This window comes from Thamnophis sirtalis, unplaced genomic scaffold (genome assembly GCF_051295495.1).
Source record: "Thamnophis sirtalis isolate CommonGarterSnake01/CBP01778 unplaced genomic scaffold, rThaSir2_p1.2 scaffold_4, whole genome shotgun sequence".
Classification (NCBI taxonomy): Eukaryota; Metazoa; Chordata; class Lepidosauria; order Squamata; family Natricidae; genus Thamnophis; species Thamnophis sirtalis.
The window spans coordinates 51,470,764-51,731,882 of record NW_028261384.1 but is presented as its reverse complement, the minus strand read 5'-3'; the positions used below and the strand labels follow the sequence as shown (position 1 = coordinate 51,731,882).

The window sequence follows — 261,119 nt, the reverse complement described above, 5'->3', positions numbered from 1 at the left end:
GCCAGGAACAGTACTGGGAGAGAATGGGAGGCTGTTCACATCTACTGCCATTCCAGCTCGGCTGGGCACCCCCTCCTCCTGCTCCCTTCGGCTTGGCCCCTCCTTTCGGTGAATTCTCCCCCCCACCTGGTTGCTGCTGCTGCAGGGCCTTCTACAGGGCCTTCTGCTGTTCGACATCTGACTCTTTTTTGAGCGCGGCTTCTGGACTGCATTTCCATCTGGCACGGCCACTGCTACCTGATACCACCCTGGACTTCTGGCCTCAGAGAGCGCCACCATTAGATGAGCGGGGGTACTGCAGTATGCAAGAAAGCCCCCTGCTTCCTTCAACTACTCTGGACTTTCTGGATTTTCCCAGAATCTGTCTGTTGCAGAGCCATCTGCTGAGAACTATTTGGCTCTCCCTGAACTCGCATTTTAACAATTTTGCGCTACTTTTATTCTTCTTATTTCCTTCTTTTCTTTTCTCCCTTTTCCTTCTATTTTTAGTATGTTGAGTATATGGGATTGTATGTAAGTGTGTGAGTGACCCACTTTTATTGTTATTACTGTTGCATTTGTGTATTTTAATAATTACGTGGGGACTGGTTGTGTGAGTGTCTGAGTATGCTTGGCTCGGAGGACCTGCTAGGGAAGGCGGGGGGTACCGGGGTGGTTGGGGGGACTACGGCCACGGGAGTGGGTCGGAGCATTGCGGTCGTGACAGGGAGAGGCAGATACGGCGGGGACCTTAGGGCTAGCCATTACCGGGGAAGGAGGGTTCACTACATTACAGAGATCCCTCCTTCCGGCCCTTTGAGTCCCACTCCAAGACCAGATGGCGCGAGTAGCCAGGACCCTGGTCTCAGGCTGCTGTTGCTAAATGCCAGGTCTGTTATCCACAAGGCTCCCCTCGTCCGGGACTTAATTGTTGACGAGAGGGCAGACCTGGCATGTATTACTGAAACCTGGCTGGGCGCAGAAGGAGGAGTCCCCCTTGTAGAGATGTGCCCAGAGGGATTTCAGGTGCTTCATCAGCTGAGAGCCCAGGGAAGGGGTGGCGGTGTGGCTATTGTAATCCGGGAGTCTCTGTTACCTCGTAGGGTCCCTGCTCCGGAGCTTGTCGGGTGTGAGTCCCTGCTGATAAAGTTGGACCTCAAGGGTCAAGTGGGTTTGCTGCTAACGTACCTGCCTCCCAACTGCGTTGCAGCATCCCTCCCCTCGCTCCTCGAGTCAGTAGCCGAGCTGGCAGTTGAGTTCCCCAGGCTTATAGTTCTGGGGGACTTCAATTTGCCATCGCTCGGTGAACGCTCTGATGGGGCGCAGGAGTTCATGGCTTCCATGACAGCCATGGGCTTGACCCAGGTAATTCGGGGCCCAACCCATGCAGCGGGTCACATGCTCGACCTCGTATTCCTCTCGGAGCAGTGGATGTGTGATCTTGGTCTGAGGGGTAATGAGATCATACCCCTGTCGTGGTCAGACCACTGCCTACTGAGGCTTGACTTCCGGAGGCCAAACCCCCACCGTAGGGAGGAGGAACCGACCAGGTGGTTCCGCCCCAGGCGACTTATGGACCCATTGAGGTTCCAGACGGAGCTTGGGGTCATTCCTGATACTCTCGCCCACAGTTCGGCGGAGACTCTGGTTGCCGCCTGGCATTCGGCGGCGTCGGAGTCTCTTGATCGGATTGCGCCACTACGGCCCCTCCGGGTCAGTGGATCCCGGAGGCCCCCTTGGTTTACCGAGGAGCTCCGGGAGAAGAAACGCCGGAGGAGATGCCTAGAGCACCAGTGGAGGTCCGATAAGTCCGAGGCGAACCGAGCACTTCTAACCACCTGCACCAAGGACTACGTCCGAGCATTAAGAACTGCCAAAAGATCTTACATTTCTGCCTTGGTTGCGTCCGCCGAGTCACGCCCAGCCACCCTGTTTAGGATAACCCGCTCCCTCCTTAACAGGAGGGATGCGGGAGACCCCTTGCAGGGTAGGGCTGAGGACTATGCTCAATTCTTGGCGGACAAAATAGCTCGGTTTCGGTCGGACTTGGACTCCACCGCAGTAGATCCAGCCGAGACACAGGAGGACCGCTTGGCAAATCATCTCTGGGTTGAGTTCCAGGATGTTGCCTCTGGGGATGTGGACAAGGCCATTCGAGCTGTAAGTGCCTCCACCTGTATTCTGGACCCGTGTCCCTCCTGGCTGGTTGCCAACAGCAGGGAGGTGACACATGGCTGGATCCAGGCGGTCGTGACCGCCTCCCTTCGGGAGGGGCACTTCCCCGCCGTACTTAAAACGGCGGTGGTGAGACCCCTCCTGAAGAAACCATCCTTGGATCCAGCCATTTTAAACAACTTTCGTCCTGTCTCCAACCTCCCCTTTATCGGGAAGGTTGTTGAGAAGGTGGTGGCCTTCCAGCTTCAACGGGCCTTGGAGGAAGCTAGTTATCTTGACCCCTTCCAGTCCGGCTTCAGACCTGGTTACAGCACAGAAACCGCTTTGGTCGCATTGACCGATGATCTCTGGAGGGCCAGAGATGAAGGCTATGCATCCATCCTGGTTCTCCTTGACCTCTCGGCGGCTTTCGATACCATCGACCATGGTATCCTTCTGCGACGACTGCGGGAGGTGGGAGTGGGAGGCACTGTTTTACGGTGGTTCTCCTCCTACCTCTCGGACAGGTCGCAGTCGGTGTTGGTCGGGGGGCAGAGATCGTCCCTGAGGCCCCTAACATGTGGGGTGCCACAGGGTTCGGTCTTATCCCCCCTACTATTTAACATTTACATGAAACCGCTGGGCGAGATCATTCGGAGGCACGGGATAAAATACCACCAATATGCGGACGATACGCAACTGTATCTGTCCGCCCCGTGCCAACTCAATGAAGCGGTGGACGTGATGAACCAGGGTCTAGAGGCCGTTAGGAACTGGATGAGCGCTAACAAACTGGTACTCAACCCGGACAAGACCGAGTGGCTGTTGTGCTTCCCTCCCAATAATTTGGCTAATGTACCAACACTTAGGCTGGGGGGTCAAATTTTACACCCCTCAGATAGGGTCCGCAACTTAGGAGTCCTCCTGGACCCACAGCTGACTTTTGACCACCAGCTGTCAGCTGTGACCAGGGGGGCATTTGCCCAGGTTCGCCTGGTCCGCCAGTTGCGGCCCTACCTAGACCGGGAGGCTCTCACAACAGTCACTCGAGCCCTTGTGATCTCTAGGCTGGAATACTGCAATGGGCTCTACATGGGGTTGCCCTTGAAGTGCATCCGGCGACTACAGTTAGTCCAGAATGCAGCCGCGCGAGTGATAGTGGGCGTACCGCGGTTCGCCCACGTTACACCTGTCCTCCGCGAGCTGCACTGGCTACCTGTTGGTCTCCGGGTGCGCTTCAGGGTACTGATGACCACCTTTAAAGCACTCCATGGTAGTGGATCTGGGTACTTGAGAGACCGCCTCCTGCCGATTACCTCCCTTCGACCAATTCGATCGCACAGACTGGGCCTCCTCCGAATCCCATCTGCCAGTCAATGCCGACTGGCGACCACACGGAGGAGAGCCTTTTCTGTTGCAGCTCCGACCCTGTGGAACGATCTCCCCGCTGAGATCCGTACCCTCACCACCGTCCAGACCTTCCGCGCAGCCCTCAAGATCTGGCTCTCCCAGCAGGCCTGGGGATAGGTTCCTAATTCACCCGCCCGAGTGTTTGATTGTTGAACGAAAGTTGTGTTTTACTATTTTTTTCTTTGTTCACATTTTGTTTTGTTTTTGATGTTGCACTTCCCTCCCTTGTGATTGTAAGCCGCCCTGAGTCCCCTCAGGGAAAAGGGCGGCCTATAAATTTTAATAAATTCAAATTCAAATTCAATTCTTTTGGCAGCAGTAAAGGAGTAGTTTTCATATGCTTTATTTCCCTGTTGAATCTGCTTCTCAGGCTAGCAATATTCTGGTGTTGCCAGATTTTGTGCCATTTCTAGATCAAGCCTAATATTCTAAAAAAAAAAGTGGGATCCATTCTATCACTGCCTTGGTTCACCTGGCATCAGTTCTTGCTATGTGACCAGCCCATTTCCATTTCAATTCTTTTACTCTCTTGATGATATTGTATACTGTTTGTTTGTTTGTTTATTTATTTATTTATTTAGTAAATTTATAGGCCGCCCAATCCCGAAGGACTCCAGGCGGCTTACAAAGCAAAAAGAAGAGAAATTAATAAAAAATAAAGGAAAACAATTTAAAACATCACACATGCACCCAATCTGATTGGGGCTGGACCCCAGCAATGAGGTCAACAGCCCCAGGCCTGCCGGAACAGCCAGGTTTTAACAGATTTTTGGAAGGCCATGAAAGTGGGCAAGGTCCGGATCTCTGGGGGTAGCTCATTCCAAAGGGTCGGAGCAACCACAGAGAAGGTCCTCCTCTGGGGAGCCACCAGCCGACATTGTCTGGCTGATGGCATCTGAAGGAGGCCCACTCTGTGGGATCTCACCGGCCGTTGGGAGGTATATGGCAGCAGGCGGTCTCGCAGGTACTCTGGTCCTAAGCCATGTAGGGCTTTAAAGGTGATAACCAGCACCTTGAATTGCATCCGGAGACCAATAGGAAGCCAGTGCACTCGCGGAGGATAGGTGTAACGTGGGTGTACCTTGGTACACCCAATATCGCTTGTGCGGCTGCGTTCTGGACTAGTTGCAGTCTCCGAATGTTTTTCAGGGGCAGCGCCGTGTAGAGCGCATTACAGTAGTCAAGCCTTGAGGTGACAAGGGCGTGAGTGACCATTTGAAGTGCCTCCCAATCCAAATAGGGCCGCAACTGATGCACCAGGCGAACCTGGGCAAAGGCTCCCCTGGTCACAGCCGACAGATGGTGTTCCAATGTCAGCTGTGGATCCAGGAGGACCCCCAAGTTGCGGGCCCTCTCTGAGGGGTGTAAATTCTCACCCCTCAGGATCAAGGATGGACTATCTGGACTGTCCTTCAGGGCAGCATCCACAGCCACTCAGTCTTGTCAGGATTGAGTGCACATTTGTTCACTCCCATTCAGATCCCGACAGCTTCCAGGCATCGGCACATCACGTCCGCCACTATACTGAGCTGGCACAGGGCAGAGAGATACAATTGCGTATCATCCGCATATTGATGGTATTTAACCCCGTGCTGTCGAATGATCTCACCCAGCGGCTTCATGTAGACGTTAAATAGAAGGGGGGACAAGACTGAACCCTGCGGAACACCACATTTAAGGGGCCTAGGGGTTGACATTTGCCTCCCGACCAACACCGACTGCGACCTGTCAGAGAGGTAAGAGGAGAATCACCGTAAAACGGTGCCTCCCACTCACACTTCTTCCAGCCGTTGCAGAAGGATACCATGGTCGATGGTATCGAAGGCTGCTGAGAGGTCAAGGAGCACTAGGATAGAGGAATGTCCCCTATCCCTGGCCCGCCAGAGATCATCGGTCAGGGCGACCAAAGTGGTCAGAATTGGAGTGCCACCACCTTCTCAACAATCTTCCCCAAAAAAGGAAGGTTGGAGACAGGACGGTAGTTCTTAAGAATAGCTGGGTCCAGAAAAGGCTTCTTGAGGAGGGGTCTTACCACTGCTTCCTTCAAAGGTTGCAGGAAAGATCCCTCCTGTAAAAACATGTTCGTAATCGTCTGGAGCCAGCCTCGTGTTACCTCTCTGCTGGTCGAAACCAGCCAGGAAGGGCACGGGTCCAGTAAATAGGTGGAGGCACTCATCGCTCCCATGGCCTTGTCCACTTCCTCAGGAGTGACAAGCTCGAACTCATTCCAGGAAGTCTGATCTCTGCTGGTACTGCCCAAGTGGAGTCCAGTTCTGTCCGAATCTGAGTGATTTTGTCCGACAGAAACTGCACGAACTCCTCAGCTCTTCCCTGTAGGGGTTCCCCCGCATCCTCACCTTTCAAGTGGGAGCGACTTACCCTAAACAGGATGGCTGGGCGAGATTCCGCGGATGCAATAAGAGCGGGAAAATGTACACATTTTGCCATCCGTATCGCCACTAAATAAGTCCTGATGAAGGCTCTTAATAATGTTTGGTCAGATTCAGAGTTACTAGCCCTCCAGCTAGTTTATTTGTTTATTCTCTAATCCATGTGCAAGTCTTTCTTTTTTTCTATAGTATTTTTTATTTATATATATAAACAAATCATCATCATATAGTTTCTTGTAGAACTCCTGAATTATATTCTTTTTATTTTCCATTTGGAAATATAATGTACCCTCCTCATCTTGTAGTTTACTTATCAATTTCTTCTCTTTCTTCTTCAGTTTATAGGCTAACCATCTTCCTGGTTTATTATTTTTTTCTAATTTTTTTCTGCCAGTTCTTTTTCTATTATATTTAGCTTATGTTTAATTATTTCCATTTCGTTGTTTTTTTTATTCACCTTTTGTGATTCTTTTTGTAGTTCTAGTTCAAGTCTTGTGTGCTCTTCTAGTGTCTTTTGGTATTGTTTCTTTCTCTTGTTTTTCCTCTCTATATAGGTTATAGCTAATCCCCTAATATATGCTTTTGCTGTATCCCAAATGTTTTGTAATGAAGTCTCCCCTTTCCGATTTTCTTTAAAAAAAAATCCCATTTCCTTTTTCATCATTTGTCTAAATCCTTTGCCTTTTAATATAGATTGATTCAAAGCCCATCTTACTCTTCTCTTTTGTTCCTTCCATCTGATTTTTATTGGATTTTTGATCAGCTTATATATTTGTTTCTATTTCTATCTTTTGCACACTTGTGCTTAATTCCGCTGGCATCCAAATCATATCTATTCTAGACAAAGATTGATGTCTGTTACAGTAAAATATATATTGATTTTCCCCTGGGCTTATTTCTCTCCAAATATCCTGTATACATAGTTCTTCTGCCATTTTAAAAAGGGTTCTAGGTAAGTCTTTCTTGTTTTTTTCCTTATTTTACTACCTTTATAATCAAATTTTGTATCAGCTATTGCATTAAAGTCTCCTATGAGACAAATATTTTTATACTGTTTCAAATATCTTCTCACAAAGTTTTTTTTTAAATTCTTCCTGTACATTATTCGGCACATATATTGCAACTAAAAGTATCTGTTTTTGATTTAATAGCAATAGCACTTATATACCGCTTCACAGTGCTTTACAGCCCCTTCTAAGTTCTATGTTTACAGAGTCAGCATATTGCCCCCAACAATCTGGGTACTCATTTTACCAACCTTGGAAGGATGGATGACTGAGTCAACCTTGAGCCTGGTAAGATTTGATCTGCTGAACTGCAGGCAGCAGTGATCAGCAGAAGTAGCTGCAATACTGCACTCTAATCACTGCATCACCGCAGCTCTTAATGTCATTTTCACTACCAACATTCTCCCTTCTTCATCTTTAAAGATTTATTTAGCATGTATTGTTTCTTTAATATATAATAACACCCCTCTTCTTTTGTTGTGATAACAAAGAGTACAGTTTCCCCAATTTAGGATACTCCAATAATTTATTATGGTGCATTTTAATATGTACTTCTTGTAATGATGTTATATCTAATCTTAGTCTTTGTATTTTTGTGAATATATTTTTTCTTTTCATGGGGGAATTCAATCCATTTATGTTAATTGACAGCATCTTTATTTCTTCTTGCATTGCTTCACTTGTATATAGGTCTTATTCTCCCAGTTGCTCTCTGTTCCTTTGCTCTCGCTCCTTCTGGCTCTGTTCATTCTTTTTTCTCAATTTTGCTTTCCTCATATATACTTTTCTTCTGTAGTTGACACTACTTGATCTTTATGTACTATTTCTCCTTTTATTTCCTGCCCCTCATCCATATTAAAGGGTGATCATAAAATTCCATTACCTTATCCAGTGAGTTCAATCTGTATCTTTTTTTCATGCCAAGTAACTAGTATTCTCTCAGATATCAGCCATCTGAAGTTTGCATTATATGTAATCAACATTATAGTCAATAATTGGTATTGTTTCTCTAGGTCTCTTACTCTTCTAGAGATCTGTTTCAAGACCACCAATTGTTTCTCCTTATATTGTAATGGTTTGTCTCTTGTCTTATTAAGTATTTCATCTGTTGACTTTTTCACAAATCTCCTGTGTATTCCTCTAGGAGGTTTGTATCTCCTCACATAGCTTGTATGTATTCTAAAAGTTTCATCTATGTCTGCCTCTATCTCCCACTTATCAATCCCTAATGCATTTGCCAACAGTTATTTCATTATGTCTGGTAGGTCTTCCCCTTTTTCCTCTTCTATTCTGGAATCTTAAATAGTGGACTGCTATTTTTGTTTCCAACATTATCACTGTATTTTCTAGCTCTTTATTTGCTTGTGTCATCTTTGATTTATTTCATCAACTTTTTTCTTTGCTTCATCTGATTTCTCCTCTATTTTCTGAATTATTTGTTTTTTATCATTTGCTGAAAGTTCTCAAATTTTTCATCCATATTTTATATTTTTCTTTCATCTCTCCCATATTTCTCACTTTCCTTATGTTTTTATCTCATTATGATATTTTTGTCATGGCCTCCTGTAATAACTGAAACATCACTTGCATTTCCTTTTGAAATATATTTGATTTATCTTGCTGAAACATGCTTTATAATTATCTCTGATTGGGCTTGAGGGGGACGATGATGGTGTAGAACAGCGGTCACCAACTGATGATCCATGAGAAAATTTTGGTGGTCTGCGGAAAAATTATTTGCATTTTTTATTTTGCACTAAATCAGGGATCCTCAAACTATGGCCCCTTAGCTGGATATGTGCAATGAATGTTTGTGTTGCTGCAGAGAGACTCCTGTTTGGGGAATTTTTTGGGAAGGTCAGAAAGAGGCAGAAATTCCAATTTGGGTCTGTTTCAGCCTCCTGGTGTGGGGCTTTGGGCAAAGGCTGGAAGGAAGTGCCACTGGTGGTGAACAATAGGAGAGCCTTGTTTTAGTGGGACTGCATCATGGTCTGGAACTGGCTGACCATCTCAGCCTGCCTAGTGTCCAGATGCTGGCACCTGGCCTTGCACTCCTGCAGATCTTCCCTCTGCTTGGAAAGCTTATGCTCATGGTCCTCAGTATGGTGCTTCTGCTGACCCAACTTCTCAGTCAGATCCAATTTGAACTGAGCCAGCTATTTTGCCAACACTTTCTCATGGTGGCTGCTTAGCTCCAACAACTGCTTCCTGCTGGGGCCCTAAGGAGGCCAGATGGGCAGGCGAGGAGTGGTGAATAGAAGCTTGCAAGGCACCCCTTGATGTGAATGACATCGAGTTGGCCATGCCCACCCAATCACATGACCACCTTGCCACAGCCACCCAGATGGCCATCAGGCAGATCATTAGAAGTCTGTGGGATTTAAAATTATGAATTTAATGGTTCCTGAGGTCCGAAAGGCTGGTGTTGAAGACACTTTCTTCCCTATTTTAGTTAAATTTGGAATCAGCAGTCAATATTAATACCTTACTTCCCTTCTTCCCCAAACTAGACAGAAGCTACACCCACCAGCCCCACTAACAGCCAGAAGCTATCTACCGGCAGCTCCCCAACACTTTAATACCCCACATGTCAATTTTTTTTTAAATGACCAAATCACAAGTCCAGTCCCTTAAAATTCAACCAATCTTCATGTTTTAGTCAGTTAAATTTATAATCTCAAAAGTAAATCTACTCAGACAGTCTTTGCGAAGGGAATCAAAAAGACATTTTTTAAAAAAAAGAAAAGTGGTTGTCCTTAGGAACATCTGTTATTCTATCTGGTCTCCTGTCAATTAGTATTTGTAACCACAAGGCCCACTGAGTCTCCCAGCCTTTAGTACTCCAATAATCCAAGATATCAAACTAGCCCCCAAATCTTTTCCCAGGTTCTCAAAACAGGTTTATGTCTTCCACTTATCAGAAGATTTTTCACTGAAAATGTTTTTTAGGTCCCAATATTCTTTTGGGATTTTCTCTTTCCCCCTCAATTTTTTTCTGCACCACAGCCACCAGGTTAGGTTCAGCATTGGCTATGTGGGAGACCCTCCCCTTTCCCTCTGGAGGTTTAGCAGATCGGATGCACAATCACCCTTTCCTCCAGTTGATGTGTGGGTTCCATCTCCGTAATCAGGGTAAGCCCAGTATGAGGGGCCGATCCACCCCAGGTGCAACAATGAAACTTAAAGTTTCTTGGTGATCCCCCATCCACGTATCTATTGGTTCAGTCACAAAATGGGCAGGAGCCCCCCACCCACCCAAGCTACTGATCCATCCAACTGGCAAAAGCAATGGGGACTTTCAAAGGTCTCAGTCTTAAGCCCATTTTTTCCACTACTTCTGGGCTAATTATGCAATGTGTGCAATAGGAGTCTAAAAGGGCCAGCATTTTTGCTTGGGCGCCAGTAGAGAGCACTTTAAGTTCTACTGGGATGGTCATGGGGCCCAATCGGGAACTTACCAGATGGTCATCATCGGAATTGGTTTCACTTTCCCCTGATGGAGAGGAGGGTTCTTCTTTCCTCAGAATGGGAGGGAATTCTGCAACTGGTTCCATCCCTTTCATAGCGGTGTCCTTTTGTTTCCCAGGTTGTTTGTCTGGCTTCCTCTCCCCAGTGGCAGAGGGTTTTGGACCAATTTTGGAGCGGCAATTTGCTGCCCATTCCCCCCCCCTTCCACAGCAGAAACAAGCGGTAGATCAGGGCTTGCTTGCAGACCAACTTTTCCCTGCCTTCGAAGGTTCTTTGGAAGGTGGGAAGGGGATTTGACTCTTTCTCACTGTTTTCGTGTTACTTATCCCTGGCTAGGTCGATCTCCACATCTACTAATTTGTACCAGCGTTGCAGGTTGCTGGGCGGGGGGGGGGGGTGTTAATACAGTTCTGGTATATCTCTTTGCCCCAAAGAGCCTCCAGGCAGGCAGAAATTGGCTGGGCTTTGCAGAGCTCTGCTCGCCACAACCATTCCATTGCGACATCAGCACAGAAGTCCCTGTGTTCAGGTATTTCTATTGTAATATTCAAAAATGCACTTGAGTCACCAGAATACCAAATAGAGGCTCAAGAAGATGCTTGGAAAAAAAGAACTTTTATTTATACAAAGAAAGAACTGGGTGGATTATTTCCCACAACATATAGCCAGCCAGCATGTAAGCATAAAAGCTACACCTAGGGAGAGTGTGATGAACATCTTATACCTGCAGGTAACCAATCAGAGACAATGTTTGGGTACCCAATTCTGGCCCATGGCCCATGCCTTGTAGCCCTGCATGTCTGTTCTCTCCTTCGCCAGTGCAGCAAGGAACGGGGGGGGGGGCTGGGTAGTTAGCAACACAGGTATTTGCCCAATGTCTGAACCCTTCCAGACAGACACACCTCACTTCTTGTTTGAGATATGCACCAGGCACAGGGTCATACAGAAAAACAAGATAGCAGGAGTTAATTACTGATCAGAAGCAAATGGCAGAGGCAATTCTAATTCTTACAGAAGCGAAGCAATTCTTACAGAAGTGAAAGAGCAGTTAAACTAATGCTACTGATTATATTATTATTATGTCCCTTCACTATCTTGCCTTGTAATGCCAAGCATGTATCTTTCCATGTGTAGCTCTTGCATGCATCTTTTGAGCCTTGTGAGAAGATAACATCATCTGCAACTCTTAAGTGATTTAAATAGATGCCAGTGATTTTTATTCCATCTTTGCCCAGTCAGGTTTGTAAAATATTTCTTCAAGGCAGAATGAGAAAAGGATAAGTGATACATAAGTGTATCATCTTGTTGTACACCTCATTCTATGTTGATTTCCACTTTAAAATCATTCAGGAAGTTATTGCCATTGTTTTTTCATATATTGATTGTATTAAGTGTATGTAAGTAGTGTCAATGCCTTGGTTGATACCTTAATTATTCCTTATTGGAATATTGAGTTAAAAGCTTTTTTGTAATGAAAGTCATGCACAGAATCATGTGTACACATTGTGCCTTTCAATGACTTGCTGAACAACCTGGATTTGATCCATTGTGCTGTAACCATTTCTTACCTGCTCTTTTGGCTGTGCATTATTTAATGTTCTCAATATTCTTTTTGCTATTATCTTGGTGAAAGCCTTGTAGAATGAAAGAAGACTTATTGGCAATATATTTAAAAATCATTTTAGGTCCCTTTCTTGTGTACAAGAATCACTTCATCATTTTCCCATGTATTGGGTATTTTTTCTTCTCTGAGGCATCTTGAGAATAGTTTTGTTACTATAAGAGCACCAGCTTTCAGCATTTCAATCATAATATTGACATTTCCTGAAGCTTTAACATTTTTCATTGATTTTATGGCACTTGATATGGCATTAGGATAACTGGCACTTCCTCTTTTGTGGCTGTTGTTATTTTTGAGTGATTTTGAGTGATCTTGGTCTTTGGACAGCTCTGAATATTTTTTCAATTATTTATAACATTTTCTGTATTGTTCTACATACTGAGCCATCTTCACATTTTAGTTCAAAAATCTTTCTTCTAATTATAAGCTTGTGTTTTGCTTACTAATCCCTTTGTTTTCTTTAATTGCCCTTTTCACATGTTAAACGTATGTGTTTCTTCTTGGATACATTTTCTTATAGTCTTGCAAAATTTGACATATTTCAGTTTATTAGTGAAACTTCTGGTATTCTTCATTGTCCATTGTTTTTTCATTAAATGAATAGTTTCATCAAATGTTTGACTGTACAAAGTGTTTTTCTAGTGGTGCTATAGATTTAAAAATTCAAGGATGTTTTTGACTATTTGTTCATTTTGGTGTAAGGTTCCAACCGATGTTGAATCATGAGCCTCAAGCCAAGCTTCAAAAGAAATCCAGTTATTTATTAAAAATTTCATGTCAGCATGATCCAAGTGAAGCCAACTCTGACCTCGCTTAATTCACACCCTGGTTTCCCCCTCCCCACAAGGTGTGTCATCAGTCACATTCCCCAATGAAGCAATTTTGTGGGTTGTAGAAGTCACTCCTTCTGGCACTGTGGGTCATGGAGATGATGTTGCCGCTGGAGATGATGTTGCCGCTGGAATGTACTTTATTTTGACTGAAATGCAAATTCCTCAATGCAGCTGTGAGTTTTCAGTTTTCCCATCCCTTTGCCTATGGAAACTTGAGAGCAGGTCAGGAATGCTTCATGAGTTGACATTCGGCTTCCCTCAGTTCCTGAAGGCGACCTGTGCAAAGCAAAAACTGTTTGAGTACAGGCATAGATTTTAGCGGTGCAACCCGCCCCAGGGCTTGTTGGGTTTCCTTAATAGAATTTAGCCATGAGGTGGTCAGTTTGGATGTTTCTGCTCTTTACCCAAGATGCCTCTCTTAAGGAGTAGCCCTTCCACTTGATTAGGTATTGGAACTGTTTCCTTGGCACTTCGAGTCGAGGATCCGTTGCACCTCATAATGGGTTTAGACTCCTATGACCTCTGGGTCCAGGAGCTCATGAGATAGTAGTTTCAGGGTTGACCCAAACATGGGTTTTAAGAGGCTGCTATGGAATAATGGGTATATCTTCCCATCGGGGCAATTTTAATTGCATTGCAAATTTAATCTTCACTATAGGAAATGGCCCCATGAACTTGGGTCCCAGATTCTTGCTGGGGAGTTTTAATATCGAGTATTTTGTGGTGAGGTAGGCCTTTTTCCCCAGCTGGAATGGCAGTTGTGAGGCTCGGTGTTTATCTGCCTGTTTCTTATAGGTCTGTACCAATTTAGCTAGTGTTTTCATGACATTTTACCATGCTGCTTTTAGCATTCACAGTCACTCTGTCTAACTGACTGAGCAGAGGAGATCCCATGGGTATTCTGGCATTGGGACGAAGTCCATGTGCTCACTACTTTGAATGGAATTAGTCCCGTGCTACTGTGAACAACATTATTGTATGCAACCTCAGTGAAAGGCAGGAGGTCCACCCAATTGGACTGCTGATAATTCCCATAATACCTCAGGTACTGCTCTACCATGGCGTTCAGACATTCTGCCCCCCCCCCAATAGTAGGCAGATGAAAAGCTGAGCTAAGGCCCTGAGGGGACCCAATGGACTGCATGAACTCCCTTCAGAACTTTGCCATGAACTGGACCCCTCTGTCAGACGATTCTTCATGGCACTCCATGCAGGCGGTAGTTGTACTTCAGGAACTTTTTGGCTAGCTGGTGGGCTGAGGGTAGTCCACTTCAGGGTATGAAGTGTGCCTGCTTGGAGAAAGTCAATCACAATTCAGATCACAGTGTCCCCCTGCTCTTTGGCAACTCCACTATAAAATCCATTGCAATTTCCTCCCATGGCCTCGTTGGCTCTGCCACTGGTTGCAGTAGTCCAGGAGGTTTTCCTGATTGCTTTTTCATAGTGGCACAGATGGTGCAACTTTTCACATAACTGTCCACATTTTTCTTCATGCTAGGGCACCAGAATTGCATCTGTGCTAAGTGTAAAGTCTTTAGGAACCCAAAGTGGCCTGCCAATTTGACATCGTTGCTCCTCTGGAGGATTAACGTGCAAAGGGACTCTGGGATGTAGGGTAACCATAACTCTTTACATGCTAGGTCCTCCCTTTTTGTCAAGATATGTTGGTTGTCATGGAACCAGAGGTCTATTAGCACTTTGGCTTTGAGTTTCCTGGTTAGATTGCTTGGGGTCAGTCTTGCCGGTTGCAGCATTGTTGTCTGGTGGTTACTTGGGCTGCTTTTTGGGTAGGGGGGATGATTGTATCTACTACCTCCTCTCATTCACATTTGTACTGGAGCATGTGGGAGAGGGCATCAGCTAGAAAATTCCTCCCTCCTGGCATGTACTTTAGTACAAAATTGAATCAGTTGAAGTGTTGAGCCCAGCAGACTAGTTTGGGCAATAGCTTATGTGTGGTCCTAAGGGCCTCCAGATTTTTGTGGTTAGTCCAGACTTCAAACTGTTTCTCTCCCCTTCCAGCAGGTGGCACCAGGTTAGCAGTGCCCATCTTACTGCAAAAGCCTCTTTCTCCCATGCCGCCCATCGCCTCTCTGTGTCTGTGATTTGTGGGAGGTGTAGGTGCAGGGCTGTAATTTTCCTTGGCTATTTCTTTGGAGTAGCATTGCTCCCATTGCCACGTTGCTGGCAACTGCTTGGATGACAAAGGGTTATTTGGTGTCAGGATGCTTCAGCACCGGTTCCTTTGCAAAATGTTCTTTTAGCGTTTTGCATGCCTTTTGGCACGTAAGGTCTCACTGTAGGGTTGTCCCAGGTGGAGCTTCGTCCTTGGACCCCCTGTCTTTAGGAGATCTGTCATGGGTTTGGCAATCTTTGTGAGGGAGGGGATGAATTGCCTGTAAAGGTTTGTGAATCCTAGGAAGCTTTGTAGCTATCTGTGGGTGCAAGGGGGCTGTCAGCCTAGGAAGGCTTGTACTTTGACTGGGTCCATCTCTATGCCCTCATTTGACACTCAGTAGCCCAGGCAGCCTAGCCATACATGGTGAAATTTGCATTTTGACAGCTTGATGTACAGATTTGCTGCTAGAAGTTCTTCCAATGCCTGGTGGACTAGAGGTATGTGGTCCTCCATGGTGTCAGTATAGATGAGGATATTGTTCAGGTAGACAAGGATCCCCTTATAGAGATGCTTATGCAACACCTTGTTTATTAACTGCATTAACTGCTGGGGGGCGTGCAGTCCGAAAGGTACTACTTCGAATTGGAAGCTCCTGAGGGGGCAGTTGAATGCTGTTTTCCATTCATCTCCTTCCTTGATGGGGACTCAGTAGTATGCTTCTCTGAGATCTAATTTAGTAAAGATTTTTCCATATAGGTTGTGCACACACAGAGTTTATATCTCTAAAGTCCACATATAATCTCATAGTTCCATCTTTTTTTTTCTTTAAATAGGACTGGGGATGCAACCTGCTTGATAGGTTTTTGTCTATATATTTGTGCATTTCTTGCATTTCCTGTGATATTGTGGCCTATAGTTTAGGTTTGGGTAGTTTTGCCCTGGGGATGATTCCGATGGTACAATCCATCTGTGGGGAGGTAGGACATCACACTCCACCTTGCTGAACACTTCCCCAAGGTCCTGATATTCTTTGGGGATCTTTTTGACATCTGAGGTTTTGACAGAGGTGGCCACCAATTGTTCTGATGGGGCCTTTGTGGGGTTTCCTGCATGGGTGATGCTTCCATTTTCTGGTGTGGAAGGGGTTGGGGATACTCGGAACAACTCAGAGAACAATCCGCATATGCCTGTGCTTGGTGTGTTTGGCAGTCTCCCTCAGCTCTAGTTTGTAGAGGGGAGGAGCTGCCCACCTTGGGCAGCCTGCCTGTTGGGCAGAGGAGCCACCACCAGCAGCCTCATTCTCCTTCTGTTGGGTGGAGAGTGGATGTGCATTCCAGAGGTGGTCTCTTACCAGTTTGCAATGGTTCAGGTGAAGCAGTAGTGGAAATTGGGTCTAGGTTGCCAAACCAGTAGGGGCGGAGCCTGGCCATGCCCCTGAACTTGCTGGGACACTCGCCCTTCCTTGCCTTCACCATGTTCATCCACAGAACTGCCTCCTCCTGCCTACACACAGGTAAACATTCGTGCTAGCCTACCACCTCCCTCTACCAACCAGTGTCTCCCAAAGTTGCTGCCATTGCAGCCATTGCAGGGATGGGAATGTGGCTATGAAGCTTGCTGGGCTGGAAAGCCCCCTCCCCACCAGGATGAAGCCACCACCATTGCAGTTCCTAGAGAGCCATGCTCATGTTGGCAATCCAGAGGGCAGGGGGAACTGGCTGCTGCCTCCTAGCTTTGGAGCCAGCCAGGGGTGAGCTGGGCAGGGGCAATGGCAACAATGGAGTCCAGCACTTGGGGAGGACAATGTTAGCATGCTCCCAGTCACACCCTGCAGTGCCTCCGTCCACCAGCTCAGAGCAGTGGACTCAGCTGTGAACATTTTTGAAACCTACCACTGCTGCATTCCCATCTATGTGGCTTCACTTCAAAGGGCTCAGTTTCAACCCCCCTATCTTTTGGGCAGCACAACTCCTCTCATCACGAATAGTGGTTTGGTCAAATTTCGCCCTCAGCTGTTCTAAGGATCCTCCCAAGGGTTTTGGGGAGTCTGGCCTATTCCCAGTCCCTCATCCATTGCACTCTTCCTAGCTCATTCAGGTTTCCCCCCCCCCCAATGCTCCCTAGAGTGGGAGAGCACAACCTCAGCCACTTTAGGGACTTTTCCTCACCAATACTCATCCCTTTTCATTTGGGTCACTGGGGTGGGTGTCTGAGCTGTCTCGGCTTTGATGTCCAGAGACCCCTGCAGTTTGGTTCTGATTGGGCTGCTGGCTCCTGGCATTTTCTGAGTGGGGGCAATTTCTGCCCTATTCTGGATCACCTGGAGCAAGCTCTCTTCAGATAGTCTGTCTTCTGCCATGGTAGCCTGAGTTCTCTCCATGTAACCCAGGGGTCAGGAAGCTAACAGAAAGCCCGGGACTCAGGAATCCTGGTCATTTTGATTAGTTTTAGGAGAGTTGGCTTGCTGTAAGGGCTCCAACTGATGCCCTAATTAAATCATGAGTATCAAGTCAAGCTTCAAAAGAAATCCAGTTTTAATTTTATTCTTGTTTTCTTTCCCTGCCAAATATACCTCAACACTATTTTATTTAGATCTTCAAAATAATATTTCCCTAATCTAATTGTAATTGTCTGGAACAAATATAAAATCTTTTCCCTGCTGCTATTCTTCCCAGCAAAGATAATTGTAATTTCTCCCAATTTTTCATCTCTGTATGCTATGCCATAGTGGTTCATAATTATACTTATATAACTTCCCATTTGAGGTTGAAATATAAACTCCTAAATATTTGACCTTTTTAACTATTTCACATCCTGTCATTCCTTCTTATTCTTCCCTTTGTTTAGTGTTCATATTTGTAACTAGCATCTTTGTTTTCCCTAAATTTATTTTAAATCCTGACACTTGGCCATATTGATTAATCATATTCATAAAACCTTACTAGATTCCTGTGGTTGGGTTAATGTTATAGCCAAGACTCTAAGTCTTCTGATGGTTCTGCTCTTGGCGGCTCACACAGGAGCGTTTTACAAGCAAGGTTCCTGCTGCTAGATTGCGCAGTCGCTCAAGTGCAAGGCATGATTCGCTGCTCCCAGATCAGGAGGCGGGAGAATCAGTGCCTCCTTTGCATATGAATTTTTTTGCTTTTTAACCCTTGCTTAACTTTTAAAAGGCGAAAAATTCCTTATGCAAAGGAGGCCCCTAGTTCTCTCGCCTCCTCCTATAGTTAACACTAAGCAGACTCCAAGCCACTGTGACTTGGAATCTGGTAGTAACTACCTTGGCTTTAATTATTTTTTTAAAATTTTTAAAATTTTTTAAAAATTCTTTCCTTTTCCTGAGGAGACTGCTGAGGCCCTGCCTCCCCTGCCTCTAGTGACTGCACGTCCCTGAGATGCACCAAGATTTTGAAGAGGTAAATTTTTAAAGAAAGTTTTTGCCCTCCCCAGCACCTAGGAGCACACTGCGGATTTCCCAAACCCTCTGCTCATTTTTGTGATAAATGGGGCATGCAGAGGGTTTGGGAGGCCTGTAGAGAGCTCCTGGGAATTGGAGAGGGCAAAAACAAGCAAAAACCGGCCCGTTTTTTTGTGAAAACATGCCCATTTTTCACAAAAAAACGGGACATGCACAGAGTTTGAAAGGTCTGCAGAGTGTTCCTGGGGACTTGGGAGGGCAAAACCACCCAATTTTTGTGAAAAATGGACCCCTTTTCACTCATTTTTGCCCTCCCGGGGTCCCGGGAGCTCTCTACAGGCCTCCCAAACCCTCTGTGCATCCATTTTGGAAGGAAAAGGTGCATCTTATAGTCCAAAAAGCATGGTAATTCACGCCCCACCTCTGACTATGTTTCCCCTTCTCCCCAAGGTGTGTCATCAGTCACATTCCCCAACAAAGCAAAGTGGGTTGTAGAAGTCACTCCCTCCAGCCATTATGGGTCTACCTAGAGATGATTTTGATGCTGCTGCTGAAATGTGCTTTGTTTTGCTTGAAATGCAAATTCCTCAATGCAACTGTGAGGCTTGGTTTTCCCATCCCCCTGTCTATGGCAACTCGAGAACAGGTCAGGAATGCTTCGCAAATTGACATTTGGTTCATCTCTTCCAAATCTTGCAGCAGACAATGTTCATCTCTTCCAAATCTTGCAGCAGAGTAAAGTGATTTGATGCATTAATCTCAAAGTTGCTGTTCTCCTTTAAAGACTTATCACTCTTTATTTTTTGTTTTTTGTTTTTTGTGACGTCTTTATCATGTAGGGAGTAATATAGGGAATTAAATATTCCTCAGGCAAGAATATTCAAGAAGAGATAGTCCTTCAGATATTCAGGCCTTGAAATAACTTTTGGATTAACACCAGCTGATTATACCACACTCATAACCCTAATTTGAATCGGTACCCAAGCCATAGCATTTTGTATTAAGCTTTGGTGCAAACTTGTCTTCTTCAAATTTGAGGTTTGAAGGCATGGGCAACTATTGGATATATGTTAGTTATATAATTATTCTTTTAACACACAATTCTTAAGAGATGTAAAGCAAATCTAAATATTAAACATTTCAATTAAGAACTTTTAGTAGTACAGGCTTTTTCTTTTGGATCTATGTTTTATATAGTTTATAATGTGATTTATTCTAATGAACTCCATCACTGAGATGATTGGCAACCTAAAAATTCATTCTCAATTCCTCTTATTTTCCTATGTAATTCCAAAGATCTTCCATCATTTGCATCTAGATTATACTTTTTGAAAACTCATAAAGCATTTCTAAGATGTCCAATTTCTGGGAAAAAATCAATATAATTAATTCTTAACTAATTGAACAATAAATTTACTATTATATGTTTGGATGTCACCATAACACCTGGCTGACCAATTGTTCAGACTTGTTACTCGTTTGATAGAACACCATCAAGAAATCTCAAGATTATAGATTAAACTGGGAAGTAAAAGTTGCAGGAGAGAGGGCAAAAAAACCCACCTTGTGTTTGTGTATCACCATAGATATTTAGGAAAGCTGTGTTATAGTGGCTAAAAATCAGAGGTTTCAGATTACCATGTTTCATCAAAAGGCATCAACCGCATCCCGAACTGCCTTTTCTCCATCACATTTGATAAAATGAACTTCAGCTCAGGAAACCTGATGTCTTTAAATAAAATGCACTTTATAAATGTTACTAGAATTCTGATCCCTATAGCTGCTACTGGCCAGTCAATTGGAGATTTAATAAGATAACTGCACTGAGTGACTTAACGTTTGTGCAGTACCTCCAATAGTTGTTTAGGAATTTCATTCTTTCTGCAGCAGATGGTCGCCCGCTTATGGTATATTTACTCTGAAGTCTAGAATGAATGAACTTATAAGCGCTTTCAGGGAATGTGCCTGCCACCGGTTGAGTGCTGGCCCTTGTACATGCGCTCCACGAAGCCCTCAAATAAAGACAAGGTTGGGGAGCTGAATTCCAGTTCCAATTAAAGGAATCGAAGACTTTCAGCTGATATTATAAAGGGACCTAAATTAAATTCGTCTGCTAAGCGGCGCGGCCTCTTGAAACAGCAACGGCGCAGAATTGCGAGCGGTGCCGCTCCGCCTTTCAAAACGCGATGGAGGGGGAGGGCTTTAGGGGCGGCAGTGGTGACGTCGAGGGGGTGGCAGAAATACGTTGGCGGGCGGAGCGCCTTCCTACACCTCAAAAGGTCTTCTTGGGCGGAGGAGGTGGCGTGTGAAGGGATTGTATCAGGCTGTCTGCACCTTGGGGCTTTTCCGTGTTGAAGCCATGGTATCCCTGTTCCTTGAAGAAACAGCTGAGGCGGGGAGCGGCAGCAGGCGGAGCGGTTACTGTGACGGGAAACTGTTGGTGTAACACCCCAAGCGCCTAATGACTGGGTTGTAAGAACAAGGGTTTGCTTTCAGTGCTTTAGTAATTTCATGCTTCAAAACCTTTTGGGCATTTTTCTGGATAGTTGTACGACTCTCTCCGCTGATGTCCTTCGCGTAGGCCTTGAACGTCTTGAATTCAAGTTGTCCTTCGGTGTGTGTGTGTATGTGTTAAATACCGATCCAGGCAGGCAGTCCCAAAGAAGTTAAAACAAATGGATTTTGGAATGGCATGCAGCTTAATGGGTCTATTTGTATACCATTTTCTGTTATATAATAAGTGTATTTTGCCTGCATTTTTAAGTACATGAAATTAATTGCCTTATATAAGCTTCTGAAAAACTTTTACAATGTTAATAATTAAGAATCTTTATGAATATTGTAACTATATCGGTAGATATATTTAAATAAAATAACACCTAGATAGCATTTGCTGTTATTGAAAAATTAAACATGTTTAGATCTGATCAGTCCTTCTATAGGAGGCTTTCAGAAAATCCCAGTGCTATAATTTAGATTGGAAAATCAAACATATTGAAAGAAGACATTAGCTAACAATTTCTGTATTGTTGAAAGAAAATGACAAGTTCAATTTTTAGTAGCTTTACATTTTTCATCAGCAATAATTTTGATTCAGTACCTTTTATCCTTCTGGTCCATTTCATCTTAACTTTGAAGTGCATGCCAAGGGAAGTAGGTTTAATATTTTTGTATCAGAATGATTGGGATTTATTGTTTTGAGGACACATGTTCTTTTCATCAATTTGTAAGCTATCAAGTTTTTGTTCCACAATGTTAAGCAGACAGTAATTTCCATTACTTAAAATAATTTAATGTAATATCAAATATTTTTCAGTTAAATTTTGTAACTTGAAATATAAGTAACACTAGAAAATATATATTAATGATTTTTTCTTTGTTTATAGATATTTAGAATCAGTTTGGAATCCAGATTAAACAAAGATGTTTTGCCATTGGTTGACAGTAAGGAGGTAAAGTGATTCTTTCTATAGTTTTTAACATACCATTTTAAAGGGTTATATTCCTTTGAATAAAGAGTGAATTGAGTTAGAATTCTTAACTTGGTTCAATAATTTAATCTTATAAATTATATTTTTTTAATATTAGGCAAGTACTTTTTGACAGAAAATATAGGTACTCCTTGACTTATGACCACAATTGAGGCCAAAATTTCCACTGCTAAGCAAGATAATTGAATCACTGCACTTATTAATTTAGTAACAAGCATGTTAAATGAAACTGGCTTCTAAATTGACTTTGTTTTTTAAAATGTTGCAAAAGATGATCACACGATCACAGCAACTGCAACTGTCATAAATAAGAACTGGCTGCCTAGCATCCGAATTTTGATTATGTAACTGTGAGGATATTGAAACTTTCATAAGTATGAAAAATAGTTATAAATCACTTTTTTCTATGCTGTTGTAACCTAGAAAAATCAAATCTAATTTTATTGACTTATCCATCCTTCATGTAACATGTCATTACCCTGAGCAAAGCTTTTGGTGTTCTGTTTGGTTGGCTAACAATGCTTGATTGTTTGTTTAAGGTTATATTTCAAGAAACTACAATTGCAGGCAAGAGCATTATCTGGGGCTGATGCTATAAATGCTCTGCGACCATTCTATTTTGCAGTACATCCAGATTTTTTTGGTCAGCATCCCAGAGAAAGGGTAAAATACTTCTATTTTTTGAGATAGAATTCTATGTATTTAAACAAATCTGAATTTTGAACATACCTAAGACTGCACTATTTACTACTTCTAGGTTAACTGAAGTCTGTGCTCAACTAATAGATTGTTAATCTGAAATCGATATTGTAATGTAGTATTTTCCACACACAAAACATGTGCAAATTGTTTACTATTAAACTATGGCCTATCTATTTAAAAGAGACGTCCTTTTGTAAGAGATAAAGATTATTCTTTTAATCATGTTTTCGGAACATATATATGTATTTATAGATAAAACAGATTGGATAAATCAGACTAGTGTAAAAATGAATGTATCAGGCTAAAAATTGTGAGAAACTGGAATACCGTGAGTTCTGATCCTGATTTATGCATGAAGTGAGATGCGTTAGATTGAGTCAGTCACTTCCTCTCAGCCTTAGGAAAAAGACAGTGGCCCTGAAAATACAAAGAGCACACACTCAGAAAGAACTTGAATATCCGAAAAACATTGCTTACTTATAATAAAGAAATTAAAATTTATGCAGTTAACTGGAGCCTTCTATAAAACAATGTTCACCTGGAATTTGGCTAATCCAAACCTTCTTAGATTTAGAAAAGTCATCAAAACTTGATGTATTTTTTGGGCAGACTGGAAAATGGAAATTACATCATTTGTTGTTTGTTTTTTTTGGCAATTTGGATAACTTCTTTATTTGATTTGTGCTGCCCAGACACATGATAGCTGCATGGTTTTTGTTAGATATATGTTGTTCGAATTCTGTATATTTATTTAGGTATACATTCTTCTCATAGATTGGAGTTAGCATATAATTCAAGTTAGTTAGTTGACTTTATTGATTAACCATATCAAAGTGCAGAGTTCCAGACACAAATTGTTACTAAAATCTGATAAAAACAATTTAAAATGGAATTGGATAAAAATAAAATTTAAAATGAAATTGAAATAGAATACAATTTAAAATGAAATTGGAATAAAATACAGCTTAAAATGAAATTGGAATGAAATAAAATAATGTAATATATAGATAAATAAAATATTATAAAATTACATTTCGGTATCACCCCTACAATCTACTCCAATTAGTCCCACATATGCTGATCTCAACGGAACCATTTTGCTTATGTACTCTGCTGTGTTAAATGTTATTTTCAGATTCTGGCCACACATAAGGTAAGTTGTTTTGATATTGGGATATAATTCTACTAAAATAAAAATGTAAAAAATCTGTAAGCAATGTTTCATTAATTGAGTGATTGCTGGGATTCTTTGGCAAAGAAAATGACACAGGTGATTTTCTTCATTTATCATTGAAGCAATCATAATATGTTACCTTTTAATAGAAATATTCTAAACAACACGCCATATAATCTTTCAGTGTAACTGAAAAAATCCAGTTAAAGAAAAATATTTGATCATCTGGAATATATTTTATTAAGCAAGATGGTTGTAATCTATTTCTAATGTATCTGCTTTAAGGTAATCTGTGTCTGCATTTGAGTATTTTGTTATTTTCAGGAAATCAATGAAAATTCTCTGAAAAGATTAAATGGGTATTTGGAGAATCTCCAGAAACCAGGCTTCAGGTCATTTAAACCAACTCGACTCACTTTTTATGTACGAGAGAGAGAACAAAGCCCTTCCAGTGTCCAAGAATCATTTGGTGCTGCAGGTATTTTTAACATTTGGAATTTTACTAAATCACTGACAGATTATGGATAACTGACATTCCTCTTGTGTTTGATTTTTTTTTTTAAATTATGTGCCAGGAAATCTTCAATATATCTTCTTAAAGATTTCCTTCTGCATCCATAGTGACTTTACTATTCCTTTTGTCAATATATAAATGCAACATGTACTGATAGTTCTTGAGTTATATTTATCCAATGATTGTTAGAAGTTACAATGGTGCTGAATGTACAATGGTTACAGTTGGTTCTTAGAAATATACCTGTCTAAGCACTTGGACCACCATGATCATATGATTTCAGTCTGGGCATTTGGATACCCATTTGTATATATGACCAGTTGCCAAGCATCTGCAATCACATGATTGCAATTTGTCATCTTCTCTGCTGTTTTCCCCAGAAAGATAATGGGGAAGCCAACAGGGAAAGTTGCAAGTTGCTAGGGTGGCACCATACACCCTTCTTAAACACATGCAGGGCTCTCATGAACCCCTGCATACTATACCTGACCTGCTTAGTGTCTATTTTATGCACCCCCTAACTTTTGAATTACCTCTTTACGCATCCCTAGACACCCTCACTGATCTGCATGGCACTTCTCATGCAGCTACATGCACCCTTCCTGACCACCTCCACATCCCTTTCTTGCCTTTCTTAACCACTTTGGGATTCAGTTGATGATGTCAAACAGGCTCGCGTGTATTGCCATTGCTAAACTATGCAGTTTGCTTAATGATAGAAATTCTGGTTCAATTATGAATGTAAATTGAGGACTATCTAAAACTGCATAATATCTTGCCTGATTTAGTGGTAGGATATTCATTTTAAACTAAAATTTACATGCAATTTTGCATTTTCAAATGGTAGATTGGGGCTTAGCTTTTTTCTGTTATTAATATTTTCCTTATGAGGGGCAGTTTGATATAGTGGTCAAGGCATCACACTAGAAACTGGGAGACCATGAGTTCCACCTTTGTCACAAAGCAAGATGGATAACTTTGGACTAGTTACTTTTTCTAAATTCTAGGAAGGGACAATAAAAACTTGGCCAGGAAAGTTGCAGGGCAAGGATTTATGCAGATTGTATCTAAGAATCAGACATGATTAAAGAGGGAAAAAAATCTCCAATAATGTTATTGTGGAAATAATTGCATAATTTAAAATCATCTCCAGGGTGGAAAAATTAGGATATTCTTCTCCAATCTGGTGTCCTTCATGCTGGATGTTTCAGCTTAATATAACTGGAATACACCAGGTTGGTGAGATTGCTGTAAATGAATAATGTCTAGTTTGTTCATTTGTTTTATTCCATTTGTATACCATTTAACAGACTAGAAATTACAAAAGATTGTAAAATATAGTAATGGATAAATTATTTTGAAATGGAAAATTATTTTGAAATGTCAGTGTAATTGTATACAGACAGTAGCTTTTTTATTTAGAATGTTTGTTGGCACACTCTGATTGTACTGTATGGTTTATATAAAATAGTATCCAATTTTATATTTTTATCAAGCTCTTGCAGATCAAATGTCTGACCAAATACAGTGATAATCAATAAGATTAGTAAAGCTCTTTATAGGAAAATCTATTGCTATCAATCTTGGTACAAATTCTGCTGAATTCATGCAGCAGAACTTGTATCAAGTATTCTCAATAGAAATCAGATCTTTATAACAATCTCAGACTTAGCATTATGATTAACTAACAATAAAAGTTTAATCTTCAACTCTGATTTGCATTGTCTTTTAAAGCAAGTATAGAAACAATATAAATGCATTTACTTAAATACAGCCTTGTTCTGTGCATTTCATAGGATTTCGAGCAGTGAGTTTTACTTTGCATACCAGAGACTTGTTAAGCACAGTATTAGATATCTTGAACTCCTGCAGTTTATCTACGGATCATGTCCAAAGCTTGAACGGCAGTGTAAATACTCAGGAAACCAAAAGAATGTTTCACAGGCCTATTAAATGGGACAAGACATACTATTCTTTTACTGGATTCAAGGATCCTGAGGAAGAACTGGAGCAAGCCCAGAGGATGGAAACCACCCTGAGGTAGTTATGTAAAAATATGCTCAGTTGACTTCTTTACAAACTATTCTGTTTGAGGCAGAGATCTTTCCCAGCCAATGAGCCCATTGTCTTTCTTTGACCATGCACTTCTCAATAATTGTGGAGATAGCATCCAGACATGGGTTGACATTGTCCACTCTTGGATTGGACTGAGTCTGATTATTAATATTTAAGATATGCCCCTGTCGACTCAATCCACTCCAAAAGCACAGGACGTGTCATCAAGCTTTTCCTTTGTATAATTGGTGTACTACTACTATTACTGTAAAACTTAGACTTTTCATCAAAATATATATCTGTGAGTACTTTATATATTCCTCCTGAGTGTCCATCTGCCGCTAAAAGCCAGTACAAGGGGCCACATCAGCTGGGGCCTAAGGGGCCTTGTGCCCACTGGCTCTCCCCTGATTAAAGACTATCAAATGGCTGGCAAAGGGTGGAAGAGAACTTAGCGCTCATTGTTGGTAGCCTGGGAGCAGGGAGTGCAATTTGGCTCAGCTACAAACCACCATCATTGTAGCAAGGCAAGGAAGCTGCAAGAGGTTGTATTTTACCTTGTCTTCAGTCCAGAGATTTGCCTATCCCCGTTTCACAGCCAGGGTGCTGGCAGAGTAAATCACCGCCTGACAGAAGCATCACTGAGGTGATAGCGATGCGGCTCCTTTCATCCTCGCGGAAGCTCGCAGCAGCAGGGAGAACGCGGGAGCAGTTTGCTGCATGATCAGGCTTAATCTCCCGATCAAAGGCAGAGCTCTCCTGTTGATTGCGCCACACTTGTAGCTCCAGGAGCGCAACATCGGTAGCTCGCTAAAAAGAAAAAAAGTGTGAACTGCCATTTTTTGCGCCAGTAAGCCCTGTGAGGAAGGCGCAAACGCTATTTTGTGTGCGCCACGTCCCAAGGTGGTGCAGTCCTAAGTCTCACAGAGAAGGCCAGGTGTCAGGCACAAGTTTACTGGCTGTAGCACCATCTCCTGTATCACCACCCTTGTCATTTACCTCTCAAAGAGGAGAGGGGACGAAGGGCCATAAGAAATTAGACAAATCTGCCAGGTAAAAAAGTCTGCAAAATCAACCGCTAAGTTGTCCAGACATAAGGACAAGTCAGGGATACAGGGGTCACATTCCTCATCCTCCAAAGTGACCGAGCCCAGTCCTTGGACAGCCAGTCTCTACGCCTGTCCCCATTGAGACTGGGTAATGAACCAGGCCCCTTCAGTCCTATGTTGCCTATCAACACTTCAGGCCTTTACCTGACCTTCACAGTTTAAGCTTCACAGTGGGTCAAGGCAGAGGTCTGGAAGCTTCTTTCACACCTGCTGCTGCAGGGCTCCAGCCTGACTTACAGTTGGCCTCTGTTGTCATGCCTAATTTGCAAAATATAATTGCTGAGGCCATCAAGCAGGGCATAGCTGCTGGTATGCAAAGACGAGCCACAAAGAAACCAGCGAGGGCCCCTATAGCTCCCCTAGTACAGCAACCTGACCTTCCTGAGATAAAGGGCCAATCCCTTGACCAGCCTCCATGCAGTCAATCACCTGTGTCCAAAGAAGGGGAAATCAGGGAAGCTAATCTATCAGGTGATAACACTTTGGTCCCGGAAACACCTATCTCTGCTGGCCTCTTTCTTCCAACCCTCTTTCCAGCTATGCAAGGTGAAGACGGCAGCTGACCTTGGAGGGCAGGTGGCAGCACCACAGGCCTTGACATCCACTGCATTTTTACTGAACGGAAAGAGGAGGCAGAGGTCATCCCGGCTCCTCAGCTGTTTGTGGATGTAGTGCAGCATCAGTAGTCTACCCCAACAGCTGGTCCAGCTCCTTCCTCCACTGACAAACGTTTCTACAACATGGCGGAGGACCTTGATAAACTGCTGCAGTCGCCCACCATAGATGCCCTGAAATCGGCACTATATATGAACACCACCATGCCAGGCTTGCAGGAGGAGGTCCCCAAACCTGAGGACAAGAGGGCTGACCTAACCCTACAATGGGGACACCAGATGGCTGCATGGGCAGTTCGAGTGTCTACTGTGGCTTCGTTTTTTTCCAGGTCAAGCCTCTTCTGGCTGCAGCAATTGCAAGAGAGAATTTTGGTGACTGATGCCAGAGCCCATCAAAATCTTAACAAGATCGTCGCATCAGTCCAGTTTTCTTCGGATGCTACTCTTCATGCCACCAGATTCGTGTCCTGAGCAATGGCATCTTTGATAGCCTCTTACCGTTTGCTTTGGCTGCGACAATGGCAAGCAGATATGCGACACAAGTGGCGTCTGGCATCTGAGCCCTACAAAGGGGGTTCCCTATTTGGGGAGGCCCTTAACCCCTTACTTATTGAGAACAAAGACAAATGTAAGATCTTACCATCAGCCTCCAGAAAGGGGTTTTCCCGCCCGGCTCCTTATATGAAAAGGCAGCCATTTCAGGCCCATGATTATGGCAATTCCCTTCGTACTTTGGAGTACACCAACCTGGGGCTCAGGTCCCAGGGAAGCTATGACCAGGGTGGTTATGGTCAGAGGCAAAGACAGCAGTATCACAGACCCCAGAAGGGCAATCAGTTAAAATGTCCCTTTCAGTGTGGAGGGAGGCGCTATTACCGCAGACTCTAATCAACCCAGGGATCAGTTTTCTATTGGGAGGCATTTGGCACACTTCTCCGATCAGTCGGAGTGACCACTTCCGATACTTGGATTATAAACACTGTCAAGGCAGGCCTGGCCTTAGAATTTATCTCCACCCTTCGACGGTTCTTCATCCGTTGTCCAGTGTCTCGTAACCCTGACAGACAGTTTCTGATGCGGTCTGCAATCCAACACCTTTTGCACATCAAAGCTATCCAGAAGGTGCCAGGTGATTAACTTCATCAGGGCTTCTATTCTATTTTATTTGTTATCCCTAAAGCCTCAGAGTAGGGGTGGGGGTGGGGGTGGAGAGTGATTCTGGACCTAAAATGGCTCAACTGTCACCTGAAATATAGAAGGTTCAAACTGCACTCCTTGCAATCTATCTTGGCCGGAGTGCAGGAAAATGACTTCTTCACGTCCATTGGCTTGACGGAGGCATACTTGCATATTCCTATCCTACGTGACCATCGGCAGTTTTTGAAATTCTGCTATGGGAACTATCACTACCAAAATCGGGTGTTATCCATTGATCTCTTTTCTGCCCCCCGGGCATTTACCAAGGTATTGGCAGCATTGGCAGCACATCTGCAGACAATTCTCGTATGGGTACGTTACCTCGATGACATCTTGGTACAATTGGCTTCCTGGACCAGGGCTAGGGAGGACCTAGCCATCACAATACAGGTTCTTCAATCCTACAGGTTCTCCATTAATAGGCATAAGAGCCATTTAAAACCCACCACAAAGATTCTCCTATTTGGGGGCATCTATAGATATCCTGGCAGGACAAGTTTACCCTGAAGATTTATATCAATCGCACCTCTACCTTTAGGAGGTCGGAGACACTTTTTTTCTCCTTCCAGCCTACCCCTATGGGTAGGAAGGTCTCAGCTTCAACCATTGGCAGATGGTTATGAAGCTACATAACCAGAGCATACGACTCTATACAAGAACCAGACCCGAGGAGCATCAATGCCCACTCTACTAGAAGTGCGGCCACTATGGCTGCTTGGGCAACGCAGGCCTCCCTAGAGGAGATCTGCTGGATGGCCACCTGGGCATCTTCCTCTCCTTTCATAGCCAATTATAAGTTGGACATTCTGCATCTGCTGAAGTGGCATTTGGTCACAGGGTTTTGCAGGCAGTTCATGCCGAAAAGGGTACTTTGGATCAGTCTTTGTTCCACTTGTAAGGACAGTACAGCTTGGGTATGTCCCATGTCTGGATGCTATCTCCACAGCTATTGAGAAAGAGCATTGGTACTTAACCTGATACACCTCTTCTAATACTGTGGAGATAGCATCCAGCCCCTCCCTGGGGTGTTATTGATCCTTAACATGATGGTCCGAAGGTTATAGCTGCATATACCTATGTATTCCTGTTACTTGATATTTAGTGTAATATAGTTCATCGAGGCAGTGTTCATTGTTGGTATATAAAAGTGTGTTGGTTTATATTGATGACACATGAGTCTGTGTGTTTCTTCACTGAAAGCTAGGTGTGGCTAGCTACAGGGGCTTGTCTTAAATATTAATAATCAGACTCAGTCCAATCTGAGAGCGGACAATGTCAACCCATGTCTGGATACTATCTCCACACTATTAGAAGAGGTATATCAGGTAAGTACCAACATCCTTTTTATGTTTTAAACTTGATATCAGCAAACTACAAGATTTCTAGAAAATGTGTTCATCTGCATAAAATATTTTATATCCACTAATTTTCACCGCAAATATTGAAATGAAAGTATTTGCTTTTTAGATTTAAATTTCTGAAAAACATATTCATTGAACAGGAATGTGTTTCCATTTAACATCGCATGAACAGAGAAGAGTCTGTATGAGAAAATTCTGTAAAGAAATATAATCCCTCTATATGCAATAAGTGTAGTGAGCATTAGAATCTTAAAGGCATATTTACACCTACAGTGGGTCTAGAGAATCTTGGAGGGTCAGGGCAGGGGGTCGCTGACTTGTATGCTCAAAAAACCTACTTCCAATTCAATATTATATAAAATTAGACTATAGGTAATTTTAAATTACACATAAAATGGATTTTGTATTGGGTCTTAACTTTATATTAGTTATATATTGTTAGTGCTAATAGCCATTAGATATTCTCCTGTTCTCTCATGATTTTTAACTTTCTAACAGAAAATAGCAGACTCCAACAATAATGTTTTGCTTATCTATTGTGCTGCTAATTTTTAAATGCAGTGGTAATCTGTATCTGTTTCTTACCATCTCTTACCCATGTAGCTCCTGGTTAGATAATAATGAAAAAAGTGCCACAAAGAAGCTGGAGGACAGCTTACCACTCAGAAAAGAATTAGATCGTTTGAAAAACGAACTGTGTCAGCAGTTGCAGCTCTCTGATATTAGGTAATACATTAACTTTTTGGAGAAAAACAAACTTTTTGTAGAAGTTTCAAGATAAATAGAAAAATACACCTAAAATAAACGGGCCCTAGCAAATACATTTTAAATTATGCTAAAACACGTACTCTGTTGAAGATAATTATATATAAAGTATGGGAAAAATAGTTTTTACTTTCAAAAAATGCCCCATTTGTATTACAAGTGCTTTTCCAAGAAATAATTGCTTGCTCAGTTTTTCTGTAAAGTAGTGGTTACATTTTATGTAAGGCTTATAATGGTCCTCCAAGTATTTTAAGTATAATTTTGTTTCTCTTTAATTTAATTTAATTTTAATTTTATGTATTACATAAAAATGAATTATACATCTAATATTTTAGTAAAAATATTAAAACATAAGAATATTCTTCTCTATAAACTACCAATTCAATTATTTCTAAAGGACATTATTTCAAAAATGCAATTTTTTTTGTAATTTGTAATTAGCCTGTGACCCAGTTTTTCTGTGAGTTCACAGGATTTGCTGAAAGACATAATGTAACTGTTTTGTATTTTGAGGGATTTATTAAGAAAATTCATTAAGGTTAAAAAAAAACTCAATTGCAGAACATCTTACCATCAATCATCATTAATTTATGAGAAATCCATCGCATTGAGTAAAAAAAAACAAACCATGGTGTATCTTCTTCTGTACAGCATTTTCTGAATCTTACCACACAACTTTCTTCTATCTTTTGTGAAATTACACAAACCAACCAGCATTTAGTACGACTCAGACCAATTTAGTTTGGGCACTCTTCCATAAAGCTATAGGTTTTTAACAGCCATTATTGTGGTCTTAGAACTTAGAATAACTTTATTGTAATTTTGAATGTACAGTAATTGGCATACATTAAAATGAAATTTCATTGCATATAGTAATGGGTCATCACCTCCAATATACACTACATAAACATGACAAAATACATGCATACATATCAGGGGTGAAATGATCTGAAGTCTGCTACTGATTCACTTTGCGTGCACATGTGCACCAGAGCACTAAGAAGCCTTTTCTGAGTCTACAAAGGTAAGTAGAATAGCGGGGGTGGGAGGGCAGCTGTACTGTGCGATAGATTCGCTAGAAAGCAGGATTTCCTGTTTTCTAGCGAATATAAATTGCACAGCACAGCTGATTGTCACTCAGCTGACTACCAGTTCGCCTAAAACAGTAGCTTTTTTTACTATTGGTTCGGGCAAATCGGCCCGAACCAGTAGCATTTCACCCCACATACATACATACCTACCTACCTACCTACCTACCTACCTACCTACCAGTGGTGGGTTCCTACCGGTTTGGACCGGTTCTCCCGAACAGTAGTGCTTCATTCAAACAGAAAGCGAACCTTTGTTCTATGTTCCCTTGAAAGTGGACCCACCCACCTGCACCTGGGGTATACATACCTTTATTTCAGCTTCTGAAGCCCAGCTAATCTGGGGCAGCAGCTTCAATTGCCGCTCCTCAGCTCTTTTCCTTTTTTTCTCAGTATTTTTCGGTCAATTGCGTACGCAAGGCGCACACTCACCGAACCAGTAGTAACACCGGTAGCAACCCACCACTGATACATGCTTATATACATACATAGTTATCTGTACCCCCAGATACTTAATACTGTTGACCACTTCTACAGCTGCATCCTTGATACTGAGTGGAGTATGACTATGCTGGCTCTTTCTAAAATCTATGATGATCTCCTTTGTTTTATTAACATTTAGAACCAGGTTACTTTTATTGCACCAAGGCCTTTACCTCTTCTCTATAAGCATCTTCATTGTCATCCCAGATAAGACCCACCACTGCCGTGTCATCTGCATACTTCACCATGTGATGCATAGCATATTTGGCACAGCGGTCGTGGATTATAAGGTGAATAGTAGTGGACCCAAAACACAGCCCTGTGGGGACCCTATACTCAAGGAGATGGAATTGGAATGTGCTGGCTGCCACATGGGCTCCTCCTGCACATGGCTGCTGGTGCTGGTACTGCTGCTGTGAGGCAGTTGTAGTGTGGATGGCCTGGCTGCAGGGTCCCTGAGGTAAGCTGGTGTATGTATGTGGCAGTTCTACCCCCCCACCTCGCCACAGTTCACCTCCTGTAGGTACTGTGAGCAACTAGACGGAATGGGCAGCCGTGCAGGTGCTTAAGTAGGGCTTATTTTAGGGGTAGGGGTTATATTGGGTGCACATGCAGAAAACATGCTAGGGCTTATTTTTGGGATAGGGCTTATTTTTTATGGAAATGGAGTAGTATAAGTAGTAACTATACTGATGCAGACTACTGATATAGTCTAATTCATTGTTACTATTTAAATAGAAGAAAACTTCCTAAACAATCATTTTGACTTATTTTTTCTCATTGTTTAAACTTTCCCTTTAATATTTAAATCTGATAAAGAAAGTGCATGGTATGAAATTGGAATTATTTATATTGCAGAAACATTTAAAATACTGTTTTTTCAATCAACTATCAATATTATGTATAGCTGTAAAATTTTCAACTAAATAAAAATTTGAATTGTTTTTTTAGGTGGCAGAGGAGTTGGGGTATTGCTCATCGATGTAGCCAGTTACATAGCCTAAGTCGCTTAGTGCACCAGAATCCAGAAGCACCTAAGCATGCTAAAGGTACGTTTTCCTATTGCAGTTTTCTTTAGTTGTAATTTCATTAACTAAAAGAATTCAGAACATTAAGCCTAATACAAAGCATATTAACACAGACTTAGTAAAACTTTTTTTTAAAGTAGAAATTAGAGCAATATATTTGTCCTAAAGAAACTCCATCTCTCTCTACACCTGTAAGCAGAGTTTTCCTCAGCAGTTTATCTTGAATTCCAATAACTAAGTATATTTACCTTTCCTTACTATAATCTTAACCTGTTTGTCTAACTTAAAACACTTCCACATGGCACTATTTGTACTTTCTATTTCCACTTCTAATTCCTAATCAGTTAATTGTTGTTCTCTTCTGTTAACTTTCAGACTTAGGAAATAGACAGAGAACACCATGAGTCAATTAGTTTTCTTCTAGTTAATCAACAGAGTAAAAAAAAAATCATTCAATTCAATACCCTAACTCTTGGAGCAATGGAATCTCCTAGAATAAAAAATATATTTTTGCTCCTGCTCCACAGAGAAAGAGGATTGAAATACTATTCTGTCTTCCCACCAGCCCATATTATATTTATATATGCTGTACACATTCGACCCACTTTGAAGAAAAAATCTCCATGTATTCAAGAAAGTTTCATTTTCTAGCATACTTGTTCCTTTTTTTGTGAAATGACCATTCCCATATCCACCCTGAACTATGATTTCTCTTTCCAACAGGACAAACAGTGATATTTACAGACCGCTCAGGAATGAATGCAACAGGCTATGTTATGCTAGGAACAATGGACGTTCATCACCATTGGACCAAAGTAGGATTTCTTTTAGTACTCAGCATATGGGTCCCCCTCCCTTCCCCCCTTTCCCCCCTCTGTATCTGTCATCTAACTTATTTATTACCTGAAGTTTATCCACCACAGTAACACATAAAAAACAGTCACATAGTCAAATAATCATTCAAACATAATCTCACCTCTAAACAACCATTTCACACGATAACTGTTCCATTCCAATGACATTCTCTGCAGAGAATGCTCTCTGAAATATTGGTTTATTTATAGAAAGTAAGAAAAATCTGACCAAGTAGATGCAAAAAAATGTTATGTAGAAATCTTAATATAGTTTGATAAATCAGTGTCTATATTTACCATTTAATATGTTTTTTTTTTGTTTAAAGTTAGTTTCAATATGTCTCTTAACCCTGGTAAAGAGGGCAATGTTGGGATGCATCTTTTGTCCAATTGGCTTTTGAACTCTTCCCTTGCTTCAAAGGAAAGCTGACATATGCATCAGCACTTTAGTTAATTGCAAGTATGACTTCTCATGTTTCTGCACATTAATATTATATAGGGCACAAATAATAGAAGTACAAAAATAGCAAATAGAGTATTGTATTTAGTAATACCAGTGTCCCCTGTGTATATTATTTCTTTTGAAAAATTACACCAGCTTTTTTCAACAAGTTGGTAGAAGTGAAAATTGTACAACAAATTCTGGGCAAATTGTGTTGAATATATAACAATGTTCATTATAGTAACATTTAAAAACTGGTGTGTACCTTTTTAAAAATTACATTTAATGCTAACCTATTTTCTAAAAACTGCTTAGTTTGGAAAATTGGAGGAGTGTTTAATCCTGTCATGAACTTTTAAGAAAATCTTTCATTTTGTGCAGATTTTTGAGAGGTTACCAAGTTACTCTACACTGCAAAAAAAAGTGCTATTTCTAGAGGAGCGCATTAGCCAACTTTTGGGAGGCATACAAATAACTTATGTTGAAGAGCTTCAGCCAATGTTGACAATTGAAGAGTATTACTCTATTCTTGACAACTTTTATGATCAAGTGCATAATAAGAGACTTCCATTTCACCCTAATAGTCTGCGTGGATTGCAAATGATTCTAGAAAGGTGTGTATCTAAAGAAGTAGATATTGTTTCCTAGGTTTATCTTTAATGATAGTTATGTTTGTAGTCAGTTGGTTTTTCTACAATACTTATTTTGACTAAGATCAGAGCACATCTGGGGGTGAGGAAATGAGGAGAAGGTACTTGAACATAAGGATATTTCAGTTTCTGCTGTTGGATATAGTTGCAGAAAAGGAGACCCATGCAGGAAGCCACTTAATTTACTGCAAGGGCTGAATCTCATGCTTTAAGAATGGTCCACTCCCCAGGCTGCTCTAGGGATAGTGTGTTCTAATTTATTTCCGGCCCTGAATTATAATGTAGGGGAAAAACACAATAACAATGTTCTGTTTTCATTCAGGAGATTACCCCAATTTATTGTGTTAAAAATTGTGCTTAGTCATCCCCCCCCCCCCCCAGACACCAATTGATATAGTTGCTCCCTGACTCTTGGTGACAAGTCCCTGCAGTTCCCTTGATAATTTTTTTGAACATGACTTCTATAATTTCTGGGGACTCTTAGTAACCAGGGATAAAAACGCATAGCCAAAGTCACCTAGCTAATTTACATGCTTAACATGGGATTAGAATGTACTATAATCTCTCAGATTCTAATCCAGCATTTTAAACACTATACCAAACCGTCTTTTCATTGACTGCATGCATTATAGTTCTGTTGCTCCAGTTCTGTAAAGTGGCAATGAACAGATCATTTGCACAAGGGGAACCATTTCAATCCAAATCACTTTCTTGAATTTCTTGCCATTTCTTTTGACAGTAGCACGTTCACTAGCTCCCTAACTGAACAAAACCCTTTTCTTGAATCTGACATCATATCATAGATCTATCATGCTACACAATTCAGGCAGCAACCATCAGTATGTAATTCCACTCCCTGTGCAAAATATATTTTTATTGAAATTATCACGATATCTTGATATTTTATGTAACAACAGTTTTTCAAGCTTGGACTATCTTTACTATCTTTACTTTTTTTAAAGTGTTGACAAATGAATATTTCTGACTTTTGTAGGTGTTTTTGTATCCAAACCTTACTACTTGCTTCCAAAGTGTTTCCAGAATTTCCAGACCTGTCCTTTTCCTATTATTACTCAGTGTCTTCAGCTGCAGAGCAGTCTTTCTTTGCCTCCCATGAGCTTGTCATCCATCCTTCATGCTGTGATTGTGGTTACTGATGTGGTCTGATTACAAAGATCTCTCTGATTGAAGACAGAACTTTCGATCACTGAACCAATTGTTCTTTCTTATCTGCCCAACATATCATTTTACATAAGCAGCAGAAGTTTTTGTTCCGTTTGATGCAGCTATTTGTAGTAAAATGAAGCTTCAGAACTTAACATTAGTACAAACTTTGAATCAAGACAAGGTTGGTTACTATCATATCTTTCACCCTCTTTAAATGGCAGCCTAATCATGACATAGCTCCACTGGAAAATATTCCTGCGCCATCTATTAGAATATTTCATGTGAAATGCTATAGCTATAATTGGAAGGAAATTTCTTTCCTAATTTTCTTTCTCTCTCTTTCTCTCTCACTCACTTTCTGTCACACAAACAATATATACCTGCATGCATGTACATACTATTATTATTACTTCAGTTCTGTGCTAATCTAACTTAGATATTTTGCATTCATTTCAAATAACAGCAGACCTTTGCTGTTATTCCCATTTTACCTAAAACTTATGTAAAGCTTTTTAATTCATGAATAAGGTCAGTCATAATCTGGAATATCATATTTCTCACCTAATTGACTACATCTGTTTCCATTGCTTTATTTTCTATATTCTATTTCTTTATTTTCCATATCCATTATATTATTTCATTTTAATTCTTTATGTTGGTTCTCTCTTCAGAAGACTATGAGCATATCAAAATATTTTTAAAGTGTTATATTTTGGAAAATACTTAAATAGCAAGAAGTTCTAAAACTTACCATATAATCCACATAAATTAATTTAGCCAACTTTTTCATTTTCAAAAAGAAATCCCGATTTTGCAGAACAGAAATGTATGTTAGCAAGCAGTTTTGTAGTTGAGGACAAATAGAGAGACTAATATTATTAACAAGTTTGGAGACATATAATGTTAAAGGCATGGCTATACCACAAGATACATCTTGAAAGATATGAATGTGTTGAAAATTGGCAGAGTTCTAGTTATGTTAAGTTTTAGGAAATTATTATTAACCTTTTGGGTATCACAAAACTATTATTATGGATGGAATATCTGTGACTATGGTTCAATTGGTTTTGGACATATCATCAGAATATTAGAAACTTGAAGCTTTTTAAATAATAAATGCGTGTGTTTCTGTTCTTTTCTATGTTTAGATCATTTATCCGACTACAGTAAAGTGCATTTATCACTGGGTAATAAGTCTGCAATTGTAACTGAATTTAGAAAAAGTCTCCAATAAATAAAGCTACAGATTTCTTTATAAGGATTTCTATTGCAAAGCTTCTGAAAAAGTATCATTTCAAAACATAGTATTTTATGTATTGAACAATTGTTTTAATTAAAGTCTTTCCTGCTTCAGATCTTTCCTTAAAAATAGAGCAATCAAAAAGTAGTCACTTAAAATGAAGGAAAAACATGCTACAAATAAAAATTATTATAAATCATTTTAAAATAATGTATTTCCTACTTCTCTCTTGTACAACACTCTTCAAACCACATTCCATAGACTGGAATAGCTAGCAATACAAAAACCTTTCCTTGAGTTCTCTATATTCCACATGTTCTCCACAGAGGCATTGAGGGATCACAGAACTTTAAATCAGCCATAAAAATTTCCTAGTATAATTATTTTCTCTTATTCCAGAAATAAACTAGTAGAAGGTCATTCTTTCTGTTAGGGTTACAGAATTACTAAAACATACAATTTTCTGCATGTCCTAAAATACACATCCTCCACTTTATAGTCTTCTAGCCTGCAAAGGTGACTTGGAAGACAGAAAGATTAAAGGATAATTACAAAAGACCGCTAATTATGAAATCAAAGCTGCTAAAGTACTAGAGGTGTAACTTGCTTAATATATTTAATTGGGTGGAGATTATATTGTGGTATTATGTTAAATAATTGCACATTTCCCAAAAATTCTAAAGCGTATTTTATTTTTAATTAAGCCTTTTTGATATGAATGTTACATAATTTTGGCTACAAATAGCAACATCAACTTGTTTGTTCTTTCCTTTATGCAGTGACAGATATGCACCAAGTCTTCATGAACTTGGTCACTTCATCATCCCAGTAGTGTGTGATCTAGTAACTCTCCAGTGGTTTATCATGGACAAAAATCAACAAGCAAGAGAAAAACTGAAAATAAAAGAAGAGTAAGTATTATTCAAAACACACATCCTAGTCTGTATTTAATAACTTGAGAGGTTCCAAGGCAACACTTCACATATGTAAATAAAAATGAATATTAGTCCACAAGATTCTCTTGAACCCAGTTCCTTACGCTCTTTAGTCTTAATTTATAGAGGTGTGTGTGTGTGTGTGTGTGTGTGTGTGTGTATGTTTTCTGAGGTTTTCGCGGGTATTAGTATGTAGGTCTCTAGTTTTTCAGGTTTTCTCCCGCGTAGAATTGGAGATGTCTTGGCGACGTTTCGACGAAGTCTCATTCATCATCTTCAGGCTACTTCAGGCTTGGTGTTTCCAGGAGTAATGTGAGATCTCGGCTGTTTCTTCCTTTTAACTGCCAGTGGGGGTTTGAACTGATTGGGTGGGGGCTTGGCTGTGTCCTGATTGGGTGGAGGTGTGTTCTGTTCTGATTGTTTGGGGGGTTGTGTTTCATGTAAGTGTAGGAGGGGTTTTAAAGAGGCTAATTGTGCATTTGCAGTCTGGCTTCTGGTTCTGGGTCGTGCCTCCTCATCAGTTTGTGTTTTTGTCTGTTTTCTTTGTGGATGTTTGGTGGTGATATTCTGTGTGGCTCTTCTGAGTGTGGGCCTGGTGTCATTCATCATGTTCGGGACTCGTTTATCAATAAGGGCAGGCTTCCAAAAGGCTGGCAGGCGGGAGGTATCGTCCCGCCTGTTCATGCTGTGTGGGCGTTTTTCTATTTCAATTGCTTCTCTGGTTATTCTGGTTATGGTTGAAATGTTCAGCCTTGGCGATAGTTCTAATCTTATTAAAATCAATTTTATGTCCTGTGGCTTTAAGGTGTTGGACCAGGGAAGAAGTTGGTTCCTCTTTTCTGATTGCGTTTTTGTGTTCTTCATTGCGTGCACTTATTCTTCTGTTGGTTTGTCCGATGTATGTGGTGGGGCAGGTGGTGCATGGGATTTCATATACTCCTTGATTTTCTAACTCAATTTTGTCTTTGGGGTTTCTTAGGATGGTGGATATTTTTCGGTCTGTGCAGAATGCTGTCTTGATGTTGTGTTTGCGGAGGATTTTGCTGATTCTGTCTGTGGTGCCTTTTATGTATGGGAGGAGGGCTTTTCCGTTTTCTTGTTCTCTGTCCTGGACTTTAGTGGGGGTTTCTTTTTGGATTAGGTTGGTGATCTTATTTCTTTGGATCCATTGGATGTCAGTACGTTAGTGAGAGTGTGTAGTTCGGTTTTTAGGTGTTGTTCATCAGCTAGGCGTTTTGTTCTGGAGATGAGTGTCTGAAATAGAAAAATGCCCAAACAGCATGAACAGGCGGGACGATACCTCCCGCCTGCCAGCCTTTTGGAAGCCTGCCCTTATTGATAAACGAGTCCCGAACATGATGAATGACACCAGGCCCACACTCACAAGAGCCACACAGAATATCACCACCAAACATCCACAAAGAAAACAGACAAAAACACAAACTGATGAGGAGGCACGACCCAGAACCAGAAGCCAGACTGCAAATGCACAATTAGCCTCTTTAAAACCCCTCCTACACTTACATGAAACACAACCCCCCAAACAATCAGAACAGAACACACCTCCACCCAATCAGGACACACCTCCACCCAATCAGGACACAGCCAAACCCCCACCCAATCAGTTCAAACCCCCACTGGCAGTTAAAAGGAAGAAACAGCCGAGATCTCACATTACTCCTGGAAACACCAAGCCTGAAGTAGCCTGAAGATGATGAATGAGACTTCGTCGAAACGTCGCCAAGACATCTCCAATTCTACGCGGGAGAAAACCCGAATAACTAGAGACCTACATATATATACATACATACATACATACATACATACATACATACATACATACATACATACAATAAATTAATTAATAAGTACTTATTATGTCAATACATATATATAAATCAGATTTAAGGGAATAATAAACTTGAAATATAGTAATTGAAATCAGTGTCAGCCAGTTTTTAAGCAAACCTTGAAACTGAAATTGAAAAAATGTGGAATAGAAAAGACTTTAGAAAGTACTTGAGAAGATAATTGAGAAATACTTCAACTACTATATATTTTGATATTTCTTTAAACTCACTTTTGAAAGAATGTTGCAGGTTATTTACAGTTTGAGAAAGGGAAACTAAATATGATTTTTTTTTAGTAATTCCAAAAATGCAAAGTCATTTCAAAAGCTAAGAATTGATTTGCTATTTTCCTTTGTGTTTTATTTTTTTTTCCATAGAAAGTTTTTATTTTCCATTTTCATAACATATAATCACATGTATACTATTACATAGTCAATATCATGTTGTATTATTAAGTACTTACATCAATTCATCTTACCATCAACTACCAAAGGAAAAAAAAAGAAAAACCCAGTTATTGGCTCTTCTGCTCTCCATACACCATATTTATACCTTATCCGACACTTTCTTCCCCCTCTCTCCTCCCCCTTTCTACATCCTGTCCCTCCATCATTTTCTACTCTACTTCCCCTTCCTTTCTCCTCCTCTCTCCCGTTACCACTCCTCCTTATACACCTCATCTTCCCCCTTCACCCTCTCTTCTATCCCTCTCTTCCTATCTTTCTTCTCTCCTCTGCTTCCCACTCTTCCTCTAATTCACTTGGTGTATTTCAGCTTCTGAGCAAACTCCCTTTTGTGTTGATGGTATTTATAATTCCATTTCAATATACATAAAAAAGAAAAAATAGCAGTATACATGTACAATCATCCAACACCCCTCCTCCAACTTAGTAAACTCCACGCTCCCCCCCTCCTCCCCAGCCCTTCCAACCTTCCCCCACCCTGATTTCCCAGAACCAATACAAGGTATAAATCTTTAACAAAAACAGTTTAAAATATACTTAAAGAGAAAGTAGAAAGTTAATAACATCTTTGAATTCAGCTTAACTCCTCCTTGCTATGCTAACTATAAACAATTTGTATCATTTTTTATCTTAATCATAAGCTATCTGAAATTTCCTAGGGCAATATTTATTTTGAATATAGTCAATCCATTTTTCCCAGTCTCGTTTATATCTCTCATTTGAATTATCCTTGAGATATGCAAATATTTTAGCCATCTCTGCTAAGTTTGTGATTTTCAATGTCTATTCTTGGATAGTAGACAAATCTTCCTTCTTCCAGTATTGCACCACCAACAATCTAGCTGCAGTTATCAAATGCAAAGTCAAGTTAATTTCTACTGCTGTAGAGTCAGTAATTATACATAGCAAAAAATAGGTGGGGGGTAAACTTTATCCTTTTTTTTAAGAACATTTTGCATAATCCATCATATTTTTGTCCAGAATACCTTAACCTTTTTATAAGTCTACCATGTCATTTAATTTATATTGATGTTTTTTCCCAACCCGTAGCAAGGCATTCCCCAGAACATGACCTTTAAAATTCTCATCCACCTCTTTATACAGCAAACAAGCAACCATATACCAAATCATACCCTTCAATACTGAGCACTCCATCCTCTGCTAAATTGATCCAATTGCTTAACATTCCATATTAGAGACTTAGTTACCATCATTAGCCCCCTGAAACTTTTTAATAGCCATCTGAACATCTTGGAATTTAACCTTTGGCCTAGCTCCTCCCACTGCTTCTGATGTAACACCTGTATGCTCCTGAAAAGTGGCTTGTGTACGTTGCTTTCTTAATTCCTATTCCATTCGTCTAGTAACTACGTGGTCTTGTCTTTGTTCTTTAGCTTCTTGTACCTCTGAGAGAACAAGTTGATTCCCCCCTTGTTAATACTTGAGTGGTTTGCTTTCCATCATATCCTTCTTGTTCTCTTTGTCTAGATCTAAAGGAAGGGGGTTGTCCACCCTTCAGTACATTGGTGTAGAAATCTTGTGCCTTCCATACTGTATTGAGGCGATGTCTTTTTCCAAGGTAGCTAAATGTAATGCCGGCTGGTGCGTCCCATCTAAACTATATCTGGCGATTTTTAAGCTCTTCAAAGGCATAGTCTTTCCTAGATCTCAGCATTTTAGGTGGTATCTCCTTCAAGACAGTCACCTCCCGACCCCTGATTTGAAGCTTACTTTTGTAGGATTCCTGTAATAACGTGTTTCTCACATCTCTAGTGGTGAAGTAGACTACTGTATCTCTTGGTAATTGTCTTTGTTTTGCCAGCCAGGAATTAACGCGGTAAACCTTTTCGATTTGCCAATCAAGATTCCCTCCTGACTTTCCCACCATCAATATGCGGACGATACCCAGTTGTATCTGTCCGCCCCGTGCCAACTCAATGAAGCGGTGGACGTGATGAACCGGGGTCTTGAGGCCGTTATGGACTGGATGAGGGCTAACAAGCTTGTACTCAACCCGGAGAAGACCGAGTGGCTGTTGTGTTTTCCTCCCAATAATTCGATCAGTGTTCCATCGCTCAGGCTGGGGGGTCAAATTCTATACCCCTCAGAGAGGGTTCGCAACTTGGGAGTCCTCCTGGACCCACAGCTGACTTTCGACCATCATTTGACGGCTGTGACCAGGGGGGCATTTGCCCAGGTTCGCCTGGGGCGCCAGTTGCGACCCTACCTGAACCGGGAGGCTCTCACAACAGTCACTCGGGCCCTTGTGACCTCTAGGCTGGAATACTGCAATGTGCTCTACATGGGGCTGCCCTTGAAGAGCAACCGGCGACTTCAGCTAGTCCAGAACGCAGCCGCGCGAGTGATTGTGGGTGCACCTCGGTTCACCCACATAACACCTATCCTTCGCGAGCTGCACTGGCTACCTGTTGATCTCCGGGTGCGCTTCAAGGTGCTACTTGTCACTCATAAAGCCCTTCATGGTAGTGGGTCTGCGTACTTGAGAGACCGCCTCCTGCCAATTACCTCCCTGCGACCAATTAGATCACATAGACTAGGCCTCCTCCGAGTTCCATCTGCCAGTCAGTGCCGACTGGCAACTACAAGGAGGAGAGCCTTCTCAGTAGTAGCTCCGACTCTTTGGAACGATCTCCCCGTGGAGATTCGTACCCTCACCACCGTCCAGGCCTTCCACACAGCCCTTAAGACCTGGCTAGCCCTTCAGGCCTGGGGACAAAGATAATTGCCCCCACCCGAATGATGAATGAATGTTGCTTATTATTTTACTTCATGTACTGTATGTGTATTGTTTGTATATCCCTTCCCCTCATTTTATGTAAGCCGCCCTGAGTCCCCTCAGGGAAAAGGGCGGCCTATAAGTATTAATAAATACCTAAATACCATCAGGTCAAAGGCTTCAGAGAGAGTCTGTTTCAGGTTCTCTTGTGTATTTTCAGGGAGGCCCCTTATCCTTAAAGCAAATTCCATTTGCCTATACTGTAGCATTATGATTTCATTTTCTGCTGGACCGCCTCCACCTTCATTACCAAGTTCATATTAGAGTCACTAAGATCTTCTAACTTTTCTTCAAGTTCATATTCATAACTAGTTAGCGAATTCAGAGTCATCAGAAAGTCCCTTCTAATCATTTGGTTACAAGTCATAAGTTCTTCAGACATCTGTTTGTTAGAAGCAGCTATCTCTTCCTTAAGTTTTGCTTCCATTGTAACAGCATGATTTTTTAACGCATCGATTAATTCCTTCTGCAGAATTTCCCTTGTCAGGGGGTCCCCTGCAGAAGTAGAGGGGAGTAATGATTGTAATTTAGCAGAAGGAGCTGGTGAATTTCCGGCACTTTTCGATGCGGGGGGAGGAGGGGGGGAAATTTTTGCTTAGAAGCCATCTCAAGTTTAATCTTCTTTAGTCAGTTAAAAAGTCCAAGCAGTCCAATTATGCAGTAATTGCTATTTGGTTTGATAATAAATCACTTCTTGGTAATACATCACTTTTAGGCTTCGCAAAAATTCTATCCGAGTCACGCCCCTCCTACACAGCTCGGCGCCATTTTTCATAGAACTTTCAGCAAGTAATTAGCAGAAGGAATTCTTTGCAGATGGAACTAAGGATTTATACATATAATTAGATGTTCACCAATATTGATTCAGCTCGGCTTGAAGACTATAGTAAATAATTTGTGCTGAGGATGAGCGAAAACCTTCATTCTGCAACAAAAGGCAGAATGAATCCTGGCTCAGAGCTGCCATGCTGCAGCCGGTGCCCTCCCCCTTCCTCCCAGCGTTTAGGCTGAAAGGGCTAGTTGGAGAGCTTCCGATGCATAGTTTCTCACCTCTCTCTTCTAAGCCCGAAGAGAGGGTAAATAAACTGCTAAACAGCTTGATAGATTGCTGTTTAGACAGTTTAACGATGCCAAGATTCCAGAGCTGTTAAAAATAACAACCCCCTGTCAGGCTCTGCCCACCGGAAGTCTCGTGTTTTATATTATTAAGGTGTACATGGGGTGTTTACAATTTCAGGTCCATACTACTAGAAAAGAAGCTGATCAAGGCTGCCACAGAAAAATTTTGTCTTCGACAGCTATATAAAGAACCCAGTGTTTCCAGTGCACAGATGATTCATTCATGCAGCAATCTATTAGAAGAATCATTGCCATATTTGCAAGGTATGCATCTCTGCATTTCCCATTTCTTTTCTGTTCTGCAAGATGGAGATATCTGTATCCCTTGGAACTGGAAAAACTGAAATGCTGCTATACTCAATGTAAAAGAGAACAAATGTTATTTATGCATTGGTATAAATTTCTAAATTGGATATTTTGTGAAGTAAATTATGAACAAAAATTCCATGCCAGTATTAGGAAGCAATGCATAACATTTCCTTGGATTTTTCTGCTGTTCAGAAAAGTATTATGTCTGCGGGGGGGTTGTTTTTTTTGTGCGTGTGTGTGAGACTATATATTTAAAGAGGGTTGAATCTCTCCATTGTTGCATATGACTGGGTTTCAAGACTGTAATAAAACTGTATAATGGGGAATGAGGTATAGAAACTTTGAATGTAATCCAGGTAGCACACAAATGTGAATCTTACGTGTGTGTGTATGTGTGTACATACATACATACATACATACATACATACATACATACATACATACATATATGCTGGTGTTGTTGTATTCGGGTCTTTTCCTGTGTAACCCGAATACAACAAGACCAGCATACCTACACCCATGAAATACATGTATATACATATACATGTATATGTATATGTGTATGTATGTATGTATGTATGTATGTATGTATGTATGTATGTATGTATGTATATATATATATCCCATGTAATACATGAACATATGGATTTCAGTATGCACAAATTGTGTTTGGAGAAGTCTGAAAGATGGTAATTGAAATTATTCTGTGATGCAAATGTTCTTGAAAATAAATATTTCTGCAACACCCTAGTGGTAAATATTACTGATATACTGTATTTATTTTGCACAATTATTGTACACCTTGTTTGAGAAAACTTTATAAAAGTTTGTTTAAATGCTTTGTCTTTTAGATCTTGCATTTTATATTTTTCATGTAAACAAAAGTAGCTCTATATATGGTCAATTCTTTCTGAACATGAATTTAAGCATTTCTGCTTTTGATTAAGATATTAATATGTGCTTCTTTGTAACTACTTCAGTAGATATTCCTTGGGACTTTTGGGTCAGTTTACCTCATGCCTTTACAGAGCGCAGCCACTGAGGACCTATTAGCCTTGCTGCAATTCAGTCATATATTTTTCATTTCTGATCCAGGTTGATTAGGCCTGACAAGCCTTCTGGGCAGCCCTGATATATTTACATGCTACTTCATCAGTAATGTACACTAGACTAGGTCCTTACAGAATAATCTGCATAAATGATTGGATGCAATGTAAAAGATACTTGAGAAAAACATTTTAGGATCCCCTATGTCAGAAGAGAAAGCCATTTGTGCTAATTGGGGTCTTTTCCTGCTAGGCATCAGAGGTGGGCATGTTCTGTGCACATGGGCAGTGAACCGGCAGCAATGCCGGCAGCAACGCACCCCTACTAGGTATACAACCTAGTGCGGAGAGTCACCTTACATGGAAGTTCCCAGTGTTTGGAACTAGGATGAATCTGTGGGAAGGTAAAAGCATGCTGAGCCCATGTTTTATGATCTTTAGATAGATTACTATTTCCCAATTGAGTTCTCTATTTTTCAGACACGCTGAGCCACAATTAACATCCTGACTGAAGTTGACAGAAATTGAAGGCCACTCAGTTTTGCACAGGTTAGGAAAGGCTGACATACATGAATAATTCACAAGTAACCCAATTATGGCCCTGCAGACTTTTGCATTCCAGCTTGCATCAACCTCAATGTACAAATACATTGGCTAGGGTAACAGAGACATAAACATCTGCATTGCCCAGAGTCCACAAATTGCTCATTCCTAGATAGTGATATGTATCAGATCAATAGCAATCTTACCAACTGATTTTGCTAGCATGAAAAGAGAACCAACAGCAATTGTTTGCTAAGAGATTGTGACATATTTCTTCTTATCTGAGTTTATGTATGACTTACCTAAAAAAGAGAGACTTTGATAAAAGTGTGCATACAAACAGTATTTGAATAGACCACACTATTTTAAATATTATTGAACTAAAATGTTAAAGTTGTTTTAATTTTAATCTTCTCAATAACTTTCATAAATATGCATTTACAAGTTGTTTAAAATGGATGACTATCTTGATGAAAACGCTGAATAAAGACGGAAAAAAGACAGATGTTAATTCCTACAAATGATGGAGAGCCTTCGTCCTAAGTAAGGCTGTTGATCTCGCAGATTCTCAAAAAACAATCCTAAACTTCAGGATACAGCTTTTACTGTTACTTGGTGTTATAATCTGAGTCTTTACAGACCTTTGCCAAAATGTTTATCTGACTCACAATGAGATCTGTGTATTCTAAACATAAAGCAGAACCTTACAATTATGAGTGAGTATGTTACATTTTTATGGCTGAATTCTTCTAGTAAAAATAGATTATAAAAGTCTTCATTGTGCAGTCTGCCACACTATGCTTGTTTCCTAGCAGAGGCTGAGTAACTATTTTGTTTGCAATATTTCAGTCTGGCAACAATAACAAAATTGCAGAAAGAAAGAAGATGATTTGTTAGACACTTTGAAATATAATGGTATATAATTTCTGGATTGCATTATGGGAAATTATAATTTCATAATGACCGGTCATTATGATCTCAGAAATCATGCTGTAGTGTATTAGAACAGGAAGATAATAATGTGGACTTCCATCTTCACAAGCTAAGAAAGCTTGTGAAGACCCAACTGGTTTAAGGAGTCTGTTATGTTATTCCTGACCTTATCAGAAGAAGGCGAACTTTCCAAAAGAATACTGGAAGAAATCCCAGGTAGGACTAACATTGCAAAGTAGAGACCTGGCTAGGAAAAAGTCATAGGTGGAGTCCAGTCCTCCTTTCTGTATTCTTGTGCCAAGTTTCTTGCTGCCTCATCTTCTGAAAATCAACCTTAAGGTATTGATATAATATCTAATTTTTTTAGAGAACGATATTGCTGATAGTGCCATTTTCAGGAGGAGATTTTACATTAACCATATTTTTAATTGTGTTCTTAGTGCTGCTAAAACTTCAAAAAAGATAAGTGTGTATTATTTAAATGCCTATCAATGTTTCCTAAAATGATTTTATCTTACAGCTTCAGATTATCAAAGCTAAAAAGTCAAAACCTAATTTTTCTATAGTCTGTAGATTGTATTATGTTGTAGCATTCTAGTCATTAAGTTCATATGGAAAACAATTGTCTCAAATAGTCTTTTAGCGATCTCAAAGGTAGAAGAATTCATACATAATGAAAAGCAAGGATGCGGTAAACAAATACCCTGCTGATTTGGTGATTCACAGCAAAGAAAATGGAAAGTATTACTGGGAGAGACTTCCTAGAGAGCTTTTATTACAAAGCTGAGCCTAGATGCTCTAGGGAAAACAAAATTAGATGTGAGGATATAGCCATTCTCAGTTTATTATTTATGTTGTTATCCAGAACTTTAGTATCTTAGAATTCTTTATTGGCCAAGTGTGATTAGACACACAAGGAATATGTCTCCGGTGCATAGGCTTTCAGTGTACATACAACAATAATAATAGATCATTATCATAGTCCTTGGGAAAAATACATCATAAAACACTAGATACAACACTTGATAGCCATGGATACTAAATAAGCAATCAACATAAATCATATTAGAATACTAATTAAAATTTAAATCATAAGATATAAGCAGAAGTTATAGCCATAAGAAGATAAGGTAATAGGGAAGATGAGAAAAATGATGGTAATACTGCCTTTCTAAATAGTGTTGTGGGTATTAGTTGTTCAGCAGAGTTATGACATGGGGAAACTCCTTGTGTCTGGTTGTTCTGACTTGCAATGCCCTATAGCAGTGATGGCTAACCTTTTTCCCATTGCGTGCCAAAAGCGGGGGGAACAAAAGGGGGTCGTGCATGGGCATGCCCACACCCATAATGCTATGCGCGTGACCTCCTGCTTTTGGCCCGTGATGGATCTGTTTTTCACTCCCCAGACTCCAGAGGCTTTCTAGGAGCCTGGGGAGGGCAAAACCACCCCCCCCCCCAAGGCCCTCAGGACGTTTCCCTGAAGCCTCCAGAGCACGAAAAACAGCCCTAGGGAGAAACCGGAAGTCCATTCCCAAATTTCTGGTTTGCCCATAGGGCCGTTTTTCGCGCTCTGGAAATGTTGCAGTTGATCATATTTTAACATAATGCTCTATATTTTGGGCTCACAACGCAACGAAGTGTTACATAGCAGTATATATTGTTGTACAGGGAAAAGTAAAAGAAAATTTAAAGAGCATAAGTGCATTTATATAGTGCTTAAAAATTTGTGAATTCTTTTGAATTTTAAATATTTCTTTATAAATACGATCTAAACATGATTTGGAAAAAGCACCATTGTATATCCACAGGAGCACTGCCCCAAATACAATGTTGCAATTATAGGACAGATTCAACAACTGGGGCCCCTTTGGGTTATTGTTTTAGAGATATTTCCTTACCTAAACAAATAAACAGAATGAACATTGCAAAAAAATGTATGTGAGCAGGAGCTTCCCCACAGATTTTTCTTGTGAGAAGGAGGCAGTGAGCATCAGAAATCTTTCATTCCTTCCTCCTTTCTCCAGTGCACTGCTCGGAGAGTCCAAGCGTGGGTTAACACAGCCTATCTGCCCTAGGACTGAGTGATGTTTTTTCTTGACCACGCCTCCTTTTGCCTCTTCATATTCAGTTTAAAAACTCAGTCCGCCCGTTGGGACTGTTTTGGGAGTGCTCCAGTCCAAGGACAGATAGACTAGGGTATTTGATCCCGTTTTGACCACCTTTCATCCTAATTGTCGAAGATCAGAAGTATTTGCAGTGAAGGTTTGAGTGAATCGCTGAGAGGCTTTCCGGGCTGGCCCTGCCTTCCGCTGGTCACAAGTGGCTCAGGGCGCAGAGATTGCTTGTCCCGCAGCCACTGGCGAGTGAGGGGGGTGGGGAGCGTGTCTGTGTTCCGTAATTGATTCCCCCGACCGTATTTCGACCAAGGCCTTGCGGGCGTTTGCCGCTGGCTTCGCAGCCCTCTCATCTGCCTGGCGCCTTTTTGTCAAGTGACTGTGGACTTGGGAGGAAGCTGCACGCGCATCCGCTGCCATTTTAAATCATTCAAAAGGGCCTGTCGTCACGTGTGGACGTTCAGGAGCTCTGAGAAGCAAAGAACGAAGAATCAGGCCGCGAACGGACTTTCCGACCTTCCTCTCAGCCACAGAGTACTGCCGAGGGCACGGGGCTACTCCGGGGCGCCAGCTAGCCTTTTCCCCTCCTTCAGTTAATTCTCGGGGAGCCAAGGGTGGTGGGGCAGAGGAATCCGTCCATCAGGCGGCCCTCTCTCTCCCGCAATCTCTGCGATCACACTTGAGCTGGCTGGCCAGCGTGGGTGCCCGTCCTTGCAACATCGCCATTACCTCTCACCCAGGCAGCATGGCTGAGGAGTGCAGGGAGGTATAAGAGGAGGTGGCAGGGCCCTCCAGCAAGCGAAGCAGGTTGGATACAATCCCCAAAAAGGGGAAAGGGAGTAAGGGCACCAGTAATAGGTCACCCCAGAAATCTTCAGGGCATCCTGACGTGACCAGTGAGACCTCTCGACCCCACAAGGTGGCATAGCCCTCAGTTCCTCACCACCACAGGAGTCTCCTTCTCCAAATTACGGGGACCAATCTCCAAGGGGCAGTAGGTCTCCCTCTATGGATGGGTCTGAGTCCAGAGATCCTTCACCAGAGGCCTCCTGGGCTACCCTGATTCACCCAGCTCTTCTATCAGGGAAGAGCGGGACTCCTTCCAGGACACCTTACCTGGGGAAGGGGATTCCAGCTCAGGCAGGACTAGGCGCCATAGGCACACCAGCAACAGTCGCCTGAAGGAGGGCAAAAGCCCAGCACTGTCTGCAGAAATGAGGGAGGTGATCTCTCTAGCTATCTCCCAGGGCATAGCAGAGGGCATCAAGCAGAGGGATTCTCATAAAACACAAACCAAAATCAAGCATCAGGCCAAGGCCTCCACATCTAAGGAGTCAGCCTCTCCCTCATCCTCTTCTGAGTCTGACTCCTCTAATTCCGAGGAGGAAGGGGGCGAAGTTTCGTACTCTCTGAGGACGAAGATCTTTCCCTAGACAAGCCAGCCTTCACTGGCCTTTTTAAGCCATCGCTATTTAAATCTATTCTGCACAAGGTCATGACGGCAACTGAGTTAGGTTCCATCCCCATATCAGATTCTGGCCAAGGGTCATCGTCTTCCAAGGACCATAAACATGGCCTTTTCAAGGAAGCAGTTCCCACTCAGGAACTTATTCCGGTGCCTGACCTATTTATGGACGTGGTCCAATGTCAATGGTTCCAGCCTGGCACCTTAACCAACCCCAGTGGGGGGAACAAGACCCTTTATGCTGTGGATGCAAAAATGGAGGAGGCCCTGAAATTTCCAGAGGTAGATGCTCCAGTGATGTCTCTCACCTCCACTTCCAACTTGCCTGCTGATATTTTAGAAGGTCTGAAGGCCAAGGATAAGAGGTCGGAAAAGGCTTGCCACAAGACACATATGGCGTCCGCCTGGGCCATTAAGGCGTCCCCCTCTGCCTCGTTATTTACCAGGGCATCCTTATTCTGGCTGAGACAACTCAGATCCAAGCCTCCCCCTAGGAAGTCTAGGTGGCATCATGAGCTTACCAAAATTATTACAGCTATTGAATACTCAGCAGATGCTTCTCTGAATGCAGCGAAGTTCGCATCGAGAACTCTAGCCTCCAATATCACTTCTCGCCGCCTCCTGTGGCTTTGCTACTGGCAGGTCGAGATGAAAGCCAAATGGAAGTTGGCATCTGCCCCCTTCAAAGGGGGACACCTTTTTGGGGAGGCCCTGGACAAGTTTGTCATCGAAACCAAAGACAAACGAAAGGTCCTCCCGGCCACCTTGAAAAGAAATGACTGTAAGGGCTCTGGCTCTTTCCGTAAGCAACCCTTTCGGAGCCAGGAGGCAGGCCACGCTACTCCTTCATCCTCCTACCAGAGATCTTTCCAGCAGAGGGGAGGATAGACACCAAGATAGGTCCTCCTTCGGGTCTCATGCCAGGCAAACTCAGTCTTCTTTTCGGAAGCCATTTCATGGGGCAACCACCACAATAACAACTCTCACCCCTTTTGCAGGGGGAAGTGACGGTCACAGGGTTCCTCCCATAGGGGGTCGGTTGCAACTGTATGCCAACAGGTGGGAGGAGATAACATCGGACAGGTGGGTCCTCAACACCATCAGGAAGGGGCTTATCCTAAACTTTCTGACCTTCCCTCAGAGGAAGTTCATCTGCTGCCCTACCTCCAAGAACCTAGAAAAGAGGGACCTCATGCGGGTGGAGATCCTCCATCTTCTGCAGATAGAGACCATAGAGCCAATTCCAAGGGACCAGGAGGGGAGGGGCTTCTATTCCATCCTCTTCCTGATCCCAAAGAGCTCAGGGGGGTGGAGGGCCATCTTAGACCTCAAAAGCCTGAATCAGCATCTGGCTTACAAGAGGTTCAAAATGCAGTCTCTCCACTCCATCCTAGATTGCGTGAGGAAGGGGGATCTATTGACCTCGATAGATTTAAAAGAGGCCTACCTGCATGTCCCCATCCATGCTGCCCACAGGAGTTCCTGAGGTTTTGTTCCGAAGGGAAGCACTATCAATACAAGGCGCTCCCCTTCGGGCTATCATCAGCATCCAGAACATTTACCAAGATCCTGGCGGTGATAGCGGCCTATCTCTGCAGCCAAACTATCCGTCTGGAATGTTATTTGGATGATATAATTATTCATTCTGTCACACCAGAGCAGGCTTGACGCGATGTTACACTGACTGTGAAGACGCTGCAACAACATGGCTTTTTTGTCAACATCCACCCGCATACAACATCTGGGTGCAATCATCGATTCCAACTCCTACCAGGTATTTTTGTCCCCAGACCGCCTGACCAACTTGAGGAGCAGAGTGAAGCACTGCTGTCAATCCAGGTCGGTGCCCATCGTCCAGCTGTCCCAGCTCTTGGGGATCATGATCTCCTGCTTGAAGGTGGTTCCTTGGGCCCGTCTGCATGCCAGGGAACTGCAATGGTTTCTCCTTCCAATGCAGAGAGCGAAAGTCAGCAATTCCCACAGGCGAGGACGCCTCCCCCGGAAGGTGACCGATCCTTGGCCTGGTGGAGCTCCAAGGCAGTCACAAAGGGCTGTCTATTCAAGGAGCCAGAAAGGGTCGTCGTGACCACAGACGCCAGCCTTCTGGGGTGGGGCGCCCACTGTCAAGGTCAACTTGCCCAGGGCCAGTGCTCTCAGAGGGAGGCTGCCAACAGCATCAACTGGCTAGAGCTGAGGGCAGCCCGACTCGCGCTTCGGAGGTTTGCAGGACTAATAAAAGGGACTCATGTACTGTTAATGACAGACAATGTGGCAACAAAAGCCCATATAAACAGGCAGGGGAGCACCCATTCAAAGGGTCTCATGCTCGAGGCAGAGGCTCTGGGCAAGTGGGCGGAACAACATCTGGCTTATCTCAGTGCAGATCACATCTCCGGAACCAGCAACCTGGAGGCAGACTGGCTGAACCGACAGCGCATCAACCACTCGGAGTGGCGCCTACGCCCGGACCTGTTCCAATAGATCGTGCGGAGATTTGGCAAACCACAAGTAGCCCTCTTTGCCACACATTCCAACACACAACTGCCATGATTCTTCAGCCGTTACCACTCACTGTTGGCAGAAGGGACGAACGCACTGAGGTCCAAGTGTTATACGCGTTCCCTCCTCTGCCCCTCATTCCTCAGGTAGTGGCCAAACTGCTGACTGAACGGGCCGAAATTCTTCTGGTGGCACCGTTCTGGCCCAGGAGGCCCTGGTACACAGATCTTGTGAGTCTTTCCATTCAGAGACTGTGGCGCATTCCTCAGGACCAAGTCTTCCTCAGCCAAGGGGCCATCAGTCATCTGGACCCCCAGTGGCTGCAACTAGCTGTCTGGCACTTGAGGGGGAACTCCTGAGGAAGCAGAACATCTCTGACAAGGTCATATGAACGATACAAGCGTCCAGGAGGCCCTCCACTACCAGGATCTACGATGCCACCTGGGCTGCCTTCTCAGCATGGTGCAAAGCTAGAGGCATTGTGGACTTTTCAGCCTCGATCCCTCAGACCCTGGACTTCCTGCAGGAGGGTCTAGATAAAGGTCTGGCAACCAGTACACTTAGACGTCAGGTGGCAGCACTGTCTACCATACTAGCCAGGGGATCCTCTCGTTCTCTGAGTCAACACCCTCAGATTAAGAGTTTTCTCAAGGGCGCAGCAAACATCAGTCCTCCGACAGTCCACCGGTACCCTTCATGGGACCTCCTGTTTGTTTTAAAGGCTCTGACAGGCCCTCCATTTGAGCCCCTACGCACGGCTACTCTACGCCACCTAACAATCAAGACTGACTTTCTGGTGGCTATCACTTCTGCATGCAGGGTGTCCGAACTGGCGGCTCTTTCTGTCAGGGAGGACTTGTGCGTGGTTCACCCCGACAGGGTTATACTGAGACTCAACCCTTCATTTACCCCAAAAATTAACTCTCTGTTCCATAGGTCAGAAGAGATTATATTGCCTAACTTATGCCCTAGGCCTTCTCACCCCAGGGAGCATGAATGGCATAAGTTGGACGTGAGGCATGCCATCCGTATTTATGTAAAGAGAACTAAGGAATTCCGTCGTTCAGAGGCGTTTTTCATCTCCTTCCTCCCTGGGTCCCTCGGCCGCAAGGTCATATTGCACACCGTTGGTCGTTGGCTGCGTGCTTACATCAAGCTAGCGTATGAGCATCAGGGCAAGACGGCTCCGTGCTGGATCACCGCACATTCTACTAGAAGTGCGGCAGCGGCCTGGGCAACCCAGGCATCTATTCTGGACATTTGCAGGGCGGCCACGTGGGCTTCCCCCACTGCCTTCATTAAAGACTATAGAATTGACACCTTTGCCTCAGCCGAAGCCTCCTTCGGAAGAAGGGTATTACAAAGAGTAGCTGAAATTCCAGAGGCTCCGGTTCTTCCCCACCCTGGGACTCAATAGCTTGGGCACGTCCAACGCTTGGACTCTCCAAGCAGTGCACTGGAGAAAGACCGGTGGCTTACCTGAACTGTCGTTCTCGGGGCACTGCGAGGAGAGTCCAAACCCACCCGGGGTGTTTTTCTGACATTCTGTGTCTGTATTATTGATTGTGGACATTTATCTGACTGTCGTCCTTTCGCTTTTAAACTGAATATACAGAGGCAAGGGGGGGCGTGGTCAAGAAAAAACATCACTCAGTCCAAGGGCAGTTAGGCTGTGTTAACCCACGCTTGGACTCTCCTCGCAGTGCCCTGAGAACGACCATTCAGGTAAGCCAATGGTCTTTCCTCCCTCCTTCCTTTCTTTTCTCCCTCTTCATTTATTCTTTTCTTTCTCCATTTTTCCTCTATCCTCTTTTTCGTACTCTTTATTTCCCCCCTTCCCTCTTTCCTTCCTTCTTCCCTCTCTCTTCCTTCATTTTTCTTCCTTTTCTCTTTCATTCCATCTTTCCTTCCTTTTGTTGTTCCTTCGTTCCTCTTTCCCTTCCTTTTTCTGCAATGCGCTCTACATGGGCCAGCCCTTGAAGAGTATTCGGAGACTTCAACTCGTCCAGAACGCAGCCACGCGAGCGATTGTGGGTGCACCCCGGTACACCCATGTTACACCTATCCTCCGCGAGCTGCACTGGTTACCGATCAGTCTCTGGATACGCTTCAAGGTGCTAGTCGTAACTTATAAAGCCCTTCATGGTATTGGATCTGGGTACTTGAGAGACCGCCTGCTGCCAATTACCTCCCACAGACCCATTAGATCTCACAGGGTTGGCCTCCTCCGGGTGCCATCTACCAGCCAATGCCATCTGGCTATTACCTGGGGGAGGGCCTTCTCTGTGGCAGCTCCGGCCCTCTGGAATGAACTCCCCGCAGGGATTCGGACCCTCACCTCTCTCCAGGCCTTCTGAAAAGCCGTCAAAACCTGGCTTTGCCGGCAGGCCTGGGGGTGATGAGTTCCCTCCCCTCTCGACATGTATGGTTGTGCGACTGTTGCTTACTTTTATTATTGTATTTCGTTTTTATGTTCCCCTTTTTCCCCTTTGAATTGTTCGCCGCCCTGAGTCATCCCGGAGAAGGGCGGCATACAAATAATAAAATTCTATTCTATTCTTCCTCTTCCTTCCCTTTCTATCCCTTCTCCTTCCTTCCCTCCTTCCATTCTCCCTCCCTTTCTTTTCTTTCTTCTTCTCTCCTTCATCTTCCTGCCTTCCCTCCTTCCTCTTCCTTCCAAGTTTTCTTCCTTGCTTGTGATCCTTCTCTCCCCCTCCCTCTTCCTTTCCTTTCTCCCATTTTCCTTCCCTTCCCCTTCCCAGAAGATAAGTGATTGATGCTGGATGGTGGAGGAGGCAAAAGGTTGCATGAGTGATTAGGAAGCTGTCAGGAAACATTGAAATTTAGAACTGTAGCAATGTGGCAGATGCATTGAAGCAGCCATAATTTCCCCAAATTTTGTTTGTTTGTTTGTCAAACATGTACAAGATAGCAAATATGAACATAAACATGAACAACGGAAATAAATACAGATAAATGGGGACAGTAAAACAGGGACAATAGGCACACTGTTGCTCTTATGCATACCCCCTTTACGGACCTCTTAAGAATTGGGTGAGGTCCATGGTAGGCAGTTTGAGATTGAAGCTGTGTGGGTTTGAGGCCATAACAACAGAGCCGGCTAGAGCATTCCAGTCATTGACCACTGCTGCTGAAGTTGTATTTTCTGCAATTGAGTTTGAAGTGGTTTACCTTGAGAATTTAGTTTCAACAGTAGTTTGTCGTGCACCACTGAATCAAAGGCTTTGCAGAAGTCTATGTAAATTGCATCTATTGCTTTATCTTGATCAAGATGTTTCTGCCAGTCCAAATGTTTCTGCAGTGTTGCAAATGTTGCAGATTATAAGACACATTTTTTCTAAAACCAAACTGATTGTTAGAAAACAGGTTGCTTGTTTCTAAGTGGAGGATGATGGATTGGTTTATAATTGTTTCCATGACTTTACAGGTGATGCAACATAGTGAGATTGGTCTATAATTTTCTACTAGACTAGGTCTTCATTTTTTAAAATAGGTATGACCATGGCTAATGATCATAGGTCAGGCAAAGAGCTGGTTCTGAAAGATACCTCATAGATTGTGCATAGAGGTTTGGCTAGGGCAGTGGCAAGCTTTTTCAAGAAGTAGCACATAATCCATCAGGGCCAATAGATAAAGATGGCTTTAGGTTACGTAGTGCCATTTCAACGTTATCTACTGTAAAATCAATATATAGTAAATCATTACAATTTGTTATGGAACGACTAGGAAATGGGAGGCAGCAGCCATTGCTGTCAACAAAGACTGAACTGAAGAACATATTGAACATTGGCCATAACAGTTTTATTGTTACAGTCTTTCCTGTTAGGCCGTTTTAGGGGTGGGATAGTTTTCGAGTCTTTAAGTTTGGCGTTTATGAAATTATAGAAGGCTTGAGTGGATTTCGAGTTTAGCAGCTCTTCCTCCTGTTTGCACTAGTGATTGGTACAGTCTGCCTTTATCTGGCGACATAAGGCTTTGTAGCGGTTTTTAAAATTAGCTATGCAGCCACTTTTGTTTTCTTGCCAAAGAGATTTTTTCTTGGATTGTAACTTTCTTATTGTTATGGGAAAATATTTTTTTTTGCTTTAGGGGTTATTATTGGTATGTGTAGATTAATAACTCTATTGATTTTAAGCAAAAAAAGTGTTATAAGGGTCATCTGCAGTATTACAACCTGTAAACAGAAGATGCCAATCAAGTGATGCGAGGTCGGCAGCTATGAGATCATAGTTCTTTAAAGTTCTAATTTGGAGTCCCATCTTTGATTACTGTTGGAAAAAGGTTCTTTCTTGTAGGTCATAAATTGAGTTTAAGATGTTGCAGAATATGAGATCTAACCAATTGTTGAGGCTAGTGCTGTTCATTACCAACTGCTCCAGCCCCAGTCATGACAGCATTGTACAAGGTTGCATGTATAAGTTTGATTGTACATTAATTTAGGGTTCAATTGATAAAAGGCAGTGAGGCCACCAAGAAAGATAAGGGGGTGCGGGCAGGAAGCTACCCACGTTAGTAGTGCAGTTAGTTTGTTCATATGACCAAGGTTGTAATCGGGCTCTATAACATAGTAAGAAACAAAATGTGGTATTTAGGCACAGTTCTCAGACAATGGTCTCAGACCTAGGAATTTTTTATAGAAGATAGCAACAACAACACCCCTACGGTTTTCACGGTCAGATTGGAGAACATGATAGTCACTGTAATAAGGGAGTCTGGAAAGGATAAATTCAACCATGTCTCGCAGAAAAAAAGAAGGTCGAATAGAGCTACATTTAGAAGCAGGAGGAATTCAGACATTTTGTATGTAAGGCTTTTGTCAGGAGTCATGAATTTCCACACATTTGAGGTACCTTGGTTGAAAAATGTGGCCCTCACTGTTTCACCCTGCTAAAAGTTACACAAATATTTTAGTAGTATACACAGTGGTATTTTGACACTCGATTGGTTTGAAAATCATTGAACTTGGTACTCAATGCATTTTGATGTGAAAATTTTGTCTCAATGTTCATTGTTTGCTTGGTACTCAATGCAAAAGTTAGAATTTGTTGGTGTTGGCTGCCTTGTGACTCACTATATTATTTTTTACGAGAAAAATTTGTTTGGTACTCATTGTTTTTGGTACTAATTGCACCTCCCGGAGTACTGAGTACAATGAGTACTGAGATATTACTATTATTAAGAGGTTATATGGGCTTTTAAAATGCCACTGTTTAAATATCTGGTTAATACAAGCATGCAGCTATAAAAATAAGAATATAAAACCATGCAGCTCTTTGAAAATGGACCGAAACTGAAATAACTAAAAAGCTGATGAACAAAATCTGGAATCCATGTAATAACTCCTATTGCAAGGACAAACTGGACAAGTTCAAAAGCACATAATGAACAAAAAGCCAATAATTCCATCAAAACTGTATTGAAAAATTGTTATTGTCTGAGTCCCTTTTTGTGAAATGGGGCCTTGGAGTTCAGGTGAGCCTTTTTGTTACGTACCTGTCTCCCTGCTACGTTTCATTGGCCCTGCCAGAGCTGCTGGATGTGTTAGCTGGATTGGCGGTTGATTTCCCCAGGCTTATGATCCTGGGGGATTTCAATCTGCCTTCCATTGGCGAGACAACTGAGTCAGCTCGGGAGTTCATGGCTTCCATGATGGCTATGGACCTAACTCAGTTAATTCAAGACCTCACTCATAAGGGGGGACACACGCTCGACCGGATTTTTGTCTCTGGGCAGTGGATGAATGATCTAGATTTAGGGGATATTTCTATCCAACCCTTGTCATGGTCGGATCATTTCCTCATCAGGTTTGACTTCCATACTGCTACCCCTCACCGTAGGGAGGCGGAACCGACTAGATGGTTCCGCCCCAGATGCCTGATGGACCCTCAAAGGTTCCTGATGGAGCTTGGGACTTTTCCTGAATCCCTTGCTCACAACTCAACTGAAGCCCTAGTGGAAGCCTGGGATAGGGCGGTCACTGGGGCTTTGGATCGTGTTGTGCCTTTGCAGCTTTTGACCCAGTGTCGATCCCGGGTAGCTCCCTGGTTTATCCAGGAGCTCCGGGAGATTAAACGCCAGAAAAGACGCCTAGAGAGTGGTTGGAGGGCCAGCTGGTCCGAATCTGATCGAACACTAGTAAGAATTCATATTAAATCCTACTTAGTGGCGATAAAAGCGGCAAAACGGCAACATTTTTCCGCTCTTATCGCATCCGCAGATAAATGTCCAGCTGCCCTGTTTAGGGTGGCCCGCTCCTTACTTAACCAAGGAGCTGGGAAAGACCCCTTGCAGGGTAGGGCTGAAGAATTTGTTCAGTATCTGCAGGATAAAATCGCTCAGATCCGGACAGGCTTGGACTCTGACTGGGTAGATTTGGGCGAGTCGATGGGGATGAATCTTGTGGAGACCATCTGGGATGAGTTTGATCCTGTAACCCTCAAAGGGATGGACAGGATTATGGGGAGACTCAGTGCTGCCACTTGTGTGCTGGACCCGTGTCCCTCTTGATTAGGCTCGGCTTCCCAGGAGGTGACTCGAGGCTGGTTCCAGGCGATTACCAATGCTTCGTTGAGAGGGGTTCTTTCCCACTGCCTTGAAGTAGGCGGTGGTGAGGCCCTTCCTTAAGAAGCCTTCCCTGGACCCAGCTTCTTTAGCCAACTATCATCCGGTCTCCAATCTTCGCTTTGTAGGTTGGACAATCTGTTTCAGTCAGATTTCAGGCCCGAATACAGCACAGAGACGGCATTGGTCGCATTGGTCGATGATCTCTGGCAGGCCCGGGATAGGGACTGTTCCTCTGTCCTGGTCCTATTAGACATCTCAGTGGCTTTCGATACCATCGACCATGGTATCCTACTGCGACGACTTGAGGGGTTGGGAGTGGGAGGCACCATTTTATGGTGGTTCTCCTCCTACCTGTCAGATCAATTGCAGTATGTGTTGACTGGAAGGCAGGGATCGACCCCGAGGCACGTCAGTTGTGGGGTGCCCCAGGGGTCGTTTCTCTCACCCCGCTTGTTCAACATATATATGAAACTACTTGGTGAGATCATCCGTGGTTTTGGGGTACGGTATCATCAATATGCTGATGATATCCAACTTTTCATCTCTACCCCAAACCACCCAAACAATGCCCTTGACGTGATGTCCCAATGCCTGGAGGCTGTGCGGATCTGGATGGGGAGGAACAGGCTCAAGCTCAATCCCTCCAAAAGGAGTGGCTGTGGTTTCCGTCATCCCGATTTGTGCATCTTGTTCCATCTTTGATGATAGGGGGAGAAAATTTCGCCCCCTCAGAGAGGGCCCGCAATCTGGGTGTCCTCCTGGATACGTGGCTTAGTTTAGAAGAACACCTGACGGCCGTGACCAGGAGGGCCTTTTACCAGGTTCGCTGGTACGTCAGTTGCGCCCCTTTCTGGATCGGGATGCTCTGTGCACAGTCACTCATGCCCTCGTCCTTTCTCGCCTGGACTACTGTAACGCTCTCTACATGGGGCTGCCCTTGAAGAGCACCCAGAAGCTTCAACTGGTCCAGAATGCAGCTGTGCGGGTTGTCAATTGTCTTCCGGGTGTGATTCAAGGTACTAATTATGACCTTTAAAGCCACCACCTACTGCCACCAGTAGCCTCCCATCGTCCAGTGCGATCCCACAGAGTTGACGTCCTCAGGGTGCCGTCAGCCAGGCAGTGTCGGCTAATGACCCCCAGGGGGAGAGCCTTCTCTGTGGGAGCACCTTCCCTCTGGAATAAGCTGCCCCCGGAGCTTCGTATAATCCCTGACCTCCGGTCCTTCTGACGGACCCTAAAAAGTTGGCTTTTCCAGCAAGCCAGCCTGGCCTGAACAAAACAAATCAAATTATTGATTACTGTTAATTTTAATTTTAATTCTTTTAAAAAAATGTGTCATTGTCAATTTTAATTGGGTTTGGGATATCCTGTTTAATTTCTTCTTAACTTTTGTATTATATGTTTCTTTTAATGTTGTACACCGCCCTGAGTCCTTGGGAGCAGGGCGGCATATAAATCGAATAAACCTAAACCTAATTTCCTGTTATAAAAATAATAATAAACCAAAACATTACAAAAATAATAATGATAGTTTTGTCCATATACATAAAATCTGCAAATAACTTTTATCCCAGTGACAACCGTGCGACGATCACATGGGTCTCTAAGTGAAGACCTCACATGATTGCAACTTCCAACACTGCTGGCTTCCCCATTGATTTAGCTTGTGAAAAGCTGACAGGGAACTCAAGAATAATAATCATATGGGGATGTTGGGACAGCTGTTAAGCTAAGGAACTGTCATAAGTACCATTCATTCAGAACCATTGTAACTTCAAATGGTCACTGAACAAACAGCTGTAACCCAAGAACTTCCTGTAGTGGAAATAATTCCAATTGGTAACAAAATATTAATTTTAATTTCAAATCTCCCCAAATGTGAGCAATTTGTTTTCCAACAAGAATCTCCTAGCAATAGGGATCCTGCATGCTGATTATGCTACATATGAACACCTTCCATCTCTTTGTTTCAACTGTTTATTGTTTTAAAGGGTTTACAAAATATTTTAATTATTGATTTTGTTGTACACCACCAAGAATAATTTTGGATGAGATGGGCTAGCATATAAATTTTACAAATATATAAATGGATAGATGAGAGAGAGGAAACAAAGGAAGGAAAGAAAGAAAAAAAGAAAGATGATAGATAATAAATAGATATAGATTATATTTATTTAGTATATTGTGACGTTGCATAAGCTAGAAGAGCACACTGTTAGTTTGCTCAGGCACTATCCAGAATATACAACAGGGGGAGAACTAGCTCCATATTTAAAAGGCTTGACAGCTTTCTGCAGCAGCATCATGTGTAAGCTATGATAGACCTGCATTTACACATAAAAAGGACATTGGGACAAGCAACAGGCATATGACAATGGCAAAAGCATGATAGGAAATTCTGAGTAGGGAAATTTCTGTTCCACATCGTACGTTCAGAGAATGTTCTAAGAGTGGAGTCTTATACTGTTGTGATCCTTAGAGGGCCCTCATCAAATCTGTTGATGATACCAAGGTGGTGGAGATTGCTAACACTTTGGAAGACTCTAGATTCAGAAGAATCTTGACAGACTTTAGTTTTGTGTTCTATCTAACAAGATGCAATTCAGTGGTGAGAAAAGCAAGGTCCTGTACCTAGGTAAGAAAAAAAACCAAATGCATAGATACAGAATAGACAGTTCCTAGCTCAATAATAGTAATTGTAAGAGGGATCTAAGTGTCTTGGTGGGCTATTGCTTAAATATAAACTAGCAATGAGATGCAGCTGCCAAAAAAATTAATGCATTCCCAGGTTGCATTAGCAGAAGAATAGGATCAAGATCACAAGAAGTGATAGTACCGCTTAAACTGCATTAATAAGATCACATTTGGAACCCATGATGCAAAAATGATGGTCAGGTCCTAGAAAGAGTGCAGAGAAGGGCAGCAAAGATGATAAGGAGGCTGAACCATAAGATAAATGTTTAAGGGAACTAGACATGTTTTAGACTAAGAAGGAAAAGGCTTAGGCATGACATGATAGTCACCTTCCAATACTCAAAAGACTATCATAGGGAAGAGAGGGTCAATTTATTCCTAAAGCACCTGGGGGCAGAAACAATGGGTAGAAGCTAGTCAGAGGTAAATTCAACCTGGAACTAAGAAGAAATTTCCTGACAGTGAGAATAATTAGTGAATTATTAGTGGAACAACTTGCCTCCCTGAGTTGTGGGTATTCCTTCACTGAAGATCTTCAAGAATAGATTGGGATGTTATAAGGATTTCTGCCTTGAACAAGAGGGTGGATAGAAGATCTTCAAAGTCCCTTCCAGTCCTATGAGTCTATACTTAAAGAGTAGTAGGAGCCATCTGAATGAATGACTAGTCTTACTTTTCATGAGAAGTAGGCTACTTATCTTCACTTTTCATGAAAAAAGAAAAACTCCTATGATTCTGTCATAATAAAAATAAAGAGATGTTTTGTTTGTCTAACTTCCACATCTATTACTGGGAAATGTATCCAATAATAGCATTCAGGCTTTCATGTATCAGGGACCTCTTGATCTCTATTTTGTGAAGATTTGTCCTAATGTGACCATTTTTTTCTTTTCTTACAGTTTTGTCTTCTGAAGGAAATTTAGGAGTATAATTCCTAAAGTTATTGGAAAGGGCAAGTTTAGGATCATAACACTACAAGTATCAAATGTTGAGACTTATTTACTCCTTTATTTTGAACTGCAAAAGATTACCATAAAGACAGGCTCCAAGGAGCTAACCTATGGCATTAAACTGAGGCTATATGTTCTGCAGCAGCTGGAGCTTGTTTGAAGGAGCCTGGATCACAGTACTCTGTGAACAATGGGGTTACAGTGGGCTAGAAAATTTGAGTGAGCCTAGCATACCAAGGTCAGCTGCCCTTGCTTCCTTGCTCCTCCCCCATCCATGGGCCTAAAAATAGAGATAATCAGGTTTCAAAGAGGGAAAGGAATGGAAAGGTCAAATGTCATGACCTCAACTCTATTCCAACACAGCTTTTCTCTCCAACCCCTTTTTTCCTTAACTGGGCCTCTTCCAGCAGCAGCAATTGCCCTTTGTAGATGCTGAATCCCTCTCCATGGCCTATGCTTGGAGCTAATTATTATGATCATTGTCAATTCCTGATTTGCTCCCCACCCATCTTTTCACTTGATGCTCTTGACTCCTTTTTTATTATTCCAGTTGAGGAATAGTTTTATTTAGCATTATTGAGCGTCTTTGATTAGACCACAAAATCAATCAAAAGAGCCACAATTGCTGCTTTCAGAGCTGGATGTGGAATTCAGTCTTCGTGCACAGTATTGTAAACCAGAAATGATGCTTGTATGTATGACTTTAAATCCTTGATAGTTACCATTTTCATATAAAAGTTGTTACAAGGATGATTAAATTGCACCTTAATCCCTCCACAAACATAAAATGCTATAGTTTTGCCACTGAACATACTAAATTTCAGCACTTGATTTTATCCTAACTTCTGCATATGGCTTGAGATAAGGATATTTTAAGGGCCAACTACCTCACATGCAAACTGGTATGTTTAATTTTTGCAATATTGCTTTGAGGAATATTCTACTTGTGGTGATGTAAATCTGTACTAGGATCAGGGTCCAAGAATCTAATCTGCGTGCACATTAGGCACCCTCTTTAAGACTGCAATGCTTTGGTCCTTTTGGCATCAAAGTTAAAATCAGGTTAAATGGTGGCTCCTTGAAAAGAAACATTTGTTTTGTTCCTATTCTTCTGTTTAAGAAATCCTTACCATTGTTATTTTTACCATAGTTTAATCATGTATGCAGGGACGTGGTGGCTCAGTGGCTAAGATGCTGAGCTTATTGATCAGGAAGGTCAGCAGTTTAGCAGTTCAAATCCCTAGTGCCACATAACGGAGTGAGTTCCCATTACTTGTCCCAGCTTCTGCCAACCTAGCAGTTTGAAAGCATGTAAAAATGCAAGTAGAAAAATAGGGACCACCTTTGATGGGAAGGTAACAGCGTTCTGTGTGCCTTCAGCATTTAGTCATGCCAGCCACATGACCACAGAGACATTTTTGGACAGCACTGGCTCTTCGGCTTTGAAATGGAGATGAGTCGGGAACGACTAGCACATACGTGCAAGGGGAACCTTTACCTTTACCTTTTTAATGTATGAAGTCCTTTTAATACTGTGTTTTATTTAATAATTTTATGTTTTGCATTAAATTCTGTAAATTGTATACTTCTATATGGGAAGAAAGAGCCTCTCGCTTATTTCCCCTGATTATCAGGTACTGCTGAATATGGATTTTTTTAATGTAAGGGCTATTGAGTTGCTGATTGCAGCTTCTCCATGAATTATAGTCAAGTTCTGGATTTATTTCTACTCATCCAATCTAATCACTTGATCTTCCTGAATAGGATAGAGTATAAGAGTACTTTCTGATCATTATGTCTCATTCAAGTCATGTAATGTAATCCAGGTTTGTGCCTGTATCCTGGTTATAGTTTGATGCTGAAAACAGATTTCTTCCATAGTTTTAGCTCTGTCAGATCTTTAACCCAACCTTGATACAGAAGTGAGTGTTTAGTGGCATGAACACATGCTGCCTGGTCTAAGTATATGAAACACTTGGATTAACACTAGGGAAAAATACATATACAACAATCCAATCACTATGTAATTTCTCCTGCTGAAGAATGTCTGCATTTTTTTCTTAAATGTTGTATTTAATTGGTTTGAATAGACCTACTTATTCATTCTTATTGATAATAATATAATCCAATTTTAGGAAACAAATAAAATAAAGTTTTAAGTTTTGTTATTAAATCCCCAATATTCAATCTGTTAGGAAAACAGACAGAGGAAATTAGATCATGCTTCACCTATTTTTGTCCTGAGTTACTATGTAAAATTAAAAACATAATGATCCATGCTGGCTGTTTTTTTTTTTTTACAATCTTTGTCTTTTTACAAAGATTCCTGAAAACAATTTGAAAATGCTATCCAAACAATTTCTTGTTTCCTGATCCTCATATTCTGAGCAAAATTTCTCATAAAGTTTTTTTGTGACACTTTAAATCTAAGTATCAGGCTTCTTATATATAATAAGCCTGCCAAGCCTGGGAAAAATCCTGAAGATCTCTTCAAAAAGGATATTCAGAAAACTCATGTTTCTACAGTGATCATCTGGATTTTGCAGCCCAGATGTTTTCCCCATACACATGATAAACAACAGCATTATTCTATATTAGAATAATGTACCCTAAAATGGCAAGTACAGACAGTTCAAAAGAATTTTCAGACACAGTATTCAGTTTGCTAAAACTTTTATGGAGCTTAACTTTCTCATACAGAAATATAGAACCTGTGAAAGAAGCAATGGAATAATTTAACTGAATGTAAAATCTTTCCATGAGATAAAGAAGCCAGGACACCTCCAAGCTCAATAGCATACCTAAAAGACTGTGGAATAGCACGAACACTGCTAATTTCGCAGCTGCCTCCCCAGTCTTCTTGACTATTCAGTATTACATTAAGTTTTCAGACCTGATATTTAAATTCACTTTGCCCAAAACCACATTTCACCAAAATCAATAGGCACCTACTTTCAAGAAATAATTCCAGACAAATTCACTCTTTTGATTTCCAGATGAAATTGTCAGATGCTTCTAGACATGTAGAAAAGCCTGAAGATTTTAACTAAAGAATAGTTCCTTGAGATTTTAGATGGCCTAAAAGAATAGCTATAAGCACTAGGTCCAGTTTCATGCATTCCATTTGGCATCTTGTTCTTTAAATGTGTATGGAACAGTCAAGAGATTTCTAACAATAGAGTTGGTTAGAATTATAGCAAGTCTGGACCTGCCTACATCCTAAGAAAAAAGCAAGCTGCTGCTTAGCTTGTGGCTGGGCACAACCTATATTCCCACTCCCCACCCTGCACATCCTCACATAAACCAAACACATTTCTCTCTGTAAAGAGTTTACCATGTGATCTTCACTCATAAAGAGAGTAGAATAGGGTAAGGGTTAGCACCAATTATTAACCATGTAAAACTATTGTTAAAATGAGAATCCCAGTTTTTTATGTCTTTGTATCTTCCTGAAAGGAAGATCCTGTCAATATCATCTCAACTTGCAGTAAAGCTTTCCCTGCTCCCCCCTCCCCACTTTTAGCAGTTGCTAGGTAACATTAAACTAGATGCTTGCATTACTTCGGTGGTTCCCTGAGTAACAGTCCTTTGTCACCCATGAATGTTGTAGAGTTACAGGGTTAAATTCCTTTCTCAGCAACAAAGGATCATTAGATATTGTATGGGTCAAAGCTAGCACCCTTCCTGCAAGGCCTATCCCTTGACTATAATATTTATCTACAGGCTTGGATCAAATTAAATGACATGATGACAAGTAATAATTGGAAGCAAGGATGAGGAAGCAAAATTGTACATTTTCCAGATATGTTCATTCAAGGGGTGTCAAATGTTCTTAGTGTCTCAAAGCAGAAGAGTTTCCTGAATTTCCCTCAGTAACTGGATGCTAGTGATTTCATCTTAACCGCTTTCAAACCAACACTCAAAAAAATCAACAAGCTGTTATGCTATATTTTGCAGATGGAATGCATAAAGGGCTTGAATATTGAATTAAGTAACTTTGACTAGCTAAATGCTACCATTGGCCACAATTTTCCATTGCTTTGTTGCTCATAACAATGTTGAACTGGGTGTACTTTTGGGGTGTACATTATGTACTTTTTAAAATTTGAATATAAAGCATATTTTCCCTCATCTTTAAGGATGCAGGAAGGAATCCTGTCTTCTACTGTACATTGCTTTCCATCTGTGCCTCTCAGTTCTGATAAACTACATTATCATATAGACTATATGTGATATCTCCTTTCTTCAATCAGCATGTGTTTTTGTGATTAGGCAAACATCAACTTGTGTCCCTGCATAAGCAAATCCGTAACCAACTTTTAAGAACTCTATGGAAGTTTGAGAATATTCAACTAATAAACTAATTATAACTACTAAAGATACATTGTTTGTGTAACTGGGAAATTCCAACAAGAATTCTCTTTTGTAAGTATAGGTGACACTGAAGCCATGTCATCATCCTCATCCTCATCGGCATCTTTGGCAAGTAGACATCATGATGCAGGTATCGAATTATAGCATTTGTCTGAGGAGGTCATGTATGAGTCATTATTTCACCTTAGAACAGTTTATTAGAGATGTTATCAGTGATGATTTTCTGGTGACAATATGTTTATATGACCAGACATTAATACAAGTAATAAGCAATCTTAAACTAAACAATAACAATAATAATAAATAAATTACAGGCATTATTGCAAACCAGAATTTATGGATATCTAGAAAACAAAGATTTGCTGCCTTTATAACAGAAAGGGTGCTGCAAAAATTCAAGACGAACCAATGACCAACTGATGATTAATAAACTGGTTTTGAAGAATTCAAAGAAAAGACAAACGAATTTGTACTTGGCCTGGATTATTTATAAGAAAGCATCTGATTCTGTTCCACACAGCTGGATTGAGAAATGCTTAGATATTTTTGGAATTAGCAGCAACATCCAGAAATTTTTGAAGACTTCTATGAAGCTGTGGCACACAACTGCCTGTGGAGAAGAACTTGATGAGGTTGAAATCAAACAAGGAATCTTCCAAGGAGACTCATTATCACCTCTGTTATTTTTACTTTCTTTTTTTTTTCAAATTTCAAAAGTTTTATTTCTTTTAAAACAAACATTTCATCATTCCTCAATCAGTGAGACATCGGAGTACAATTTTTTTGCGTGTCAAAATAGTTCTAGTTTACCACCAAATTCTTGTCTAGCCTAATGTATACCCCTCCCTCCCTCCACCCCCCCAACCCCCCTCCTCCTCCCCCCTGACTTCCCAGAACCCGTACACGGTATGGATTTTTAACAAACACAGTCTAAAATCTATTGAGAAAAAAGAAATAAAGAAATTAATGACATCTCTACATTGATCTTAGCTTCTTCTTGCTGAGCTAACTTTAATCAATTTAAATCATTTCTGATCTTAAGCATAGGCTAACTGGAATTTCTTGGTCCCGTATTTATTTTGTATATAGTCAATCCATTTTTTCCAGTCTCTTTTATATCTCTCATTTGAGTGATCTTTAAGATATGCCGATATTTTAGCCATGTCGGCTAAGTTTGTGACTTTCAATGTCCATTCTTGAATTGTAGGCAAGTCTTCCTTCTTCCAGTATTGCGCACCAACAGTCTTGCTGCCGTTATTAGGTGCAGAATCAAGTTAGTCTCTACCACTGTAAAGTCAATACTTATACCTAGTAAAAATAACTGAGGAGTAAACTTTATCCTTCTTTTAAAGATATTTTGCATAATCCACCATATTTTTATCCAAAATGCCTTAACCTTTTGGCAGGTCTACCATATATGAAAATATGTAGCATCAAGAGAGCCACATCTCCAACATTTAGGCTGTAAATTCGGATACATAGAAGCCAGCTTTTTAGGATCTAAATGCCATCTATAGAACATCTTATAAAAATTTTCTCTCAGGTTTTGAGCTTGTGTAAATTTCACATTTCTTACCCAGATTCTTTCCCATGTATCCAGCATTATTGGTTCTTCAATGTTTTGAGCCCACTTTATCATACAATCTTTAACTAATTCTGTTTCTGAATCCATCTGTATTAATACATTATATATCCTCTTTATATGCATTAAGCTTTGATCTCTTATTTGTTTAAACAGATTATCCTCAACTTGAATAAAACCAATTTTTTGATCTATTTTCCACCTAGCCTGCAATTGTCCATACTGGAACCATGTTTGAACTACCTTCTCCTCTTTTAATACCTCTAAGGATTTTAATTGTAGTACCCCCCTTTCCAAGATAAGAAGCTGTCTGTAGGTAATTCTATCCTGTTTTTGTGCTATATTCATATCCCTTTTAGACCATCCAAGCCCCGTATTTTATTCAACAATACTTCCAAAGTTATAATAAACAATAATGGGGACAAAGGACAGCCCTGTCTTGTACTTTTTCCAATTTGAAAAGAGTCTGTTAAACTTCCATTGACTATGATTTGTGCTGTTTGCTGTTGGTATATTGCTTTAATTGATTGTAAAAAATTATCTCCTATCTGCATTTTTTGCAATATCTTCAACAGAAATTGCCAATTAACTCGATCAAAGGCCTTCTCAGCATCCAAAAATATAAACGCAGCAGGGATTTGTTTGTTCTTTCCCAAATATTCTAATGCATTAATAATTAATCTGACATTACTTTTCATCTGTCTCCCCTGTATAAAACCTGTTTGGTCGGTGTGTATCAATTGTTGAATAACCAGCATTAACCTATTTGCTAGTATTTTAGTAAAAATTTTATAATCTACATTAAGTAATGAGATAGGTCTATAATTTTTTGGTTGGGTAGTATCTTGATCTTCTTTGGGTATCAAAGATATAAGCGCTGTCTTCCAAAATGGAGGCACTTTACCTTCCATTTGAATCTTATTAAATAATTCTCTAAGAGGTTCTACCATTTCTAACTGTAAATTTTTATAGTAAACCGCTGTCAAACCGTCTGTACCTGGTGCTTTCCCTAACTTTAATTGCTTAATTACCTGCAAAATTTCCCCCGAGGTTATTGGTTGATTCAATTTTTGCCTGTGCTCTTCTCTAACTGAGGGCATTTTCTCTTTATCTAAATATTTGTCTATATCTAAACCATTAATTTTATCCCCTTTATACAATTCTGTAAAAAATTCCCGAAATGCCTTTTGAATCTCTTCCTGTTGAAACACCTCCTTCCCTCTGTAAATCAGTTTAGATATATTTCGAGTTTTCCTTTTTTTCCTAGTCTGATAAGCTAACCATCTGCCAGGTTTGTTTGCGTTACAAAAAGTATTGTGTTTTGCATATAATAAATTAGTGGCTACCTGGTCAGAAATCAACATGTCAAATTGAGATTTTAATATGGTGATAGCTTCCTTAACCTTTGTATCACCTGGATTCATTGTTAACTCCAACTCTTTTCTCTTAATTTCCTCTTCCAATTCTGTTCGTTTTAGCCCTTGTTTATATCTATGTGTTTTATTTATATTCATCAGCACTCCTCTCATATACGCTTTGCTTGCATCCCATACAAATTCCATAGATGTACCCTTATTCATATTCAAAACAAAATATTCAGATAACAATTTTTTACAATCATTAATATACTTTTCATATCTAAATAAGTTTTCATTCAATCTCCAAGACCTTCTTGCCTGCACTACCCTTCCCAATTCCATCCAAACTGGGTTATGATCCGAAAGGACCCTAGCCGCAATCTTTGTCTTCTTGACCCTAGAAAGCAAATCATTAATATAAAATCAATCCTTGAAAGGTATTGATGTCTATCAGAGAAGAAAGTGAAATCATATTCCTCTACGTTTCTTTCTCGCCAAATATCTCTCAATTCAAAGTCGTCCATCATGTCAAAAAAAAGGTTTGGGTAGTTTTGCTCGCATCTTAGTATTTGGGCGAGAAGTCTTCTTATCTCTTTTTGTGTCTATCACACCATTCCAATCACCCAATAGTATACAGGACCTATAGTCCCACTGTACTAATTTGGCATGAAGATTTCTATAGAATCTGTCTTGCTGTTGATTAGGAGCATAAATTCCCAAAAGTAATGTCTTTTTCCCTTCTAGGATTAGATCTAACGCGATATATCTTCGGAAGGGATCTGCTTCAATTAATTCAGCTTTCATGTCTTTTCTTAAGTATACAACTATACCATTTTTCTTTTCCATAGCAGAAGCTACAAAATGTTGACCAACTTTTGAGTTAATCAGATATTTTTGATCAGTTGATTTGATATGAGTTTCTTGCAAACAAATTATGTCATTCTTAAACTGTTTAAGATAATGAAGTATTTTCTTTCTCTTCTGTGGAGAATTCAATCCATTGACATTCCATGTTAAGATCTTAGTTGTCATCTTTGGTTGGCTGAAGCTTTTTTAGAATTTCCTGCATGGCCTGTTTAACCTTAGGCCTAGCTCCTCCCACTGCTTCCAGACTTGTTACTGTAGCTCCTTGATCGATGGCCGGTGATTGTTGAGGTTGTTGCCTTTTAGCTTGTTTCTCCATTCGTCTAGTAATCATACGGCTAGGTCTTTGTTCCATAACACCTTGCGCTTCTAGGAGAGAGAGATGCTCCATCTTATCTGATAGTTGTGTAGTTTGCTGTCTGTCCTGTCCTTCTTGTGGTCTTTCTCCAGGTCCAGATGATGCAGGATGTCCAGCCTTCAAAATATTATGGTAAAAATCTCGGGCTTTCCATACGGAGTTGAGGCGATATCTTTGCCTATCAAATGTCAGTATAATACCAAATGGTGTGTCCCATCTATACTGTATCTGACAGTTTCTGAGTTCTTCGACTAAAAAAGCGTAGTCTCTCCTGGCTCTTAACATTTGAGGTGGTATCTCTTTCAAAACAATCAGGTCTTGACCGCCAATTTGGAGCTTAGTGTTATAAGACTCTTGTAGTATCATGTTTCTGAGCTCTCTTGTAGTGAAGTATATAATGATGTCTCGAGGAAGCTGTTTCTGCTCTGCCACCCAGGAGTTAACGCGATAAACTTTGTCGATCTGCCAGTTGAGCTTAGTCCCTGGTCTTCCCACCAGACGGTCAAAGGCTTCTGATAGAATCTGTTTCAGGTTCTCCTGTTTCTCCTCATGCAGCCCCCTTACTCTTAATGCCAGTTCCATTTGTCTATACTGTATCATAATAATTTCTTTTTCAGCATTTTCCTGAAGTTAGATCATCAATAATTTGGAACTTAAATGTACCCTCCGGGGGACAACTAACACCCATGTGGGTCCACTACTGTTGACACAGGTATTGTAGTCTCTCCCTAGTTACCTTGGGATATGGCACCCTATAGTCAGTATGATTAAAGTAATCAGCAAAACTTTTCAACATACATTCCAACAGCGTGCGGGGCACACTGCCATTACCACCCATCCTAACACATTACCAGAGACCTGAGGCCCCAGAAGCCGGAACTCAATGGCCACCTGCAGGAACTGCGCTGGTTTAACCACCCACACAACCTATACGGACTTCATTAGGAACGCCGTCCCGAGTCCAGGGAGGTGATCAGGCCCCCTCTTCTATCTTCAAATGAGTACAACACCAGTTACGTATACTCGCCTGAGACGTCTTCACAAAAGGCCCTTCCTGGCCAGGATACAGTCCAGACCTACTTCCCTTCCTTTAAGGGATCTTGGACTAGCTTTCAGCACCGTTGGCCCCAACGAGGTACCACAGCCGTCTCCCGGAGGCTCAATCCCCCGTGGCACCTGGAGAATGTTCAGAAGTGGTCCCCTGCAGGGTCCAAGGGGTCAGGCTGCCCTCAGCGAAACATCGCCTCGCTTAACGTCCCGGCAGAGTCGCCAAAAACTGTTGTAGAAAAAACAAGACACACAAGCCAGCTCTTCAGGGAAGGAATAGTTTATTGTGCAAGTTCAGAGACAAAGGCCTAAACCATGAGTGACAGGCAGGAAATCCCTTCTATTGTTTATCGCATTCAGATAGTCATCTGTTAGTTTTGGAAACACCCCTCAAGATTTGCCCTTCTACAGGAAGTTATAATACATTGTTAGCTAAAGGAGCAGAGTAGCTCATATTTTGAGGAAGTTAAATGTGTCTTCCACACAGATTTACAGTCAAGCCAGCAAATACATTAAAATAGAGACTTTGCTTCAGCAGTTTTCATGTGCCTCTAACCCTTGTCTAACCGCACCATGTCCTAAAAGCAAATCTTTGCAATTTCTATATAAGAACAGTTAAAGCTTAATATGGTTCAGGTTTGAGGCCTACCTTTGTTCAGCCTGCTACCTCAGCTGTTTTAATATTATATTAAATTATTATAATATTATAATTTTTGCACAAATTCCAATGGATCATTTGTACTACTGAATTGTGCCGCAATTTATAATCAGTCTGCGCAATTTTTTTTATAGCAGCTGAGTATGTGATCAACAGTTTCATCAGCTTCTTTGCAAAGTCTGCATTTGGTATCATCAGAGGATTTTTTGATTTTGGCTTTACTGGCATTTGTGCGGATAGCTTGTTCTTGCACAGCCAGGATTAGTGACTCTGTTTCTTTCTTTAATGTACCTGTTGTTAACCATAACCAAGTTTGTTCACTGTCCACTTTATCTTTTATTTTTTCCAGAAATTGGCCATGCAGTGCTTTGTTCTGCCAACTCTCCATTCTTGATTTTATCACATCTTTTCTGTATTCTTGTTTCATCTGTTGGGCCTTCAGTAGATTTTTGTTCTTTATTTCGATTAATAGATTTTCTTGACTTTCTTTTAAATAATCAGCCAGTGCATGTTTTTCTTCTTCAACTGTTTGCTTTACTTGTAATAATCCTCTGCCACCTGATTTTCGGGGCAGATATAGTCTATCAGTGTCACCACGTGGATGTAAACTGTAGTGCATTGTCATTAGTTTCCTGGTTTTTCAGTCCAAAAGGTCCAAATCAGCTTGTGTCCAGTTAACTATACCAGCTGTGTATCTTATAACTGGTATTGCCCAGGTATTTATGGCCTTGATTGTATTTCCACCATTCAATTTAGATTTCAAAATTTTCCTAACTCTGTTGGTGTACTCTCGCCTGACAATAGTTTTTACTTCTCCATGCTTGATGTTATCCAACTGCAGAATGCCTAAGTATTTGTAGGCTTCATTTTCTTTGCATTTAATTAATTGGCCATTGGGCATTTCAATTCCCTCACATGCAGTGATTTTGCCCCTTTTTATGGATACAGTGGCGCATTTTTCCATGCCAAACTGCATTGAAATATCGGTGCTGAATACTCGGACTGTGTTTGTCAATGATTGGATTTCTATTTCTGACTTTCCATAGAGTTTCAAATCATCCATATATAGTAAATGCGAAATTTTTTCAGCTTCTTTGGCTGTTTGGTAGCCTAATTTCATTTTTTTAAAGATTACTGATAGTGGGATCATTGCGATGATGAAGAGAAGAGGTGAAAGTGAATCACCCTGGAAAATTCCTCACTTGATATTAACCATTCCGTAGATCTCATTCCCTACTGCCAACTCAGTTCTCCATTGTTTCATCACCTTTTCAGTAAAGGATGTAATATTTTTGCTAATGCCAGTTGTTTCTAAGCATTTTATGATCCAACTATGTGGCAGTGAGTCAAATGCATTTTTGTAATCAATCCAGACCATATTCAAGTTCGTTTTTCTGTTCTTACAATTTTCTAATATCATTTTATCAATTAGAAGCTGATCTTTTGTGCCCCTACTCCTTCTTTTGTTGCCTTTTTGCTCTACTGGCAAGATGTTGTTTGTTTCCAAATAATCCATCATGTTATCTGCAATAATGCCTGTGAGTAATTTGAAGGTTGTTGGCAAGCATGTTATTGGTCTGTAGTTTTCAGGTGCTGTTCCTTTAGTTGCATCTTTCTGAATCAAGTATGTTTTTCCAGTTGTCAACCATTCATCAATTTGGCCCTTTTGTAAAATTTCATTCAGTTGCCTGGCCAATATTGCATGTAAACTGGTCAGATATTTGAGCCAGAAACCATGTAATTGGTCCTTTCCAGGTGATGTCCAATTCTTTACCTTTTTAACTCGATTTTTGACCATCAGTTGTTATTTCTAATACTTGCATTTGTTTGTTGCCAATGCTTTTCTCAAAGTCATGTATCCACTTTGCTTCCTTGTTGTAGTCCTTTGCATTTTCCCACAATTCTTTCCAGAATTCAACTGTGGCCTATTTTTCTGGTTTTTCACTTTTGGTGTCACCATTCACATTAAGACTTTGATAAAAACGCCGTTGGTCTGATCAAAATTGCTGATTTTGTTTATATTGGATGATTCATGCCTCATATCTTTCAATTTTTCTAGCTGTTGCTGTTATCTGCTGTTTTACAATCTCTACAGCTTCATTGATGTTTCTTGTATCCAATCTATATCTTCTGATTAGCCGATCTATGATTTTGTTGTTTTTAAGCCGTTGCTCATGCATGTTCTTTAAGTTACTAGCATCTGCCCTTAATTTTTTTATTTTTTGTTCTAAACAGATTTTCCACTTTGGCTTTGATGCTTTTTCTGTTGTGTGACTAGGTACTTTAATTTTAATGCCTAGTTCATTAGTGACTATTACAGCTGCGCTGTACATTAACTGGTTTGTTTCCAAGATGGATCCCGGTTCAATTGTTGAAAACACTGCATTAACCATTTTCATGAGGGGCCAAAATTTTCTTAGGCACAGTTTTTAGTAATGGTAAATGTTGCCTTTCCTCATTAAGCAGAAAATGCTCCATGATCTTATCCTTCAATTCTTTTTGTTTTTGAGTTAGTTCATCAGTTGGTTCAGTGATAACTGGTTCTAGTGGTGGTGATATTATTTCCTCCCCGAGAGCTTCTTCTGGGAGTTCTACTATAATGTCTTTAGTTGTGTCTTGAATATCAGTTATTTCCGGTTGTGATATTGTTTTTTGGGTTTTGCAATTTGCCTGAATTTCCTCATGTTCAACTTCACTAAACACTTTATTCCGTATAATAAATCACCTTTGATCTGCTAGTTGTTGTTCACTAACATTTGAATCTGGATATTGTTGTTTCCATAATTCATACATTCGCTTTAAATATCCTCTTTTTTCTGGCTCTGAGTTGTAGTAACAGGCCATTATGGCACGGTTTTCATCTGCACTATATTTTTGTCATTTTGTTGGCTGGTCCACTTGTAGCCCACTTGTCGATGGATGTCCAGGGACCCCAACATCCGCCGCGGCCCTTGTTAACCCGCGCGATGATCGATGCAGTATGGAATTCTTATTTGTTTTTTTCACCAAATTGTATGGGTTGGCGGGGTTTTTTTTACGGGACCAGATGCCAACCTGACCCCAACCCTCCTCCTTTCTCATCCGGGCTTGGGACTGGCAACGGCGGAGTTGTTGTTGTTATTATTATTATTATTATTATTATTGGATGTTTTAAATGTTTTCGAAGCATTTTTGAATGTTCATTTGACTGAGTTTCATGTTTAATGAATAACAACAACAACAACAACAACAACAACAACAACAAGGCTTTATTTTGGCAGCTCAAGAACAAGTCTTGGCCACAAATTGCATGAAGGCAAAAATTCAGAATGTTACCACCAACAGCAAATGCCGCCTCTGTAATGAGAAAGATGAGACAGTTGACCATTTGATCAGTGGGTGCAGCAAAATTTCACAAACTGACTACCTATAACGCCATGACCGAGTTGCTAAAATCATTCACTGAAAACTTTGCCAGAAAAGCCTGGTGATGTGCGAATTGAAGATAAGCAGCAAGAAAAAATCACAAAGTACCATGACTTGCAAATTGAAGTTGAGTGACTGTGGAAAAAGAAATCATGTGTTGTTCCAATTGTAATTGGAGCCCTTGGAGCAATACCTAAAGGGCTCGCTCGCTATTTGGAAATTCTAAATTTATTGGACTTGAACATTCTGATTCTGCAAAAAACCATTCTACCTGGAACAGCTTATATCCTCCGATGTTGATTTGACAGTTCCTAGGTCCTTGGTTAGGACTTGAGCTGTTGAGCTACCAACTAGCCCCAAAGGCTGTGAATCTCACCAAAGATTAGCCACATAACAACAACAGCAGCAGCAACAACAATAATAATAATGTTCAAGAATTTTATAAAAGACTTCAATAAATTGCAGCTTTCTGCAATAACACCAGTGGAATTGCAATAAACTCCACTACTCCAGAACATCATATATTTTAAGAAGATACTTGGTTGATACCTAGGATGCTGCAGCAACTCGTATCAACCATTACCACCAGTGAATGGTATCTGTGACGCATCTTTAAATGTTCAGTTGACTGAGTTTCATGTTTAATGGGAGGAGGAGGAGGAGGAGGAGGAGGAGGAAGAAGAAGAAGAAGAAGAAGAAGAAGAAGAAGAAGAAGAAGAAGAAGAAGAAGAAGAAGAAGAAGAAGAAGAAGAAGAAGAAGAAGAAGAAGAACAACAACAACAACAACAACAACAACAACAACAATAAATGCAGAGTCAGACTGGTGTATACAGAGAGATGAGCTTTATTTAGGTAGCAATATTAATGCTGGGATTAATTCAATCTGGTTCCATGGGATCAGTGAAAACAGAAAGACAAGTGTGTGGGGGTGATGCAGGAAGCTTTAGAAAGTATTAGCCTTCTGGAGAGGCACCATTTGGACTTCTCTTCAGGCAGCAAAATGTCTCAAGGTAATGCTAATTATCTTTGTATAGCACTTTAGAAAGTATGCAGGCATCATTAATCCCTGCCCCAAGCTATTTACAATTTGAATTTTAGCATACCGGTTGTAAGAGAAAATACAAAAACAATTGTTATTGTCTCTATCTTCTATTCCTGAGTATCTCAAAAGCATCTTGTTGGCTACTGTGAAAAACAAAATGCTGAACTAAAATGAGTGTTGGTTGGCCTAATCCAGCAGAGCTATTGTATATAACAGCAAGAGGGACTTTAAAAGAACAGTTAATAGCTTGCTCCTTATGATGATTCCTCAGAAATAATGCCCACTGAATTCAACAAAGTTTACTTGGAGTTAACATCTTTTCAGAATTTCAATTGAAACCTTCTTTAATAGGGGTGCTTTTAATAACAAAATTCTTTGCTAGCAGGTGATAAACTGTAGATGTTGCAAATAAATAAACAAGCAAGCAACTTCATGTCAGTTAGGGATAAGTCCAATTAAAAACAATTATAATCACTGGGCAGTAAAATACTAAAATATGATCTTTTTTTGTGAATACAAGATTAAAATAATTTGGGTGTTTTAATGAATCACTAAACTATAGTTGTGCACTCTGTCCTGTAAGAAGTTGTATAATAACAAATATCTTCATACATTAAAATTGGCATAACTTTAGAATATGGCTCCAATAGAATCTCCTCTGGATGTAGTTATTTTTAACCATAGTATTTATTCACATATCTTTAGACATTTTCCACAAAATATTAATTATATGTTCAGATTCTGATAGATAAATGTGGATTTGAATTTTAATCTTTCTCAAAATGTGCAAAAACCTCTAACAAGAACTTTTTGTTCCCATCCAATCAAAGAAAAAACATTAACCTGTTATAGAAGAAAAAGAACTGCATTTTCAACTGAGTTTCAAGATGTGGGATGCAGATGTTTCTATGGCAACTGGACTTGAGCATGACTTAGACTTACATTTCAATTAGTAACTTGTGGATAAAATGTGTATTATAGAAGGTAGTATTGTGAATCTGCTTACTTTTTTTGTGTACCAGAAACAATTTTTCCTGGGAACAAAGGAGAGTCCAATAACACCTCAGATATTTTGTCCATACTTTGTTGACTATCTAATAAATAGCAACCTTCCCTTATTTGCCGCCCATTTGTTCTGTTGGACTGCAACTGTTTAAATGTATTGAAGTTATTTCTATATCATAAGAATAAATTGGTAGACAACATCTTACAAGATCCAGAACATGAATTAGCAAAGAAAAAATGTGAAAAGTAACAAATGGCTTTGTGTTATCCATATTTTTTTTTCTTACCAATAATAGCAAAAATAAATAACATAATTTTAAAAGCCACAATGACTAGTCCAAGTTTAATATTATATATAGCATTTCCTGGCATCTTCCTGGTAGAATGTTTTGTTTACTCCAAATTATTTTTGTCTGAATTGGAGGGTGGGAGTAAAAATGGGAGAGAAAGGGAGTTCACTTTATCCATACTTGTATCCTACTACAAGAATAAGAACTGCAATGATTTCTTCTTTTGGACACATGATAACTTTGAGTGGGTGAGTGGCAATACTTATGTTCTCATTTGGTTTGAACAGCTGCTGCAAGCTTTAATGAAAATGTCCTATATTTGTCTCTGACAAGTCATCCTTGTCACAAACTGCATTTACAAACATAAGCTTGTAGAAAAAAATGTAGAAATGGCTATTCATTCTCCTAGATGGAATTGATGCTAATTTGAAGATGGACAATTTCTGGTGGGCCAGTGGTACTTCCACATTCAGTTTAAGTATTGCTCCAAACTCCCACAGTTGCGGAAGGGATGAAAGAAGAAGTATTAATTCTAAGATATATGTGGGCATGTGCACATATATTTTAATATGCAGAGCTCAGATTTTAAAAAGCTAGATGATTTTGCGGTTGTTCCTACATTAAAGTCCAATCCAAGTTCCTGGAACTGAGCTGAGATCAGGCACTTAATTCAAATTTCTATAATATGATCATAGGTATGGCTAGGAAGTGATTGAGGCAAAAAATTAATCTGGCTTGTTGGTCCACATTTAGCAGGAGTTTCTTCCACATTCTGCAATAATATCTGTTGAAGTTTGACAAAAATTGCAAATTCGTGTTCTCTTTCCAGGAATAGATCATTGGAATTAAAAAAAAAAACAAAAAGTAATCTGAGTTCCTAGTTGTTCCTGGAAATGTATCTGGTCCCCAAAAAATCAAACTCTTTTCATTGCTGCCCCATACAACAGGAGAACAACTTGAGCCACAGGATTGCCAGCAATCTGCCTCCTCCACTGCAGTTTTTGAACCAAGTTATAAAACCCTCTTAAATGCTTCCACTATAATACTTAATAACAAAGGGAGAAAATTATTAAATGCATATTGGCTCTGATGAATTCAATTATTATTCCTTGTATTTACTTGTGAATCCTATCAAATGTAAATTCAGCCTAATTTCACACTCATTGTTTGAAATATAGATACTGGTTGGCTGTGGAGCAATTGACAAAAAAGGCTGGGCAGCCTTCTAAAATGAGAATGCATACCTTCCATGTGCAAAAAAGCTGTGCCAAACATTATGGAGCCTCTTACAATGTAACATTACAACAGTGGATGGCTCAGTTCATAGTGAAAAATTATTATGACCATTACTTTCATTTAATCAAAAGCTGAAGTTCAGCTTCAGTACAGCCTTTCATTGAGTTTGTTTTTAATGTGTCTATAGTATATAATGAGACCTGTGCTTAAGCACCTTTCCTGTAGAAGAGCCGCTACTGATTGTCTTCCATTTATTTGAGCTTTAAAAGGAGAATTGCAAAATGTATAGCTGGAGGGTCATTCTTAAGTTAAGACATATGCACATATATTTGGCCTGCTGTGTAGCCCCTTCATTCCTGCCTAGGGGATGGGGGTGGGATTGAAGCAAGCAACCCAGGAAACCCCTAATTAGCCACAGTTTCCCATCTCAATTTACCAATTTACGCACTACATCTGAAACAAACCGGTAGCATCCTTCTCCGCTGCAGACAGAATGGGATGCTGGCTGAATCTGAAGCAGGTTTTACTCTTTACCCCATCATAAGAAGTTGCATACATGGGTAAAAAGCTTATTTATGGCTCATAATGCATATATAATCATGTGAATGAAACATCTTATGCTATAAAGGACAGTTCTTTATTTCCTAAAGTTGTCGTTTAGAATGATATAATTTAATTATTTATTTCCTTGATATCATTCTTAAATTTGCTTTTGCAAAGTCAAGTACCAGAAATAAATAATTTTCTTATCTTTATGAGCCTTTTTTCAGATTTGCCCCCATTTTAGGCTTGTCCTTTATTATTTCAAAGAAAATATAGTGACTGTATTTATGGTTGTTTCCTACAGTAAAATATTGAACTACATATACAGTATATAATTCCATACATACATGCAGTCATTAATGCAAGCATGAATACATACAAATCTGGTGCACACATGGAGTTATGTTTTTCTACTCATACTTTGTGCTACAAAGTAGTCTTGTGTCCTCATAATGCATTCAGTCATGAATTTACTTTGTAAACATCAGGGCTTACTCCACAACAGCAAACTAAGAGACAAAGCACATAGTTAATGTGGTGTTAGAATCCAGACTCAGTTTGACAGAGGCATTGTAACAGTATTGTTTATGGATTCCTTTTCAAAACAAAAAAGAAAGTCCAGTTGTCTCTTGAAAAAGCACCTTTGGGACAATCATGACCTAGATCAGGGGTCATCAACCTTTCAAACCTCAGGGACCACTAAATTCATAATTTTAAATCCTGCGTACCACTATTATGATTTTTTTAAAAAGATAAACAGTATTTAGTGCAATATAAAAAATGCAAATAATTTTTCTGCAGACCACCAAAATTTTCTCACAGACCACCAGTGGTCCACAACCACCACTTGGTGACCACTGGCCGGGATGACTGAGAATCTCTACAGACTTTTAGCTATACAATTTGGGATGAACAACCTTTGAATGATGTGGGAGTAGGAATGGATTTCCAGAGAACAAATTGCAGACTACAGGAAACAGCAGCACTACTCAGGTGACCCTGAGGACTCAGAAAAACGTCCAAGTGCTTCAGTGACCTGCAAAAAAGATGCAGATTACCAGCTGTCTGCAAGGAGTATAAATCCTTCCATTCCCCACTATCCTGTCAGAGCTGAAGAAGCTTCTTGGATGAGAAGCAAAACATCTTCAAAAGAAAAAAACAAAGTCCAGTTGCCTCCTGAAAAAGCACCTTTGGGACAACCATGACCTGGATGACTGAGAATCTCCATAGATTCCTTAAATAGTTTAAATGATTTCATGTAAACACATGAGGATCCTATTAAAATATTTCATTTTCAATTATTTCAGGACAATCCTGCGAGGCTATAAAATCACAACTGACTCAAAGAGACAAAGAGACTTAACAGCTGAGTAGGAATTTGAATCACACTTTCTGATCTAATATTGAGATAAACTTCTAATCTTTGTCTTCCAAACATGCTGAAATAGAACTTCACCATTCGATACCAGTGTGAATAGTGTTCTAATCACTCTAACACATGGCTGAGTTTCAAAATTCTACTGTTTTTGTTTTCTATGCTCATATATTGTTCATGGAATGGGGGAGAATCAATCAAGTCACAAGATTTGGTTCATTTTTTTATATCCGAGATAAAAAATAAAAATAAACAAGAAATTTAACTAATCAGTGTGGTATATTTAGTTAATACTGATTAACTACTCTAAGTCTTTATCAGGGAGCACTTGATACGCAGGAGTTTACTGAAAGAGCAAAAGACTGGAGCAAATGCTTTATTCTTTCTTTTTTGTGGTTTAATCAGAATGGTGCCAGATGATCGTTCCTCAACCTACTCACTTTTCTGCCTCTGGCTAACAGCAGCCTTGAACCAAAATGTCAGCAAAGTGAGATCACATCACTAACTTTTGTCATATCATTTCTTTCTTTCCCTCCCTCCCCCTCTTTCCCTCCCTCTATTTTTCTCTTTCCCGCTCTCTGCCCCCATTTTTCTCACTCTGTCTTTCCCTCCCCCCTCTGTCTTTCTCTTTCCCTCCCTCTCTTTCCCTTCCTCTCTCTCTTTCCCTCCCCTCCCCCTTTCCCCCTCTTCCCTCCGTCTCTCTGTTTCTCTCCCCTCTCTTTTTCTCTCCACCTCACTCTCTATTTTTCTCTCTGTCTCTCTCTGTCCGTCCCATCCATCCATCCATCCACCCACCCACCCACCCACCCACCCACCCACCCATCCATCCATCCATCCATCCATCCATCCATCCATCCATCTATCTATCTGTCCTCTCCTATCCAGCTTCACGTGTCATGTGAATCCAACCACTTGGGCTGTGGAGGGGGAGTGGAGGCTGGCAGGCAAAGCCGAGCGTTAGCGATCCATGCAAAATAAGGCAACTCCAACTGGATCCTGTTGGGGAGACACCCCCCCCTTCCCTTTTACACTCTCCCCGCCATGGCAGGGGCCTGGACAGCCTGAGCGCAGCTCCCTCCTCAGATGCAACCAGCAAGCAAGCAAACATAGTGCTCCGGCTGGGAGGCGGAGGCAGGGAGCCCACTTCTGGCCAGCAACAGCAGGGCAGGCACATCCCCTGCTGTGGTGTTGGCGCTGGCCAGAAAGGATGCGTGAGCTGAACATTTGGAGCCATACTCGCCAGAGTTTGCAAGCGGGCTCGGAGCTGATTAGTGGGAAGGGAGACCCATTTGGTCTCCCCATTTGGTTCACTTCAGTGTGGGGTGTGAATGCAGAAGGCAGAGGAAATCCATGCCTCTCAGCATTCAGCCCTCAAAGACTCCTTTGGGGTGACTGGGAGGGGAAGGCAAGGGGCAGGGCCAGCCAGTGGCGGGATCACCCAACAGAGCCACAGCAGAGACAAAAGACCTGCAGCTTGCTGTCACCCGCCCTATGGCATACTGTGCTGGGGTGATGGCACGTATGCCACAGAGGCGTCTATACGCCTCCTCTGGCACGCATGTCATAAGTTCACCATCAGGGACCTGGTTCAGAATGCAATAGTGCAGACAATAATGAAAATACTTCAGTTTGCTTCATAAGTTACACTTGTCAGTTATGGTTGTTGCTTATAAAGTTCTACATAGCATAGTGATTTTAACTTGAGGGACCTCCTCTCACCACAGAATCTGCCCAGCTGATCCAACATGGCAGGTTGGCACACTCCAGATTCCTTTAGTTAAGCAATGCCAAAAGACCACCTTCTCTGTATCATCTCCTCCTGGAATGATGTTCCCTCTGAGACCTGATCAGCCCTTGCCCTAAATGAAGTTTCAAAAGACCTTGAAGACTGTCTCTTTACCTGGGTTTTTAAGTGAGTGTGATTGAAGACCTTTTTTCTTCTTTATCTTTGTTCCCATCTGGTTTATTTTCTTTGCCATCTATGTTCCTTTGTATTTGGCTTGCACTTTTTGTATTGCTCCTCTTTGTATTTTAATATTTTGAACAATTTGTAACCAATAGCATTGCTGGGAGTCAGGCAGCATATAAATTTAATAAATTATTATACTGCCACATAACATCCCAGATTTAATAACTATAAGAAAGATTTTTAAAATTCTGGATCGGGGATATGGCAATGCCTAGAAACAGCAGAGGAGAAGAGAAAGAAGTGTAGAAAATCACAAAATACAAAGACCTGCAAATAGAAGTGGAATGATGGTGGTAAAAGAAAGCAAAATATACCAAGAGAAATTAGATCATGTTAAGATCGTGCAATCTTAAAATGTCTGGAGCTCACTTGAACTACATCAACATTGACAAAGTCAGCATCAGTCAAATACAATAGGTAACTTTACTTGGAACAGTTTATATCTTGTGACAATACCTTTGATAAAAACAAACAGCAGCAAATGCCTATGACATATCCTCAGGAACTAATTGATAGATAAATAAAAAACCACATGTAGTCTAAACATCTGGCTGACTGTGCAACCAACTACAATATTATTAGATGAAAACCAACATATAATTTCTCAAGAATCCTCTTCTAAGCACATTGAAGAGTTCTTATCTCAAAGTAGAAACATAGAACCCTAGAGCTGGAAGAGGGCCTTTAAATCAGCTAAGAATCTTCAAAAAATCAAGATGGTGATGACAGTCATGTAATTAAAATTCCATACCTTTTTAATATGTATTGTACATGTGATTCACACCTCTGAAGATCCTAGGTCTATGATGGTGAACCTATGGCACATGTGCAATAGGTGGCATGCAGATCCCTCTCTATGGGCACGCACTGTTGCTCTTCTGGTCTTCGTGGTGCCAGAGCACCAGAAAACAGCTCAAAAATGCCCCCAAACCAGACTGTTTTCTGGGACATTTTGGGGGTGTTTTCTGGGGCATTTTTCAGGCTGTTTTCAAGCTGTTTTTCAGGTCATTTTCTGGTCCATTTTTCATGCTATTTTGTGCTGTTTTCCAGGCTGTTTTCTGGCCATTTTCCAAGCCTTTTTCTGGGCCATTTTTTGTGCCATTTTCAGGCCCTTTTGTGGGCCAAAAATGGTCCAGAAAACAGCTTGAAAACAGCACAAAAATAGCCTGAAACAGCCCTGAAATAGCATGAAAAATGGGCAAAAACAGGCAGGCATGCACTGGCCAGCTGGTCTTCAGGTTTCTGGCACTCCAGAATAAATGCACACACATTCCAGTTTGACCAGTGCCAAAAAGGTTCGCCCTTACTGTCCTAGATGCTATCCAAAAGCATCCCATTTTTTAATTTAGAAAAAAATATTTTTATTTATTTTTTCCCATTATCTTCTAGGCACTAATTTAAATTTGATTAAATTAGTGGACCAGCAAAATGCTGTGGACATAGTATACTTGGATTTTAATAAGGCATTTGACAAAATAGACTACAACTTACTTTTGGGTAAGTTAGAAAAATGTGGAATAAACAGCATTACCATCAGATAGATTCCTAACATACCACACTCAGCATATAGTCTTTAATGGAAGTGTATGTACATGGAGGCTGAGCCCGATTGCTTACTTGAGGAGGGTCTCCCCACTCATGAGAGCCCTTCCAGCCCTGCCACAGCCAGATAGGGAGGTGCAAGAGAAAGACAGAGAACAGAGAGAAAGAGAGAAAGAGAGAGGAATAAAGAGGGAGAGAGAGAAAGAGAGAAAAAGAGATGAGAGGGAGGGGAGAGGGAGGAAGAGAGAAAGAGGGATGGGGGAGGAGAGAAAAAGAGAGGAGAGAGACAGACAGAAAGAGGGAGGGGAGAGAATGAGAGAAGAGAGAAAGAAAAAGAGGAGAGAGGAGAAGAGAAGAGGGGGAGAGAGGAGAAAGAGAGAGAGAGAGAGAAAGGGAGGAGGGATGAGAGAGATAGAGAAAAAAAGAAAATAGAGGGCAAGAGAAGGGGGGAGAAAAGGGAGACAGACAGAGAGATGAGAGAGACAGAGAGAGAGAGAAGAGTACACCTGAGGCCGGGTGTGGCAAGAGGTGACTGGGAGGGGAGAGGTGAGGCAGGGCCAGGCAGGACAAATAATTTAACAACCAGTTCTCTGCCCTAATGACTGGCTGGGTAGGCATGGCTGGAGAGTCATGTGACTGAGTGACATTGAGTTGGCCACACCCACCCAGTCACACTGGTTGTTAAATTATTGGGCCCTGCTGTTTCTTTTCTGTGGAAACAGGTCCAAATGGCTCTTTGAGTGTTTACGGTTTCAGACCCCTGATCTAATCTAGTGAAAAGAAGGAGTAGGGGTGACATGATTAACAGTTGCAAGGAACCTTGGAGGTCTTCTAATCCAACCCCTTGCCCAAGCAGTAGACCCTACATTTTTTCTGACAGATGGCAGTCCAGTTTCTTCTTGAAAGCATCCAGTGATGAAGCTCCCACAACTTCTGAAGGCAACTTCTGTTCAATTGCTTAATAGCAGTGTTCCACTGATTTGAGGGGCTACCACAAAGAAGAGGTAGTTAACCTATTATTTAAAGCACCTGAAGACAGAACAAGAAGCAATGGGTGGAGACTAATCAAGGAGAGATCCAGCCAAGGACTAAGAAATTTCCTAAAAGTAGAATAATTAACCAGGAGAATGGCTTGCCTTCAGATGTTGTGGGTGTTCCATGACTGGAGATTTTTATGAGGCAATTGGATCTCCAAGGTCCTTTCCAAGTCTGTTATTCTGTTAATTTCTGTTAAAATATCCACAATGTCATCATTTTATGGGACTTTAAGAATGTGAATAAAAAATAAATAAATAAAGCTAATTGTCCACCACACTTTTCAAACTAGTCTCTTTTACTCTTTCCTCTGCTTAAGCCTTCTAAAGCATTCAAAGCTTTTGCTAATGGCTCTATAAATGTACTTTGCAAATCTGGGTCTTTTGCAACTTGATTTGAGTGGCATTTGAGAAAAACAAAGGAGGTTCTGCATAGGTGAAACCACGTTATCCCCATTCCATTTTAGATAATAAGGCCAGAAGAATAATCCTGTGATTAAAAATATAGCCACAAAGGGGCAGTGTTGTTTTTTATAAACAAAACTAAAAGGCATCTTAGCCAATAAACTTTGTAGCACTGAGAATATTCCCAAAAACATTTTTGTCCTACAGTAAGAACAGTTCTTTTTCTCCCACCCAACATTCAACGTAATTGTCTCCTAATCCATACGGGGAGTATATTGGGTATTCATGCTGCTTCACAACTTTTGTCAATGGAATAAAAAGAAAAAGAAAAAAAATGCAGAAGTGAGAGATCATTTTTGTCTTCATTTGAGGAAAGTACTCAGTCCTCCTCAGCTCATTGATTCCTTTGTAGAAATAAGCGATTTAGCTGGGTTCACACATCAGCATCATATTGAGTTGATGTTTTTCTTGTTATTGATGAATGCAATGAACCATAAGGATGATTTGTAAACTTAATGTGAATGCTCTAATTTTTGGATAGTGCGTGAATTGTATGAATTCCCAATTCAGCAACAGATGTTCTTGGGTCTACACCCAAAATACATCTCAAGTGATGGGACTGTGTTTGTTCTAGAAATGTGGTTGAGTATAGATCCCAAACTTCTGCTCCATACAAGAGCATAGGAGTAACCTTATTTCCATTTATTGAATTTATAGGCCACCCAATCCTGGAGGACTCCGGGCGGCTTACAGAAATAAGAAATATTAAAAAGGATTAAAACAAATAAGACACAACAAATTAAAAGAAACACAACATGCACCCAGTCTAAGCGGGACTGGATCTCAATCAAGAGGTCAACAGCCCCAGGCCTGCCGGAAAAGCCAGGTTTTGATAGCTTTACAGAAGGCCATGAGAGTGGGTAGGGTCCGGATCTCTGAGGGTAGCTCATTCCATAGGACTGGAATGGCAACAGAGAAGGCCCTACTCCGAGGCGTCGCCAGCCGGCATTGTCCAGCTGATGGCACCCCGAGAAGGCCCATCCTGTGTGATCTTATCGGTCTTAGGGAGGTATGCGGCAGAAGACGGTCTTTTAGATATCCGGGTCCTAGGCCACGTAGGGCTTTAAAGGTGATAACCAGCACCTTGAATCGTGCTCGGAGACCAATGGAAAGCCAGTGCAGCTTGTGGAGGATAGGTGTGTGGGTGTACCTTGGTATACCCAGTATCGCTCGCATGGCTGCATTCTGGACTAACTAGTCTCCGAACACTTTTCAGGGGCAGCCCCAAGTAGAACGCATTACAGTAATCCAGTCTTGAGGTAACGAGGGTGTGAGTGACTGTTTGAAGTGCCTCCCGGTCCAAATAGGGCCGCAACTGGTGCACCAGGCGAACCTGGACAAAGGCCCCCCTGGTCACAGCCGACAGGTGATGTTCCAAGGTCAGCTGCAGGTCCAGGAGGACCCCCAAGTTGCGGACCCTCTCTGAGGGGAGCAAATTTTCTCCTCCCAGGCTTAAGGACGGACTAGCTGGGCTGTCCTTAGGGGGCAGCATCCACAGCCATTGGGTCTTGTCTGGATTGAGTGCCAGTGGAATGCCAGTTTGTTCATTCCCATCCAGACCCTAACAGCTTCCAGGCACTGGCACATCACTTCCACCACTACACTGAGTTGGCACGGGGCGGACAGATACAACTGTGTGTCGTCCACTTACTGGTGGTATTTAATCCCGTGCCGGCAAATGATCTCACCCAGTGGCTTCATGTAGATATTAAATAGGAGGGGGGGACAAGACCGACCCCTATGGCACCCCATAATTGAGGGGCCTAGGAGTTGACCTCTGGCCTCCAACCAACACCGACTGCGACCTGTCGGAGAGGTAAGAGGAGAACCACCGTAGAATGGTGCCTCCCACTCCCACCTCTTCCAGCCGTCGCAGAAAGATACCATGGTCGATGGTATCGAAGGCCACTGAGAGGTCAAGGAGCACAAGGATGGAGGAATGCCCTCTATCCCTGGCCTGCCAGAGATCATCGGTCAGTGCGACCAAAGCGGTTTCGGTGGAGTAACCAGGCCTGAAACCAGACTGAAAAGGGTCTAGATAATCTGCTTCATCCAAGGTCCATCGGAGTTGGAGGGCCACCACCTTCTCAACAACCTTCCCTAAAAAAGGGAGGTTGGAGACTGGATGATAGTTTTTAAGAATAGCTGGGTCCAGAGAAGGCTTCTTGAGGAGGGGTCTCACCACCGCCTCCTTCAGAGGTTGTGGGAAAGATCCCTCCCGCAAGGAGGCGTTTGTAATTCTCTGGAGCCAGCCTCGTGTTACCTCCCTGCTGATCAAAACCTTACCAGGAGGGGCACGTAAACAGGTGGAGGTACTCATCGCTCCCATGGCCTTGTCCACTTCATCAGGAGTGACAAACTGGAACTCATTCCAGTTTGAAGTCTGAACAAGACCCTCTCTCAGCATCTCCGCTGGTTCTGTCCAAATGGAGTCCAGGTCTGTCTGAATCTGAGTGATTTTGTCCGACAGAAACTGAGCAAACTCCTCAGCTCGTCCCTGTAAGGCATCCCCATTTTCCCCCCTTTCAGGAGGGAATGGGTTATCCTAAACAGGGCGGCTGGGTGAGATTCTGCGGACGCAATAAGAGCAGAAAAATGTGCACATTTTGCTGCCCGGATCGCCACTATATAAGTCCTAGTGAAGGCTCTTAGTAGTGTTCGGTCAGATTCGGAGTTGCTAGCCCTCCAACGTCGCTCTAGGCATCTCTTTTGGTGCTTCATCTCCCGGAGTTCCTCGGTAAACCAAGGTGCCCTCCTGGATCCACTGCTGAGGAGAGGCCGCAAAGGCGCAATCCGATCTAGCGCCTCAGTCGCCGCTGTATTCCAAGGCGGCGACCAAGGACTCTGTCGGATTGTGGGCAAGAGAGTCAGGTATCTCCCCAAGCTCCTTCTGAAATCCCAACGGGTCCATCAGGTGCCTGGGGCGGAACCACTTAATTGGTTCCACCTCCCTGCGGTGGGGAAGTAGCTTCCGAAAATCAAGCCTCAACAGAGAGTGATCCGACCATGACAAGGGCGAGATCTCTACTCCCCTCAACTCAAGATCACATCTCCACTGCCCCGAGAGAAACACTAGGTTGAGTGTGTGTCCCGCTCTATGAGTCGGACCCTGAATTACCTGGGTCAAGTCCCTGGCTGTCATCGAGGCCATGAACTCCTGGGCCCCATCAGAGTGTTTGCCTAGGGACAGCAGGTTGAAGTCCCCCAGTACTAACAGTCTGAGGAACTCAACCGCCAACCCGGCTACTGACTCCAGGAGCGCAGGCAGGGCTGTTGTGACGCAGCTAGGAGGTAGGTATGTCAGAAGCAAGCCCACTTGAACCCCTAGGTCCAACTTCAAAAGAAGGGACTCACACCCCACAATCTCCGGAGCAGGGCTCCTGTGAGGAGCTAATGATCCTCAGATAATAATTGCCACTCCCCCACCCCTGTGATGGAACTCTGTCGTGGTTAGTGGAGCACCTGGAACCCTTCCGGGCACATTTCTGAGAGGGGGACTCCTCCCTCATGGCCCAACCAGGTTTCAGTAATACATGCCACGTCTGCCCCCTCGTCAAGTATTAAGTCCCGGACGAGGGGAGCTTTATGAATCACAGACCTGGCATTTAGCAGCAGCAACCTGAGACCAGGGCCCTGGCTTATCTTGCCACCTGGTCCTTGAGTTGATCTTACAGGGCCGGAATGAGGGATCGCTGTGACGTAGCGAGCCCTCCTTCCCCGGTAATGGCTAGCCCAGTAGCTCCCGTCATACCTGCCCCTCCCCATCATGATTGAGATGCTCCGGCCCGCCCCCATCCCCATAGACCCCCCATGGCCCACGCTCTTCCTGGCAGGCCACATCTATCACTCATTCTAGGACGAAGGGTAGGCCTGGGCCCCCCTACCACTTCTGCTTATGCACTCAGTGGAGGAGGCACCAGGCCGCGCCCTCAGTCCTCTCAGATGTACTCCCAGTCACTCTCTCATGCATACCCTACTATAGTCCATTAAAAACATATAAAAATACAGTAGCATAATAATAAAGATAATAAAAACTAGGTGGGTTCATTCATCAACAATCATACCATACACACTCCATACACAGAAAAATTGTGCAGATCTCAAAAAAAAATTCCACTCAAGTGGATTTGTGCAGAAATGGAGGTCGGAACCAATGATGATGAAAAGGAGGGAGAGTTCCACAGTCCCTCTCCCCTCTTGTCAGTCCGGAAATGCAAGGGGGGGGCAAAGGCCCAGAGTGTAAAATAGCTGAAGTGGTTGCAGGGGGGGTAGGTGCCAGTTTGAAACAGGTGGCAAGTTCGCAGCCTCATCCCCCCACCACTCGTCGCCAACCCAGCAAAAGCGCTGTCAAAAAAGGTCCTCTTGAGGGAGCAGCAGATGGCAGATAGCAGAAAAGGGGGGGGGGCTAGAAGAACTGTGGCAGCAGCAAAGGCCAGCCGCCCAGTCCCAGCAATCAGCTTTACATACTTTAATTAATGGGGTTGGGAGCCTGGATAACTATGGTTCTTTACTTAAACAGAAAATTGAAATGGGCTTTTGCTCTAAATATACTTGGTTGATGATGGCAAGCCCAAGAACCAGTCTTTGAAAAAGTTACGTCTAAATATACAAAGGTGTTAACCTGTTCAATTGGTTTACCATCTAATTGCAACCTATATCTCTGATGGTGCGTTCCAAACACCATTATTTTTTATTTTGATTTACTGATGATTAGGGAGTTATCCTGGCAATGAGCTGAATCTTCTTAATAGCCTATGTAATCCTACTTGTGAATATGATAGTAAAATCATATCATCAGCATAAAACAAGCTGTTACAGTAAGCATTTAGAATCATCGGCATGTGTACCATTGGGATCCTTTATTAACCCTAGCAAGTCATTGGTATATAAGCTAAATAATAATGGGGCCAGGATACACCCTTGCCCTACCCCTTTATTTTTGTGTGAATCCTATTAATCAGAGCCCCATTAATCCCATACCTCAAACAGGTATTTGTGTAAAGGACTTTAATCAAACCCACCAATCTAGGTTCTATTTTAAGAGATGTCGATTTGCTTCATAATAATTCTGTTTATCATATCAAATGCTGCTGTGAGGTCTATAAAAGCTGCAAACAGAGGTTAATATTTGGCAATTAGATGGTTCAAGACCATGTGAGATTTTTCTATTTTGTCTTGTAATGCCAAACATGTATCTTTTCATGGCTCTTTGCGCAACTCATCGTTTTTGTATTGATTGTGAGGTTAGTGTCCATGTTTTACTGCCATATATTAGAATAGGTAGCACACACTGATTGAAAAGTTTTCTCTTCGGGTATAGGAGAAAGCTGTTCTTGAAAATTATGCTTAGCTTGCTGAATGCTTACTAACCGATTTAACATATCATTGAATTTTATTTATTGTATCACCTTCCATTGAGATCTATTGGATAAAGTATACAATGTCTAATTCTTTAGCAACAGGTGCTTGAGATTTTGAAAAAAAGACTAGACAGCCACATATCCGAAATGGTATTGATAGATCTCTGGAGAGGAAGAGGTGGTGGGGTAGAGCTGGTGAGGAAAGACTGCCCCAACAAGCCAGCATCTTTCCCATGCACGATTGGAAATGAGGATTCGCTTTTGAGAAGGGCCAATCTCCCTTGTGCAGGACCAGGGAGTATTGCTCTTCTTCCTCATCCTCTTGCTCTCCAGAGATCTGTCAAGGCACAAGTTGGACTTGGAGGAAACTGTCTCCTGCAAACTTTCTCTTCTGTGCTTCCACACACAGCAGCAGCAGCAACCTCCATCTCCTGCTTTGCTGGGAAGAGTCACTGGACCTGGAAATGACAATGATGTCTGAAATTGGGAGAAGAACATCTCCTTTGGCATGCTATGCACATGCACACATGCATGTACATGCACATACACACACACAAAATTCCAAGCTTGGAGACTTTTATCCACATCTGAGCTTGCAATTGCCAATTATGCCTAGGCTTGGAGAGAAGGCCACCCTTCCTCAGTGGATAAAAGTCCCCAAACTTGGAAGTGGTGTGTGTGTATGTGCACCGGGGGTGGGTTCCATCAGTCTCTACTGTGGGTTTGCTCGTGGATGCTCCACGAGCATGTGTGCACTTGATGCGTGATGTGTGTGCATGCAAAGAGCAATAAAATTATTCTGTGCATGCATAGAACAAAAAACAAGATGGTGGTGCCATAGAGAACTGGTTTGTAGGTGTGGCAGGCCTGGGTCACTGCCAGTTCCAGCAACCTTGGCTGCCAAACCACTACTGATTCAGCCAAACGGTCTGAACTGGTAGGAACCCACCACTGATATGCGCCCATGCATGCAATTGGCTGCCAGCAGTTTGGGGAGGCTTGGCTGCCAGCAGTTTGGGGAGGCAAGGAGCTTATGGGGCATCAAATTGTCTCTATGTCAAGTTAGCCAGTGTGACTTGTTCCATCCCAACCCAGCTATCCTGAATCAGCCATGCCCAGTGAGTGACATCGAGTTGGCCAAGTCCACTCAGTCACACCCACCCAAACACTCACCTAGTTGCAATGTCCCAGCTATTACCACCCAGCCACACCTATCCAGCCACACCCACCTAGTTGCTGTGAGTCATTATAGTCTTACATGCAACTAACCCTTTGAAGGAACCATAATGCTGATATATATTAGTGTCACAACCCCTGGTAAGCCCAAATTATGGGAGGAAGCTAACTGCTTCCAACATCTGTCAATTGGCTCGTCACAAGAGTCCATCACGACAGAAACCCAATATTTTTACTGTTGCCTTTTGTTATATTTGTGTTTTTATTTGTGCTGATAAATAAATTAGGACGTTTGCCTAAGATGCAATACAGCACAGGTTCGAATCCCAGTAAGGGTGTGGCTAGCTGATGAGAGCTAAATAGCTTGAAATAGATCTATACTAGTCTCCCTTTATTTATTTATCAGCACAAATAAAAACACAATATATATATATATATATATATATATATATATATATATATATGTATGTATGTATGTATGTATGTATGTATGTATGTATGTATGTATGTATGTATGTATGTATGTATATGTATATATATATATATATGTATATATATATATATATATGTGTGTGTGTGTGTGTGTATATATATATATATGTGTGTGTGTGTGTGTGTGTATATGTGTATATACGTGTATATATGTGTATATATGTATATATATGTATATATATGTTGTATATGTGTGTATATGTGTGTATATATGTGTATATATGTGTATGTGTATATGTGTATATATGTATATATGTATATGTGTGTGTGTGTGTGTGTGTATATATATATATATACATACACATACATATACATACACATACACACACACACACACACACACACACACACACACTATATATATATATATATATATATATATATATATAATATCATATCACATTTTCCATTGTAACTTTGCTCTCTCCCAAGACATATTTCTAAAATAAATATCCATGAGTTTATGTCATTCAGTAGTTTTTATCTTAGCATACAATATATCTATTGTTTTTCCAATCTTATTTGATAGCCAAAACCTATTCAACATTAATTATGACACATTTTAGAATTAATGATAGCATTATGCTTCTTAATTTTTCAGGACAATGTAATTGATCTGATATTTACCACCTTGAGTGTACTAAATATATTTAAAAACATGTTCTGAAATAAGTCAAAGAAATAATCAAGTAGATTTCTAAAGTTTAACAGAACAGGCTCCTTTGTAAAAGAAAAAAAAACTAATAGAAAACCATGACTGTTTGAAGGTAATGGTAAATAATTCTAAATTTTACAGATTACATTTTTGTGAATACTTATAATTTCAATCAGTAATATTCTGTTCTACTCTCTTTCTCCATTAATACATCTAAAATTATTTAGAAGACTGTTTAAAGCAGGGGTGGGGAACTGTGGCCTTTTTTATGATTTGTGGACGTCAACTCTCAGAATTCCTAAGCCAGCTATGCTAGTTGAGGAATTCTGGGAGTTGAAATGCACAAGTCATAAAGGGGCCATAGTCTCCCACCTCTGGTTTAAAGCATCATGTAAGCCAAACACTGTGAATAATCTATATGAGAGCCAGTGTGATGTGCTAGTCTAAGAGTGAAGAATATATTGACCATATATATAATAAGCATCCACTATCATATTGTCTTCTCCCACTTTAAGGTTTACTATGTCACTCAGACTCAAAGCAACTATCCTTTGTATATTTGCAAAATCCTAAATTTCAGTTTTGCCCATCTAAAAGAGTAACTAGCTTAACTAAGATTTTGCTGAGTCACACATAGTAGTAGTAATGGCGAGATAGTAGTTGTATGTAAAAAGAACACCGAATCTTTATGTTATAAATCTTAGAATAAATCTATTTAAATATTTAAGATTTATTTCTCATAACTTAAGCTCCAGTTATTTCAGAAGTTCTATTGTAAATATTAATCAGGATAAAACTCAAGTAATTACCAATGAATTTAAGTTATAAATAAACATGTGATGTTATGAATATCAATGCTGCAAAAGAAAATTAGAGCTCTTAAGCCTCTGTATAGATCAAATATGATATTAGATCATGATTTGTATAATAAGCCTCAGTGGTTGAGGTGATGTAATGAACTGTGATAAATTATGATTTCAAAATGTTTAGTTCATGTAACATGTTTAGCTAAAGCCAAACGACCATATACCTTCTTATGAGATATGCACTGAATTCACTCATCATATGAAACCATAATGCCGCTACTTTATTTTATTTTATTTTTTGCTTAGCATACCATAGGAATTAATATATAATTTGAAACACATGATTTATAATCTTAGATACTGAGTACACTCAGCCAATTATGAGTTTAAAGACCATTAGATAAACCATGGTTTATTTCATCTTGCTCATTCTTCCCTACTTTACATTTTTAGATTAGCATTTGCTTTGTGACAAGTAATTCAGGACACCCAGTTGAATGTCAGCTCAGATTAAATCCTAGAATTTCCATTAGCACATATAAACTTGACATACCATGCCCCAATTCTCCATTTTCATGCAAACCATCTGATTGGTTGAAATTCACATAAAATTGGGTTTCATCCTAAATTAAAAGATTCTAGTAGCCACTTGTTTGTTTTTGAAGAAAAAGAAAGAGGAAAAAAAGGTTCAGATTAGTTGGTGTAAACTGCAGTATAGCTCAATCAAAGCTTCCAAATTATTAATATAGGTTTATGAAAATAGCCATTTGGTTAAAAGACCTTTTACAGTATTTTCCACTGATCGCTTGATTTGAGTTTTTCAGTAGCCTCAAATGAATCTTTTCAACTCTATCTCACTTTTAAAAGGGGGGGAAGGGAGAGGGAAACACAGAGTTGTGACTTCAGGAAGAAGACAATAAAAGTAAAATTGAGTGTTTTCATCTGTGGATTTACAAATGCAAATTGTTTCACAGAGTGAGATTTAATTGTTTACTAAATAATTGCAATGTTGTTAAGTTACTTAAAAGACATGAATGCAAAGATTTGCAGAGTGATGTGGTAGGTCCTTTTAGTTTGCACTAAAAATATCAAGAGTGTATCCAGATAAAAGAAACACCAGGAATCATAAATTAAAATTAACAAAAAACAGGAGTGTAAGTCCATTAAATAATGCTTTATTAAAGTCAGTGTTGGAAAGAAAATAGGAAAATATTCCAGTTGCTCACAAAAAAGATCTGAGAAACTTTCAGGTACATTTCAATTAGCCCAAAATAAATATATGACTAAATCTAAATAGTTAATTAAAATTTATTAGGGTCCAAACTAGCATCATGAATTTAAATATGCTCACATTGCTTGGTTGCATTTCAATGAACCAAATTCCAACAGTAAAAAGGAGGGGATTTGTTTTGCTTCATTTTGCATCAAAACCATTCAAATTTATAAAACAGGTCAAGACATTATAAAAGTTTCAAAGCTGAATCCTGTCAATGTAGTAAATGTTTCTTACATTGGGAAGGGCCCCACATAGAGAACATGATGGAATGGAATCCCTTTTCTCTTTGTGCTGTCTTTGTGTGTGTGTATTGTTTTTTTTTTAAAATCAATTGTCATCATAATCATGATAAATTGTGGTTTTAAATACCGTTGGTGGGATAGGTAAATTCACTAAGTTTACATCTTCCTTAACCCAGACTGACCAGTCTTCTGGTTACTCTTAAGCATATGAGATGAAGAAGATCAAATATCCAACAGTAGTTAAAATGAAGATTCAAAAGAGATAGGAAAATGTCACCAAAGTTCTGGAACAATCTTTATTTTGTGGGAAGTTGTCTTGCTGCTGCTGCTGTATTATTTTAATCTGGTTTCTGATTTAATCAAGATTTTGCATTTCCTTCTTCAGAACAGTGAAATATCCTGCCAATTTTAAAATATTGGGCTAGAAGATGATTCTGAAGACCAAAAATAAGAGTTCAGGTATTGTAAGCTTCTCTTTAGCTCTGGATGTTGCAACTGCCCTAAATAATGATTTACAGTGTAAAATAGTTGGGTTTACAACCAGCCTAAGATATTCAGAGCACACACAAAAAATGGAAGACAATTTAGGATTTGGGGGAAAAGAAAAATGGAAGGTGTGTGTGCTTAAGTTTCCTGCCCCTGCTACATGAAAAGCTAAAGCCACACAAACCACTTAGTGAGTGTAAATAAAAGCTTCTAAATTGCATATAACACTTAAACATAGGATACACAATATTATTGTCAGCAGTTTCATGTTAATGGTGTGTGTGTGTGAGTGTGTGTTTGAAGTGTAAGTTTTGTAATTATTTGCTCTCTGCTTAAAGTGATTAAATATTTGCAGTAGTTTATGATTACCCAGAAAAGAAACATGTTGTAAGTATTTTAATATGACTGGTTGCTAGGTTTAAGAGATAAAGCTTACTTTAATGAAGGATTGAGGTTTTGAGATAATAAAGTGTAGTGGTAAATTGTTAATTCAGATTTATTGAATTCTATAACCAGTTACCAATCTGGGATTTTAAAAATTATACTTTAAAAATAGAATTGAATCCAGATTTGCAGTAGAATATAGAATATCTCAGAAATATATTCACTTATAGTAACAACTGAATTTTTACTGTTTTCAGTTAAATAGAAATATATTTAATTGTATTTGATCCAATTCACTTTCCTTAAAGGCACTTAAGGAATATTTGCTTGGCTAGGATTTGCTTAATGTCTGTTTATTAATTAAATTTCAGTTGTGTTGGTTGACATTCTGCACTAAGCTATATATCATGCTTTAAAAACCATACATAGGTTTTCATCCACACATCCAAGAAAGTGAATGAAACTGTAATTTACAGACAACTCCAACCATTTTTTCATTCTATATCAGGCCATACTTTAGCTATTTGAGTCAAACACTCAGTTGATGCCTACTTGAAAGTATTCCTTAACATAGTTCAGTGTTAATCTTTGCTATTTTTATCTTCTTTTCTTTTTCTGAAAAGAACCTGGGATGATAAGGTGACCCTCCTTTGAGTCTTAAAGCCTTTTTATTGACTTGTGTTCATAAGATTCAAATACTATCCCCAACACGTGGAATTAAAAAAGAAAGAAACAAAGCAAAGAGAACAATAGCACAGAAGACTAAGACTGGAAAAAAACCAGATAAATAAATAGGTATAAAAATGCTACTTTCAATTTTCAAAGAATATTGATTTCAATTTTTACTGCATATCCAAATAAAGACAAGTAGGAGAATCTTATTTGCCAGGTGAGACTAGGAGCGGGAGTTACAGTTACTAAAAATGGCGCAAAACCCCAAGGTGTTTACAGAACCCAACAGCTCAATCTGGTGCACAGATAGATGACTGCAGAGTAATTAAGGGAGGCAAAGCATGACCTGAGAGTGATGATGTCATCATGTCAATGCTATAACTTTGTACTTGATATACTATCTTTTTTATTTCACCATGGTTTGCTACAAATGCTGCTTGTTTTGCAAGCTGACCTATATGTGCTATATTTCTTTAGTTTCCCACAATTGGCTTGGCTTACATACCACTAATGTATCACTTAGTTTACAATCCAGAATGACTCTGTTATCATGACAAGGCAAAATGAAACAAACCACACTGTGTGTCAGAATCAGATGATCTTGGTTAGTATGTCATGCAAAGCCAACTATAGACATCTGTAAATCATGATTTATGGCTTAGATCATTTGAAAACTCAGTTTCTAGGGAAGATGGTTCTACCTTATACTAATATTTATGTGCATGCCTTACTGTTAGGAACTAGACTTATAGTTAGATTTGATTTGATATTCAGTTTGAGCTGATTAAAATGTGATTATTCTAATTTGTATTTATGATTCCTGTTTCATTAAAATCAAAGTTTATTAATGACCTTTTGGAAGTCTTTGGGGATGTGTTCAACACTTTCATGGCAGCCTAGGGGCTTCAAGGCCTAGATAAATAAAGATCCCTAGTTTGTATAGTGCAAGTAACTCAGGAGTAAATAATTTAAGATAAGACATGATTGCAGTCCAAAATGATCAGCTGTAATTTCAAGGTTATCCACAGGGGTATATATGTGGATACAAAACTCAAGATGGTAGCCACAACTGGGCAACCAAAGCCTGAAATGTACAGACACAGATGTCAGCCCTACAAGATGGCTCTGACTAACCAACCAATGCCATATAAATCAGCACGGCTTTTATTATAACAGCCACTGTCACATAATCTTGCAAGACTGAATTTGTTTCCCTCATCCCTCACTTTAACTTCCTGTAAATTAGAGGGGGGATTTGTCAGAAACAATTTTTCAAATTAGTTTCTTGTTTGGGTCTCAAGCCTTGCTTATCTAACTTGGTAGTGATTCTTCCTCCTCTACTTGAAGGCCATTCCCTATTCTATCTACAAAAAACCAAGGAGAAGCAAGGAAAATTCATAGCTTTGTTCAAATTTCTTATTGACAATTACTGTTGCCTGAACCAAGTATCATGCAGAATCCCTTGCTCTCTATGTTAATTATGCTTTGTGACAATCAAAATCAAAAGCATGTTAATTACAATACAAACATAGCGCTGGAGAGAAGTTTATAGTGCATCAGAGATGAGGACCTTCTTTTGTTGAGGGCAATGTTCCTTCTAGCCCTAGTCTATTGGGAGAGCAAATGGTGTACAGAAGAGAAGTAGTGGATGAGGATACTTAGTCTCTCTTTGGTAGTAATTATTCCCCACCTTTTGGCTTTCTCTTCTCTCTCTCTCTCCTAATCTTCAAGGAAAGATAGATAAGAAACACTATCAGTATGAAATGGTTTGCCTTCTTCTGAAATGCTGTTTTGATTTCCCACTTTAGCTCATACTTGTGGGATTTTCTGGTTGTCTCCTATTCAAAAACTAAGCAGGACAATCTATTTAACTTTGTCAAAGACAGTCAAAATTAAATAGGTGCTGTCATTAATTCTTAAAGAACTAAACTAATCTTGGTTAATGGACTTGAAATTAGTCCAAGGGCTATTACATTTGAGTTCTGGAGCTTTCTGCCATCTACGCAGAACTTCAACTGAACAAAATGAATTTTATTTCTGCATAGACATGTATTGAATTGTATGGGGAGCACATTTTTTCCAGATTCAAGTCCCATCCACCCCAAAACCAAGTTTTTACAAAATTTGCAAAAAATAGATTAACAAAGTAGCCAACCAATGCCCAGGGCATTGTATAAACAGAGCTAGTTTGATCTGTTTAGATTTTGGTGTGTTGTACAAATACAGACATCAAGGTTTAATAATCAGGGTGAACATACTGTGAGAACAGAGGCATTACACGTCATAGCTTGAATTGGTCTCAAACTACTAGGAAAAAAATCAGCTCTAAATATGCATTATGATTAATAAATAGGTTTAGTAACAAAATGAAAACAGGAGACATTTAGGTGTTGTCTGGGTAACTTAGCATTAGATTTACAAAAGCAACAAGTATGTGAAACCTATTGTACAAAATCAGCCATTGTGTAAGCAAGAAATGACAAGGGGGGAAAAACAAGGGGAAGATTGGTTTCCTATCACTGTGATAAACTTTGGAGTAATTCTTCAATAAATTAATTATGGTAGTTTTATGGTCTATAGATGGATAGGATGAGTTCCAAAGCTTCAACAGTTCTATCTGACTACATTTTCCCATAATGTCAGTCCATGGTTAACTGAAGCATGATTAACTGAATGTCACTAACTGAATGTCACTGCCTAAGTTACCATAGATACACAAATGGGTGAAACACATTTTAGCCTAATATGGTGGGCAAACCCTGCCTCTCTCCTTCTAAGGCTGCAATTGTTTAACTATAAGTAAATATTATTGGCTTCAGTAATTGCAGCTGCAGAAAATGTCCAAAAATCTCTTAATATCTGTGTGCAATCATTGTGCACAATGTGTGTGAACATAAATAAGGTCAAACTGATTTACCTCCTGTGATTTGACATATCCATCAGAGATGCCATTATTTGTAGTGTGACCTTGGAAGATCACTGAAAGAAGAGTGTTCACAGGGGGTGGGCTACAATAGTCAAGATGGTTGCAATCATGCAATCCGAAGTTCCACACAGGCCCCTTTAAAGAGCAAGGTAATGAAAATGCAACATTGACTACACAATCATGGATGCCATCTTAAACTTTTGGACTCCTGGCAAATGCCACTGCTTTGAAGCCAAATTTAATTTCTAACCGAACAAAAATGTGAAATGATAAAATAAGGAGTAGAAACCATGACAATTGTATTTAACTGATATAAGTTAAATTGCATAATAAAAGTCTTATTCTGGCCCTAGCAACTACTTTTATGCAGTCTCCTGCATATCTCACATAGGCCAGTATGGTTTTTAGCTGGATAAAGTTATATTCTTGCTACAATAAATGCCATAATATACAGGTTTCTTTCTATTGAGTTCATTGACAACTGAATGGAATATTCATGCATTTGATTATGAGAATTGAGGAACAAGGAGGGAGAAGAAAAATGAATTTGGCTTTTTCACTCCAGGTTACTTCCTTCAGTTTGCCTTCTTTCTCCCTTATTTAATCCCATCTGTTTCCTTCATTTCCTGCCTTTTAGCCTTCTGTAGTTGGGTATCACTCTCAGGAAGATTTCCTAAGGGTACTTTTTTATTTAACTATTCCTCCTGATAGGCTTTTCTTCTGTTTTCATGTTACTCTTTATTTTTTTCAGAATAGTGCTAGTTATTTTTTTTCTCTGTAACCTTGCATTAGATATAAAATAGTAATTTTCTTGTGTTGTGTTCCATTAATTGATTTTATAGCAATAATGATTCACTTGACAATCTGAACATGAATTAATAACTGTAGCAACAAGAGTGATCTGCCAGATAAAGATCTGAAGTTGATTAATCATCTGCTTTTCCTCAATTCATTGATTATATTTAAATAAATTACATTTGCATATTAAGAAAGCATTAGAAGAAAGCTAAAAGAATGATTTATCTCTGAATCAAATGAACTGAATATTTCTATTCATTTTTCCCGCTAGACATGTTAAATAATAACAGTAAAATGCTGTAATTTAATTATTTTTTAAAAGGCAGTTCAGTATTTTCATTAATCTCAGATCCAAATATTAAATATAGTATGCTTATCAATCAACATTTTATTTTATTTCATATACTTGCTGTGTTTCTTTTGGAAGTTCTGAGTCTGAAATATATCATATTGCTTTAAGCTGGTAGAAATGCTGGTCCAAACATTATCTAGTAAGCTCTGTGGTGACTAAATTGGGACCCAAACTTGAGTTTTCCCAGGTTAATTTTGGAGTCCACATTGTTGGATTTTTCTCAAAATATACCTAAATTTTGATATGAATAGATTCAATATTCTATATTGAATTACATATAGGAAATGAAATAGAAATATATAAAACAATGCAGTGGGAAACAAAGAATCCCTGTATGATATTAGAATTTTAATGAATACATATTATTGTGTCTAAGATAACTTATTTGAGAAAGATCTCAGGATATTGAAGATATTTAGACTTTAATGCTAGATTCTCGATGTTTTGTAGACCTTTTTTTTTGCCTAAACACTAAATAGAAATTGAGTTACATTTTTCTGTCTTTCCTCATATCTAGTTGATCATCTTGGTTTACACCAGTGATGGGCAACCTTTTTGGCGTGGTGTGTCAAAAATCGGCAAAAAATCGAGCATAACTCGCATTGTGTGTCACTTCGACAAAAACATAATTTTGCGCAATTTATAGTTTAAACTACAAAAATGTATAATTGCAATATATAATTGTATTTAATAAACCAAAAACAAATTATTTAACATACCTGCTTAGTAACTTCTTTGTTCATCAGTCGATTTCGTATGTTGCCCTTGATATTATTGAACTTGTTTGGGGTGCCGTGAACCAGGGCTGTGGAGTCGGCTGCTTCCAGCTCCACGTCCTCATCAACATGCCGCTCCAGCCCGCCCCTGCTATGAATATTCCTAGTGACGCGAGGGCGAAGAATATGAATATTCATAGCGGGGGCGGGCCGGAGCGGCATGTTGATGAGGACATGGAGCTGGAAGCAGCAGACTCCACAGCCCTGCCGTGAACTGAGATAAATGAGGGGGAGGGCGAATTCTTTAACTAACTCCGCTGTTCCCTGCTGTGGTGCGGTCGTAACCGACAGTCCCAGGAGTAGACTCTCTGTGCCGGCCTGACTGGAGAGAGGCGCGCACTGTTCCCGCGCTCCTCTCCTGCGGGTCCTCCCTCGCCGCGCTGATGACGTGTGTGCGCACAGCACGCACGCCTTACCAGCAGCCCCTGCGCTCAGAAAGGAGCGGCGGCGATACAGTAAGTGAGTGTGGGCGGGGGAGATCACACGTCCCGCCCCTCCCGTTCCTCCAGCACAGATTCTTTCATCCTCGGCGGCCGTGCAGGAGCCGAGGATGAATCGCATGAAATCCTGTGCGTGTCACCCCAAATGGCTACGCGTGTCAGCACTGACACGCGTGTCATAGGTTCGCCATCACTGGTTTACACTTTCTAGTTGTGGTCTACACTTTTACACCAAGATGTGGTAGCCTAATTTTCAATTTCATATGAATTTAAGCAGCAAAATAGTGAAATGATTCTACTCTTCCTACTCCAGCCAGTCTGCTAGAAGGGAAGATAGTGGTCCTCATGTAACTGACAGCAGTAACACACAGAGGACACAGATCAGGCGCATATATTTTATATTCTAGAGGGTGCTTAATTTTGCTATTATTGGAGGAAAATGCTGCCAGGTGGAATAACATTTACAAAATGTTGAGTTCTTCAGAACTCTAAAGTAAGGGCATAACAGAAAGTAATTAACACTTTAATTACATTTGCATTTAGATACAAAAGCCTTTTCCAAACTCTTGAGTGCTAACCATGGCTCTATTAACATTGAGTTCCAATGTTATGATGCCCAAGGGCTCAAATATGCTCTTTGTATTTTAAGGTTAATCCTGTTGGCCCCACAGAAGTAGCTAGAGAAGGGGGAACAGGCAATGATATAATTATTTTAAATATTTTATATACTGCATGCAATATACATATATTATGAAAACTATTATTGGCTTCTTAAATGCAAAAACAAAAAATAAAAATAAAAAGTATATATCCAGACTTCAGAAACAATGTTTATGCTGGAAGGAGGGCATCTTTGATGAAATTCTAACTAATTCCTATCAAGAATTTCTTTTGTGTAACCTTCTACAACAGTGAGATACCCTAGCAGTCAGGAACCAGCACCCACTATCTTTGGCTCCTCCCACCATATCTTTTTCATTTATTAGTGTGATGTTGTGGCCAATTGCACCTTTAAAAAAGGATATTGCTATATTGATAAGGGATAATTTATCAATTGCTGGGAAATGAAATACAAATAAGGCACCAATATGAAGGTCTTTATAACATACAATCTAAATTCAGGTAAGCCTTAATACCATTGTCCCTGCTTGCCCTTTAGTTTTTCTTCTAAGCCAGGGGTGTCATCATGTCACATGATGTATTGGGACTTTCACCCCTTTGCTAAACTGGGCATGGCCATGGCTAATGCGTGACTCAACCTGCCCACAGGGCGTGAGTTTGACAGCCCTGCTCTAAGCACTGGACCTCAATGGTTTTCTTGGCCCCCATAAGGTATAGAGTTAAGTTTTCAACTGAAGTTCACTACTGCCCAGTTAATGAGACTATTATTGGATGAACATGAATTATCCTTCTCACATTTTTCTTTCAGTTAAATCATGCCCAAGTCAGTTGATTAAACTGACTGCATTATGGTGAAGACTATGCTTTTTACTTTCAATAATATTCATATATTGATATTAACATCCCACAGTTTAAAAGAACTGGAAATATCAGTTCCATCTTAACTAGTGATATAATTAGAGGCTGGAAGCTGAAAAAAGTAATTTTAACAAAAACATGAAACTCTCATGATTGTATCCAAATGCATAAAACTAGAATCTAAGGTTACTGATTCAGTTCATGATCAGCATTAGGTGCAGCTCTGGCATTTCTAAACAGATAGTTCTCCAGTCTCTGCTTAAGGATTTCTCACCCCCTCTGGTTGCATTTTGTTGTAGCTTTGTGTCACCATCCAGACATTCTTTGCAATGTTTAGCCCAAATCTCTTCCCCTGCCTTTTTGAGCAAAGGAAAAATACACCATTGCATATACTGAGAACTATCATAATTATCTCTAGAAATACCTGATGATTTCCCAGCCTCATTTTCAGTAAAAGGTAATGATTTCTGTATGAAAGCTTTCACCATTTTGATTATTGTCATGCCATGAAGAATATGGGTATATGGGTAAACAATAAGGTTAATTGCAAATTAAAAGGGGAGAAAGAGATGTATGTTTTTTTTAATACTTAAAATGACAGGTGTGAACTAAGCACCATATAGGAAAAATTATCTATAAATGGTCATCTAATAGAAATTCACAAAAATGCAGGAACGTATCAGCAAAGTAAAAGAAAAAATAAGTCCTATCTAGACATTTTTAGATTTAAATTTCATTACAAAATAAAACCAACAAGAACTTTAGCAGTTTAATCCCAAACACATGTAAGGACAACAAAAAAGGAACAATTCCTAAACAGTTGAACTTAGAACAGATCTATTGAAATTAATACAAGCTAAATGTAACTAATAATTCACATGGATTTCTGCACAATTTTTATGAAGATGGCAGAGGATATGATTAGTTTCTTACATAATGCAAAGAAACTTATTTAACGCTAAATGAAATCCAAATCAAGCATATAATAGCTTAGTATGTTGTGTCAATCTGTCTCTAGGGACACAACATAATAGAAAATTAAATTAAATCCACTGATTTAAATGTAATTAAATATAGAAAGCATTATATAATTTTGAATACTTGGAGAAATAGAAAGGGAAGAGAAAACCAGCCAACTGTTTCATATACATTCAAATACATTCATGTGTTCCAATGCCATTAAAAAGTTTTAAGCCTGTAGGATTGCTAGAGATTCCTTTGCCCACTGGTAGATTGGTGGGTTTGAGCAAATACAGGTATTCTATTAAAGATTTTCCTTTGGGCAGAAAACAGCAAAATAGATTGGGAACTAGCACACCACATTGGGAAGGCCCTTGTTATATAACAGCACGTGCTTTTTGCTTGCTTCTTTTTTTTGCTGATATGTAGAGTGAAAAAATTCAACATTTTCAATTTTCTTTTTTAAAATATGAAATTTGTTCTTGTGCAATTTGTGCTTTAGGTATTAATTAAGTTTAAATATGAATTTAAAAGTTGTTAACTGATACCTACATTCACCACCATATCAAAAGGTCAAAGTAACAATGAGCCAGGAAGGCAAGATATCTTTCAATATAATTCTCATAAGGTTATATTGGCAGTATATTACTATTTCAGCCTCTCATATCCTTTAAAGCCATCATATATATATTTATCCACAATATTGTACCAGTTGTATATATATTTATATTCTATTCTATATTATAACTGATAGAAATATAAGACACTTTTCTTGTTGCAGCCATTCTGTGCTGTTACTTCTGAAAGGGTTTCCCCTGATGTCAGAAAAGTTAGCCTCCCTATAAATAAAATAGTAGTGAATTGCATGACAGCTGAAAAAATAAGCTCAAGAACAGAGTGAAATGTATATGTATGTATGTGTGTGTATATATATGTGTATATGTTATTTTAATTGGAAACTTACAAGGCAGGGTACACAATTATTACCCAGTGTCCCAATGCATCAACTTCTATCTCACTGTCCTCCAAAACATTAAAGTGAAATCATCAAAAAGCATTGTACCTGAGCAATACAATTTTAATATTTAAGACCTTTGTCTTTTAGAAAGCAATTTCATCTTCCATTCTGAGCATGGAGTTTCCATGGCATTAACTAATGTCATAAATTCCTCTGCTTTCAAGGAAGGGCTACAAAGGCCAAAAAAAAGGTCCGGCAATGTATCTCCATTTTGGTGAGGCATATTTCTTTATCAGTTAGAAGATGTGGGAGAGATTCTTCGTATATTTCCCCTTCTTTACATCTATAGTATTAATTTACCTTTTTAAAAAAGGAATTTCTGTCTAAATTGCAGAGTAAGCTCAAGAGCATTCCACAATTAATTCCTGACCATCATATATTTCAAATGTGAATTTCTTCTCTGTATTTATCAGGTGTGAAAACCAAACTTTACATTGGTATGGAAAGATGGATAGAGGGATGACATATAATATCAATGATCACCAAGCAAATTCTGGAATAAAACATCCTGGAAAAGAATCTGGTTGGCTTATTCTTTCCTGCAAAGTTTTACTGCTTGTCTCATTTGTTGCATGAATAAAGGACAAAAAAGACAAAAAGAAGTGGTTCTGCTCAGTAAAATTATTTATGGCAGTTATCTCTAGGATTGTTAAGGAAGTGAACAATAAATATACACTGTGTTGCAGTTTCAATATGTGTAATGTGTAAAGCAGTGTGAATGTTTCTCATGTTTTTATTTTCAACTTAAATCTTTTAAACAGTCCTTTGCATTTTCTTAGGTATACACATTTCAAAATCTAAAATAAACTGAATATGCTTTGCTGAATTTATTAAGAAAAAGGGATAAAATTATGCCAGTCTGAGATTGTAAAGGATAAGTTACTTAAGAAAATAGAAGTCTAGCAGAGATTTTTGAATAGTGGGGAAACAAAAACCTAAGTAAGTTCACAGCTGAGAACTAAAGATCACTGTAAATATTAAAAATGAAGCACTTGGCTGAAATGAAACATTCAGATGATATCTTAAATAATGTAAATAAAAAAATTGTTGGACAAACTTCTCTACAGCAAACATTTCATAATGAAGGTGTATGTTGATATAAGGTGACTCACAATATAATAAATTAAAAAACGAACAGTCACAAGTCATGAATTTATGATCTACCTTCTATTCTCTCATGAAGACAAGCTTTGATTTCACAGTCTGTGAGTTGAGTTTCTTTAGGTTTCTAACCAGGTACAGCTTTTTAGTCAAAATGTGAGCCTGGAAATTAATTACAAGTTTATAAAAAGGAAAACAAATATTATTATATATCCATGTTTGTTCCATATAAGATCTGTTGTATTTTGCACTATCTTAAATTTCTGGATTGTTTTCAAAAGAGCCTGCTCAGCTTGTGATGATGGGGTAGTAATCAATTTAATTAGAAAGGCCAGGTAGAAGACTACAGTGAAGTAATCTATATTACTTCCCAAAGACTGTTTCCTGGACATCATCAAGTCCTAAGAAGCAAAGTTGCACTGAAGAAGCAGAAAGGGAGCTTGAAACATGTTTGGAGTATAATGAATTACAGCATTTTCTGAGCGGTCTGCACAAACACTTCTTGACCAAAAATATCTAGATAAAATATATCTATATTTAATGCATAAACAATCCATTCTGGAAAATTTAGTTCTATACAACAACTCATTAAAGTATTACTTAAAATAAATCTGATTACTAATTTTACAAAACTCTTTTTAGGGATCTGCAATCACATGGTTGGATCATAAGATGAGAAATAGAAAATCTTGTTTTTAGAGCCAAAAGGTAGTAAAGAAAAAAATCTGCAGTTAAAATTTCTGGTGCTTCTAAATCCAATATTCCAATCATTGAGATGTGATCTTTCCCCAAAAGTTTGTATTTTTACTGTCACAGCATTTCAGTTTTTATTCTGGCTCCACTGAATGAACAATCACTTCTGTATACTTCATAGAAATAAAATAATTGCATATGACTGCTTATTTTCTAACATAGTGCGTGAAAGCCATAGTTTGAAAATAGTCAGTGAATAGTAAACTACACATATTGTAATTTAAAAGTTTTACTCTAAAACTATAAATATCAGCACATTTTTATTAAGTTGCGCTGTTCTCAATGGTGCTTATTCCTTTGTAAGTATGTTTAGGAGTGCATCGTAATCAGCTTTGCTGATATTTGTTGTTATATTACAAGTATTTTATGGAAAGCAAATATTCTTAAAACTGCATTCAACATAATTATTTCCTGCATTAAAAAGAAAATTTGGTAAAACATAAATGATCCCCAAAAATCAGTAGGGCTGGGCTTCAATGTTTATCAGATCAATTATTTTCTAATTGAACTGCAGCTTATGAAGTTACTTTAAATACAAGTGTTTAAAAATAATTTGGATCCAGAATTCAGATCTGTTCTATGGAGTAACATTGAATCCAATAATTCGCATCAATCACCATCTTAATGAAATCTTTATTCTTTGCATTGATTGACATGTGTGGGACTATCCCTCTTGAGATCTCTTTATAAAAAAAGTATGCAGATTATTAATCAGGAAATGGGTTTTCACTCCCTTCAGGAAGAATTTATTCACAAATTCAGATTGGTTAATCAGCTGCATTGGTTAATCAGCTGCAAAATCTCATGGATCTAATCGGAGATAGAACCTAATTTTTTAAATTAGGATTAAGATTGTGAATACTTCACTCCAGGATTTGATTTAAAGTACCCTTTAATAATGCTACTTAAAGTGGTTTTGTAATTGTTTAAGGTTCCTGATCATTAACCTGGATGAACTCTTCTTTGAAGAGTAAATTTTTTATTCTAAAAAGAATAAATATGTGAACTAAAGTTCAAGACTCTGTCCTTTTAATTGTACCTGTTTAAAACAGGTTTTAACGACATGGTTTTAATCCTTCTCCATTCAAATGTTAATTAAAAACTAACATTCTTTCAATATTGTAACGTTGCAAGATTGAAGTTACTTAAGAGAATTCTAGTAGAAAACTGGGCGTACATCTGAATAAAGCTTGAATTGGGCTTCTTTCAGACAAAACATGCTGGGGGCTTGGGAGTAGCCTGAGCAGTTTGAGGTCTTTAAAGACCTTAATGCTTTTAAAGGTAAGTTTGAAGAAACCAGGTTTCCCCGGCGCTAACTCTTAATCTCCCACGTCTGTGCCGCTATCTTGAAAAAAGATCCGCCATATATTTCATTGAAAGTTGTCGCTTCTTCCGCTTTGTAGCCCGCTCGCTAGCTGGAACTTTCAGAACCGCGACGCTTAGCTCGAGAAGACGCAGCCCCGCACAAAAGGCAGCGGTAGCCAGAGGGTTAATGTTTTCTGTTTGCTTTTTTGAGTTCTCCTCTTCCCCTCCTCCCCTTTCCCTTTAACCGCCCCCTCAGAGCTCAGGCGGAAGTGAGTTCGCTCCTTTGGAGATTAAAAGGATTCCGAGCTCCATCGGTTTCAATAACAGGCGTTCCGAAAGAGGTCGACCAGGAATGCGAGCATCTCGGCGCCCTGCAAAAATCCGGCTCACCTAAATCGCGGGTCGGGGGGGGGGAGGGGAACGTAGGGGGAGCGAAACCACCCATTCACCGGCACGATGGCTACAGCGGAATCGGATGGGATCTCCACGCTCTTGCCACTACTGTTGTTAATTTAACCCCTCGGTCGGCGGGCGCTCCCACCTCCCCCCATAGATTTTCTTGATAACCACGTTGGGGATTTTTTCATCTTCGGAGGGCAAAATAAAGAATTCGTTTTCAATTATTTTTGGAAGACCACGCGAAGAATTGAAATGACAAAGGAAATGTGATCGCAGTGCTTAGGGAGCGAGGCGCAAAAGAAGGCTGCTGCCGGATTGCAGCCTGGGGAAAGCGCTACACCGCTGTTGCAATTTGTGCAATCGAACCTAATACGCCCCCCATGAATAATTCAGGAAGGCCGGCCGGAACCTGCCGCCGCCGTCCTTTTCTCAGGCGGCTCCTTTTGCCGGTTTAAACGCGAGTGCGCCCAAGCTACAGGAAAGAGTGAGACCGCGTGCGTGTCGCTGCCGCCCTTGGGCAGCAGCAAAAAAGGAGCAAATTCGGGAAACCCCCAGAAAGAATAAAGGACCTGATCGATGCGCTCACTCGGCTTCCCGGGGGATCCGCTTGGAGACCTGGAAAAGGCGTGGACCCGTGAGGAAGACGATCTCTGGAGAGTAAGAACGCGTGCTCGTTCATTCATTCACACGCACCACCCACCCACCCACTCTTTCTTTCGGAAGCCTGCCTGCCCAGAAAGCTACACCGGAGGAATCGCCATCTCTGCTTCTCGTTTTCAAGACATGCGGTGGTGGAGCCCTCAGGGGTGGATCGGTGCCGGAAGAGTCTTCCGGGACAACTTTCGTGTCTCCCGAAACCTCCCGGAGTCCCCAAGAAAGGAGAAGTGAAGCAAGTGGTCCCGCTGTTCCTTCACGTCTCTCTCCTTCACCAACCGAGCCCTTTCCTCATTCCCTCGCCATCAACCCGCCTCTTCTGATACACCAACTAAAGAGAAGATTTCGCCCCCCTCCTCCTTCAGTTTTTCCCCTAGAAGGAAGCGAAGGGCAGCCGCGCGACCGGATCCAGTTCACGCTGGATTTTTAAGGAGTAGGGCCCGATGCACTTTTCTATTAAAGAAACCCTCATTTTTTCGCCTCGTAGCCCGAGAAACGCTGAGGCGGCAGAGAAGGAAGAAGGCGCTGTCCCGGGTGGGAAGCTTTAAACGCAGAGCGAGGGAGGGGGCAAATCAGAGGAGCGTCTTCCTCCTGACGCTACTTAAGGAAGGAGAAGACGAGAGGAACGCCGGCTGAAGCTGCTCCCGTCTTGCCTAGCCCGCGAAGAGTGGTTTGGAGTAGCAGGAGTCGTCGCAGCGCCCCCACACAGCGACTAATTGATGCCACCCACCAGGGCTTGCAACGCGGGTCGTCGTCGCTCGCTTCGGTTCATGCTGCTACTGCTGCCGCCTCCTCCTTACTAGCCGCACTCTCTTGCGCTTCCCCCTCCCCCTCCCCCTCCCAATGGCTTCGTTCCCCGAGTCAGATTTCCAGATTTGTCCACTGTGTAAGGAGATGTGCGGCTCGCCGGCTCTTGTCTCCTCTAATTCGTCCACTTCGTCGTCTTCTTCTCAGACTTCAAACTCTTCCGGGGGCGGCGGCGGCGGGGGGGTGTCTTCATCCTGCACCCCGTCGAGGCGGCTCCACGTCTTGCCCTGCCTGCACGCTTTCTGCCGCCAGTGCCTGGAAGCGCAGCGCCACCCAACCGCGGGTGACTCTCTAAAGCTGCGCTGCCCCATCTGCGACCAGAAGGTGGTGATCTCGGAGCCGTCGGGCATGGACGCGCTGCCCTCCTCCAACTTTCTCCTCAGCAACCTGCTCGACGTGGTCGTCGTGGCCGCCGCCGCTGCCGAAGATCAGAAGAACAACGGTCGTCCGGGCGGCGGCGGCCAAGGAGGCGGCGGCGGAGCGGCGAGCAACAGCAATACTAACAACCGGCACCCTCATTCCCGCCAGCAGCCTGTTCAACAGCAACAGCAGCACCGCACCGCTGCGGGTGGTTCTTCCCCGGGCTCTGCCGCCGGCTCGGCGCCGTCCGGGGGAGGCGGTGGCTCCGCGTTGCTGCTTAGGCGGCCCCACAGCCGACAGGGCGAGCCCCGCTGCAGCTCGTGCGACGAAGGCAACGCCGCCAGCTCCCGCTGCCTCGACTGCCAGGAGCACCTGTGCGACAACTGCGTGCGCGCCCACCAGCGCGTTCGCCTCACGAAGGACCACTTTATCGAGCGCTTTGGCCCAGGGCCGCCCGCGACGGCGGGAACCGGCCCCGCCTCGGCAGCCTCCCAGCTCGCTCTCAACCCACCCTATTCCGCCTCGCCTTACAACATCCTATCTGTCTTCCCGGACCGAGTCAACTATTGCCAGCACCACGACGACGAGGTGAGTGCCCCGACGGGTTAAATTAAGTGGCTTTTCCTCAAAGAGTCCCAGCTCGTCAGCTTGCGCACGAGAAACGTTGGGAGTTAAAGAAGTGGCGTTTTCCTTCTTTCCCTCCGTTTTGGGGGAGGGGCAGTGTCAGAGGCACTCTGACTTTTGCCAGACCAGAAAAGATGCCAACAGGTGGGAGCAAGGGGAATCCTATGAATTCTGTCTTCAACCCCACGCTAAATGGCCAAGAAGTGGTTGGTTTTTCATGGGTTTGCAAGGTAGTTTTTGTTAGGGGGCAGTCCCTAATGAAAAAATATTAAAAACTGTTCTTCTCAAATAGACAAAAACGTTCTGTACTAAGGGGTGACTCTTAGACTTTGGGATTGAGTCCTGCGGTGATGATCTGGATTAAGGGACAGCTAAATGAAAAAGGGGCACTAGTACACTAGGATTTCAAGATAGACTTTCATTCATATATATTAGTTTTTTTACTGTATCAGTCTCAAAATAATAGGGTTATAGTGTTCTATACATATTGGAAGTTGTTCAAAGGTGCTAAATTCCCCAGAACCTATTGCTTGTGGGGGTGGGATTTTGTGCTCCTATGGATTAAAATTTACTGTATTGAATTTGGATAATTGATAACTAAGCAAGAGGCTTTTGAGACTTGTAATTTTGTGGCTATGCAGTATAAATTTCTTACCTTAGAACTGCATTGTACTTCCTCTGACAGGCTACACATGACTTTTTCTCTCCATAAGATTGTCAACCAGTTTCTTCCTTCTCCACATTAACAGGAAATACCCTTCAGGTTTCAAAGCATCTGGTGGCTTTAATTTCCTTTTTTTTTTTTAAAAAAAAAGAAAAAATAGTTCCCCTTTCATACTTTTCCTTTGCATAGGTGGTCACACTTTGCATCTTCCAGTCCTACTTCTTTTTCTTCCATGCCTTTGTTCACATGGAGCTGTCCAAGCTTAACTGGTGTAAATCATAATTCTCTACAAGCAGCAGAGTTTTTCTGTGTGCTGCAGGGGGCAGAGATAGTTGGAGCCATTTAAAAACAGCATCATCTATGTATATGTGTGTGGGAGGGAGTGTTGATGCTGCAGACCAAGGAAACATGTTTCCTCTTGCAATGCTTTGGAGAATAAGTACATACATTGTTTCTTCAGGGATGCCAAGATAGAAAGTGTAAATGTGAGAAGTAGCAATCCTAATTCCTGGGACATCATCCTGTTTTTTGCTCCACATTCCTCTGCCAATTTGTGCCCATTCCCAGGACTACAGATGTCCTTGATATGGACAAAGTGCTCAGTAAGGATTTCCTGATCTCTCTCCCCATGTAGTTTACATTTTTAAATAAACAGATGGCTATATTTGCCACTCTGTTTGACTTAGCTGCTGATTACAGATCAGTTACAGACTACTACAAATGAAGAAGTAAGATATTGACAAACTTTTAACATAGATTTTGGGTTAAACATAAGTATCTTTCCAAAGATGGATTATGAATGAAGAATCTAGAAGCCTGACTTTAAGCCAGCTATGGAAGTTGATGCTGGTGCTTCTGAGCATGTGTGAAGTATTGGTTGAATTACTTCTCATTCAGAGGGTTAGGGTTAGAGCAAACTGACTTTCTGTTATTGCTTATGCATACAAAACATTCTTTAATTTGTTGCACAGGATTTAGTGCTAGGTTTAAAGTTTCTAAACTGATAGAGAACATCTTGTACACAAGATAATTTGTTTATAATATCTCTATTTCTTAAAAATTGGACAGGGACCATGAATAAATATCTAAAGAACTATTCTAACATATTTTTTTTATTTTCAAGAGATAGGATCAATAAAGCAAAGCAGAAGCAAAATGAAAACTTAGGAAGAAAGTGAATTGAGAATTGGTGTACAGATTATAATTCTCTCTATAATTATTCTTTGAGATTGCATGTGTTTGGTGAAATTAAATGACCTGATGGTATTAATATTTTGAATGATCTCAAATAGTAATATATTAATAAAAGGTTTAACACCAGAGTGTCAAGTAGGCCAGAGCAGTTATTTCCTGAGAGTACTGCTCTTTAAAAAAAACACCAGTTGTTTATAGATTTTAAATAATTATTTTAACGGAGATTCATTGCTTTAATCCCAAAGAATAAAAGACCTAGTACTGAATTCATGTATTGGAAGTTCAACTTGTAAGCCGACATTCCATTTCTTTTGCTAGTTGCATAGACCACAGTGGAATTTTCCACTAGCCCCATTGTTAGAGGATAGCTTACTCCATGCTACAGTTCCTGATTGATCCTTATTACTGAAAGATAACCAGGTTTTGGAAATAAATGATTGGTTGATGCTATTTAGATACTCTGAAGCTTGGGAAAAAGTACACTATGATCTATTTTGAAAATAAATGTTGTTTATGTCTAATCAACTTTTGCCATTTTGTGTAGTTATTTCAAACATGGAAAAGAATGTCAATTTTTGTCTTCTTTTTTTAAGAAAAGGGATTTTTATTAGAATTTTGTAAGAATTTGAGGAAATATAAACATCTTATTGACATTTAGTTATCTGCCACTTTCTGAAAACGCTGAGCTTTTTAGCATTTTCCACAAACAAATAGGAATATTTATGAATCTAAAGGAAAGTTTGAACTCCAAATACAAGATTTAGAATGATAAAAGTAAATTGTGTATTATTTACAGGGACAGTATAAATAAGTGCATGAATATTTCTGTTGTTCTTAAGAAGTTATATTAAAAACATCTTTCAACCCCCTCTTCCTTGTTCTGTTTTCACTATACTCAGTAGATTCATTTTATAGGAATTCTTCAGGGGAAATACTTTGTTCTTATGGCTGTATCTTGAACAAAATATTGTAATTCAGTTTTATCATAATGCTTGCATTTCAAATAATGCTCATACTGAAAAACATAAATGTGTACTCTGCAATGCTTGTTAATTTCTTTCCACATTTAAAAATATTACTTCAGAACTTCATATAACACGTGTCTTTTTAAAATCATATTATGATAGTAGAAAGCATTTTGTGCATTTTGTTTATGATAGTTTCTTTTGAAACAAATAGTTCATCAGTAACTTCTTAGTACAACTTCACTTAATACAATACTATTTGCTTATGCTTATTTAGGAATAACTAAATAGAAATAAATAGCAAATAGAATGGGGACTATTCCAAATGAAAAAACAATTGTGCATTAAACTTGTATTTGTTGTGGAAAAAATATTTGAATCTCTGTAAAGGGAATAAATAATAAATATTTTCATTTAATTGTAAGATTTTTATGGGAGAAATGGATTAGGGGTGTTCTAAAAGATACTTTGCATTATTTCTGCTTGCACAGGGCGAGCATACTACAACCTCCTGGATTCCTTAAAAAGCTGCTGTTGAGGATTAAGAAACCTTCTGAAATGATGTACTATTCTAAACCAAGGGCTGCCATAACAACCATAAATTGACACTATTGAAGAAGACAGCCTTTGAACCAGTGTGGAATTTCAACAACAGTCTTATTTCTGACTTAATTTGTAACCCAGAGATTCCATGAAAATGGACCTGGTTATAACTTGTACTGGCAATCCTCTCAAGAGTACTACATGCTCTCAGCTGCTTCTTTCCATTACTTTTTTTTAAAAAAACTATTTTGGACCAGTGCTTTCCAATTGAATGCCTGAATGGTTTGGGATTGTAGCTTCCAGAATTCTGAGAGAGCATTTAGAGAGTCCCAGTTGAAAAAGGCTACTCTTAGTATCTAGTTTATATTTTGGAGATTTTCTAAAATGTTGTACATCTAAAGTGTTCTAGAACACTACAACCATTTGTTTACCTAGAAGTAAATCCTATGCTCAATGAATAAGTCTATTCATAACTTTAATTTTAATCTTGGGATTTTTTTTAACCTGTTCATCTAAATATCACAAAGTGAAAACTTTTATAGGAATTAGAAGCAGTTTCTATGCCTTTTATAATTTTGGTGGTCACTGTTATATTTCTTAAAGAGTAAATATTAGTATTCATATTTCCTATTTGATGATTGCCCTTAATTTTTGTTTTCTGCAACTCTGTTATTCTGGGGAGCTTAGCCTAGTGGGCCTTCTCTTTGGTATGTGTACTTGCTGCTTCTGTTTTTGTGTTTCCTAGATAATTATAGTAAAGAATTATCCTTGAATAAGAGATATACTTTTCAAACAAGTTGCAAACATGTTTATCTAAAATTAGTTGACTGGTTTAAGAAGTTAAAACAGGAGCATAAAAAATGAAGACCAAGGAAATGGAGTATAACTTGCTTATGAATGTTCTTATAGGATACTTTAACTTTTTTTTGGAGATGGATGTGTTCTGATTACTTTGTTTTCAGAAATTGTTTTGCCTGGCCTGACTGACTTTCAGATTATATGAATTAGTATTTCCATCTAACATCAAAGATCTAAGGTTTCTGATAAGATTCCTGTTTAAGTAGGATGGAAGAAAATGTCTTCTTCCATAACTTTTTCGTTGGATGTTTATTGTACTTGGTTTGCATTGCATGAACTAGTTGTTAGTTTTGTAGTTTAAACATATAATTAATAGTCAATGGAGAGGGAGAGGAGAGGGGGAGAGAGTTTTATGTACACAACTGAGGATTTTTTAAAGCATATTTTCAGTGTTACAAATATTTTAAGCCCTGTAATGTTAATTTTTGATTATGTAACTATGTTACTAGTATATATATTTTAGGGCATCTACAAAGTGCTTCTTTAATTCACTTGCCAGTACCACAGGACTTGAATAATAAAAATGGTTTACTTAAAAGGTTTGACTATCTCTGGGAAAAAGTTTGAACAACAGACTGCATGGTGCCAGCTATCATAACAAGTGATCCCAATGGTCACATCAAAACACCACTAGTGAAAAAGTAACCATTTGACTCTGGAGATTGTAAAATGAGAGAGTTAAACATTTCCCTGAGGCTCAAATAGTTTTGAACACAATGACTTTGTAGTGGGGAAGGGAAGAGAGGAAAAGGACCTACAACTAAAAATTCATCAAACTTACTAACTCTGGTATTGATTAGCAAGGTTGGATTTTAATTGGTGTGCCAAATTTAAGTAATTATTTCTACCAACTGTTTCTATGAGATAACTTTCATGTTTTAAAAAGAATTAGTTGAAATATTTTTAAACACACGGAGCTGGATTTGCACACATACTTAAGAGTATGAATTTATGAGATTATTTAGCATTTGTGCCCCTGTTGACTTTTTCTTGTATATTCTTCTATAAATGGGCTTAGCTGATTGAGCTGTGCAAACAGAGACATATTTTACACCTGATGATGCATTTTGCAAGTGCTCAGAATGAATAATAGTTTTAATAAGAGTTCAACAGTTTTTTCAAACTTAGTACTAAAAATCTAGTCTTGCTTTGTTTTAGTGAACCAGAGAGAGTTGGCACCGTGCTACTTCTTTGTGAGACAAAGTAATGGATTAGAATTGGCTCTATTAATATAATAGTGCCACAGGTTTGTATACAAAAAATGCAGCAGGATATGAAGATTGTACACTATTGTAGTTTGCCTACTTGCACTATAAAATAAGAGTGTAAGTACATGTGTTATATCTTGGAAATTGTGGCACATTTTCTTGTGTGCCAGTTTTGACTACAGCAGTTAGCATGTTTATTTGCTACTATGTTTAGGGAAAGTCTAATGGTTTGTAGTAAAAAAAATATGTGGAAATGTAGTTATATAATGGTAGTTGAGTTTGAAGAAGAGTAATGATTGTTTAAGTTTGTAACCTGTTTAATATCTTATATGAAATTTGATTTCATATATTGAATAACTTCAATTGTTTTCAAGCCACTTTCTCCAGTCTCTTCCTATAATGACACATAGAAGTTCTTGCACGAGAAATAGCAATAGCACTTAGACTTAAATGCTACTTCATAATGCTTTACAGCCTTCTCTAAGCTGTTTATAGATTCAGCATATCCCTTCTATATGTCTAAAGTTAGATGAATCTGTACTTGCTGCACAAAATGAACAATTTGGGGGCATTTTGAACAAGAATAAAATAGCCTTGTTGTTGAACTGAAATCTATATTCTTATCCTGTGAAAGTAACATGACCTTTTATTAAATTTATAAATGACCTAATGAGACCATCTTGATTGACATAATTCCTGTTTAATGTATTCTTATTGCTGTAAAACTAAAATACTCAAATTTTAATTATTATATTCTACTAGATGTATATGCAATGTTAATTTTTCTTCTTTTTCTTTGTGATTTAAGACTTTTATTGAACAATATTATTAGGACTATTAATTGTGGAAAAACTATACTTCCAGCATCACTTTGGTATGTAGCGTATACTTCTACCTCCAAAAGCCTGCCATCTTAATTCTGTTTTAAATGAAAACCAGGAAGTTACATTTCCTTAGAAACCAAGTAGTGGCACTGATAAATCCCAGTGGTTGTCAAGTACAGCCCATTATGTTGCTCCTGTGAATGTTGGGGGGGGGGGAGGAGTGAGATGCAAAGATCAACAAGCCAAAGCTGTTATGATGAGGAAAAATGGAAGAGAGATGGGCTTTTTGATCCCATATACTTCAACCAAAAAGTCTAGTTAGATTCAGATCTAATTCTAAACTTTGTGCACATTGCCTAAACTTCTCCCATTCTTTTGATCAGTTTGCCATTTATTTTCAACAAACAAGTCAGTTGAAAACTCCTAGCAAACTTAATATAGAGTGGAATAAAATCATTTGTTGCTTTTCTTTAACAGCTTGGTGTGAAGAGAGTGGCAGAATGTAATCCTGTTTAAAAATATCTTTCTGAAGTATTGTATTTCTGCAGAGTAGTATGTCAGTAGTTATTGAGTTAAAATGAAATCTATCCTAACAGTTGCGTGTCAGCAGCTAAAGCCCAGCTGTCCAATGAAGCACAACGGCTGCAGCATCTGCACCATGTGCTTTCTTTGTCCAGGCAATTGAATGAGAAAGCAAAAGATAATCAGTGCCAGGTAATTTTTATTACACTGATTGTAGCCAGCATCTTTCTATTTGCATTTGGGATACTGCAAATAAATACCTATGTTAAAACTAATCAAATCTTCTCAACTTTTAGTAATTTTTTTAATGGCACATATTTGGAAGAAAGCAGAGACAAGGTCTTATTTTCTTTTGATCCCCTGACATAAGCACTTGGCCTTATTTTGGGGGAGATCTTATTATTTTTGAGGTGCAGGAGGCAGCAAGCATGGTCACCTCATGGCTGTCTGTGTTGCAATATTTTTGGGGAGGACTTACTTTTTTAGCACATGTGCTCAAAAGCCTAATTGGGAATATTATCCGAGGAGGTCTTATTTTCAGGAAAACAGGGTATAAAGAGAGAGTTTCTTATCCTTCACAATTGTTTTCTTTCCTTAACAATTTCAAAATGCATGGACTTCAGCTCCCAGAATCTCCTAGCTAGCATGTCCACACATCTTAAAATTGCTAAGATTGAAAAACAGTAATAACAGAATAAATATTTATGATTAAATGCCACATTGTTGGCTGATAGAGAAAATTATAAGGATGGATAGCAATAGCACTTAGACTTATATACCTCTTCACAGTGTTTTACAGCCCTCTCTAAATAGAGTCAGCATATTGCCTCAACAATCGGGGTCCTCATTTTACCCACCTCAGAAGGATGGAAGGCTGAGTCAACCTTGAGCCTGGTGAGATTCAAACTGTCAAATTGCAGGTAGCTGGCAGTCAGCAGAACTAGCCTGCAGTACTGCATTCTAACCACTGCGCCACCAGGGTTCCTGATTAACACATAACACGAAAGCTATCACAGGATTATTCAGGTAGCCTGATAGGGCTGGGGTTTGAGAGTAATAGTTGCACAGTGCTTTCAGAACTACTGTAGGGTAATGTCGATAAGTTAGGTTCCTTTCATAAGATTAGCCTATGGAAGTACCATAAGGGTTCCACAATACACTATATTGCCAAAAGTATTCGCTCACAACTGAATCTGATTATTTGGATGGGTGAGTGAATACTTTTGGCAATATAGTGTATCTACATGATAGTGTTGGTAGAAATCATCCAGATTTTTAGAGTGAGGTGTAGATTCTAGTTCTTTGCCATTTTATTTTAACTCAGTTCCAGGGAAGACAATTGTTGCTTTAATACAAAAATAACTAGATACGGGAGAATACATTGAGATTAAGCATGGAGAAGATGGAAGTACTATTGGTCAGTAGAAAACATACTTCCAAGATTGGAATTTGATCCTGTTATAGGTGAAGTTGATCCTGTTATAGGTGAAGTTGCAAAAGCAATCTTTTAGATATTCTTGGACTTATGGCTACCTCTGAATTCCCAGGAAGGAGGAGCAGCAGTTGCAGCAGGAACAAGAACATAGTTTACATAATACCTAGTACACCGGTTCTTACATCCCAGAGTCAATCAAATATGAAAATAATTACTCATAGCTTGATTATATTCCACCTTGATTACTGCTCTCTACATGGTGCTATGCTTAAATGTCTAGACACTTGAGTTGGCAAAAGGTTAACTAGGCTAACCAAAACTGGTTATATATCTAATCTTTAATGCCCATCATGGGAAGTTTCCTCTCTGCTGCTCTCAAACTATGATCTCTTCTTTCTCAAGAATTGCAAATATTTTTTTCTCCTTTCAAGTTTTAGAAGCGATCAGCAAGACCAGAAATATCTTTAGCACAGCACAATGACATCAAAGTGAGGGCATGTGTTATCCAAATGTCATTTATGAATTTAAATCCTGGTGTTTGAAGCAAATTCATAAGTTATAGCTCTTGTGTAATGACACTGTCATTCCTATTTCATTATTACAAACATACAGATGCCATGGCCATGATCCAGAACAGGTTGCCAGTCTGCAGCCTGGAACTGGTCCATAGCCTATTGGGAACTGGACTGGACAAGTGACATGAGTATGTGAAGCTCCATTTGTACAAGCAGCAGGCGCAGATGTGAAACATTCCCCACTCCCGGCCAATGCTGGTCTGTGGAGCAAGAAGGGTTGGGGATTACTGATCTGAACTTTTCTCTTAACTAGCATTTTCAGATTGTTACTTCATAGTACTTTAAAGTACTATATTTCAAGTGCTGTCTAATGTTTTATTGTTGTTGGCTTATTTGACTACAAAGATAGGATAAATACTATATTGCCAAAAGTATTCGCTCACAGTTGAATCTGATTATTTGGATGGGTGAACGAATACTTTTGGCAATATAGTGTATATCAGAACAAAGAAATGATGAAGGGGTTTGCTAAACTGTGATATGTAAATTTAACTTGTCGTTGTTGTGTGAGACAAGCCTCGATCCATAAGATCTGGGTTACAAAAATCTAGATGGATAATAGCCAGAAGCAAAGAGATGCTGAAAATTGTCTTTGCTACCATCTAGTGAGTGACCTTCTGGACTTTTTCAGCCAACCTGGTAAACTGCCCAATTATGTTTGCTAACTAATTATGATTTTTAAAAAATATTGGCTTAGTTTTATGTGTGAACATAGTTTGTATATAATCTCTATTTTGATATTGTGAAAAATCAAAATGATGAGAAATATAGCCATAGCTTTGCAACTTCAGAACACATAATTTTAAACTGACTTCTAGAGATGAGGATCTAGAACTCAGATGAAAGTATAAGGTGAAAGTTTAAGAAAGCAACAGTTGCAGCAAAGAAAGTTTGTTGAGCAGGTACAGCTGGCAAAATGACAACTTGTATTTTGTAAGGTGAGATAGTACTGGGCAATTTATTAGGGAAGGAGGGAACTTTGTTTGCTCTCTTGAATGACTGTTCTTAATAGTTGGGAGATCCATTTTTTCCCTTTTACAGATAGTGCTTGACTTAAAACATTTAGTGACCATTCAAAGTTATAACATCACTGAAAAAGTGACATGACCTTTTTTCACACAGACATTACAGCATCCCCATGATCATATGATCAAAATTCAGATGCTTGGTAACTGGCTCATATTTATGACAGTTGCAGTGTCCAGAGGGGTCACTTTTTGCAATTTTCTGATAAGCAAAATCAATGGGAATAGCCAGGTTCATTTAACAACCATGTTACTAGTTTAACAACTGCAGTGATTCACTTAACAACTGTGGCAAGAAAAAGTTGTAAAATGGTGCAAAAGTCACTTAACAAATGTCTCACTTAGCAACAGAAATATTTGGCTCAATTGTAGTTGTAAATTGAGGACTACTTGTATTAAAGTCCAACTTAGCAAAGGTAGTAGAAAAAGCCTTACTGACAAATGTTTTATTTCACTGGGCAGCTGTAACTGTATCCAAGCACTCCAAACAGTACAAGAATAAATGTATACCTCCTGATTTGGATCCTCTTATCTTATTTCTTCTACAGCAAAACCATAAATTCTCCTGTGCGCTGCTTGGAGAGTCCAAGCATGGGTTAACTTTAGTCTATCTGCCCAAGGACTGAGTTCAAATTTTTCTCTGGCCATGCCTCCTGCTCCTTATTGAGGTCAGTTTTAAAATTCAGTCCAAGGGTGGTACAGGTTCTACAATCGCTCGAGTGCTGTCACAAGTGTCCCTCTTCAAAGATCTGGATCGACTCATCATAACAGATGCCAGTCTATATGGCCCACCTGCAATTACAGGTAACTCAAGGCAGGTAGTCGCAGGCAGAACTCTCACACAACATAAATTATTTAGAGGTGAGGGCCGTCAAACTGGCTCTCCACCACTTCCGGAAGGACATCATGTATTGTTGCTGATGGACAACATTGTGACCAAAGCCCACATCAACCGCCAAGGCGGAACTCAATCCAGGGCGCTCATGGCAGAGGCGGAGGTTCTGAGATGGTGGCGGAGCATCATCTCGAGTTGCTGAAGGCAGACCACATCTCAGGGGAAGACAATGTAATGGTGGACTGGCTGAGCAGGACCACCATCAACAACTCGGAGTGGCGCCTGCACCTGACTCTGTTCCACCAACTATCACAGAGGTTCGGCCTTCCAGTGGTTGATCTATTTGCCAGTCCGGACAACGCTCATCTTCCTCTTTCTTTTCTCATTTTCAGTCCCCTCAAGTGGCGGGATTGATGCCCTTCACTGTCATTGGCCTCCAGGGTTTCTTTATATTTTCCCATCGCTTCCCCTCATATCCAAGTCATCAGGAAGATTCTAATAGAAGGGGCACAAGTCCTCCTCATTGGACCTTGTCAGTCTCTTGGTAGCCAAACTCTGGCGAATACCTCAGGAACAGGTCTCCCTCAGTCAGGGGGCCATCCTGCATCCACACCCCCAGTGGCTTCAATTGGCTGTCTGGCACTTGAGGGGAACCTCCTGAGACAGGACATATTTTCTGACAAGGTCATACAAACCATCCAAGCATCCTGGCAACCTTCCACCATTTGAATTTACAATGCAACATGGATCATTTTTTCCAGTGGAAGAGAGGGAGTGGTCACATGTGGGTATTCTCAAAGCCTGATTGGTCCAAAGACTGAGAGCAAACTCTTAAATACTGGTGCCTTCCAATCCTAGCCCAGTTTCCTCTCAGTCTCCTTGGTCCAAGCACTGTTGAGAATTGTTATAGGTAGGATTACTTTTTATTGCAATCTGATCTCTTATTTTGTTTAATTGGGCATTTTAAAATGTCTAAATTCTAAATTAGCAGCTGCGGCCCCAAGAGAAAGTCATCTGCCTCGGGTGATTGGGGAGGGCCATGTGGGGCATTCAGACTCCCCCCCGTGGGCCCAGAGCCCAGATTGCGGGTGTGCCAGCTCCAGGTTCAGCTGCAGGAGTGGCAGCTTTCCTTTAAAGGGGACAGCGGAGAAAGTGGCTTCGGTGCCACGTAGACCGCATGAGCTGCCTGCGGAGCCGCTGATTGATCCGGGTGGCTGCCGCTTTTACTGACTTCTTTGTTTCATTGCAAGGGGCCTCTTGGGGGGTGAGGAGTGTGTGCCTGGGTGCTGCGCGGCTCCCCCCAACATTGATTGGAGTGGCGTTGGTTCCTGGAAGCCTGGCTGAGCCGCTCATGCTGCCACCACGTGCACGAGGCCTTTGATTCACTCTACAACGCTTTGTGAGGCCTAGCTGGGGGCCGTTTTGGCCTAGTTTCTCCACAATCTCAACAGGCCCAGGTCCCAGCGGGGCCTAAAGAGGCCTGTGTTCCTTCCTCATTCATCAGACACGTGAGTGGGGCATGGAGGAAGGGTCAGAAATTCCCCAGGGCCAGGTTTAGGGCCCAATGGGGGCTGTGGGGGACCTGGTGTGGGGATCTGAGGGGGTTCCTCCTCTAAAACCTTACGAGGCCCAGTGCCCATTCAGGGCCTCCACTAGAGAGGAGGCCAGGAGGCACAAGGCCATTGAAAAGACCTTTGCAAGGGCAGAAAGGCAGCCAAGGCCTCGAGGCCTACTTCCAGAGACAGGTCCAGGTCGCCAATCAGGCCCTTTTCTGGACATTCTTCTCCCAGATGTTTCAGCCCCTCTTCTCCCTTGGCCTCCCCTATTAGGGCCCATTCTGTTTCCCAGCGGAGGGGGTCTCCCTCTCCCTCTCCTTCAGTATCTCCAGGTTTCCCTAGGAGGGATTCTGCAGATCCTTTGGAGGGTACTTCCAGAGGTCCTTGCCCTTCATGCATGTTGGCGCCCCAGAGGCCTAGTTCTTATGGAGATATGGAGGATTTGGAGTGTCTTCTGGAAGGTATCAAAAGACTTATTTCTGCAGCCATTTCGCGGGGCATCGCCCAGTGGGACAGAAGCTCCCACTCTTCTAGACATGGGGGTTTGAGCCGTGCCCAGTATCGGGCTTCCCCAGTATCCTTCCATGGTTAGCGAGGCTTTGGTCATGGGGGAGGAGAACCTCCAGGACATGGGTTTTTCTGAGGACGAGGATGCAGTCCCTCCAGATGCTCCCTCTTCCTTGGGTCTCTTTTCCCCGCCATGTTCAAGATACTCCTGAACAAGGAAAACCACCAAGGTGGGGACTGGGGATCCTTCTGTGCCCCCGCCTAGGGATCCTGACATGGCCATGTTTTCTAACATGGCCACGAACAAGGAGGAGATTCCGGCTCCTCTCTTATTCATGGAAGTCCTGACCAACCAGTGGGCCTGACCATCCAATTTCTCGAACTCTGGGAGTAATGACCGCTGCTTCTATAATGTGGAGCAAGCCTTTGCCCAGGCCATTCAGTTGCCAGGCATTGACACTCTGGTGGCTGCCCTGGTTTCTTCCTCTCCAGTAGTGTCAGGGGATGCTGCAGATAAATTGAAGCTGGAAGATAAGTGTGCGGAGCTTACCTTGAGAAAAAATTTCAATGCCATTGCATGGGCTATTATGTCCACAGCCTTGGCTTCTTATTTCAAGCGTGCCACGGTTATGTGGCTTTGGCAGCTCCAGGAGTGCATTCCTATCCAGGATGTGCGACTCCACCAGGATCTGATCAAGATCATGACGGCCTCTCAGTTTTCCGCTGATGCGATCCTGGACACGGTTAAGTTTGCATCCAGTGCCTTAGCCACTTCTGTTACCTCCTGCCAGCTTTTATGGCTGCGTAACTGGCAAATAGATAACAAGGCCAAGTGGAATTTGGCAACTGCCCCATTTAAGGGTCCTAATTTTTTGGGGGAGGCGCTCGACCCCATTGTGGTTGGGAAAAAAGACAAAAAGAAGGTTCTGCCGACTACCACTAAGAAGCCCGAGGCTAGGTCTCATCCTTACCGTAGGCAGTCTTACAGGGCACCTGACTATGACCATAACCAGTGTTTTTCCTCTTCAGATCTGACAGGCAGTTTCCACAGTCGCCCTTTCAGGACAGAAACCGGTTCCAGCACCAGTCCCGATGGCCCTTTCGTGGTGGAGGCGGTCGTATCTACCGCAGAGGGAAGTGACTCGAACCCGAGTCATCCCATCAGTGGCCACCTGTCCCTCTATGCGACAAAATGGGATGAGATCACATCAGACACTTGGGTCAGGTCCACAGTTCGACATAGTCTCAGGTTGGAATTTCTTTCCACCCCTCCGAATCTCTTCAGGTCTTTCCCTCCATCCCGGAGTCTGGAGCACCGCCGCCGAATGGATCAGGCAATCACCCACCTTCTCAACAATCAGCTCACTATTCGGTGGCTTCAGAATGTGGAGTTTTTGGTGAACTTCCCCAAGAGCCATCTCTCCCCCTCCAGGTGCATTATTCACCTGGAGACGGTCATAGACTCCGTGTCGGGGGGTGGTCCATCTGTCCCAGGAGTGTCAGAGGAGTCTACACCAGCTGGCAGAAAGCGTTCGCAAAAGTCAGTTAGTTTCGGTCCTCATGTTGTCACAGTTGTTAGGAAAGATGGTCTCTTGTATAGGGATAGTCCCGTAGGCTAGACTCCATCTCCGGCCCCTCCAGTGGGAGCTCTCATCCCATTCCAGAGGGGACAGTTGAGCAATTCTCTTCAAACTCTCTGCCTGCCGGTGGGGGTCTGGTCCTCACTGGGGTGGTGGCTCTCCCCAGCCATTCAGCGGGGCTGCTGCTTCTGGGAGCCGGACAGGGTGACCGTCACCACAGACAAGAGTCTGTTTGGTTGGGGGGCCCTGGTGGGTTCCTGGTTGGCTCAGGCAGGTGGACGGACTCAGATCTCTGCCACAACATAAATTGGTTAGAGCTGAAGGCAGCCCATCTGGCTTTGCTGCACTTTCGGACCTCAGTGGAGGGGCGTCATGTGCTTCTCCTGACAGACAATGTGGCCACCAAGTCCCACATAAATCATCAGTGGGGACTCACTCTCGAGCTCTCTGGCTGGAGGCTCTGAAGCTGGGCGCCTGGGCGGAGAGGCACCTGTTGTCTTTGGTGTCAGAACATACCTCCGGTCTTTCCAATCACCAGGCGGACTGGCTGAGTTGGGAGACGCTGGACAATGGCAAGTGGCAGCTCCACCCATCGTTGTTTCAGAGGATCTGTAGGAGGTTTGGCACTCCCCTGGTGGATCTCTTCGCCTCGTTGGCGAACTCGCAGCTCCCGAGGTTTTTCACCCATTTTCAGTCCCAGTCTGCGGAGGGCATGGGCGCTCTCAGAAGCAGGTGACCCCTGGGCCTTCTTTACGTTTTTCTTTCCATTCCCCTCATTCCGGGGATCCTCAGGTAGGTGGTAGTGGAAGGGGCGCTAGTCGTAGTCGTGGCCCCGTATTGGCCCAGGAGACCCTGGTTCGCAGACCTTGTCCAGTTGTCGGTGGCTCCTCCGTGGAGGATCCCGCAGGAGGAGGTGGTCTTGCGGCAGGGAGTCCTGGTTCACCCGGTGCCCACTGGCTCCATCTGACTGCCTGGCTCTTGAACATCCACCATCTTATGAAGGGAAGCTTCTCAGATGCTCAGTCAGCACCCTAGGGTGCATAGTTTCCTGAAAGGGGTGAGCAACCTTCGACCTCTGACAGTCCATCGATACTCATCCTGGGATCTCTCAGTTGTTCTACAGTTGTTCTGCTCCCTTCGAGCCACTCTGCTCATCCATCTCCGGCATTTAACAATTTCTGCCTTTCTCATTGCCATTACATCGGCGCGCACAATTTCAGAGCTGGCAGCGTTCTCAGTCAGGGAGGACTTGTGTATTGTGCATCCTGATAGGGTCATTTTTTCTTTGGGCCTGTCATTCCTTCCAAAAATTAATTCTTGGTTTCATAGGGTGCAGGAGATAATTCTGCCAATTTTTGTCCATGACCCAGACATCCGAGGGAACACACCTGGCATACCCTAGACATCCGTAGCACAGTCCGCACATATATCAAAAGAACAGCTTCCTTCCGCAGGTCGGAGGTGTTCCTCGTGTCCTTCCAGCCTGGCTCCATGGGGCAGAAGGTGTCATCTTTGACTATAGGATGCTGGTTGCACGCTTGCATCAAGCTGGCCTACGAACAGCAGGCCAGGTCGGTACCAGCACGCATAACTGCACATTCCACCAGGAGTGCAATGACCATGGCAGCTTGGGCAATGCAAGTGTCCATTGAGGAGATATTCAGGGTGGGCAACCTGGTTGTTGCCTTCTCCAAAATTTCAAATTGGACTCATTTGCTGCAGCCAAGGCTTCATTTGGAAGAAGAGTTCTGCAATGGGTTCATTCTGAATCGCAAACCCTGGACAGACCTTCTTCCCACTCTGGGACCACATAGTTTGGAAAAAGTTCCATGCTTGGACTCTACTAGCAGCGCACAGGAGAATGACCATTGGCTTAACTGAACGGTCGTTCTCTGGGCGTTGCAGGAGAGTCCAACCCTGCCCAGGGGTCTTTCAACAGTCCAGGGTTTGACATCAGCTAGGACACATCACATTATCATCATCACGTTCTACAGGGATTCATGCCTTAGTTTTAAAACTGACCACAATTAGGAGCAGGAGGCATAGCTAGAGAAAAAATTGAACTCAATCCTTGGGCAGATGGACTAAAGTTAACCCATGCTTGAACTCTCCCGCAGTACCCAGAAAATGACTGTTCAGGTAAACTAACGGTCATTAACTCCAGGAACTATTATGATTCTCAGTCTTCATTGGGAATTCAAATAAATTATAGCATTAGTATACCAACAAAATAGATTCATTTAATTGCTTATTAGCTTCATATTTAAATTTATTACAACTCTTCTTGTCCTCCTTGCTCTCACACTTACTGTACATATTGAGAATATTCTTTATTGTCCATTAGTTTTCCTTAAGCTTGCTTTTAAACGGTGTAATTCTAAGCAAATTCATTAAATAAGGAACATAATGAAATCCTGTAGCATAAATTCAGCTGTTGGGTTCCAAAAATTCAACCCACTAATGGAAAATAGCAAATAGAATTTTCAGTAGCTCTGTTACGCCATCTCGTGCTCACTGACTTTTGCAGTCCAAGCTGATTTATCAAAATATAAAGCAGGAATTCCCTTCTTTTCCTTTGTTTATAGAAAAAAACTTGAGTGGGCTTTGTGAGGGACAATAGTTCTATGTAGGTTGTGAAGAATATCCCATACTTTTTCACCCATACGTGTTTTTGAAGCCAGTGTTGAGCTTGTTTTTATATTAGATTTAAAAGATCCTTCATATTTTTCTCTTTTCCCTCCCATTTTTGAACAAGAGGACAAATTCATAGACATATTGCTGCCAGTGTGGGATTGATAGGCAGAATTCTATTGGCATGATCATTCATCTGTCTAGTTTGTTGTTTAGAGAGAGTCATGTTTCCTTATCCTTTTATATTTCTGAAAATGAAATAAACTTAGTTATGAATACTATAAGTTCGTTATTTTCTGATTTAAGAAAAATATGTGTCTTTCTTTTTATTAATCATAGTTTCTTGAGCAATTTTTTAAAGAAATATCCTATGCATATTCACCTTCAGCAGATGTTTAATGCAAATTCACCCATCATACTGATTGGTGCTAGCCCTCAGTTTGGGGTGATTTAAATTGGTGCCCTTAAGCACTTATTTTGCCTCTTATAATCCCAGACACCTTCCAAAATCCTCCAGTTTTCGGTCCTGCTACTCTATGGGGATTCCAAAGAAAATGTTTTAAACCCAGATTTTTTTTAAGTGTCCTTGCCTTTGCAGTTGTTAAAAACAAGCTTGATTGTAAAGCAAAGCATATTTTAAACAATTATTATATAAATGAGTATTAATCCAATTAATTATATAGATTTTGTAATGAAGAAAAATTAATTTTTCACTTACAGTCATCTAAAAAAGTAAAACCTATGTTTTTTTAAATGAGGACATATATGTGGTCATAACAATATTTTACCTTCATTCAAACAGTATTTAAATATAAAGATAGGCATTTAAAATTGACTTTGCAATCATTTAATAACATAAAATTAAAAGATCTGTCATTTCCTTCTGTAGAAAAAGTAAGTACACCATTGGCCCTTTTTATAACTTTCTACCAATCTTTAACCGCAAATGTGAGACTCCCCCCCCTCCATGTAGAATTTTTTTTCATATGCAGTATTTGAAGAGTTGTTTTGCATGCAAAGCACATGTCAAATCAACTCAAAGTATCTAAAAGGATTTAGATCTAGGTTTTCTCTTGGTCATTCCAGAGTTTTCCATAAAACAGAGAGCCATGGGGTTGGAAGGAACCTTGGAGGTTTACAACATCGTATTATATTATTAAATGTTTACATCAATTCATCTTACCATCAACTCCCAAAAACAATTATTGGCTCTCCTGCTCTCCATAACCATATTTGTACCGTATCCATCACTTTCTTCTCCCTACCTCCTCCCTACCTCCTTTCTTCCCTCTGTCATCCTTCTCTTCTACTTCTCCTTCCTCTCCTCTTTCCACTCCTTCTTTCTCTCCTCCTCTTCTCCCCCCTGCCCTCTCTCCTATCCCTCTCTTCTTCCCTTACCTATCTCTTCTACTTCATACTCTTCACCTCATTTACTTGATGTATTTCAGCCTCTGAGTGAGCTCCATTTTATGTTGATGGTATTGCTAATTCCTTTTCAATATACATATTTAATTTTAACATATATCTTCTTCCTTTTTAAAAAAGAGAAAAAAGTATACATATATAGTAATTGTATTTTTAAACCACCACCACCACCCCCAGCCTATTTTTAGCCGAGATGTAGACCTGTTACAGTTCCCAGCTATTCTCATCATTATATTTATATAATTATACATCCTTACACACCCCAAATTTGTGATTCTGTCTTTATAATCTCAATAATTTCCCATTGTAAGTATATTTCATGTTCCCGCTCCATTTTTCCATATCTTGGCTTAGGTTACCCTTAATTGTCTTAAATAACAATCCTTACTGTGCAATGTTCATTACAATTTCCTTAATCTACTATCTAGAACAGTGGTAGTCAACCTGGTCCCTACCGCCCACTAGTGGGCGTTCCAGCTTTCATGGTGGGCGGTAGGGGTTTGCTGTAACCCTGCTTTATACATTTTATAAAGTAAAGTTACTTCCCTACTTTATAAATCACCATTACTGTGGAACCGGTGGGCGGTTAGAAAATTTTACTACTAACAGAGATACAAAAGTGGGCGGTAGGTATAAAAAGGTTGACTAGCCCTGATCTAGAATAACAAGCGGTACACCTCTAACTTTGTTCATCATGTCCATGTTTCATATATTTTAACCCATACTTAATTGTCCTTCCATTGTCATATTCAGTCAATTAGCAACTCAGCTTAATTATCATGTATAAAAGTGAATCACATATCTCTACTTTACATTCTCCCCATAACAGATTCATATTTGTCCATATTCCATATATTTTAACCTTTATTTAATTATCTTTCCATTATCATATTCAATCAGTTAGCAACTCAATTTTATTAACATGTATAGGAGTAAACCACATATCTCAGCTTTATATTTCCCCATATAATAATTTCTAATTGTCTGATTTTTTCCTAGTAAGTTTTTTGTCCCACTTCTCTATTCCTGTCTTCTTCCTTTTTTTTTTTTTTGACATGTCCACCCTCTTCAATTTTTCCCAAGCCACTGTCAAACCCAGTAAATTCTTTTGTATGTCTCTTTGTTGGGGCATAATCCCCCTCTTCAATTTTCCCTATGCCACTGTCAACCTCAGTAAGATCTTTTCTCTGCTTTTTATTTCCTTTTGTTGGGACACATTCCCCCTTTTCAATTTTCCCTATACTACTATCAAACCCAATGAAGTTCTTTGTCTGCTTTTTATTTTCCACCGTTTCTACCTCTTTGTTATCCCTTCCCCCTTCTTCCTTAACTTTTTCCTTCAATTCCTGCTTCTCTGAGTTCAAAATTCTATTTAGACTTGATTTTAATGATTTATGCATGTTTTTTATAATTTCATGTAGTTCTTCAAATTCCCACCTTTCCATAATGTCCAGTTCCAAAGTTGTAGTTATTATACAGTTCTTATTTCAAAGTTCTGGTCCACTTTAAATTTAGGTAATTCAGCTAATGTGAAAAAGAAGAGAAGTAGGAGCCATCCTGATCTTTTGCAGAGAAAAAAACTTTGTATTTTCTGGGTTCTTGATTTTATTATTTTTTTCTTGTTACCTTCTACCTCTTGTTGGTTATAGTTACTCAAAATATCTTAATTGGAACAAACTTGCATACATCCAAACTCTGCTATGTTTCTCTTCACCTCCTATTTTTCTAAGTTCTGATTTATTGCAATTGGTTAATTAAATCTTCCTGCTCAGAGTTTCGCATTCTATTCAGCACACAGACAAGATAAGGTTATCAATGAGAAAATAGTGCTTTTTTCTTAATTTTTTTCCTTTATTACATTCCACCTCTCATTAATTGGAGTTGCTTAAGATATGTTAGTTAGAAGAAATTCGAACAAAGCAAATCTCCTTGGTATGTTTTTGTTTCCATTTCAACCTCCTATTCTCTCTTAAAAACTCAATCTTTTCAAATCCAAAACCAAATGTAGAGTTTGTATTTGAGTGGGTTTGTCATTTCTCTATTTTTTCCTTTTCTGTCCAAATTGTTTCAAGCAAATTGCTCTTTTTGGGTTAGTGTTTCAACCCTCCATTTTCCCCCTTCTTTCTTTCTTTTTGCCAAAATCCAGATCTGTCCATTAATATTATTTATACTCTCAAGGTTCTTTGCCTTTTCCAAGTTCTGATTTATAACTGTGGGTTAATTAGACCTTCTTACCAGGCTTTCATCTCGTCCTGCACGCTTCTGCTCAGTAGCTTTGGCTGGAAGCCAGCTTCTTGTGCAGCCGTATTGCCGTGCTGCCTCCCTGACTCCGATTCAGAGAGCAAATCTCTGACCTATGACAGACCTGTTGCACTCCCTCTGGATCTGATGAGGCACTGCCTCTTCTTCACTCCCCCCCCCCGGGGGAGGTTCTGATCCAAAAGGGTCTCAGAATTGGTTTGTCAGACAAGAGCTCAGGGTTCATGTCAATTTTTTGTTCTATTATTTCTTCTAACCATTTTTGAATTTTGATCCAGAATTCTTTGGCTTTCGGACACGTCCACTACATATGATAGAAGGTCCCCTGCTGGTGGTTACATTTCCAACAATTTGGTGATCTATTTGGGAACATTTTGGCCAATCTGGCCGGGGGTAAATGCCACCTATAAAACATTTTGTAAATGTTTTCCATATAGGATGCTGACATTGTCAATTTATAATTCCCCCTCCCATACTTTTTCCCAGTGCTCCAATTCAATATTATACCCGAAGTTTTTAGCCCAAATTATCATTGTTTCCTTCACAATTTCCTCCTCCATTTTGAATTTTAAGAGACAATTGTATGTTTTTGTAATCATTTTTTCTTCTGTTCCTGTTACTATTTTGTCCAATTCTTGCTGTTCGTTTTGAAATCCATACTGTTCTAAGTCCTTTTTGTATCTTGTTTGAATTTGTAGGTATGGCCACCAGTCTAATTCAATTCTCTGTAATTTTAACTCCTGATTTGTTTTAAGTTTTCCTTGCCCATCCAATAACTCCTTATATGTCAATATCCTATTCAAATCTATTAGATTGGGGTAGATAATTGTTTCTATGATTGATATCCATCTGGGAATTTTTGTGTAGAAAAATTGCTATAATATTTCTAGTAAGGCCCCTCTTACCTGATGCCTCTAGAAATATTTATGGGCTTTACTCTTTCACTCCCAAATAAAAGCATGCCAGCCCAGCTATAAATCATGACCCTCTATCGTCAATATTCTTTTATTTTGAAATACTATCCATTATTTGAGGCATGTTACCACTGCTGCCTGATAATAAAGCTCCCAATGTCAATGTATTTCATAGGTTCTTGAAATATTTTTATTGTATATTTTAATGTAATTGAAATACTTTTTCCCACATCCCATTATATATAAATATATACAGGTAATCCTGTGTCATAACCATTCATTTAGTGAAGTTATAACGGCACTGAAAAAAGTGACTTAATGGTGGTTTTTCACATTTGCAACCATTGCAGCATCCCTGGGATCATGTGATCAAAATTTGGACGCTTGGCAAGTGGCATGTATTTCATGTATTTATGATATTTGCAGTATCCTGGGATCATGTGATCACCTTTTGCAACCTTCTGTCTAGCAAAATCAATGGGGGTCAGATTCATTTGGCAAATGTGTTACCAACTTAACAGTTGCAGCAATTCACCTAACAAGTGTAACAAGAAGAAATGGGGGAAAACTCATTTAGCAACTGTCTTGCCAATGAAAATTTTGGACTTAACTGTGGTTGTAAATTGAAGACTACCTGTAATTGAAAGCTTTGATATTCACAAGTAGTCCTCAATTTGCAATCATTTGTTTAATGATTGTTCAAAGTTACAAAGGCACTAAAATGATGTGACCAGTCCTCGAACATGACTTTTGCAGTATCCTTCATGGTCATGTGATCAAAACTCCAGTACTTGGCAACTGGGATATATTTATGATGATTACAGCAACCCAGGATCACATGATGCAAGGTTGACTCAGCCTTCTTGTCAGGCCTTCCAAGTTAATAAATTGAGGACCCAGATTGTTGGGTGCAAAATGCTGACTCTGTAAACTGCTTAGAGAGAGCTGTAAAAAACACTGTGAGGGCAGTATAAAGTCTTAAGTGCTATTGCTATCCAGTATTTGCAATCTTCCCAGCTTCTGACAATCAAAGTCAATGGATAAAGCTGGATTTGCTTAACAACTATGTGATTCACTTATTGCAGCAATTCGCAAAAAAGGTTATGAAATCAGGCCCGACTCACTTAACAACTGCCTTGCTTAGCGAGGAAAATTCTGGTCTCAATTAATTTACATATCAAACTTATTAATTGTCTATCTCCCTCACAGAAGGAGTCTTTGGTTATAATTGCTGTTGTAAATTGAGAAGTATCTGTATCAGGACCCTTTATACTGGTTCCCACCCCCTCATGTATTGAGCTATATGATGTTTTTGGATAATATTGGAAAATGTCTGAAGGGAATCACATTGGAGAAGGCTGCCGTACTCCTATTCAATTATTTTTCAACAGCTGTCTCTGTTATACAACAAATACTTCTAAAACATTTCTGATATATAATAGTGTGTGAGAGAACAAGAGGTAAAAATTCAACTTTAGTTCTCAAAACTAAGGCTGTCAAATTATGTGAAATCTATATTTACTACACAGTTATTACAAGTAGATAAGTTGCTTGCATTAAACTAAATTTCAATAAGAATACAATAACACTACCAAAATCACTGATATTTTCTAAAATGTAAAACTATTTGAGGTCAGTCTGTGTCACATGCTATTTCACTTTGTTTAAAATTGTCATTTCATTACTCTAGTGAATCAGCAGTATTTATTTGAAAGGGGAATCTCAAGAAGTGTTGATAATACTGAGAGGTATCGGTTTTTTCCATTGCAAAGCCTTGTATTCTGAGACTATATTAAAAAAGAGAGAACCTCCCCAGTGAGAATAAGATTAGTGAGAATTAATTTCTTGTCTTCTTGATTTCTGAAACTTTATTTTTACTTAATTACATTTTAAATTTAATTCATTTAGTGTTTTGTGTGGCTTCTGGAAATGTTAATTTTTACATACTATAGGAAGAGTACGTGCTTTCCACAAACATTTTGTATTGGAAATATATCATTTGTAAATGTATACTTACAAAAAAATAATGCAAATTATATATTTCTATAGTATATACATTTATGAAATATAATATATAATAAAATATAAATAATAAAATTCTGCATAAATATTTCTTGAGCATACAGATATCACATAAACCTTTTAAAAAGTTCTTGCTGCCTGTTCTTACTGTTAATTAAAATCTTTGCTAATGTAACTCCATAATTATTCTCTTTTTTTTTTTACTTTGTTTTTTTTTTTTTTTCCTCCATGGAGGTGGCGATACAATCCAGGCATGGGTTGATTTTGTCTGCTCGCTGATCGGACTGTTAAGCTGTTAAGGCACTACCTTGTTGCTAGGAAATACCCAGTTTTTGACTCAGTCCCTCAGTAAGGATGACCATATCATCGCTTGCTTCTGACAGCTTATTTGTCAATTTTCTCCTAAATCTTATCATCTTGGACTTGTGAGTACTCCTCTTGTCCAGAATAAGCATTATAGCTGGCTCAGTGGCTTGAGCGGAGGCTCCAGCTGCTGGACTTCTGACAGTGAGAGCCAGGCTTATCATTACTGGCCTTACAAGCTCCCTAAAAGACTTGGCTTAAGAGGCTGTAAAATTCAGGGGAGATTGATTGCTCCATTCATAGAGCTCTGCACTCCACTGTAGCTTCATTACTTGGTGCACTTTGGATTTGTAGAGCTTCACGCTCTCTCGGAGTGGTAAAAAAGCAGCTGGCATGCTGGACATTGTGAGGAGAGCTTTGCACTCTTCAATTACAAGGAGGCAGCACCCCCTTTTAAGCAAAATCTTCGTGCCCTGCATGAGATTGGATCCAAGGCCATAGAGTGAGGCACGGTGCACTCTATAACATGGTAGACGATTCGGCTTTCTCCATCCACCAGCAGCAAGATAAGTGCTCCCAACAGATACCTTGGAGGGCTCCGAGAGTGATTTTTTTGGTTGTTAGAAGCCTTTGAGAGCCTAAACAGCCAATTTTTAGCTGCAAGCATTGCTAGTGCTGCAGCCAGCCCTTAGCATTAAAAAGAGCATGAAATTGCAGTTTGACAGGAGAGAACAGCCTGCCTGTAATTGATTTCAAAATGGAGGGTACAGCAGCACCCAGCTCCAGTGAAGGAGGCAAGGGCCTGGGAAGCCATGATTTGATGATAGTGCCTCCCTCTTTGCCCTCTACTTCCACTGAGCACAAACAAAGCTCAAAGGCTGCCCCCAAATTAGGCAAATCCTGGAATGGTTCTAAAACAGCCTCTGAATTCTAAAAAAGAAGGGAGAAGACCTTAGATTGCCTGTTCTCCAAAGCTAGCAACCAGAAGGTTCAAGCCTCCCATGCCAGAGGGGAATCGGGGGAATCTCATGGCAGACACACCTTGTCACTGTCACCAGGGGGAGCAGAACAGCAGCCAAACCTAATGGTGTTGCCAAACTTCTAGGTGCTGGAGGCCATATGCCCAAGATGGCGAACCTGTGGCACGTATGCCACAGGTGGCACGCAGAGCCATTTGTCAAGGCACGCGAGGCATTGCTCTGTCAGCTGGCCAGTACACACTTGCGCGCTGGCCAGCTGAGTTCAGCCTTTTTTAAAAGCCATTTTTCACCCTCCCCAGGCTCCAGAGGCTTTATAGGAGCCTGGGGAGGGCGAAAAGAGCCTGCCTGCCCCCCCGAGGACCTCTGGAGCCTTAAGGAGCTTTCCTGAAACCTCCAGAGCACGAAAAAACCGGCACTATGGGCAAACTGGAAGTTCAGGAACAGACTTCCAGTTTGCTCGTAGGGTCATTTTTTGCCCTCCAAAGCTTCAGGGAAGCCTCCTGAAGGTCCCTGAAGCCTCCCGAGGGCCTCCAGGGGGAGGCTGTTTTCGGCCTTCCCAGGCTTCTATAAAGCCTCTGGAGCCTGGGGGTTGAAAAAAGCATGTAAAAAATGGAGGGAGCGCCTCTCATGCATGCATGCACACTAGGGGGTTGTGCATTGCATTATGGTGCCGCATGCCCGTGCACAACCCCCCTGCATTCCCCCCTTGTGGCACACGAGCCAAAAAAAGTTCACCATCACTGCCATATGCCATAAAGCAGAGCATAGTGGCCAGCCTTCAGCACCAGTCTAGGCATGCTTCCTCTGCAGAACCTGGGTTATACCTGGAAAGCATAGAAGCCTTACCTGCATTTGGGGCTCACTCGCCTACCCATTTGCAGTGCAGCCAATCTCCTCCTTCTGAGGAGGGAGAGATCAAGGATACTGAGTTATCTGAGATGAGGGCATTACTCCGGAACAGCCCACCTTCTCCGGATTGTTTCAACTGGCCCTCTTCAAATCCCTTCTCTTCAAGGCCAAGACATCAGCGAATTTAGGGGCCAAGGCGGCTGCAACCACTGTGCAGGCACCACTCGTTTCAGCTGATCTACTCTTCTTGGAGTACACCACTGAAGCAAAGACCATACCCTCACCTAGACCTTTTGTGGACATGGTCCAAAGGCAGTGAGTCTGTCCTACCTCAGGTCCTATGCCAACCTCTGCAGATAGGCGCTTTTACAATGTGGTACCTGAACTCGGCCAGTCCCTTCAATTGCCTACAGTGGATGCTCCGGTTGTGGCGCTCTACACCTCATCTAACAGGCTGGGGGTACATGAAGAAACCTTAAAACCAGAGGACAGAAGTGCAGATTTAACTGCAGCAAAGCCTTTAAGTGGCAGCTTCGGCAGTCCAGGCATCCACGACGGCTTATTTCTTCAACCAGGCTTCATTACTTTGACTGTGTCAACTGCAAGAGAGGATTCTGGTGACCGATTCCAGGGCACATCAAAATATCAACAAGGTGATATAAATTGTTTAAAGTTGGCCTAGCAAGGAGGAGCTAAGTTCAATGTAAAGATGTTATCAATTTTTTATTCTTTTTTCCAATATATTTTAGACTGTTTTTGTTAAAGATTTATACCGTGTATGGGCTCTGGGAAGTCGGGGAAGGGAAGGCTGGGGAGGGTTGGGGGGGGAGGGAGGGATGAATATTAGGCTTGACGAGGGGTGTTAGATTTTAATGTAATATGACTGCACATGTATACTGTCCTCTTATTTTTTATTTAAAACTAAGATATGTTAAGTATATTGATATGGAAGCATAAATACCATCAACATAGAATGGAGTTTGTTCAGAAGCTGAAATACACCAATAAGAGGAAGAATGGGAAATAGAGGAGAGAAGAAAGATAGGAAGAGAGGGATAGGAGAGAGGGTAAGGGGGGAAGATGAGGAGGATAAGGAGGAGTGGAATGAAGAGAGAGAAGGAGAAAGGAAGGGGAAGTAGAGCAGAAAAGGATGATGGAGGGAAGAAAGGAGGTAGGAGAGAGGTAGAAGAAGGAGGTGTATGGAGAGCAGAAGAGCTAATAATGGGTTTTTATCTTTCTGGGCATTGATGACAAGAGGAACTGATGTAATTACTACTTAATACAATAGGATATTGGCTATGTAATAGTATACATGTGATTATATGTTATGAAAGTGGAAAATAAAAAAAGGATATTTAAAAAAAAAGGATATCAACAAGGTGGTGGCAGCAATCCAGTTTTTGGCAGATGCCACCCTCAATGGTGCCAGATTCATATCCAAGTCTATGGCCTCCTTGGTTGTGACGTGACATTTACTTTGGCTACGCCAGTGGCAGGAGGATATTCAACACAAGTGGCATTTGGCTTCTACCCCTTTCGAAGTGGGAGCCTTGTTTGGAACATCACTTGATCCCATTCTAGTGGAGACCAGGGACAAGAGGAAGGTCTTGCCAACGGCCACTAGAAGGGGTTTCTTTTGTCCCACGCCTTACTCCAGACATCCTGCCTTTCGGGGATCAGACTTTGGACCTGCTAATTTCAGGCCACGGGGGAGGGGTGTTACATCCCTAGGCAATGGCAACAGGTGGACTTCCTGTCTAGAGGTAGACTGTAAGTGGCCCTTTCATAGCTGAGGGGGTTGGTTCTTCCATTGCCCCTAATTACTTAGAATTCATTTCTCCCATCGGAGGCTGCTTGGCCTCTTTGCAGACCAGTGGCATGAAGTCACCTCTGACACCTGGGTCAGAGACACGGTGAAGTCTCGGCTTTTCCTCGAATTTATCTCCACACCCCAAGGTTTTTCATTTATTGCCTGGTATCAAACAACTCGGTCAAAAAGGCCCTCATACACTCTGCGATTCAGCACCTGCTGAAAATTCGAGCCATATAGCAAGTACCAGATGACCAAAATGGTTAGGAATTTTATTCGTGATCCCAGGGCCTTTTGGGGGGGGGTAGGGGTGGAGAGCGATTCTTGACTAAAATGCCTAGACTGCCATCTGCTCTACAGGCATTTTAAGATGCACTCGTTGCACACTATTCTGGGGGGCGTATGGGAGGGTGACTTCCTCACATCCATAGACTTAATGGAGGCTTATATGCACATTCCCATCTTGCCCCTTCATTGGCAATACCTCCGATTTTATTATGTGGGCTGCCACTTTCAGTATAGGGCCCTAACATTCGGCCTTTCCTCAGCACCCACTAAAGTCCTAGCAGCATTGGCAGCCCAATGGTCCAACACAGCCTAGATGATCATCTGTCACGCAAGCCAGGGAAGAATTGAGTCTCACTGCCCAGACATTGCAGTCCCATGGGTTTTCTATTAACATAGAAAAGATCCACCTTGAACCAACTAACTGACTGCTCCACTTGGGGGTGCTTATTGATATGGTGGTGTGCAGGGTGTACCTGTCCCAGGAGTGACAAGCCAGCCTTAGGGAGGCAGCAGGGCAGGTCGAGAGGGAGCCCACGGTATCCTTGGCTAAGCTCTCCCATCTCCTGGGCAAAATTGGTATCTGGTATATCCCTGGGCACACCTACACAACAGAGACCTCCAATGGTTTCTTTTACCATTTCAGAGAAAGTGCAGGAGCAGTTTCCTAGCCAGGGTCACTGTTTTCTTGGAGGTCATCTGATCGTTCTACTGGTGGAGGTCCCCAGCCACTGCCAGGGGATGCTGCTTCAAAGAGTCAGAGCAGCTGACAGTGACAATGGACACCAGCCTCTTTGGATGGTGGGGCCCACCTCCAGTCACAGTTGGCCCAGGGACAGTGGGACCAGAGTGACTGAACTCACAATATCAATTGACTGGAACTAAGAGTGGTCCATCTGGCTCTCCGTCACTTCCAACAGACTGTCTTGGGCAAGCATGTGCTCATTCTGACTGACACTGTGGCTGCCAAAGCCTATGTAAACCGTCAGGTCCAGGTCCCTCATGCAGAAGGCCAAACGATTGGGGCTCTGGGCGGAGAGGCACCTATTAACCATCACAGCAGAACACATCTCAGGGGTGGCAAATGTGCAGGCAGACTGGCTCAGCCTAGCTCTAGTGCACCATGCCAAGTGGCACCTGCATCCTCCACTATTCTGGGAACTTTCAGACTGTTTCAGCCTCCCAGTTGTGGACCTCTTCACCAACCCAGCCAACACACCTTTCAAAGTTTTATGCCAGGTTCCCAGCACCTGGGCGGAGGGGGTCGATGCTCTCAGGTGCTCCTGGCTTCCTTGACTGCTTTATGCCTTCCCTCCCCTTCCCCTTATCCCATGGGTCAATCAGAAGGTTATAGTGGAAAGGGTAGAGGTTCTACTTCTTGCCCCCCACTGGCCCAGTGGCCATTGTTCACCAATCTATGGATCCTGTCGGTAGACCAGCCCTGGAGGATCCCCCGGGACAGGATTTTGCTCAGGCAAGGGTTGCTGGTACATTCAGAACCACAGTGGCTCCAGTTGACTGCCTGGCACTTGAGCAGAGCATCCTGAGGGAAGACAAACTCCGGGGTCATTAAGACCATCCAGACCTCTAGGAGACCCTCCATGGGCCAGATATATAACTCCATCTGGCGGACCTTTGGTACCTGATGTGCTAGCAAGGCCTGCCTCCCACAGAAGCAACAGTACCCCAGATCCTGGATTTCCTCCAGGATGGGCTACTTCTCCAAATTCCATCAGGAGGCAGGTAGCAGTGTTAGCTTCAGTGCTGACCTGTGGGGAGCTGCAGTCCTTAACACAACACCCCATGGTGCACCAATTCTTGAAGGGAGTATCTACCCATTCCTCGTGGCAATCACCTCAGCCAGGAGGATCTCAGAGCTGCAGGCCTTCTCTATAAGGGAGGACATCTGTATTTTCCACCACGACAGGGTAGTGCCACATCTTGATCCCTCCTTCGTCCCCAAGGTTTGTACTTGGTTCCACAGGACCCAGGAACTGATCTTGCTCAACTTCTGCCTGGCCCCTTCTCACCCCCTGGAGAAGAAGTGGCACACCTTGCACATGAGGAGGGCTCTCAGGATATATATAAAGAGGACCTCTGCCTTTAGGCAATCAGAATCTCTTTTCCTGTCCTTTCAGCTGGCTTCCCTTGGCAGGAAGGTCATTCATCAACTGTCAGTAGATGGCTAAGGGCATGCATTGCTAAAGCATATAAACTGCAGCCCATCCCATCGTGACCCGTCAAAACCGCGGAGGACAAAAGCGCGCTCGACGAAAGCGCGCATGTGACGTCATCACAGTGCGATGAAAAAAATTAAAAATTGAAATAAAATTAAAATTAAAGCAAGCCGATTCACATAAAGGTAAGGGTTAGGGTTAGATTAAGGGTTAGGGTTAGGTTTAGAGCGTTAGGGTTACGTTTAGCGTTAGGTTAAGGGTTAGCGTTAGGTTTAGCGTTACGTTAACGGTTAGGTTTAGGGTTAGGTTAAGGGTTAGGTTTAGGGTTAGGTTTAGGGTTAGATTTGGGGAGGTTAGGGTAAGGTTTTAGCTTTATTTTTACATTTTTCGATCACAGCGCGATGTTTTCGTCGCGCTGTGATGACGTCAAATGCGCGCTTTCGTCGATCGCGATTTTGTCCTCCGCGATTTTGTGGTGGAACCCATCCCATTACCAGGAGGAATCACCGCTCACTCAACCAGAAGTGCAGCCACTACTGCAGCATGGGTGACGCAGACGTCATTGGAAGAAGTCTGCTGAGCAGCCACATGGTCCTCTCCTCCATTCATAAAGAAATATAAACTGGACAGCTTTGCCTCGGCCAAGGCAACATTTGGCTGAAGGCTACTACAGGCTGTTCACACAGGAGGGGGATCTCTCAGACCAGATGTCGGCCCACCTGCAAGGACAAGCCAGCTTTGGTATATCTCATGCCTGGATGCTATCTCCACCCCCATGGAAAATAGGGCATTTGTCTTACCTGATATCCTCTTCTCATAAGGTGGAGATAGTATCTAGCCCCACCTTGTAAGATGCTCGTCCTCATTCCAAATGAGCAAGACTTTACCATAAGACACATCGGGTCTGTCACTTCAACTTTGCAGAAAGCTGGGTAATCCTAGCAACAAGGGTGTGTCTTAACAGCTTTGACAGACTCAGTCCAATCAGCAAGCAGATGAAATCAACCCATGCCTGGATGCTATCTCCACCTTATGACAAGAGGCATATCAGGTAAGACCAATGCCCTTTCTCTTTTGTATTTATTAAAAACAAAATAAATATATACATAGCGAATATATTATTAAATCTTATTTTTTAGACTTATTTTATAATGTTTTTCATTGACATCTCAAAGTGATGCACCTCAGATACCTTGTTTCATTGTATTCTCACAGTAACTATAGTAATGGGTTTATGCTGAGGAAGATTGAGTGTTGCCTAAAGTCACCCAGCGAAATATATAGCTGTAGTTCTCTCTGGTTCTCGTTCAAGTCCTTAACCCCTTGCTGCTGTCAGTGTCAAGTATTGTTGGATCTGTAAAGCTGTGATTTCCAGAATATGTTTCAGGGGACTTGTGAAAAAGTGCATTTTCCCCTCGCAAGAAATATTTCCTCAGAGTCAGATCTTTATTCTCTTTCAAGCCTCCAAGGAAACTTCAAAGCTAATTGTATTTTATTAATGGAAAGGATTTAATAAGATGGGAAATGTTCACCTTCATTTTAGTCTTGCAGAAAAATAAATTTGTTTTTAAGTATGGTTTTGAACATCACATTAAAACATATTCTAATGTTTATTTGGAGATTGCTTCATTACAGTACCCACAATTATTTTTAGCTATCTTAGCAAGATGTATTTCCTTTGAATTATATAGATTTTAAGCCTAAACCTAACCCTAGCAAACCCAAACCCTTTTGAATATGTTCAAGTGAAAGGAAAAGAATCAATTCAGTACAGTAAATCAATTCAAAGTTTATTTTGATCAAAACAATGAACTCTTTATAAATAAAAGAGGAAGAGGAAGGTCAGGTATGAAATGTGAGCTAAAAAGTTAGAATATTAAGTTACTATTGCCACTATAGCTATTAATATAAACTGGATCTCTCAAGCTAGAATTGGAATATTATTTGTCTTGGTCACTTAATATTATAACACAAAAAAATTAAGACAAAAGTAGGCAAAAAGTAAATCTATATTCAGAGTTGTAGAGGTGTTAGTTGATTCTTTATTGCTGCCAGCATTATAAAATTTGGCAACATCCAAGGGAGGCAAAGTCCATTTCAATCAAAATAAGATTTGTATATAGAAATATCAAAGATTTGGATATTTCACTAGAAAAGGGAAAGTAAGACATATTCTAATATCCCTATTTTTAAAAAATACAGGAAATAGATTCTGTGGTGCTATGAGTCCACACAATATTATACATTTTTATCATTTAATCTCATGTCTTTCATTCCATTTGAAATCCATGTTTGGAAGTGTTAGTAACTATTCATACTCTTTTCTGTCATCTTAATCACAGCAAAATGATCAAGCCCTTTCTTTTCTTATGTCCATATGTGAATAATAAGGCAAAGTAGTACAATTAAGCTATAAGTCTCCATTGGCTTCCCAATGAATCTGGCTTTTTTGTGGGGGATGTTGTTTTTGTTTTTTGCATTGCAGCTTTCAGTGGAAACTGCATCCACATTCCATTGCTTTTGTTAATTGTGCCTGGTACTTAAAACATTTGTAAAGAGGAGGCAGGTAGGTGGGGCATATTGGGGACAACGTGGGGGAGGGTAACTGGTTTAGGAATTGTCCATTCAGGTCAGAGTTTAACTCTAGTGGCCATTCATCAGATGTTGGTTGATTGCTATGCAATCCTTGGAGACATTTTACTTACCCATCCCCCTCCTAGCTCTTTGAAAGCAGATGGGCCAAAAAGAGAGTATGACACTTGAACATTCATGTTTTTTGTTTTACTATGCACTGTAAAGCCCTATCCTAGAGCAATCAACTTTATAGCCTTGCTCTGGTACTCCTTTGCCTGCTGCGGCTGTAAAAGATGAATAGCCCCATGTGATATGCCCTACGGCTTTGGAAAAAGTAGCAGGTTCCTTTAGGCAGAGTTTGTTTGTTTGTTTGAATGCACATGACTAATTCAAAGAACATTTCCTCCTAGCTGAGGAAATGGGCATTAATGCAAGTCTTGAATTCAAATAGCTTTAGCATTTGCAAATAATTCTTAGCACAAATACACACTACTTTAAGTCCTATTACTGCTTCTGATAATGATCTTTAAAAAGATACGTTTGGTTTTGAAAAATTTAATCTGCATCAGGAAATCTGAAATGCTATTCTATTTTATATATTTTCTATCATAATGAAATGAACTATTTGTTTAACTATTTTAGTGTAATTCCAGATTATTTCCAATATTTGCATTTTAGGATTTGAGCCTTTGGTCTCCATTTCTGTGTCTAGTTTTGCTTTTTGTTGTTGTTGTTGTTGTTTTTAACATTAGTAACTAAGTAGACATTGACTAGATGGACCAATATCATCTGGAGGTCAGGTTTAGGAATGTTCCATGAATGACCTGCAAAGTGGAGTTTTTAGTTAAAACCAGCCTTTAAACAAATAAGTGGGCTTCATGCATGTAGCAGTTCTTGTTTTTCTGCTGTCCCGATATTATAATGTAACTATTACGGTATGTCTTTCCCACAACCTATCCCTAAAAATGTCATTCTTTTGCATTCCAAACAGTTTGATTCCTAGTAGCAGTATGGCGACATCTAGTACAAATGGGTTTCTCGTTGTCTTGTTGGGGGGGGGGGGTTTGTTTGACATGACAATCTTGTCTACAGCCATAGGATTACTGCTACAGGCAGTCCTTGACTTACAACAATTCATATAGTGACTGCAGTTACAACACTGAAAAAACTGACTTATGACTGTTTTTCACATGCTCATGATCAAAATTCAGACGCTTGGCAATTGCTTCATATTTGTGACAGTTGCAGTGTCCCTGGGAAAGCCACTTTACAATTTTGTTGCTAACATAATAACTGCTGTGATTCATTTAACTATGGCAAGAAAAGTTTTTAAATGGGGCAAAACTCATTTAACAACTGTCTCACTTAGCACCAGAAATGCTACCAAATGTCATACCTAATTATTATCTTATTTTCTGTGAATAACAACAACCACAACAGTTTGGCCAGGACATAGAAAAGTAGCATTTTGCTTATGAGAGTGTAAATTCACCTTCTAATCAGAATCTACCATTATTTTCTTAAAGGTTCCTTGCAAATGTTTGGATAATCTTGGAATACTCTAAGATGCAGAATTAGTTTTCTGCTGGAAAGATATTGTATTGTGAATAGAGCTTGGTTTGCTCATCTCTGCAACAAATCCAGTTGCAGAGATGGTACAATCGAGTTGGCAATTGACACATAGCACATTTTAAATAATGAATAAATATCCACTGTTGTAATTTATTTCATAAACTATGGTTAACCGAACTGGAAAAGTGACCAGTTGAGAGAATGCTGTTAGGCAGAACAAAATGCCAGTTAGGTAGGATTCCTTTTTGTGGATGAAAAGCTGCTGTCAGTCTATGTGGAAATGCACATTCTTAGTCAGAGGACATGGCGAGGAACAGCTGGGAGAAGTGTTGGCAAGCACTTAGAATTGTACTAATAACTAGTATTATACCACAGATAGATGGGATACATTTTTATAGGACAATAGCCAGTTAGATATTTTATGCTTTTAAACATAAGAAGTAGTTAAGTATTATTAAGTATTATTACACAACCATTACCATCACCCAACTATGGAAGTATATTGAACAAAGGCAAGAAAGGGCAGAAGTTTGTTATGTCACTGTAGACAGGTACAACTGTAAAACTGGTACCTTGCAGACATTTTGGACTATAATTCCTATCATCTCATGTCACTGGTTCTGCCCACTGGCTAGGGCCATATTGACAAAGGATAGTATTGGTAGATAAGACAGGTTGGTTCAAAGTTATTACAGACACCTCAAAACTATATATATGGTCCTCTTTCAAAATTACAATTGATGCATCGCTCCTATGGTCATTCGCCATATAACCCATTATGAAGATGCTGCAGCATCCCCACCTCTCTTCTTCTCCCACCATGACACAACCTCAATCCTTGGGCCTGGTACCTGTTGAATATCTAGGATATTATTAAAAGGCCAGCAACGGCCTATGCTGCGCCCTGATTGGCTGGGACGCAGCATAACCTGTTGCTAGCCAGTTACCAGCCCCTGATTGGTTATGTCAGGTCTAACCCTGATTGGTTTTCAGTTCTGACAGTTACTGTTGTTGGTATAATTACCCTGGCGCGTTACCGGGCGTTTTGAATCGCTGTCATCTTTGTATTAAATAAACATCTTGTCTTGCATCCATGGCTCCTGCGTCTTCTATCCACCAATACACAAAAGTACCCATGCCCCCTGGAAGCAGCCACCATTTGCTTTGGTCATTTCGTACAGGAAATGGAGGCTGCTTTCAGAGCTTTCTGCCCAGATCAGTTGCAAACCTCTGGCTCTTGTAGGCTTTGGAAAACCAGTCTCTGCATGCTAAGGCAGCAGCTTCAGGATGAGTTTCCCAAAAGCTTTCCATTCCTTTAACTCCCCTCCCTTCCCCAAAAACCATATTTCTTCAATAAAGAAAACAAAGCTGGAAGGGAAAGACTTTCTTTCTCCCTCAAACTCTCCTCCAAAATTAGGTGCTAAAACTAAACTCCCCACCTCTGCCATTACAGTTGTAATTCAAGGACTAACAGAAGAGAATACCACTACAGATGGAGATATTATTATTTTCTTTAATAATAGAGAGATGCTACTAAAAATATACCAACCAGTTTGAAGATGACAAAGGCAATCTAAAGATGATCTTTTACTTCACCTTATCTTAACATCAGCATCTGTTAGCACAGCTAGTGAGAGGAAAGAGTAGCTCTTCATTTCATTAATCATTCTTCTGACAACCTAGTGTTTGGGTCAAAATGTTTGCAATTTCACTTGTTAAACCAGTTGTATTCTCAAAACACTAAAAACATGTTTTGCATATCAATTCTATATTCTATAATAAAGATGATTTGTTTGTCATTAGGTAGTTCCCACTGCTACCAAGCCATTTTTAAGCTACAGTCAGCTCAGCTAGAGGCTTTCTTTAACTATCTATTAATTTTTTTTCATTACTTTTTCCTTTCTTTTGTGGCTAGTGTGCACACTGACTCCTACATTGTATCCCTGTGGAAAGTAGCATCTGGATCTTTATGACAGCACTGCTCTCTGGACTTTTAGCTTTGCTTCTGGCATTAACTGTTTCAGAGGGTTAATAGTAGGTTATTAGTTTGAAGCAGAGTTCTTGCTCATATTGACACCATTTTCTTTCTGGTGTTTCTAACTACCACCACGACTGATATTATACTGGTGACCTACATGAACTTCTTTCTGTGCTTTTAGGATTTTTTTTTCTGTGTAGGATTTTTTTTAAGAGCACACTTACATTTGGAAATAAAATGCAATCAGATAGCAAATAAAAATGATGCTGCTATGCTCTGCCAAAGAACAAATGTTGAATATTGTGGGATCCCAGGTAATAGTAACTCTCATAGTTATTTCTGACTCTACAGATTCATGGAATTCATTAAAAATATATAGTTTTATTAATGCTGAAACTCATGATTTTTGTTGATTGATTGTTAGACATTGATTTGAGTTGTTAAATTGGAATATTTTAATATCATGGTTAGTTTTACAGAATAATGAATGAGGATATGCTAAAAAAATAAGAACAATGAATGCCACACCATTTTACATAATTATAGAACACAATTAAAGTATTACATTTCTTGTAATTTGAACTACTTGTGTTCTACAGAGATAAACATATCAAACTGTTCTGGAGCAATAAAAGATGGTGTAAACACTGAGATTTGTGTTTTTTTTAAACCTAAATGAGAAGCACTCCCAGCTCTCTGTTGCTTCCCTCTGCTGGATGAAATGTGAAAAGAGCTTTGTAGTTCACTGATGAATAAATCAGTTAATCCCTTGACACAATATTTTGGGAAAGTTCACTGGAGTCTGTTTTAGGGTAGTTAACTAACATTTTATCTAAATAAACAGTAAATTAAGAGTTTAACTGGAAGGAATTATATAAATCTAATGGCACTTCAAAATAAATGGTTTATAAAGAAAGATATAACCAAAAGAAAAATGTTATTCTCATACCTTGAATTAAAACAAAAAGGAACTTCTATTGTCCCCTTTGCAGTGTACTTTACAAATTGCCCAATTAAGAAATGGCTTTAAAAAAATCTTACATCTTCTATTCAATACTCTCTCTGTCTCAGGTGCTGCATTTCTACTGTGATGCTTGTTCTGTTCCCATTTGTCGGGAATGCACCATGGGACGCCATGTCGGCCATAGCTTTATCTACCTCCAAGAAGCTTTGCAGGACTCCAGAACTCTTACTATTCAGCTGCTAGCAGATGCACAACAGGGCCGCCAAGCTATTCAGGTAAATATGCAGCTTAAACTAGGGACTGATATTCTTTGAAGTCTAGCAGCCTGTTGGGAGACAACCATAATTGATAGGCTAAACCATTGTTTTTCAGTCTTGGCAATGGATGGACTTCAACTCTAGCTGGAGAATTCCAGAAGTCTGTCAATACAGCTTAAGTTGATGTATTGAGCTAAACACTGAGTTAAACACAGTATTGTTATAGAACACTTCTGTATATACTCTGCTATGCCATTCTCTCTTGAATGATGTAGAAACGTGTCACGTTATTGTGTGATACTTGGATTCATGAATATAGGTTTTAAATATATTTGAGAGGTGTATGAAGTATTTGTAAATACATTGTTTTTTAAAATCTACAATTCTATTTTGCCCTTTTTTCCTTAACATCAGAAAGAAAACAGAAGAAATTTAAAACAACAAAAATCAATATAGGGGTATGTGTGTGTGTATGTGATAGAGAGAGGGGGAGGCGCAGAGAAAGTAGGGTGAGGATCACCCTGGCACAAACAATTTAAAAAGCAGCAACTGCGATTATGATCACACCATCTCTGTGGAAAGATTCCTTTTAACTTGTTAAATTTTGGCAGTTAACTATCTAAAACTTTTTTTGCTTAGGCAGTTTCAATATCTTTTCCCAATGTATCATTATTTAAAGCTGTCATTCTATAAAACAAGGGAGATTTTTCAAATTGCAGTTTTAGTTCTTGTTATGTTATCAGACTGTTTGATTTTTATCATCCTATATTTTAAGGTTTCCTAGGCTCTCTGGAAAAGCCGCTCTCATTGCTAGGTCAGTTAAATAGAATAGAATAGAATTCTTTATTGACCAAGTGTGAATGAACACACAAGGAATTTGTCTTTCGTGCATATGCTCAGTGTACCTAAAGAAAAATAATTAAATTGATATTTCTGGTTAAAGGAAAAAAACATTACTACCTGTGTATTTTCTTGAAAGTGATTTTTTAAAAGCTTTGATCTAATAGTCTCAGTGCATGATAACCTTTTCCAAAAATACATTTTTTTAAAAAAAAATTCAAAAAATATATTTTGTCCAAAGTGCCATTAAACCAGTTAAGCAAGTGTAGCTCATTTCAAAATCAAAATTTGTAGGAAATTCTTTTACCAAAGCTTATGGACATTTTTCCTGGTCTGGAATGTCACAGAGGCATTACTTCTTGTATTGTTGGCATTCTGTCCAGTTTTGAATCTTTCAAATAAAGCACATCCAGAAAAAGCATACCCTACATCTTTCTGAAAAATCCCCAGATGGCAGATTGATTTTTGAAAGAGGTTACAAATTTAGACCATGCATCCAAGCCTATTTTTAAAAAACTACCTTTCTGGAAATTTTAAGACAAAAAAAAACTTTAAGAAGAAAGGTATCAAAAAGATCAAAAAGGAAGGGCTGTACAGATAAACCATTGTTTAAAAAACCTCTGACTGCTAGCAAATTTTTCTTAGTTTAAAGTTTTGTTGTTATAATAATACATACATGGCTTTGTACAAAGCAAATAGTTAGGAGTAGCATTTAGCCTTATCTTTATTTACAGGAACCCCTCTATGCCCACTCCCTGAGTAGTTGTATGATATGGTATTCCATTATTGCTGCTTCTTTTATATATGAGTCTTGTCTATCTGGAAAAAAATGTGACAGTAGGTATATCCACGAGAGAAGATGGATTTTAAAAAAGGAGGCAGCAGGGGGCAACGTCATTAGTTTGTCTTTATAATACATAAGTCTTCTAGGATTCCTCTTTTTTCCTCCTTTTCTGATTGGAACAATATTTGAGAGCAGACAAATTATTGGCTTCCTACTGTCAGAAAACCAAGCATTTGGATCAAACCCAATTCCAGGTAATCATCCCTTAACCATTCATACAGCAACCCTGAGCAAATAGTAGTGATGTCTGATCCATGAATTATATTCCCTAACCCTACCATCAATTATTTTGATACCGATTAAGATTGCTAGGTGAGAACCATCTATGCCTTATTACAGTGATGGCAAACCTTTTTCTTACAGAGTGCAAAAATTGTGCTTGCGCTTGCCAATTCAATCTCCCTGTCCACCTGCGCATGCGTGTGCGATCCTCTGCTCATGCACGCAACTCCTCTCCAGGCTCTGGAGGCTTTCCTGGGAAGGGCAAAAACAGCATCCCCCACTTCCCCAGATGTTACCTGGAAATGGATCATTTCCGAACTTCTGGTTGGCCCATTGGAGCTGCTTTTCACCCTCGCAAGTCTCTAGAGACTTTTCTGAAGTTTTGGGGGGGGGGGCAAAAATGGTGCCCCTTGCCCCTCTGGAAGGGCAAAAAATCAGCTGGCCGGCATGTCCATGCACGTCGGAGCTGGCATGCCATAGGTTCGCCATCATGGCCTTAATTAGGTAACTTACAGAGAAAAAAAAAGATGGTTTTCTTTTTTTAATGGCAGCAGTAAATCAGAAATCTGCTTATACCTGGTAGGAACAATAGAAAGAAAGTCAGGAATTCATGTAGAAGATTTTGACTTTTTACTATAAAAGCCTACGTGGTTGCTGAATGTTAGTAAAAGATTAACAGTGGTTGCCCTATCTTTTGGAACTGGAGGAATAATTTTAGCTTGGGCCCACAATAAAATGTATGTTGCTCATGTGCGTTGATGGACAAGAGATACTACATGAACATTACAAAATTAGTGTTTTGTAATGAGACAATGAAATAGTATGATCTGAAATCTGGAGCTATCCTTCAGGACTTGTTGGTTCCATTGTTAAGGATCTCTGCTTCCCACCTCTACATTTTATCCGTGTCTTACAGCTACCATAATGAAAACAGGTTTGTTGCTATCCCAGTAAATAATTATTTTAGAAAACTCGTCCACAATAGAAACTCAAGGGTATAAACCTATATGTTTTTAACCTTACTTTTCCTCGTGTCAGCGTTTCCCAAAGCTGGAAAATTATCCAAAACTTGGTAAAATGTATTTTCTTTGAACCCGTTACTCAGTCACAACAGAGACATTTAAAATGCAGCTTTACCTGAATTGGGTAAAAAGGACTTTCTGATAAGTAATTTTTGGTAATGGAGGAAAAGGGGGAAACACTACATTATCAGTTTTAATCAAATTTTATTCATAAATCTTAAGATTTAAATTTAAAATATGTTAAAGCACAACTTTTGATATTTTTCCTGTGCATCGCTTGGAGAGTCCAAGCGACGGGTTAAATCAGTCTAGTTGCCCTGGGACTGAGGAATCTTTTTCCTTGGCCACGCCTCCTGGTGTCACTTGGCGCCAGAATTTTTCCTCACTCTGCCCGTTCAGGACTTATATTTGTGAGCTCCAGCATAATTTATCTAGGCTTGGACTCCTTCTAGTATTTCCTTTTCTTTTTCCTTAATTTGTTTTTCCTATAATTAGCAGTTCATTTGTCTCCCCCTTTTTGCTTCATGTCATTTTGATTTCTCCTAGAGCCTCGGAGGTAGGCGTGGTGGTGGTGGGTGCTCCGCTTGCCACACCGCCTTTGGACGGCAGCGGAGAGCTGCTGCTTTTGCTTTAAAGCACGGCAGGAGCGGTGAGGATTCCGGCGGCTGCCGGCGTTTCCCTTTTAGTTGGAATTGTTGTGCTTTTGTGTTTTTCTTGCCTTTTGGAGGGTGTAGCCTGCTGCGGAGGGGTGCGCAATCGCTTTAAATCGTGTGGCCACCATCTTTACCTCCTTTTCCCTCACAGCAGAGCGGCGGCCAATTGGGAGGGCCTGAATTCATGCCTTTTCCCCCATTGGTGTTTCCGCTCAGCCACGCTTCTGCAGATAGCCTCAGGGTGGTTAGCTGGCCTTGATTGTGTCTCTGGTTGGGTCACTTCCACTGTTCCCTCTAAGGTGCGCGGCTGCGCGGCCGCGCACATGGCAAGAAACCCCCGCGTAGCAGTTTCTAACTGCCGCGCAGAGATTTCTTTCAAAGCAAACGTGGGGAAGTCCTTTGCAGGCAGCTAGAACTGGCCGCCCGCAAAGGACCTCCCCAAACTTGTTTCAGCGGCAGCTCTCAGCCTACGGCGGCAGCGTCACACAGGCTGTGGAAGGAGGGGGAGGAGGAGGGAACCAAAGAGAGGCTTTTACCGGGTCTGCGCCCCACAGCCAGGACCGTCCTTGCACCTCAAGCCACGTTTCTTCCTGCAAAGCCCTTCTGGCGTCAAGCGGAACTCTTGGGTTGCCCGAAGGGCTTTGCAGGAAGAAACGCGACTTGAAGCGCAAGGACGGTCCTGGCTGTGGGGCGCAGACCCGGTAAAAGCCTCTCTTTGGTTTCCTCCTCCTCCTCCTCCTCCTTCCACAGCCTGCGTGACGCTGCCGCTGTAGGCTGAGAGCTGCTGCTGCTGCTGCTGCTGCTGCTGCTGCACAACTGAGGGAGGGAGAGCAAAAGCAGAGGTAGCCTCAAATTTAATTTAAATTCTTTAAAAGAATTTTTGGATTTCTCCTCACCAAACCTTTAAGACTGAAAGTTTTTCCTAACATGAAATTGAGCTAATATACTTAATATGAGAAAGGTGCAGCAATTAACACTGCTTTTTAAAAAGAACAATATTTCTCAATTGTTTATCTGTATGAAGTCTGCCTATCTTAAGTTCCTACTATACAAAAGGTATTACCTTCTAAGGCAACCTGTATACAATACATTAGTGGCCAATGTTACATTGCTCCTAATGACAAAATTAGAGCTGTGTTAAGCCTATGAAAAAAATCCCAAATGAATAAAATCATTATTAAGACCCAATGAAAAAATTACAAAAATTATGCATAAACTTTCATGTTCCCCAAATTTCCAATCCAAAACTTAACCCAGATTCTTCAGTCATAGATTTGTAATTCAGAGTCAGACTCGATTATTAGAATGAATGCATTAATCAGGGGTGAATAATGTTGGTGAAATCTCATCTAACCTTCCATAATAATAACATACATACACAAATAGCTGACAGCCACATCTCTGAAACACTATTAAATCTGAACTAAATGTTTATCTAGAACTCAAATAAATAGCTGCTTTTTGGTTTTATTTTTTTAATATTTATCAGTCTCTCTTTTATTCCATACTTCTGGTTGAAAGACTATTCTATGTCATGCTAAACAAATGCATATTCTAGTGGTGTGGGGGCTCGTTGGCATCTTCAGCAGCAGCCCTGCCTCCTGTGAAAAAAACCAAAGATGGAGCAGATCCACGCAGATGACGTTGCTGCAACATGACTGGAGGAGGAATTCTGGGAGTTGAAGTCAGCAAGGCTTAAAGCTGTCAGGTTTGAAGACCCCTGGGGTTTTTTTCCTAAAGGGTTAGGGGTGCAAGGGTCTTATAACTTGACAGCTTTAAGACTTGCGTGCTTCAATGCCAGAGTTTCTGAGCCAACATTTTGGTTGCTAAGCAGGACCGTTGTTAAGTGATACTGATATTATATAACACTTTTAATTAAGCGGGCACCTTGAATAAACATAACTTTGAGTTTCAAATAACACTGATTTCGTTGTTGTCTTAGGTGATATCTGTGAAAAAAATTCAGGTGCTCAGGCATGGAAATGTGCCGCTCAAACACTATACTTTTCTGCTCACACTGAAAAAAATTAGAGGGAACATTGGTCACTTCCACTCCCATCATTTCTCCAAGCGGCGCTGGTGCCTTGGCCACCTGGTGGTCATACACCGGCACAGGGAGGATTCTTATGTAAATTTTTTGCCTTTTATCCACTGATTCTCCCTGATCTATCTGCCTTGTCTTGCAGCCTCGGCTGCTTTTCCATTTTCTCATCTCCCGTCAATTGGACTCATTGCAGAGCCCCAGTTTTACTCCTCTGGATTTTTTTCCCCACAAACTGTTCCTGCTTCCACAATATCTGCGTGTCATCTGATCCAGCACCAGCCACCAGAGTCTCCTTCATCTCCTGACCTTCACCTGTGTTGGCCTATTGTCTGCAGTCTGTGCCATCAGGCCATGGAGCATCTTGGCCCATCTGACTCCCCTGACGGTAGACCAGGTCCCTCTCAAGCCCCTAATAAGGGAACTTCTGTGGGCAGGGCCAAGGGGGTAAGGAAGGGCAGGGTGGCCAATTAGGATAGCCATCCCAATAAGGCACCTTGCACAGCGGCGACTAGGGATGCAGAGAGGCAGCAGTGGGCTCTCGACAAACAATTCGAGAAGGCCTAACGCCAGGCTGTGAGGGAGTGCCCTCAGCCTACCCCTCCTGTCGGGATAGTCATTCCACCACTCCCAAGGGGGGATCGACTATCCATAATTGATGAGGAAGTGGACTTCCAGGACCTCTCCCTCTCAGGTCTCTGGCTGAACCGGGTTCTCCTGCTTTTTTGTGTGTTTCTGAGTCAGGGCCCACCCCTGAGGGGCTCGCTGATCCCATCCTTGCCCGGTATGTTCCTCCTCCTTCCAGGGACCCCATTGGCTCGGACTCTGCCATAGCTCAGGAACCTGAGTTATCTGCCCACATGCAGCCGGTGGTTGTCCGTGCCGTCTCCATGACATTGCCCAGGGGATGCAGAGGCATGACCAAGCACCTGTTGCTCCCAGCTCCTCTCAGCCCAGGCAGGAGGCTCCCTCCACCTCCAGGCAGGTCCATCACCCACCTCTGGAGTCCTCGGTGCTAAGCAAGGCTTCCGTTTTGGAGGACTTGGATCAAGAGGAGCAGGAGCTCTCGGAGGATGAGTACCTTCCTCTGGATTCTCCTGCCTTCTCAGGGCTCTTTAAGCCTAGTCTATTTAAGTCCATCTTACACAAGGCTAAGAACACCACCCAAGTGGGTACCAAGCCTAAGACCGGGCAGGGATCTTCAGATTCCGCTCCGGTTAACCCCAATGCTAGCATGTTTAACGTTCAGGGACCTCAGCAAGAGCTGGTGCTGGTCCCGTATCTCTTTATGGATGTCATTCAACGACAGTGTTGCCGTTGGGACAGGGGTAGGCAGCAGTTCAACTACCTCAGGTCCAACCACGGCAGGGTCTCCAATAGGCCCTTCTGCACGTCCAAGTGACCAACGCTCCCTTCCCATTGGGGGCCAACTCCAGCTGTACGCTCCCCAATGGGCACTGACCACGGGGGATGCCTCCAGACTGTCAGGGAGGGGCTTTCCTTGGAGTTTCTCTCCCAACCCCCTCGGAACTTCATCCACTGTCCAACCCCCTTTTGCCCTCTCAAGAGGGAACTCAGGAAATTTACCATCTTCTGGAGATCAATGCTGTAGAACAAGTTCCACCCAACCAGGAGGGGAGGGGATTTTATTCCATTCTCTTCCTGGTGGCCAAGAACTCGGGGTGGGGTGGGGTGGAGAGCCATCTTGGACCTCAAGAACCTCAACCGTCACATAGCATACAGGAGGTTCAAGATGCAATCCCTGCAGACTATCCTAGCGGGGGTTCACCAGGGCGACCTCCTAACGTCCATCGACTTGAAGGAGCCTTAACTACACATTCCCATTTGGCCACAACACCGGAGGTTCCTGTGGTTTTTCTATGCCAATCAACACTATCAGTACAGGGCCCTTCCATTCGGCCTGACATCGGCACCCAGGACCTTCACAAAAGTTCTGTCAGTGGTTGCAGTGCAACTCAGGAACAGGCCCGTAAGGCTTCAATATTACCTGGATGACATTCTCATCCAATCGTCATCCAGGAAACAGGCCTTATGGGACCTCCACATTACAATGATGACCCTCAGGAATCACGGGTTCTCCCTGAACCTGGAAAAGAGTCATCTCATCCCAACTACCAAACTCGTCCATCTGGGGGCGGTGATAGAACAGAGTGTTCCTTTCCCAGGACACGATAGACAGTTTAGTATCCCTGACCCGCAAGGTTCTGGGTTTGAGGCAGGTCTCCATGCTACTCCTATCACAACTGTTGGGGAAGATGATCTCCTGCATCTTGGTCGTTCCCTGGGCACCTCTTCACTCCAGAGAGTTGCAGTGGCTTCTCATGCCCCATCAAAGAGCCAACAGGAGCAACTCATCCATGAAGGTGGGGATTCCCCCAACCATGAAGAGGTCTCTCAAGTAGTGGCAATCAGCAGATCTACTGAAGGGACACCTGTTCAAGGAGCCCACAAGAGTAGTCATCACAACAGATGCCAGCCTTGCCGGTTGGGGGGCGTACATGGCACATCGTGTAATTCAAGGCCAGTGGTCTCCAGCCGAAGCAGTCTGCAACATCAACTTCTTAGACCTGTGAGCGGCCAAACTCACCCTGCGACATTTTCAACGGGACGTTTTTCATCAACACGTCCTCCTGATGACGGACAATGTGGCCACCAAGGTGCATATAAAAAAGGTCCAGGAAGCTCATGACGGAGGTGGAGTCCCTGGGCAGGTGGGCGGAGTGTCACGTCGCATCCATTCACTCCGACCACATCTCAGGAGTGGACTACACGCAGGCGGACTAGTTGAGCAGGACCACCATAGACAATGCAGAGTGGCGTCTGGATCTGGCCCTGTTTGACCAGTTGTCTCACAGATTTGGCACCCCAGTGATCAACCTGTTCGCCACCCGAGAGAACACGCAGCTCCAGCGCTTCTCCTGCTTCCACTTGCCAGGGGCAGAGGGGATGGATGCCCTTCGATGCAGATGGTCTCAGGGTCTTCTGTATGCCTTCCCATTGCTTCCACTTCTACCACAGGTAATCTGCAAGATCATCACAGAAAGGGTGGAAGTCTTGCTCGTAGCTCCCCACTGACCTCGCAGGTCATGATATGCTGACCTCGTCAGCCTATCAGTATCATTCCCATGGCGGATTCCTCAGGACCAAGTCTCTCTCAGCCAGGGGGCCATAGTACACCCAGATCCCCAGTGGCTCCAGCTGGCTGTCTGGCACTTGAGGGGGATCTCCTAAGGAGTGAAGGCGTGTTGGAAGAGGTTGTGTGTACCATCCAGGTGTCCAGACAACCATCGACGACCAGGATATATGATTCCACCTGGTCCACTTTCACCAAGTGGTGTGACAACTACCATCTCGATCCAGTCACTGTGTCTGTTTCCCGCATACTGGACTTTCTACAAGGGGCCTAGACAAAGGTCTTGCTCACAATACCCTTCGTCAGGTCATGGCACTATCCACCGTCTGGTCCGGCAACCCAACCCAGCCCCTCAGCAAGATCTCAAGGGTTTGCTGTTTCCTTAAGGGTGCCTCCAACTTACGTCCTCTGGTGGTCCACCGCTATCCCACCTGGCAGCTATCAGTGATCTTACAGGCTCTTACCTCTCTGCCCTTTGAGCCTCTACATATGACATCTCTTCGTCACTTCACCTTGAAGACTGCCTTTCTTGTTGCAATAACATCTGCAAGACGCATCTCGGAACTGGTGGCTTTATCGGTCCAGGAGGATCTATGTGTTGTCCACCCGGACAGGGTCGTACTGCGTCTGGATCCTGCTTTTATCCCGAAGGTCAACACCTGGTTCCACAGGACACAGGAAGTAATCCTGCCTAACTTCTGCCTGTGCCCCAACCACCCGAGGGAATGTGGTTGGCACAAGGTGGACATCAGATGGCTCTGTGAATATACATCAAACGCTCTGCGGACTTCCGTAGGTCAGAGGCCCTCTTTGTTTTGTTTGCCTGGCTCCATGGGTAAGAAGGTAACATCTTCCACGGTTGGTAGGTAGCAGCTGCATATGAACACCAGTCCAGGGCAGTACCCTGGCACATTACTGCCCACTCCACTAGAAGCGCTGCCACCACCATGGCCTGGGACACCCAGGCTACCATTGAAGACATCTGCAGAGTGACTACTTGGTCCTCACCATCGTCCTTTGTCAGGAACTATAAATTTGACATGTATGCCATGGCCGAGGCATCTTTCGGTAGGTGGTTGTTTCCACAACTGAATCCCGAGACTGTTCTTCTGCCCGCCCTAGTGACATATAACTTGGGTATGTCCCGTCGCTTGGACTCTCCAAGCGGTGCACAGGAGAATGACAATTGGCTTACCTGAAGGGTCCTTTTCTGTGCACCGCGAGAGAGTCCAACCCACCCTGGTTTCTTAGTCCAGGGATTCGTGACCTCCGTGTCAACTTGGACTTTCTTTACCTGATTCATCACGCTTCCAGCCTTCATGGTTCCAAACCATCTCAAAATTCTGGCGCCAAGTAACACCAGGAGGCGTGGCCAAGGAAAAGATTCCTCAGTCCCAGGGCAACCAGACTGATTTAACCCATGGCTTGGACTCTTCCACGGTGCACAGAAAAGGACCCTTCAGGTAAGCCAATGGTCATTTTCAACAGTGATGTTAATACTTGGAAATCTTGAGCTATGTAATGTGTGCTTAAGAATGTGTATCTGTCTCAAAGTCTAAAGCTTGATTCTTTTGGGGATACATTAGGCTAAATGGGAATATTGTTGACCTATAACTTCCTGTTATTTTTAGTTATTAGATGTCTAATTTACAGTGTACGTTCATGGAAATCATTTGACACTGTGGGAGAAAGAATACATATCTTTTGCTTTTCTCTTAATTAATAAATCATGCATTTTCACAGCTGTATTAAGATTGTTTTTTATCAAAATATTAAAAGCATTTTTTTCATGGTGGCTTTCAGTTATTGAGGGCAAAATGGCTGTGGGTATATTCAAAAAGTCCAGAAAACATGTTGATAATTCATAAGATGCTACAATGCTGTAAAGAATGAAATTATTTTGAAATGTTTTCAACGTGTGCTAGTCATGTTTAAATGAGATCATCAATTATATTATCAATTGCGTTAAGAAATTGGGAAGGCTGAATTTTTATTCATGACTCTTCTACTTTAAATCTTACTGCCACTGAAAGTGGGCATAGAAGAAGGAGAACAAATGGAAATTAAGAGCAGAGAACTGCAAGGCATATATTGAAGAAAACACACTCAAATTCCTGAATGGCTGGATTTAATCTACTATAAAGTCTCCTGGTGGGATGCAGGTAGAGTCTGGGCCAAGCTATTATGATGAATACAGATGTTTCCAGTAGTTCATTGACTGAATTGAATGAGGAAGACTGGTGGGGATATGATTTGATAGCAAGTACAAGGCTTCTCTTTTTCACACTTGATGTGGTAACTGTACATATGGTGAATGAATTAAAAGAAGCAAGGTCTACTATTATATGTGAATGAAGATTTCTGTGTAGTAGATTAAATCAGAATTCATGGCAGGAAAAGGTGTATGCATTATTTGAACAAGAGATATAGATCTGCAGAAACAGACCATTTTGAATAAATCACTTTCTGAGAAAAATAATCAGTTTTACCAATTCCTAATTCACGTAAGATTTTAACGCTGTGCTCTGATCCATGCTAATAATGGAAGTGGTCAATTAGCCATTGCCAGCCCACTTTGAAAGACTGATTATATTGGTCAAGGTTTGAATATACTCTAAGTACGCTATATTTCTATTTGGTAGACTTGGTTATTTTGTGCTTCAGTTCTATTTTTTTTAAAACAGCTTAATAAATGCTCTGTCTTCTATTGTACAATTAATTGACTAAAATGTATTTTTTTTGTTGTTATAGCTGAGTATTGAGCAAGCGCAAGCTGTAGCAGAACAAGTTGAGATGAAGGCAAAAATGGTACAATCTGAAGTGAAGGCTGTGACTTCCAGACACAAAAAGGCTTTAGAAGAAAGAGAATGTGAGCTGCTTTGGAAGGTAAAAAGATAATGCATATGTTTATGAACTGCAGTGGCATACTTCTATGTTTTTTTTAAATTATCTATGGAAGGAAAGTTGCTTATAAAAGATGGTAATTTTGTCATATCCTGAATTAATTTTTTGTTTGTCTTCTTAAACAAAAGTTGTTATAATTGAGAATACATTAAAACAAAGTTCTTTTAATTTCATTTTTACAAAAAAGCAATGAATTCCTGCTTGGAACAGAGGTCTAAATAGATCCAGCTGGAGTTTTATGGCTTGTTAGTTATAAAAGCTTAGAGGAAGAGTGAAGTGATTTCATCCCACAGTTTGAGAAATCTCTAAACTTAGCTCTATATGGAAGGTTGTTTTTTTAATGGCACTAATTAAATCTTGAAGTGTCTAATTGCCAATATCCTGTTGAGAGTCTTGCTGGTCATTTGCTAATATTAATTACCATTATTGCTGCTGACTGGTGCTTTATAGCAACCATTGAGCTATGGTGGCACAGTGGTTAGAGTGCAGTACTGCAGTCTACTTCTCCTGCCTGCCAGCTGCCTGCTTTTTTCATAGTTCAAATCTCACCAGGCTCAAGGTTGATTCAGCCTTTCATACTTTCGAGGCAGGTAAAATGACGATTATGACAATTATTGTGGGCAATATGCTGACTCTGTAAACCACTTAGAGAGGGCTGTAAAAACATTGTAAAGCAGTATATAAGTCTAAGTTCTATTGCTATTTGATTGCCTACCTATGCAATGTCTTTTGCTGCAATAAATGCTTGCGTAGGGCTGACTGATTAAAGCTTGCCCCCACCCTCTTCAATTGAGAAGAATTGTTCTCATACTACAGCATTGTTTTCTTGTAGAGTCTATGTTTTTGAGCTAGGATGCTATATTAATTTCTTCAAGTTAGCATATGGGCGTTAGGTCTTTATGGGAAGGCTTTACTCAGATAGATTTTTGGAGATGGGTTTAGAAAATAAACCTGAATGAGATTAGGAAAATTTAGTTAGGAATCAGATATTTTCAGGGGAAGGTGCAACTGATGTTGAAGTCCTAAGGTACAGGGAGTTACTCTAATATAGCTAAAGCAGGCTATTCCAGGAGAGAGTAAGTTAATCAGGTTGTGTTACTTTTTCAAAGCCAAGTCATCAATCTATTTTGCACAGACAAGCACCCAGATAATTTCTCAAAGTCTTTCTTTCTACTATTGATGGCTAATAAAATCATCTTTTTGGAGGATTGTATAGCCTGAAAAGCTAACTTGGAAAAGCTAATAGAGTCTTTATTGGATAAGCTAGGTAATATCATCTAAACCCAGATTTGAAGGGTTGAAGGCAGGGATCAGGTCCTGCCCTCATTGTTAAAAGATTCTGTTCCTCTTCCAGACCACAATGCAACAAACCACAATTTCATCAGGCCAGTGACATGCGGTGAGGTTTATGGCTAGTGAGGCAGCAATTTTTTTAGACTTGTGGATTTCAATTCCCAGAATTCCACAGCCAGGCATGCTCAGTTCAACATTTGTTTTTCTCCTTTGCTAAATAGCTTTCCTTCTTTCTTCTTCTTTTTCTTCTCCCTTCCCCTCCTTCTTCCCTCTCTCCCTCCCTCCCCCTCTCTCAAACACACACACACACACACACACAAAGTTGCACCAGGAAGATGAAGTTTGAATTCCTCCCCCTCCCTCCATACCTTTTCCAGCTATTTCAGAGAGGATTTCAACTCTGCTCTTGCCTGTCATCATGAAAAGAAAAAAAAATGTAAAAGGAAAAATGCAAGAGCTGAGGTCAGGCTGAGCTAGTTGCTGCCAGAGTCACTGTCATCTACGTCAGGAATTTTTCGGCTTTTAACCCTTGCTTAACTCTGCTCGAGTGATCATAAAAAATCAGACTAGATGAGGCATGTTGTTCTCCTGCCACCTCCTGTACAGGGTGCTTTTTTAGAGGCTTTTTTAAACAGTTAAGCACTAAGCAGAGTCATCCATGGTGACTCTGGCAGCAACTAGCTCAGCCTGACCTCAGCTCTTGCCTTTTTCCTTTTACGTTTTTTTTCTTTTCATGATGACAGTGATGAGGCTCTGCCTCCCCTGACTGCACATCCCTGCATCAGGCTACAGAACTATGTGAGTGTATCTGGAATTCAGATAGCATTTATTTGTGTACCAGGCAGCCCACAGTCCAATGTTCTCTGTATCTGAGTAGTTGGAGTTGTCTTCAATCCAACGTTGGAGTCCCTAAGTTGTTGGCATATGGAAACTTCAACATCTGGGCTGTGACCAATCTCTTGGATGGTCTTAGAAGTTTATATCTATCATAGACCTGTCACAATTGACAGGGTGCTTGACTGAGGTGTAGGTATTGCCTATGTCTCCTGAGCATAGTTCTCATTTGATTAGAACTTGTTGGGAAATGTTTAATAAATACGTTGTGCTCTCACCACATCCTTTCTCTACAGCAGTGGTAGTCAACCTTTTTCTACTTACCACCCACTAATGGATCTTTCTTGATGGAAAAATTTCCTTACCGCCCACCAGTTTTTGCGCAAGTGCGGAACATGAGCATATTTCTTTTTTTCAGACATGGGTTCTAAATTTGTTTCACAATTTAACAACTACTTTTACGTTTTGATCTGCACTCCACATAGTGCTTTTTTCCCTCCTCTTTTCCCTTTTATTACAAACACCAAAAACAATGCTGTATTAGGTGCCAATTTTTATTAAGTGTCATCAAAACAAAATTCCTTTTCCTGCCTTCTTCTTTATCTTTCTTATAGTATTTCACTATATCAAGGATACCTTTTTCCCTTTTTTATTTTCTCCTTCTTCTTCCTTTACTTATTTCTTTCTTTTATTTTATAACATAACAAAACTTAATTTATGAGCCAGACTAAACACTGCTTACTTTCCTCCTTTATTTTATCCCCTTTATCCCCAACTGCTCTGCTCCGCTGTCCCTGCTATCAGTTTCCACTCCTCCCCTTCCTCTTCCCATGTGTTTGCTTGTTTGCGTGCACGTGCACGTTGGCTTATTGATGTGTGTGCTCGAGCTTGCCCACTCACTCAAAAGGAGGTTTTAACCTCTGAAGTCCCTACTGCCCACCTGGAATCCCAAAATGCCCACTAGTGGGCGGTAGGGACCAGGTTGACAACCCATGCTCTGCAGAAATACCATCTGCATTAAAAGAGGTAATAGTGAATTCCCTATTAAAAATAATTTTGAACCTATTGAAAAAGTACAGGTACTTGTAAAAGTAATGACTGATAAGTAATTCCAGATGCTTCCATTTGGCACAGATAATGTCAGGTTTGTTTTGATTTAGTGTTAAATTGGGGTGGAGCAGCATGCTTTTGAAAATTATCTAGAAGCTGCAGCAAAATCTAGATATAGTGCCTAGACTTCCTTCAGGTTTCCTTAGGAATATGTGACATAAAACTCAACTTCAATAACTAACCATTGTTTTTGAAGTACCATATTTTTCAGAGTATAAAACTCACTTTTCCCCTCCTAAAAGAGGATGAAAATTTGCCTTATACACCAAATTTAGCCCCACCCACCCATTGACCCCCACCCTTTGACCTCTGCCTCCCACCAATTTGCCTCCTAACGGCAAACAGCCTGTTCAGTTTCAGCTTCAGCACAGCATGATTAGCACAGGCAGCTGATTGTCAGTTTGGATCTGCTTCCCAATCATCAGCTGTCAGGCTGCAGGGATTACCATAGTCTATTGCTGCCTCAGTGCACCCCATTTTTGGCTTCTGCATCCCATTTTCTGCCTCTGCATGCCCCATTTTCAGCTTCCATGCGCCTCATTTTCCGCCCATTCTGATCTCCGCCTTCCAGAATGGGCAGAAAATGGGACGAGTGGAGGCTGAAAACATAATGAGGAAGCTGAAAATTTATTTATTTATTTATTAAATCAATTTATAGGCCACCCAATCCCGGAGGACTCCGGGCGGCTTACATCAAAGAAAGAATAATAATAAAAAAATGACAATAAAAACATGTTAAAAACAACACACATACATTCGTTACGATCGGGGCTGGACCTCAACAATGAGGTCAACAGCCCCAGGCCTGCCGGAATAGCCAGGTTTTCACAGCTTTTCTGAAGGCCATGAGAGTGGGCAAGGTCTGAATTTCTGGGGGTAGCTCATTCCAAAGGGTCGGAGCAGCCACAGAGAAGGCTCTCCTCCGGGGAGCCGCCAGCTGGCATTGTCTGGCTGACGGCATCTGAAGGAGGCCCACCCTGTGGGATCTCACCAGCCGTTGGGAGGAATGTGGCAGTAGGCCGTCTCGGAGGTATGCTGGCCCTACGCCATGTAGAGCTTTAAAGGTAATAACCAACACCTTGAATTGCGTCCAGAAACCAATGGGTAGTCAGTGCAGCTCACGGAGGATCGGTATGACGTGGGTGTACCTAGGTACACCCAATATCGCTTGCGCGGCTGCTTTCTGGACTATGCAGTCTCCGAATACTTTTCCAAGGGTAGCCCCATGTAGAGCACGTTGCAGTAATCCAGCCTTGAAGTGACTAGGGCATGAGTGACCATTTGGAGTGCCTCCTAATCCAAGTAGGGCCGCAATTGATGCACCAGGCGAACATAGTCAAAGGCCCCCCTGGTCACAGCCGACAAATGATGTTCCAGTGTCAGCTGTGAATCCAAGAGGACTCCCAAATTGCGGGCCCTCTCTGAGGGGTGTAAGTTTTCATCCCCCAGGATCAAGGATGGACTGTCTGGACTGTCCTTCGGGAGCAACATCCACAGCCACTCAGTCTTGTCGGGATTGAGTACGAGTTTGTTTACCCCCATCCAGATCCTGACAGCTTCCAGGCATCAGCACATCACATCCGCCGCTACACTGAGCTGGCACGGGGCAGAGAGGTACAATACTGATGATACTTAACCCTGTGCTGTTGAATGATCTCGCCCAGCAGCTTCATGTAGATGTTAAATAGGAGGGGGGACAAGACCGAGCCCTGCAGCACACCACATTTAAGGGGCCTAGGGGTCGACCTATGTCCCCTGACCAACACCGACTGCGACCTGTCAAAGAGGTAAGAGGAGAACCACTGTAAAACGGTGCCTCTCATTCCCACCTCCCCCAGTCGTCGCAGAAGGATACCATGGTCGATGGTATCGAAGGCCACTGAGAGGTCAAGAAGCACCAGAATAGAGGAATGTCCTCTATCCCTGGCCCGCCAGAGATCATCAGTCAGTGCAACCAAAGCGGTTTCTGTGCTGTACCCAGGCCTGAAACCAGACTGAAAGGAGTCTAGATAATCTGCTTCATTCAAGGTCCGTTGGAGTTGAAGCACCACCACCTTCTCAACAACCTTTCCCAAAAAAGGAAGGTTGGAGACAGGACGATAGTTCTTAAGAATAGCTGGGTCCAAAGAAGGCTTCTTAAGAAGAGACCTTACCACCGCTTCCTTTAACGGCTGAGGGAAAGACCCCTCCTGTAAAGATGCGTTTGTAATCCTCTGGAGCCAGCCTCGTGTTACCTCCCTGCTGGTCGAGACCAGCCAGGAGGGGCATGGGACCAGTAAACAGGTGGAGGCACTCATCGCTCCCATGGCCTTGTCCACTTCCTCAGGGGTAACAAACTTGAACTCATCCCAGCAAATCTGACTAAGACTCTCCCTCGGCATCTCAGCTGGTGCTGCCCAAGTAGAGAGTCCAGGTCTGCCCGAATCTTGAGTGATTTTATCAGACAGAAACTGAACAAACTCCTCAGCTCTTCCCTGCAAGGGCTCCCCCGCTTCCTCACCTTTCAGGAGGGAGTGGGTCACCCTAAACAGGACGGCTGGGAGAGATTCTGCGGATGTAATAAGAGTGGGAAAATGTGCACATTTTGCCGCCCTTATCGCCACTATATAAGTCCTAATAAAGGATCTTAGTAGTGTTCGGTTAGATTCAGAGTTACTAGTCCTCCAGTGTCGCTCTAGGCGTCTCTTTTGGCACTTCATCTCCCGGAGTTCCTCGGTAAACTAAGGTGCCCTCCTGGATCCACTGCCGCGGAGAGGCCACAAAGGCGCAATCCGATCTAATGCCTCAGCCGCCGCAGCATTCCAGGCCACGACCAAGGACTCCGTCGGATTGCGGGCAAGGGAGTCGGGTATCCCTCCAAGCTCCTTCTGAAATCCTTTCGGGGTCCATCAGGTGCCTGGGGCGGAACCACTTAATCGGCTCCACCTCCCTGCAATGGGGGAGTAGCATCCCAAAGTTGAGCCTCAGCAGGAAGTGATCTGACCATGACAAGGGTGAGATCTCTATTCTCCTGAATTCAAGATCACGTCTCCACTGCCCTGAGAGAAATACAAGGTTGAGTGTGTGTCCCGCTCTATGAGTTGGACCCTGAACTACTTGGGTTAAGTCCATGGTTGTCATGGAAGCCATGAACTCCTGTGCCCCATCAGAATATTCACCTAGGGATGGCAAGTTAAAGTCCCCCAGCACCATTAGCCTGGGGAACTCCACCGCCAGCCCGGCTACTGCCTCTAGGAGCGCAGGCAGGGCTGTTGTGACACAGCTGGGAGGTAGGTACGTCAGAAACAAGCCCAATTGAACCCCTAAGTCCAACTTCAGGAGGAGAGACTCACACCGCACAATCTCTGGGGCAGGGATCCTGCGAGGAGCTAACGACCTTCGGATAATAACTGCTGCTCCCCCACCCCTTTTTCTGGTGTCGTGGTTGGTGGAGTGCCTGGAACCCATCTGGGCACATTTCTGAGAGGGGGACTCCTCCCTCTTGGCCCAGCCAGGTTTCCGTTATACATCCCAGGTCTGCCTCCCCATCTAATATTAAGTCCCGGACGAGGAGAGCTTTGTTTACTACAGACCTGGCATTTAGCAGCAGCAACCTGAGACCAGGGCCTTGATCTCCCCTGCCACCAGGCCTTTGAGTTGAGCCAGCAGGGCCGGAACAAGGAATCAGTGAGTCCTTCCCCGGTAATGGCCAGCCCTACAGCTCCCATCATATCTGCCCCTCATGGTCGTAACTGGTATGCTCCGACCCTCCCCCGTTCCCGTAGCCCCCCCACCCCCCTCCCATGGCCCCCATTCTTCCCGACAGGCTGCGGACATCATTCATCTCAGGACTGGGGGTGAATCTGGGCCCCCATCCACTTCTGCGTCTGCACTCAGTGGAGGGAGCTCCAGGTCGCACACCCGGTCCTACTATGCACAACAAGCAGGCCCTTTCCTCATACACACCCCACAATAATTATTAAAATACAAGTAATGGTATAAAAAATTAATCAAATTAAAAAGTGGGAACATTCTCTCTCACATTCATACATACACACACTCAGCACACAAGATAAAATGGGGCGCGTGGAGGCGGCAATAGGTTATGGCAATCCCTGCATCCTGAAACAGCTGATGATCAGGAGGCGGATCCAACTGACAATCAGCTGCTTGTGCTAATCAGACTGTTCTGAAACTGAAACGTGTTGTTTGCTGCAAGGAGGCAAATTGCTGGGAGGCAGAGGCAGATATTTTTTTCTTGTGCTAATCAGTCTGTGCTGAAACTGAAACTGGCTATTTGCTGCAAGGAGGCAAATTTCTGGGAAGCAAAGGCAGAGGTAGATTTTTTTCTTGTTTTCCTCCCCAAAAGCTAGGTGCATCTTATACTCCGAAAAATACAGAAAAGTGCTTCTTTCAACATCTTTTTGACCATCTGAAGGAAGGACTTCCATAGTACGTTACCATCTGGAAGCTCCATTCATATAACAAGATCTACTTGCATGCAACCAATGTTCCCTCTAAGCTGCGTGGGTGCGCGGCCACGCACGTGGCAACAAAACACCACGCAACAGTTTCCAACTGCCGCCCAGTGTTTTTTGTGAGGCGCCCTCCATGATAATAGGAGAGGAGAGCCAGCCTGGAGACAGCAATCACAAGACAGAAAGTAGCTGAGAGAAGGGGTACGGGGGTTGGGAGAAGGCATGGGACGGGCTCCCAGCAGCGGCTGCTCGGATTTGCCATTTGAGAGAGAGGGGGGGAAGTAGGGAGGTATGGGGAGAATGTGAGTGTGTGTATCCCTCCTTCCTTCAGCCCAACACTCTCGCTGGCATTCTGGCCAGATGAGAGGGATTGCAGAGGGTCTCCTCGAGTCTAGGACAGTAAGTCATTTGATGGGAAAGTTGCCTCTTGGAAGGAATGACCCGGCTTGGCTCCCGCTTTGTCGCTCCTGCCTCTTCGCTTCTCTGTTCGGTCGTTGGGCGGCAGATCAAAAGCGGGAGCCAAGCCGGGTCATTCCTTCCAAGAGGTAAGTTTCCCATCGAATTACTCACTGCCCTAGACCTTCTGCAGTCCCTCTCATCTGGCCAGGATGCCAGCGAGAGTGTTGGGCTGAAGGAAGGAGGGATACTCCCTCTCCCTCTCTTTCTCTCTCTCTCATTAAGAGAGAGAGAGAGATAGTTGGTGGGCAGGCTTAGCACTTTGTTAAGTTTGTTTCTCTGTGTGTTGTGTATATATACATGTCTCCCTGGATGCAATTGTTCAAGCATTTTTTTTCCTCTTTAAAAGAATTTTTGGATTTCTCCTCCCCAAACCTTTAAGACTGAAAGAGTTAGAGTTGAAATATAAAGTGATTGTCAATTGCCATACTGTTAGATTGATAGGCAATTATCAACTATCTTGATTATATCCTCCTGTATGGTTGAGAAAAAGATCAAACTTCATTCCATGGAAACCCAACAAAGTTCATAGGGAGGGTTTCTTTCTACGATGGGCTTCTTGGGTCAACAGAACATCAGTTATCAAAAATATAGGTAGAAAATTAAGCAGGCAATAGGCAATTACAAAAAGGGAAGCCAACTTTCTGAATTCTGTTTCTTTGCACTTAGTGACTTATAAATAGACTAATGTTCTGAAAACCTGACCTAAATTACTATGTATTTTAAATAGCTGTAAAGCTATGCTGAAAAAGTTATTCTCACGGTATTGTGATAAATTCAATAAAAAGAAAGGAATTCTTGATGAACTTAAGGAGAAATGAGAGTATTGGATAGTAAATGGACAAATAAAATTACCAATCAAAGAGAATATTTGCACCTCAGGGTTGAAATGAGATGTTGTATCTTACTCTTTTCTCTCTCCTCTCTCTGTCTCTCTCATCCTCTTTCTCTTTGTTTCTCTTCTCTTTCTCTTTCTTTTCCATTCTTCTGTCACTTTCTCTTTCCTCTGTCTTTTTCTGTCTCTCTTCCCTCTTTTTTTCTTCCTCTTTCCCACTCTTTTATCATTTCTCTCTACCGCCCAATCTGTCCCCATACTTATCTTTGACTGATCATGTTTGCAATAATTTACCTTCTTTCCTAAATAGGCACAGTTCCCTTACCGGATCCCTCACTCACTCAAACACATACACACACTCATGCACAAAACCATTTTTCTCCATTCCAATTTGGATCCTATAAATCAATTGCTCTGTGAAACATCTGTGAAAAAAATTCAGGTGCTCAGGCATGAAAATGTGCCGCTCAAACACTATACTTTTCCGCACACACTGAAAAAAAATTAGAGGGAACATTGGGTGCAACCAGGCCTCCTCAGTGGCAACACCAATATTATGGAATCCCCTCCCCCCCCCAAGGTCTTAGTGCTTCTTGGCTGCTTGTCTAGTCAGATTTTAAAAACACTTATGTAAGCTAGCTTTCCTTTGTGATTATCTCTTTGAATTTATCAATTTGCTTGATGGCTATTTTAGCAATGTTTTATATGAGCTGTTACATATTATTTTGTATTTATGTCAGCTTTGTTGGCTACTTTATTATATAATATGTTGGAAATCATTATGGTCTGGCTTTCCAAGAATATTTAGGTAGAGATTTAACAGTAAATAAAATAAGTAAACATTACATTGGAAGGAGTATTAAAATTCTTTATTAATTTTAATAGTTTTGTAGGGTGTGCTTTTTCACATTCAAATATTCTGTTCCATTTTCTATAGTATTTGTAGTTGATAATTCCAAATATGTTTTCTTGCTCTTATCTTAGGTGGAAAAAATCCGCCAAGTGAAAGCCAAATCCCTCTACTTGCAAGTTGAAAAATTACGTCAAAATCTTAATAAGCTAGATAACACCATCAGCGCAGTCCAGCAAGTCTTGGAAGAGGGACGGAACATGGATATCCTCTTGGCACGGGATCGGATGCTTGCACAGATGCAGGAAATGAAGAATGTAAGAGGCTTCCTGCAGCCTCAAGAGGATGACAGGGTCATGTTTACTCCTCCTGATCAAGCACTGTATTTGGCCATCAAGTCTATGGGGTTTGTCAGCAGTGGGGCCTTTGCTCCTCTGACCAAAGCCACTGGGGAGGGTCTCAAACGTGCATTGCAAGGCAAAGTAGCTACTTTCTCAGTGATAGGTTATGATCATGATGGTGAGCCTCGCCTTTCTGGGGGAGACATGATTTCAGCTGTTGTAATGGGGCCAGATGGAAATCTCTTTGGTGCTGATATTTGTGACCAGCAGAATGGAACTTACCTTGTAAATTACAGGCCACAGATGGAAGGGGAACATCTGATCTCAGTCATGATGTGCAACCAGCATATAGAAAGCAGCCCATTTAAAGTCATGGTCAAATCAGGACGTAGTTATGTTGGCATTGGATTGCCAGGGCTCTGTTTTGCTAGTGAGGGGGATAGTGATGGAAAACTGTGCCGCCCCTGGGGTGTTAGTGTAGATAAGGAAGGCTATATCATTGTTGCTGATCGTAGCAACAACCGCATTCAGATCTTTAAACCTTGTGGGGCTTTTCACCACAAGTTTGGCACCTTGGGCGCCAGACCTGGCCAGTTTGATAGGCCTGCTGGTGTTGCCTGTGACTCCTCACGGAGGATTGTTGTGGCAGACAAGGACAATCATCGCATCCAGATCTTCACTTTTGATGGCCAGTTCATTCTCAAGTTTGGGGAGAAGGGAACCAAGAATGGGCAGTTCAATTATCCATGGGATGTAGCAGTTAACTCTGAGGGAAAAATCCTGGTGTCCGACACAAGGAATCATCGGGTTCAATTGTTTGGACCTGACGGAGTGTTCCTGAATAAATATGGTTTTGAAGGAGCACTCTGGAAGCACTTTGATTCCCCACGAGGTGTGACATTCAATCACGAGGGCCATCTTGTCGTGACTGATTTCAACAATCATCGACTTCTAGTCATTCGCCCTGACTGTCAGTCAGCCCGTTTCCTTGGGTCTGAAGGCACAAATAATGGCCAGTTTTTGCGCCCACAAGGTGTGGCTGTGGATCAGGAAGGTCGTATTATTGTTGCAGATTCTAGGAACCACCGTGTACAGATTTTTGAGCCAAATGGTAGTTTTTTATGCAAATTTGGCACTCAGGGAAGTGGCTTTGGTCAGATGGACCGTCCTTCAGGTATTACAGTCACCCCAGATGGTATGATAGTTGTGGTGGACTTTGGAAACAATCGAATCCTCATATTCTAATCTGTATATGTGTACTAAGAAGAAACTGTCTCAGGGAAAATCCTTCTAAGAGATCTTGCCCCACATAAACACACAAATATTCCAATGATAGTTCAAACCTACCTCATCTTTAATTTTTTTATAGATGAATGTATTTTCCCTTTATATCTGCAGGGGTTGAACCTGTGATTATATGAACTCTTAATCTACCTCATTATCTTTATGTTCCTTTATACCCACAGTATACACAGTGCAGTATAAAATTAAGTCTCTTTTTCCCTAAATGGGACACTCATGCACAAGCTTATTTATGTGCACATTAGCTGGTTGTGTGATAAATTTTGTAGATTCTGCCAAAGAGGCACACTCATCTTGAAAAAGAAGAAAAAATCAGTAGTTTTAGATTTTTAATTGTTTTATATTCAGATTGTACTGTGTTTTTCTTATTGGAGAAGGTGAAGGGAGCTGTATTTTTAGATGCTGCTGCAGCAGAGAAATCGTTTCTTTGTTCTCTTTTTTTATACCTCAGTGCATTTGACATACTGTTCCACATAGCATCTTATTTCAGAAGGCCTTTTCTTTTGAAATGGGATGGAAATCACCAGGCAAAACAAAAAGGCTAGGTTCTTTGTCACTGGTACTTTTCTGCATGTGTATTTTGAAAAATGCAGTAATTTCACGACACCAAAACAATGTTTGAGGATGCACAAAATGTTGTGATGTGTTCAACCTTATTTTGGTAGTTTGGACTTTGGCCCAAAGGGCCACAGGGCAAAACCACCCATACATAATAGCCCTGGAGCTCCTGGAAACAACTTTTTTTATCTGCTAGGCAAAGTTGCTCTCTACACTTGGAAACTTCAGAAGTTACCTCTGTTGTTGACGAAGGAGCTGCTAAATGGGTGAGAATGTGTCTCCCCTAATAGCTTTTGACTTCAAAAGGATATTTTTGGAATGTAGCTTTGATATAGTTGGATGTTCAAGGCAAATGAGGATTTCCTCTTAGGCTAGTGTTTTTTCTCATAACCTTTCTTCCAGTTCTTTTTTTTTTAAGTTACTTCCCTTATGTATTCTGTATCTGTCTATATATGTGTAACAAATACGTGGCAATAGCCATTACAATGAGTCATGTTTAGGCATGATATGATATTTTTGTTTTGAAAGTTTGTGTTGAAGAAATTAGCTTTTTGTAGTTGTAGCATTATCAAGACATGTGATTTTTCAGGTATATATATCACAAGAAGTTCAAATTTGGAATTTCAGGGTGCATATCAGAAGTTAACAGTAAGGAAAGAAAGTAGATAATAGTATGTAATCTGAGTGGACGGTTTTCTGCCTTCTTCAAACAAGCCCCCCCCCCCTAGTAAATGGAACATCTACATGGGAAATTCATCCTGACAGGATAACCATGTAGCTCCCTCTTTGGGATAAAGACTGTGGAAAGTGAACCACCCTAAATCCTACCTCATTTGCTCCAGCGCCAAAGAATGCCATGTAAAATGGGGGTGCATTTCTAAAACCAAAACTAGTAAATACCTTGAATTCAATCAGCCACATTTAGCACTGAAAATACTGAGAATATTTATACTTCTCCAAGAAGCTGTAACTCAAGTTTTATATCAAATTATAGGAATGTAATTCCTTCCCTGCTTTGTCATTAACCCCTATATACTCTATGAATATTTGAGCAAATGTGTGTTGAGTTACTATGGTGCTTAGTCTCTATGCTAAGGCTATCCTTGGAGTCATGTCTGTCAGGTAGTCTGATGTCTTTTATTTACGATCCTGCTTGGAGATCCAAAATATTGATAGAGCAATCAGCAATCTGAGAGTTTTCAAATAGATTACTTCTTTTTTTAGAACTGAGTAATCAGAAGGGGATAATATGAACATTTCATGTAGTGACTGAAATGATCTTTAATGAAAAATAATACTTCCTACCCAACCATATATTCATTACTGGCAGATCTATCCTTGAATGTTTTGACCAGAAGATGTTATGACTGCACTTTTTGCATTTCCAAAGGCATTACTTTCTAGATGTGATGAAATTGAATTCATTCTTTAACTGGATGGCTACATTAATAAAAGGAATAGTTAATTACTATATCCTTCTCCCAGAGATTCAGGGTGTTCACAACTTACATTTTTACAATCCTTCACTGAACCATCGTAGCATTTCTAATGTCTTATGCTATATAAATCAGTTGGGCAGACCAAATGGTCTCCTTTTAGTCACCACCAGTATCTGAGTTCAAGGATTCAAATTAGGCTTGGGGTAGAGTTGATAAAATATAAGCTACTTCCAATATTTTATGCTGCTGCAACTGATATAAAGCTAAGTTGCAAAGGAGCTTCACTGCTAAGGGATAAAAGACTGGGCTATCTGAAACTAAGGATTGCCTTCGTAACCATGGGCAAACCAATATACCAGTAGCATACGATGGAGGTGGTATTAATTCTTTAAGATAACATATCATGATGCTTGAAAATATTCTTCTCTTAGACACCAAATATACTATTTCAAAGGGAGGGGGGTTCTATTGCCCCTGCCTTTAATAATTAATAAAGGCAGGATATAAAATATATAAGTCTTGTCCCATATAAGTCACATTAGGCTTGTCAGAAATTGTTATTGGAGTTGACAAAGAACATTGAGCATTGTCACTGGAAATTTAAGTTTATCTATCTTGATGCCAAACTTAATGTAAGACCAGTGCATAATCTATGAAGGCATTTCAGATTTTAGTTTGTACTTTAAACTCTAATGTTAGTTTCTCCAAAATGGCTACCAAAGATAACTGGTTAAAAGCTTTATTGTTAACAGAATTCTTGATGTTCTTCTAATAGAAGCTGTTATTTTCATTGATTCCAACTTTGTTTTCTGCTAGGCTTATTGTAAACTAAGCTATTTCTAGAAGTTTTTGTCCAGTAACTTCTGTGCCATCCATTCTTTCTAACCTCATAAAACTGATAATTAAGGTAGTTCTACTTTTGAAAGACATATATCTGCACACTTACATGCCTACATTTAAGGGGCTATACAAGATTGCAAAGACAGGAACCCTATCGGGGGAAGAAGGTATGTGTTGTGTATTTGTTCATCCACAAATACTTTATTTCATGCTATTGCAGATGTATATCTGCTATTTTGGCACAAAGTAAACAATTTAGAAAAATAGTGTCTTCATACTATTCTCCTCGTGTATTATTAAGTTTTTAATTTTTTATATGCTGCTGCTTGGCTGCCAGATTTACTTTTGTCCAGTTACTGCAATAGATAATGCAAAGCACACATAATCTCACTTTAAGGTTTAATGGAAACTTCTCACGGGAGTATTTATAATACAATGAATTAAATAGTATAATAGAAAAAATATTGTCAATTTAAAATGCCCTCTAGGGGTCTGGTTTTATTTGGAATGGACTTACTGGGCTCCTGAGCAGAAATTGAATACAGATTAACACTAGGTGAGCAAAGGTTTGAAAACAGCTTGTAAATGTGTTTATTCTTTAGCTCTTGGCTACTAAACTAATACATCTCATTTACAAAATATTTGTTGTTTATAAAGTTTAACCTATATTTGGGGACTGGTTGTGCTTTAAATATTTGAATTTGGCTAATCAATAAGCTGTTAGGTTATTTACTTTTCTAATTATTTTCTTTTCTTGAAAACTCAATAAGGAAGCTAAGAAGTGCTGCTAAATAGCAGGTACTTCATCAGTAAACTGAACAGTGTACTCTTAAATAAATTTCAGGGAAACTAATGGCATTTGATAACTATAAATTATACTCTGCCTAAGATTAATCAGAACGAATACTAAAGGAGGTACTTCTTTATGGCGTCCAGCTGGAATTGCATGATTTGATCCTGTCACTTTTAAGCAATTAAGTTCAAAATTAATTTATTGAAGAAAAACTTCCATTTCATTTTACTCACTTCTCTGATTTCTTTTGAAGATTAGGAGATTCTTATTTCTTTTTTCTGGTTCAAAATTCTGGTTCATTTATATAGTGCTTTTTTTCCTTTTAAATGGTCATATCCAGATGGTGCCAAAAAGTAATGGTGGTTGTTTTTTTTAAAGAAAAGTTAGACACCACCCTACCTATGGACACAGTTTTAAGCTGTGTAAAAAGTAAATATTGATACATAAGACAGCACTGTTTATAGTCCTGGTGTCTTTGGGAAATCAGCAAGCCCAATTTGCTGTGATACAGGATGCTTGAATAAATATGTCTTAAATTCCTACCTCACCGTTAATTTTATAAGCACAGCATCTACCTCAAAGTTAGCCTCCAGACATTAGAGGAAAAATTGGGTATTCAGCATGGTAAGAAAACCACCTGAAAGCCAGGTAAGCTTTTTTGGTTCCTGCTCAAAAGAGCAATAACATCCTGACTGTTTTCTTTTAATATTAGGCCATCTGAACTAAAAATGGACACCTCAGGCATATCTATTAATCATCTTTCTCTATGACCTTATGTCTAGGGAACAACCCTACCTCTATTTCAATACTTAGCCTAGTTAGTTGCATAATGAATTACTGTATTTTTCAGTGTATGAGAGGCATTCCCCCCACAAAAAAGTGGGTGGAAATGTGTGCCTGTCTTATTGAGTGAATGTTGCTGAAGCCCCGCCAGCCCCTACCGGTCAGCCTCTGCCTCCCAGCAATTTGCCTCCTTGCAGCAAACAGTCTGATCAGCTTCAGCACTGCCTGATTTAACATGAGCAGCTGATTGGCAGTTGGATCTGCCTCCTGGAATACCACAAATCAGCTGTTCCAGGCTGAGGGGATCTCTACTGCCCATCAGTGCCAGCACCACCATCGGCACTGCCACCTATTGCAGCCTCTACATGCCCCATTTTTTAACCTCCGTGCAACTCATTTTTGGCCTGTTGTAAGCCGCAGGGAACAAACTGAAAATGGGGCGGATGGAGGCTGAAAATGGGGCATGCGGATAGGTGGCACCGATGGGCAGTGGTGATCCCCACAGTCTGGAGCATCTGATAGGCAGTATTCCAGGAGGCCGATCCAACTGCAATCAGCTGCTCATGCTAAATCAGGCTGTGCTCAAACTGACCAGACTGTTTGCTGTTAGGAGGCAAATTCTGCAGAGGCAGATTTTTTTTTCCTCACCAAAAGCTAGGTGCGTCTTACAGTCTGAAAAATACAGTAACTCTAGTTACAGAATCACAATAGGTTATTGGCCTCCTCTCTGAGAAAAAGAAATACATTGCATTTATAACAAGTTGAGAGAAAAGCCATCTTCTGGAGATCTGGAAATGCCTGGTTAATTGTTCAAAGTCTATGAAAGGAAATAATAATCTTCTCCTGTATCAACATACAGTGAAAGAAGATTTAGCGGTCTTACATTGATTTTTTTTTTTGTTTTACAAATTTTCATATAGCAGCTTATTTAGGCAGAGACAAAGGATTCTCATCCAAATCATCTTAAATTGAATTATTTCATCCATCGTTTCCCACATGCTGCAATGATACAATGAAAGCACACTATGAATACCTTGTGGATTATCACAATTTCTCAATCTTGCTAATAAGTGAAGATGGAGAAATGGGCACAGAAAACTATTTAGAATTAGTTGAGTTTGAATGGAAGATGCCTTTTTGGGATTCCTTTAAGTGGTTTTAGAGCATGACAAACATTAGGTCAATTTCCTTCTCCTCCACACCACGATCACAATCTTCAAGTAATGATTCTTGAAGAAAAAGGTTTTTAAAAAATGTTTGTGTGTCTGCATGGTCCTAGACCACTTCAATGATTGTATCAACTTACAAACTCAGGTTGATTTTTTTTTTGTGGGAAGCTCCTTTCTTCAGAGCTTTGGTCACTGAATGTTTAGTGTATGTAGTAGGGTGTGGTATTCTTTTGTCACCAAATCTGTACCTTCTTTTTGTAGCATTATAGATTTCTTAACTCCATGTAGCTTCTTTCCCATGGGAGATCTTGTTTGTAGCCTCCCTTCATATATATATATATAAATATATACACATATATTTTTAAAATAGGTTATGTAATGTGTGTTCACTCATACAAACTTATGGCTTTTCCTACTTTGTATGTGATATTCCTTGTATTGTGCCTCACCTAATGCATATCTGTTTATATAGTGCTAATCCTCTCTCCCCCGCTTTTTTATTTTTAAAGTAGCAGTAGTATGACATACCTTTGGGATTATTTTCTTGAAAAAAGCATTTCCAGTATTTTTCTGTGCCTAAACCCTGTGGTTGGTCCAAGACCAAAAAAAATTTAAAAATCAGCATAGAAACTCTGCGGACAAAATCTTCCATTGATTTGTCTTAACATAAATCCATTTTCTCCCATTTTTTAAAAATGGGAACTACTTAAGATTCTGACTAGCTTTGGAAAATACACTATTTTTTAAAGCAAGTTGAATTTTTAGTGGTTCGTATATTGCCAAACACACATCAGATTTGTTAAAAGAAAACATAGATTCTTACAGACCCCCTTCTATGTATTATTGCTGGATTGGCCAAGGTTATTTTCTCAATTATAAGCTGATAATTTTTGAAATTTGATCATCCCAACTATTGCTGTTGGATTGCAGAGTGATATGAGAAAGGTGAGGCACAAGCTTTATTTGGACAAGCTAAAATGTTAGAACTTGTGTTTTTTTTCAAATGGAGGCTTCTGAATGTATCTTTGTGGTCCATGGAGAAGGCTGAAGGATGTAGCAAGGAGACGATGTATCAGCTACTAGCAGCCTTAAAACAAAGTCATGGTCTCCATGGACTTTAAAAATGTTTCTATGCAGTTTATTTTATTTTTGTTTAATTAAATAAATGTGAGTTTCACTTCAAATGTGGTTTGTCTTTTTTTCCATCTCCAAAAACAGTTGCCCATATCTTTTCACATCTGTGATTGGTAACACCTGTTTCTTTCCCTGTTAATACTTTTATTCATATATTACATTGTCTGATATAACAACAAATTACAGCCCTTTTTAATTTGAACCATTTGTACCTCTACTGTTAAGTTGTAATTACATGACATTGTAATGACAAAGTGACAAATGTCTGCTTCTTAGAGTCAAAGAAGCATGTGCTTAAGTACCATCGGTAACATATTTAAAGTTTTGACAACAGTCAAAATTGTATGTAACTAGACTGACTTTCAACAGATCAGTAGGGGCTTGTATGAAATAGAAAATTTTCTGTTTTAGTTCTAGAATCCTCATATTCTGGAAGTTTTGCTAAACCATTTTGGATCAGCTATGGTTCTGGGTTTTGGGTGAAGGAGAACCTGCCACTTTATGGACTGGTAGGTTAAGCCTAATATATATTTTTCTCCTACAACCCTTGTCCCTCGTCGCCTTAGCACCTATGTAGCTGTTGCTGTGTTTTTTCCTCATTCTTGACCTACGCAATTAACAAGGCTCATTGTCTTGGGCAACATTTTTAGTTTCCTCAAAAGTTGTTTCCATGAACCAGCAGAAAATTTAGATTTCCTACGATTCTGAGATAATTCAAGAATGCTATTTCTGTTGATTTTTACTTGATGACATGGCAGAAGATTCAATTTGGACAAGGATAGATCCAATTCAATGAAAAATCAATTATTTTTTTTACAAAATCCCAAGTTATTTTTAATAGTGCCAAACTTTTGTCTTTATTAAAAGTTATTTTTATATGCCAGTCACCAAGAGTCAAAAACTCATTTTCATGGAATTGCTGCCTTATAAGTAGCCCTAGATTTATGATTGTTCAATACACAATGGTTCAAATTTTTAAAGGATAAACAACAATGGTGCAAAGTTGGAAAAGGTGATCCATTCTTAGTCGAAACTGTTGCACCATCCGCACAATCATATGATCACAATTCAGGTGCTGGACAACTGGCTCACACATTGTTGCAATGTTTTTCAGCCACATTATTGCTATTTGTGATCTTCCTAGCTGGCTTGACAAGTAATGTCAATTGGGGAAGCTAGATTTACACATGATGTATTTAATGAACACAGTAAACATGGTTATAAAAATTGGGTTTGGTCATGTGATGATTCAATGACTGCACTATTTAGTAACTAAAAATCCAATCCCAGTTGTGGTTGTAAATTGAGGACTATCTTTACTGTAATATAACTACTTGCTTCAGTTGTGCAATGGCTTCCTCAAACTAACCTTAATTCTTTCACAGAAAAATTGAAAGAGTGCAGAGAAGAGCAACAAAGATGATTAGGGGACTGGAGACTAAAACATATGAAGAACGGTTGTCTAGTTTAATAGAAAGAAGGACTAGGGGAGACATGATAGCAGTGTTCCAATATCTTGGGTTGCCACAAAGAAGAGGGAGTCAAACTATTCTCCAAGGCACCTAAGGGTAGAACAAGAAGCAATGGGTGGAAACTAATCAAGGAGAGAAGCAATTTAGAACTGAGGAGAAATTTCCTGACAGAACAATTAATCAGTGGAACAGCTTGCCTCCAGAAGTTGTGAATGCCCCAACACTGGAAGTCTTTAAGAAGCCATCTGTCTGAAACGGTATAGGGCTTCCTGCCTAGGCAGGGGGTTGGACTAGAAAACCTCCAAGGTCCCTTCCAACTCTGCTATTTTATTATTATTGTATTAAATCCAAGCCATTTTCTTGGAGGCAATGCAAAAATGCCACACTATTTTGAATGGATAAGAGATTCACAGTACCAATAAACATCATAAGTAACAATTTGAACAAAATAAAATGAATCTTAAGTCTTTCTATAGATTTTATTTTATAATTAAAAAAACCTTAATGTATGATATATGTAGTTAAAACATTTTTTCAACATTACAAAACAAATCTTAAGTGCTCCCTCAAAAGGACCATTCTATTTATAGAGGTTCACTTCCTCTGAACAGTGGTGAATGTTGGCATCTGAATAGGTTGAACCAAGTGGGGAGGTTGGAATACAGGTTTCTTTCGTATTTCAGAGAGCATTTTCACTGAAGGGAGAAGCTGGTTTCTTTTGATGATTTGCAATGCCAGTTGAGTATTGCCTAAAACAATTTCAAAATTTATTAAGATCTTATATGTGACAAGTCTATGAAACATCAGGCACACCACAAAATTCAACTGCCAGTAAATTTTTGAAATTGCAGAGGGAAACACTTTTTCCTCCATACACACACCTGCATTATCTAAAAGGAACCACTGCCTCAAAATATGAATAATATGTTGTTATTATCTCTTCAATTTGTAGAGATACAAATAGACTTCACGGGGTTATTGTGGGGAAAGTAGGAGAAAGAGGTGTGCGATATATGTTCATGCTTTGAGTTATTTATGAAAATAATAAAGTGGAATATAAATGAATAAATAAACATGGATAAAAATACACCTCCTAGTCTTCAGTTTATAAACTTAATTTAGAATCTATATGTTCTTGATTACTAACTCATTAATCTCCTAGACAAGAAGTTACAGACCTACATATGCAAATAACAATAATTCTAACAATAATTAAATAGAAGACCCTCCAGACTAAAAGTTAGAGAAACTTTTAATATTACAAAGTGGCTTCAAATTGAAGTGCCAAGAGATATCAAGTTTCTTCAAAATCAATTTAAGATTCTTTATCTACTGCATAGGGACTCAACTAAAGAATTTTAAAGAACTATTTATCTCTCCGGCATCAAGCAAAAAAAAAAAGTGCAATAACAGGATTTATTGTTAAATGAGCTTAAAGCAAATAAATCACAACTATAATCCAATTGTGAATTTAGTATAAAGGATTAAAACGATTCATAATTAACTAGCTCGAATGGAATTAAATGAGCACTTTAATATATGAATCCTACTCAAATTTTATCAAAGCTAAATATTTTGGAAAAAGCACTTAATCAAGAAAATTTTGATTTGCCAACTATGAAATGAACAAGACCAAAGAATTATTTCTTCTATTTGGTACTGAATTAGAAATGCAAACTAGACAAGGATATCATGGGGCAATTTTTTAAATATAATTCAAGATTATATAGTAAACAGATTTTATCCAGAAAGATTAAGGAATACTTGAATATATTAAAATTTATAGATCAACAAAAATGAAATTCTTAACACGTAACCAAACCAAACTATGGAAGCAATCAGAAAACAGAAATTAAACAAATCTCCCGGATTTGATGACATTTCCACAATATACTACAAGTGTTTCCAAGAAATGTTGATTAGTTCACTATCCTAGGTAATTAATGAAGTCAAGAACTCCCTATGTTATGGAAAGAAGCTTTCATTTCTCTGATCTACAAGGAAAGAAAATGACAACTATTCAGAATCGTATAGAAGTATTTCATTAATGAATACAGACCACAATACTTGCAAAAAGGGGATTTTTAAAAAACTGAATTAATACTTTCTGGTCAGACTGCATTTGTTCCAAAGAAATAGATGACAGATAATGTCAGCTGTATCTTGAATGTTATTGATAAAATGAGAGGACAACTATAATCTTTCTTGATGCAGTGTAAGCTTTTGATAATTGGAATCATCTTTCATGCTTAACAACTCTGAAGAAGATGAATTGTGGTTCCAAATTATTTAAATGGACAGAATTTTAACAAGGAATAAGAAGTCAATATTCACTGTAAATTCTTTTCATCACAAAACTATATCACAACAGTGAAATATGAACCAGAAACCGACTAAGACTAAATTAAATGGGTGCTGAATTTAGATTCAAGAATTGTTATGCAATAAAGGAATTTTGATGAAGAAAAATACTGTAAAATATACAGTCAATATTAGATCTATTTAAATGACAGCTGGTATATTATTTCAGTAGGGGACCACAGAGGATGAGATAGTTAGTGTCATTGATGCATTGAGCATAAATATGGGTGAACTCTGAAAGACAGTGGAAGGCAGAGAACTCTGTCATGCTTTGGTCTGTGGGGTTGTGAAGAGTCAGACATGATTTAGTTCCCGAACAACAAAAAACATGCATATATACAAATAAAACTGGCTGTGACATACACTTTTGATCCCATTGATTTCTGTGAGGTCCAAGTACAAGCCTATGCTGATCCACTCAGAAATAATTTTTATTTCTTTTGGTGAGACTTATCCTCAGTTAAGGGAATATAACTACAATAGAGGATGCAATCTTGTGGGACCAAAATATATTTTGATTTAACCCAGAGGCAGTCATTAGCAATAATATTTAGTTAGTATATACGTTCAACAAATTTGGAAAAGGATTTGCAATAGAAACAAATTTGAAAAATAGAATTTCTTTCCAACTCTTTTTATATTAAATATGGCTACATGTAACATTCTCACCAAGTATACTGAACTAAGTTTATATGTAATTAACTGCAATTTCCTATTGGAGGATACTTAGAATTCCTTCTGCAGAAAAATGGCTAATTAATCTTTGTAAGACTTGGTGTCAAAAATAACTTCATTATTTTTCAAAATCTGATACAGAATTTATTCCAACTTGAACACCATATTTAGGTTAAAAGACTATTTACAAATTTGTAGAAATAAAAAAATGGCTTTCTCTTGACATCGTCTTTAATTATCTGAATAGAAATTACTATAATTCAATCTCCTTTTATGATATATACTGTGTTGACTGCTACTACTGCTACTCGTATATTATTGGATATATTGGATTTTATTAATGACTTGTAGTTTATTCAGTTATCTAAACCCAATTAATGAAACCCTGAAAATCCTAACCCAATTCCATGACACTTGTAAACTCCCTATTCTGTGTTTTAGTTTTATTATGTTCCTGTTTTGCGTGTCTTTCCTCTTTCCCCTTTCCTTCATGTCTTAAAAATGCTTCATAAAAAATATAATTAAAAAACAGCAAATGTTTACCGTTCTGAAGCTCAAGATATACAGCCAGTAAGATAGCTTCTGGTGGAATCTCTTTTGGATGAATCAGTGAGGCAGCCTTGTATTAATACCAAACAGGAAATAAAAGGTAAATTAATATCTTTTTAACAAAAGAATACAGTATGCCTCTGATGCAATAAAAAGTATTTTATATCAGATTTCATCCCCCCCAAACAAATTGTTAAAGCAAGATAGATAATTAATATGACTACATCATTTGCATTAATCTATGTAAAGTATCATTATGTAAATTGACCCAAAGATGCAGTTGGACATCTCTTCCCTCTAAATCATCTTTTAAATTAAGTTATTTTAAGAAAATGTTTAAACAGACCATTTCTAAGATGTAATGAGATTTTCCCAAACACATATGTTCAACAGGAAACATTGTTCAAGCTTTCTAACTTACAAATTATAACAGTATTTCTTTGGTTTGGTCTCTGGGACTTGCACAGAGGACAACACATATTTGCAGAAATCTGCAGAGAATGCTTAACTTTCATGGTTGAGGAAAGGGTCCTGCCTCCCAACTTGTTAGGATCAAATATTGCTCCAGTGAAAACAGCAAAGGTGATTCTATATCTTGCTTTAATATTGCAGTTGATCATATTTTAACAGTTTTGCCCAAAATTAAATAAGAAACCCTTTTTTTAACCTGATGCAGACATTTCCGTGCTTTGTCATACTCGCTTCTTAAGCAGTAGGCACTTCCAAGATTGAACAGCATCATGGTTCGTGCAGATGTAACAGAACTGGGATAACATTGGGGTACTTGCTTGCCAGCTATATTAAAATGAATACAGAATGCCATTGTTAAATTACAGTTGGTAAAAATGTATTTTATTTATTAATCACATTTATATGACCTCCCATCTCACACAAAATAACTCTGTGTGAGAAAGGTAAATACACCTACCGACTAATCAACAGAAATAGAAGAGTAGCAAAAAATATTAGCGTCTCAAAAATTTAAATAGCTTTTTAAACTGTAGCTAAGCTGATACGTAGATTCACACAGTGAATGTTAACAATATGAAGAAGAAACATCTCTCAACATTTGGATCATCTGTACGGGCTATAGATGTCCAAATATTCTTATGTTTTGTATTTGTAAAAACAGTTTCAACCTCATTTTAGTATTTAAAACATTTAATTAAATTGCAGTTGTAAATGCAAAATGCTATTTAAAAGGTGGAATGTTTAAATCTGAAATGATTTATGAAACCCATTGATAAAATGATAAAATGTTGTGATCCGTAGTCACTTTAAGTAAACTGGATACAAAGGTATTTTTCAGTGACTTCATATTATGCAATAAATGGGAAGTTTACAAACTTACAAGATTCCATGGCTTCATTTTCTCCTTTATCAGACCCTAAAGAGAAACCAAAGAAGACAGAATAAGAATTGAAAAAATAATGTTGACAAAAATGTAATCTGGGTTGAGGGGCCAACTATTAATTTGAAGAAAAAGATGAAATTCAAGCAACCAAAGGCATGTAGAATGCATAATATTTAAGACATGATGATGCATATCCAAATCCATTCAGAGGGTGTGTGTATACATTTAATCAAGCACAAACAACCAAGTTCAAACTATCCTACTTCACACACATTATGCAAAGACCCAAATGCATAAAAGAAAAAGATGCTAGAAAAGGTGAAAGGAAAGAGGATGACCAGTAGCAAGGTGGAAGGATTCAGTTACTGTCAGGTTGGATAAAAATAGATAATTTTTTTAAAAATTAAAAAAGCAGATTTTAAAAAAATTAAATTGGATTTTTTATTATTTTTATTAAATTTATCTTAATAAAATGCTTTTGGAATAAAATCTATCTAAAGATAGTTTTCTATTTAAGATACATTAATAATTTAGTTTATTCAGCATGAAATGGAGCTTAGTTATGTAACATGAGGCTGTATATTCTGCAATATTTACATTTTTGGTAAACTCATTCAGTAAATCCAAGCTCTGCAAGTTGAGATAACATGCACTGCGTTGATGCATTCACACAATTTCACAGTAACCATGAGATAAATAATGAAACAAAGTTCAGGAATATTCCTTTATCCGATTGTTTTGCAAATCTATGTACACTACAAACTGTATGATTGTTTGAAGAAAAATATATCTATACCACCAGGCTCTAACTGTAAGGAGAAAGGGCAAGCAGTAAAAATGAAAGTGAAACCAAAGGTAGAAGATATTAAAGAGCACCTGTCATTTCAGATCCATTATGGCACCTGTTAGTGGGCATCTACTCATCTGCTGCCCATCACGTTCCTCACCTTGTTGTGTCATTGCCACATCACCAACATCCCATTAAAGTGAATGAGACTGTCAGTGAGTCAACAGCGGGTCAGAGGTGACAGCTGCTCTTTAAAAATTATGATTTAAATCAAGTTGATTTACATCAAGCCTTTTTACTAGTGATTTAAATCATGATTTAAATTGACTTGATTTAAATCAAATGCACTCTGGTTACTGTGGCTATGGGGATGCTATTAGAAGAGCTGAAGGGCCAGTTTAAGGATAGATCATCATGGAAGATATACATCTATATGGTCACTAGTGGCTGATAACAACACAATTTAACAGCTGCTGTCTTCTGATTCTTCTATCTTTCCAGAGCCATGATTGGTGGAATGAGATAATGGTTGTATCTAGCTAGCTATAATCTTCAATATAGAGGGCATGAAGAAGCTTTAAAAATAAACTTTGATTTAAAGTGAGAAGGCAGTAATAATTTAACAGATGTGCAGTATTATCAGGACTAGGATATACCCAGTTTTACTTGTGAGAATTAATTTAAATTAACTAAATAATATTTGTAAATTAATTGATTTACCATGGATGTATTTAACTGAATTTGTTTTGTGAATCTTTTAATTATCAGTTCTAAACTTCAGTGTGTCCTTTAGAGATTTAACAGCATGGAAATAGGATAAATAAATGACTATTAAAATAAGATGCAGAGTAGGGACTGCCCAAAGTATTTACTCAGATATTCACCAATGAAGTTCCAGCTGCAGTTTATGTCCCTTCTAGTAAAACTTATTTATCAGAAGCAGTCCTTTCTTTGCTGCAGTATAAATACAGTGTGTGCACAAATACCTAATGAGTATTTTGATCATATCATTATTTTTATGCCTTTTTCCCACCTCCAAGCTGTATAAAATTGAATGCTTAGTGGGTATAAGTATATCAGGTTTTTGTATAATGCGGGAGGATCTGGCCTAAGGAGATCAATACTCTATATCAAGGTATGCATTCTTTTCCTCAGGCAAAATGGGACAAAAAAGAGTTAACTGACTCTGAAAAGTCAAAAATTGTAAAAGGTATTTCAGAAGAATGCAGCACTCTTGAAATTGCTAAGATATTGGAGTATGATCACAGAACCATCAAATGTTGTGTTGCAAATAGTCAACAGGATTGAAAGAAACAAGTTGAGGGGAAAAAAATATGCATTAACTGCCAAAGATTTGAGAAAAATCAAACGTGAAGCTACCGGAAACCCATTATCCTCCAGAATTACAAGGTATTCAGTGCTCAGAGACATGTCAAAGATAAGGCAGGCTGAAACCCGACCACCACTGAACAAAACACGTAAGTTGAAATAGCAAGACTGGGCCAAGAAATAGATTTTCAGAGGTTTTATGGATTGATGAGAGTGACTCTTGATGGATGGATGAGCAGTAATGGGCACAGAGCTCCACTTTGACTCAAGATGGCAGCAAGGTGGAGGTGGGGTACTGGTATGGGCTGGTATTATTAAAAATGACCTAGTTGGACCTTTTCAGGTTGGAAATGGACTCAAAATCAACTCCCAAAACTACTGCCAGTTTTTAGAAGACACTTTCTTCAAGCAATGGTACAGGAAGAAGTCTGCATCTTTCAAAAAGATGATGATTTTTACTCCAGACAATGCTCCATTGAATGCACCGATGTACTCCACTGTAAAAGCCTTAAAGATGAAATAATAACGACATGGCCCCCTTCCTCGCCTGACCTAAACCCTATTGATAATTTATGGGCTATTCTTAAATGGGAGACTTATAGTGAAGGAAAACAGTACATCTCTCTGAACAGTGTCTGGAAGGCTGTGGTTGCTGCTGCAGAAAAAGTTGATTGTTAACAGATCAAAAAAGTGACAGACTCCATGAATGGAAGACTTATGACTGTTATTGAAAAGAAGGGTGGCTATATTGGTCACTGATTTTTTAAAAAAAAAAAATCAGAAATGTTTATTGGTAGATTTTCAGTTGTTTATTAGTCTCATTTTAACAGATGCAAATAAACAAGTGAGATGGCAAATTTTTATTTTTCATTTAGTTGCATAATTATTCTGCGCAGTAATAGTTGCCCAATAATTGTGAACATATAGATATTCTAAGAAAGCCTTTACTTTCTTAAATATTCAGGTTTGAGGTTTATTAACATTTTGGATTGACCGAGGCACTGTACTGGCTCAATAATCAAATTAATCCTCCAAAATACAACTTGTTTAACAATTGTGCTCACAGTGCAGCTTTTCAGATCCTGAGCTAAGGGCTTAAATAAGTGCTGCTTTCTGCCAGTACTCTATCCAAGAGAAGGAGAGACATGATCAGCTTGTTATTATATTGATATTCTCAACTTACGATCAGAGCAGAATTGAAGACATCAACTTCCATCATTAGCTAAGGCAATTATTGAGTGGATCATGCCTGACTTTGCAATCTTTTGTAATGTGATCATTAAGCAAATCACATAGTTGCTAGGTGAATCTGACTTCCCGTATTGACTTTAGTTGTTGGGAGCTGATCAGTCGCAAATGGCAATCACATAACTCCAGGATAAAGCAACTATTGTAAATGCATACAGGATTAATTTTGATCCCATGACTGTGAGGAGGCTGTGGAAATTAGTTGTAAGGACCAGTCATAAGTCATTTTTTTTCAATGTCATTATAAATTTGAGACATCATTAAACAAATGACTATTAAGCCAAGGACTACTTGCATTGATTGGCTAGATTGGAACTCAAGAATTACTTGCATGGATAGATTGGAAGAGGCCTCAAAAAAGCAATGTCTTCCATTTGCAAAATACCAATCACAGCACTAGGAACAGCAAGAATGCCTAAAATAACTTGAAGCAACCAATCATTGCTTTTTGTCTTATGTTTGGAACAAACTTTCACAATGTGGCTAATTCATTTCATATTTAAAATACGAGCACAAACATTTCTAATTTGGAACATTTTGCATATCTCTAATTTGAAGCTATTGCAGATCAATTTTCCAGTCGTATATACATTTATATATATTTTATGGAATGCGTATATTAGAATTGCAGGGTGGTCACATTGATTTCTATTTCATTTGGAATTTAACAAACATGAACTTAATCTAAAGAAGGCAATATTTATTCTTTAGTGATGGACATGACTGTATTAACTTTAAAAAATATGTAGAAAGAAGCAATGTCTTTTATAACAGTGTACTACTAAAAGGAGGAACCCTTGTAAATATCATGGAAAGTCAATTGAAAACATAACTGATTCTAATGAACTACATATTCATTAACCTTGATCCTGCTCATTTGAAGAAATTCCCAGGGACACATCAGTGACGTTCTCAGGATTCAAGTGAGTAATAGCATCAGAAATTCTGTCCAGAGAAATAAGGGCCACTGCAGCATACAAATGGCCAAGGAATCTAAAACACCAAAAGCATAGTGAAAAAGATCAGCCTAGTGACAAAGTACCTCATACAGGCAACTACTGTAACTAATGAAAAACAGAGAAATGTGGATTCTTCTCTTAATAGAAGCTTCATGGTATCTAATTTGGACATAAAATTCAGTAGAAAGCGATAACTGCATAAAATGACAATTGCTCATATATTTAAGGAGTTGTTCCACACTGTTTCTTGGTCTCCAGCTACTTCTACAAATCTATTCATGACTAGAATAACTGACCACTTTCTTAAAGATCAGCTGCCAGTCAAAATATTGTTGGCTAAATACATGGCTGGGTTTCAAATTCCAAGGGTGGCTAGTATTTCTCATTTCCCTCACTGTAAATTCTACTTAACTTTATTGGTAAAATGAAAGAACAAGAAAATAAAAATCAGGGTTGTGGTTTAAAGGCCCAAAAGGTGTAGATGTATAAACATTGCATTTTCCTACGTCCACTCTAACCAAACATTTCTTTTTTAACGATCATCCTACAGCTGAACAGGGGTAACACGAACAGCAATCATGGTAAAGTGTGGCTGTCTGAACAAGATACAGAATGGTGCTAGGTGACTATTCCTATGCGGTGCAAAATACTATCTGTTTTTGAATTGGAAACGCTGTCTACAATGGTAATAAAACAGCTTTCTATCAAAGCATCTGTTCACTCTCCATTGTTGATTACATTGAAGGTTCTGCCTATATTATATATAAAGAAATAAAATATCCTATTAATATGTAACATAGGGACAAGCATACTTAAGTGATCCTGAGAGTTTGGGCTGCTGAAGAAGTTTATCTGCATGACTCAGAGCCATAAGGTTGTCTCCCAGTGCCAAAGCTACATAAGCACTGCAGGCAAGAATGGAACATCTGGCAGAGAAAAAGAAAGTATATTTAATTTATCTATACATATAGCTATCAGGATGAGTACATTTTAGCATATTAAAAAAAATTGCAATAGAAATCACTTATATTAGATCTGATCTAAGAAATCTGATGTTTTCTAGAGCTTAAACCCTCTAGCCACTAGATAGATAATTACTGCTTTTGGCAGTTTTTAAGCCCACTTTAGCTTCAGTAATAAGTCACATTAATTCATGACAGGATCAGGAGTTTCTTTATTTCTGGATCCTGGGAGGCATGTTCTTTAATTATACATGAGTAACATGAGAAGCTTCTCTATTGCACTTTCCCATTTCCTTTGTACCATACCCAGATATCATTTCAAATCTCATTCTTGAAAAGCTTGCCATGGAAAGGAGGCATGCAGCAGTTGCAGTTACACAAAGGAATAGGATATGGGCTTTGTATTAGGGGCTAATCATTCCTGTAGATAAATTCAATGGAAACCAAGCCATAAAGATTTTGCAATGAATTGATTCCAAACATATCAAGTTCACACTGATTTTCATATGCATACACATTTTTAGTAAACTTTTTGTGTTTTTTTTAATATCAATAGACCCATTATTATGCCAGATATATTCTGCAGGAACAGATACATAAATGTAGCAAGCTACATATTATTTTCTCAATCTTCCTTTCCCACTGTCCAGAAATAATAATAGAATCACAGGCTGTTTGCAATCCAAATCTTAGGCCCCAAGAGTCCATACAAATGCAGTTGATATATTCCAATGGCTCTCTGCCTCCTCACCCTAACCAATTTTCTCGAAGAAGCTGCTTGGATGGGCAGTGAAACATCTAAAACCAATAAAAAAATAAGTCCAGTTGCCATGACACAACTTTTAAACTTCTAAGAACTTAATATAATGCTTATTAAGCATAGCATGATACTATGGAGGTAATTGAAACATAAATGTTATAAATGAATAACCATTAGCATTTCCTCAAAAAGATACAGCATATCATGTATTTGATAAAATATTAATATTTCTCTTTTGTGCAAATTTTCTAGTCACAAAGGTTTTCTTTGGGTTTCGAAAACAGTCATTAGTATTCAATGGGACTAAATTATGGAGGAATTAAATTCTTCCAAACAGGAAAGCTCATACATGACAATAAAATCTCTGAAAATCTGAAGATATTGGAGTATAACTGATATTTTGTTTGTCATTATTCATGTAGCACACTGAAAAAGGATCTTCAGCAATAAATATGAACTGTATCAAAGAGAAGAACTAGGAAACCACAAACTAGAGGTTTGTGACTAGGCTTTCTAACTGCAGATTTAACATTCTCCAAACAAGTCTTCAGATGATTGGGACTGTAACATTTAAAGTTACCATGGGTACAGTTAAATCATAACTTGCCCTCCTGCTTAGTTTCAATCAAGAATCTCACTGCAATTATGTTATTCACTGAACAAAGACCAGTATACAATATAAAACAAACTAAAATGTACTTATCTTTTTGTCATTTCTTCATAATATATGAAAGATAGATGTTCATATTCTTTTTAAAAAGGTACTTCTTCATATTATCACTATTTATCAGAAACTAATTGTATGCTTTTTAGCTAATTCTGGATGGATGAAAAAAACTTACCTCAGGTTTTCTAATTCCTGCTTTCTCAATGGAGAAGATGGTGGAGCAGGAATAAATTTGTCTCCTTCATGACTTTTACTACTGAAATAAACACACCATGAGTAGCATCATAAGGATCAACATAACAAGTTCAGCACTTTTTAGTTACTAAGGAAACCCAAATTAAGCATGTTTAAAGAGGAATAAAAAGGATTAGATTCATTATGACAGTAAAAAAGCTTTTAAAAATACATTTTAGTAGAAAAAATATTTTAAATATTAATATCACAGCAGCCACTTTGTAGAAAACTGGAATTTGATGATTTATATTCCTTGCAATCCCTTAAAATAGAATAGATCTAATATATATATATGCATCAAAAAATCTATACAAAAAACCCAATACAATTTTGAATATGTATAAATATATATAAATAAGCAAAAATTAAATATATACAAGAAACACATATCCAAAAACATTCTACAGATGTAAAATAGATTAATTATTCTTCATATTTTTTGTTACTGTCACACTTTTAAATATCATATAAAGAAGATATATTTTAATTTTTCAGTGAATGATGATTCTATGTGACAGAAGAATTTCTCCTTTGAAGTCAAAAGCAAGATGCCACCAAGTCAATTTAAAATTGAGATGAGTGAAAGGATACATTTTAAAATGTCAAATGTATCTTAAACATATTAAAAACCATTCAGCAATTTTTTCTCCCAAAACAAAAAAGAAAATATGAGATAAAAACAATGTTGATCAACACCAAACTTCTTAAGTCTTTACGTCTTTGTTCAAAATATCCAAACCATCATTCAAGATTTTTAAAAAATTTATATGTCCTGGAACTAAATGTCCTGTTAAGATTATATTATATTCTACACTACTGCTATGACATTTATGAAATAGCAAAATGCATACAATCTGAAGCATTCCTATGCTTTACTAGTGACATAATACCAATATGTGAAGGAAAGAACAGAGAATATGCTTGGGAAAAATGAATTTTTTTAACAAAAATATTTTAAAAATTCTTTTATGACAATTTTTCAGGTTTTTTTTAAGTTGATGTTGTAGGACTTTGTTTTCAAATTTAGAGCACTGTATTATAACTAGCAGTTTCCCTAGCGATGAAAAGAAAATTGAACAGATTGTATTCTTCGTACCAGAAAAATATCTGTTATCTTTGATTGAGACAAGGCGGTTGTACCAGCAGACATTTGCTGAAAAATTAGGGAGATTGAAACCAGTGAGTTTTTTAATGGGGAACCACTAAGAAATCCCAGGCTGTAGACTAGATTGGGAAATTAGAAAAACATCCCAGAAAATTCAATAACAACCCATTTCTCAATTGCTGCCAAAAAAAACTATAGATGTGTTTATAAAGCTCCCAGGAGCTGAATGTGACTTCAAGGATATGTTTTCCACTCTCTTTTATTTTATGTAAGTTAGAATTATTTTTTTCAGTAACAATTGATCAAAAAAGCAAATAGCTTGTCAATTGTTCACATATTCCCTTTATAATAGCTTCTTGAGCATACCCTGCATTTATTTTTCATAGTGAGAACACAAATATTTTTCCTATATCACCATTCAGTGTTACAGTTGTAATATATTCATTTCAAGATAACTTCTGCTTACTATTTATGTGCAAAGTAATCCCCACCCCCAAACTCTATCTACATTAGTTACCAAACAAGCACCATAGTGTCTCACTTACTTGCAAGCTTCATTATTCTCACTGCCTTCATTTCCACTTAGCTGATTACCAGCTTTAGATCCATTTTCTTGCTTTGGCTCCTGCTGATCTTCAGGAAGCAACAGCAAAGCATTTCTTAGACAAATTGCTGCAAACTCCATGCTGGCTACAGGAATAGCTGAAGATTGGCCGTCACTTGAAAGGAAATTAAACAATGTATTAATTTTCTCTCCCCTTTTTTATTCAGTTTGTTTGCATTATGTATATTTTATACAGTGCAATCATCAATACATTATTTTGTTCTTCAGCTAGTTTGTAAGAGAGTCTGACATTGTTTTAAAGTTGAGACACAAGTGAACAGCCCAAGCATATCCTGTGGCTTCTGTGCCTAAGAGACAACTAGAAATTGGTTATTTGAATCCCTAGTCAAGCACCTTAACTACTACACAACACTGTTTGAAGACAGTTTCAAAATGCATCTACTTAAAAAAAAATACATTCAAGTCAATTGGAAAATTTACAAAGAAACTGAAAAAGGATTATATCAACCAATAATTAAAAAATGAGTTATTTTGTATCCTGAAAACATCTCTTTTAAAAGAATTTTAAATGAGCTAAACTAAATAATTTACTAAATCATTTAAATGAATTCCACATTCAGAACATATTCAATTTTCCCAAGTCAAAGTCAATTGTAAAGAGTATCCTATAAATAATAACTAAATTTGATATACTTTCTATTTATATATTCAAAGGTCTTGTGGTAAACACGTAAGAACTGTTTTTTCCACATATTCATTTTTGCAAACATTTACAGCAATTATGCCCAACCTATGATCCAAGTGCCACATATGGCGCTGGACAGGTAATAATACAGCCCCACAAGATGGAAAACTTTTAACATTATTATATAATTTATATACATTATGTATGTTATACGTGGCCCAGGAAAATTCCTCTTCACTCAAAGTGGCCCAAGCAAGCCAAAAGTTGGATACCCATGATTTTGAGCATTTCCTCTAAAAAAAATTTTTTAAGATGAAATAAACAAAAATAGCAAAATATAACAACAGTTAAGAAATATTCTAATCAACTACTCTATTTACAATGAAATAAAATATTATCTCAAAGTACTTACTTATAAACAATGTTCTGCACAGACTGTGATGCTAAGACGATTTTACGATGATAGCCCTGACCTACAATGGACTGTACAATCCCCTTTTTGCTTGGAAGGCCCTTTGTTTCTTGTTCCAAACTCTATGAAAAAACATTGATAATATCAAGAGGCTGACTCTTCCTGCTCCAATCCAGAATTTTACCTCCAGTCCTGGTCATGGAATCTTTACGGCTGCTATTAGGGCTAGGGTTATTACTGGGGCCAGGGTACAAGATGTTCCAAGAAGGCCAGTTTGCATATTAACCACAGGTCACCAAATAAGGCTAGAGTTGGGGCTCATTGTATTACTCCTACACAACTGAACACAACTGAAGAAAGAGCAATAATTGTTCCTGTTAAGTTTCTTATGTTACTTACATTCAACATCATTACCACTTTAATTCGCCTCAAAAATACCATCTAAATATAGCTGTCCTATTAAATCATGTGATCATAAGGAAATTCCCCCCAAATTATAACATTGAAAATCAAGTCATTAATCTTTTCTGAACTGAGACACAATTTAATCTTGGCTGTATAATATCATTTACTGGTTTTAATTATGGTGACAAGTCAATCAAGAGTTGCTACGTGTTTAATATAAAATGATTGACTCTATTGACTTTAGCTTATGCAAATGTATACAAACTGATTATTGTGTTGTCATCAACAAATGATGGTGTTTTACATATGCAGTTTTTCAAAGTGGATTCAGATTGAAATATCAGTGCACAAGTATTTTAGCTCTATATCTGCTGATTACAAAGAGAAAAAAGAAAATCCAAAACAAAGAAAGCCTTTTCAGCTTCTCTCTAATTTTGAGTTGAAGGATGTGAGGAGTGATTGGTTTTTCTCTGATATCAGGTCATGCATTTCTAATATATAACATAAAAGCTTGACATCCTCGATAAACTCTCAAGCCTCAGCAATTTTTCATGACTACTGAAGCACAAAATATGGTTATATTTTAATTTACATTATTCAAAATCTCTCCTTGGTAAAGGTATATTGCAATTCACCAAAGCAGATGTAATCAACCTTCTTCTGCATAGGGGCCAGAGTCCATGTCTGTAAGTAGTTGGTAAGTCATTCTCTCCCTCTCTCTCAGATGAATACATTTGGGAGATGCAAGTGTATGGGAGGATTCTTTAGAGCAAACCACAGAGATGTGTTTCTTTCTTAGGGGAAAGAAAATGAGGCATGGCCAAAAGGGAAAAGGAAGGCATCTTTACCCTCTTAATTACCAAATCTTTAGAGATCAGTACTATGTCCATAATGATCCAAAAGAGTTGTTCTTTTCTCTCCTCCTTCAGCATAAGTTTAAGGAGATAATCAGACAGGCTTTCACTTCAACCTTCCACTCAGAGCTCTTCGTTTATAGTTTTTATAGTTCAGACAGGAACAACCCTAATTAATTGAAAATCATATACTTTTGATTTCCCTTTTCATAATCAGACTTTGCAGTCTCCTGAACTCCTGTTCATGCAGGACTAGAGGAAAAAAGTGATTTTTTTAAACAAAGAACAACTTCAATAGTAAAAGGCAGGTTATCAAAAAGCTATTTAAAAATCCATGCTTAATTTTAAAAGGCAATAAATTTAAATTTAATTTCCAGTACAAAAAGCCCTCTGGAAAAAAACATCTTACCCCTTTATTAGCAGCAATACAACATTCAGCTATTCTCAACCACAGGCGAGGATTGGAATGATAAACCTGGACAGCTTCTATCAGGCACTCAAAAGCAGCTAGTGGCCTCCCAATATGTAAAAGCTGAATGCCACAGTTATATAGCAACTCATAACGCTTGTTGGTCAGTAACGTACACATCGGTCGTCCTGAGAACTTTTTACCTGTGATTAAAAACTAAACGTTAACTGTGCAATTTAAGAGGACAGATTCTTATTGGATAAGAACAAATTAACTTATCCTCTACTCAAGAGAAGCTAACAAATATCAGTAATGATAAATCACTATAATTCAACCATTTCCTTTAGGTTGATTGCTTTATTTAGAAAGTCATCACATATTTTTATAGATCAAAAATGTAGGATGAGAAATAGAGCTCAAAATCCTGGTCCCTAGAAGTTCCTTTCTTATTAAAAATGAAAGTTTCTTATTTCAGTAGAAATTCAAATATTATCAAATTCAGATAGGATAATTTTTAGGAAAAACTGCCTTCTCCTAAAGTATCAATGTGCTCATCAGTTATTGCATATTATTCCTTTTTTCTATTATTCACCTCAACTTTGTTTCCTTTCTGATTATATAAACTCAATTCAAAAATTCTAATCTATACAAAGGCTCATTCTAAAATTTATAATTTAAATCCAGAAAAATTGTGCCACCATTATACATTATCTTTTTTAAGCCTGAGGTTTATGATTATTGCCTTTCTCAACTTATCCATTAGTAAATATTTTTGCAGCTGATGAAATCAATTCAAAAATGCTCTTGGGATCTTGTGACTTACCCTAAAATATGATCTATGCATCAATCTAGATTTACATTTGAAGAAATTTAATATATTATGCTGCGTATAATTCTACTTTTTGTATTTTATTCCTTAGTCACAAACAAAGCTAGAAAAATAATTCTAAGGCATCCCATGCATGTTAAAAAAAACCTAACAGTTCAATTTCAAAAATTAGAAAAGTCAAAATTCTGAATTTATTTTGTATTTTATTAATCTATTCATTAGTTCTTACAGTGTATTTATTACTTGCTTACTTTACCTGGGTCTGTGCCACCTGTCCCAAGCTGTGCACAGGCATTATCATTTTCTTGCAAAGCCTTTTTAAAATAGAAAATCCCTAAGTTGTGTTTTGCCATAGCAAAATGGATGCAACCAAGATTATTCCAGAACATGCACCGTAAACATTCTCCTAAGAAAAAGCAATACCGAAATGAAATTATGGACTTTCTACGGGAGATGGGCAATATTTGATTTCCTGTACATTTATTTTCAACACTACAAGAAGACTACACATTTCATTCTATTTTCTTTCACATTCACTTGGTCTTTTACAAACCAGCAGTCACAGTTCATCATATTCAACAACATTAAGCCCTGCATTGACCAGGGGAAGTATCTCAGTATTATTTCTTCAAATCAAACTCCAAATGCTGTGTTTCCTTCAAAGGTTTTCTTGTGTTTCTTGCGAAGAAAAAAGTTTTTTTAGTTTAACTAAATTCATATTGATTTAATGAAGTACTTTAATCTGAACGGATAAGGCAACAATGTGTTACAAAATTTAACTTGGATGCAATTAATTTCAACAATGAAGTGAAAATTATTTATAAAAATAAGGACTTGTGTGTTCAGATTGTAAGTTTAATCAGACATCATATGGCTTTAAAAGGTAGCTGGAGCTACTGGTTTAACCACTCTGAGACTCCTGAGGCTGTACTATAAATCTTTTCACATTTACAAGACTTAATTAAAGATGTATTTTGTTGCTTAATAAATCAATGGAAGTGGTCTATTAAGCGATATCTCTCCCGGATAAAATATCTGGAATTTATAAGATGTTCAACAATAAAATATTTTATATATTACAAGTAGAAATAAACACACTTCCAAGGAAGACAGAAAATATGAAACTCAGATACATTCAGCCAATGTTTTATATCAAATCAGTGAAAAAAAAATCAAACTATAAAGTGATTTGTACCTGTCTTCATAAATCCTGGATGTTCAGCAATATTTGAGCTGTTCAGGAGCTTTACAGCTTTCCGATAATTGCCCCTTAAATACTCAAAGTTGCTTTTCAGAAAAAGTGAAGGTGCAGACTGTGAAGGGCATAAAAAGAAGAGTTACTAGAGCCTTGAAGGAGCAGGGTTGAAAGCCCGAATTAATAACACCAGAAAAGGAAAAGCTGCAGAAATGTCTAACTTTGAGAAATATACCACTAAAATCTACAATTTCTAGTGGTCTGAACAGCTATGAAAAAAGTTCATTTAATATTAGACAACCATTGAGTCATCATTTCAGAAATATTTCCTTAGTAGAGAAACAAAATGACCACAGGTGGGCAAAAGAGCAGTATAAACAAAAGCAACTTCCAATCTCCTGCTGGCTTCTCAATTGACTTTATAAGAAGCTGACAGGGAGTATTGGAGATTACAATCATGACTATGATTTTCTGACTATATATATTTCTGACTATGACAGTGACTATGGTAGCATTGAAGTAGCTGCAGGTTTGCCAAATTTCAGTGCTACAAGAGTCATGGCTCATGCATTATGAGTATATTCTGTAATCAATTTGAATACATGATTCAAAAATTGTTACCACAGGATACATCATTTTGTCCAATTGAAGGTTACAGTCAATACAAGACAATAGATTTGTACACCTTTCACAACTCCCATTGATTCATCATTTCAGATATATTTCTTTATTAAACAGAGAAATAGAATGATCGAGAGCATTGGAAATCTTCTTTGCTTCTTTCCTTCCTTCCTTCCTTCTCCCCTTCCCTTTCTTTCCCTTCTCTTTCCAGCAGGTAGTTAAGTAATTGCTGGGTACAGGAGTGGGGATTACAAGACTGGCTACGAAACTGTCACAGAACCCTGAAAATCAAGCTCACACAACGCAGCAACAGCTACTGCAATAGCCACAATTTTCTCTCATTTTCCCTTCGGGTTATGGGTTCCGAATTTTGGACACATTTTGTACGTTACGCCATTTGAGATACCTTGGTTTAAAAATGGTGCAATGATGCATTCTTTCATCCATTAAAGGTCATGACAATGAGAGTTTATTGTTTATAAACCTAAATAAACAAATTAACTAAATGATTAATCAGGAATCTGGATGAACCTTTTCAAACTAAATAATTGTATTTAAAATTAATTGTTGGTTAATTGGGAAAGTTGCAACCAGACTTCTGATTCTTTTGCCATATTATGCTCATGTCGCTCTTTTCCACAATATTTTAATAAATAAATGATTTTTCAAGGCTGAAATGAACAGCAGATTTTACATATGATAAACATGAAAAGCAGCGTAACAATATAAAAACTGCAAGAGAGTTAAGCAAAACAATTAGCTGTACAATTAATCTCTAATTGTACAGCTATTTCATAATAGGATGTACCTAATGCAAAAACCAATTTTATGCTTATAAAACAACATCCATTAAAGTAATGGATCCCTCCATACTTCACTGAAGATCTGAAGGGGAATCTATTCCACTCATTAAGTACTTACATTTCCAGCTGTATTCATAACTGATTTGATTTCCCTCTTGCATGCTTTCAGAGATTTCATTTGAATGTAAGCTCGAACCTTATACTGTAAAATATAAACAAGTTTGTTTAAACATAATTATGTTTAATGAACATAAAACTTCATTATGCTCTAAAAAATATTCTACTATTGAGAAACTGTACTGGTCCCAATATAAGATTAGGTGTACCATATTTTTCAGAGTACAACACGGACCTTTTTTCCTCAAAAAAGAGGCTGAAAATCTGGGTGCGTCTTATACATCAAATACATTTTTTGCCTCCCGAAGCCCCGCCCCTTCACCAAAATGGCTGTGCATACCCTTATGGAGGCTTTCAGAGACCTCCTGGGGGCTGGAGGGGGCAGAAATGAGCCGTTTTGCCCCCCCCCCCAGCTCCCAGCAGCACTATAAGCCTCCATAAGGCTATGCATGCAATTTTTTTTACAAAAAAAGGGCCCATTTTCACAAAAAATGGGCCATTTTTTTGCTTGTTTTTGCCCCTCCCCCTCCCCAGGAGCACTCTGCAAGCCCCCCCCCCCAGATTATTCATGCCTTTTATTTGAAAAAAAAAAACAGGCCTGTTTTTGCGAAAAACAGGCTGTTTTAGGGAGGTTTGCAAAGTGCAAAACCTTTTTTTTCCCCTTTTGGAAAGCTCTTTAACTGATTGATGAGAATTACAAGGATCAAATACTGTGCCAGCAGGAACAAAGTTAGGTGCTGCAGGTTGTCAGGGATTTCCTTCTCCAGCACATGGATAAGTACATCTGGAAATATCTACCTATCTACCTACCTACTTACTGTATTTCTACCCCCTCTCTCTATCCTCTACCTACCTACCTACCCTCTCTCTCCCTACCTATCTACTGTATTTCTCTCTCTCTTTCTCTCTCTCTATCCCTCTACCTACCTACTCTCTCCCTCTCTCCCTATTGTATTTCTCTTTCCCTCTCCCTCCCTCCCTACCTATCCCCTCTCTCTCCCTACCTACCTACTGTATTTCTCCCTCTCTCTCTCTATCCCTCTATCTACCTACCTACCTACTCTCTTTCTCCCTATCTACTGTATCTCTCTATCCCTCTACCTATCTACCTACTCTCTCTCTCCCCACCTACTGTATTTCTCTCTATATATTTTTTTTCTCTCTCTCTCTCCCTTTATCTACCTACCTACTTTTTTTTAATTTGCCTCTTCAAAACCTTGGTGCGTCTTATACTACAAAAAATACGGTAATTATATGATATACTACTCAACTCAAAATTATTCTAAAAAAACAATATAACTATAAAAGAACTGATTTCAAGAGATGATGTCCAACACAATACTGATAATTAAAATAGCATATTAGTTAATGCCAACTGATAATCATCAACCCAGCACCCAAACTTTGTGAGCCACCATACTCCAAAACATTGATTATTTCCAAAATAATTGCAACTTTTCTGGGTAAACAACACAGGAATCAGAACCAGGTGAGCTAATTCTACTTTACTGTAAAGCTAGATTGACAGAACCTTGAAAATTTGAAATTATATTTCCCCCCCTCATCCATGGTTCCCTTTAAAGCCTGAGAAACTAGGGAGGACTTCTTATGAACCTCTTGTCTCACCCACTATCCAGATGTGAATGTTATTTTTTTTAATCTGATCATTCCCTTGGTAGCATCTCTGCCCCATATCCCAAGGTCCTTCCACATACTATTACTATACATAGAGATCCACAAAAAGAAACTCATATATACCAACTAACTGTGGGTAAGTTTGAAAATGTATAAAGTTTCTAAAAGAAATATTTAAGCAGAATCCAGTCTTTAGTTTTACCTGATGTATCTTTGATTTTGCAGCTTCTGTGAGAGTTCCACTTTCAATCTTGTTATTGGCTTCCTTACTAGCATTATTACCTGTCTGATTACAAATCAAAAAATGAAATAGTTGCCAATTTTGGAAGCCAATGAGTATTTATTACATTAACCTTATATTTCTGAAATTGAATTTCTATTATATCTCATTTTTGCATAATTAAAGAAATAGGATATAAGTCTTACTCAGAAGCTTAAATTATGACATGTTGCATGTTTTCCTAAAAATAAGACTGCCTCAATCATCAGACAAATGGTCACAGAAATGTGTGCTACAGGGGAATACTACTGAAAACCATTCAGATGCAACAGTTAGTAAATAATTCAACTAAGTGAACAAGTTTCATCTATTAGGGAGTGCCGTCCGACAGGGCTCAGGAAGAGAGCCTTTTTCTGTCATGATGCTGCTTGCCCTTTGGAATGACCTTCTCTCATAGGTCAGATTGGTCCTGATCTCATCAGACTTTTGTAAGGTTATAAAGAAACTGTTATGTCGCTGAACCTGGGGATTTGGATATTAATGTTGCCATGTAATTGCTGTGCTGATTTGTGTTATGCATTATTTTACTTCAGCTAAAGATTTATACAGACACACACACACAAAAACCACACACACACACACAAACATATGCACACAGAGTTGTTTTTTCACAGTTTATGCTTTCATGCCTTTAACATTAGCCACCAAGTTAACAGGTTGAAATAGATGTCCATATAAATTGCACGTAAATAAAATAAATAAAAATGAATACCTCAGCTTTCCCATTTTTGTTATTGTTGCCTTGTGAAACCATTTTTTCCAGGACAGCAAGAAGATGCAAGGCTTTCTCAGCTTGACAAGTCAGGAGATATAAATCAACTAGTAGAAAACATACTGCCTGTGCAAATTTTTCCTCTAAAAAAACATACAAAAGGTATTTCAAACATTTCAACATATGGGATATACTTCTGGCAAATTACCTTTGCAAAGATTTAGGCTTCTCATACAAGTATTATATAGTCAACTATCTGCTCAAATGACATCTTTATAAGAACCGGAGACCAAGATGTTTAGGACACTTCTATATTACTGACCTTTTCTTGACTAAACATATGTTTATATTACAGTAATTCTAAATAAATTGCATTTGTTAATTGTAATAACAGTTTCTATAATATCAGTAAAGGATGGAGAACAATAGTCATATAAACTGAATGAATGAATGAATAAACAGACATCTTCAATTGTTATAATCTTACCAAAAGGTTCAATAAATTGATAAAGTTTTTCCCCAATTATTATGGCTTCAGTGTACTGCCGCAGATGATATAAAATAACAGCTTGATTATAATAGAGCATGCTGTTTTCAACATCATCTAAACCATCCATCTCCTCAACAGCTGAATGAACCTGTTGAGAAGGGGAAAGAAAAGGAAAGAGATCCAAATATATCCGGTTGACTAATTTTTCAACAATGATTATCAAGTGACAATTTGGTTGCATACAACAGACTCTACTACAAATGGATTCAAATACTGTAAATATAACTGCATAATTAAAACATTGCTTAACCATTAATTCTTCTGAAAAGACCTGTTTAAAAGTAAGGACAGGACACAGTTAACAATGATTTTAGCCTCTGCTTAACTAACTGAAATACTATAAACATTTAGCATATGGTAAGTGCTGTTTGATCATAAAATATTGATATTGTTTCTTTAGGGAAAGTAATGATTGACCAAGAAAATAAACTAAGACAATCATTTCTAATACAATGGAATACAATTCAAGTATATTTTAAAATAAAGATCAAGAGGTTTGAGGCTCAATTTTGCTTCTTAAGATTAATCATGCAGAATCAAACACATACACATTTTTCAGATAGTCTTTGAATAGCATGTCAGAAAAAACATTATTATTGCCTGAGAAGTACAAATCATTACTGAAAATGATTTGTAATTATTCCCCTTAATAATTTCCTTAAGTGCTTAAGAACCTTTAAGACATTAATGAGACTAGCAGCCCACCATATTCATGATTATGTTCTAATGTTCCACAGATTTCAATCTTAGGCATCATTTATTTATTTTTGTGACTTCAAGATAGTCTTGACTCCTGGCAATTCCCTGGATAAATAACTGAAGTTTTATTGGAAGATTCTTATTGGAAGATTTTCAGAAATGGCTGGCATAAGGCATGAGCAGGACTAGAACTAATTGTTTCTAGCCTAGTAACTTCAACCATAATGGTTGAATATATCACATTGGATCTCATTATTATTATTTGCAACCCATTTATTTTGATATATCCAGATAGCATAATAAACTAAATATTTTCCAACCCTGAATAAAAAAATTGAGAATGGTGATAGAAAATTGTCTTTCATGTCTTTTGTTCTTGTTTTTTAAAAATGTAATTTTTAGAAATCATATTTTTTTAAAGAAAGAAAAATAACAACTTTGCCTAACACAAGAAACAGCAAAGTTGTTATTTTTCTTTCTTTAAAAAAAATATGATTTCTAAAAATTACATTTTTAGAACTTAACTAAAGTTAAGTATAAGTGATTAACTCAGCAAATAAAGCAGTACCTGGTTTTTCAGTTGATTCAGTGTTTGTTTCAAATTATCAGTTGTTGTTTGATTACTTTTACAGAATTCTGCTACTGCTATGTTCAAAACTATTTTGTAATCATCTTTGTTTATTTCTTGCAAGCAGCTAAGGTGTTGTAGACAAGTATCATAGTTTCCAGCCTGTAAAATCAAATTTAAGAATATAAGAAATAAACTGATATGTTTTAATATAAATTAATCAATAATTTGAAATGCTAAATGTCTTCTTATAATTACATATATACATTGCCTGCAATTAATTTTGTTTCAATGTGATTTAAATTCATTGTGGGGCCATGAATATTACACTTGCTCCATAAAAAAACTTACCTGCTTCCATTAAAATTATATACAAGATGGCAGAACTTACTGCAATAAGACATATCAAAATTCAAGAAACACAGCATCTGTCAGTTTTCCTGGATGAACCAGACAGAAAACATGAATAGATAAACTAATTTAATTTTACTGTAAGGCTATCTTTGCAAGTCTGAAAGTACAAACTCCCCATAGCTACTTTTCATTGCCTGAACAATTAGGGCAAGTCCTTCCTAAGTTTCTTCCTCTGACTGTTAATCCATTGGAAGCTTCTGCTTATATGATGATTATTTCCCAAATAGTTTATCTTCCCTTTGTCCTCCTCACACATCATATTTTTCTTCCACACATAGAAATTTAAAACACAAGAAACAAATTGATAAATAAAAGCTAGATAGCATGTTTTGATTTTCCTATCAATACATTTATTTAATCTGCAAAAAATGTGCTAAAGAATCTCTCACTTTCAAATGTAGTATGTAATCTATATTAAGTCAAGAATTATCTTACCAAAAAGGCTTGTAGTGCACTGTTTGATAACTCTTTCTCTTGATCTGTAATTCCAGAAGTATCTACTCCTTCATGTTTCTCTGTTCCCTGATCTACAAAATAAGTGTTACAAACATTTAGTTGGAAATCTCAAGCTACTTATTTATTTATTATGTCAGTCTAAACTTGTTCAGATTTTATGGCAACATTTTTGAAGAGATTTTCTATTGTTTTATTTCTAGGACTTCAACCAATCCAAGATCCTTTCTGTGTTTTAGGCAGAACTAAAACTGGATTAATAACCACAATAAACTGATTCTGTACTGAAATATTTTTACTAAATAATAATTTCAGAGTTCTAAAAACATAGACCCTGCAAGTTGTATTTGCTCACATCAGCCTTAAAATTCATAGGACATATAGGTTAATTGTTTCTGATATTGCTCATCTTCATTTTAGCTTGCTTTGCAAGATATGTTGTGTATAAAGTGTATGAGGTAGAGCAAACATTTGGATGTTCAGTTACATATTTTTTTGACTTATACTGAATATTATTTTTTTAAAAACAATCTACTTCAGTCTATAGATATTCTGATTGACTTAATATCACTGCAACCAGAAATTATGATACATGATGCAAGGATAAAGTCAACAGCCTTTTTGTATTGCAGTTAGAGATTGGGAAGATATGCGATATAAAGGTAGAATGCAGCTACTAATGTCAAGAAGAAAATAATTTGTATTCTGTTAATTCATAAAGACCACTATGGAGAGCTGGTCTCACAAAAACTAATATGAAAGACAAAAGTAATGTACTAGTCTTTTGTATTCTTTATTTTAGCTTTCTATTTATGAAAAAAGACAAAATACAATGAGATGTATTGAGACTCCTACTGCCCTGTCTGAAAATATACAGGTAGTCCTCAACTTATAATTACAACTGAGCCAAGGTTATGAGCTGAGGTGGCGCAGTGGTTAGGGTACAGTACTGCAGGCCACTTCAGCTGACTGTTATCTGCAGTTCAGCGGTTCTAATCTCACCGGCTCAAGGTTGACTCAGCCTTCCATCCTTCCGAGGTGGGTGAAATGAGGACCCAGACTGTGGGGGCGATATGCTGACTCTGTAAACCGCTTAGAGAGGGCTGAAAGCCCTATGAAGCGGTATATAAGTCTAACTGCTATTGCTATTTGTTGCTAAGCAAGGGAGTTTTTAAGTGAACCATGTCCCATTTTACCACCTTTTTGTCATTGTTAATTGAATCACTATGATTGTTATGTGAATCATAAAGTTGTTAAGCGAATCTGGCATCCCCTATTGATTTTGTCAGAAGCTCCCTGCAAATTGTTGCAAATCACAATCCAAAAACAGCCTTGTATACTGTAACCATTGTAAATACATGCTGGTTGCCATGCACCAGAAATTTCATCTTCTGATTGTGGGGATGCTGCAATGGCATGTGAGAACTGGTCATAAGTCACTTTTTTCAGTGTTGTTATAACTCTGAATGGTTATTAAATGAATATTTGTAAGTTTACGTGTACATTACAACAATGAAGATGAAGTCGAAGAAATCAGGATAGTCTACAAAGTCAATGTCCACCACCACAAATTCCACAATGGAAAGCAAGCGAGACATGGAAAGAGTATCACTTTATTATAGCTTCTTAAAAATCTGGCACAAGAGAAAATCAGTTCACCTTACAAAACATCTCAGTATAACACAGAAGGGAATGAAATTTAAAACCTGGCCTAAAATGATATAAGATTACCTATAAACCTAACATATGCATTTTTAAATTTTAGAAAATGTTCGCCCGAAACTCTTTTAGGGCAAAAAAGAAGCCACGTCTTTAGCCTTCTCCTGCATCCATTCTCTTAAGACAGACGTGAAGCCGCTCTACTACCCGTCTCCTGAAGCTCCTTAGCCCCATATAACGTGCGTAGATATATGGGGAGACACCTTCCAACCAATGGTGGCACAAAATCCTCCAGTGAAGACCATCGGGGGAAGCGGGTAACTGAGAACCCTTGCCTCGCCCTACAAGACCGCTCTTTTGTCCTCACCTCCGCCTTTGTCCGCTGCCATTGATGCCGCGGGAACAGATCTATCAATACCTTTGCAGATATTGATATAGATACACACAGGACTCCCGGCAGCCGCGGTCTCCACCGCCACCTCAACAGCCCAGCCTCAGAAGCGTCGGCTTGAGAAAACAGAGGTATGGAGGAAGAACACACACACACACATCAGTGCGGACTCCCTCACCTTCCGATGGGATTCTACTTTTGTTTCCGGGTTAGGTGACAGGAAAAGGAATCGCGCGTTCCGAGCGTCCTCTCGCTGTACTCAGCCCAGAGACGTCACGCAGGGAGAGGACATAATTCTTCCATGGCTAAGGGGCGGAGCCGGCGCTGAATGGGCAGGACCAGAAGGAAAATATAAGGTTGTTGACTGGGGTGTTTTGGGAATTGAAATCCACAGATTTAAAAGTTGCTGCCAATGTTGAGGGCTAATGGGTTGCCCCATACTAAGGCCGTTGCAGGAATGCGCTTTGGACATTAGGGTTCGCGATCATTTTCCCGGTTAAATGATCAAGTAATCTCAGATAGAAATCGGTCATCGTGTCCACGTGGTATGGTGATCCTCACGGCTGTTAGTTGCACATAAAATGCGATTAGGACGTTTGCGGGGAGATGAGACAGCTCATGGTTATCAATCGCAATGTCTGTACATTAACACACTGTATATTAGTATGCCCCGCAGTTGTTCACTCAGACAGCAGGTTTAACGAAGATATAATGCGCTTGCACAACATATGTTATGTTGGTAAGCTTCCTGTGACTTAGCCTCTTGCATAATCCTGCCCACCATGATTTGGTGCAGTATCGACTCAGAAAGTTAGTCAGTTCAAAGTAGGTTGTGTGACAGCCAGTGCTAGTTAGAGTGTAACCTGACCAGGTAGTCCCCAATTTACAACAGTTAACTGAGTGACCATTCAAAGTTAAATGGCACTGAAAAAAGTGACTTATGGTCGTTTTTCACTTATGACCCTTGCAGCATCCTCATGGTCACATGATCAAAATTAAGATATTTGGCAAATGAGTCATATATGACAGTTGCAGTGTCCTGGGGTCATGTGATAAGCTTTTGTAACCTGTCAATGGGGAAACCAGATTCACGTAACCATATTACTAATTTAACAAATACAATGATTCACTTAACAACTGTGGCAAGAAAAGTCATAAAATGGAGCAAAACTCATTTAACAAACCTAAATTTACTCGTGACAGTAACTCAAGGACTACCTGTATTGAAGTGGAACTCAACTGGCGATTTTACAGGCACACATTTGCAATTCTTGGCAACAATATAAGAATGATTTAATAGTGCCTTCTGGATTTTGTATTTTGTTGCATTTGTTTTGTTTTTGTAATCTGTAATTCATTACTTGGGTATTCTGACAGTCTTCCTTCCAGATACTAATAAGACTTAATTCTGCTTAGCATTTTCAGAGCCAAAATGGATTAGGGTTAGGTAGATATTAACACACTCATATCCTACTCAGATGTTTCTGGTTGGCAAATATAGGAAAAGAATACAGGACTAAACAGGCTTTTCTATTGGAAAATATTTGCATTAAGGGTTCTCTTCCAGATATAGAATATGCAATATAATATGAACCTTTTGCTAGTCGATTAACTAAGGTATGTAGGAAGCACAATACAATGTGAGAAACAGACTCACCAGTCAGAAATTTGACAGAGTTATAAAGTGAAGCAGCAATTTATTACATGTAAAATGCATTCTTGCAAGAGCGGGGGGGGGGGGGGGGGGGCTAACAGGTAGGCACACCAAGGAATACATTTTTTCAACTTTTTATTCCCTCCACCACAAATCCCTCCCTGCAGCCCCCTTTGACAAAGACTACAGGGTTGCAATCTTCCTGGAATGCTTGTTTCTCCATTAAGTTCCCTATGCTTAAACTGTTTTCCCAACTTTTGCACAGTTTCCCCTTTTCCATATCACCTTTTGTCTCTTTTTTATTTCTTAACCTATATTTCTTGTTTTGTTACCATCCTTGCAGCATAAATATAATAAATTAAGGCAAGTGGTTAATTATGTTCTCCACTATATTACTAGACTGTGTGGTTAAAACTGTTAACTAATCTGCTTGGCCAAGCTGACTCACTTATGGGAATAGCAGACGCTTCCTCTTTTCTAGTCTTTAATTTTAACTTTTAATGTCCTAATGTCCCACATCTCTTAAAAATTGCTTTCTTTTCAAAAACAATATTATCTCTATCGGTTTCTTACAACAATAATAATGGGAGACTTTTACTACCGTACTTGACTTCAGCTGGAAGACAAATTGTGGACCTAGTGGAAGATTCCTGACAAACGTAGCAGACAACTTTGTCTCCAATTGAACAAAGCTACTCAACTTCTCTGAGGGGTATCACAACGCTGATGAGCCAAAAAGTGACCAGAAAACAATCTGTTTATAGAGAGAGAGAAATCAAGTATTAGATACCAACTATTGCAAGAAAATAGGAGAATTACCAGATTTGAAGTTGTATTTTGATGTCTTTTGTGAAGTCTGGCTAAAAAATTGAGTGACTCTCCAAATAAGAGGTAACTCGAACCAGAGGACCATTGTAGGAAGTTAAAACCCACCCCTCTGCTAGAAAAATGAAATATCCTAGGAAATATTGAAAAGGCAGAATATTACATTTCCCTGGATCAGAAATGGAGAAACATGTTTTTAGGCAGAAAACAGATTCACCATTAACAGCCCCCTCTTTTCTTAATGGCCCATTAAGATGCCCAAGCCAGTCTATTCTACATAATAAAGAGTTCTCCCCTTCAGCTCAGAGTAATGGGATTAAGGCATGATAGTATTAACCTTTTATCCAACTCACCACATAGCATCTGAGAGCTCAACCAAACTTGGACTCAAAGCAAAGCCTAAAGAGTTGCCCCTGCATGGCACCATGGGAGTCTGACAACCAATCAGAATGCATTTCTTACAGAGGAACAGAAAACAGAGAGATGGGGCTGAACAGAGAGTATAAAGCCAGGAACTTTCAGCCCTTCTGCCTCTCTTCTCTTCTTCACCCAACATTGAAGCATGTGATCATCTTTTCTGTTCAGGACTCAAGCCATGTGGTTCTGTCCACCATTAAACCATCTTTCCAAGCAGCCTCCATGTCTTCAGTGTCTTTTTCCCCACTTGGAGCTGAACCCAGAAGGACATTTATTCCAACAATTGGCACCTAGATGGGACTCCAAGCTAGCCTAACAATGGATATGCCCAGGTAAGCCTCCCATGCCAGCACAGACCCCATTGAGTCTGTGGATGGATTTTATCTTGGCCTTAACCATTGGATCTAGGTTTTAAAGGGGTTTTGAGTTTGAGCTCAAAGGCTGCTTGGAAAGAAGGTGAGTACCTCTAAATTTTAATTCTCTAAATTTTAAAGCATGGCAAAGCATGGGAAATGTGTGTATGCCTGCATGTGTGTGAGTTGATGGGATCTTTCTTCCAGTCACAACTGCATCTTGGTTCCTCTGGGTGTTTTACCGAGAGGGACTGGAAAGTATTAGGGTCAGGCCAGAGCACAGAATCTTGTTAGGGAAAGGAGAGAGTGTGTGAAAATGGATGGAAAAGTGAATGAAAATTTGTTGTTGTTATTGTTGTTTTTGCTTTTGTCCTGTGAGAGCAAAAAAGCAAAGGCCCATTGTGCACAGAAAAGAGTGCCGGTACTAACTGCAGAGGGGCAGAGGTCCTCATAGATTACCTTTTTGATCCTCAAAACCCAGGTGATTCTCTGAGAGAAGGGGCCGAATACTTCATTGGGGAATCGAAGTCCTTCCCAAAATATTTTTTTTCTGAAACATACAGTGGGTGGTCACCTGTCTAGGCCAAAGTGAGCCCTACATGTAAAGGGTCATGGGAAGCATTAGCTCGCTGGTGGCTAGAAGTGCCCTCAGATATTTCCTCAGATGGCAGGATTTTGGCTGACATGAGTAAAAAGTGAGCAAGGAAATTGTGTGGCAAATCGGCTTTGCTGAGGGATGATACAGGAAAACCAATTTGGCTAAATAAAGATATTTAAAAGAAAAGGAAAAATGTAGGTGGTTCCGTTTTTATCTGTTTGTCTCTTTCTTTGATTTCTATGCAACCATGTGGTTTGTTTGTTAAGATTTGTGCCTTCCCTAATTTAACAGATTTGTGCTGGGAATGACTTGGGAGTGTAAACCTAAGAGTTCTCCCCCCACCTCTTATTTTCTCTTTGTCCTTGTGTATATGTGTGTCTAAGTCTTTGTGCACCCTCGAGGTAATTGTAACTATAAAATGTCTCCAATCCAAAAAGACAAGAATTTTAAATTGTTCAATGAAAAAAAATAGTAAACTGGCAGAAATTGCTTTCCCTCCATTTGTAGGGCCCAGAAAACTTAGTGAAGGGGGGGGGGGGGAGCCTTTACTTTGCATTTGTTTGGCCAACAAAAACAGAGTGAAGAGAAGTATTTTTTATTCCTTCCCTCCCTGTATCTTAAAATACCAACCCGAGGTTATGAGGGAATGTTTTAAGCTCATTTACAAGAAGTGTTTCACCCTTCCATTTATTGTGTTTTTAAATAATTTTATCTGTTCATCTCTTTCCTGAAGCATGTGAATCCAGACCCATTTCTCATCTGTGATAATCCCATATTGTTACCAGTTTATCTGTTTAGTAACTGCAATACTGATATGTGGTTTTTTTTCCAACTGTGCCTGTAAGTTATCTACCCCCCTCATCCCCCCCCCCACTTACCTCTAATCCTCCAACAATGCCTTTCTGTGGGGGAGGGGGACCTGTTCTCATGCCTTCCAGCCCTGCACAGATGAGCAGAGCACAAGGATTCAGATGCTTCCAGAGGAGACCTTCCATTCACTGAGCCAGGAATTGGATTTGAAATCCAGCCCTCCACTAGAAAGCCATTACATGTTTTTAGGCAGGAAACAGACTCACTCTTAATAGCCCCCACTTTTCTTAATGACCCATTAAAATGCCCAATCCAGTCTATTCTACATAATAAAGAGTTCTTCCCTTCAGCTCAGAGTAATGGGATTAAGGCATGATAGTATTAGCCTTTACCCAACTCACTACATGGCATCTGAGAACTCAACCAAACTTGGACTCAAAGCAAAGCCTAGAGAGTTGCCCCTGCATGGCACCATGGGAGTCTGACAACCAATTAAAATACACTTCTTACACAGGAACAGGAAACAGAGAGGTGGGGCTGAACAGAGAATATAAAGCCAGGAACTTTCAGCCCTTCTGCCTCTCTTCTCTTCTTCACCCAACATAGAAGCATGTGATCATCTTTTCTGTTCAGGACTCAAGCCATGTGTTCCTGTCCACCATTAAACCATCTTTCCAAGCAGCCTCCATGTCTCCAGTGTCTTTTCCCCCACTTGGAGCTGAACCCAGAAGGACATTTCTTCCAACACCATGAATTAAGACTTGGATGGCACAGATATTTATTATATGATAAGATTAAAATAAATGTTGATTTTAATAATCACTTTGTTAAACGTGCAATTCTAAGAATTTGGAATAAATATAAAATAAGCTTCTCTGTGAAGATGCCTCTTTAGTATCTCCAGGAAGCTTTTTAAAGAAAACAAATAGTGCTGAGGCCAGATTGGTGGATTTATAGCCTTATATCTTTCAGTTATCATGACCCTATCTTCAAGGCTAAAGAGTTAGGACCAGAAGGATGTGTTTGCCACTGGCTTATATATTTACAATTGAAAAAAGATTTAAATTAGAAAAAAAAGTTATGGATTTGATTTTGTGAAAAATGAATTGAATATCCTACTGTGATAATGGTCAACATATTATTGCTAAGATTTATAAATTGTTACTGAATTTCAATTTGGGGAATGAATATGTAAAGCATGATTCAGTGGGAAAAGAATTTTCGATATAATATAATGCTGGAACTATGGGAGAATATGTGGACAAAAAGTTTTAAATTCACATAATTTAAAATAAAAAAATTATAAGATGAGGTATCATTGGCATCTAACACCAGACAAGTTGTTAAGAATGTATGAAGGTATCTCAAATGAATATTGGAAATGTAAATGTAAAGAAGAAACTTTTTATCATTTATCATATGTAATAAAACAAAGAAATATTGGAGTAGAATTCACATCTTAATACTAAAGTGAATATAAAAATAAAATCAGAGATTTTTCTTTTAGGCCTAATGGACAAAAAAATTGAAACAAAAATGGAGTGTTGATATTTTATATATGTTGACAGCAGCAAGATTACTTTACACACAAAAATGGAATGACATGGTATTTCCCACAATGAACAAATAGCTGCAGAGTTATAATTTCTACTCTCAAATCACATTGCAATTGCCTTAAGACAAAAATCAGATAATAACCCTAAGTGTGTCCTGTAATAAGTTACTAAAGATGGTCCATAAACTCCTGAGCTGTACCAGACTTGAATGCTTCCTGAGGTCAGATTAAAGTTCCCAAAAACAATAAACCTCAGATATTTCACTGTCAATCTGGTGACAGAATCTAGCAATTCAGGCAGGGACTTTGCTATACAGATGGGAAGCTGGTACAGCAGCAATAGACCAGGGGTGGGTTTCAAAACTTTTTACTACCAGTTTGGTGGGCATGGCTAGATGGGGGGGGGATATGACTGAGTGGGTGTGGCCAACTCATCATTCACACACACTCAGTCATGTGCCCCCCTCACCAAGCCATACCTACCAAAACAGTAGCAAAACGTTTTGACGGGTGGCGACAGACTGGGGCTCTTTGCTGTTTTTTTTTTATCCCCAGAGAGCGTGATCAGGGTGGCATGCTGCTCTGAGAAGCCGTGCTCGGTGAGCTCCTGCTGAAGCTTGCAGAGTGCTTCTGAAAGCTGGGGAAAAGGCAAAAACGCCTACGTTTTTATGAAAAATGGCCCATTTTTTGCAAAAACAGACATTTTTTTCTTCCCCCAGCCTTACTGAAGCCTGCGGAGTGCTTCTGGAGGCTGGGGGAAGGCAAAAATGCCTCAATTGTTTGTGAAAAATGGCCCATTTTCCACCCAGAAATGAACTTCCGGTTGGTCCATTGGAGCCATTTTTCGCCCTCTCCAGACTCCTGAGACTTTCCTGAAGCCTGGGGAGGGCACAAAATGCCCCCCAAACGCCAACCCGAAGTTCAGAAATTATCCATTTCTGGCTTCTGGGGGGCCAGGGGAGGCTGTTTTTGCCCTCCCCAGGCTTTAGGAAAGCCTCCAGAACCTGGGGTATTGCACCCGTATGCGCAGGATGATGGATTCAGAAACCAGTCATAGCAAGGTATCCAAAATGTCTGCCTGCCTCCACAGAGTTTATTGCTTTTTATACAGTTTTAAGAAACAGCAAATAGGCTATATAGCAACAGCATTGTTATTGGCATATTCTCCTTGTCAATATCTAAGAACAACTCAGCTAGGGTAGAGTCTCACATATCTAGATGGTTCCTGGTACTGTCTGGCGGTGCTAATTAAGTGAGCTCATAAACATCTGAGGTAAACAGTTACTGAGTCATGGCAGTGTGTTGCACATGGTCTCTTCGTAACCTTTCCTCTATCTCTACAGCCGGGGGGGTGGGTACATATGCGTGGGTGGGCGGGGAGATTAAGTGAGCATGGGTGCAGGCAGTAAGAAAAAGGTTCGCCATCCCTGAAAAGCTGTGATTAAGCCTGTGGACAACCAAGCCCAAAAGCTTTCACACCAAGATCCTAAAGTATCAATTTTCAAATCAGAGATCAAATTGTGTAAAATATTGAGCTGGTGCTGGATGGTTCATGATTCATCTGAAAGATTAAAATAACACATTCCTTCAAAACTTTCACAACCCAAATGCTGACACAGAAACAAATAATCAATAGCAGCGTGATTTTGTAAAATAACCCTTCGCAAAGCTTGTAACTCATGCTTAATTACTGAAATAGTTAAAGAAGTAGCATTAATTGTTTTTGCCAAATTACAAGCAACAGCGTTAATATTAAGATGAACACAAGCAGCAAGCGCTGGCACACCCGCTATAGATATAGCCAATGCTACGTATTCTGCTTTATTAAGTAAAGCTGTCTCAGAGCTACAAGTGCTATCTAACGTGACTCCACGTCGAGAACGGTTTGAATGAATTTGCTGTTTGGAAAGCAAAACAAGAATTAACCGGCTGAGGCAACACTGTGCTTCACTAATATTAGCAGGAATATAATTAAAAGTTTCTTGACCACATGTAAAAAAACCATCCTTGTGGAAGCCAAACATGGGCAAAATTAAAGGAAGTCTCCTCAAAAGCTGTACAGTTTAAAACAGGTGAACTAATACGAAGACACTGAGGTTTTTTACTTGAAGATGTACAATTAACTATTTTTGCACGTGTTATATTCTCATGCTAATAATTAAAGTTTTCATTTAATAAAAATCTACTCAAGCCAGTGAAGTTTTGAATTACTGCAGACGGGGTACAAACGGGGACCAATCATGTAGAAAGCAATTTTTCATACATTCAGATAAGCAAAAGACATCACTTTGTGTGATGCTAGCTAGCTGTACCCATAGGTTTTGCTTCATTCTCTGTTCAAGCGAATGTTTAGGTGAGATGACAGCTGCTGTCGCTAGAGTGCAGCAATTAACAATCAAACATAAACAAATGACGGCTAAGGAATTGGCAGTTAAAACCGCAAAAATGGCAGCGGATAAGTTCTTGAGGGTTTGCTTCACTTGTTGCTGTTGCAGCACTGCCTGTGCTTTGGTGGTCAGGTTTTTCAGGTCTCCCCACGTCACTGGACGGCTGGTCCGACGAGATCGTATTGCTGCGGCGTCTGTAGAGTCACCTTGGCCATTTCTGGAACCGGATTCGGGGCCTGGTGCCACGACGTCCTTAGCTGGGTGGACACAATGTGCTGGAATCCACAAGGGTCCTGTAGGAGCAAGCACAGCAGCATATCCTCGTCCCCAAGTACTCAGCGGGACTAGCCCTAACCATGTCTTTTCTGGTAATGCCCGATGATATACTTGAGGGGAAGGCAAACTTGTTTTCTGTTGAAAATGTCTCTGATAAGTGGTTGAATTTTGAATTGAGACATTCAATTGATTTAAGGTAAATAATACTTTTTTAACCTGTTGTGTTACCCACGACAAATTGGGTACCCGAGAGCCGTCCTTTTTTTATTTGTGAAGACAGCCCTTAAAGGACCGATTAATGCTTTCCAGGATGGCTTGACCTGTGGGATTGTAGGGTAGCCCATGAGTAAGAACAATATTTCAGGTTGTACAAAATTGAAAAAAGGCCTATGAAGAATAAGTCTGGCCATTTATCAGTTTTTAAAGAGGAGGGTTTGCCCAAGGCAGTAATGGCTGAAAAAGGATGAGAAATACCATGATTAGCTGTTTCCCCTCATTGAGGTGTGGCCCAAAGCACGCCTGAATAGGTAACAATAGATAAATGAATATACTTCCAGGGAGCCAAAGAGGGAACATGGATGACATCCATTTGCCATAGTTGAGTAGAGGCAAAACCACGGGGATTAACTCCTGTGTCCCCTGAGGGGGATGCCCCAGAACACTGGGGACAGGATGAAACAATCTGCTTGGCTTGGTCAAGTGGAATATGACAAGCTTGTGCCAGTTCCCTGGCATTTTGATGGAAAAAAGAGTGACTGAAGAACGAATCTGAAAACAACGTAGGTAAAACATGGACAGTGGCATCAGCATAACTGTTGCCTTCAGAAAGAGGTCCAGGAAGAGAGGAGTGACTGTGAGAAACAAAGTATAAATCCTTTTGGTCGTGTAGTAGTTGCTGCAAAGTTAAAAACAGAGCCATGAGATTGGGGTCAATTCTGGGTGTGATGTAAGCACCTGGAAGATAAAAAATAAGTTGATACACATAATGAGTCAGAGATTAAATTAAAAGGCTGTTGAGAAAAGGTATGGAAAGCTAAAATAGTAGCAGACAATTCTGAGTGTTGCAGGGATGACTATATTGCAGTGTAGGACACCTTTCAGGTATCATGAGAATCCTTATAAGCAATCACTCTTCTCATTCGCCCTCCATCTGAAAAAGCAGTAGAAGCTTGCAAAAATGGAGAAGATGAAAGCAATGAGTGGATAGGAAAAGAAGAAGTCATTAAACACGCAAGCCGAGGATCTTTAGGCAAATGATATGCAATACAGCCCACATAATCAGTTAACTTATCACTGAAGAGATGTTATTCTGAAAATAAAATTGAAAATCAGATTTTGGAATAGAAAGAACAATATTAATTAAATCAGTCCCATTTCTGTGACAAGCTCAAATGTGTCCTAAAATTATTAGTTCAGCAACGGCCTGGATAAATGGCAAGACATTTTGAGATGGGGTATGAGGTAAGAAAAGCCGTTCAACACAATATACTTTTTTGTCTTCTAATACAGCTAATGCTCCCATAGGCAGCTTACTAGTAAGAAACATCAAAAGAGTTAAGTGACAGTCTCTATGAGGAATATGATCCACAAACTGAGTGCTCAAAATATCATTAATTTTCTCAACTGTGGCAAGGGCTGCAGAAGGAACCCAATGAGATCTCCAAGCAGTTTTCCTTTGGTCCATAAATCAAATAAGGGGCTAAGTAAATGTGTCGGAAAGGAAAAATATGGATGAACCCAATTAAGGGTATCCAGCAACTGTTGTAAATCAATCAGGGAAATAACTTTTTGGGTAAGTTTAAGTGAAGAAAAACCGGAGCAGAAAAAGATTGCAACACTGTATGCCCCAAATAAAGTTAGGGAGAGTGTAGTTGTATTTTTTCCGGAGCAATCTACAATCAATAGACACCTAAATCATTTTGTATTTCTGAAAGCCAATTAGGTTGTATCTTTGGGGCTCCAATTAAAATATCATCCACATAATGATATACCAAAGCCAATGGATGCTTGCGAAAAGGATTTAATGCTGCAGCAATATAAAGCTGACATAAAGTAGGACTATTTAACATTCCATGTGGCAAAAAACTCCAGTGATAATGTTTATTAGGTTCTGAATGATTCACTGCAGGCACAGTAAATGCAAACTTTTCCTGATCAGGGGGGCAGAGGGGAATATAGAAAAAACAATCCTTTAAGTCAATTACCATTACCTCATGATATTGAGGAATCAAATTAGGTGAACAGACAACATATCAGCAATTTCTTCTATACCTTTCCCCCTTTGCTAATTGTTCTTTTAAAATTTGCCTCATGGGGGTGTACAATAACCATGGAGAAGCGGAAGAATTAACCTCTTCATGAGGTCCAATTGAAGATGATTTAAGGGGAATAATTTTTATTTGATCATAATCAGGTGGAGGTTTTGTAGTCAATTGTTTTCCTGCCAAAGCATCAGAGCCAAGTTTTCCACTTCTTGACAGCATTGAAACCATAGATGTAATATCTGTACTGGAGCCCGGGGTTCAAGATGTAAAGTATGCCCTATCTTTGTCCAATCCCATAAACAGAGAGTCCCGCGCTCCGGATACCAGGAACAATATTTCCCTATCTCCCCAACCAGTTTCCTTATGTCTGCCTCAGGTGCTGTAATATCTGACTTTTGTAACAGGAATCGAAGTTCCTGTACATGTTGTTGCTGTTGTTGACATAGATTGCACCCATACTTACCACTGAGGGGGTTGCAGAGGATGAAGGTGCACCTTGGGATCTATTCCAGACGAAGGTAAGTATGTTGGCTGTGCTTCCCACAGAAGGGTGTCCCTGTTCGGGCACCAGATGTTGGATTCAGAAACCAGTCATAGCAAGGTATCCAAAATGTCTGTCTGCTTCCGCAGAGTACATTATTTTTTATACAGTTTTTTTTCTTATTTTTTTTATGTTTAAGAATATTTTATTTTCATTTCCATAACATATAATCACATGTATATTATTACATAGACAATATCATGTTGTAAGAGAAGACAATATACATGTGCAATCATACTACTTTAAAATCAAAACTGGAATAGTTCCCCCACCCACCCTCCCCCCCCGAGCCCCCACAACCTACACCCCCCCCGACTTCCCAGAACCCGTACATGGTATAGATATTTAACAACCACAGTCTAAGATATAGTGATAAAAAATAAAAGTAAGAAATTAATAACCTCTTTACATTGAACTTAGCTCCTCCTTGCTAAATTAACTTTAAACAGTTCAAATCATTCCTAGTCTTAAGCATAGGCTATCTGGAATTTCTTAGTTCCATATTTATTTTGTATATAATCGATTCATTTTTTCCAGTCTCGTTTGTATCTCTCATTTGAATGGTCTTTAAGACATGCAGATATTTTCGCCATCTCAGCTAAATTTGTGACTTTCAGTGTCCATTCTTGGATTGTAGGCAAATCTTCCTTCTTCCAGTATTGCGCCACCAACAGTCTTGCTGCCGTTATTAAATGCAAAATCAGATTAACCTCTACCACTGTACAATCAGTAATGATACCTAACAAAAATAACTGAGGAGTAAATTTTATCCTTTTTTAAAGAATATTTTGTATAATCCACCATATTTTTATCCAAAATGCCGTAACCTTTTGGCAAGTCCACCATATATGAAAATATGTAGCATCAAGAGAACCACATCTCCAACATTTGGGTTGTAAATTTGAATACATCGAGGCCAATTTTTTAGGATCTAAATGGCATCTATAGAACATCTTGTAGAAATTTTCTCTCAGGTTTTGGCCTTGTGTGAATTTTAAATTTCTTACCAAAATTCTTTCCCACGTATCCAACATTATTGGTTCTTCAATATTTTGAGCCCACTTTATCATGCAGTCTTTAACTATTTCTGTTTCTGAATCCATCTGTATTAATACATTATATATCCTCTTTATATGTATTAAGCTTTGATCTCTTGTTTAAATAGATTATCCTGACCTTGGATAAAACCAATTTTTTGATCTATTTTCCACCTGGCCTGTAATTGCCCATACTGGAACCATGTTTGAACTGCCTTCTCCTCTTTTAATACCTCTAAGGATTTTAGTTGTAGTACCCCCCCTTTCCAGGGTGAGAAGCTGTCTGTAAGTAATTCTATCCTGTTTTTGTGCTATATTCATATTTTCAATTGCATGTCTAGGAATTGCCCACATGGGTATCTTGTCATTTAATTTATGTTGATATTTTTTCCAGACCCGCAATAAAGCATTTCTTAAAATATGACTTTTACAATTTTTGTCCATTTTTTTGTTAAATAACAGGTAAGCATGCCAACCATATACCAAGTCATGTCCCTCAATATTCAGTATCCTATCATTGGTTAAATCGATCCAATCACTGATTATGGATAATACCACTGCATCATAATATAGTTTTAGATTGGGTAGTTTCAAACCTCCCCTCTCACGTACATCTTGCATTATTTTCAGCTTTACTCTCGGCTTCTTTCCTGCCCATACAAATTTATTGATACCCTTCTGCCATTCTAAAAGATTCGCATCTTTTTTAAGTATAGGTAACATTTGGAAAAGAAATAAAAATTTTGGTAAGATATTCATTTTCACCGCCGCTATTCTTCCCAACAAAGATAAGTGCAACTTATCCCATTTTTTCATCTCTATCTGTATACTATGCCAGAGTGGTTCATAATTATACTTATATAATTTCCCATTTGAGATTAAGATATTAACTCCGAAATATTTGACCTTTTTGACTCCTAGTTCTTCCTTTTGTTTAGTATTCATATTTATGGCTAATATTTTTGTTTTCCCTAAATTTATTTTAAAACCAGACACTTGACCATGTTGATTAACCGTATTCATTAGGATCATACTAGATTCCTGCGGTTGATCCAATATTATAACCAGATCATCCGCAAAAGCACGCACTCTGTATTCTTGCTGCCTAATCTTAATTCCTTTTAGACCATCCAAGCCCCATATTTTATTCAACAATACTTCCAAAGTTATAATAAACAATAGTGGGGACAAGGGACAGCCCTGTCTTGTTGTACCTTTTCCAATTTGAAAAGAGTCTGTTAAACTTCCATTGACTATGATTTGAGCCGTTTGCTGTTGATATATTGCTTTGATTAATTGTAAAAAACTTTCTCCTATTTGCATTTTTTGCAATGTCTTCAACAGGAATTACCAATTAACTCGATCAAAGGCTTTCTCAGCATCCAGAAATATGAACACAGCAGGAATTTGATTGTTCTTTACCAAATATTCTAATGCATTAATAATTAATCTTACATTACTTTTCATTTGTCTCCCTTGAATAAAACCTGTTTGGTCAGTGTCTATCAATTGTTGAATAACCAACATTAACCTGTTTGCTAGTATTTTAGTAAAGATTTTATAATCTACATTAAGTAATGAGATAGATCTATAGTTTTTTGGTTGAGTAATATCTTGATCTTCTTTGGGTATTAGAGATATAAAAGCTGTCTTCCAAGATGGAGGCACCTTACCTTCCGTTTGAATCTTATTAAATAATTCTCCAAGAGGTTCTACCATTTCTAACTGTAGATTTTTATAGTAAGCCGCTGTCAAGCCATCTGTGCCTGGTGCCTTCCCTGCCTTTAATTGCTTAATTACCTGTAAAATTTCCCCCGAGGTTATTGGTTGATTCAATTTTTGCCTGTGCTCTTCTTTAACTAAAGGTATTTTCTCTTTATCTAAATATCTCTCTATATCTAGACCGTTAATTTTATCCCCCTTATACAACTCTGTAAAAAATTCCCGGAATGCCTTTTGAATCTCATCCTGTTGGAACACCTCCTTCCCTCTGTAAATCAATTTAGATATGTTTCGAGAATTCCGTTTTTTCCTAATCTGATAAGATAACCATCTGCCAGGTTTATTTGCATTGCAGAAAGTATTGTGTTTTGCGTATGACAAACTAGTAGCTACCTGATCAGAAATCAGCATATTAAATTGAGCTTTTAATATAGTAATTGCTTCCTTAACCTTTGTATCCCCTGGGTTCAAAGTTAATTCCAGCTCTTTCCTCCTAATTTCATCTTCCAATTCTGTTCATTTTACCCTTTGTTTATGTCTATGTGGTTTATTTATATTTATCAACACTCCTCTCATATATGCTTTGCTTGCATCCCATACGAATTCCATAGGTGTACCCTTATTCATATTAAAAACAAAGTATTCTGTTAGCAATTTTTTACAATTATTGATATACTTTTCATTTCTAAATAAGTTTTCATTCAATCTCCAAGACCTTCTTGCCTGTACCACCACCCCCAACTCCATCCAAACTGGGTTATGATCCGAAAAAACTCTAGCCGCGATCTTTGTCTTCTTCACCCTGGAAAGCAAATCATTAGTGATTAATATAAAATCAATCCTAGAAAAGGATTGATGCCTATCAGAAAAGAAGGTAAAGTCATATTCTTCTGCATTTCTTTCTCGCCAGATATCTCTCAGTTCACAGTCATCCATCATACCGAAAAAGGATTTAGGTAACTTTGCTCGCATCTGAGTGTTTGGGCGAGAAACTTTCTTATCTCTCGTAGTATCTATAACACCATTCCAGTCACCCAATAGTATGCAAGACCTATAATCCCACTGTACTAATTTAACATGAAGATTTCTATAGAATCCATCTTGTTGTTGATTAGGAGCATAAATTCCCAAAATCAATGTCTTTTTCCCTTCTAAGATCAAATCTAACACAATGTATCTTCCATGGGGATTTGCTTCAATTAATTCAGCTTTCATATCTTTTCTTAAGTATATAACTATACCATTTTTCTTTTCCATAGCAGAAGCTACAAAATGTTGACCAAGTCTTGGGTTAATCAAATATTTTTGATCAGTTGATTTAATATGAGTTTCTTGCAGACAAATTATATCATTCTTAAACTGTTTAAGATAGTGAGATATTTTCTTTCTCTTCTGTGGAGAGTTCAATCCATTGACATTCCATGTTAGAATCTTAATTGTCATCTTTGGTTTCCTGAAGCTTTTTTAGAGCCTCCTACATAGCCTGTTTAACCTTTGGCCTGGCTCTTCCCACTGCTTCTGGACAGGTTACTGTAGATTCTTGACCGATAGCAGGTGATTGTTGGAGTTGTTGCGTTTTGGCTTGTTGCTCTATTCGTCTGGTAATCATACAGCTTGGTCTTTGTTCCATAGCTCCTTGCGCTTCTAGGAGAGAGAGATGATCCATCTTGTCTGGTAGTTGTGTGGTTTGCTGTCTATCTTGTCCTTATTGTGGTCTTTCTCTGGGTCCAGATGGTGCAGGATGTCCAGCCATCAAAATATTGTGGTAAAAATCTCGAGTTTTCCATACTGAGTTGAGACGGTATCTTTGCCTATCAAATGTGAGTATAATGCCAAATGGTGTGTCCCATCTGTACTGTATCTGATGATTTCTAAGCTCTTCAACTAAAAAAGCATAATTTTTCCTGGCTCTTAACATTTGAGGTGGTATCTCTTTCAAAACAGTCAAATCCTGACCCCCAATTTGGAGCTTAGTTTTATAAGACTCTTGTAATATCGTATTTCTGAGCTCTTTTGTGGTAAAATATATAACAATGTCTCGAGGGAGCTGCTTCTGCTTTGCCAGCCAAGAATTAACGCGATAAACTTTATCAATTTGCCAGTCAAAATTAGCTCCCGGTCTTCCCAACAGACTATCAAAGGCTTCTGAAAAAATCTGTTTCAGGTTTTCCTGCTTATCTTCACGCAACCCCCTTAATGCCAGCTCCATTTGCCTGTACTGTATCATAATAATTTCTTTTTCAGCATTTTCAACTTTTTGTTGCACCACCTCTGTTTTTGATGTCAAATTAATATTGGCTTCATTAAGATCATATAGACTATCTTCAATTCCGGAAACATGTTCTGTCAGTACATTTACAATCCCCAGCATATCATCTCTGATTTTAGAGACCCAGGTATCAATTTTATCAGACAACTCCTCTTTAAGTTCTTTTATCTCCTCTTTAATATCTTTAAGTTTGTCTTCCACCTTAATTGTCTGAGTGTTAAAAGCCTCATTCAGTTCCTTCAGAAAAAATTATTTTTTTAGTAGATCACCAGTAGAGGGTGTAGAGAGCGGAGGCTGCAACTTTGTGCCAGGTATGGGCGATGTGCCAGCACTTCTGGGGGCCGAGGGGGGCATCTTCAAATTAAGATTTGGTTTTGAGGCCATTCCAAGTTTTATCTTCAAGCAATTAATAAAACTCTACTGGCCAGTTATACAGCTGTGGAACGAGGTAATAAATCACCCCTTTCCTTTGAGATTTTGTATACAGTTTTAAGAAGCAGCAAATAGGATATATAGCAACAGCATTGTTATTGGCATATTCTCCTTGTCAATCTCTAAGAACATCCCAGCCAGGGTAGAGTCTCACATATCTAGATGGTTCCTGATACATATCTAGATGGTTCCTGATACTGATATGGTTCCTGAACCATATCTAGATGGTTCCTGATTAGCGGTGCTAATTAGGTGAGCTCATAGACATCTGAGGTAAACAGTTACTGAGTAATGGCAGTGTGCTGCACATGCCCCCCTTTGTAACCTTTCCTCTATCTCTATAGTGGAGGGGTGCGCACATATGCGTAGGTGGGCAGGGAGATTGAGTGGGCACAGGTGCAGGCAGTAAGAAAAACATTCACCATCAATGAACATACTAGCTGAATACCTGTGCTCCACTATGAAACTACCATATTTTTGGGAGTATAAGACACACCTTTTTCACTCCAAAAAGAGGGTGAAAATCTGGGTGCGTCTTATACACTGAATACAGCCATTTTTGGCCTTCCAAAACCCTGCCCATGCGCCAGTGGTGGGTTCCTACTGGTCCACACTGGTACGTCCATACCGGTAGCGGAAATTGGGCGTATGCAGACAATAGGCAATTACAAAAAGGGAAGCCAACTTTCTGAATTCTGTTTCTTTGCACTTAGTGACTTATAAATAGACTAATGTTCTGAAAACCTGACCTAAATTACTATATATTTTAAATAGCTGTAAAGCTATGCTGAAAAAGTTGTTCTCAAGGTATTGTGATAAATTCAATAAAAAGAAGGGAATTCTTGATGAACTTAAGGAGAAATGAGAGTATTGGATATTAAATGGACAAATAAAATTACCAATCAAAGAGAATATTTGCACTTCAGGATTGAAATGAGATATTCTCTTCCTCTTCCTCTCTTCTCTAGTCTCTCTCATCCTCTTTCTCTTTGTCTCTCTTCTCTTTCTCCTTCTTTTCCATACTTCCTTCACTTTCTCCCTTCTCTCTCCTCTTTGTCTCTTTCTGTCTCTCTCATCCTCTTTCTCTTTGTCTCTCTTCTCTTTCTCCTTTTCCATTCTTCTGTCACTTTCTCTCCTTCTCCCTTCTCTCTCCTCTTTGTCTCTTTGTCTTTCACCCTTTCTCTTTGTCTCTCCTTCTTTCCCACTCTTTTATCACTTTCTCTCTACCGCCCAACCTGTCCCCATACTTATCTTCAACTGATCATGTTTGCAATAGTTTACCTTTTCTAAATAGGTGCAGTTCCTTTACCGGATCCTTCGCTCACTCAAAAACACACACACACACACACACACACTCACTCACTCACACACAGACAAAACCATTTTTCTCCATTTCAATTTGGATCCTATAAATCAATTGCTCTGTGAAACATCTGTGAAAAAAATTCAGGTGCTCAGGCATGAAAATGTGCCACTCAAACACTATACTTTTCCACACACACTGAAAAAAAAAAATAGAGGGAACATTGCTTGGAAGGATGGAAGGCTGAATCAACCTTGAGCCTGGTGAGATTTGAACTGCCACATTGCAGGCAGGCAGAAATAGCCTTGCAGTACTGCATTCTAACCACTATGCCAACACAGCAAGACAATTGTTAAGTGATTTTTGCCCTATTTTAAGCTAATTGTTAGTAAATCACTGCAGCTGCTAAGTTAGTAACACAGTTGTAAAGTGAATCTGGCTTTCCCATTTTGCTCATATGATCTCAAAAAAATGATCACATGACCCCGAGACACTGCAACAGCCATAAATATGGACCAGTGGCCAAGCATCCAAAATTTGATATGACTATGGGGATGCTGTAATGGTCATTTAGTGGGAAAAACAGCCATGTCACTTCTTCAGTTGTAATTGTGAATGCTCACTAAATGAATGGTTGTACATTGAGGACTACCTATATATCAGATATCAGACCAAAGGAATGGTTCTATATGAGAGATATTCCCAGATAAATATTTTTCAATGTTTTTTATGTCTATTGAGAAGTGGAGTTGCTCAAAGTTACAATTTAGTCTTTCACTAAAGAAGTAGTGAATGTATAACACTTTAAAAAGAAAAAAATATGCATTTATACTGAAAGATCTTCCTGAATTTAAGCCCAGCTTCAACCCAGAGATTATATACAGAAAACTTTTGTCTACCATTTATTCTTATCTAACCTAAATAAATTTCCCATTTCAAAGACATTTTCGGGAAATGGTCTGCTTGCAGTGAATTCCATACAAAGACATGAATTTAATCCCTACTCCATTTGTATTGTGTACTGTATACTTATTGCATTCTAGTAAGGCAAGTCATTGCTGCCAAATTGATCTCTGCTAGGAGCAGAGATCAAGTTGAAAGAATTTTTTACTTCAGCTCATAAAATCTGTATTGTCTTAATAAACCTATTAAATGTTTTACAGCATGTGTCAGGTGTAACATAGTTCCTTTTTTAAGGCCAGATGCTGCAACTGACAGTTATGACCTGAACAGGTTTCTCTTTGAAGAATGTCATTGGTTATCAAATAATTTTGCTTGCAACTATGTAGTTGAAAAATGCTTTTTGTCTTCTCTGCCTTTACTGACTTGATTTATACCCAACATGGTGTCTGGCAGGACTCATTGTTTAAGTGGGGTCTTGTCTCTACCCGTGACTGTGGTGCTTCTAGATAAAATATCCACCATATTGTGTCCAAATGTCCATCAAGAGCCTACACTGGCCCAATGTCTGATTTTTTCAAAATAGACCACCTTGTCCTTGAATGGATAGGTGGACTGGACATTAACATTCGAACTATTGTAAGTCCATGTATTTGCCATATTAATAAACTGACTTGAGTTGGCTCGGGTGACCTGCCATGGGCGTGGCTGCTAATGAGTAGCTGTGGGTGAGGTGAGAGATTATCACCGTAATAGAGCATTTGCAAGTGACGTGTTAAACGACCTTTTCCCTTTTGCTTTTCGACATCGATGTATAATACCTACGGCCCGTGAAAAGAGGATAGAGAGGGAAAGATAAAAACCAGAGAAAGCGGACAAACCGAGGCCACAGCGAGAATTGAGGAGGCGTCCAAGAAGGGACCGCATGCAAGCGCCTCTCCTCTCGCCTCGGCCCCCAACATCCGGGTTCTTGGCCACGCTGCTGATACTGTTGTTTCCGCTCGCTCTGGTGGCTCGCTACCTCTCCATTGAAGAAAAGGCGACGAGGGCGCTGGCAGAAAGGGCTATTCCCATAGAGCGGCAGGAGGGGGATCCAGGCGTGTCTCCTCCTCCGCGCTGGTGTTGTGAGTGTGCGTGCGCGCAGCGAAAATGGCGGCGGTGGTGGGAGGGCGAGCCGGCTCCTTTCGTTCCTCTTCTTCGGCAGGGATGAGCTCGGGCTACGGAGCTCCCGCCGCCGCCCTCGGCACAACTAACAGCAGCGGTGCAAACTCGCGCGCCGGGGTGGACGAGGACGATGGACAGAATCTTTGGTAATTGAACCCGTCCCCCTCTTCCTCGCCGGCTCCAGATCGCTCCTCTCTTCTCAATCGCCCAGCAACTGCCCCCGCGTCGCTCATCCCCATTGATTCCTTTTTTGGGGGGCTGGGGGCCTCGCCGGGAGATTCCTCCGCCATGTTACCGTCGCCCGATCCTTTGTGCTCTGCCCCAGGAAAGATCTGTCTTTCCTCCCGCATCCTTCTCCCAGCACTGCTGTCGCGCCGTGACAGGAGTGGATCCTTTTCTTCCCGGGCTTTGCCCAACCTCACGCCTTTTCTTGTTTCGCGGCAGGTCCTGCATTCTCAGCGAAGTGTCCACTCGTTCCCGATCTAAACTGCCTTCTGGGAAAAACGTCGTGCTGTTGGGTGAGTGGTCCCTTTTTTTCTATTTCCTGCTTATTCTTCCCTTTGATTATTCTCTTTCCTTATTCATCAGGGGGCTGGACCGCTTCACGCTTCTTTTAGAGCGCCGCTTGTGTCGAAGGGAGAGGTCTCGTCCTCATCCTCCTCCCCTCACAAGATAATAGTAGATTTTCTTGTGTTAAACGCAAATGCATCACTGGAGAATGTTTTTCTTCCTTAACCAATAGTATATATGAAATAAGCTGTTAACACTTTTTTTGTGGACTTCATATATGTCTTGATTAGAAAGCTGAGCGAAAACCCTTTGAATACTTATCTAAAACCTGTCAAATATGTTTGATGAATGATTTATCAGCATTATGCTTTAATACATAGGCATATGCTTTAATGCTGTCATCTGATATTTGAAGTTGTCAAAATTTATTCAAACCATGTCCTGGGGCATGGGGAGCCTCATAAAGTCTTAGAGCATTTAGTGTTATTTACTGATGGAAGTTTTCTATTTTCATGCAGTAAACCTGTTTCTTGAAATACAAACTTGGGTATCAAGAATGTGTAAGCCCCTTCTGGGTTAGCTTTCAAATAGCTACTTTAAATAGTGTATAGGTTAGTTAATTTAAGTTGTAGAAATGATAGATAAAAATATCTACTGTAAAGATGTATGACACATCACTTGGGCTTCTGTATTTTTCACACATAAGACACACTTAGCTTTGGGGGAGGAAAACAAGGGGGGGGAAATCTGTCTCTGCCTCCAGAAATTTGCCTCTTTGCAGCAAACATCAAACAGCCTGATCAGCTTCAACACAGCCTGATTTAGCATGAGCAGCTGATTGGTGGTTGGATCTGTCTCCTGGAATACTACCGACCAGCTGTTCCAGGCTGAGGGGATCGCTGCCAGCCATCGCCGCTGCCTATCACTGCCTCCACGCACCCCATTTCCGGCTTCCGCACGTCTTGTTTTTGGCCTCCGTTCAACCCATTTTCAGCCTGCTCCACAGACATTCCTATCCACTTTGGGTGTGGGGGAGTGCATCTTATACACTGAAAAATATTCTTCAAATTGATTTGACAACCATATGGAAGTGACTTTTTAAAAATAATTATTTCCCAAACTAGCATTCAGAATATATGGTTGTATATAAAAGGTAATTCTCAACTTATGATAGGTTGCGTGACAAATATTCAGAGTTATAATGGACCTTACCAGAACTATTTACAACTTGCATTCAAAGTTCTCTCAAAGATAGAATAGAATAGAATAAGTTTATTTATAGGCCGCCCTTTTCCCTGAGGGGACTCAGGGTGGCTAACAACTTATATGGGAGGGGATACATACAATGACATATAACATAACATGTAATTAAAAAATAAGCAACATTCATTCAGCATTCGGGTGGGGGCGAATTATAATCTTTACCCCCAGGCCTGACGGGATAGCCAGATCTTGAGGGCTGTGCGGAAGGTCTGGAGGGTGGTGAGGGTACGAATCTCCACGGGGAGATCGTTCCAAAGGGTCAGAGCTGCTACTGAAAAGGCTCTCCTCTGCGTAGTGGCCAGCCGGCACTGGCTGGCAGATGGCACTAGGAGGAGGCCTAATCTATGAGATCTAATGGGTCTCGAGGAGGTAATTGGCATTACTCTGCCTGTGACAACATTTTGGATGCTTGGCAACTGGCCTGCCCTTATAGTCATTTGCAGAGTCCTGCTATTTATTACAGTTTTTTGCCAGAAACCAGGATTAGTTCTGGTTTCCAGCAAACACCCATTGCTTGTTCTCTTAACCATCAAAGTGCTTGTTTTACAACTATTTGCCTCACAACTGCCACAAAAGTCATAAAATCGGGCACATAATGATCACCTAATGACCAGCTTAGGGCCATAAATTCCAGGATCAGTTACAGAAGTCATGGAAGTTAAGCCAATGGTGGGTTCTGGGCTCAATGTCCTCCACATGAAAGTGCTCATAACGCGCGCACATGCATCTTACCATTTAGTGACGCCTCTGCGAGCCTCCCCGACACTCCAGCTACTCGGCGGAGCATCGCGCAGGCGCTGTACACGCCACAAAGTGCCGAAGGATTAAAAGACAGGTAAGGAGGGTGGAGGCCCCTCCGGAGCACCATATTGGAATGGTACCCGGTGCTCCGGGCAGGCTCTGGTATGCCCGTGCCAGGGCTTACCATCTGCAACCCACCATTGAAGTTAAGGTACTGTCTGTACTGGTCAGGTCTGATCTTGCTTAGCTTTTGAAGTTCACCAATACATTCTATAGCCATCTACTGGACATGAAAGTTGGATAATATTAAAATATATCTGTATTGTTTAATGAAATAGTAACATTAAAATAATGTATTTGGTTTTAATCCAAAATTTCAAGAATCTATAATTTTGCCTCCAGTGCTGTATTACACAGAACATGTTTTTGAGGCATGATAGGTAAACTACTTTAGCATATGAATGGAAGTTATGCTTTTTAGACTACTAGGTTTATTTTCCCAAGAATAAGAACTTTAGTGATTAAGGCACCAAAAACTGGGAAACTAGAATTCTAATCCTACCTTAAGCATAAAAACTGGATGGGTAACTTTGGACCAGTCCCTCTCTCTCAACGCAGCTCACCTCACAGGGTTGTTATTGAGGGGAAAATAGGTGGATAAAAAGTACCTCATCATATTGAATTATTTATAAAAATAAAAGTAGCAACATACTGTGCGCTAGTTTTCCATAACTTTGTAACAATGAAGTTCTTTTAATTTGTCAAATTAATTCAAGTTTTCCATCACGAGCAACATTATTTATAATTCTCAGTACTCTTTATAACTCCAATATGTTTCCATCAGTACTTCCTCTTTTTTACTGTTCTTATACAACAATGATCGTCTTATCTCTGATCACTATTGCTAATCTTTCCATGAATAGTTTTGTGGTACATTATTACTTGTTAAATATCTATGACTATTACGTACCTTGCAACATAAGGATATCACTTTTTGTTTCAGATGGCTAAAGGCCATCTATGATATTGGGATCAGATATGTGATTATATAATTTCCCCATTTTGGAAGGAATATCTCTCTTCTCAAATGTCACTTAATCATCATTAGCAGTGACTGTAAGGCTTATTCAATTTTCCACAACCTTAGTGTCATTAAAATATTAATAACAGCAATAACACTGACCCTGACAAAAACCACCATCAATTGCAAAACACAACTTTACTTGGAACAGCTTAGATCCTAGAACAGTACCTTTGACATTATTGAACAACAACATCTGCCTATCTGAAGTCCTTGGGAAGGATTCGAACGGTAGATAAAAATGTAAAATCTGGCTAAACATCTGACTATGCAGCAAACTATGACAAAAATATTCCAGGCTTAATTTATTAATTGAACTTTAATAACTCTCATAACTCTTCCAAATGTTGCTGTCAAACTTGTAGTTTTTAATGTGATAAAAAAAATACAGTTTGACAGTTACATGATGTCAAATATCAATATTCTGGGAGACCTGAATCGCACTTCAGAGGCTACATCAAATTGGACTTAAGATGCTGTTTCTTCTATAATAAATGGATGCTAGTCCTGGCTGTTGGAAATAAAAGTTTTTAATATAGTTCTGAAATTTTGGATTATAGGCTTCATTAATATATGTATATATACCCATCTTTAGATGAACAGAAATCAAATTAATGATTCAGTCTGTGCTTATATGACAGATTGTAAGAAGCTGATATCATAATGTGCTACAGTTTTCCAGAAATAGGGAAGGTAGCAATTTTGAACTAACTTATAAGGAGGTAGGAATGTTATAGAGGTCAGGCTGGTGTGATACTTTAGAAATCAGGAGAATATGAGTTATACTCCTGTCTAAGGCATAAAGCCAGTTGGGTGACTTTGAGCCAATTGTCCTCCCTCAGTGAAAGGAAGAAAGTGCAGGTATTCCTCACCACCACAACTGAGCCCAAAATTTCAGTTGCTAAGCAGGCAATTGTTAAGTGAGTTTTGTTGCATTTTCACCACTTTTTTATCATAAACAAATCACTGCACTTAAGTGAATGGTTGTGAGTGAATCTGGCGATGGTGAGGTGAATAGGTGAATCTTCACCTATTGACCTTGCTTATTGGACATTGGCAGGGAAGGTTACAAATGTTGATCACATGACTACAAGACAGAGCAACTGTTATAAATACATGCCAATGGCTAAGTGCCCAAACTTTAATCATATGACCATGGGGATGCTGCAATGGTCATAAACATGAAAATCAGTCACAAATCACTTTTTCAGTGCTGTTCTAACTTTACACAGTAAATGAATGGTTATAAATCAAGGACTATCTGTAATGCAAAGTACTAAAGCAGGGTTCCCCAGTCTGTGGCCTCTGGCCTATAACTGGGCCGTGGCCTTTGCAACCAGGCCACTCGCAGCCCCACTCATCCAAGCAGCCAGTGCCTGCAGCCCTAATCATGCTTCTTTCTTGCATGAGTGTAGCTGCATGTGTGTACATGCTGTCCTGCCGCTTGCATGGCCCACTTTTCCCACTCCCACCGCCAACCGGGCTGCCAAGCTGCATGCTCCCAATGCTCCAAAAGCAGAGCAGATACTGAGTGGGTCAAGTGCACCCTGTCAGCTTTGTTGACTCACCAAGGCTGCTGATCCGCTTTTGGAGCGTTGGGGAGCCTCTTGAGTATGAAGGAGCAAGAGATTATGCCCACAAAGACTTCACTTTCCATGCTAAAAGCTTTGGAAATGGACAAACGACTTTGGGGGAGTAATTTCATTCAGCTTCAGGCCTTCTGTCCTTTTGCAAAAGGTTTTGGCATGGAGAAGCCTGAAGGAGTCGAGACTGCCCCTCAAAGGCTTCTCTTTTACGTTTGTGGAGCTATATGTTTGTACCCCGGCCTATGCTTGCGTGGCCCAGTTCATTCCTTCCCCCATCCAGGCAGCCAAATAGCAAAGTTGGGGACCACTGTCCTAGATAATATTTTAATAATTTTGCTGAATTTTACAAAAACTCCTATAAATATAGAAGTTTTTTACACCTATATCTGCAGAAGTGTACACTTTTTACAGAAGTGACATATACTGTTGATATATATTGTTACATTGTTAGTTTGTTTTAAATCAATATTTAACTATGCTATTTTTGGCTAATGCAAATTTGATTTTAATTGTTTCATATTCTATCCCATAGGCTTATTTTATGAATTGTACTCTAAAAGATAAATTATAAATATTTATCAAGTAAATGACTATGCCATGCAGGAGTAAATTACTTGACAAAAATTAGTTCAAAATCATTATCACCTCTTTATATTTGATACTTTATCTCTGTGTTAGATAGTCTTACTTGACATTCTGAGAAATGTACAAATCCTTATATTGTACATTAATTTCCTATTCTCTAAGACATTCATTTGTACCTTATTGACTGCTGCTCTGGAATGTCAGTCGACTGTCTGGGGAGGACTTTTAGAGAATGCCAGAAAGAGAACCGAAAAAAAAAATATCTTGTATATCTGGAACAGGGGTGTCAAACTCACATCATCATGGTGGTGTCATGTGATGTATCGGGACTTTTTTCCACTTCGCTAAACTGGGTGTGGCCAATGCATATACTAATTTATATAAAATGTATTTGATCATTGTTAATATCTAACATAAAAAGCTCTTTATTTTGCTGTAAAAGGCTGCTATGCTTCGGTAAATTCTTGCAAAATATGTGTTAGACCTGTTAATGTTATTATTGTTGTTAGTTGCGAAGTCGTGTCCAACCCATCGCGACCCCATGGACAACGTTCCTTCCTGTCCTCTACCATCCTCTGGAGTCCATTTAAGCTCATGGCCACTGCTTCCGTGACTCCATTCAGCCATCTCATTATCTGTCGTCCCCTTCTTCTTCTGTCTTCAATCTTTCTCAGCATCAGGCTCTTGTCCAGTGACTCCTTCCTTCTCATTAGGTGCCCAAAGTACTTGAGTTTCATTTTCAGGATCTGGCCTTCCAAAAAGCAGTCAGGGTTTATTTCCTCTAGGATGACCAGTTTGATCATCTTGCAGTCCAAGGGACTTGCAGGAGTCTTCTCCAGCACCGTAGTTCAAAAACTTCAATTCTTTGGTGCTCAGCCTTTCTTATGATCCAAACTTCACAGCCATACACTGCAACTGGGAAAACCATAGCTTTGACTATTCACACTTTTGTTGGCAGGGTGATGTCTCTGTTTTTTAATATGCTGTTTTTTAGTTTGCCATACCTTTCTTCTCAGGAGCAAGGGTCTTTTAATTTCTTGGCTGTAATCCCCATCTGCGGTGATCTTGGAGCCCAGGAAAATAAAATCTTTCACAACCTCCATTTCTTTCCCATCTGTTTGGAAGGAATTGAGATCGCTGGATGCCATAATTCTAGTTTTCTTAATGTTGAGTTTCAAGCCAACTTTTTGACTCTCCTTCACCTACATCAAGAGGCTCTTCACTTTCTGCCATTAGAATGATATCATCTGCATATCTGAGGTTTTTTATATTTCTCCCAGCAATCTTAATTCCAAATTTTGATTCATCTAGCTCCACCTTTCTCATGATGTGCTGTGCATATAAGTTAAATAGGCAGGGCGACAGTCCTTGCCGAATTCCTTTCCCAATTTTGAACCAATCAGTGGTTTTGTGTTCAGTTCTCACTGTTGCTTCTTGACCCTCATATAGGTTTCTCAAGAGACAAATAAGATGATCTGGTGCTCCCATCTCTTTAAGAATTTGCCATAATTTGTTGTGATCCACAAAATCAAAGGCTTTAGCATAGTCAATGAAGCAGAAGTAGATGTTTTTCTGGAACTCCCTAGCTTTCTCCATGTTGGCAATTTGATCTCTAGTTCTTCTGCCTCTTCAAATTCCTGCCTGTACCTCTGGTAGTTCTCAATCCACATACTACTGGAGCCTAGTTTGTGGGATTTTGAGCATAACTTTATTAGCATGTGAAATGAGTGCAATGGTACAGCAGTTTGAACATTCTTTGGAATTGTCGTTCTGTAATTGGAATGTAAACTGATCTTTTCCAATCCTATGGCCATTGTTGAGTTTTCCAAATTTGCTGGCAAATTGGATGTAGCACTTTTACTGCGCCATCTTTTAAGATTTTGAATAGCTCAGCTGGAATACTGTCACCTCCACTAGCTTTGTTGTTGCTCAGATTTCCAAAAGCCCATTTGACTTCTCCTTCTTGGATGTCTGGCTCTAGGTCAGTGACCACCTCATTGTGATTGTCAGGGACATTAAGCTCATTTTTGTATAGTTCTTCTATGTAATTTTGCCATCTCTTCTTAATCTCTTCTCCCTCTGTTAGGTCCCTGCCATTTTGGTCCTTTATCATGCTCATCTTTGCATGAAACATTCCCTTCATATCTCCAGGTTTTTTGAAGAGATATCTGGTATAAGATCTCTTATTTTCTTCTATTTTGTTCCACTGTTCATTTAAGAAGGCATTCTTATCTCTTTTAATTATTCTCTGGAATTCTGGATTCAATTTGGTGTGACTTTCTCTTTCTCCCTTGCCTTTCGCTTACCTTCTTTCCTCAAGCTATTTACAAAGCTTCCTCAGACAGCCATTTTGCTTTCTTGCATTTTTTTTTCTTTGGGATGGTTTTAGTTGCTACCTCTTGTACAATGTTGCAAACCTCTGTCCATAGTTCTTTAGGCACTCTGTCTATCAGATCTAATTCCTTAAATCTATTTGTCACCTCTACTGTATATTCACCAGGGATATGATTTAGTTCATACCTGAGTGGCCTAGTGCTTTTCTTCAATTTAAGCCTAAATTTTGCAACAAGAAGCTCGTGATCTGAGCCACAGACAGCTTCTGGTCTTGGTTTTACTGACTGTATAGAGGGTCTCCATCTTTGGCTGCAGAGCACATAGTCAATCTGATTTCTGTGTTGATCATCTGGTGATGTCCATGTGTAGAGTCGTCTCTTGGAAAAGAGTGTTTGCTATGACCATATTCTCTAGACAAAATTCTATCAGCCTGTGCCCTGCTCCATTTTGTATTCCAAGGCCAAACTTGCCTTTTATTCTGGTTAACTTTTGGCTTCCTACTTTAGCTTTCCAATCCCCCATGATGATAAGGACATCACTTTTGGGTGTTAATTCTATAAAGTGCTGTAGGGCTTCATAGAACCAGTCAATTTCATTCTCTTCAGCACCAGAGGTTGGGGCATAGACTTGGACTACTGTGATGTTGAATGGTTTGCCTTGGATTCAAACTGAGATCATTCTGTCATTCAGGGGATTGTATCCCAGTATTGCTTTTCCTACTCTTTTATTGACTATGAAGGCTATTCCATTTCTTCTAAGGGATTCTTGCCTGCAGTAGTATATCTGATCGCTGATTCCTAAGATGTTGATGTTCAGTCTTGTCATCTTTTGTTTGACCATCTCCAGCTTGCCTTGATTCATGGATCTTACATTTGCGGGTTCCTATGGAGTATAGATCTTTACAGCATCAGACTTTCCTTTCACAACTGGATACATCTACAGCTGAGCGTCCTTTCAGCTTTGGCCCAGCCGCTTCACTCTTTATGACACTACTAGTACTAGCCCTCTGCTCTTCCCCAGTAGCATATTGGTCACCTTCCTCAGGGGCCTGTTAATAAATGCTCAATTTTTGTTTTTTAAATGTAGGTGAAGATGGAGCAGGTAAAACTAGCTTAATTGGAAAACTTCAGGGAATTGAGGAATACAAGAAAGGAAGAGGAATGGAATATCTGTACCTAACTGTTCATGATGAAGATAGAGATGGTAAGTACATTTGAGACATGAATATGTTATATTGTTACTTGGGGCACATTTCAGTATTTTAAAATGTGTGTCATCTTCATTAATCAACAACTACCAAATAAAATATCCCTTAGTACAGGGGTCCCCAGGCCACAGTCTACTACCAGGCTGTGACCTGTTTGGAACCGAGCCACATGGCTGGCACACAGACACAAGCGGATCAATTTGGCGAGCAGCAGACCAGTCTGCGTGCACGCTTGGAGCTCAACTTGTATTAGCCAGTTCTCCCCCCACCAGGCTACCCAGCCATAAATGTCAGGGACTATCTATGGGAGTTGGTAGGCAAGAAAAAAAGTGAATTTTGAAAGAATGGTTTACACTATAGAAAACACGATGACTGATTGAGAGTAACTATATAAGATAAGAAATGTTCATTATCTTTAATGACTGCTACTTGCTATTTTTTCTACTCTCAAAAGCACTTCTATAGCGTCTCTCTGTATCATTTTCCCATCATTTCTAATCATTTTCCCAACTGTTTAGCTTTTATAATGAGCATTACATTAAAGAGTATCATTCCCTCAATTCCAATATTTCTTACTTGCTTTTATTTTGTTTTTTTCCTGCTTTGTCTGTTGTTTCTCTTAAAACATGACCATTGTCAAAAGTCACCTGACAATTTGCAGATTTGTATACTTCAGCTAACAAAACAAAAACTATTTTGTTGTGAATCATAAGGAAGTTTTTAGTTTCAGCTACTTAAATATATATTTGATCAGATAAGAATTCAGAACTTATTTTTAATGAAAGGTGCTACCATGTTTTCTTTCATAAGAAACTTTTTAGATATTTGCTATTAAAATTCAGTGTAATCATAATTGTGTTATATAGATCTATGATTTATTTTTTTCATTTATATTAATGCGCTATTCAACTTTTGCTTTGTTTCTAGATCAGACAAGATGCAATATATGGATTTTAGATGGTGATCTGTATCATAAAGACCTGCTCAAATTTGCAACAGAAGCCACCTCTCTAAAGGATACTTTAATTATGCTGGTAGTAGATATGTCTAAACCGTGGACTGCTTTAGATTCATTACAAAAGTGGGCAAGCGTTGTAAAAGATCATATTGACAAATTAAAAATTCCTCCTGAAGAAATGAAAGAAATGGAGCAAAAAGGTAAGTATTATAGAAACATTTATTTAATACATGTGGAAAATTATCTATAGCTTTATCTTAATTATAAAGGCATCTTTTTCCATTTGGAAGATATTAGCTATTATAACTCTAATGATGACTTTAGATCTTGCATCCATTTTTATGCCAAAAACTAATTGGAAGAGACCTTATCCTAAGAGGCAATATAAATCTTATATTTTAATTAAAAATAATTATTTTTAATATTTTATATTGACCTTATTAATATATTTATATTTTCACTGCAATTGAAAATGCTACCAGGCCATTATGTATGAGATTATTATTACTAGAAATAGTACGTTTAGCATATAAACAATTCAATTTAATATGCTTGAAATAGTTTTCATTATAAAGCTATAGAATCAGTATATCTCTTCAAAATATACTAGTTAATTGAATTTTTTTTAAAAAAAAATCTTTAAATACATACATACATACACACACAAACACACACATATATATTCACCTGTATCTTCTAAAAATTGTCATTTTGGAAATGCAATTGGTTCAAAATATCTGAAAATAAACATTATCAAAATATACTTCTGATATTAACAGCCTGCTCCATAATTGATGAACTCCATTGTTACTCAGAGATGTGACCTTTCCATTATATCCACTAAATCCTACTTTTAATATAAATAAGAACTTCTTATATAAAGAAGATGTTGTAGTATCTTTTTTACTAAATCAGCTTTGATGTGCTGCAAATCAAATTGGTGCTCTTCATACGTTTAGCATATAAATTATTAGTGATGCTGGTTGAGTGATAGAAGCTTGACCTGATAGTCCTAGAGAGTTATTTTGGACTTGAATGTGCAGGTTATTCCTAATCTATGAGATATAGGATAGTAGATAACTTTTGGAATTACTGTATTTTTTGGCGTATAAGACTCACCTTCCCGCCCCAAAAAAGAGGGTGAAAATCTGGGTGCGTCTTATACACTGATTATAGCTTTTGTGGCCTCCCAAAATCCTCCCCTGTGCATCCGGTTTTTCACAAAAATGGACCTACAGAGAGTTTGGGAGGCCTTTGGCTTCTGTATATAGGGCAAAAACTAGTGAAAACAGCCCCGTTTTTCACAAAAACTGGCATCAGCCATCTGAAGTTAATTTCATGTTTATTCAGGACAGATGTTAAAAATTGATAGGGCCTTCTTAGTTATCTGATTCTCCTTTGTACCTGTTTTAGGATTGTGTATTATCGGATCATCTCTTGTTATATTCAACACTTCATCACGTATTGATTTTTTAACAAACTTTACATGGACTTCTCTCGGTAGATTGTTCTTTTTATGTAGTTTGTCTGGATTCTATGTCTCATTGATCTCACTTGCCATCTCATCCTTTCCTATTCCCAAAGCCTTTGCCATAAAGTCTGCCATCGTGTCTGGTAAATCCTCACCTTTTTCTTACTTACATTCTGAAACCGTAGAAATTGGGCTGCTTTCTCCGATTCTAATGTGAGGACCGTTAACTCAAGTTCTTTGTTTGTCTGGATCAGCCTAGAACTCAGCTGCTCCATTTTTCCCCTCTCATTCTCCAACCTTCCTTCTATTACATTTATTCTTTGTTCGTGTTTATTGATCTGTTCCTGGAACTTCTCAAATTTATCATCCATCTTCTGCATCCTCTCCTTTAGTTCTCCGGTATTATTTCTTATTTCTCTAATATCCTTTTTTAGTTCTTTGTGATTTTTAATTCCTGCATAGTCTGTAATATCATCTGAAGCTTCTTAGTTGAATTGGATCTTTCTCTCTGTAACATATCCTCCGAAAATCTTTGGTTTGAAGGGCTGGCAGCCGCTAGAGACGGCTGGGATGCTGGCTTCCTCCCTGTGCCAATTTTTGTTAAATTTGTAGTGCTTATCATTTTTTGGAAGAATTGGATCCCCAATTTAGTTATTTTCCAAAACTCCCACTTTCTTCTCTCCCTCGTAATTTCTTTCTTTCTTTCTTTCTTTCTTTCTTTCTTTCTTTCTTTCTTTCATTCTTTCTTTCATTCTTTCTTCCTTCCTTCCTTCCTTCCCTCCCTCCCTCCCTCCCTCCTTCCTTCCTTCCTTTCTTCCTTCTTTCCTAAAGATGTGATTTCTGATCTTCATCCCCAATGCAGGTAGTCCTCAATTTATTACCATAATTGAGCTTGGAGTTAAGTTGTAAATTGTTGTGGTCATAAGTTGAGACATCACATGACTAGACTCATTTTTTTAGCATTTTTGCACAGTTGTTAAGAAAATAATGCAATCATTAAGTGAACACCATGGTTGTTAAACAAATCCATTTTACCCACTGGGCATTTTTGCCAGAAACCAAAAACTGGAAACTATCAAAGAATGTTAAAGATCACAGTCTACACCATAAAGCACCGTAAACATGAGCAAATTGCCATGTATCCAAATTGCTGTCGTGATAATGGGGATTGTATTACAGCCATTGTAATTTTAAAATCAGTACTTTTGAAGTGATCTGTTGTAACTTTGAATAGTCACTAAATAATCAGGCATAAATCGAGGACTACCTGTATAAACAAATTTAGGAACTCTTCATCTATCAAGTTATAAACAAATATCTCTTTTTCTAACCCATACTGGATTTATATGCAAATCTATATATCCTCAACTTTTCAGATCTGCTGTCAACAAAAAGGGTTACTAGAGCTTTATAGTAATATGTCTTATTTTAACCATGGTCAAACAAACCAACTATATATTTCTTCAGTTTAATTTAATTCATTCAGATATTTTGTAGGATTTGATTTTCTTTTTCTTTTTACCATCCCAAAGGCTTCCTCGAGGCTTTAGCAAACCTTTTTTATAAATCCAATAAAAAGTCATTATCCAGGTAATTCTCTTAGTTCATCATTTGTATTTCCATTTTAATTTTCTAAACTTTAACCCAATTTGGGGGAGTTACAATTTCTTTTGTACCAATAGAAAATCTGTCCAGTCATTTTCCAAGGTGCTGCTTGGAGTGTTCAAGCATGGGTTAACTTCAGCTTGCTGCCCAAGGACTGAGTTTGTTTAGCCACGCCACCTGCTTCCTTTAGAGGCTCAGTTTAAAAAACTCAGTCACCCTAAAAGGACGCAGTTGGGGAGATCCAGTTCTTGGACAGCAAGTTGGACTCTTGAAACAGTCTAGTGTAGCCTAGTTTTTTATTTTTGTTGTCAGTGGATAGTTTAAGAAGCATTAGGGTTTTATTATTTTTCCCTGCAAGTGAAAACTTTCTCATACAGCCTTCCTGACGTGTGGAACAGGCAGCTTGGAGCGAGGCTGCCTTCTGTGACCACACGGTCGAGGCACCACCAGGAGGCTTGTCAGCGGCCGCTGGCGAGCTCAGGGGGCAGGTAGGAAGGTTAGAGAGCCCCCAGACGCTGTCAGAGGACTGTTTCTAGCCCCAGAGACTCTACTGAGCTATCCAGATTGCCGACAGTTTCCCAGTGCCGCTCCAAAGCTTGTGGTGGCCATTTTGAAAGGAAAAAAAGTGGCACGCTTCATTTCCCAGCTGTTTAAAATGCCGCAGCCTGGTTTTCAAAGCAGATCGCCACTGGGAGGGCATTTAACATTGGAATCTTGTTCTGGGGCTCCAGGCAGGTCCCCCCCTCCCCAGGAAGACTATTGAAGGCGGCCACAGGGAGTTTGGCTTTGCTCTGGCCATTCCCTGTTTTATTATAGCGCGGATCTGCGGGCGCTCTGGGACTTTCCAATTTGGCGCCAAATCTTGCACTGCTGTTGCTCCCTGTCTGGCCCTTCCCTCAGAACTGTGACTGCATAAGGGGTTCATCACTTATATCCCAGGCACTTCCAAGGCTTAATTATTCAACTTGCCTGTGTTACAGCTTGGAGTGGACCATGGCCAGCAATAGTGTGGCTGAAGTCAGTGATCAGACAGGTCCTTCCTCCAACAAACGCAGCAGTTGGATCTTGAACATGATCCGTCACGGACTTACCCTGGACTTTCTCTCCTTACCTCCGCGGACATTCATCCGCTGTCCCCTTCTGAAATCTGCCCACAAACGACAACTGATGCAGGCAGAGATCAGGCATTTGCTGGACATAGCGACCATCAAACAGGTACCATGGGGCCAGGAGGGCAAAGGATTTTACTCGATCCGCTTCCTCGTTCCCAATGTCTTGGGAGGGGTGAGAGCCATACTGGACCTCAAGAAATTCAACATCCATCTAGCGTACAAGCGCTTCAAGATGCAATCACTCCAGACCATCTTGGGTTGCATCAGGCAGGGTGACTTCCTGACGTCAATCGACCTGAAGGATGCGTACCTGCATGTTCCCATTCATCCAGCACATCGCAGGTTTTTGAAGTTCCAATTGCAGTCCAGCATTTCCAGTACAAGGCTCTACCCTTTGGCCTTTCATCGGCCCCCGGACATTATCAAGCTTTTGGCCACTGTCACTGCATGTCTTCGATCTCGTCTATGAGACTCATTTGTTATCTGGACGACATCTTGCTGATGTCATAATCCAGAGAACAGGCGTGTTGGGATCTCAGCGTCACCATCCACATGCTCAAACAACATAGTTTGCATCTGGCCACAGTGCTGCTGAGGAAGTTGATCTTGTGTGTCACAGTGGATCCCTGGGCACAACTGCATGCACAGGAGCTTTAGTAGTTCCTGCTTCCGATTCAGCGACGCAAGCCCAGCAACTCCAAAAGGGTGGTAAGCGTTCCTCCAAGGGTGCTCCGGTCGTTCAGATGGTGGCAGACAGCGCCGCTGAAGAAGGGGTCCCTCTTCAAGGAACCAGAGCGTCTGGTCATAACAACAGATGCCAGCTTTTACGGTTGGGGTGCCCACCTGCAGACGCACATGACGCAGGGCAGATGATCTCTGGTGGAGTTCGCCCACAACATAAATTGGCTGGAGCTCAGGGCCGCCAGACTAGCCCTGCACCACTTCCAGCAGTTCATCTAAGGCTCTTACGTCCTCCTACTGACGAACAATATCGTCGCCAAGGCCGACGTCAATCACCAGGGCGGAACTCGATTGAAGGCCCTGATGCCGGAGGCAGAAGCCCTGGGGCAGTGGGCAGAGCACCACCTCCAGTCCATAAAGACGGACCACATTTTGGGGGAGGAGAACATGACAGCGGACTGGCTCAGCAGAACGACAATCAGCAATTCAGAGTAGCAGCTTCATCCGTCTCTGTTTCACCAACTGACCCAGAGGTTCGGACTTCCAACGGTAAACCTGTTCACCAGTCCCAAGAACACACACCTCCCCTGGTTCTTTTCAAGATTCCAATGCTCCGGTGTGGAAGGGATGGACGCTCTTCTATGCTGCTGGCTCCCGACCTGTTATATGTGTTTCCGCCCCTCCCACTGATACCTCAGGTGTCAGGAAGATCTTGCTGGAGGGCGCCGAAGTACTGCTAGTCACCCCACACTGGCGAAGGAGGTCCTGGTTCGCCGACCTTGTCAGCCTGTCAGTAACCAAGCATTGGCACATACCTCAGGAGCAAATCTCCCTCAGCCAATGGGCCATCCCAGACCTGGATCCTCAAGGGCTTCAATTAGCCATTTGGCGCTTGAGGGGGACCTCCTGAGGTGGGACAGCTTCTCTGACAAGGGCATCCAGGCATCCAGATGACATTCTACCGTGTGGATCTATGACACAACTTGGGCTATCTTCTCCTCTTGGTGTCAGTCCCATCACATCGATGCCACAACAGTGACAATTCCACAAATTCTAGACTTCCTCCAGAAGGGGTTGGACAAGGGTCTCGCCCCCAACACCCTTTGGAGACAGACGGCAGCCCGAGCTACCATCTTGCCCAGAGACGATTCTCAACCACTCAGCAGGCCTTAACATCCAGCGCCATTTGAACCAATTCGCTCTTTTAGCCTACGACATTTGTTGTTAAAAACCACCTTTCTCGTAGCCATCACTTCAGCGCACAGAATTTCGGAGCTAGCAGCACTCTCCGTTAGGGAGGACCTTTGTATTATACATTCGGACAGAGTAATTCTACAATTGGATCCAGCATTTCTACCAAAACTTAACAGCTTATTCTACAGAACGCAAGAGGTCATCTTCCCCAATTTTTGCCCACACCCCAATCATCCCAGGGAGCGCATCTGGCACAAATAGGATGTGCGCCACCCTGTGTGGGTATACAAAGAGACGACAGCTTCCTTTCACAAATCAGAATCATTCTTCATATCATTCCAGCCCACCTCCATGGGCAGGAAGGTATCATCTTCCACCATAAGATGTTGGCTGCGCGCTTGCATCAAGCTGGCTTACGAGCAACAATCCAGACCTGTTCCTCCCTGTATAACAACACACTCCACAAGGAGCGCCACAACTACGGCCGCCTGGGCCACTCAAGCACCTATTGAGGAGATCTGCAGGGTGGCTACCTGGTCCGCCATCACCGTTCATTCGGAATTACAGACTGGACTCTTTTGCCTCTGTAGAGGCTGTATTTGGAAGGAGAGTTTTACAGCGAGTCCTCGCGGCTCCTGCTAACCAGGACATTCCTCCTTCCCACCCTGGAACTACATAGCTTGGGGATGTCCCATGCTTGGACACTCCAAGCAGCGCCTAGGAGAATGACTGTTGGCTTACCTGAATGGTCGTTCTCTAGGCGCTGCGGGAGTGTCCAACCCCGCCCTGGGGTCACCTACCGGTGCGTGAATTATCACCTTCATGGCATAGATCTTACTCCTTACAGCATCCTTCTAGGTCTCATACTTTTTTTAAAAAACTGAGCCTCTAAAGGGAGCAGGAAGCGTGGCTACGCAAACTTTGAACTCAGTCCTTGGGCAGCAAGCTGAAGTTATCAGATGCTTGGACACTCCTGCAGCACCTAGAGAACGACCATTCAGATAAACCAACGGTCATTTTCTTGGCTTGTCATTTGTGTTTTACTTTAGTTCTCTTTTTTATTATTCAATATTTATGATTCTAATATTTCTACACTAGGCAAAATTTGTTTCAAATCCTTCATTAATCTCTCCATAGAAACAGACATCATTGCTGACATTGTAGTTACTAATTTCTGATCCCATTCTTCAAAAACCTTCTACAGTAGATACTTCAAATGTCATGTTTTGTGTCATTTTATAAATCCCAGTACTAACCAAAGCCAAAAGACAAGCTAATAAGAGTAATTGAAATTTCAATTGAAATAGAGCAATAGTAAGACATATCCAATCATATGAATGAATGTTGCAGCCCCTGAATTATATCTTGACCAGCAGTTATCACATCCATTAATTCCTTAATTTCCTCATTCATCACATTAGCCCTGTACCTAGGACAGAAAAAAAAAGCTGGGGAAAGAGAGAGTATATTTACACTCTAGGTCTTATCCTAAATATAAAATTTTGTAATCCTTAAAAAAATTAAAATAATACACATTTAAATAAGCTCTCAGGAAGCACCCTAAGAAAAATCTAACTTAATTTTATTTGTGTAACAATTTAAAGATGATCCAAGATAATACTATGAAAGATACACTGTAGTTGAAGTCTAACTATTTTTAGGTTGTGACAATATAAGAAAGCTCATTTCAGTACTAAAGGTTTTTTAAATATCTATTATACATAAACATTTTAATGAAATAATTATACTGACTTCCTGCAGCATTTCTGAGACTAACTTTCTTAGGTGCAATGTCTCACTGAAACATTGTGAATGTAAACTAGATGACCTTCTGCACTGAAAAATCCTCAGAATTGATATTTTGTAAGGTGTAAGCAAAGAATTATTGCAATGATTTTTTAATTGTCCTCTTTAAAAAAAAAGCTTGTGTTTATATTTGCCTTTATTATCTATTTCAAGTTGTTTTATTATGCAGTACTCAGAATTTTTTTATAGATTGCAACTTGTGCTTAAAAACCTGGTTATATATATGAGCCGTGGTGGCACAGTGATTAGAATGCTAACTTACTGCTCACTGCCAGGAGTTTGATTCTGACCAGCTCAAGGTCAACTCAGCCTTCCATCCTTCCTTTCAAAGGAGGGCCCAGATTGTTATTAGACTCTGTAAACTGCTTAAAGAATGGTATAAAACACAGTGAGTTAGATATATAAGTCTAAGTGTTATTGCTATATAATATTTCTCTGATACCTATTAATTAGTTTTCTTTAAAAAAAATGGAATGAATAACAACATTCTCTGGAAAAAGGCAAACATAATTGAAAAGTATATACAGCCCTTGACTTACAGCCTCAATTGAGACAAAAATCTTGGCATGGCCACGAGCGAGCGGCAGTAGTGACTGCCGGAACCCATCCCTGCTGCATTGTTTCTCTTGAGGCCTTCCCCAGCCCTCTGAGGCACACCATGCTCTTACCTTATTCTGCTACCACTCTAGCCAGGGATTTTGACTCCTCTTGTCTGTGGACTGGCTGAAAGAATTGCCTGTCAAAGGAATTTATTTCCCTACCTGCTTGGATTTCAGCAATTCATGCAAGTCCAGAGCTGAAATCCTTGCAAGCAGCTTTTTTCAGTCAGGCCACAGAGTAAAAGGATTCCCTGTCAAAGGTTTTCAGCTCCATAGCTGCTTGGATTGCTGAAAACCCATTAGGCACAAAATTGAAATCCTTTACCAGGCAACTCTTTCAGCCAGCCCAGAAGACAGAGGGAATCCTCTTGGAAGATGCATCAGCTTGCAATCTTCCCTGCCAGCTTCCTCATTGATATTCTGGAGAATTGAGCAGAGAGGATTGCAAGTAATGATTACATGGCAACCTCTCGTGAATATGAACAGGTTGTCAAACATTCAGATATTGATAGAGATGTGATATTTACAGGCTGTACAACACCCCTTCCTGGGCCATTGTTATTTGAACTATTGTTAGGTGAATAGTAATAAGTGAAGGACTAACTGTAATATTTGTGATAAAAATGCAAAGTTTAGGGAGAAAATAATTTATTTTTCATTTATTTTTATTTTCTTTTTTCCCCCAGTCATTAGAGATTTCCAAGAATATACAGAACCAGAAGATTTTCCAGCTTCTCCACAAAGGAGAAATACTTCATCACAAGAAGACAAAGATGATAGTGTTATTTTACCTCTGGGTGCAGATACACTAACGTGTAACTTAGGCATTCCTGTTGTAGTAGTTTGTACAAAGGTTTGTTCCATTTTAATTAAAGCTATATGTCTTCAAATAATTTAATGAAACCTTTAAATTAATTGGTTCATTAACACTCTTTAAGAGAAACTAATATATTGCTTTTTTTTTAGTCATTTCCTATCTTTTTTACTCTCAATATATTGTAAACTGGTAAATGTAAAGATTATATGTGTTTGCATGGAGGCATCGAATTATTTTAGATTGATGCTAATTATGATTTTGGAAACAATAGAAATCCAGTATGTTAATGTAAATATTGTATACTATTTTATACATTGGAAGTTCCAAGATATGCAAGTAAAAATAAAATTCTACATTAACCTCAGCTATCTATATTAGTTCAACTATTTATAACTATTTACACCCCTACCCCAATATTCTACATTAACCTCAACCCCAACAACTAATTACTAACCCCAACAATAATTATTTTACTTATTTCTAGTGTGATGCCATTAACCTTCTGGAAAAAGAACACGATTACAGAGACGAACACTTTGACTTTATTCAGTCATATATCCGACGATTTTGTTTACAGTGTATCCTTTATGAGATATACCTAGCATTAACTTTCAATTTAGATTATTGTAGAGGTCATTCTCTCAAACTCTACTGAAATAAAAAAAGATTAAGGTGATAAGATTATTCTATCTTGATTTTATAGACTGAAATGTCAGTAAATGTTTCACCTTTATATAGCCTTTGTTCTTACTTCCTTTCCAAACAATCAAACCAGGAGTTATCTTTTAATCATCTTATACAGAAAAATTGTTGAATAATCATTTGAAGTTGGTCTTATTTATGTTCATTCTAAAGTTAAACACTATCAAGTCTTGTGTAAGAAAAACGGGGAACTATTAATTAAAATATTTAATTGCCTATGTCATAAAAGAAGGAATAAAAGGTCTATATGAGTGGCCAGATGGATTTTTCTTGTTTTATTGGTATACTGTACACATTAATGTACAGGTAAAAACTGGCAATACTTAGTTAGTGTCCACAATTGGAATCAGCAACTTAGGCGTTAAGTAAGTGATCACTAAAATAAATTATCATCCTACTTCAGCTTTCTTTTGCTTTAAAAATCTGAGAAGATTGTAAATGCAAAAAGTGGTCTCAAAATTACTTTTTCACCATAATTTCATGCCATAATTCCAAACAGACATTATATGGGGCACTCATACTATCCATATGATAAAAACATATAATACTATCTATTGTATTTTTCGGAGTATAAGACTCACCTTTTTCCCTCAAAAAGGAGGCTGAAAATCTGTGTGCATCTTACTGAATACAGCATTTTTTCCATTTTTCATTTTTTTTTATTTTCACTTTATTTGTATGCCGCCCTTTTCCCTGGGGGGACTCAGGGCGGCTCACAGTTCAAAAATGGGGGGGGGGAGGACAAACAATTTACAACATGGAGACACTACGTCATTTAAGAACACAACAGTCATACAATTCGAGCGGGGTTAGAATCGTTAACCCCAGGCCAGCCGAGACAGCCAGATTTTAAGGGCGGCACGGAAGGACTGGAAGGTGGTGAGGGTCCGAATCTCCACGGGGAGTTCGTTCCAGAGGTTCGGAGCAGCCACCGAGAAGGCTCTCCTCCGGGTAGTTGCCAGTCTACACTGGCTGGCTGATGGAATTCGGAGGAGGCCTAATCTATGCGATCTTATCGGTCTAGTGGAGGTAATTGGCAGTAGGCGGCAGTAGGTTTCCCTCCAGAAACCCTGTCCCCTTCACCAAAATGGCCGTGCATAGCCTTATGGAGGCTTTCAGAGAGCTCCTGGGGGCTGGGGAGGACAGAAATGAGCAAAAAATGGGCCATGTCCTATTTTTTTTGCTCATTTTTGCCACCCCCCCAAGTACTCTACAAGCCTCCTAAAGGCTATTTTTTGGGGGGGGAAATAAGCCCATTTTCACAAAAAACGGGCCACTTTGCGGAGGTTTGCAGAGTGCAAAAACTTTTTTTTTATTTGCCTCTTCAAAGCCTTGGTGTGTCTTATACTCTAAAATATATGGTATATGATAAAACTTTTTAAAACAAAATATTAAATTGTTAGATTTGGTACAATTATGAAACTATAGATTTTTAAACTTGGTGGATATTGGTTTATCTTTAAGAAGGTAATATTTTCAAAGTATGTAGATTTGCAAAAATGAAAATGTAAGATTTTCTTTAACAAATAATTCAGATGGTGCAGCACTTATTTACACTTCAGTAAAAGAGAATAAGAATATTGATTTAGTTTATAAATATATTGTCCAGAAATTGTATGGATTTCCTTTCAACATACCTCCTATTGTTGTGGAAAAAGATGCAGTATTTATGTAAGTTATTTAGTAATTGGATTTCTGTACAATTAGTTCTTTAAAATATTGTTGTTTATTTTCTGTTTTTTCGATGAGTTTTCTATTTAGATTTCCAATTGCTGAAATTGGAAAAAAAATTAGATTCACTGGGTGGAGAACTTTAAGACAAAAGAACACTTTTCTTGTCACACTGAAACCTCCCATTTTTGTCCTATACATTTTTAAAGGCTTCTAAATGAAGTATTTCATTGCTCTATTTTTTCTAAGAGGGGAAAGTATATTCAAAATAGTAATAAATAAATTCTCTCTTTATGCATTTGTGTGTGAATTTTTACTGTTAATTTTTTATTTTAAATTTCAAAAGAGACTCCATAAATTTAATATGAAAATAATAGGTATTTTTGTATGGAAGAGAATGAGAAGTGAACAATTGAAATCTGTGGTGTGATAGAATTTTGCTTTCAGTCCTACAGGGTGGGACAATGAAAAAAAGATAGGAATATTACATGAGAACTTTCAGATTTTAAAAGTCACTGACAACTTTGAAGATATTGTAATAAAGCCACCTGTCAGAAAGGTAATTCTTTACATAATTAAAGTCAAATTACTATATTGTATATTGTGTAGTACATTGGTTTATTTGCAATCTTAGAAAATGTTAAATAATAATGTATGACCTGCTATTTAAAATAAAACTGAGATTTCTTGGTTGTAATCTGAATCATAGAAGAAATAATTATGATTTAATAAAGAAATAATTATGATTTAATAAAGCTAAATTTTAATTTCCAGGTTAGTCTGGTTTCCTCTTTACTGGTCTTTTTGAAAAAAGTTGCTGAAAACTGAGCTGTTTTAGAGAACCTTTTCCATTTTTATTTTTGTATATTTTACTTTCTTGATATTCTGTTTTTGGCTTATGTTGTTTATTGTTATTTTTACTTACGAATGTTGAGTTCTTAGATTGTACTGTGGGTATCTTAACTATATTAATTATTCTATGTAAGCTAGAGAAATCTTTTTGAATTGCAAGAGGATAGAAATACATGAAATCAATCTATCCATCAATCATTCAATCAGTTCATAGCTGTGGTATCAAAAGTAGGATTGGGAATATCATTTGTAACTATATTTTCAGTAGGGTATAAAATTGATATTATAAAATGTTGTCATAAATTTTACTTATAAGATTGTTTCAGAGGGATTTTCTCATTTTTTAATTTAGGATATATTATAAATTTGTTTTTAAATAGTTATTTCTCCTGTTGTTAACATGATATCTGTTGGTTGCCTTGATATCATGCTTAAAATACAAAAGCTATCATAACTTAGCACATATCTTTATAAATAAATAAAAATAAACATTTTCAGGATGCTGCATGTGAGTTCAAGAGCATAATTAATTGTTGCTTTACCTGGATCAAAAAACTAAGAAGACAGCATTATTTATAACTGTTTTTCAACAATAAATTTTAAGAAAAAAATCATTTTTCTTAACAAAATCCTACATTGTTAATGTAAATGTCATTTCAGATAAATGAATGAATTTCTGTGTGCCAAAGAAATGAAGCTTGTCAAATAATATTGGTTGTATGTTACCCAGAGTTGGTTTTAGATTCTGGCTTTACAAAAGTTGTAATAAATACATAAATCAAATAGTATTCTTGATTTATATTATAAGAATATATTGTTTTTCTGCTGTAATCAAGACGATATAGGATCCTTGAACCATATCAACTAAAACTGATATTCAAAAAAGTAACATTATAAATAACGATACAAAAAGCACTTGGACTGCTAAGAAAAGGCAGAGAGCTGTATTTTTGCATTAGTGCAACAGAAGTATGGAAGTCTTCTTAGATGTTATTCTTGAATGTTTATAGTAATTAGCTTAGTGCTTAACTCCAATACTATTATTTATTTATTTATTTATTTATTTATTTATTTATTTATTTATTTATTAGATTTTAATACCACTTTTATTATTTTTATAATAGTACTTAAACAGAAAAATTAATAATGCAGTCTTACAGAGCTTTCTTGTATGTTAGGTACATTTTCCTTCTAATAGCCCAGCCACTCATAATCTTTTAAGAATCTTTAACATAGCATGTAGTGAAGAGGTTCTCTCATTTCTGTCCAGTGTTAAACTACCGATGAATATGAAAGTTCTTATTTTATACAAGATACCCAGTGATGTGTTGGTTATTTGTAAATTTACATGAGACCTTGCTAAGATTCTTAGCAATTAGAACTTGCAAAACCACTGCCTTGAGAAATTCATCCCAGAGTTATAAATATTTTATGATAAGTAACAACAAGATAAGAGATTCTTTAAAAAGATTTAAATGGTTAAATTAGGCCTAGGCTATTTAAAAATTACAAAGGTCACAATAATGCTGGGAGGATGGCTTTCTGAAATTTTTGTGTCTCATATTTTGCTAGCTTCATTTTAATAAGTTTTTATTGTTACAGTTTGTACATGAAAAGGAAATAGTAGCAGAAGATGATCAAGTATTTCTTATGAAGCAACAGGTATTAATCTGTACTTTTCATAGTCATTAAAATGTATTTTAATTTGAATTAACTTTAATGTATATTTAATGTTTATGAAATTCTTATGTTGTTGCATGTTTGATTGTGTTTTTTAGACTCTATTAGCCAAACAGCCACCTTCTACAACTGGACGGCCAGTGGTTAGTAAAAAAAAAAATAACTTTCTGGTATTAATAATTTACAGATGTTTTGTTCTAATGTGGTAGTGATACATTTCTAATAATATTTCACTGTTTCTGCATCTTCAACCTTTTGCTTATTTTAGACTATATGTATTCTGTAACAACATACCTAACATTTTTTTTTCAATTCAGTGGGACTTATGAGTAAATGTAAAGCATTGTTCTGCCAAACTGTATGTCCTATCTTTTGTTCATTTCATTTTTTAACTCTTTGTATCAACATTAATCAATGAAATTGGATGATAAATATCTTTACTTGCTTTTAATATAACTAAGCTTGATTAAAAGTCGTTTCTAAACTTTCCTTACCAGATCTCTCTTCAAACTTGACAAAGTTTTGGTACCAAAAGATAAAGGCTTTATAGCACTCAATGGGAAGCCATCTAATCCTGGTGTTTTACCTTTTGCCATTTTTTAAATTACTGGTTTAATCTCTACCTCAGATAGTGGAGGAAATAATAGTTATTTTGGGGTATTATTAAATGTGGTAGATTAATTTTATTTTAAAAGGCCTCTATGTCTTCATTTATCCTCTGGTTTACTATATCATTCTGAATCACTTTTTATTCTAAAAAATATTTCCCCAGAACATCACTTATGAGAAAATTAACTCTAATTTTTTAGATTTTGAGGACATGAGATATAGGACAAATTGAGATGTTTCACAAAGTTTTGCCAATGTTGCGAATATTATTCAGGTGTTAATGGTGGAAGTTAATATTCAATCAATCACTCAATTTTTTATTTGGTCAAGATCGGCAAAGAAGTTTATAATAAACCTCATGTTTAATATAAGTATTATATTAAAAGGTTTTCCTAATCTGTTGAAGTATGTTCATCAGTCTATTCTTGTTCATTCTATCAATCTATATGCCTTAAATTACAATCTCATTTTCTTTTTTGTATTTGCATACAGTGTCCCCCTTTTCCTAATTTTTGTTAACACGTCTGATAAAAAAGTTATTTTAGAAAACTTATTTTATAGGAAAAAGGAAGGAATTGATTATTTTCATTCTTTCAAGTTGCTAACCTGAAATGAAATGCCATTTATTCTAATCCTTTATAGATAAACGGATTCAAAACTATAGTCTTAAGAGGGCTTTTTTCCCCTATAGATAGCTGATCTAAGTAGAATATTTTAAACATTTTAACATTTTCCAGATGGTCTTATGTCCATGAGATAAGAGATTTACATTAGGTTCATGTTCTGTGTAGGACACCTCACAAAGGGTCCCTGGAGGATCACCCAGGACACAAAACAGATCTGTAACCTCCAATGTTACCAGTGTTACATCCATCCCTGCTGGATCTAAAAAAATAGATCCTAGTATGAAAGGTAAAACACTGAAGATATTATTAATTTATTGTAATGGTTTGGGATTTTGATTTAATACTCAGTTGATGAGGCAAGCCTTTATATATAATTGACATTTATTTAGTTATATTTGCATCTATTGTATAACAACATTTTAATATGCTTAAACATTTCAAATTAAGCTACAATATATTATCACTGTGTCATGGAAATTTTTCAGCTGGAGCCACAAGTGAGGGAGTATTGGCAAATTTCTTCAACAGTTTGCTGAGTAAGAAAACTGGAGCACCCGGTGGACCCAGTAACATTGGTAGTCCAGGAGGAATAGGAGGCACTGCAAGTGGTAGCAATGGTAACCTGCCACCATCTGCAAAGAAGTCAGGTAAGAATTTTAGCTGAATTGAATTTAGATTATCTAAAGTCATATTAAATGCTCAATCAACTACTATAAATACAGCATAAAAACATATAATGATTTAACATTTAAGTTTAGCGATTTGTATTTTGGCTGATTTCCTCATTGTTACAAATAATCGAATGTACAAACTTATAAATCCTTCTAGAGCTTTAACTCTGACTCTTTTTGCCTATAACTTTTGAATTTATTAAAGTTTTAAACATGTTTTATGGAAAACATTTATTGCACGTGGTTTTGGCAAAACAAAAAAGATTGGTTGGTTGGTTGATTTGCAAAATTTATTAGGCGCCGTCTTACCACAAAGTAACTCTGGGTTGCTTATGATCTTAAAAAGATAAAAACTATATATGTATCCTTGACTTACAATTGCAATTGCACCCCAAATTTCTCTTGCTAAGACATTTATTAAGTGAGTTTTGTCCCATCTTATCATCTTTCTTGCCACAGTTCTTAAATTAATAATTGTAGTTGTTAAATTAGTAACTCAGTTGTTAAGTAAATCTGGTTTCCCTATTGATTTTGCTTTTGAAAAAATTCCAAAAAGTGGTCACATAACCCTGGGACATTGCAAGCATCATAAATATGAGTCAGTTGCCAAGCATCTGAATTTTGATCACATGACCATGAGGATGCTGCAACGCTCATTAGTGTGAACAACGGTAATGTCACTTTTTTCAGTCCCGTTGTAATTTTGAACAATCACTAAACAAACTGTTGTAAGTCGACAACTACTTGTACAAAAACTAAAAGAGATAAATATAAGACTGTAAAAGATCCAAACACTGTACCCCAATTAAAAATGGGGAAGGCATAAGTAGGATGGGGAACAGATGGGATCTATTATTAATCTATCACCCCTCTCCATTGTAAGATTCTCGCATTGGAGCCCCAAGCTAACTTGCAAAAAGCCAGGTCTTTAGGCTCTTATGAAAGGTCAGGAGGATTGGAGTCGACCTCAGTCACAGAGACAATATGTTCCAAAGGACAGGCACACACTAATTTCCTATTCTTTCTGTTTTCTCCAAGTCATATTATAAATACTGTTTAGATACAATTATGACAGAGATACACTATAGCAGGGCTGTCAAACTTATGACTTGTGGTCCAGATGCGTCATAAGCTGGCTATGCCCACACCCAGTTTAGCGAAGGGGGGGGAAGTCATGGTATGTCATGTGACAACGCCATGATGATGCAAGTTTGACATCCCTGCACTATGGCATGGCAAACTGACATCAAGACAGATAATGTATTATCTTTGTAACAGTAAAGATACTATTGCTAATACTCCAGTATCTTTATTGATTGATAAATATTTTTCCATACTCTGCAATGATTATTTCTACAGCTTATGCAGATATTTGTGTCTCTTATTGTTTTTTTGTGTGTTAATGGGAATGAGTGAGGTATTGTTCAACTTTACAGGCAGGTAAAGCTTAGAATAAGTATATGTATGTTTTCTTATAGTATTTTGAAGATACATTGATAGAAAGTTAGTATAGGAAATTATTGTCACCAGTATAGACATGCTATTTTTGATACTATTTTTTTACAGTTTTTATGGAATATCTTTCCTTCTCAGACTTGTCGTAAGACTTTACCAATTCTTCCTTGTTAATTTCCCATTTCATAATTGGAAATGAAAGATTAAAAATCATCTCATACTACAAGATTGTATACTTCAAATATTCTCATCACAATTTTTACCTTTATAAAAGATTGCAGATAGTATCTTAGAGATGAAATTGGTTTTTAAGAATATAGTAAGATAAATTGTTCAATAGAATATGGCTATCAGAACAAAACTTTGGGAAAGCAATTTGTTTCACCAAAGAAAGTTAGAGGGGGGGGGGAACCTAATGAACCTCAAAGAAACCAGATAAAAAAATTGTTGTTGCAAGATTATGTTTATGAAAGTAAGTCCACAGCATGTATTTTCAAACTGAAAAAAATATGTGAAATGCATTTTAGTATTAGTTAAAAATATGTAGCAGCAGTAATATCAAATTCTGTAATAAAAACATACTTCACATAAAATGCTTGAATGGAAAATTATTTTTAAAATTATTGCTTCTTTTTTTATAGGGCAAAAGCCTGTTTTGACTGATGTTCAAGCTGAATTGGATAGAATCTCACAAAAACCAGATTTGGTTTCTCCAACCACATCTACGCCCCCCACAGAAGGTGGGGCATCTTGAAGTCAAATATAGCCATTTATTCATTTTTATGGGATTATTTAATTGATCCTGCTTCTTCATCCAATGTCTGGAACTGGAAAACTGAAATACTTTCAGAAAAGGACAAACAGATAATATCTGTTGTATTGCTGAACATTGTAAATGGGAATTTGCATAGATAAAATCATTACACAATGTAATACTACTATTCACAAGTCAGTGTGACATTCAAATTGCTTATTCCTTAAAGTCAGTGCCATTTTCTAAATTTGAAGGTGTCCACTTAATCATTTGAAATCATAAAGCTGCTTGAAGAGTTGGCAAAATGATATGCAAAAAACACAGGCACAATTTTAATTTATATTGAACTCTCGTTTTAACTTAACTCAGTTTTACAAATCCTCTTGGGGAAGGATCTAATTTTGTTGGAGAAAGGTTCATCAACTATTGTTCTTTAGCACACTATCAATAAACTAACTCAAATGTTAACACTTTTGGAATATGACTTCAGATTATGCTGATCTCATTTGAAATCCAACTGCATTACACTGTTTGAATTAAGTACTGCAGTATTGAAGATTCATTTCAAATTATTGGCATGGGAACTTTGGGATTCTAAATTTTGAAAATAAATAAAAAGTACATGTGAACATTATTCTCAAATTAACAAAAATAAAATCCTGAGATTTGTTCCACATTTAATGCCTTAATATTCATTTTTATTGTTTAGGTAGAAATCTCCTTTAAAATCTTCCATACACATTTCAGCATGTTTTTGTAGTGCCTATTTCTTTGATTTTGGGAAAGTCACATCTATCTATCTGTTTGTATCCCATCTTTATTATATTTACAAATAATTCAAAGCAACAAACATATCCAATACCTTCCATCTCCTATTTTCCCCACAACAACCACCTTGTTAAGTGGATTGGGCTGAGAGAGAGTGACTGGCCCAAAGTTATCTACCTAGCTTTCATGGCTAAGACAAGACTTGAACTCACAATCTCCTGCTTTCTAGCCTGGTGCCTTAACCACTAAGCAAACTGACCAAACCCCTCTTTAGTGTAATAAATTAAATTCTAATGTTGTCTTC

General features: G+C 39.7%; 4 protein-coding genes across 9 annotated transcripts; 3 read left to right on the top strand and 1 right to left on the bottom strand.

Annotated features, from left to right (window-relative positions):
* The first annotated feature begins 20,667 nt into the window (after positions 1 to 20,667).
* Positions 20,668 to 110,988, top strand: TCAIM (T cell activation inhibitor, mitochondrial). Of its 5 annotated transcripts, XR_015696369.1 has the most exons (12): positions 20,669 to 21,851; positions 22,430 to 22,553; positions 24,091 to 24,244; positions 26,077 to 26,320; positions 31,220 to 31,342; positions 33,904 to 34,001; positions 34,704 to 34,795; positions 35,658 to 35,890; positions 39,113 to 39,244; positions 45,617 to 45,762; positions 99,179 to 99,252; positions 109,498 to 110,988. XR_015696369.1 is itself a non-coding variant. In XM_087712901.1 (11 exons), exons 2-11 carry the CDS (start codon positions 21,823 to 21,825, stop codon positions 45,840 to 45,842), a joined length of 1,455 nt encoding a protein of 484 aa, XP_087569027.1. In that variant the 5' UTR covers positions 20,668 to 20,868; positions 21,786 to 21,822; the 3' UTR covers positions 45,843 to 46,326. The 5 variants fall into 5 exon arrangements, 4 of the variants coding, with proteins under 4 accessions (XP_087569027.1, XP_013924234.2, XP_013924233.2 ...); XM_087712901.1 differs by lacking the exons at positions 99,179 to 99,252; positions 109,498 to 110,988 and having other exon boundaries at positions 20,668 to 20,868; positions 21,786 to 21,851; positions 45,617 to 46,326; XM_014068759.2 differs by lacking the exons at positions 99,179 to 99,252; positions 109,498 to 110,988 and having other exon boundaries at positions 20,668 to 20,871; positions 21,786 to 21,851; positions 45,617 to 46,326.
* A 3,151-nt stretch (positions 110,989 to 114,139) lies between these two features.
* On the top strand, positions 114,140 to 175,868 carry TRIM71 (tripartite motif containing 71). Its single transcript, XM_014052794.2, has 4 exons — positions 114,140 to 115,051; positions 152,229 to 152,396; positions 163,906 to 164,040; positions 174,028 to 175,868. Exons 1-4 carry the CDS (start codon positions 114,140 to 114,142, stop codon positions 175,477 to 175,479), a joined length of 2,667 nt encoding a protein of 888 aa, XP_013908269.2. The 3' UTR covers positions 175,480 to 175,868.
* An 8,321-nt stretch (positions 175,869 to 184,189) lies between these two features.
* CNOT10 (CCR4-NOT transcription complex subunit 10) lies at positions 184,190 to 211,173 on the bottom strand. 2 transcript variants are annotated; one of them, XM_014052808.2, is made up of 19 exons: positions 210,947 to 211,173; positions 208,903 to 208,994; positions 208,054 to 208,215; positions 206,724 to 206,874; positions 206,237 to 206,379; positions 205,447 to 205,530; positions 203,611 to 203,694; positions 202,069 to 202,186; positions 201,130 to 201,279; positions 200,045 to 200,247; positions 198,377 to 198,498; positions 197,260 to 197,433; positions 195,551 to 195,631; positions 193,799 to 193,912; positions 192,890 to 193,020; positions 188,661 to 188,696; positions 187,977 to 188,104; positions 187,304 to 187,379; positions 184,190 to 184,473 (listed from the first exon to the last, which is right to left on the bottom strand). In XM_014052808.2, the coding sequence occupies exons 1-19, from the start codon at positions 210,966 to 210,968 to the stop codon at positions 184,319 to 184,321; spliced, it is 2,226 nt and encodes a 741-aa protein (XP_013908283.2). In that variant the 5' UTR covers positions 210,969 to 211,173; the 3' UTR covers positions 184,190 to 184,318. The 2 variants fall into 2 exon arrangements, with proteins under 2 accessions (XP_013908283.2, XP_087569026.1); XM_087712900.1 differs by having other exon boundaries at positions 184,334 to 184,473; positions 188,012 to 188,104.
* A 19,779-nt stretch (positions 211,174 to 230,952) lies between these two features.
* DYNC1LI1 (dynein cytoplasmic 1 light intermediate chain 1) lies at positions 230,953 to 260,723 on the top strand. Its single transcript, XM_014052807.2, has 13 exons — positions 230,953 to 231,623; positions 231,922 to 231,995; positions 240,664 to 240,780; positions 241,712 to 241,942; positions 250,897 to 251,063; positions 251,512 to 251,605; positions 253,265 to 253,400; positions 253,848 to 253,959; positions 255,855 to 255,914; positions 256,031 to 256,075; positions 257,333 to 257,453; positions 257,653 to 257,814; positions 259,935 to 260,723. Exons 1-13 carry the CDS (start codon positions 231,463 to 231,465, stop codon positions 260,045 to 260,047), a joined length of 1,593 nt encoding a protein of 530 aa, XP_013908282.2. The 5' UTR covers positions 230,953 to 231,462; the 3' UTR covers positions 260,048 to 260,723.
* The last annotated feature ends 396 nt before the right edge of the window (positions 260,724 to 261,119 follow it).

What these genes read in the sequence shown, in the direction of transcription:
- TCAIM (XM_087712901.1), top strand. Translation starts at nt 21,823, where the DNA reads ATGTTTTGCCATTGGTTGACAGTAAGGAG. An exon ending in TTCATCACCATTGGACCAAA is followed by an intron (nt 34,796 to 35,657) that starts GTAGGATTTCTT and finishes CATTTTGTGCAG; the next exon opens with ATTTTTGAGAGGTTACCAAG. An exon ending in AAACTGAAAATAAAAGAAGA is followed by an intron (nt 39,245 to 45,616) that starts GTAAGTATTATT and finishes TTACAATTTCAG; the next exon opens with GTCCATACTACTAGAAAAGA.
- TRIM71 (XM_014052794.2), top strand. Translation starts at nt 114,140, where the DNA reads ATGGCTTCGTTCCCCGAGTCAGATTTCCAGATTTGTCCACTGTGTAAG. An exon ending in GCCAGCACCACGACGACGAG is followed by an intron (nt 115,052 to 152,228) that starts GTGAGTGCCCCG and finishes TCTCTGTCTCAG; the next exon opens with GTGCTGCATTTCTACTGTGA. An exon ending in AGGGCCGCCAAGCTATTCAG is followed by an intron (nt 152,397 to 163,905) that starts GTAAATATGCAG and finishes TTGTTGTTATAG; the next exon opens with CTGAGTATTGAGCAAGCGCA.
- CNOT10 (XM_014052808.2), bottom strand. Translation starts at nt 210,968, where the DNA reads ATGGCAGCGGACAAAGGCGGAG. An exon ending in CAAAATCAAAGATACATCAG is followed by an intron (nt 203,695 to 205,446) that starts GTAAAACTAAAG and finishes TATATTTTACAG; the next exon opens with TATAAGGTTCGAGCTTACAT. An exon ending in AAATGAAGCCATGGAATCTT is followed by an intron (nt 188,105 to 188,660) that starts GTAAGTTTGTAA and finishes ATTTTAATATAG; the next exon opens with CTGGCAAGCAAGTACCCCAA.
- DYNC1LI1 (XM_014052807.2), top strand. Translation starts at nt 231,463, where the DNA reads ATGGCGGCGGTGGTGGGAGGGCGAGCCGGCTCCTTTCGTTCCTCTTCT. An exon ending in CCGACGATTTTGTTTACAGT is followed by an intron (nt 251,606 to 253,264) that starts GTATCCTTTATG and finishes CAAATAATTCAG; the next exon opens with ATGGTGCAGCACTTATTTAC. An exon ending in AATAGATCCTAGTATGAAAG is followed by an intron (nt 257,454 to 257,652) that starts GTAAAACACTGA and finishes GAAATTTTTCAG; the next exon opens with CTGGAGCCACAAGTGAGGGA.